The sequence below is a fragment of the Macrobrachium nipponense genome, chromosome 8 (assembly GCF_015104395.2).
Source record: "Macrobrachium nipponense isolate FS-2020 chromosome 8, ASM1510439v2, whole genome shotgun sequence".
Lineage (NCBI taxonomy): Eukaryota > Metazoa > Arthropoda > Malacostraca > Decapoda > Palaemonidae > Macrobrachium > Macrobrachium nipponense.
The window spans coordinates 7,400,796-7,628,295 of NC_087203.1; the positions used below are offsets into that span (position 1 = coordinate 7,400,796).

A 227,500-nucleotide genomic window follows, 5' to 3' on the forward strand; every position below is an offset into this window, starting at 1 on the left:
TGCTTTCTCATCCCCACTAGCAGCTTCACCTTGCAATTTAAGGTTATGGTAATTGGCCCGAGCCTTAAATCGCAAAACCAACCCCTACTAGCCACAAACTCTTCACTTTCACTTCCCTCCCCCTTTTCTTTTTTCTTTTTTTCAACGCTTCAAACAATCTTTTGCGTTCTCCTGAATCACCATAAGGCTGACTGGGATACGCCGTTGATTTTGGTCTTCCAACCAAAAGCACACCATAACCTTTCCATTTCAATATTAGACCACTACGCTGCTTAGTTATCACTGTCGCTTTCATAGGAGCAGATCCTTTCACATGTTCAACGATGCGCTCTTTATCTTTGATAATGGTAGCAACGGTCGAACGGCTAAGGCCAAGCGAGCGGCCAATGTTTGTTGGCGTTTCTCCCTTCTCGGATCGCTTTATAATGTCCACTTTAATTTCCATGGTGATGGCCTTTCTTTTTCTTCGATGCACTACATCAGAAGAGTCCCGCCTTGCGCTTGGGAGCCATAACAAAGAGCAAAAAGTTACAAAAACGATACAACACGAGGGAGAGAGAGGCAGTGTAAACAACCAAAATGGCGTATGGACGAGGACTGAGCGTAGCGAAGCGACGCCGTCCTCTCCCCCACAAAGCGTATTCTTCCGCCGTGCGCCTGGAACTAGTTCGCGTTTGTTTACGTTGCTTACGACGCTAACACCGCGTAAGACGGAACGACGCAAAATATTATTTTTTATATTTTTATGGGGGCGCGTTCGTAACCACGAAACATCGTAAGTCGAGACCATCGTAACCCGAGGACTTACTGTAATAACAATCAAATAAGCACTGTGGAGTTTCAGTTGTGATGGCAGTAAGGATAAAAACCGCCGATTACAAGGTAAGAATGAATTCAGTTCCAACCATAACCCCGGGAATAACAAGTTTCATACTTTCACTAATATAGGCAACAAAAATGAAATTTTCATTATTAAAATGAAGTTTTATTGTATACTTACCGAACAATATAGAGCCGTGATTTCCACGAGCGGCAGGATACTAAATTCAAATTTAGCGCGTCGGCGTCGCCAACACTGGTGGTGATGACGTCATCTCCCTCCACTCGCGGGAGAACCAGGTACAACTGCCCAGGTGAATCCAATTCTTTCTGCCCGTCCGTCCACCTAAGGGAGGAGGAGGGTGGGTATAATCATAATGTTCGGTAAGTATACAATAAAACTTCATTTTGTTTTAATAATGAAATTTCATTTTTATTGTAGTGTCTTACCGAACAATTATAGAGCTGATTACACATTTATGGGAAGGTGGGATTCAGTGGACACTAGTATTTTAAATGGTTACATTTATTGCAATACCAGTAAACACTCAAGGTGTCTGTTGTACTTACCTTGTAAGAGAGCTACAGCAGACTGTTACTGCCTCTGGTCGGTGCTCTTCTTACTATTGTAGAGGAATGGAATTTGACCAAAGTTAGCCTCTACAGGAGTGGAATCCTTCCGTAGTTCAAGCGAGTCAAGGCTGACTGACGGAGGATAGTAACAACAAAGATTGCCCTTGCCCTGGGCTAAGACCAGAAATTCAATCATACAAAACATTTGTCCACCAACACCAGATTTAAAAACATATATACCCAACCATTGTAAAATCTGACCTAACAGACTGGTGAGTATCCCAGGTACTCAGTACCCCCAGCTTCCCTTGAACTCGACAACCTATTCAAGGTGAAAAGTTAGCATAGAGGTGACGACCCCTGTGCCGTTTTCTAAACCAACACCATGCAGAAACCGCCACCGGACCTAACGTTTTACAATTCTCGAAAACCGTTCTATCTCTTTGAGATAATGACTCGCAAAAACCGAATCCGATCTCCAGAACGTGCTCTGAAGAATCGAAGCTAAAGATAAATTCTTTCTGAATGCTAAAGAAGTTGCCACTGCTACTAACTCGTGAGCTTTAACTCTCAGAACGGAAAGATTGTCGTTCTCGGACTGCGAGTGAGCTTCCCTGATAAGCTCTCTAATAAAGAACGATATAGCATTCTTAGAAAGAGGACGAGAGGGATTTTGAACCGAGGTCCAGAGCTTAGAAGAATGTCCTCTAATACCCTTAGTGGCAAACAGATACTGCTCAATAGCCCTGACTGGACATAAGAGCCTTTCTTCCTCCTCATGTCCAACCAAATCAGATAAGTTCCTTACCACAAAACTCCTCGGCCAAGGATTAGAAGGATTCTCATTTTTGGCTAGAAAGGTCAAAGATACCGAAAATACAGCATTGCCTTGAGAGAAACCGACTCTTTTGTCTATAGCGTGCAATTCGCTGACACGCTTAGCAGAAGCTAGTGCAATAAGAAAGAGTGCCTTCTTAGTCAAGTTCCTGAGTGAAGCCGACTTCAAAGGCTCAAACGGTGGCCCCATGAGGAACTTAAGCACCACATCTAAGTTTCCAAGCCACTGTATCTTGCGGGAGCTTAGTGGTTTCGAAAAAAAGACCCTAATGAGGTCCCGACAGATCTGAATTGGAGGAAATATCCAACCTCGATGTCGAAAAACCGAAGACAGCATGGCTCTATATCCTCTGATCGTCGAAGGAAGCCAGTTTCTTAGAGTTCCTAAGAAATAGAAGAAAAAAATCTGCTATTTCTGTTAAAGAGGTCTCAGAAGTAGAGACTTTAGCACTTCTACACCACTCTCTGAAGATTCTCCACTTCCCTTGATAGAGTTTGTTAGAAGACTCTCTCCTACAACGAGCGATAGCTTCTGCAGCTCTTCTTGAAAATCCTTCGCTCTGACAAGATTCCGGACAGTCTGAACCCATGTCAGAGCTAGAGCGGACAAGTTTTGGTGGAACCTCTTGAAGTGAGGTTGTTTGAGAAGCCACTTCTCTGGAGGAAGAAGTCTGGGGAAGTCTACTAACAACTGGAGAAGGTCCGGAACCACTCTTTCCTGGGCCAAAAGGGAGCGATTAACGTTAGCGTTACATTGCTGTGCGACATGAACTTGTTCAGCACCTCTCTTATTAGACCGAACGGAGGGAATGCATAAGCTTCCAGACCCGACCAATCCAACAGCATTGCGTCCACCACCGACCAAGCTAGAGGATCTGGGACTGGCGAACAAAAGAGAGGAAGACGGTTGTTCCTTGATGTCGCGAACAGGTCTATGACGGTCGTCCCCAAAGGCGCCAAAGTTTCTGACAAATCTTGTTGTCCAAAGTCCACTCCAGAGGTAACACTTGCTGTTGACGAACTTAACTCGTCCGCCAGGACGTTCATCTTTCCCGGAACAAATCTCGGGACTAGCTGACCTTCGCTTCGTTTGACCACAGGAGGAGATCCTTGGCTACTTCGTACAGAGAGAAAGACTGAGTCCCCCCTGTTTCGCACGTACGAGAGAGCCGTGGAGTTGTCGGAATGCACTGCCACTACTCGACCTTCTAACTAAGCTCCGAAACTGTCTGAGCCCCAAGAAAATTGCTAACAGTTCCTTTACATTTATGTGGAACTTCTTCTCCTTCTCCGACCAAGCTCCTGAAGTCCGTTTGATTTCCCAGTAGGGCTCCCCCCAACTGTGTCCGATGCGTCGGAAAAGAACTGTAGGTTCGGGAGGATGGGTCGTAAATCTAACCCTTCTTCCAACCTTGTCGAGAGAGCCACCACCTTAGGTCTCTTTATTTGATCTGTGACAGGAAAGGTAATCGAGTCTGGTTGTGTCTTCCTGCACCAAGAGGCTCTCAGGAAAAACTGCAGAGGTCTCATGTGCAGTCTTCCCAACGTCACAAATTTCTCCACTGACGTCAATTTGCCCAGGAGCCTCATCCACTGATTGGCAGAACTTCCCTTTTTGTCCAAGAACTCCTGAACTGTCTCCAGACAGCCTTGAACCCTCTTCGGGGGACAGAAAAGCCCGAAAACTTTGAGCATTCAGAATCATCCCCAAATAAAGGATGCTCTGAGATGGAACCAACTGGGACTTTCTGTTTGTTGACCAGAATTCCTAACTTTCTGGCAAGATCCAGAGTTGTTCCAAGGTCCTTCATGCACGACTCTCTGATTCCGACCGGAGAAGCCAATCGTCCAGATAGAGGGAGATTCTTACTCTAATATGTGCAGCCAGCTTCTTATCGGGGATAGAACCCTGGTGAAAACTTGAGGAGCGGTCGCTAGTCCGAAGCAAAGCGCCCGAACTGAAACACCTTGCCTTCGAACATGAACCTCAGGTACTTCCGAGATTCGCGATGTATCGGAATGTGAAAATAAGCGTCTTGAATGTCCAGAGAGACCATCCAATCCCCCATGTCTGATGGACTCCAGAACCGACGAGTGGTCTCCATATGAAATTTTGTTTTCTGGACATGCAAGTTCAGGGCGCTCACATCCAAAACCGGCCTCCAGCCCCCTGATGACTTGGGGAACTACAAAAAGGCGATTGTAAAAGCCTGGAGGCAAAATCCCCTTCTATCTGTTCTATCGCTTCTTTGAGAACAAGCGCTTCCACTTCTGCGGCTAGCGCCAGAAATTTGTCTGAGCCCGGAGAGTATGCCTGGAATGGAATTGGCACAGGTGAGAGCGAGGGAGGTGAAACGAGAGGAATACGATAGCCGAACTTGAGTACTTGCACTACCCAGGCTTCTGCTCCTCTGTTTTCCCATTCCTCCAAAAATCAAAACAGCGCCAGCCTGGCTCCCACTGGTGCATGAAGAACCGAGCTTTCATTTGGAAGGTTTGTTAACCTTGGCCGAGGCCTTAGACTGAGGTCGCAAATTCAACTTCGGCCGAAAAAAGCGCTTGGGTTTTCTCCCTCGAAAAGGCACTTGGGCCAGAGGAGAAACCGAAGGAACAGTCTCCACAGGAGCTTAGGTCTCTTAGTAGACTGTGCCAGTAAATCCGAAGTAGATTTCTTATCTAGCGCAGACGAAATTGACAACACTACATCGTCTGGAAAGAGGTTATCTTTCAGAAAGGAGCAAACAAGAGAGCAGACTTCTGTTGGGACGTAACCCTTTAGAAGCAAAGGAGCACCAAAAAGTTGCCTTTTCTTAAGGGTACCAAAGGCGATGAGCGAAGCTAAACTCATCACATCCATCCCCCCCTAATGGATTTGTCCGCACAGGACAGAACACCAATCCAATCTCCGCTAACTCCTGAGAAAGAGAAGGACAGTCTTCGATCTTGGCCGCTAAAGCGCCAATAGTCCAATCAAGGAAGCTAAAGACTTCCAAAAGTTTAAATTGATTCTTACAACGTGGTCCAACTCAGGACGCTGTAAAGAAAACTTTCGCTGCGGCGAAAGCAGATCTTCTAGAGGAGTCGATTTAAACTGGAGAGTCTCCCTGGGAGGAGGCAGAAACTCCCAGAGAAGGAGCTTCCCCAGTTACATAAAACCTATACCTCTTTACGAAGCAACTTAGAGGGTAAGCAAAAAGAGCCTTCCCTAAGTCTCTTTTCACAGACATCCATTTCTCCGTCTCTTTCAACGAATGTCTAACCGCTTTAGATAGAACGTTTTGGGAGGAGGGGTCTGAAGTTTCCTCCTCATCAAAAAAGTCGAAGTTGGGGAGCGCGGGGGCCGCTTTCTCAAAATAATCTGGATAAGATACCAGAAGAAATCTAAGGAGACGTGAATAACACGAGGTGATGTGAATCCTCCTCCTCTACTTCTTCTTCATTCTCCGATACGCCGCCAAGAAGAGACGGAACTACAAACCGGATCTGAAGGTTTCGAACCACCCTTGGACTCATTCATCCAGTGGTTAACATCTCTAACTGCTTGCGCAAAGGCGCCAGAGACGAATCAAAAACAGTAACGTAGGCTTGGAAGAGCCTAAATGTTCAGCAGGAGGCGGAAAAAAAACTACTTGCGCCTCGCTCGGAGCCGTCGAAATCGAGGCGAAACAGGCGCATCAGGCGTAACAGACGAAAAAGCGCCTAAAGAAACACCTTAGAACTGCTAGCTACAGCGCTAAAACCACAATCTCTACTAGTAGATGGAGCCGAAAAAGGCACGATTGAGGCGACGAACGAGCCGCTAACGGCCGCGGCGCAACCCTACTCTCAGGCTCCTTATACCGCTTGACTGGAGGAGGCGAAGAATCGGCGCCTGAACGCCTCTTTAAGGGACGCGAAAATGCGGGCGAATCTCGCCAAGAGCGCCGCGCGACCGGAGACGAATCGCTTGAATCATTCGAAAGGCGTCTGACCGCAACACCTTCCAACGCTTAACCGAGCCCTGTTGAGGCGCAACAGGCTCAACAAGAGAGGCGCCTGTTTGTGCTGTGGGCAAATCCCGATCGACTCCCTTGGACTTCCGGTATGTCTTCTCCCGGTGCGGGGGAGCTGGACAGTGACCTTTTGGTCTAGGAGACGTGTCAGGACAGACAGACGCACCCTCAACTACACTCTTACCTGAAGCCGCTTTCTCTCAAAAACGTCTTAACTGAATTACCAAGTGCAAAACCGTATCGCTAGTACCGAAAATTTCTGATCTAACCTCGATTCCAGACTGGCAATGGTGTCGGAAGAAAAAGAAACTACACGGGAAGCCGGAGAAGCGGGATTAGTAGGAGGAATAGGAGGTGTAGTTAAAGGAGACATAACAATTGAGGAGAAACAGAAGGAACAGAAAGCATCGCAAGACGAAGCGGAGCTAAGTCTACTTTCCCTAAGCGCTGCTTTTCTAATTCTGTGTCTTTAGCTAATTTCTCCGAGTATGAAACTAAAAACTTCCATTGAGAATCAGTCCAATCACTACACTCGTTACATGTTCGATCTGTGCTGAAACAAACCTGTCCCTACACTTAACACATTTAGTGTGAGAATCATATTCTAACTTGGATAATCTAGTTTTACATCCTGAGATGCAAAACCTAACTCCCGACGGACTAGAATCCGACATGGCAACGCCTAAATAAAAAGCAAAATAACAACAACGCCAAAAAAGAGTTACTTCACCAATTCCGAAGATCAATTCCCAAAGAAAAAAAAGCGAAGCAAAGTCATCCAACCGCACCGACCACCGATGTTCACCGGACGCCGGCAGGAAAAGAATTGCATTCACCTGGGCAGTTGTACCTGGTTCTCCCGCGAGTGGAGGGAGATGACGTCATCACCACCAGTGTTGGCGACGCCGACGCGCTAAATTTGAATTTAGTATCCTGCCGCTCGTGGAAATCACGGCGCTATAATTGTTCGGTAAGACACTACAATAAAATGTTGTTTTATTGTGCTGATTACAACTGCAATCTTGAGTAAGATCAATAAAACGTTACATACATACGCTAACATTGTTCATATGAGTGCTGGGAAGGCTGGGGAAAGATGGTGGCCGTCACTGATGAGAACCGTCCATGCAAAATGTAGCCGCCATATTGGATTTCAAAACTGCTTGAAAACATATTTACGAAGAGCTCACATGCTTATTTGAGTTCGTATGGGGCTTTCATATATCACAATATGTTGACGAAACTTCAGTCTTTTAAATGGTATGCTTAGAGTTGCAATTGTATTTCATGTTTCACCAATTAAATATCGAGTGAATAAGACCCGTCTACCGTGATGAGGGTTGGCCTGTCGTGATGTTTCCCCCCTAATTCTTAAAATATGGCCTTAATTTCTAACTTTGGAGAAAATATATACTTACTTCGAAAGGAGAGTAGAAGCCTTGAGCTCCTTCTCTCACCACCAACAACTCGTGACTGCTGACCATCTCCGGTGTCAGGACGTGTTAAAAGTACTTTTTCGGAGGGTGGCCTAGCTGTAGTAGTCGCTGAGTAGGCCAATCCACACGGTTGTTTACCCTATGTTCGTTTGTTAGCACAACAAGAAAAACAGCAACATTAGTCAATTTCATTCCGTTTCGTTCTCCTCATGACACTTGGCTGTCAGACTACAAATAGTTTAACACAGAGTCTGCTGGTGACTGATACAAGCCTAGGCTCCACCACAAGATTTCAAATGAGATAATAAACCAAAAATATAGTAGGTTCAATAAGACAAGATTAGCCCTGCTTCCCTAAGACTGGTTTAGACTAGCAAGGTCTGGTCTATCCCAAGCATTCATCACTAAGTGGAAGGGAGGCCTTTCGGAAACAAATGAAAAGGCGTAGCTAGGTACTACATACCTTCTATCAAAATGAGGTCATCCATTACATATGACACAAATCCCCAGACGGCAGTGAGACGCTTTTTCTCATTTTGACGGTTAATAAAGTCCAGTCAAGCAATCCATCATAAAACACAAAATACAACAGCTGAGTTGGCAGGTTCTCTTCGGCGGTGACAACTATAGACGATATACTATTTTTGTTTACATCTGAAATAGAGGATCGAGGGGGCCCTGCCGATAAATAAATGACATTCGACGCTTCCGCATCATGCTTAGGTGATGGAAAGAGGATTTGAGTACCGGCATTCAGAAAGTGTCACTTGTCATCGCCTGACATTCATTGATAAAATCTAACCCAAGGGAAACTTGACATTTTATCATTCTCGACCCATGTATGTTTTAGTGTCGCTATTCACTGAAGATCTGATAAGTTTTCAGTTTCACAAACGCGTTTCTTTGCAGTTTATACACAGGAAAACTGCTTATACCTGAATAGTTTTTTTTCAGAACAGGGTCCATTGAAAAAGTTATCAAAATAACTTCAAGGTTGTGGGTCTATGTTGAAATCGGGAAATCTTTCAGGGATGATGTGCTAAATATTTAGAGCTCGTTTGAAAAGCATGGAACATACAATAAAAAGAAGCTGCATATATGTACTATGTATGTATGTATGTATGTATGTATGTATGTATGATATATATATATATATATATATATATATATATATATATATATATATATATATATATATATGAAAATGAAAAGACGAGAATTGCCAAGATCTTTCCGTCTACACGACCCTTTACTTGAGGCACACCTGATCATAGCAGAGCAAAAACATAGCATACAAGTAGGCTTAGTATTTAAACTGACATTACTGGATTAATATGGTCCAATTCACTCTACAGAAACGAAAAAACTCCCGTGGGCAAGATTATAGATTTTAAGACAGCCACCCACACGTGGTCATAGATGATTTAGTAAGAAAACAATACATTTTGAAAAACAAGGAAGCATTTTATTCGAAAACCAATACATTTTGTACTAAAACAAAATGTATTGTTTTTCTAATAAAATTGCCTTGACAAGGCATCATGCCTAAATCCTTAATCTAATTTTCGGGATTTTACTAAGTTGTATATGCCTCCTTGTTTTTCAAAATGTATTGTTTTCTGACTAAATCATCTGTTGACCACATGTGGGTGGCTGCCTTAAAATCTCTAATCTTGCCCACGAGCATTTTTTCATTTCTGTAGAGTGAATTGGACTTTATACTAATCCTGTAATGTCATTTTGGATACTATGCCTACTTTTACTATGTTTTTGCTCTGCTATGATCAGTTGTGCCTCAACTCAAGTAAAGGGGTTGTACGTGTAGACCAAAAGATCTTGGCAATTCTCGTCTTTTCATTTTCCTCAGTGTCATCACCTTTATTTATACATAGCATCATGTTTTATATAATATATCTCGTGATAAAGTTTTATATATATATATATATATATATATATATATATATATATATATATATATATATATATATATATATATATATATATATATATATATATATATGGTGACGGTACTTACTTTCTCGTACACAGCTCTAAGGTAACGTGTGCCGACACTGGAGGCTATACTTTGGAGAATTAGCAAAAAGGGTTATCGTTTGGATGAGAATGAAGATTTGATATTTTCTTAACATAGGTTTATTCTTCGCTGGGGTACTTATAAAGTTTTTCACCTTCTGAGTTACTGGGCTCTTTTGGACTGATAAAATTAATTGGCACTTGTTGCAATTACGAATCTATAGGCACGAGGGAAATTTACTGAGTATTGATTGTCACTTTCACTGTCTTTGATTGATTCGCACACCACACTTTTGCACCTGTTCTTCTTCTGGGGATTCTTCTGTCTTTCTCTGGTTTCACGGCCAATGCCACTGCAGTTCTACCTCATACTCCCCAGTTGTTCTCTCTCTTGGTTTCCTCTGTTCCCCTTTTTTCTCTGCTCCCTTTTCTGCCTGCTCTCTCTCTGTCTCGCCTTTTTGTTCTGTTCAGTTGAAATCTCCTTAGCCCCGCCTTTGGATTTTTGGATTTTGACTGGGTGTGGCATTTTCTGAAAGACTTCTTGTGCCTTAGTGGCTGCAAACATTATACAAGACCGCCTTCCTGTCAGGTCTTCTACAGTAATTCGTAGGCTTTGAATTTGTATACGCCTCCTTCTTCATGTCCTGGCTTCTAAGGGGTGTATCCATTTGGTAGCCTCATAGGTCATTCGTTGATACGCCTTTTGGGCTGTCTTAGACCAAACACTCATGGCTTTTGATTCGTCCGATTCCTAGGGAACGGTACCCCCTTATCAGTTTGGGTGGGGGTGGAGGGTGGGGCTTAGATTTTTCACACGATCCCCACTTTTGTTAAAATAAGGAAGCCTTGAATTTCCCTTGGTTATATTTAAACAGACGGCTCTTGAAAAGGTCCAATTACATTATCTCCGACGCCTTGAAGTGTCACAAATGTCGGGCGTGCCAGAGAATCACTTAATCATCGGAGATGAGGCGTAATGGGTTGGATTTCCAATTTCTTCGAAGATGCCTGGGAGATGCAGACCAGATGCCTGTGGGCTAACGCTAATCGCTTTGGGTCGAGTCCGAGAAAACGATACCTTCGTAAAATTAATTATTTTCATTCTCTTATCCCTCTTTCTTTTCTTATTATCCGTTTCGTGCCTTTTTTCTTAAGTTTATTATTAAGTTATTGCCTTTGGAATAACAACACTGTGCCACACTATTACAGTCTCGGCCCGCTATCTAGCTGTCTCCGACAGCGTTATCTAAGCTGAAGCAAATATTATACCTACAAGAGGACTCCTAACTTATGCTTCTTGGAAATCATATTGAAACTTTAACTCAAAAAACATCAAAAGTGAATGTAAACATGAGCAAATCCTTGATTAAGTAACATTAAGGGCAACAATCAAAATTGAATGTAAACATGAATAAATTCTTGAGTAAGTAACATTCAGAGAAACATAAAAACTGAATATGAATATGAACAAGTACTTGATTAAGTAATATTAAAAGAATCATCAAACTGAATTCAAAATATGAGATAAATCACATTAAGAAACATGAACTGAATGCAAACAAAAATAAATAATCACCAAAAAATAAGAAAAAAACTGAAAGTTAAACATACATAAGCCCTTAAGTCACAAAGTTATATAAATGCATGGTAGAAGCAAAAAATAATGGTAACTATCCAAGTTTACAGTACATGATTGGTTCAGTCCTCTGTCCTATTCTATCTAGGTGGATATCATCTTTCTTTATGGAAAAATAAATTTCGTTCTTCGTTGACGACACTTGATGGCTTCTTGTTCGCTGCGACCTGCTGCTTGGAGACAAGTCCTGGGAGAAAATATCCTTGTGTATTTGTATGCAATAACAAGTGTGTCCTTGACTTCCTACTGAGATTGTGTGATTGTGTTTATGCAAAATTTCATTGGACATTCTTACTGTAATTTCTGAGTAACCTTGTACATTAAACATATAACTTCACTGCTTGATACTAAAAACAAAATTGGCAACCTCGGTTTAAAGGAACCGGTTAGTGGTTAATACTTGTAGGTTTCTTCTACTGTGACAACAATTAGTAAGCTTTCACCAATCAATATCTTGTTAGTAAGTTTTCAACAACTACTATCTTGTTAATGAGTCTTCATCAATTAACTTCTTGTTAGTGAGTCTTCATCAATTAATATCTTATTAGTAAGTTTTTTCATCAATCAACATCTAATGGATTTGAACAAAGTAAGTGTATTAATTACCCCTTCAATATCTTAGTCATTTCTGAAACGAATTGTCTTATCTTAAAATCTCTTAATATCTATCTTAACCCGTCTTATTTATTCTTTTACTTCTAAGAATGTTCTTATGGAACGATTTAAACCTAATATACGTCTTAAAATTCTTATACTAACGCATTGAACCGTTTCTTACATACCCAAATAATTCCCTTCAAGTCAAAATAAATTTGAAGTTAAGTGCACTTAATCCAAAAAAAAAATTGCTACAAACCAACTAATTAAAGTAAGAATTGCAACAATAAAAGATTATTCCTAAGTCGACCGATGAAGGTAAACTTAGCAATAACGAAATCAAATAAATACATGGGAATAACTGGATGAATTAATGGGTTTGTTCTTCTATTTCACTGAAAAGTGACTCTTCTATTTCTTAGGTTATATCTAGTTCCTTCTTCTGGAATTTCTTCTGACGACTCTGTCATTTCGGATTCTTCGACTTCTTTGGCGTTCTCTTGACTTTGTCCTTGTTTATCCAAAACTTCTTCTTCTTCTAATGATTCAGCATATGTGGAAGGCATTTGGTTATTCATTTTCTTAACCTTTATCTTAGTTTCTTGTACGTCTACGACCTTGTATGGTCCTGTGAATTTGGTGGCTAACTTATAATTAATACCACTTCTTACTTCCTTCTTAATATAGACTTCATCCCCTTTCTTGTAGTCTACAGGCCTTAATCCTTCTTGATGCTTCTCTATCATATTCTGCTGGGCTTCTTATAAATTCTTGTGCAATGGCTTGGATTACTTTAAAGTTCCCGATTCTTATCTTCATGATATCTTCAGAGTAATTAGGCTGTATTTGCTGATTCAGCCATGCATAAGGTAATCTGGGTTCATATCCCATCAAAGCTTTTATGGGAGTTGCTCGAGTACTCGTATGATGCCTTGCATCAATGATAATTGGACTAAAGGTAAATTGACGTCCAGTCAGGATCCTGTCCTACTGTGTGACGCAATCGTCTAAAACCTTCCTGTTATTCCTTTCAACTAGGCCATTGCTAGCTGGGTGATACGGCTGTATCGCTACCTTTTCTACCTTAAAGGCGTTACAAATTTTTCTTGCAACTAACGATTGTTTTGTTGAACTCTCGTCCCATTATCAGAAATAATGAGCTGTGGGTGCAATAAAATCTGCAAAATATCTTATCGAAAAGTGCGGTTGCACAATCCTTGGCACTTTTACTAGTTAGTGGTACCAACTCTGTATAATCTCGTGAGCGCGTCGATACACTAGTATATTCTTATTCCCTTTACTCGTGGTATGGAGATTTGTGATAAGATCAATAGATACTCTTTCGAAAGGAGTCTGTGGGATAGGATATTTCCCTAGTGGTACTTCCTTGTCTGTTCTTCCCTTGTAGCTGTTGCATGTATTGCAGCTCTTCACATAATTACTAACATCCTTGTGAATTCCCTTCCAATGGAAAGTTCTTTGAATTAATCTAATTGTCTCATCCCTTCCTGGGTGAGCTCTCATGTCATCGTCGTGCATTAGCTCAATGACCTTGTTTCTTAGACTCTTAGGTACTAACCTTTTGTGCAGTACACCTAGAAATTGACCAATGGTCATATTCGTGACACATCCAAATTAATACGCCATCTATGTCCGTTAGTGCATCTGTGGGACATCCAACCTTCCTACCTAGTTCGGTTTAATTCTTGTTGGCTGTGTTTTCTTTCGTTTCTAACGTATTTAAACAGTTCCCTTATATCTTCATCTCTTTCTTGTTCCTTTATGAAATTTTGCCGGGAAAGCTCCTCTGTATAATGCATGGTAAGTACATTTACGTCACTGCACATTGTTTCATTCTTTTCTTCTTCTTGACTTATCATATTTATACTATCATCTTGTGATACATATCTTGATAATGCATCTGCTACCTTATTCGTCTTCCAGGGACATATTTCACCTCTATATCATAATCTTGGGCGTCATGAACCAACGGGCTCTTCGTCCAGAAAAATTAGGGTTCTTTAGCATTTCTACTGCAGCTGAATGATCCGTGAACACGGTTATCTTGTAACCAAAAATGATATATCTGAAATGCTTTAAAGCGTTCTAATAATAGCTAGAGACTCGAGGTCTGTTACTGAGTAGTTCACTTCGAGGGCTTTAATTTCCTACTGTAATAAGAACATGGCATTTATACTTATTATCTTGTCTTTGCATTAAACATGCTCCTATACCAATGCAGCTTGCGTCCGTGGCTAAAAGGAATTCTTTGCCAAAGTCTGGGAAGCTAAGTACTGGGGGATGTGTTTAATCTTTCTTTCAATCATCGAATGCTTCTTGCTGCTTGTCTGTCCATACAAATGATACGTGTTCCTTTAAAAGTTCAGTTAGTGGTGCGGATATGACTGCAAAGCTCCCTATGAACTTGCGGTAAAATCCTGCTAAACCTAAGAATGACTTTACGTCCTTCTTGCACTGAGGTGTAGGATATTCCTTGATTGACTTTATCTTTAAGTCGTTTACTTCTACGCCCTTTTTCACTTAGGTGTATGACCAAGGTAGTCTATTTTCCTTTTAAGGAAGTTACATTTCTTCAGTTTAAGCTTCAGGTTGGCTTTTCTTAATCTCTTTAGGACTTCTCTGACTAAGTCTATGTGTTCCTCTATAGTGTCTGTTTGCTATTGTACCAAATTCATCCTATGGTAACAGTTGTACGTCCTTGCCTAGTAAATCGCCCAAAATTTTATCCATTAATCTTACAAAAGTTACCGGGCTTGACTTTAGACCAAATGGCATTCTTACATACTGGTATCTGCCGTTACTAGTGGAAAAAGCAGTCAAAGGTTTACTTTCTTCGTCTAGAGGGATTTGCAAGAATCCCTGCAATAAATCTATGTGGTGAAGTATCTCTTGGACCCTATAGTGGCGATAAGATCTCGCATTGACGGCATTGGATAAGGATCATTTTCAGTAATTTGGTTCAATTTTCTGAAACAATCCACAACTATTCTGTAAGTTTTGTCCCTTTTAGGAACTAGCAAAAGTGGAAAAGACCATGGGGATTTAGATGGTTCTATTATTCCTTGCCTATTCATTCTTTGTACTTCTCTTCAATGATCTCCTTCTGGGAATGTGCTACTCTGTAAGCTGGTATGTAAATTGGCTTGGTGTTCAATGGAATGTCTATCTTGTGCGTTATTTCGCGTGTATTTCCCAAGGTGTCGCCGTCTAGAGCGACTATATCATTATATTCGCACAGTAAGTCTATGAATTCTTCTCTAACATGGTTTTCCTTAATTTCCTTTAAATGAAACATCCTATTTCAGCTCTTCTCAGTTTTATGTCCTGAGCGTAATTTTCATTTCCTTTACTAATTGCTGCTACTGTTTCCCTGTTCTAACAACTCGGATAGGTATGGAGTATACTTCTGCTAGGCCTATCTCTGTACCTGGTGTTAATTTTAACCTTTCCTCCTCTGTTATTCGTAATCTGTAACGCTATTTTGCCCTGTCTGACTTCATGTAAACTAGAAGAATAATGTATTCCATTTACTTGCGACTTTTCAGTAAGCGTGAGAATTTCCTTTCCTTCAAAAATTGGATTTACTGTACATTCTACCCACGTACTTTCTCCTGGTTTAAGTCTTAATTCCCTTTCTAACTTTAAATAAGTGCATTGATTTGATTCTATAACGGTTATGTCTGTCGTGAACTCGTGATGCATCTGGAATTATCTTCCTCTGTCTTGATCCTTCTTTAAATACCTTTCATCGTGGGATTCTTTTTGTTGAGTCTGGGTTCTTTTAATTGGCTTGCATATTGGTATCTAGAAATCTCAACGACCGTTTCAATCACTAGTTGTTCTCTAGGGGCATCAATGCTTATCCCTTGTCTAGCCATAGTTGGATAACCTATCAGCAAATGAGCAAAAAGCTAATTGTATATCTCTGGCTACCAGAACATTTTCTCTTAGAGCAATTCTTCCTAGCCTAAATGAAAATCTAACTGTCCAATTACGTGGATATCATTACCCTGGACGTCTGTGATTCTACAATCTACCGCTGTGTTTCAATCTTAAGTGAGAAAATACAACCGATACACCTTTTCTGACATTATATTCTTGGGACTACCTGTATCAAAGAATGTAATAATAGGTTTCTCTAGACCGACATGTGCTGGAAATAATGGTCTATAATTATATTCATTTCCTACATCAACTTTGCTAACCTGTGTAGCTGGGCGGCTTAGCCTTGACATTCCGGACGTTCTCTCTGTTATAGAGGAAGATTTCCATTGTACAGTAAGCAGAAAATTTCCCATTGCGTCGTCTGACATTGACTGAACTTGGTTGATACCCTATACTTGCTGTTTTGATTAGCATATCTATTTGGGACGGAATCCTATTTCCCTCTAGCTGGGGGAGTTGACTATTGTTTCTAACTTCTGCCTCCTTCGACTGAGATCTACCTCTAGGAGCTGAAACAAATTTATTTCTGCATTCTCGGGCACTATGTCCTGTTCTCTTATGGAAAGGACAGAAGGCTATCCCTCGGCAGTCACTGGCATAATGCCTCTCTTCTGACAGTTATAACACGTGACTGCTCGAAAATCCTACCTTGAGAAGATTTACCTGGCATCTTATTCTGATTTCTAGATGGTGTCCTAGATCTATTTGGACCTCTTTCTTTTTGTCCTAAAGCGACTAAAGGTCTGTATATAGGATTCCCTTCAGGTCTTCTACCTAGGATTTGTTTCCTATCCTCTTCAATCTCTGCTACATCATCGGATGTCTCCACTTACGGGTCATCCCCCTGCAAGACTTCTGTTGGCAGGCTTCCAATCATTATTGCTAGTCTAAATATTTTTTTAACATGACTCATTAGCATTTTTTGCTTGCCTCCTTCTACCTCTATCCAACCTGTGGATTCCATGAAGTTACCCCATTCATTCATATTGTTATACAACTGAGAGCTAAACTCTTGATAACGTCTTTCGTCTAACTTAAATTGACGCACTATCCTTGCCAAGCTAGTAACTGGATCTCTTTCACCAACTGTGGAATAAACCTTCCTAAAATACCGTTTCAGTTCTTCCCAATTCTTAAGATCTCGGTAAGTCTCGGAGTGGACGTAGCGTTCTAAGTCTCCTCCGGCTTCCAAATCAAGATAACTCTTGGCTTCAATAAGCTTTTCTCTATCTGTCCCCGTTATGCTATCTAGGCGTGTCTCCACTTGCTCTATCCAGTTCTCTAAGTTACAAGCTAACTGACCATCCTTTCTTCCGCAAAACTTAGCTGTGTGATTAATCACATGTCCCTTATGTGTTCCCATTACTGCTGCGTTCGAATTCGCGGACTGTGTACTCTCCGTCATGGTTAATTTCCTTGTTTGACTTCTCGTGAGCACAGGCGTTCTTACGTTCTGATAAGGAGTCGGTCTTCCTTTGACCATCGACTCGTTAATGGAAATTTCTTAAGTACTGAGTATCATTATAAGTATCAAAGTTATGACAGTAATATCCCGAAAAGAAAATAATAACAATAAATTGTTTTTACTAAAGTATTCGATCACCATAAAAAATAAAAGAATTTTCCCCAGAAATATTCTCAAGTCTTACGTTACCGGTAAGCGATTCTTAAAACCAACAACAACAACAAAAACCCTCTTAAACAGTACTGGTTTAAAACGATACTGAACTGACCGTAAAGTGTACGCTAACGAGAGACCTCCCGTGAATTACCCTTGTTATCCTAAACAAACAAAATAAAAACACAAGTAAAACATTCATTCGACTGTAAACGAATAAAAAAGTAAAAGCAAATACTAAACAAAAAAAACAAAACAAAGTACAAGAAATCGCAAAACAACCAAAATCACAAAAAAAATAACATAAAATGACAACAATCAAAATTAGAAATTAAAATTTAAAGTTATTGGTTCAGTAAATACAAATGTTCGGGAAAAGGTCTTAGTAGCTGATTAGTTATAATTAGTAAAATGAAATATCGTAGAGTTTTCGTTGCCAAAAAAAAAGGTTCAGTGTGAAAATCTTTTAATCTTGAAACACCAGAAATTGTCTAACTGAAATGTTAATCGCGTAATTTCCTTTAAAAAGGTTTTAATGTTATGTAAGTGTGGGGACATTTATTTGGACTTAACTTCTTTCGTCTTCTTCGGCAACCCGGGTTTACGTCTGACAGCTTGCGTTCGCCTACCAGCGCGTTGAATGATGTGTTGGTTTCCCCCTCTCTCTCTCTCTTCTTCTTCTCTTCGGGAAAGGGGACCTCTCTCTCTCTCTCTCTCTTTCCTCTCAGAGCAGGATTGCGTTGACGGATGCGTTTTCGGGATTATGTTTTCTTTCCTCTTGATATATTTCTTTACGCTTTCGATATCTTGTTCTTCTAGTGGAACGACTGTTCTTGTTCTTCAGAGTGGAGTTTTACTTTCGCAAAGTGTGGGTGGCTTTTTTTGGAGCGCTTTTATTGTTACAACTCGGTAACTGTCTTTGTATTTGGGGAAGCACTGGTAACTGTCTTTGGGGGAGAACTTTCTTTTTCGAGTGGCGTGAATGGATTGAAATTCTCTGCCGACACTAAACTTTTGATTCCGTTTTCGCGGCGCTGTTTTTAACTGTCATTCGTGTCTTCGTATCACGTCCTGCTAGCCACCAGTTTCTTTACTGTCTCTTTTGTCTCTTCCTATCCTTACCGCTCGACATCAGTCAATCTTGTCACTATATCAATCTTTATCTCATCGTATCCCATCGCTCTGCCACCAATAAATCTGTGACGGTACTTACTTTCTCGTACACAGCTCTAAGGTAACGTGTGCCGACACTGGAGGCTATACTTTGGAGAATTAGCAAAAAGGGTTATCGTTTTGGATGAGAAATGAAGATTGATATTTTCTTAACATAGGTTTATTCTTCGCTGGGGTACTTATAAAGGTTTCCACCTTCTGAGTTACTGGGCTTTGGACTGATAAAACTTAATTGGCACTTGTTGCAATTACGAATCTATAGGCACGAGGGAAATTTACTGAGTATTGATTGTCACTTTCACTGTCTTTCTTTGATTGATTCGCACACCACACTTTTGCACCTGTTCTTCTTCTGGGGATTCTTCTGTCTTTCTCTGTTTCAGGCCATGCCACTGCAGTTCTCCCCTCATACTCCCCAGTTGTTCTCTCTCTTGGTTTCTCTGTTCCCCTTTGTCTCGTGCTCCCTGCTTTTCTGCTGCTCTCTCTGTCTCGCCTTTTTGTTCAGTTGAAATCTCCTTAGCCCCGCCTTTGGATTTTTGGATTCTGACTGGGTGTGGCATTTTCTGAAAGACTTCTTGTGCCTTAGTGGCTGCAAACATTATACAAGACCGCCTTCCTGTCAGGTCTTCTACAGTAATTCGTAGGCTTTGAATTTGTATACGCCTCCTTCTTCATGTCCTGGCTTCTAAGGGGTGTATCCATTTGGTAGCCTCATAGGTCATTCGTTGATACGCCTTTTGGGCTGTCTTATGACCAACACTCATGGCTTTTGATTCGTCAATACTAGAGGCCTATATTTGGGAGGGTGGAGCTTAGATTTTTTCACAACAGATCCACCTTTGAAACAAGGAAGCTTGAATTTCCCTTGGTTATATTAAACAGAAGGCTCTTGAAAAGGTCACCTTACATTAATTCTCCGACGCTTGAAGTGTCACAAATGTCGGGCGTGCCAGAGAATCACTTAATCATCGGAGATGAGGCGTAATGGGTTGGATTCCAATTTCTCGAAGATGCCTGGGAGATGCAGACCAGATGCCTGTGGGCTAACGCCTAATCGCTTGGGTCGAGTCCGAGAAAACGATACCTTCGTAAAAATTAATTATTTTCATTCTCTTATCCCTCTTTCTTTTCTTATTATCCGTTTCGTGCCTTTTTCTTAAGTATTATTAAGTTATTGCCTTTGGAATAACAACACTGTGCCACACTATTACATATATATAGAGAGAGAGAGAGAGAGAGAGAGAGAGAGAGAGAGAGGAGAGAGTGCGAGATGAGAGAGAGAGAGAGAGGAGAGAGACGAGAGAGAGAGAGAGAGAAGAGAGAGACTATGTTTTTGCTCTGCTATGATCAGTTGTGCCTCAACTCAAGTAAAGGGGTTGTGTAGACCAAAAGATCTTGGCAATTCACGTCATTTCATTTTCCTCAGTGGCATCACCTTTATTTATACATAGCATCATGTTTTATATAATATATTTCGTGATAAAGTTTTATATATATATATATATGATATATATATAGATATATATATATATATATATATATAATATATAGTATATAAAGAGAGAGAGAGAGAGAGAGAGAGAGAGAGAGAGAGAGGAAGGCGATGGCCAGTAAGACACATCAGCGTGAAGGGGTGGATATTGGAAACGTTGTTAAATCATTGTAATTCTTTATTTCCTACGTTTTGTAATAACTTTATTACATCCTCAGGGAATCCGTTAGTCAATCAATAAAATTACTTTAAAAAATAATATAAAATTCCACAACATTTACATCACAAACACAGAATTTAAAAGAAAGACACAAACACACAAAGAAACATAAACAAGACCAAAGACCGCTAACCAACCCTATGCAAAGAAGGCAAAGACAGAATAACAATACATAAATAAAAGTTAACACAGGTATAGTTGCGTGGAGGAGGTCTGGGTATTTAACTAGGGAACCAGTTGTTTAATAAATAATGATTCAAGGATGGTCAGTTCTTTTGATATATGTTTTACAATTTTGTGAATGGTTTCTTATGTTAGAATATTCGGGATTGGAGAGCCTACAGCCAGTACAGAAACTTAATCCCCGATGAGAGTCGATTCTGACCCGCAGTAACCTCCTCGTGGATCCAACATATGTCCCAGAGTTACACTTAGGGACTAATATACCACGTAGGAGGTCAAAAGAGGGTCTAATCGATCTTTATATATGAAAAAGGAACCAATTGTTAGTGGGTTTATTGGGATTAATTTCAGATTAATGGCACCATAATGTTTATGAACAATTTGTGCAAACTTTTTTTGAGACGAGTCATCATGTAAAAAAGGGAATTTGCCATAAAAAGCTAATTTTGGTACTGTACAGGGTTTGGCGACATTAGCGAATAGTTTGTTAAGAAACATACGCAGCTTTTTATAAAACAAGGTCTGTAGGAAGCAATTATTCGTAAAATATCCAGAAAGGAAATTCATTTCTTGGTGGAAGGATTGCCAGTTCGATGTAATAAAAAACGGCCTCTGAAGGTGAGTAAAAATAGAGTTTAGTTTAAAATCATAAAAACAAGATCTATAGTAACTAGATCCTAAACCAGTAAAAGTCTTCTTTCTAAAAACAGATGTATTAAAAGAGCCATTATCCCTTGTGACAAGAACGTCTAAGAAAGGTAATTGATTATTCACCTCTTTTCTGCGGTAAACTTAATGTTACTATGTTTATTATTAACATATGCTAAAAAGGAGCCAATATCACAGTCATTTTTAAATAAGGCGGTGTCATCAATATACCTACCATAGAAGGGTGGACGGAACCTGAATGGGCAGTCATCTAACATGCGTTCTTCCAGCGAGCACATGAAGATGTTAGCAAAAGCAGGAGTACAGTTAGACCATCCCATCGTTACTGGCATATTTGTGATGTCACTGGTAGGTGGCCATAAAAGAAAACAAATAATTTAAGGGTCACTATGGGAACTGTTTGCCCACACCCATTCTCTATCTCTTTCACGACCTTGTGTGAGAGAGGTCCCTGTTAATCGCCAGGTAGTACTGGATGATAGTTTCCTAGTTCTTCACTCTGGTGGGGTCAAATACTGACTGATGACTTTTTTACCTGAACGAACCTCAGTCAGATCAGCCACGTAACGTCATGCGCAAGATTGTCCTATTTTGGTCAGAAGCGGTCTAACCCTGTAGTCTATTAATCCTGGCCGAAAGTAGGACCCAAGGGAGAGCCCATGGCTACACCGTTCGTTTGCTTATAAAGTTTGCCATAAAAAACAAAGCAGTTCTGAAAGAGTTTTAAAATATGAATGATTGAAATTGTTAAAAATAGAATCTGGTTCAGGAAAAAGTTTGTTTAAGATAATATCGATAGTTTCTTCCACAGGGACATTAGTAAAAAGAGATTCAACGTCTAAACTCGCCATTTTCAAATTAGCGTCCTGAAATAAAACTTTATCCTTAAAAGAGTAAGAGTTACTGAGAGTAAAACCCTTTTTAGTCAGCAGTTCTAAAAAAGGTACCAAATATTTAGCTAACTTATAATTAGGTGTATTATATGATGCCAAAATTGGGAGACCATATAAAACTCCAAAGCATGATCCGGTGACAGACAAGTCCTGGTATGTATTATCATCTATAATTTCCACTTTCTTTAGAAGACGTAAAAATCTGTTTATTTTGTCCTCAATTACTGTGATATTGGGAAAATCAGGTGCTCCAATTTCAGTGAACTTACCTTGGTCTCTTAAGGTAGTCAGCATTTTTTCTTTATAGTCGGTTGTATCCAATAAGACAGTGCCTTTCCCTTTGTCGGGTCTGGTAATAACCAGATCTTTTCTACTTGCCAGGTGTTTAAGGATGTGATGATCTTCCTTTTTAAAGAATGGAGTCCAGCGCATTTTCAATTTTCTAAATGCACCCTGGGACAGTTCGAAGAGTTGTTTCTGAAGGTCGCTTTTGTTTACGTTGAACGGTAATGCTGTCGGCCTGTGGAAAATCGACTCGATGGTTGGCCTCAGCACTCCAACAATTGTGGTCAAGACCTAAGCATCTGCTTTTGGATCTAAGCAGTGTCTAGCATACGTGATTCCCATACATTACAGGACTTTCTTTGCATACAGTCACTAAACACTAACTAAACAGCAATGTACAATCACTAAACACTAACATGCACACTTAACATACACACACTCAATAACACTAAACAATTACTGAATACTCAACACCCACTAGGCACTCATAAAGCACAAAACCCCATTAAATACTCACTGTACCCAAATACTCAGTAAACATTCACTAAACACTCACCTAATCCTAAATATTCATTAAACAATAAACAATATGAAGCATTCACCAAGCCCTCAATATATACTAAACATTCACTAACTCACTATACACTAAACATTCACTAACTCACTGTGACTAAACATTCATGAAGCACTCACCATACACTACACGCTCACTAAACCCTAAACACTCATTAAACACTAATCAGTGATTGAACATCCGCTCATCACTCATTAAACACTTACACACTAAACACTAACATTCACAACACATTCACTGAACACTCACTAAACAAACATTCACAAAACCCTAAACACTCACTAATCATTCACTGAATACTTACACACTAAACATTTACTAAACCCTGAAAACATTGTAAACATTCACTAAACCCTAACCACTCACTAAATATTCACTGAATGCTTACACTAAACATTTGCTAAACACTAAAATTCACAAAATATTCACTAAACCCTAAACATTCACTTAACACTGATATGCATTAAACTTTCACGAAACCCTAAATGCTCACTAAACACTTACACACTATAAACATTCACTGAATACTTACAACTAAATATTCACTCAACTCTAACATTCACTCACAAGACAATCACTAAATACTCACTATACTTTCACTGAATATCTACACACTAAATATTCCCTAAACCCTCAACAAACATTCACAGAATAGTTACTCAATAAACATTCAGTAACATTCACAAAACGTTCATTCACTAAAAACTTACTCATAAGCATTCACTAATCACTTACTAAACCCTAAACATTCGCAAAACACTTACTCATTAAACACTAACAATTTTCTAAAAAATCATAATTGCGCTAATCCCATAGAGCATCAATCACTGGAATGGTGATCTCCCTGCCTAGCATATGACCTCGAGCGGCCATATTGAAAGGTCTCGGTCCAGCTTATGGTACTATACTTTATAACTTATTTTTTCTTCTGTTTACTATCATTACTATTAATATTATTTTTACTATTGGTATTATTAATATTGTTGCTGGTATTATTATTATTATTATTTTCATTATTATTATTATTATTATTACTAGGCCCAATTTTATAGAGAGAAATTTACAGTCATTAAGCACTAACTAAACAGTAATTTACAATCACTATATAATAACATTCACATTACACTTTCACTCACTAAATACTCACAGTTACTAGACACTCACTCACTAAACACAAATGTACTAAACACTCACTGAACACTTACATTTAACATACACTTGCATCAATAACACTAAACACTGTATAGTCAACACTCACTAGGCACTCACTATACACTAAACACTCACTATACCACAAACACTCCATAAACATTCACTAAACACCCTCAATCCTAAACATTCAGTAAACACTAAACAATCACTAAGCATTCACTATACACTAAACATCCACTAAGTACTCACTATACACTAAACATTTATTAAACACTAAACACTAAAAAAACACTAAATACTCACTAAACACTAAATACTCATTACACTACTAAACACTCACTAAACATTCACTGAATACTTATTAAACATTCACTAAAAACAAACTCATAAAACATTCACTAAATCCCAAGCACTTGCTAAACATTTGCTGAATACTTCACAGTAAACACTCGCTGAATACTTACACATTAAACATTCACTAAACCCTAAACATTCACTGAATGCTTATGCACTAAACATTTGTTAAACACTAACATTCACAAAGCATTATCTCTAAATTCTAAACACCCACTAAACACATTCATTCACTAAACACTAACATAGACTAAACCTTCACTAAACCTAAACACTCACTAAACATTAACAGAATGCTTATGCACTAAAAATTTGCTAAACACTAAAATTCACAAAACATTGTGACACACTAACATTCACTGAATACCTACAGTAAACATTCACTAAACTAACATTCACAAGAAATTCATTAAACACTCACTAAACATTCATTGATTACTTACACTAAACATTCATACAACATTCATTAAAACCCTAAAGAATAACTAAACATTCAATAAATACTTGCATAATGAAGGTTTAATAATATTCATAAAACCCTAAACATTCAGTAAACAATCACCAAACCCTAAAGTAAACATTTACTCATAAACATTCAATAAACACTTACTAAACCTGAAAAATTAGTAAACACTTACTCATTAAACACTAACAATAAAATAATTCACAATCTCACTAATCCCGTTCAATTTGCAGGTTACCAGACCTTCAAAAATGGCCACAAGGCTTTGCAACACCACCCTGGTGGAAGACCACTGAACTACGTAGTACTGGTATACAGACAGCAACTCCAGGTATCTGCTTTCTATGGCTAATCCCCTGTTCAATTTTCAAGTTAAAGATGGCCGCAAGGCTTTGCAGCACCGCCCTGGTGGAAGACCACCAAACTATGTAGTACTGGCCAAGGTGGGTATGAGAAAGGTGGTTGCATCTGTATCAAAGGAAATTGACTAGTCGGCATCTCTTGCCTGCCTAGGCCACGCCCCCTTTATAGCAGGGCTGTGCGTTGAAGGTGTGGCGGATCACAAGCTAAAAAAACAAAAACAAGCAAGACCTCCCCACATTTACATTAACCACTCCTGGCTTACAAATTTCCCCCAGCCACACTTTCCCCTTTACGTTACTTTAACTACTAACAGGACACTTGGTACAGCAAGGCAAAAAGCACAACCTCAACCACATTTACTCACCAGGAAACTTGACACAATCAGGGCGAGAAGCTGTGCTTTCAGCATATTATGACCGTCGAAAAACAATTCCACTACTACTAGTGAACAAACAATCAAATAACAAACCACTATCATCAACTTCCACTGAACATTTAAATACAAAAAGAAAACAAGCAAGCTCTAAGACATACAAAGCACAATAAATCACTAACACAAACAAACACCAAACAATCACCAAGACTATACAACAAACTACAACATAAAACACCAAAAATTACTTGAAAATTGAACAGGGGATTAGCTGTAGAGGGTATATACCTGGAGTTGCGATCTCTATGCAAATGTTTAGTGAATGTTTACTGAATGTTTAGGATTTTGTGAATGTTATTGAATCTTTATCATGCAAGTATTTAGTGATTTTTTAGTTAGTCTTTAGGGTTTTAATGAATGTTGTATGAATGTTTAGTGTAAGTAATCAATGAATGTTCTGTGAGTGTCTTGTGAATGTTAGTTTAAAGACTGTTTACTGTAAGTATTCAGTTAATGTTTAGTGAGTGTTTTGTGTAGGTTAGTGTTTCACAAATGTTTAATGCTTAAGCATTCCATGAATGTTTAGTGAGTGTTTAGGGTTTAGTGAAGGTTTAGTGCATGTTAGCGTTTAGTGAATGGATATGTGATGTGTATGTTTAGTGGGTGTTTAGAATTTAGAGAAAATGCTTTGTGAATGTCAGTGTTTAACAAATGTTTAGTGCATAAGCATTCAGTGAATGTTTAGGGTTTAGTGAATTTTTAATGTGTAATTATTCAGCAAATGTTGTGAAAGTATTCAGTGAATGTTTGGGATTTAGTGAATGTTTTATGAATGTTTGTGTTTAGTGGTTTAATGAGTATTTAGGGTTTAGTGAATATTTAGTGTTTAATGAATGTTTAGTGTTTAATGAGTGTTTAGGGTTTAATGAATGTTTTGTGTATAGTGAGTACTTAGTGGACGTTCAGTGAATAGTGAGTGTTTACAGTGAATTCTTAGTGATTGTTTAGTGTTTAATTAATGTTTAGGATTGAGTGAGTGTTTGGTGAATGCTTACGGAGCATTTGTAGTATAGTGAGTATTTAGCGAGTGTTTAATGCTTTTTGAGTGTTTAGTGTATAGTGAGTGCTTAGTGAGTGTTGACTATTCAGTGTTTAGTGTTATTGAGTGTGAGTGTATGTTAAGTGTAAGTGTTTAGTGAGTGTATAGTATGTGTGTGTTTAGTGAGTGTGAGTGTCTAGTAACTATGAGTTAGTGAGTGAAAGTGTATTGCGAATGTTATTGTATAGTGATTGTAAATTACTGTTTGATTAGTGCTTAGTGATTGTAAGCTAAAAAAAAAAGTCCTGTAATTTACAGGGACTATTTATGCTAGACACTGCTTAGATTCAAGATCTGCTTAGCAATTACCCTGCATTTCCTTGCAACTGGAGAATCCTACAAGAGCCTGACATTCCAATTCCGAGTAGATGCCAACACAATCTGCGGTATTGTGCCTGAAACTTGTAGAGCCATAGTGACTGCATATGAAGATAAGGTTGTGCAGTTACCCAAACCCCCAGAGCAATGGAATGAAGAAGCCCGTGGTTTTGAAGAATACTTGAATTTCCCACATGCCCTTGGAGCAGTAGATGTGAAACACATCGGAATCCAAAACCCAGTGAAAGGAGGAATTCTATGGGGGAATTGATGAATTGGTTGCATCTGACAACATTCTCAAGGGTTGCTTGTGTGTGTGTGTGTGTGTGTGTGTGTGTGTGTGTGAGAGAGAGAGAGAGAGAGAGAGAGAGAGAGAGTGCTGGTTGTTTCGTCTGATGTCTTATTGGGTTGTTTGCGTTCGGAAGCGATAGGAAGGATCTTGGATGTTCTGCGTATTTATTATATTGTATTTTTATGTTTATTATTATTGTTAAGATAGTCTGGAGAAGGTTGTGTCTGTTTTTTTGTTTTTGTTTTGAGAGAGAGAGGGTGTGAATGATGAATGGATGGTTGACGAGTGAATTGCTTGTTTGGTGGGCGTTTTGGCTCATTGAGTGGCTTGGCCGCCAAGCATTTGGAGTCGGTCAGTGAGGGCATTCGGAGTGAGAAGCAGTCAGTCAGTGATGGTATTCTGAGTAGTAGTCAGAATCTGTAGTTTTTTTTTTTTTTTTTTGAGAGCGAGCAGTCATTGTTTCAGAAGTCTTTGGCGGTGCTGGGTGTTGTTGAGAAATCGAAATTGTCAGGCTTGTGTCCGTCTGTGTTTGTTGTGTTCGATGTGTGGTTTGTTGGTGACAGTGTTGGTGTTGTTGCATTTGTTGGTGTTGCGTTTTAGGTTGCTCCTGGAGTTTTTTTCGACAGCCATACCACATTGAAAGCACAGCTTATCGCTCTGATTGAGTGCAAGTTTTTCTAGTGAGTAAATGAGTTTCAAGATTTTGAGTTTTTTTTTGCCTTGCTGAACCAGGTGTCCTGTTTATAATTAACCCTTAAACGCCGAAGCGGTATATTAAAAATCGTCTCCCGTATGCGGCGGGGTCTCGGAGTAAGCGCGGAAGCGGAAAAAATATTTTTTCAAAAAATCACAGCGTGCTCAGCTTTCAAGATTAAGAGTTCATTTTTTGCTCCTTTTTTTGTCATTGCCTGAAGTTTAGTATGCAACCATCAGAAATGAAAAAAATATCATTATCATATATAAATAATGCGATATATGACAGCGCAAAAACGAAATTTCATATATAATTGTATTCAAATCGCGCTGTGAGCATAACGGTTAAAGCTAACGAGTTAATTTTTTTCGTTGTATTGTACACTATATTGCAATCATTTTGGTATATAACACATCGTAAAACGATCAAAGCAACACAGAGAAAATATTATCACAAAATGATGCATGAATTCATAACGTGCGGATGTAAAAAAATGTTTTTTTCAAAATTCACCATAAATCTAAATATTGTTCTAGAGACTTCCAATTTGTTTCAAAATGAAGATAAATGATTGAATATTACTATACTGTAAGAGTTTCAGCTTACAATTGCAGTTTTCGACCATTTCGGTCGAGTTAAAGTTGACCGAATGTCGAATATTTTTTTATATTTTTTATATGGAAATATTTCGAAAATGAGAAAAGCTACAACCTTCAATTATTTTTTGTTGTATTCTACATGAAATTGCGCACATTTTCATATATAAAACTCTATGAAACGCCTAATATAAAATGGAGCAAATATTACGCATTTCGGAGATTTGCGGCGGAGAATCCGCGCGCAAGGGAAGGGAAGGAGTTTTATTTTTAAATCACCATAAATCGAAATATTGTGCTAGAGACTTCCAATTTGTTGCAAATGAAGATAAATGATTGAATATTACTAGAATATAAGAGTTTTAGCTTACAATTGCGTTTTTCGACCATTTTGTTAGTCAAAGTTGACCGAAGGTTGAAATTTTGGCACTTATCGTTATTTATATGAAAATATTTCAAAACTGATAAAAGCTACAATCATGAGTATTTTTTAAGTTGTATTCTACATGAAACTGCGCACATTTTCATATATAATACTCCATGTAACGGCTAATTTAAAATGGTGCAAAAATTATGTCAAAGTGACGAAATAATTTCTGAGATGTGTCACTGATTCTTTTTAGTGCGATAAGAAAGAATTTGCGCTTGCGCGCATGCATAATGATTGTAAACAAAACAACGCCTTGATCCGTGAGCTCGCCTGGTAGGCCTATAAGTATTTTTCTGCGAATTTAAAAAAAAAAACTTTTTTTTATTGATGTACCATACGTCCAATTGGCACCCGACAGACAATTTATGTCGACGTTTAATACGTCCAATCAGCGTTAAAGGGTTTATATGTACATGAAGTGTTGAGTAAACATGATACATAACCATGCATCATGATAATAAAAGATGGGTTTAAACGTCTCCTACTATGAGATTCAGGGCCTCTGTAACACGGTTTTTTCGCAATAACTTTTATCTATGCATTTCATAAATATATCGCTTATTCAGAATACATATTATATCAACACATAAATTTTGAGTGTATTCTGCACTACGTAGGTTGAATAAATTTGGTACTTATAATGTAAAAGTGACCTTTTTTGAAGACGGGCCAATTTACTCAGAGAAAAGGTTTTGAACGCACTCGTTACGTAACTTATAGCATCATTCCTTCCCTCTTTCTCGATGGATGATTGGCTATACGTAACGAAGGCTAAACCTCTGGCAACAATGACATACAAATTTAAATACAAGCAAAGCAGTACACCTTTATGAACTCTGGAACCTCTCCACTGATAATTGTCATAATGAACAAACCAACAAAATATGATAATAAATACAAAAACACTTCGATTATTAGTCTAACTCCCAAAATAAGTTTCCAAAGAAATTACAGTCTACTTTATAGGTCACAATCAGATTGACTAGACGTAGGGAATAGTTGGTAATTACCAAAAACATAGTAGACAAGCTTGATTTGATAACTGCTATATCCAATGTCAAGCAATTTTTACTTACTGGGTATCTACCTATTTACTGAAAAAAAAAATAGCCGGTACCGTATATTGGCTTTAAACCTTCACCAATAATTATCGTCAGAATGGTGACTTCATGAGGCTCCACCCACTTTCGCCTTGTTATAATTCAGGATAACACTGAAGGCTACCATGGGCATTGTTGGATTAGAAAATTTAACTTCTGGCTATAAAAACTAATTTCTCGAGTAGTTGTAAGAAGTGCTAAATGATCCTCAAGGATCCCAGCAGTTGGTCTAAACGTTTAATTCATGTATATTACTGCTATACTGTTGCGGCACTACTGCTACAGTAGTATTACTACGCTAGCACTGATACCCCACCCAAATCTATGTATCGTTCCGCCATTCATAGTCTTTGGGTTTCAGAGCCGATGGAATTTCTGTCTGGTGGATGGGCGGGGCAACATTTAGTCAAAAGGTGTTTGTTTACCTTGCTTACGTAATGAATGTTTTTCGACTCTTGGCTCATAATCATTGGCCATGGCGTCGGCTAGATCATTTTTACTCTATAGAAATTAAAACTATAGGGTTTAGGTTATTGATAATGCTGACATAATTTGTGTGTGGTTGTAAAATATACATATGTCAACTTTCAACTACATCCGATGCTTTGACAAGGAGCAAAGTCCAAAAAACCGTGTTACAGAGACCCTGAATCTCATAGTAGTATGTTGACCTCGCTACTGGGATGCTGCCTTTTATAGCTGGGAATGCACGTGTCACAACATGGCTACTGTGCACGTTCTCTGAGCAGGTTGAGGGGTTGCCAATACATCACGTACGTCGAAACAGATACCGTACAGTGGGCCCCCCATATTTGTTTTCTCCGGATTCGCAGATTTCTCTCTGGATCATATCTACCCATTATTCACAGGAAATTTGTGTTATTTTTCTATGAAAAATATCCAGAAATTCCTGGTTTTTTAATTTCATCATGAAATGCACTTTTTGTGATAAAACTATTAAAAAAAACCAGGTATATAAATTTCTAGTGGGTTCTTCTTGAGTTTTACCCACCAAAATAGGTAGTTTTCAGCATTTTTATAGGGGTTCCAACTATTTGTGGGGGGCTGGTACACATCCCCCATGAATACGGGGGGGAGGGGGGTACCACTGTACACTGAAATTACTACTTATGTCTGCTGTAATCACATTACTTGTGTCTAAAGAGCTCTCAGGTACATCAGATGACATGAGGACTTTTAACAGTTGCTGCAGCTCGACCGCAATAACTATGTGCAACACCTAGTTGTTGCAATCACTTGGTGGATGTCGTGAAACTTGGCGACTGTTTGAGTGCAGATGAAAATTTGTGCGTAATTCGGCTTTTACGATGTACGCAGGCTCTAATCACCGATGTCTGATCCAGCCTTCAAGCCCTCTTGGTCCCCCGGGGGGGAGTTGAGTCTCCTGGCGGATGCGCTCGATGATGGGAGCCACCACTGCCGCCAGTACTGCTGCTGAAACTGGAGCGTTAGGGTAGAGGAGAGTGCACAGCTCTTCCGACAGCACGTAGGGTTGGCTGGATTTCACGTTCCTGCTGAAGCCTCCTACCCAGGCCTTAAGGGACGCCATCGAGGAAGACTTGAGTGCCAGACTAACCTGTAAGAAATAACCAAATTAGGTTCCCCAGTGTCTGGGAATTTTTCCCAAACCAAAAGTGTAGCAAAAATTTCACAGAAACAATGAGGCGAGTATGTTACCTACCGACTCATCTGTTACTATCTTAACCAGATCGTAGCACACCGTACAGGCTTCTCAGTGCCAGACCGCACTTTCCTCCACACGGATGGCGCAGTTGGCATGGGACCGGCAGACCTCATGCCCGTACGGCCTGTACAGAACGGCTTGACAACCCGTCACCTGGCAACGGACCATCTGTAAGTTGAAAAAGTAAATGAGTATCGTCAGATAATGCTGTCAGAATTAATTCCGGCAGTATGAGTACACTTCAACTAGATACTTAACCAGTTAAAGGCCAAATGGGTATAATTTTCAACTTACTTGTTATTAATAAAGCTCTGGATGTCTCCGCCTGCTCCAGAATCCATACTTGGGATCGGCAAAGCTATAACAAGCGGAGAGGGCCTGATACGAGCAGAACAGGGAATAAGGTCAAACCTAAGCCTGAGTCTGATCGCACCAAAGCAGAGTAATGCAACCTAACTAATTGTAGGCGCATTCTCTGAGCCCCGTTCCGCCCCCACCGGAGTGGGGAGCAGCGATAGCATGGAAAACAGAGCGGGGGGAACAACGGTACATGAAACTCCGGTGTACGTATACTTTCTGGCCTGTGTGATGGTAGACCACACTTCTTCAGAACAAATACGGGCCCGGAGACATACCAACAGAGGCTAAATAAAACATTCTCTAACGTAATCTCTCAAAAACTTCGCCTACTCCGGAATCCATAATCTCGTTATCACAATAGTAAAAGCCGGCGGAGATGGGCTGATACGAGCAGAACAGGGAAAATAGGTAAAACCTAGGCCTGAGTCTGATCACACTGGAGTAGAGAAGCAATTCTAAGGTAATTAGAAACGCAGCTCTAAGCCCAGTTCCGCCCCCACATGAGTGGGGAGGCAGTGATAACATAGAGGAGAACAGACAACAGAGCGACGGAGCAGTGGTACGTACAATCCGGCGTATAGCCTACTGGCTGGTGTAATGGTAGACCCCACCTGGCCCGAGGACCCACAGGCCCGGAGACATATCAAAAGAGATTACATAATCTACTAAACACCCAATCTCCTCCGACTAATCCTCTGGATAAGCTGTACGCTCTAGCTGTCGTTCATAGGTAGGATTACTTGTGCAGCGAGCTAGCTAGGCAGCACCGGAACGAGACCGGGGCAGGGGTGGGGTGGGGGAGAGTGTCTGGAGGAGAGTGGACGAGTCGTGATCGCCTGGCCACAGCAACCGGTCAGTGACCAACCACCTCTCGGGAGCCGTAACTAACCTACCACTAAAGGGGCAGAAGATGGTAGGCCAACTGACACCCTAAAGGGCGCAAAGGCCCAGGCTACACACAACAAGACAAATCATAAAATAATTGATGAGGAATTACTGGAAGAACTGCGAAAGGAGGGAGAGGAACGCACCCTCCGAGATCGATACAGATCCGGTCAGGTAGGCTAGCATGGCCTCCAAAGGACGTCATGAAGAGGACGGATAGAACCTAACTTAACCCTTCAAAATCGAATCTTCCGATCTGGTCAGGTACGATAGGTCTAGGCCCTACAAACATGACATGAGAGAGACTCTCTGTCCTGGACCACCCTCCAAGCAAAAATAACTGCCTGGACGGGAGGCAGTAAGGGAGGGGCCGAAAGGGTGGAGGGGCATAAGACTGCCTGGCCTACCTTCCAAAACCTAGCCTAGGTCTGGTCGGGTAGGCCAGGGAAGGACATCGCGAAGGACTTCCAACCTCAACAAAAGAAAACAATTATCTGAATAGTTTATCACAAAGGTGCAAATAATCGAGTGCATTACTGACTAACATCGAAAAACACACTAAAAGTATACATGCAGGAGTACCACGAGAGAGAGAGAGGAATCGCCCTCTCCCAAAAACCGACGTACTGCTAGGCTAGCCCAGAAGCCAAAACCACACAACTCGCGCATAACATATGAAATATAAAATCGTACGTACCAAGGGAAACTAACATGCTCCTGAGGGGTTGAGGATAACAAAGGGTGCCCCAAAAGGCTAAAAACGAAAGATAAACGTAAAAGAAAAGGCCTCAGACTACGTCAGGAGCGAGTTGGGCCCTACAAAAGACTAAAGTCGTAAGGATAAAACTCGTAAAACTAATGCTCCAGAAATCGACAGGAGCGAGAAAAATGAAAAGGCATACAAAAACAGTAGTCTAAACAGTGAAATGCTAAACGGTGGACAAAATCCATCACAAAATAACAACTGGGAAAAATACGCACGCTGCGAATGATGCACCCAAAATGGCGGATATAAGGAGCGTCACCCCGGTTCACGAGAACAAAGGGACTTAATAAGGTGCTAAAAAGGGATGCATCATGCCCTCACGAGAATCAAAAACGAAAATGGAATACTCAACTTAAAAGAAGAAGCTTGGGGCTCTGGGGCAGACATGCTTCGTCAAAAAACTTGTCTAGAGGACAGCGAAAAAAGCGTGTGCGAACACAAGGCATGCTAATATAGGAATGAAGCTTTCGGGCAGAAGTTGTAGTAGTAGCGAGCGGAAGGTACACGTTGTAACGGCACCTATCTAGAGAGGGGTTTTGAGAGGAGTCTTCTAATTGGCAGAATATCTGTAGTGGTGGCTTCCACTCGCCCTTGTGTTATACCGACACCCTAATTGGGTGAGCGAGCTGGAGGTAGTAACTTCAGCATTCCATTTAGCCTTTTTCTCTGGTATATTTAGCATCTATTTATAACTAGAAATGTGTGCTACAGGAACATTTCACCGGCCGACACAGGTCGAACCCAGAAATGTGTGTATGAAAGTGAGAATGTTGCTTCCCTGAAGACAGTGAATTTGTAGTTGTTATTAGTTCTGATGATTAAGACATCAAAAAGGGGATTATTGTTTTCCCATTCTACTTTAAATCATGCTCGGGACCAAGGAATTTAAATTTTGTAGAAAGACATCAAAATCACCCCATTCACTTTTCCAGTATGTTAAGATGTTGTCTACATAATGAAGCCAAATCATATCTGCAGATTTGATAAGGTTTATAATTACTGTTTCAAAATACTTCACATATAAGTTTGCTAACACAGGACTGATCGGACTCCCCATGCTGCAATTGAATTTTTTACGATAAAATTCATCACCAAATCTTTAATTAAGGCTCAGCAGAAACCAGTTTCTCAAGATGTAGGAGTCGATGAAATCCCATGTAGGGATTGTGATAAGTCATCTATGGATTCACAGGAAAATCTCTTTAGGAAAGACTAACTCAACATAAGCACTCAGTTAGATATGGACAACATAGTTCGACAATTTTCCATCATATAAATAACATGAACCATACATACCATGGATTGAAACTCATCCTGAATTTTATACAAAAGCAGTTGTTGATACAAATGTCAGATAGTAGAATTTTCACTTATAAAACAACAAGATAATAGGATCAACCTTTCCAATGGAGCCTGGGACTCTGACCATAAAGACAATAAGGTGATGATGAAGCAGATTAAGACAATTGACCGAACCAATGTCGGCTTAGCGGTGACCCCAGGCATCACCTAAGGGCACATTTCCCACTATATATTTCACAAATATAATTTCTGTCATTCACTTCTTGATAAAGGTGTGAGTCAGTCCACCAAAATATATTCTTAAGCTTTAAACCAGTGTTTTAATGGGCCTTTATACTGATATATATATATATATATATATATATATATATATATATATATATATATATATATATATATATATATATATATATATATATATATATATATATATATATATGTGTGTGTGTGTGTGTGTGTGTGTGTGTGTGTCGTGTGATTAGTTTGAAAGTTATATTTTTCCTTAACAGGATTAAACATGAAATGTGATTTTACTATGTCAGCATCAGTGACCTTGGAGGGTGTGATGCCAGATTAATTAAAATAAAATAATCCTTAATGTCTAGAGCTCTTTCTACTTACTTTTGTCTAGTCTTCTGCATGACTTTCTGAGCCTCCTTCTTGCTAGTTTCATAACTACCACTCTGGTAAATTGCTACTCCTTTCTCATTACATGACCTTACCATCACCATCCTTTTCCAGCATTTGGACACCACATAATTCTTCAGCTTTATCTGTAATATTTACTGCAATCACTACAGTCACAACTTTCAGCCCTCTGTAATCATAACTTGTCAAAGTCTAGTCCATCAGTGATTAAGGAATTACACACTTGCTATTTACTAATTAGAAACTTCTATTCATAAGTAATCTATTAATCAACTCCTCTTCCCACAGTTGTTACTCTTCCCTATTGCTCAATAACTGCTTCATTTTCCACTGTCCTGCAGTATAGAAATGTCCCTCCTCTTCTATATCTTGCCTTCACCAATACATGGAGATCTTTCTGTCTTCTCCACTCACTCTTCCTAAATTTTTGGTAACAATCCCTTTAACCATTTTTATCTTACAATCAAGATTATCTCAGGTGATATCATTTATTACATTACATGCACAGTATTAAGTTCATCTATACTTCTCTACAGAAACCTCTTGGCCATTTTTCTGATTGTACAGTGGAACACCTGTATTCCTGGGGGATGTGTACCAGACCCCTGTGAATAGTTAAAACCGGCAAATACTTAGAACCCCCTCTAAAAACACTTATAACTAACTGCCTATCTTGAAAGTTCAAATACCAGTAGTATACCTTAAATATCATCCTACTTTAAATATACCTTAAATCGCTATCCTATTACTGCATTAATCTTTGAGATTATATTATTAATATAATTTCAAAGTCATCTTAAACATTTTGCCAATAACACAGAAAGAGAGAGAGAGAGAGAGAGAGAGAGAGAGAGAGAGAGAGAGAGAGAGAATTACATGAAAGTTAGTGGCAACATGGCAATTCACTCCCCCTCCTATCACATTACTTGACATATTTGACAGCTCTGGACCTCAGCTTAGTAGGATGAATTTTCCTTCATTCTTACATAATTTTTTAATCTATATACTATCTATAATTTTTTTTATCTATATACTATCTATAATTTTTATCTATAATTCTTTTATATATACTAAAATCCTAATTCACTATGGTATTTTCTTTAATGAGTTGTTTACATTAATATTAATATCTGAAAATTTGTATATCATTCATTTATCATACAAAAAACATACATCTTTGTAAGAGGGAAAGAGAGAATTATTTTTATTATTTATCATTTAATATCATTAAAACTTACTGATACAGTATTAATCAATATTAATATGTATTTGAAAATTAGTAAATCATTTTTGTATCATTAAAATGTATTTGGTTATGAAAATAACATCAAAATACACTAATCAGTGAATATTTATTGTCAGAAAAAACTGTGAATAATGGCCTAAAGAAAAATCAATAAATAGGCGAGTCTGCGAATCTCGAGAACGAGAATACGGGGGGTTGACGGCATATTTTATTTAGCTTCTCCTCCAGTTACCTTGAGCATTGTCTTACTAATATTAATTTTTATCCCTCTATTCATTTTACTTGTCCATCTTTCTAACATTCATGCCTTTTCTCCCTCAGGTTCTGCTTCTAGCAACACATTATTTGCATATGGGCCTCCCTTTCTGTACTACTTTGTAACTTCTTTCATCACAATGATTAACAGCAAAGGAGTTAGTGCTGATCAGTGATAGACCCCAGAATTTGTCATACTCTTCCTATACTATAGTTGCAGTTATCTTCACTTCCGAGCTTTTGTTATGGTATAGAAACTTGACCAAGTGTCTTTCTGCAAACCTAAGCCTTTGTCATGTTCATCTGTAAATTGTTTGTTACGGAATGCTATCAAATACCCTCTTACATTCATAAATTATATGGTAGAATATCTTACTTTTCCATGGCACCTATGTTGCTGATCTATCTAGCATGAAACCAAACTTAACCCCTTTCCATCTCGTAACAATTTCTCTCAAACCCCTTCCATCTAGCATTTTCACAGAATGATCAATCAATCTCAGTTCTCTTAATAATATTACTATAATTCTTTGTTCCCAGCCTGCCACTTTTTAAGTTTTCATATAGTACAGGCAGTCCCCGGTCATCAGCGGCCTCGGTTATCGGCGCTGAACACACATAACAGAGGCGCCATTAACTGGTGATTGGCGCCGAAAAGCGCCAAAAATTGCTGATTTTTGGTTATAGGCAATTTTTGCTTATCATGATGCCATTGGAATGGAACCCCTGCCAACAACCGGGGACTGCCTGTAGTACTCTTGTTGGCTCACCACTGACTAGTCTTCAGTGGATTTCAGCAAATCACTCACTATACCTAGTGGTCTTGGGTTTTTTCCACTTCTGATCTTCCATAGGGGTCTTCCAACCCTGTAGATGATATATTTTATACTGGCCCTTCTGTCATTTAAATATCAAGTTCATGTTCTCTCACTTCCCTCGGTAGTTTTTCAAAATGCACCTACCTGGTTGCATCATTTGCTAGGAGTTGTACGTGAGAGAATGTGCATTTACCACAGCAGAAATAACTGAAAGCAGAATCATTCAGTTACCTCTCATGATTGTTAGAGCCCACATTTGTTAACAGCAATAATTATTTTGCACTTCATCATAGGAATTTAAGTGTGCTACAATATGCTTTGTACTTGTGTAAACAGTTTGCAACTGAATCACTATAACTCCAATTAGTCTCCTCTCACTTTTCTTGTATTGCATTTGATGCAGGAGTCAAGAATGAACTAATCTACCAGTACCTCCAAAGTTCCTAAGCAAACACTGTTACTGCTTCAAAAAGTCTCAACAAAGAACACAAAAAATACAGATACAGCCAAACTATAACTTTCACAAAAAATAAGTGCTTTAGGATGGTATGAAAACAAATTTCAACTTTAACGAATTTTCATTTCCCTTTTACAAACAAATAAAAAAATATAGTCACAAAAATCTAAGAGTTTCTCATTATTCATAATTTTGATGAATGCTCCTCCCGCAAATTAACAACACAATTATTCAATACTGAGTTGCAAACATGAAAAATAAAAAGTATAGGGCAAAATAAAAGGAAAACAGAAAAAAATACTATATGAAAATGAAACCTGTTGCTTTAATGAAACATAATACATGTAGTACATACTTTTTCTGGGATAACTTAGTTACCTTCACACAAAACCAACTGCTAAGTTATTTTTTTATAATTACATGTTCTTTGTGTACATTTCATCTACTACTAGAGGAGTTAAGAGTTTACTTCAAGATCTGGTAAATGTATTATATTAAAATATGTAAATCTTTTTTGAAATAAGCAGAAACAGCTAAAAAAGGATAACAAATAACATGTTAAGACATATTGTATGTGCTTCCTGCATGTGGTTGCTAATTTGCAAAAAGCAGGTCTGAGATATTCCACATACATATTTGAAAATGACAAAACACACAGACATATATACAAAGCTATAAAGATAGACCACTACAAATTATCACGGTCATGAAATGTTTTCCATAACGTTTCAAAATTAAAAAAACATATCAAGCAATCAATACATAAAACTGCCACATATAATCTCAGCCTGTAATTTATACAATCTGCACATTGCAGTACTAATATGCTAAAAGTGTTTTCATGGAGAATGCAATTTCCATGAAATACTTCATGTGCAGACAAAAAAACACGAACACAATACATTTACCTTGACATATTTATAAATTCTATACCACCCATTATTATTATTTATTATTACTATTAAATTAAGGAGTTTAATCAGACCACTGAGCTAATTTTCAGAAAGGGATTTGAAATGAATTTCATAAAAATTATAGTGACCAAGACCAAAGTACTAAACAAATTCTTACATAGTGAACGCCTAATAGAATGAGTGATACAAATCTTCACATACATCATATCTAAAAGTACATCATCAAAAGCCATTGTAAACCATATGCATCTTGGTCCATTGCTTTCTACTTTCTGAGACATAAGCTAGCAATACAGGAAATGATAGTGTTAATATTCTTTTTCTTCCATTTTGAAAGAAATACCTACATTACCACTGCCTCAAACTAATAAATGTATATCTGAGTAAATTATTACCAGATATTGCCTTAGGTTTTACGGCAATATCAGGTAATAATCATCTTATACTTTACTGTACCTTAAAAGTTCATGACTGCACATCAAACCAAACAAAATTACGTATCTTTAAAGTCCAAAACCTAAATTTCTATCCTGTACTATGCGTATTTATTGATCCAAAACACAGGAGAACTCTCTCTTATATAACTCAAGTTGACCACCAAATACACATTCTGTTTTCAAGTCGTATCAACATTAGTGCTTACAAGAACATGAATTCTTATAAAAATCTAATAATAATACAAAGCTGATTTCAACACAGTGAATACTATATAGGCATATTCTGAAATTAACTTAGTGAAGTTGCTTCTTCCCTTGAAATAAAAAATCAACTAGGGTAATTCATGTAATGCCTTAACATCCTACTTTCCAAAACTTAGAAGATCAAGTCATATAACAACATTCAAGAATGTATCGTACATCAATAATGCCAACCTGAGAATAAAGAGAACAAATTACCTAAGAAAGTGCTAGCCACATTTTCCTCATCACTCCTAATTACTGCTGTAATTCCACTGAATTACAACAGTTATACTTTCCAGGGTTCAAATTTTATCACAGGAGAGAATAAAAATAAGAAATTAAATCCAAAAGCAACGAAGTAATGTCATTTAATGCAATTGTAATATCCATAACGTGCTGGAAAGAAGCCTCTATACAACAACCTGAAAGGCAAAGGAAAAATATATATAGTACTTTCAAGATTAATTTTTGTAAATACTTGCCTCTCCATTACTTCTGTACCATTGGTAGTTTGACAAAAAAAAAAAAAAAAAAAAAAAAAAAAAAAAAACAAAACTAGGTTTTCTATGAATATCCATCTTCTATCCATCTACTTTCCCCACCCCAAACCAGGGAACAAATGAGTACAAACACTCACAGCCAATCAGTCTAATTCTGTCCACTTTGAATGTGGGGAGGTAGGGAGGGCAAATTATATAATGGAGATAAGTATTTAAAAATTAAATCTTAAATTCAGTAATTATATTTTTAACTGAACCTTATCTCTCTATTGTATAGCTGATTCCCACATTTGAAAAAGGAGGTGGGGAAAGTGGAAACCTTGGCAACCCTTTAAAGGCTCAAGGCCTGTCCACACTAGGAAACATTGTTTGTATGCAAAGTTTGCAAACAATGTTTCCTGTCCAGACCTCAGTTGTTGGTAGGATGCTTGTCGGTGCAGTAGCCTCTGTATTTTATTTGGCTATTTTAATGCACTCGAGGAGGGATAAGAAAAAGAAATAGAGATCATGAGGAAGTTTTTAGAAAAAGGAACCAGTCATGTTGACTTGCTCCTTCTTCTTCCCAGCTGGTTCCAATTCTTATATGGGGTTGCTGTTTCAGATGAGCCATTTCCATCTATTTCTATCCTGCGCTTCTGCCTCATCAATTCCCTTCTCATGTAAGTCTCCTCTCACACAGTTCTTTCCACCTCTTTCTTGGTCTCCCTCTTCTTCTTCCTTGAACCTCCATCCCCATAGTATGTCTCCCAGCGTGGTCCTCATCTCTCCCAAACAGGTGTCCATACCATCTCAGCCTCCCCTCCTGCACTTTCTTTGATACTTCCACCAACTTAGTTGACCCCCTTGTGTAGTCATTTCTGATCCTATCCTCTCATCACCCCAGACCTAAGCATTCTCACTTCTGCCATATCCATCTTCTTCTCCTCTGTTTTTCTCATGCTTGCTGTTTCTGTACCATACAGCATTGCTGTTCTTACCACCGTCTTGTGAAATTTTCCTTTTAACTTCAGCGGTACTCTTTTGTCAACTCCAGAGGCCGCTCTCCACTTGTTCCAGTCTGCCGGTACCCAATGTTTTACTTCTTCTTCCATACTTCCTCCAGCGTTAACAAAGGATCCCAAATACATAAACAATATCATCCGCATACAATATGTTCAATGGTACTGCCTCCCTTACTTTCTCTTACAGTGTCCATCACTGTTAAAGATAAATGGGCCAAGACCCGACCCCTGGTGTTATCCTACTGTCACCTCAAAACCCTCTGTTTCCCCAGCACTGCTCCTCACTCTGGTAAATACATTCAGGTACATATCTTGTAGCAATTGCACATACTTCTCTGTCACCATCTTCTCCCTCAGACTTCTCCATACCTCTTGTCTCAGGACTCGGTCATAAGCCTTTTCAAGGTCAATGAATCCCTTTGCTTTTCCCCGAATTTCTCCATTAGTTGCCTCAGACAAAATATATCATCTGTTGTTCCCCTTCCCTTCATAAATCCCATCTGCTCTTTACCTAGTTGTACTTCTCTCAGTCTAGTATCTATCATCCTTTCCAGTATCTTCAAAGTGTGGGACATCAATTTAATACCCCTATAATTACCACACTCTTGGATATCACCTTTCCCTTTAAAAACTGGGATCAATATACTCCCAAGCCACTCATTTGGTATCTTTTCCTGTTCAAGGATCTTTATCATAAGATTGTACAGTATATCCACACCTTCATCTCCTAATGCTTTCCATGCCACCACAGGAATCATGTCTGGTCCGGTTGCCTTCCCATTCTTCATCTTCTTCAGTGCACTTAGTACCTCTTGCCTAGAAAACCTCATTACCATGCCAATGTTCACTTGCCCATCCTCTCTTAATAGTCTATTATTTTTTTCATTTAACAACTGTTCCAAATATTCTTTCCATCTCTTCACAATGACTTCCTCCTTTACAAGTACTACACCATCTTGATCTTTTATTTGTTTGATATGTGTAATATCTTGGTGTTCTTATTTCTAGCCTTTGATACCTCCTTTCGTTCAACTAAGATTCAAATAGCTATCCAATCATGACCTTTCCGAACTTTCCCTGAGCAAAACCATATCCTAAGGGTCAATAGAACTGGAATGGTGCCCAATAGGCAACTCTTGCCTTACAAGTTCTTACTGAGTGAATATTAAAAAAATAAAAGAACAAGCCAACAGAAAACCAAGTGCATCTGTCAAACTCCTGGCGAAACCAGCGACAGTAGACTTAACAGCTATGAGCGTTTGTACCTATCAGTCCCCTGGTGGGGGATGAAGGAGTAGTTGGATAGAAGACAGATATTCATACAAAACCGAGTGTTCTCTCACTCTCTTTTTTTGTCTGTTTGTTTGTTCAATCTGTTGAACTACTGCTAGTGCAGAAGTAAAAGCTATACTATACTTGTAATAGAGAGGTAAGGTTCATTTAAAATTTTTTAATTCAATCTTATGAAAGTTCATCCAGTTTTCAGAAAGTTCCAATATATTAAGAACCACAAAGGCTCATATTACATGATATGAAAAAATAACTACAGTTTATATTGAAAGTTACCTTACTTAGTAAAAAACTATTAAAATCTAAAATATGATACTCAACTGGATAAAAAAATCAGCAGACCTAACTTCTTGGTCTAAAGGTACAGTAGTCCTCAGGATACAAAATTAATCTGTTCCGAAGCTGCCTTTGTAACCTGATTTTCTAGTATCTCGAACCACGTTTTACATGTAAATTGCCTAATTCGTTCCAAGCCCTACAAAACCACCACAGTAAATTTTATAATGACCAATAAACAATGAAATACAACAATTTGGACCATTCAATACCTAAAATAACCTATACTATACCTGTAAATAAAGTGTATTAGTGTACGTGGTACAAGAAATACTGTACGTACTTGTGCGTAAATATGTAGTAAAATGTGGAACCTTACCTTTCGAGTGAGGCGATGTCCGAAAGTGGCGACAGAGGAGAAGGACAAATGGCATAAAACATGAACACTTAACTTTACAAAGCACATTAAAAAATGGCAGAAAACATTAACACTAAACTTTACGAAACATTAACAAACGGCAGAAAACATTAACACCTAACTTTACAAAAAACTTGAAATTAAATTTCCTTTTTTTTTGTCTTTTTTTGATTTTCACGTTTTTTTCTTACTTTTTTAACTTAACATTTTTTTTTTATACAAAATTTCAATTTCCTCACCACTTTCAACTTTCTGTTTTTTTTGTATCACTTGGATCTTCCTGTTTGCTTACTACTACTACTAAAGGCCTCTTTAAAAAATAACTATCCAAGGAAGATTGCCTATGCTTGCTTTTCACAATGTTCCTGAAACAACTCAGGCAAACGTCATCGAACTGTGTGAGCATACGACCTGTGTATGCCTTTTCAGGGTGTCTCTTTTCTACAAATGATTGCACTTTATGAAAAGCAGCTAGAGCATCCTTAATTTCTGCCGTTGTCATAGGGTCGTCGTCCTCCTCCTTGCCACTGCTTGAGAACTCTTCTTGAACGATGTTATGTTGCTTGGCCTCCAACTCCTTCAGGTCATCCATCGTAAGCTCCTCTTGTTGCTCCTCGAGAAGGTCATTGATGTCGTTCTCGACAACGACCAGCCCCATGGACTTGCTAAGTGCAACGATCTCGTCGAGATCTGGTTGCGATCGTCAACAGTTTCTGAATCTGCATCAGCTTTGCCCACGTTGAATCCCTCGAAGTCTCGGGCGGATACGGCATCAGGCCAGAGTTTCCTCCACAAAGAATTCAAGGTTCGCCCTGAAACCTCCTGCCAAGCTTGAACGATGAGTCAGATGCATATCACAACATCAAAATGCTCCTTCCAAAATTCACGCAAAGTGAGGCTTGTGGTATCGGTGATGTTGAAACATCTCTTGAAAAGATGTTTCGTATATAGCTTCTTGAAGTTCGATATCACTTGCTGGTCCATGGGCTGGAGGAGAGGGGTGGTGTTAAGCTGAAAATAAAGAACCTTGATAAAAGAATACTCCACTAGGATATCTTCCTCGAGGCCAGGAGGGTGAGCAGGGGCATTGTCCAACAACAGCAGACATTTAAGAGGGAGGCACTTCTCTTCCAAGAATTTCTTCACTGTTGGGCCGAAACACAGATTTACCCACTCGATGAACAAAAGTCTCGTTACCCAGGCTTTTGCATTAACCCTCCACATCACTGGAAGCTTCTCCTTAAGCACTTTGTGGGCCTTGAAGTTTCGAGGAGTCTCGGAATGATACACAAGTAGGGGCTTGACCTTACAATCCCCACTGGCGTTGGAACAAAGTGCAAGCGTAAGCCTGTCTTTCATAGGCGTATGCCCGGGTAGCTTCTTCTCTTCCTGCGTGATGTACGTCTGACGAGGCATTTTTTTCCAAAAAAGGCCAGTCTCATCACAGTTGAAGACTTGCTGAGAACTGTAGCCTTCCTTGATCGTCATCGTGTCGAACGTCTTAATAAAGGCTTCGGCCGCTTTCGTGTCTGAGCTGGCAGCCTCCCCACGCTGCACCACCGAATGGATGCCAGTCTGTTACGGAATTTATCAAACCACCCCTGAGAAGCCTTGAAGTCTGGGGTTGTCGTCGATGTCCCTTCTCCTCTGTCGTCTTCGGCCTGGGCAATCAGATCACCGAAAATAGCACTGGCCTTGAGGCAGATTGCCGTCTCGGTTATCGTATCGCCAGCGATTTCTTTGTCTTTAATCCATACAAGAAGCAGCCTCTCCATTTCATAATGCTTAAGGATGGTGCCTATCGTCAATGGATTTCGGCTGCATTCCTTAGTGATCACACTCAACCGCATGCCAGCTTCATACTTCTTAATTATCTCCATCTTAGTCTCCAAAGAAAGCATCCTCTTCTTTCTGTGAACTTCAGCAACATTCTTGGGACCCATGGCTAATTAAGTTAATTAAGTTCACACACAACATGATAAAGTATATGTACAAGTATGTAGAAAGCGAAATCACTGACATGAATTTACATTAACTAACGAAATACGTACGTATATGTGAACGAATGAATTCCGTGTGCATAAGAAAACTCTGATGCGACAAAGTGGCCAATGGACACCTTTACGTAGAGGCATGATGGGAATAGATGCTGACCAATAGGAGAGCAGGATCTTACGTCGGTGACTAGCATCAGGAACCAATGGGAGAGCGGAAGGACGGTGGCGAGTCTACTGAGTTAGCGGCGCGCAAGTTTTAAAATTGTTCTCGGCGGTCTGGGCGAATCTCGGACTTTACAGCATACCCTTTCGTAACCTGAATTATTTTCGTACACAGAAGCAAAAAAATCTTCGTCTTTGCTTTGTAACTTGGATTTTTCTTAAGTAGGGACTTTTGTATGTCGAGGTTCCACTGTATAATGGGCTTACGTATACAATATTTTCTATTAAACAGTATTACCTAAGTTTTTGCATTAATACAGCCAAGGTCCTTGCAAATAACAAAAGCTTGTGGATACCACTGAGAAGAAGAAAAAAAAAAAAAAAAAAAAAAAAAAAAAAAAAAAAAAAAAAAAAACTATGATGGAAGCAAAACAGCAATTTTACAACCTTTTCTTCCTAGTTTGTCACAACTCAGTACACTATGTATGCTTGTAAATAGCATAGATTGCACTGTATAGTATTGATACACTGTATCAATATCAAAATGTATGAAAAAGACATAGTTGGGTGCAGTATATATTACACTACAGTACAGAATAAAATTAAGTTAGATTTACTACTATAATATTACCTATATTATCTGCATCTATGCTATCTGCAACATCTACAGCATCACAGAAGCTTGGAAGGACATCATCTTGTAGACCTTGGAGCATGAATCATACCCTGAAGGAAGAAAGTCTGACAAACTTCCAAGGCTTTACTGTTGATCACTCATGCCCAGCTACTGATAAGGAGAAGTAATATGGAAGTTATATTTGACAACATCTTCAAGGGTTGTGTGTGTGTGTGTGTGTGTGTGATAGAGAGAGAGAGAGAGCGAGAGAGAGAGAGAGAGAGAGAGAGAGAGAGAGAGAGAGCGTCGTTGGGTTGTTTGTAGTTGTCAGGAATAATTGAGAGTATAAGTGTTTGATGTGTCGTGTTCATGTTTGGTGTTGCTGTATGGTAGTGTGTAAGGGCGTATGTGTTTTTCTGAAGAGCGTGAGCGAGCGAGCTATCAAGAGAGAAAGAGAGAGAGAGAAAGAGCGGAAGTGGTGGATGGATAGTTAGCGATGGTTTGCCTGTTGGACGATCGTTTTGGGTTGTATGCTGGTGCGGTAGTAGTGGTCAGTGAGTCAGTCTGTGATGAGACAGAGGGACAGAGCTAAGGCAGTCTACTGATTGTCAGTTGTTGATTTCAGTATTGTATAATTGTTGTGTGTGTGTCTGTTGTTGTTGTTGAGGTAAAGAGTGTCTGTTGTATTTGATTTTGTTTTGATGTTTGTAAGTTGTTTGTTGGAGACAGTGTTGGGGATTTTTTCTGCATTGATTAGTCGAGTTGTCTTTGATGTTGGTGTTGTTTGCGCAGTGAGTTGTTGTGTTGTTTTTTTGAGTTCTTGTATGGTTTTGGTGCTTGTCTGTCTTTGTGTGTTGAATACAGCGGTTGTTATGTCTCGATAGTGGTATCCAGCGGACGACACAGCGTCTTGCCCCGAGTGTCTTGTGTCTAAGGTGAGTACATGTGTTTGTGTTTTGTGTGTTCTGTGTCTCGGTAAGCTAATTGTCCAAGTAATTAGTAACGCAAAGGGGAAAATGTGGCTGGGGGAACTATTTGTCAGCCGTGTTCGATAAAGTAAATGTAGGGAGATCTTATTGCTTGCTTTGCTTTGCTTGTGATCCCACCACATCATTTTGGCGCCCAAACAGGGACCGCTGGTGTGGCTGTAACAGGATGGCTGGGACAGCAAGGATGGTATGACTGCTGAAGAGGTAAGGATGGAAGGGTTGGATGAGGTTAGGAGGCTTAGAGAGGAACTTCAGTTGGCGACGGAAGCTAAGAAGGAAGTGGAAGTGGAGAATGAGAGGTTGAAGATTGAGTGTGAGAAGCAAAAGAGAGAGTTGGAAGAGTTGAGAGGAATGATGAGTGCAGAAGAGGGAATGAAAGAGGAAGTGTAAGAGGCCGAACAGCGAATGGTTGAGAAGACGGATGAGAAGTTGGGATTGATGATGAATGCTGTGCAAGAGATGATGAAGGGACTTATTGGAGGGAGCTGTCAGAGGTGGGCTTCCTGGGTCTTGTGATGGGCCAGGAGTGATTAAGAAAGTGAAAGAACAAGTGGATGAAAGTGCGAGTGAGGAAAGTGGTATGGTTGTGGTAAATGAGGAGAAGAAAGAGAAGGTACAGAATAGGGATAGATAAGAGCAGAAGGGTAAGAAGGGAGTTGAGAGTAAAGAAGGGCTAAAGGGAAGAAGATTAGTAAGGATGGTGGGCAAGATAAGAAGAGAATGAATGAAGGTACAGGATGAGAGTGATTTAGATAGTGGTAAGTAGGAATTAATAGGTAGGAAGAAGAAGGCTAAGAAAGGTATGACTGAAATTATGGATGAGAGTATGATAGTAGATTCGTTATATTCAGAAGAGGGTAAGAAAGGTCAGAATGGAAGTACCGAAAGTGAGCAGGAAGTGCGAAAGGCAGTGTATATGAGAGAGGTACTGCGATGTGAGAAGTATGAGGACTATGGTAGTAGGGACGTAGGGGACTTTTTTAGAGTATGAGAAGTATTTGTGGCTAAGTATGAAGATAACAAGAGAGTTAGGTAGCTTTTTGACAGGATTTTTGTTGAGTATGTATGGGGTAATGATAAGTGTAGGGAATGTGCCATGTGAGTGTGAAAGCCAGGATTGTGGAACAGACAAAGAGGATAAAGAGCAGCGTTAGATATAGGAGAAAGCATGATTTTGAAGAGGCAAAAATGAATATTGTCAATGTATGTGTGCAGGTTAGAAATGTTAGCTAGGAGAAAGTTCGGAGAAGAGGGAATAAATGAGTGTAAGGAGTTAGCGAGGGACTGTGCTTGGGAATGTGTATGAATTCATAAATTTGAAGCATAAAGACGCAAGAGGTTGACTTGGTATGATATTCTAGAGATGGAGGAAGATTATGAGCTAGATAGGTGTATATAAGAGAGTAGAAGTGTTAGCGTTTAGGCCAAAGTAAATGGGTGTGCCTGAATTTAAGTTATAGAGAGGCAATTTTGGAAGGGCTGAAGCAAATGGCAGAGCGAGTGGTTGATAGGAGTGTGAGAGTAACGTAAGTGTAGCTAAACATGAGAGAGATCGGAGTGCAAGTGTTGGAAGAGTAGGATCGGTTAGTCGTGAATGAGAGCAGCAGTATTATAGATGTGGTAAGCCAGGACACAAGAAGAATGACGGTTGGTGGGCATTAGGAGCATGCTTCGGGTGTGGGCAAACGGGTCATTTAGTTAGTGTCTGTGTCAGAGAGATAGGGACATTAAAATGTTATAGGTGTGGGCAAACAGGGCATATAGCTAGTGGATGTCGGGATACCCATATACACATGGTTTACGACAACTGTGGAAAGAATGGGCATTATGCTAGGATGTGTAAAGAACAGCATGCGAAGTGTGCTGAATATGGAATGGAAGGTAGTGTAGCGAGTGTGTGTAGGCGAAAGAGGATGAGTCAGGCTGGGAATTTGTGAAACTAGGTGTAAGGGGATTTAGTTAAGTGGGTCCTCTAGTGTGTGGCAGTATGTTCAGGAGAATGCAATGAGTGAGTGGTTGAAAGTGAATAAATATGAGCTGAGCATCAGTGAGCAAATAGATTTGGGGGATCGGCAGTTAGTGTTGGATGAGTATGGAAGAAAGCGGAAGAAGGTGAAGAAAGCGGAAGAAAGTAAAGAAAGGAAATGAAAGGGAAAAGCGAGGACTGCATGATAGAGGGGTTAGTGTTGAGAATACAAACGGGTGATAAGGCATGTAATATGGATGACTTTGAGGGAATGAATACTTGTAGTGTGTGTGTGGGTTTGAACCTTCTCAACTTCATCGATGCAAGTTACAGATCAACTCATAGCCGGTCGCCTGAAAGGGGGCCTTTCTTTCCTGTGGCACAAATCATTAGACAATATGATAAAGGTGATGACCTACAGGAGTGACAGATTGCTGGGGCTTCAAGTGACAGTAGGGAACTCTAAAATCCTAATCATTAATGTTTATATGCCATGGGAAAATGACAATAATTTTGATCATTACTGCATGATCCTAGGGGAGTTACATAGTATTATTCATGATTCTCCTGCTGATCATATTTGCATAATCGGGGACCTTAATTCTCACCCCCACAAAACAATTTTATAATGAACTTACTCGCTTCTGTCAAAATCATGCTCTCCAAATTAGCGATGTAATGCTCCTCCTTCCCTCCTCCTACTCATATGTACATAATAGAGCGGACACTATTACAACCTCCTGGCTGGACCACTGCACCACATCTCTACAACTTCATGACTCTATTATGACCTGCAATATTTGCTATGATCTTGCAACGGGCTACGATCACATCCCATTACAGGTGTCATTCAGTACCCCATCCCTCCCTACCATGAACCCCCAAACTGATCGCCCACCAGCAGAAACTGGGATTTTAAAAACCAACAGAAAACCAGATACTTTAGGGCGACCACGGAAACCATGTTGCGGTCAATAGTTCAACCGGCAGATGCCTTACTTTGTACCAACACAAATTGTAGAAATGACCACCACAGGAGGGATCTGAATGAATTCTATTCGAACATAATCTCCGCTTATGCTTGCTTCGGGCAGGACTGCCTATAGATTTCGTCAAGGTAATTCTCGTAATATACCTGGATGGAATGACTTGGTTAAAGATCTGTACACATACTCACGAGAAATGTTTTTACTGTGGAGGCAAAATGGTAGCCCAAGGGAAGGGCACACTGCATTACTAATGAGAGAGGCGAGAGTGCAGTTCAAACTTGCTCTTACACACTGCAGGATAAATGAAAAACAACTAAGAGTCGATGCAATGTCTAGAAACTTAGAATCTGGTGATTATCCTCGTCTTTGGAAAGATATCCAGTCCTTAAATCCCAAAACTAAAAAGCTATCACAAAGAGTAGGGGAAGCAGTCGGAGACGAAGCTATTGCAAGTATGTGGGGCGATCACTTCAACAATATCCTGAATTGCATAAATGATTAAGATTCCCCTTCTAATTCACCGGTTTCTTCCAGACTCCCTACTCTTAGTTCACTTGATACCATTAATCAAAAACAAGATAAAGGATGCAGCCGACCCTGGCAACTACCGGCCGAATGCAATCACAACGATCGCATCGAAGATACTTGAGTCAGTTTTTCTAGTGAGACTTCTCCCCTTTTTACACACCACTGACAACCAGTTCGGGTTTAAAGCAAACCTCTCAACCGACACCTGCATCTACATTTTACATTATTGGTTCTCCACACAGCAATTCTGTGTCAAATGGGGTAACGTATTATCGTACACCTTTGGCTCCCTAAACGGGCTTCGGCAAGGGGGCATTCTTTCTCCATACCTGTTTAATACGTACACATATGCCTTGAATGTCAAACTGAACTCACTCCCAATCAGATGCACCGTCAATGAAACAACTATAAACAACCTCTGTTACGCCGCCAATATGGTTCTGATTTCCCCATCAGTGCAAGGTCTCCAATGACTCATCGACACTTGCTATCAATATGCAGAGGAATTTGAAATAATCTACAAACGAAACCAAGACCCAGTGCATGTCGCTGCTCCCGAGTTCGCTTAAGCATATTGCAGAACCACAAATTTTCCTCGAAAACCATTGTCTGGAATTTGTGCACGAATTTCCGTATTTGGGTCACATTATCACCGATGACCAACATGATTGAAAGGAGGTTTACCTTCTGTCACCGAGACGTGAAACTGCTGCTCTCCGCTGATACTGCTACAGTATCTATGGGTGTTCTCTCTGGACGAACTATACCGAGAGACCATGAGATGCATCACTGTTGTGCACAATGACATTTTGAGACGCCTCACAAACACTCCCCGCTACCACTCCACCACACAGATGTTCATAGAAAACCACCGTGGTACATTTAAAAAATCAGTTGTTATGGCTAAACAATGGTCCAGTCTTGGCGTAACCCGAGTTGAGAAAACAGCAGCAACTACGCTCCATATAAAAGATCCTAAAGAGTGAAGCAAGAAGACTATCTAAATTGTGGGAAAGATAGGAAAATGAGGCCTTTGTCCCCTAAAGGACTTAATCTCTGTATTGACAAGATGTCATCTGCAGATTTTGTCAATAAACAACCCATGGTTGTAGCTTTTATCAGTTTTGAAATATTTTCATATAAATAATGTAAGTGCCAAAATATCAACCATTGGTCAACTTTGACTCGACCGAAATATTCAAAAAACACAATTGTAAGCTAAAACTCTTATAATCTAGTAATATTCAATCATTTACCTTTATTTTGCAACAAATTGGAAGTCTCTAGCACAATATTTCGATTTATGGTGAATTTTTGAAAAAAACTCTTTCCTTACGTCCGTCGTGGTCTCTTCCGAAAAAAATCAGAAATTTTTTTGTCCGATTGTCGTAATGTTTGCACCGTTCTATATTAGATGTTACATAAAGTTTTTTATATGAAAAGGTGTGTTGTAATTTCATGTAGAATACAACAAAAACTACCCATGGTTGTAGCTTTTATCAGTTTTTGAAATATTTTCATATAAATAACGATTAAGTGCCAAAATTTCAACCTCCGGTCAACTTTGACTCGACTGAAATGGTCAAAAACCGCAATTGTAAGCTAAAACTCTTATATTCTAGTAATATTCAATCATTTACCTTCATTTTGCAACAAATTGGAAGTCTCTTAGCACAATATTTTGATTTATGATGAATTTTTAAAAAAACTTCTTCCTACGCCCGCACGGTAACTGCCGAAAAAAATAAGAAATTTTGTTGTCAGATTGTCATAATGTTTGCACCGTTTTATATTAGCCTTTACATAAAGTTTTTATATATAAAATGCGCGCAATTTCATGTAGAATACAACCAAAAACAACCCATGGTTGTAGCTTTTATCAGTTTTTTGAAATATTTTCATATAAATAACGATGTGCCAAAACATCAACCTTCGGTTAACTTTGACTCCTCTTACATTCTAGTAATATTCAATCATTTACCTTCATTTTGCAACAAACAGGAGGTCTCTAGCACAATATTTCGATTTATGGAGAACTTTTTTTAAAACAAGAACTTTTATTTTAACAGGTCCTCTGCAGTTACGAATTCATGCATCATATTGTGATAATATTTTCTCGTGTTGCTTTGATCGTTTTACAATTTGTTATATACCAAAATCATAGCAATTTAGTGTACAATACAACGAAAAAATAATTAACTCATTAGCTTTAACCGTTTTGCTCACAGCGCAATTTGTATACAATTATATATGAATTTTTTTTGCGCTGTCATACATTCCAATATTTATATATAATAATGATATTTTTTTCATTTCTGATGGTTGCATACTAAACTTCAGGCAATGACAAAATAAGGAGCAAAAAATAAACTCTTAATCTTGAAAATTAGGCGTGCTGTGATTTTTTGAAAATAATTTTTTTTCTGCTTCGGCGCTCACTCGCAAACGCCGCCGGCATACGGAAGACACTTTCAGAAATATTGGGTCGGCGTTTAAGGGTTAATGACCTCCTGGAGGAGGAGGAAGACTACAAAACCCACCTCAGAGAGAGGGACAGAATTTCAATATTAAATTCTGTATATATTTCATATACAGTATACATACTACAAAGTTTGGCTTTTACTTTGTGTAAAGTATTGCACTGTGTATTCTGTCTTGTTTAAAAGCATATACGTACATACAGTATGTAATGTGAAATGACAAAATAAGAAAAAATTATTAAGAAACTGTTGTTTTACAGGTGTAGTTTTTCTTTACTACATTTAAACTTCCAACATATGCAAGGGCCTTGAAAGCATCATTGAAAATACAGCAGACCTCCACTGGGATAGGTTCCAGAACCCACTGCAGACATGCAAAATCCCCCTAAAAATGCTTACAACTGCTACATACCCTGTTCTCCTTAAACAAAACGGTTCACATTTCCAACAACAATACAACCCAAATCATCATCCGAAAACACCTAAATTCTTATTATATTACTCTCCTACAACTGCTACTCTTAAGTATACACCCCTAATATGCTTATAACTGCTTATTTAACAGTTCATTGCCCAACTTAACAATTTAAACAAAAATATACCTGAAACTATCATCCCAAAACACCCCAATATCATTTCAAAGCCATTTTACAACATTACGTACCTGCCTACAATTGTTATTCTTAACCCTTTGTGAGTGGGCATCATCAAATGATGACTACTTATAGCTTTAGGGTAAATTCCAGTTATCATCTTTGACAATCAATATTATGCGCCATACAGTTTGTACAAAATTTTGTGGGGAAAAGTATTCACAATAAGTACTTCTATGGGCATTAAATGAATCATGGCAACCCCTAAAGCAATTATAATAGCTCACTGGTACAGGAGAGAATGATCAGTTTGCCTTAGGGGAATATTTTCAACCATTCTCATCCAAAGATGTCGTTTATATTTTACAATAAACATATACGTACTAAGAATTTAAAAAATTATTATAAAAACCATTTATAACTTGGTAAAATTACCATGTTTTTTACTTTCAACTTCCTGTGGAAGGTACAGAAATTATTTTCAGAATTTTTTTCTCATACCATGTGCATATGAATACATACCTTCCTCTTTCCATAATTTTTTTTTTTTAAATTGGCCATCTTTAAATTTAGCCCTCTCTGTGCATGTATTTAATATATATTTTAGGCTAGGCTGTGGAGGTTAAGCATCCCCTGGAATTCACACATGCACATTTTCTTTTGCCTAATGTAACTTTGCACATCATCTACCATACTGTGCATAATGTGCATAAATTTTAATGATAATTTGCTGTGCTGTAAGATGATTTGGAAATTATATTTACTGCATTACATATATTAGCATAGTTCTACTGTACAGAGCATATCTAAAATATGTGGGTAATTTAGTACGACAGGATGAGTATCAGGATTTGTGGGGTGTAAGGGTCCACAACCCCCAATAGCTAAAACTTGTGAATACTTACCACTCCTCTAAAAATGATTATACAGGCAGTCCCCAGTTATCGGAGGACTCAGATAATGGCAATTTGGTTTTAGGGCGCTTGTCTAGTGCCATAAAATCAGTGATTTATGAAGCCAAGTTTTGGTTATTGGTGCAATAACATACCTAACAGAGGTGCCATTAACCGGTTATCGCTGCCATTAATTGAAACTTGGCACCATAAGCATTGTAAATTGCGTAGTTTCGGTTACTGGCGGTTTTCGCTTATCAGCACCTTACCAAGAATGGAACCCCTGCCAATAACCGGGCTCTGCCTGTAACTGTCTATTTTCAAAGTTCAAACACCAAAAACCCCCTCTATAAATGCTTATACCTCCATATTTTAATAGTTTTATCACGAAAAATTCTGCAAATTGGCGAATTTTCCATGAACAATGTGGATATACGTTCCACAGAAAAATCTGTGAACAGGTGTAGTTGCTAATCCATAACCTTCCCACCAGGCTTGACAAGGCTTGGCAGGATTCCCATCCTTCTGTAACAGCACTGGAGAATCTTGCCTAGGTAGCCTAGCATCATATTCTTTATTGGTTTGAGTGGAGCCCCTAAACACTGATGATCCCAAAACCGAGGGTTCCCGAACACTGCCATGCAACAAAACTCGTACATGGTCCCAACTCGAACCACGTACCCGTTCATGCGACGAGCCACATATACGTTCATGTGACGAACCACATACACGTTCACAATATGAATAACGCACCTGTCTTTGGGATGAACCATGTACACGTTTGTGGGACGAATCACTTACATGGGCGTGCGACGAGTCAAGTTCAAGTCCGTGAGACGACAACCGACCATGGTCTCGAGACAAGGAACTACATCGAACAGAACTGCCTGAAGGAGACTGACTCCTAAGGTTCTAATCACTAGTAGGAGAGTGAGAAACACTTCCATGGACTAAGGATGCTTCACTCTCTCAACCGTCAACAGCAACCTCACAGAGACAAGAATCCTTAGAAGGAGCAAGAAACACCTTCACAGCAGATACCTTTGACTTCTAAATCGGCGCCTTATAATCCTTCTGATGGACTGGAACAGGAACAAGGGATAAGGGACTAGCACCACTGATATCACGACCATGTACGTGTAAGGAATAGTCACAAGTGCATAAGGATGACAGAGAAGTACTCTTAACACTCCCATTGTCATGAACACGTATGGGTAAGAGTGGCCCAGCCGTGGAAGGAAGATGGTGAAGAATCCCTCTTACATATCACATCCCCATGATCGTGAACACATACACATAAGGGAAGACACAGCCATGAAGCAAAGTCGATGATACATTACTCACACGTACATGAGAGACACGGCCGTGTAGTGAAGTTGTTAATGCCTTCCCTTCTCATACCTCACTTCCAACCTCACAAACATGTACATGTAAGGGAGAAAAACGCTGTGTTGAGAAGACGGAGATGCACTCCTTTTGCTCGCAGATGAAGCCACAAAGTCCTTAATTCTCCAACGTCTGACTCAAAGGCAAAGGGGAGAAGGAGATGAAGAAGCAGGAGATGTAATAAAACTCCCCCCTTTACGGCATTTCTTGCTAGATGGTGGAGGGGAACAACCACTCCATTTACGACTCTTCTTCCTAAAGAGAGTAGCATATTTCTCTCGAAAAACAGAGTCCAGTCATTCAAACACAGTTTGAAATGACGTCTCTGACGGTTCAGCGAGAACAAGTGATGAAGTCGCCAAAATGGAATGACATCACAACGACAGGAGAAAGTGACACCATCCCAGCTGACGTCATAGGCTGAGAAGATGCTAGGAGTGACGTCACGACATCTCTAAAGGAAGCGTTGGTCGATGGCCTCCCTTGTGGAGTGATAAGAGACGACTCAGAAAGCATCAGTGTTGACATAGGCGTCCTGCTAGGTGGCAGCACACTAGCTTCAAAATAATGTACTACTGGAAAAGGCGGGACTGGCATCAGGGCTGGGGGGAGTGTGCCTCCAAGAAATGAGTCAGCAGGCCATCCTAGGAGGGGGAACTCCATAGGCCTAGCAATGCTAAAACAGCCGCCATCTTGTTTGATTCCAAATCTGAAAATAATAAAACAGATGAAGCAGCCTCCTCCCTTACAGGAAGGACATTAGATCCTGAGGGAGAGAGGGCTACATTACACATAACATCACGAGCAACTCCAGATACTTCTAACGATGAATCGGTGGAAGAAAAGGAAGGAGCGCTGGAAGAGGGAGGAAGCTGAATCATCTAAACGAGGAGAAAGAAACTCCTCCCAAGAAGGAAGAATAGAAACTCAATGATGCTCCCTCCTCTTATAAAACACCTTCCACTGTGACTTACGCCAGGCATGACATTCCAGGCAGGGATTAGTAATAGTACAAAAATTAGATTGGCACCTACGGCATGTTGAATAGGGACCTGTAACTGCAGAAGCCAAAAACCTGGAGCACAGAAAGCCCTGAACGCTCAGACACATGCGTTGAAAAGGTCGTGAAGACTGAGGACTCCATGATAATCACAATCATGCAAACACAATCTGAAAACACAAAGAATCATGGGTAAACAAAGCAACCAGCTTGGAAGGAGAGCAAAAGCGTCTACTCTCCAAGGCGGTCAACTTTCACCTTGTATACGTATAAGTTGCCAGATCTCACAGATGCCTTACTATACAATCTTTGATTGTTTTAACCAGTTACCCAGCTGGCGCAACAAGATTTATCCTATTGTTAAGACCGATGTTTTCGCTCAGTAGTGATCTTTGATTATGCGTTCATGTCTTGGCCTAGGCATCTAGTATATACGTGACTGAGTTCTATCATTTTTATCATGTTTTATTCTTCACTTTTCATCTTTTACTATAAGGTTTAATACAAACGTTTCTACATTGGTCTAATAGTCATACTTTGTAAAAATAAAAAAATAAAGTATATTATAGGTATTTATACATATACAGTAGTACAGTCCGGTCCCGAATTATGCGATTCCCCTTTTATGCGGTCGCTAGTTCTCAAAAATAGATTTTCTGTATCTCCGAAGCCGTTCAAAGTCTGCAAGTCACGCGCTGCAAAACATATAAAATCTATTGTTTTTTCAAGTACAGTGGTACCTCGAGATACGAAATTAATTCGTTCCGAGGCGGCCTTCGTATAATGAGTTTTTCGTATCTTGGAACACATTTTACATGTAAAATGGCTAATCCGTTCCAAGCCCTCCAAAAACACCCCATGAATTCATAATAAGCTAAAATTGACCTATAAACAATGAAATACTACAACAATTTGGACCATTCAATACCTAAATTAAGAATAAAAATCGAAAACCTGTAAAATAAGTGTATATTAGTGTACAAGAAATATTACTGTAACGTAAAATGTGGAAGCTTACCTTTCGAGTGAGGCTATCTCCGATAGTGGCGGCAGAGGAGGAGGAGGACAAACGGCAGATAACGTACGTACGTACGTACACTTAACTTTATGAAAACACAAAAAATTTAAGGAAAACTATAAAACTAAAATTTACGAAACACCTTAACAAAACTGTGTAACACTTAACTTATAAAAATTCTAGAAATTACGTAAACATTTTTTTTTTTTTTTTTTTTTTTTTTTTTTAATTTTTTTTTTTATTTTTAACTTTTTTTTACTTTTACGTAAGCTTCTTTTTTTTTTTTTTTTTTTTTTTTTTTTTTTTTTGTTTTTTTTTTACAGAATTTCAACTTCATCACCGCTTTCAATGTTCTGTTTTTCATCACTTGGTTCTTCCTTTTTCTTTCAACTTTCTGTTTTTTTATCACTTGGTTCTTCCTTTTTGCTTACTCCTGCTAATGCTGAAGGCCTCTTTAAAAATAACGATCCAAGGAAGATTGCTTCTGCCTACTTTTCACAATGTTCCTGAAACGACTCAAGCAAAAGTCATCAAACTGCGCAAGCATACGACCTGTGTGAGCCTTTTCGGGGTGTCTTTTTTCGATAAACAATTGCACTTTATGAAAAGCGCCTAGAATATCCTTAATTTCTGCCGTTGTCATAGGCTCCTCCTCCTCTTCCTCGCCGCTGCTAGAGAACTCCTCTTGAACGACGTTAAGTTGCATGGCCTCCAAATCCTTCAGGTCATCCGTCATAAGCTCCTCTTGGTGCTCCTCGAGAAGGTCGTTGATGTCGTCCTCGTCGACGACCAGCCCCATGGACTTGCCGAGTGCAATGATCTCATCAAGATCTGGTTCCAAAACAGTTTCGGGATCATCTACTGTTTCTAACGCTGCAGTACCAGCTTCGCCCACGTCGAATCCCTCGAAGTCTCTGGCGGATACGGCATCAGGCCAGAGTTTCCTCCACGAGGAATTCAAGGTTCGCCTCGAAACCTCCTGCCAAGCTAGGTCAATGAGTTGGATGCAAATGACGATGTCGAATAGCTCCTTCCAAAATTGACGCAAGGTGAGGTTTGTGGTATCGGTGATGTCGAAACATCTCTTGAAAAGATGTTTCGTGAACAGCTTCTTAAAGTTCGCTATCACTTGCTGGTCCATGGGCTGGAGGAGAGGGGTGGTGTTGGGCGGAAGAAAAAGAATCTTAACGAAGGAATACTCCGCTAGGATATCTTCCTCGAGGCCATGGAGGGTGGGGAGGGGCATTGTCCAACACCAGCAGACATTTCAGGGGGAAGCGCTTCTCTTCCAAAAAACTCTTCACAGTCGGGCCGAAACACAGATTTACCCACTCCAGTGAACAAAAGCCTCGTTACCCAGGCTTTTGCATTAGCCCTCCACATCACTGGAAGCTTCTCCTTCAGCACCTTGTGGGCCTTGAAGGCTCGAGGAGTCTCAGAATGATACACCAGTAGGGGCTTCACCTTGCAATCCCCACTGGCGTTTGAACAAAGTGCGAGCGTAAGCCTGTCTTTCATAGGCTTATGCCCGGGTAGCTTCTTCTTTCTTCCATGATGTACGTCCGACGAGGCATTTTTTTTCCAAAACAGGCCAGTCTCATCACAATTGAAGACTTGCTGAGAACTGTAGCCTTCCTTGGTCATCATCTCGTCGAAAGTCTTCTTAAATGCTTCGGCCGCTTTCGTGTCCGAGCTGGCAGCCTCCCCATGACGCACCACCGAATGGATGCCAGTCCGTTTACGAAATTTCTCGAACCAGCCATGCGAAGCCTTGAACTCTGGGGTTGGCGTTGAAGTCCCTTCCCCTCCGTCGTCTTCCGCCTGCGCAATCAAATCGCCGAAAATAGCACTGGCCTTGTGAGCGATTGCTGTCTCCGTTACTGTATCGCCAGCGATTTCTTTGTCTTTTATCCAGATGAGGAGCAGCCGTTCCATCTCGTCGTGCACATGGCTCCTCTTGCTGGACAAAATAGTGATGCCCTTCGATGGTGTAGTTGCTTTGATGACATCCTTCTGTTTAAGGATGGTTCCTAATGTCGACGGATTACGGCCGTATTCCTTTGCGATCACACTCAATCGCATACCAGCTTCGTACTTCTTTATGATCTCCATCTTTGTCTCCAGAGACAGCATCCGCTTCTTTCCGTGAATTTCAACTTTCTTGGGACCCATGACTACGTTAATTTACGTAAAGTTTACCACAAATACTTAATAATACGTCTTCGCACAACACGATAATATGTACTGCAACGAAATCAATAACGAATTTACGTTATCTAAACGAAATCGTTGGAGCGAACAAATGCCGATGCGTACGGTAAAGTTTCGGGTGCGGAGTGGCCGAGCTAAGGGACGCCAGCGCGTACGTATAGAAGAAGCATGATGGGAGGGATGCTGTCCAATCAGAGAGAAGGATCTCATGGCTTGGCTAGCATCAGGAACCAATGGGAGAGCAGGAGGATGGTGGCGAGTCTACTAGCACTAAGATGGCGGCGTGCGGCGCGAGTTTCAAAATTGTTATCGGGCGAATCTCGGACTTTCAGAAACCTTTCGTATCTTGAAAACTTTTCGTATGTACAGCAGTAAAATTTTTCGCATTGGCTTTCGTAACTTGGATTTTTCGTAAGTTGAGCCTTTCGTATCTCGAGGTACTACTGTATTTGGGAAGGGGGGGGGGGGGCTTTGCTGCTGGTATCTGATAGAAGGGGTGGGGGTAATCCTTGGAGGAAAAAAACTATTATTCCTCCAAGGGGGAATGTGATAGAAAGGTTTCCTGCTAAGACAGAAGACTATGCCTCACGCATTTGTGATGTCATAGCGCAGTGTGTATGAATGATCGGTCTAGGTTAACTTGTTTTGACTAACTTTTGGCATTTGATCATTAATATTTTCAATTCTTGATATAGGTTTTGATGAAAATGACTAGTAAAAGTGATTAACAGAGAAGCAGATGTGTTTTGAGAGAGAGAGGAGAGAGAGAGAGAGAGAGAGAGAGAAGAGATGAGAGAGAGAGAGAGAGAGCCGAGAGAGAATCGTTCAATCTAACCTTTTCAAGTAACTCATTTCATACTGAATTTTTAATTTTTATCATTTCGTTTTAAGAAATTGTAATTTCATATCAAATTTTGAATTTTCATCAGTTGCTTTTTTATCATAGAATAAATTTACATGAAAACGATTACATAGTGAATGTACCGGAAAAAGAAACTGAGACAGGCACTCGTAACCAAGTTTGTTCGGCCTAACGGGAGTGAGGACAAGCAGGATCCGCTAGTCCCTGAAACCTCAAATGGTTCACAAAGCCTTCCTTCAGCAGAAGAACTCTTCACGGAGGATGAGATAGAGGAGTTTGAAGGTTTTTTGGCAGTGGATAGGTAGAGGAAATTCCATCTAAAAGGTTTTTAAAAGGAAATGACTGTATCGTACAGTACACTTACACCCAATGGTGGCAGTGTTTACGAGTGGGAGTTTTCACCATCCTGTGTGTAATTTTAAACTTTTTCAAGCTATTAAAACCTTTTTAATGTTTTATTTATCCATAAGAACAAAAACCTTTATAATGTTTTATTTATCCATAAGAACAATGTCATATTAGAAAAAATTACAGTACGTATAGTACACAGAAAGTATTGAAAATGGGTAGTATAAAAAAGTTTGACAGGGTAAGTTGCCGTTTGCCTCGGCCTCCCTAATGGAATTAGTACTCCCATAAGGTATGTGTTTAGAAATATGTGAATTTCCAATTCTGCGAGGCCGTGGATCGACCCAATTCTCATATATGCATTACATATATATCTATATATATATATATATATATATATATATATATATATATATAGTATATATACAGGCGGTCCCCGGGTGTTACGACGGTTCCGGCTTACGACGTTCCGAGGTTACGACGCTTTTTCTTAAATATTCAATGGAAAAATCCGTCCTGGGTTACGACGTTTGTTCCGAGGTTACGACGCTGACGCTTCCGACGCTCCGAGTTAACGACGCTTTTAAAAAAACGCATACTATGATAAAAATCCTTTATAGTTTAGCACAGTATATTAATAAAAATAAGTTTCTGGTTAGATTAAAACAAAAATTTTGAGGTTATGATGATTTTCGACACTTTTTATGTTGTATTTTCGATGTTTTTTAGTGACGCCTCATATGCGGAACTAAGTTTCCGAGCGCAATGAATACCATACTAGCTTGCGGTGCGCAAAGTTTACATATAACAGTCCAAAAGCGCAAATAATGAAAAAATCATTGCTTGTTTCCGGTAATAATAACAAAACGAAGTTTCTGGTTAGATTACAACGCAAATTCCAAGTATCCAAAGAGAGACATTATCCAGTAATTTGATCAGAGAGAGAGAGAGAGAGAGAGAGAGAGAGAGAGAGAGAGAGAGAGAGAGAGAGAGAGAGAGAGAGAGAGGCGTCTTCCGACGCTCCGAGTTAAGGACAGAGAAGTGTTCGTTTCATTAAACGGCCTCTGACTCATGCCAGTAAATGTTTTGTTGATACTAATAATATAAGCCTATTTAAAGATACGTTTACTTTAATTAGTCTATATGATACGTAAATAGTAATCAACTGTTCTTGTAGCCCTCAAGATTTGGCAAAATCGAAGTATCCAAAGAGAGACATTATCCAGTAACTGGAACCTTGACATACGAATTTAATTTGTTCCGTTACCATCGTCGTATATCAAAACAGTTGATCTCAAAGCATTTTTCCCATTAAAATAAGTAATGTGTATTAATCCGTTCTAGCGCTATGAAACCACACCTAAACACAGCTAAATTACATATAATATACACAATTTATACACAAATAAACGGGTAATAACACACACAATGATAAAATATCATAGCAATGTGATAAATGATAATAAATGTTAATAAAATCAATTAAAATAAAGAAAGGAATTTTACTTACCACAACGAAAGATGACGTGAGGCCAGCAGGGGGAGGAGGTAGGGAAGGGTGGCAGGGAACGATTTGTTCTCTTTTTATTTACGTATGTCGACTAATAACTACGTAATAAACACAAATGAAATAACATTGCTAAACTAATTTTTTATTTATTTTTTTTAATCAGTTCGTAGTTTAGAAATAATGGTGATGCCTTTGGAAGGGTTTTTTGGTTTTTATAGCTTCCTTCTACTTGATATTGTGGATATGTAGAAGGATTTCGACATACTCGTTTGCCCAAATCGACGATAGGAACGCCACGTTCATGCTTTGCTATAATTTCATGTTTTGCTTCCATCGAAATCATTTTCTTCTTGGGTTTTTTTCTTGTTATCACCTGCTTTGTCTTTAGCTTTGAGACCCATGGTTAATAATAAAATAAAATAGACAAAATAACACGAAAAATAGGCGCAAATACAACGAACTAAACAACGACGTGTTAACATGCAGCACCAACAAACAAACAGACTCAACGCCATTTATCGGTCGCCTATACAACTAACACTCATCGCAAAGTCGTATCTCAAATATTTCGTTGTATATCAAAGCTTATATTTTCGCAAATTTTCTGTTGTATCTCAAAACATTCGTATATTCGGGCAATCGTATGTCAAGGTTCCAGTGTAATTTGATCAGAGAGAGAGAGAGAGACGCCTTGGCGGCAACAATGGTCTCGGGGATTGACGTAACGTTTATTTTCTGAACAGATAGGACAGAGAAGTGTTCGTTCATTAAACGGCCCTCTGACTCATGGCAGGAACTGTTTTGTTGATACTAATATATAAGCCTATTTAAAGATACGTTTACTTTAATTAGTCTATATGATACGTAAATAGTAATCAGCTGTTCTTCTAGCCCTCAAGATTGGCAAAATCACTCCAGGTTGTACATAAAACTTCAAGAATGTAGTGTCACCAGAGGATTACAATAGTTTTTACCTTCAAGAACCAGCATTCTTTTATGAAAATAACTCCAGGTTGTACATAAAACTACAGGAAACAACATGTAGTGTAACCAAAGGATTACAAGTAAGGTTTTTATAACTTTTTATTAGTTTAAGACATATTTCCAAGCGTCGTTCCGGCTTACGACGATTTTCGGCTTACGACGCGTCTCAAGAACGGAACCCCCGTCGTAACCCGGGGACTGCCTGTATATATATATACAGGGGGTCCTCGAGTTAAGACGTTGATCCGTTCTTAAAATGCGTCGTAACACACGATTTTCAGCGTAAGTCGGAACATTGAAAAATACCACATGATTTAATGTAAACTACCCTATCAATAACAACGAGAGAACAATTCCTTACCTTTATTAATTTGATTGGCTTGCACACTGGAGAGGAAGCTGCGGTGCTGGAGAGACTGGGGGAGGTTAGTGAAGAGAACCCTCAAGAATGCTTAGGCAGGTGATTCCTTGAGGTGGGCCAGAAACAACTACCTGGATGCTGAGGCAGGTGATTCTTGAGGTGAGGCAGAACATACTACTGGAGACGTGCAGGTTGCAGGTGGCCGGTGAGTCTTTAGGTGAGGCAGAACCTACAGAAGGTGCTGAGATACTGGGGGCAGGTGAGTCTGGTTAGCAGAACATTCAGAAGGTGCTGGAGATTGTGGGGCAGGCGAGTCTGGATTAGCAGAGGGCAGCCTGAGGGTAGGCGGAGGGCATACCAGGGATCTCCTTTGCAGGCCTCTCTACCTTCTTAAAAATTTGCTGCTCCAGGTTAGTCTGAACAGAGGGGAGCCGAACCCTCTTTTCAATTCCAGGATCTCCTGCTAAAACCACTGCCATTCATTTCCATTTCCCCATGACGCCTCTGGAAACCCTAGTGAACCTGTCCAAGTTGGGATCCTGAGCCTCAAAAGTTGACAACGCTTGCTGCAACTCTGCAAAACCTCTTGTCAAGTCCTGCCTTGTGAAAGCCTTAGGCTCTGGGGTGGGTGCTTCTTCTTCTTCCTCTATCATCTGCTTCTCAGTTGTATCAGGTCCTCAGCAGATAACTCCTCGCCATGAGACTCCAGCAGCTCTGTAAACATCATCAACCTCCATCTCCAAATTGATTTCCTTACTCAGGGCAACAACGTTCTTGACAACTAGCTGAACTGTGTCCTCAAACCCATGGAAATCATTCACAAATTGAGGACAAATTTTCTTCCAGACACCATTCATGTTTGTTTGCTTAACCTCCTCCCAGGAATTAGCAATGTTCTTTACAGCATAAGGATGTTTGTAGGATTTCCAAAAGTCCTTAGAGTCAAAGTCCTTTTCTTGGTTTCCAGTTGCCATGTAAAGCCATAGCAATTGTCCTTCGTAGGTAGTAGGCCTTGAACGAAGCAATCACTCCTTGTCCATAGGCTGTAAAAGGGCCGTGGTATTAGGTGGAAGGTAAACCACCTTGACATTAGGGTTGAAGTCTCCCAGCTGGGCAGGGTGTCCAGGGCATTGTCCAGCACTAGCAACACCTTAAAGGGGATACCCTTGGAGGCGCAATACCGCTCCACACTTGGAACAAAATGGTTTACGAACCAGTCCTCAAACACTGCAAGTGTCACCCATGCCTTTCTTGTTGGACTTCCAAATTACTGGTTAGTTGACCCTTCCAAATGCCCTTGAGTGCCCTTGGATTTTCAGCCTGATACACCAACAAGGGCTTCAGTTTGAAGTCGCCAGCAGCATTACCCCCAAGAAGTAAAGTTAGCCTCTCCTTGCTGGCTTTATGACCAGGTGCTGACTTCTCCTCCTTGGCGATGTAAGTGCGGTTAGGCATACGTTTCCAAAACAAACCTGTCTCGTCTACGTTAAACACTTGCTGAGCAGAATAACCCCCCTCCTTAATTATCTCAGACAACGCTTTAGGAAATTCACTCGCTGCTTTCTCATCCCCACTAGCAGCTTCACCTTGCACTTTAAGGTTATGGTAATTGGCCCGAGCCTTAAATCGCATAAACCAACCCCTACTAGCCACAAACTCTTCACTTTCACTTCCCTCCCCCTTTTCTTTTTTCAACGCTTCAAAACAATCTTTTCGCCTTCTCCTGAATCACCATAAGGCTGACTGGGATACGCCGTTGATTTTGGTCTTCCAACCAAAGCACCAATAACCTTCCCATTTCAATTATTAGACCACTACGCTGCTTAGTTATCACTGTCGCTTTCATAGGAGCAGATCCTTTCACTGTTCAACGATGCGCTCTTTATCTTTGATAATGTAGCAACGGTCCCCGAACAGCTAAGGCCAAGCGAGCGGCCAATGTTTGTTGGCGTTTTTCTCCCTTCTCAGATCGCTTTATAATGTCCACTTTAATTTCCATGGTGATGGCCTTTCTTTTCTTCGATGCCACTACCATCAGAAGAGTCCGCCTTGCGCTTTGGGAGCCATAACAAAGAGCAAAAAGTTACAAAAACGATACAACAACGATGAGAGAGAGAGGCAGTGTAAACAACCAAAATGGCGTATGGGCGAGGAATGAGCCTAGCGAAGCGACGCCGTCCTCTCCCCCACAAAGCGTATTCTTCCAGCCGTGACGCCCGGTAAGTAGTTTCGCGTTTGTTTTACCGTCGCTTACGACCGTAAACCGCGTAAGACGGAACGACGCAAAATATTATTTTTTATATTTTTATGGGGGGGGGGCGCGTTCGTAACCACGAAAACATCGTAAGTCGAGACCGGCGTAACCCGAGGACTTACGTGTATATGTATATATATATATATATATTATATATATATATATATATATATAGATATTATATATATATATATATATATATATATATATATATATAATATATATATATATATAAAAAAAAATATATATATATATATATATATATATATATATATATATATATATATACATAGGGTAAATATATATTATATTTATATTATATATTATATATAGATATATATATATATATATATAATATAAATATATATATATATATATATATATATCTATCTATATATATATATTTATTTATATATATAGTATATATATATATATATATATATATATATTATATAATGAGCCGATTAACATTAATAAAAAATGCAACACATCAGAGATCAGAGGACTGACTGACATATACACGTTGGTTGAAACATCTGGATATGTGAACATCCAACAGTAAAAAACTCTCCGAAATATTGCATTATTGCATAAAGCAACTTTTGGTTAGAGAGAGAGAGCAAGTTTGAATTATATAAAGAAATGATTCACAAATTATAGGCTTAAATATTTTAAAACAACTTTAATATCTTTCCATATGACTTACAAAAAAAAACATGAATGAGCATCATATTTTGTGCATGCCCAGTGCCTACCATATTCAGCTGTGAATAAAATTGTTGATAAAACAATCCAATTTCTGGGCTCAGTTCGTGTCGCTGCGTGAAATAATCCTTAAGTTCATTATTTCTAAGGTAAATGAAGCTAAACATATAACAGAGAAAAACAAATCAGGAAGATGTCAGAATACCTGACTCGCTCCAACCCTAAATAAAAAGAGGGTGTCGGTATGGTATCTGGGGCGAGTGAGACCACTACCACGAACCTCTTGCCATTTAGAAGATTCCTACACCAAAATCCCCTTCCTGAGAGCGCCGATCCATAGGCCAGGACGGCAACTACTCCTACTACGCCCCGCACCACGCCGACTGCCGCTCGCCTCTGGTGGTCATCCCTTTTCGTTAGCCGACTAGGAGTAACACGTGCCATCTTTTGCTGTGTTTTTTGTGCTTTTCCTGATTTATCTACATCATGGAACGCGCAGCTATCGCCGCAGCTAAGTTAAGTAACCCGAAAGGTCTGGATTTAGTTTTGTCAGTCGGGCCCTTATTTACCGTGTTTTAGGTCCGAAATAAAGGCCACCTGGTCTGGCGCATGGCGGCCAGCAGCTCGCCTCGTGTCTTATTAGATTTCCCGGTCCTCTATACTGGGAAATCTTTCATTGTTTTTACCTTTCATGGGTTTTTATCACGTGCTACTCTAGTCCTCATTATATATATATATTATATTATATTTTACATCGCATATAGGATTTTCATTGCCTATACCTTAGATCTCGTTCATGCATGCATGTCTCTTTGTCCTAGGTGTGTAGGCGCCTGAGTGATTATTTATATTTTCCTGGTCCGAGCATCCTGGCTATTGCCCTCCTTCTACGTATCGGCTAAGGCTAGCTTTTGAGCAGGTTGGCTGTCTTCTTCGGAACCAGCCTACTCCCTCCTGGTACATCTCTTTTTCTTTCAACTCGTCGGTTTTTTCCCTCCTTTACATCTATGTTACGATGTAAAAGTTTTTATTGTGTTATTGTTGGGTTAGCTTTTAGGGCGACCAGTCTCTAGGCGGTTTTGTTGCATTAGGTCTGATATACTGTTTTGTTGCCTTATCGCCTCGTGGCCCTTCGGGCTCACGTGGTCACGACCCAGTCGGTTGTGTGCATTATCGCCTCTTGGTCCACCTGTGGTTGTGTGGTACCTCTTGGTTGCCCTAACCCCAAAAGGGTCCCCACCCTTCCATCCCTCCTCCTCCCTCCAGACGGGAAGGGGGGGATCTGTCCTGGCTCGCTTACGGTCGCTATGGCAACCATCCGGGCTCTTTTCCCCCCTCCCCCTAGCCAAGGGGGTCACGGGAGTTTAGGACAGCCATTAGCACTGGGGACTGCATATCTTTCCTCGGGCTCTGGGGGAGCTCCGGCGTGGTCGGGGGTCGGGGTTGGCCAACCCCCCTCCGGTCGCGTCAGGTCTTCTTCAGCGTACCTTGGGTCTGATTTCTCTCCCTCCTCATATGCCTTACCTCTCCGCCAACGGACGGAGCACCTGCACACTATCCGGGTGTACCTTCGGTTGTCGGGAGGGGAGCCAGCTACCGGAGTGGATGCGATTTCAGTTGGTCATGAAAGCTTTCCCTATCTTATGTACCCCCTTCGTCTTCCAGCGGAGCGTTCTTACTATCTGGGCGCTCCTCTAGTTGTCGGGGGAGGGTTGGTTGTATGACGGAGCTACACGCTCCGCCTTAGTGTAACTTTTCTAGTATAAGTATAGGGCATCCTCTCCCGTTCTCCGGCGTGGTATACTACTCCTTGAAACTCTTTATGGGTATATAAAAACACCTGGTTGAAATTTACTCACCCCTCCGGTGTACACCAGAGTTCTCAACCAGCGTCTTAGGTCATAGACCTTCTTCCACAAGGAGTTCAGGGGTGGATTATGCCCAATAATTCTAGACTACTCCGGCATGCAACGGAGTATCACAGTAGCCCTGTGAGTGTATAACGTTGATACTTATGTATCTTTCCACTTACAGGCTACTAACTGTCAGGAGCCAGGTTGTAACGCTGTCCTCCAAGACCCCTGCGGGCATGAGGTCTGCAGGACTCACGACCTCCCACACGCACAACCCCCGCTCCGTGCGCTACCCGCCACAACGAGATGGTAGTATGGCATCACGAGGCTTGTACCATTTGTTACGAGCTGGTGAGCCAGTTTTTGGACGGAGTAAGTATATATCGGCGTCAAGTTTGTTCCTCCCATGACATATATACTTTCACATATCTTAGCTTTAAGTTTTATGGTCATATTCAATTTTGGTAATGATCCGTCCTCGGGGCTTCGTTGTAAGGATTACAATGACCCTCTTTTCCAGGCTGCCGCCGTTAAGGAAGTCGCGTCGGCTACCCTGAAGGCCTGGGTAGGTGGCTTCGGGAAGAACGCCGCCAAAGGACAGCCCTATATCCTCGATAAGAAGCTGGCAGTCCAGATCTTCCAGGGCGGGAAGTCGACGGGGTATGTGGACCCCGCCGCGGCAGCTCCTACAATTGCTTCCATTCAGCAACAAGTGGAACAAGCCTTGATTGATGGGGGAGGAGGCCAAGACGCTCGTGGCGGAAGTAGCCACACTTGATATTAACATAGAGCCAATGACGGTAGGTGGGGAGGATTTATTAGTTGAGGTAGGTTTGTTGGGCGCCCAAGGGCTTCCCTTGGGTGCCTCTGGATCTTCATCACCTGTCCCTTCATCTTCTTCTTTTCAGGGCTTTACGGGATCGGAGATCCTTCTAGTACTCCTGCTGCATCCGTGACCCCCAAGGTAAAGGGGGACAGGGAGCAGAAGACCCTGCAGAAGACGTCGTCCAAAAAGGACGTCGTCTTCTTCTTCTTCTCGTAAGCCTCCGGCTTCCCATCCCGGAGCAGAGAAAGTGAAGTCATCTTTGTCTTCACAATCCAAAAAGGGTCAAGAGGCAAGTCCTCTAAGGATAAGGGCTCACACTCCTGCCGAGTCTGTGCCTTCTCCCGCTGCTGCCGGAACTCCTCCGGTGACTCCTGCCGGGGTCGTGGTACCTGGTACCTTCAATCCTGCTGCATTTTCGGCAGGAATGATGCAGCATGTAGGTGATTTGGTAGGCTCTCTAAGTACTAGAGTTGAGCAGATGTTTGCTCAACTCTCTACCACTATTAATCAGTCAGGGCAATCCATTCAGAACCTGACTGAGCGAGTGTCCGACCAAGAGGATCGCCTAGTAGGCTTGAACCAGGCACCATCAGGCGAAAATCTCCCCGGTAGCAGGAGCTGGTCTGGCCCATCTGCCGGACTATGACACCCTCCCTGCCTTCTCTATGAGTAATCCTTGGAGGGTAGCAGCTTATGCTCCCTTCAAGGACGGCATGATTTCCATTCCGGAATGTGGAACTCGAAGGATTGAGGACTTCGAGTTCCACCCAGCCGACTTACAGCCTCCTTTCATGGGATATGCGAGACTGATGGAAACAGCCTTGAACAGGGAGGATAAAATCCCAAAAGAAACGGTCCTATATAGCCGAGACCACGCTCAGAGAGAGTGGTTGCATTGCTTGGAGGAATGGGACTGTACTAACACCAGACTCCAAGCATTCAAGAGCCCTTTTACTATCTTCGCCACAGAGGAGGAGGCACCACTCCCTTTACGGACGAAGATAGCAGAAGTCACAATGCAGGCGGGCATGAAGGATGAACCCCTGCCACAACTAAGGGAATCGGACCCTACGTCCCCTCTCTTCCCTGCTTTCGGTGATCTGTGGGAGAACCTACCGGCCACTTTTACGGTAGGTAAACTCAAACCGGACTGTGCCATGGAACAGTTCGGTGAGAGGTTACCCAGATTACCTGACAACCTCATTCAGGCAGAGTTTGAGGCAAGAACCAGGCTAGGTAGAAAGTCGCAAACCCAGACAGTCCAAGCGGACTTGTACGGGTTTATAGTGGTGAGAAGAAACTGCCGGAAACACGTCCTTCAGGAGACAACGATTCGGCACGAGCCGAACAAGCTGCTTTCCTCCAATATCTGGGGGGCGGACCTCTTCCCGGAGTCGGCAGTTAATGAGGTCCAACACGAGGCGACGAGGCTTAACCAGAGCCTCAGAGCTCGTTGGGGTCTCTCGGGCTAAGAGGAAACCCAGAACCCTTCCTCCTCTGGCAAAAAGTTGAAAAAGACAAAGAGGTTCCAGCCATACCAAAAGCAGCAACAGCAACACTTCGTTCAGGCGGTTCCGGTTGCTCAGACAGGACAATCTGCAGCACCGAAAGGATAGAACCAACCGATTCTCCTACTGTCCCCACAAGGTCAGCCCTCGACCTCTTACGCTGTTTCCCCGGCATTCAACCAGGTGTTTGAAAGCCAAGCCTTTCAAACCTTCAACAGGTTTGCTAGGGGAAGCAACGAGGTGCAGGAAGAGCTACCAACAGGGGTAAGCACTTCCGTGGAGGACGCGGAGCTCGAACAAAGGTCCCCCTCCACCCAAGTCATTCCTTCAGTTACCATCAAAGGAATTGGCAGATTACGCAGAGGAGCTCCTTCAGAAAGGAGTAGTGTCGAGAGTCAAGCACTTAAAGTTTCAAGGACGCTTATTCAGCGTGCCAAAGAAAGGCTCATCAAAAGAAGAATAATCTTAGACTTGTCCCGGCTAAACTTATTCATTCGTTGCGACAAGTTCAAAATGCTGACCATCTCGCAGGGTCGGACCTTACTTCCCCGTGGGGCCGTCACCACCTCTATCGATCTTACAGACGCATACTATCATATCCCAATCGCGAGACACTTTCGCCCATACCTAGGCTTCAAACTGGGATACCAGGCATTCTCTTTCAAAGTGATGCCCTTCGGGCTGAATGTAGCCCCCAGGGTATTCATGAAAATAGCGGAAGTAGTGGTACAACAAAACTGAGATCACAAGGGATAATGGTAGTAGTGTACCTCGACGATTGGCTGATTTGGGCGCCAACCGTCGAGGAATGCCTCAGAGCCACAAACAAGGTACAGGCGGTCCCCCGGGTTACGACGGTTTTCTCCGGCTTTACGACGTTCCGAGGTTACGACGCTTTTTCTTAAATATTCAATGGAAAAATCCGTCCTGGGTTACGTACGCTTGTTCCGAGGTTACGACGCTGACGCTTCCGACGCTCCGAGTAACGACGCTTTTAAAAAACGCATACTATGATAAAAATCCTTTATAGTTTAGCACAGTATATTAATAAAATAAGTTTCTGGTTAGATTATAACAAAAATTTTGAGATTATGATGATTTTCGACACTTTTTATGTTGTATTTTTCTATGTTTTTTAGTGACGCCTCATATGCGGAACTAGTTTTCCGAGCGAATGAATACATACTAGTTTACATATAAACAGTCCAAAAGCGCAAATAATGAAAAAATCATTGCTTGTTTCCAGTAATAATAAACAAAACGAAGTTTCTGGTTAGATTACAACGCAAATTCCAAGTATCCAAAGAGAGACATTATCCAGTAATTTGATCATGAGAGAGTAGAGGAACGAGAGAGAGACGAGAGAAGAACGCAGAGAGAGAGAGAGCAGAGATGGAGAGGAGGAGAGAGAGGCGTCTTCCGCGTCCGAGTAAGGCACAGAGAAGGTTCGTTCGTTAACGGCAGGACTCAGTCCAGTAAACGTTTTGGGTGATACTAATAATCAAAGCCTATTAACGATACGTGTACGTAATTAGTCTCTATGATGATACGGTAAATAGTAACAACTGTTTCTCTTGTAAGCCCCACGCAAATATTTGGCAAAATCGATAGAAGACAAAGAGGAGACAGTATCAGTACGGAATTTGATCAGAGAGAGAGAGAGACGACGAGAGAGTACGAGATTGAGTAGAGAGCAGAGAGAGATGAAGAGAGAATTTTTGAGAGATGCCGACGCCTGATGGACGAGAGAGAGAGAGAGAGAAGATGAGAAGGAGAGAGAGAGAGAGACGAGAGAGAGAGGATTTTGGATTTGGTGGAGGAGACAGGAGGCTGAGAGAGAGGAGGAGGGGAGGGGAGTGAGAGGGAGAGGGAGAGAGAGAGGGAGGAGGAGATCGGAGGGAGGGACGAGAGGATTGGGGAGAGAGAGAGATGAGAGGAGAGGCGTCTTCCGACGCTCCGAGTTAAGGACAGAGAAGTGTTCGTTTCGTAAACGGCCTCTGACTCATGCCAGTAAATGTTTTTGTTGATACAATAATATAAGCCTATTTAAAGATACGTTTACTTTAATTAGTCTATATGATACGTAAATAGTAATCAACTGTTCTTGTAGCCCTCAATATTTGGCAAAATCGAAGTATCCAAAGAGAGACATTATCCAGTACGTAATTTGATCAGAGAGAGAGAGAGAGAGAGAGAGAGAGAAGAGAGAGAGAGAGAGAGAGAGAGAGAGAGAGAGAGAGAGAGAGAGACGCTTTGGCAACAATGGTCTCGGGGGTTTTTATAGCTTCCTTCTGCTTGATGATCGTGGATATTGTAGAAGGATTTCGACCATACTCGTTTTCCAAATCGACGATACGAACGCCACGTTCATGCTTTGCTATAATTTCATGTTTTGCTTCCATCGAAATCATTTTCTTGGGTTTTTTCTTATCACCTGCTTTGTCTTTAGCTTTGAGACCCATGGTTAATAATAAAATAGACAAAATAACACGAAAAATAGGCGCAAATACAACGAACTAAACAACGACGTGTTAACATGCAGCACCAACAAACAAACAGACTGAACGCCATTTATCGGTCGCCTATACAACTAACACTCATCGCAAAATCGTATCTCAAATATTTCGTTGTATATCAAAGCTTGTATTTTCGCAAATTTTCTGTTGTATCTCAAAACATTCGTATATTAGGGCAATCGTATGTCAAGTTTTCCAATGTAATTTGATCAGAGAGAGATAGAGAGAGAGCGAGGAGAGAGAGAGAGACGAGAGAGAGAGAGAGAGAGAGACGCCTTTGGCAACAATGGTCTCGGGGATTGACGTAACGTTTTATTTTCTGAACAGATAGGACAGAGAAGTGTTCGTTTCATTAAACGGCCTCTGACTCATGGCAGGAAATGTTTTGTTGATACTAATATATAAGCCTATTTAAAGATACGTTTACTTTAATTAGTCTATATGATACGTAAATAGTAATCAGCTGTTCTTGTAGCCCTCAAGATTTGCAAAATCACTCCAGGTTGTACATAAAACTTCAAGAATGTAGTGTCACCAGAGGATTACAATAGTTTTTACCTTCAAGAACCAGCATTCTTTTATGAAAATAACTCCAGGTTGTACATAAAACTACAGGAAACAAACAGTAGTGTAACCAAAGGATTACAAGTAAGGTTTTTTATAACTTTTTATTAGTTTAAGACATATTTCCAAGCGTCGTTCCGGCTTACGACGATTTTCGGCTTACGACGCGTCTCAAGAACGGAACCCCCGTCGTAACCCGGGGACTGCCTGTACTTCAAATTCTGGAAACACCTAGGGTTCCAAATAAACAGGACAAAGTCCAGGCTCACTCCGGAGTCGAGTTTCCAATGGCTCGGCATTCATTGGGATTTAACCTCTCACAATTTGTCAATTCCGGTGGACAAGAGGAAAGAAATAGCCAAGTCAGTAATGAAATTCCTCAAGAACAAACGGTCGTCAAGGAGAAACCAAGAAAGGATCCTAGGTTCTCTCCAGTTTGCGTCAGTTACGGATGTTCTGCTGAAAGCAAAACTCAAGGACATAAACCGAGTTTGGCGCTCAAGAGCAAATGCCAAATCTCGGGACAAGTTGTCAGTGATCCCGCAGATTCTTCGAAATCGTCTCCGTCCATGGACGGAGACAAAGAACCTGTCCAAGTCAGTTCCTCTTCAATATCCTCCTCCAGCATTGATCATTCACACAGACGCCTCTCTAAGCGGCATGGGGAGGATACTCTCAGTTCAAAAAAGTTCAAGGAACTTGGTCACCTCAGTTCCGCCAGCTCCACATAAACGTATTGGAGGCTATGGCAGTATTTCTCACTCTGAAGAGGCTCTTTCCACCAAAGAATTCTCATATAAAACTGGTATTGGACAGTGCAGTAGTAGTACACTGCATCAACAGGGGAGGATCCAAATCAAAACATGTGAACCATGTTATGATAGCCATTTTTTCTCTCGAACAAGTACAAATGGCATCTATCCTCCACCCACCTGGCGGGAGTAAGGAACGTGATAGCAGACGCCTTGTCGCGATCAGTTCCTCTAGAATCAGAGTGGTCCCTGGACAACAGGTCGTTCCAGTGGATACGCCGGAGTGTCCCAGGTCTCCAAGTAGATCTTTTCGCCTCTCAAGCGAACCACAAGCTCCCTTGCTATGTGGCCCCCAACCTGGACCCTCTGGCTTATGCCACAGATGCCTTGTCCATAGATTGGAATCAGTGGAAGAAGATACATATCTTTCCTCCAGTGAATCTTCTATTAAAAGTACTGAACAAACTCAGGACTTTCAAGGGACAAGTAGCTCTAGTAGCCCCCAATTGGCCAAAGAGCAATTGGTACCCTCTGCTTCTGGAATCGGGTCTTCGACCTCGACGGATTCCCAATCACAGACTATCTCAGATAGTACAATTGAGGACTGTGTTCGCTTCCTCAGGAATTCTCAAAACCCTAACTTTATGGACTTCATGAAGTTTGCGGCTAAAAAAGATGCAGATATCGATCCCCAGAATATTCTTTTCTTAGAATCAGATAAGAGGGAATCAACTTTGAGACAGTATGATGCTGCTGTTAAGAAGTTAGCATCTTTCCTGAAGGAGACAAACACCACAACCATGACAGTAAATTCAGCTATATCCTTCTTCAGATCCTTATTCGAAAAAGGATTAGCAGCTAGCACTATTACCACTAATAAATCAGCTTTAAAGAAAATCTTTCAGCTGGGCTTTCAAAAAGACTTAACAGACTCTTACTTTACATCTATTCCCAAAGCTTGTGCTAGACTTAGACCTTCTGAAAGGCCTAGTTCAGTATCATGGTTTTTGAATGATGTCCTCAAACTGGCTTCAGATACTGACAACTCTTCTTGTTCATTCATAATGCTACTAAGAAAGACGCTATTTTTGCTAAGTCTAGCCTCAGGGGCCAGAATTTCAGAACTGTCGGCTCTATCCAGAGATGCGGGTCACGTAGAATTCCTCCCTTCAGGAGAAGTTCTACTGTCCCCGGATCGTAGTTTTCTAGCAAAAAATGAGGATCCATTAGTGAGATGGGCCCCTTGGAAAGTCATTCCTCTCCCCCAAGACCCTTCTCTTTGTACAGTGATGACCTTACGAGCCTTTCTGTCTAGGACATCCTCTAGATCCTCGGGTCCTCTCTTTATGAGAGAAAAAGGTGGCACTATATCAGTTAAAGGTATCAGGCAGCAGATCCTTTACTTCATTAAACAAGCCAATCCTGAATCTTTTCCAAAAGCCCATGATATCAGGGCAGTAGCCACCTCTATTAATTATTTCCAGCATATGAACTTTGACGATTTAAAGAAATATACTGGCTGGAAATCGCCGACAGTTTTTAAGCGTTTCATTACCTAAAGGTACCTTAGGAATCTTTAAAATTTCCAGCAGTGGCAGCGGGAAACATAGTTTCCCCTGACACTGCACAGTAGTCGTAGTTGAAGATCCAGATCTCCTTTCTACCTGCCTCAACTGATATTTCACCTAACCTGCCGTTATGCTCTATATTGTCCTTTAGCCTTAGCTGCTTATGATTATGATTATAGTGGTGTGTCCCTTATTTTTTTTTGCTAGGGGCACCCACAACATTATTGTTATTTATGAATTGTCAATTTCATCCTGCTACCCTTATTTTTATGCTAGGGTAGCATACTTATTAATTTACTGTAGCTTTTAAGATAATAAATTGTCTAGTGAGTAATTCCCCATGTAAATATTTAACTCACTATCCTAGATAAGTTATCATTTACTATTATGTTTTTAATCTAAGTTAACTATAAGTGTACTAATTGATATATTAAGGTTTATCTTTCTGTATGATAACTCGTAAGTTCTCAATATTATATAATATATCTTAGTTCATAGTTTCATTGAGACCTTTCTCTTTATTTTACAATCTTGTGCTATTTCTCTGGTACTATTTTACGCAGCGACACGAACTGGGCCCAGAAAAGGGATTTTGACGAAGGAAAAATCTATTTCTGGGCGAGGGTTCGTGTCGCCCAGTGAAATCACCCCCTGTGTCCTGCCCTGCAGCCCAAGATTGGCATCTAACTTCAAGGATGACCACGCAGTCGGCGGGTGTGTGGGCGTAGTAGTAGTAGTTGCCGTCCAGGCCTATGGATTGGCGCTCTTAGGAAGGGGATTTTGGTGTAGGAATCTTCTAAATGGCAAGAGGTTTGTGGTAGTGGTCTCACTCGCCCCAGATACCATACCGACACCCTCTTTTTATTTAGGGTGAGCGAGTCAGTTATTCTGACATCTTCCTGATTTGTTTTTCTCTGGTATATGTCAGCTTCATTTACCTTAGAAATAATGAACTTGAGGATTATTTCACTGGGCGACACGAACCCTCGCCCAGAAATAGATTTTTCCTTCATCAAAATCCCTTTTTTTTGGGCATTATTACTTCAGGATATGTTTATTGAGACAAAAAAGTTGAAAATGGTTAATAACTAAAATTGGATAATTCCTTGAAATTTGGTGGTTGGCACGTGCCTTAACACGCGACCTTATACTAAACTGATTATGGTATCCTTGTATATACTGGAGCAATATGATAAGAACTCCAATCCTTATCTCTGTTCAGGAGAGCTCCATGTCTAGGTGAGTTCTTCTAGGGACTCCAGCATAATGATAATCAATAACAATATACGTATACTGCATACTTAAGTGTTCCCAATTCTAGATATGTGCATATGAGCTGGTATACCGCATGTGATTGAAGAATATCTCAGCTATTGCTCTGAGATATGTAGCCCACTCATTTGCAGGTAATGGGTTTGTAATAGTTTGGAAATAACTGCAGAGTAACACAACAAAATAATAACTACTATACCTGGAAGTGAATTACAAGGCCCCAATGATCAGATGGGAAACTCTGTGTTCCAGCTACTTTCTGAATCCCCACAAGACCAAAATGCTTGGGAGACACAGCTGCAGGAGAAGCTTGCTTAAAGTAAACTCTGTCAAATCTTGTCCTTGGTTTGTATTTTCCTGGGAACTGAAAATCCAAAGAGTAAGTTTCTTAGTTCACCAAATTTCAAGTTAATGCAGATGGTTGTAAAAATAAAATAAAAACAAAATGATTGGCTACAAAATTTACAATTCATATAACCAACCCAAAACTCACAACACCATATCAATGTGTAAATTGTAAATCCTAGCATGTTGTCTCAATGAAGTGGTACCAATCAGCCCCATGGTAGGACTTCGAAGTTCTATGGATTAAATAATCTACAAATGTCAAAATATGGTTCAGCCAAAAAACAAAACTGCATAAGAAGTTTTACTTTGAATGAGTACATTCTTTTGGAAATTTAGGGAAAATTCTTCAATATGTACATGAATTAACTTGAAAATGAATATACTAATGCAAATTGGTTAGTTCCTTAGATCGAATGCAGAATTAAGTGTGTCCAGAATGTGACCAACCGTTAACATACAATCAAAGCCATAATCATATATGCTAACATATTTTATCTTGATTTGATAAGAGAAGGATGTGTTAGTTTTAAATTACAGTAGCTCACAAATATACGCAATGGATAAAAGCATCCAAGCCTACACCGTTACAAAAGAAACTCTGATATATCACTGTATATATACATAAATGCGTGGTTTTATCATAGTTTATTTGTACTCTGTACCCCTTAAATTAAAATGCTTATAACTACCAATTTTAACAGTTCACTGAATAATAATTTACTAATTCAAACAAAATTATATCTTAAATTACAATATTAAAACAATTTAATACTTCAAACAAAAATACATCCCGAACCATCATCCCAAAACACCCAAAGTCATCTTACACTACCCTCCTACAACTGTTATTCTTAAGTACGTATATATGTACAGTGGGGCCCCCCTATTCGCAGATTTCTCTCTGGACCTTATCTACCCATTATTTGCGGGAAATTTGCATATTCACGGGTTTTTTTCCAACGATAAATAATCCCAAATTAGTGTATTTTGATGTTATTTTATGACTTAACACATTTTTATGATACAAAAATGATTTACTAATTTTAAAATACTAATATTGATCAAAACTGTATTAGCAAGTTTAATAAGATTAAATATCATATAATAACAATAATAATTCTCTCTCTCACTTTCTTACAGAGATGTATGTTTTCTGTATGATAAATAAATGATTTACTAATTTTCAAATAATATAAATGTAAAGAGCAATCAATTCATTGAAGAAAATACTATAGTGAATCAGTAAGATTTTAGTTTATAAATAAAAAAATTATGTAAGAATGAAGGAAATCCCAGTCTTCACGCATCTTTCTTTCAAACTCCAGGTCCCAAACTGAGGTCCAACAGCTGTCAAATATATCATGTAATGTGGCTGGAGGGGGAGGGAGTGTGTGTTCTTTCTCTCTCTCTCTCTCTACTAAGATTTGAGATTTTAATAGAACATGCCCATTAACCCTTAAACGCCGAATGGACGTATTAAACGTTGAGTCAAAATCTCCCCCAATTGCCGAATGGACGTACCATACGCCGACTCAAAAAAGTTGTTTTTAAACTTCGCGGAAAAATACTTATAGGCCTACAAGCCGAAAACTTTTGAATCACACGCCTTGGGGGATGCTGGGAGTTCACTGATCAAGGCGTTGTTTTGTTTACAATCGTTACGCAGGCGCGCAAGCGCGAATTTCTTTCTTATCGCACTAAAAAGTATCAGTGACACATCTCAAAAATTATTTCGTCACTTTGACATAATTTTTGCACCGTTTTAAGTTATCCGTTACATGAAGTATTATATATGAAAATGTGCACAATTTCATTTAGAATACAACAAAAAAATACTCATGATTGTAACTTTTATCAGTTATGAAATATTTCCATATAAATAACGATAAGTGCCAAAATTTCAACCTTCAGTCAACTTTGACTCTACCGAAATAGTCGAAAAACGCAATTGTAAGCTAAAACGCTTATATTGTAGTAATATTCAACTATTTACCTTAATTTTGCAACAAATTGGAAGTCTCTAGCACAAATATTTCGATTTATGGTGAATTTATGAAAAAAACCTTTTCCTTACGTCCGCGCGTAACTCTTCCGAAAAAAATCATACGTGCGATTGTGGTAATGTTTGTACCATTTAAAAATTAGCGTTCATAAAGTTTTTGATATATGGAAATGTGCGCATTTTCCATGCACAATGATAAGTGACAAATTTTTTCAACCTTCGGTCAATTTTGACTACGAAATGGTCGAAAAACGCAATGTAAGCTGAAAACTCTTATATTTTAGTAATATTCAATCATTACCTTCATTTTGTAACAATTGGATAAGTCTCTAGCACAATATTTCGATTTATGGTGAATTTATGAAAAAAATAACATTTTCTTTAAGTCTGCGCGGTAACTCTTCCGAAAAAATCATACGTGCGATTGTGGTAATGTTTGCACCATTTTAAATTAGCCGTTACATAAAGTTTTATATATGAAAATGTGCGCAATTTCATGTAGAATACAATGAAAAATAATTGAAGGTTGTAGCTTTTCTCATTTTCGAAATATTTGCATATAAATCACGATAAATAGAAAAAAAACCACTTTCGGTCAACTTTGACTCTACAGAAAAAAGGAAGTCTCTAGCACAATATTTCGATTTATGGTGAATTTATGAAAAAACTTTCCTTCCCTCCGCGCGCGGATTCTCCGCCATAAATCGCGAATTGCGTACATCGCATTTTCGGAAAATTTGCTCCGTTTCATATTAGGCATTTCATAGAGTTTTATATATGAAAATGTGCGCAATTTCATGTAGAATAAAAGGAAAAATATTTGAAGGTTGTGGCTTTTCTAATTTCCGAAATAATTGCATATAAAAAAATGATAAAAAAATTTCGACATTTGGTCATTTTTAACTCGTCGGAAATGGTCGAAAACTGCAATTGTAAGCTAAAACTCTTACAGTATCGTAATATTCAATCATTTGTATTCATTTTGAAACAAATTGGAAGTCTCTAGAACAATATTTAGATTTACGATGAATTTTTGAAAAAAAAAAAATTTTTACGTCCGCGCGTTACGAATTCGTACATCATTTTGTGATAATATTTTTCCGGTGTTGCTTTTATTGTTTTACAATGTATATATCAAAATGATTGCAATTTAGTGTACAATACAACGAAAAAAAGGAAACTCGTTAGCTTTTACCGTTTTTTGCACAGCGTGATTTTAATACAATTATGTATGAATTTTCTTTTTTTCGCTACCATATATCGCATTATTTACATATGATAATGATACTATTTTTCATTTCTGATGATTGCATACTAAACTTCAAGAACTGACAAAAAACGGAGCCAAAAATGAACTCTTAATCTTCAAAACTAAGAGCGCTGTGATTTTTTGAAAAAATTATTTTTTCCGCTTCCACGCTCACTCAAAACCGGCTCTGGCATTCGAGGGAGTTTTTTATTTTTACCGCTTCGGCGTTTAAGGGTTAATACTTTCAAATGATGATAATAATAATTGTAATTACAAAAATCATATGTGATAGTATTTTACAGAAATACTACAATAATCTTTCCATTTTACTCTTTCAAAATAAGGATAACTCACTCTCTCTCTCTCTCTCTCTCTCTCTCTTACAGAAATGTGTTTTTTGTATGATAAATAAAAGATTTACTAATTTTCAAATATCAATATTAATGTAAACAGCAATAATATCACTTCATTAAAGAAAATAATAAAGTGAATTGGGTAAGATTTTAGTTTATAAATTAAAAAATTATGTAAGAATGAAGGAAATCCCAGTCTTCACGCATCTTTCTTTCGAACTCCAGGTACCAAACTGAGGACCAACAGCTGTCAAATATATCAAGTAATGTGACAGGAGGGGAGGGAGTGTGTTCTCTCTCTCTCTCTCTCTCTCTCTCTCTCTCTCTCTCTCTCTCTCTCTCTCTCTCTCTCTCTCTTCACTGAGATTTTTATGGTACAAGTACGTATGTATAATATGTTTATTAATATTTTCAAATAATAATAATAATATAACTGTAATTACAAAAATCATATGTGATAGTATTTTAAATAAATAACCTTTCCATTTCACTCTTTTAAATACAGATAACTCTCTCTCTCTCTCTTTTACGGAGATGAGAATTTCTATGGTACATGTGTATATGTTTATTAATATTTTCACATAATAATAATAATATTAATAATATAACTAAATTCAAAATTCATATGTGATAGTATTTTAAAGATATACAATAATCTATCCATTTCACTCTTTTAAATAAGGATAACTCTCTCTCTCTTTTGCCACATGAGATACGCATATCATAGTGGTAACTCTTGCCCTCTGTTTGGCGTGGAAGTTTATGAATACAGTATATCTTCAAGGGCATTACTACATTTTATGGTGAAATAGTAATATACAGTACTAGTTTTCAAATACTATTAAGTTCAATGAGATTAAACAATAACATTCTCTCTCTCTCTCTCACCAGACGCCAGGTAGGCCTCCAGGCCTGTCAGTCGTCCTGCTTCAGGAACTGTCTCCATTCTTGGCGATCATCATAGAGCCTCATCTCATCAACTTCTCGCAAACTAGAGCCTCTCCTCTCTACTCCTCTCTCTATGTTTTGTAGCCATCTCATTTTTGGTCTTCCTATCGGTCTCCTTCCCTCCGGTGTCCATTCCAAAAACCTTATAGGATATCGCTCCTCCTCCATTCTTTTGGTGTGTCCAAACCATCTAAGCTGTCCTCTCTCCACAAAATCTAGTATCCCCTCCACTACCAGTTCTCTTCTAATGTCTTCATTTCATAGCCTATCCAGTCTTGTTACACCTTTTTATGAGTCTTAGGGCTTTCATTTCAGCTGCTTGAAGTTGGCTTCTAGTTCTTGATGTTAATGTCCATGATTCATGGCCATAAGTCAATATTGGTCTTAAAATAGAGAGGTATAATATGGTTTTCAATTTGCGAGGTATATTTCTGTCTTTCATTAGTGGGTAAAGCAGATACAGATTGTTACTGAATTTCTGTATTCGGGTAGTTATTTCCAGTTTTGAATCGTTTTGGTCACTAAACTCTACTCCTAAGTATTTGAAATTTCTACACTGTTTCAATGTCTGACCTTCAAATTCTACATCTACGTTACTTGGTGTTCGTGATAGGTGCATGATCTCTGTCTTATTCTTGTTGATCCGCATTCCAGTTGTTGACGTTGTCTTGGAGAGATTCTGCGCTAGGGGCTATCATTGCATGGTCATCTGCATACATAAGGTTGATGGCCATATCTGCAGCTTCATCCTCACCTAGTTCCCTCATACATTTATCGAGGAACAATAAAAAAAGAAGTGGAGAAAGGACGCTGCCCTGTCTTACTCCTGATTTAATTTCAAACCAATCTTCATTCTCTTGATTTGTTTTTACTCTGGATCTGATGTTTTGATAGGTGTTATAAATTGCCCTTATAAGTTTCTCAGGGATTCCATAGTAAGGGTCCTTTAGGGCATCCCATATTTTCATTCTTGGTACTCTTATCAAAAGCCTTTTCTAGATCTATAAAAGCAATATACGTATATTTATTTGTTTTGTCATATAAATAAATAATTTACATTATAACTAATTTTCAAAGATTTATAAGATTAATATAAAGAAATAGTGATTCCCAGTCTTTTTATCCACTTGGGGGAGGGAGGGCAGGGGAGTAAATGACAGCTTGTCTGTCTGTCTGTGTCTCAGGAATAATTCACTCTTGATGGTCAGATATATGATGTTTAAGATGACTTTGAAATGATATTAATAATATAACCTCAAAGATTAATACAGTAATAGGTTGGTGATTTTAGGTATATTTGAATTAGGATGTTATTTAAGGTATACATTTGCTATCTAAACTTTCAAGATAGGCATTTATAAGCATTTTTAGTACTGGTTCTAACTATTCGTGGGTTTTAACTATTCACGGGGGTGTCTGGTATACATCCCCGTGAATACGGGGGAACACTGTACACCCGAAAAATGCTTATAACAATGATTTACGAATTTTAAAATATTGATATTAATATCAACAAAGCAAAATATCTATACAGGTTTATGATCTCTTATCCATAGTAATTCTAAAAACCGAAAAGCTATAAAAGCTGAAACATTTTCTCATGAAAAGTGATCACTTGTAAAGGTGAAACAGTACAACTGTGTTTATAATAATGATGATTTAAACAACAGGTTTTGATGTAGGAAAAACCTATTTTTGGTAGTTGCTGTTGAGTCCTCAATGATTTTCCTTTCCATGGTGTATCCTGAGCTCCATGGTGACCAGATCAATGTCAAAGAATTCTCTTAACTCGTCTTGTGGTCAGGTATTGTGTTGTAATAATAAACATTATAACCCATGATAAAGAAAAAATGGACTCAGGATAAGAGGGAACTTTCTATTATTTCAGCAATGTTAATACATGTACAGGCCAGTCCCTTGGTTATCGGCAATCCATTTTTATGGGGCTTGTCTAGCGCCATAAAATTGGCAATTTATGACGCCACAACGGGACAAGTTCTGGCACCTTATGGCGTGACATAAGGGTGCTTATGGTGCCGATAACCGGTTATCAGCGCCACAAGTGCCATTAATCACTGAGTTTCGGTTAATGGCAGTTTTGTCCTATTGGCACACCCCTGGGACAGAACCCCCCCCCAATAACCGGGGACTGCCTGTACCCAGTTTACCTACGTCAAAAACGGCAAGAAGTGGCGATGGACATAAGCACCAACATATTGTTTACATACGACCAAAATCTTACCAAGCCGCCATTCCTTTCAATTGGTTAATGCAAGATGACCCCTTACCCAAATCCATGTCTTTTCGTCAGGTAAGTGAAAGGGTTTTGAGGACTCAACAGTGACTACCATAAATAGGTTTTTCCTACGTCAAAATCTGTTTTTTGGTAGTGTAGTCACTGTCACCCTCAAGGATCTTTACAAGAAATTGACAAGTGATGAAAAGCTCTTGAATTTTAATCCCAACAACCCAAAAACATTTTTGGCTCAGAATCAAGCCACTAGTTTCAAGACTCCATTCTTTATTACAAAAACCTTTAGCTTTATTGGCACCTGCACACAGGGGCAAGAGGGGGCACTTGCCCCACCCATGAAATCCTGAAAAAGATATGTATGTATATATACAGTATATATTATATATATATATATATAGATATATACTATATATATATATATATATATATATATATATATATATATATATATAATATATAATATATCTATATATATATATATATATATATATATATAGTATATATATGATATATACAGGCAGCCCCCGTTAACAGCAGGGTTTGATTCCTGGGGGGCACGACACTAAACAAAATTTGCCTCTAACTGAATTTCAAAAGTCTACAGAAGTCACAATCCCCCTTACGGTACCCTAGACTTGTTGACTATGCCTAAGACAGTGTCACGGCCAGATATTTTGCCCTAATATGTAATAACTCTTAAATGAAAATGTGGAATTTTATTTGCCTAATCATTTACAATGAGCTACCTGGTAGTTCTACAAATTTTTAATGTCAGATTCAATGAGCTTGTTAGTAAATCTTGGCCTAGTAAGAGAGAGAGAGAGAGAGAGAGAGAGAGAGAGAGAGAGAGAGAGAGAGAGAGAGAGAGAGAGAGAGAGAGAGAGTCTCCTTTTTCAGACTGCTAATGTTTCCTCTCTCTCTTTATTTATCTATCTTCTAGTTAAATCAGCTAAAAAAGCAAATGAGAATGATAAAAGTATCATTAGTACTGTTATAATCGTTGCTTAAACGCTGCACCCATAACCAACTGAACAATAACAGTTGTTTTGCTGCAACAACCGAACCGAATCTGATAACGTTTTGCTTGCATTTCAGCTATCGTACGATAGTAACAAATTACTGTAGTTATGTTACAAATGACGTTAATTAAGTAGAATAGGACCAATATATTTTTACATTATATATTTATTTGCTTTGGAGGAAATACCGGCACGGAAATATAGTATAGAGTACGTACTGCTAAATTTAAGCTACATTTGTAGCTGAAGCTGAGAAAACAATGTTCACACTGCTAATGACTATAAATTATCGTGCATCAGGAACATGATGAAACTCGACCGCAAATTATAGTGGAGAATATGTATTTTAACAAAATATACTCGCCATGAAAGAACACATTTTACTGTTGCTTTCACGCCGCTAACAGATAAATACATAAATATCATATTATTATGATATAGGATGAAAATAAGAAAGGGAATCAGTTTTTTACACAAAATAACATGCTCCCAACACCATATATAAACAAAAAAATAACAACTGAGTTCATAACAAGACGTACATATTTGTCATATTTCAACTTAATAGCACTTCATATTACAAAAAATAACCTGTTTACACTAAATAGAAGCAAGAGAATTGAGTTAAGTACGGCAAAATAACCCTGCCTCTGCCCTCAGCTGATTTTTCCCAAGCAAAACATGGATCGGTTTGTTTGTATTTTATAATACTACTATACGTAGTAATATGAGACTATATACACTATTATTGGATACAGTGAATTAAAGCATAACTTTTTAAAAGAGGTAAGGAATAGATGCATTATCGTTATGTTTGTATTTTAGGAGGGTCTCTTGGTGCTTTGGCAACTACCGAAATATGTACCGACAACCAGACAACAGTGCCATATATTAACGAAAAAAATAACTAAGTCTAGTTCACTTATTTACATCAATTTTCAACTTAAAACTCTTCATATAAAGAAAAATAACCTTGTCACATATGAATAGTTTCTAAAGATTAATTTACGCTAAATAAAAGCAAGAAAATTGCTCTGAATTGAGTAATACAAGACTACATACAGTATTACTCGTTAAAGCGAAAGGATAACTTTTGAAAAGAGCAGAGGAAAAGATGCATATTCGTTATATTTGCATTTTATGAGGCAGTCTCAGCACCTAGCCTATGAAACTGATAACCAGACAACAGCGCTATAAACCCTACAGAACGTAAAACCCAGATATGAATATTTTTAACCGCCGTAGAACTGAGAAGCCACTAACCGATGGCGACGGTAAACGTGGGCTGCCTGTATATATAAATACAGTAATACCTAGAGATGAGTATAATTCGTTCATGGACTGAGCTCGTAAGTTAATTTGCTCGTATCTAAATTAAATTTTTCCCATAAAAAATAACTGACAAAAATTTAATCCGTTCCAGCCCTCTAAAAACACGCAAATCAATGATAATAACAATGGAAAAAACATGTTTTTTATTGCTTTAATGTATGGATATATTGTACACAAACACACAAAATGATATAATAAATAATTACTGTGATATGAAGTAAAATGTGGTGATGATAGCGGCTAACAGCAGTGTGTATTCCGCTCATAATCACGTGCCAACTCACTCACGCAGACACCACTCTCATGTCTATCAATAATTTCATGCTTAATCTCCATCATCATCATGCCTTTTTCTTCTCACTGCCAACCTTACTACTCGCTTTCTTAGGACCCATCACTAATTACAAAGAATGTTCACAAATACAGTGAAAATCACATAAATAACGCAAGCACAACACAGATGTGCATGGAATTCGACGACCACGTGAACGAACGGGTGAAGCAGGCTTAGAGCACTCCCAAGCGCTTGGCCATCTAGCATTAGCATCCGCATATGTGCTTGATTCTCAATGCAAAATTTTGCTCAGAGGCTGATTCATATCTTGGAGTGCTCATATCTCGAGGTATTACTGTGTGTGTGTGTGTGTGTGTATAATAATTTATATATATATATATTCAGGCGGCCCTCGGTTAGCGGCAGGGGTTCCGTTCCTGGCCACGAAATTTGTGCCGTAAAGATACCTAATGCCTTATTTTTTTAATGAATATTTTTGACGACCGCCGTAAACCGATTCGCCGTTGAGTGATTGCTCCGTTAACCTCGGGCCGTGGCCTCGTATATATATATATATATAGTATATCTATATATATATATATATATATATATATCTATATAGATAATATATACGTATATATATATATATATATATATATATATATATATATATATATATATATATATAGATATATAAATATAAATTATTACATTTAACTACATCCCTTTTTTTTCCCTTCACATTTACAATATATTCTTTCAGTTTAAGCACATTAAAGGTAGCATTATGTATTGTAAAATATTTGTATACAGTACAGAACTGCATTGTTCTTTCCAGCAATATTTGAATTCAGCTGAACAGTATGTCAACGCAGCATTAGTAAATATCTTCTAAAGCAAATAACAATTTTTATTGCTAAAGAATCTGAGTCAACAATTTTGCACTCAAAGTAATGAGAAGGAATCCATTCTATTCTTCATATGATCAGTAAAATACATTATTAAAACTAGGCCCTGTATTCAAAATGTGCTTACATCATTGTCACCTTCATGTGAGCAAAACGTTCTTTCTTAGACAGAAGACAGCTAAAACCTGACTGCCTGGCTGGTTGCCATGGAGCTCTGTTAGCCAATGACAGCTTTCTACTTTTGTTCTACTTACAGACATACATTGTGGACTGCACTGAGTTTGAACGTTGCCATGATCGTGATTATTTGACTGCTGTTGGCAAAAATTACTCGATAATTTGCTTTATATAAATATTTTTTTGTAAAATCAAGAATTCAACCATAACTTTAACTTTAATACAGGTAGTCCCCCCTTAACAGTGGAGGTTCTATTCTGACAGCTTGAAGATAAGTGAAATTGCTGATAACCGAAAATTGGCGATTTTTGGTGCCAATAACCAGTTAATGGAACCTCTGTTAGGTATGTATCGGTGCCAATACTCTATTATGGGTGGCGATAACCAGAAATCAATGCATTTCGGCAAGCCCAAAAAAACCAGCTCACCAATAAACAGGTACTTCCTGTATAGTTATGAAAAATCCCACACGATGTGTCGTAGCGATGCCGTCATCACTTACGAATCCTGTTCCCGGACCGTCCTCAAAACATGTACAACTGCAAACTGATGATGACATATAGTAACAATAAAGGACAACCCTCTCTAAGATCGATATGATGAAACATATTTTAATGTTTTACTTATCGTTAAAATGGAATTTTTATAATAAAATTAATATTAGTAATACTTACCTGCATAATTTATCTAGCCCTAAATCCCCAAAACCATGCCAAAATTTAACCACATTGGCAACTCTGTTACCTCCTATTCTGTCCTCCAGTTGGCAAAACTGTCGTTTGACAATTACAAAACCTTCCCTTGAAAATCAGTTGGGTTAGGCAGATCATGGGGTAAGATGGGTAGGACTAGATAAATTATACAAGTAAGTATTATTAATATTAATTCTATTATATTTCCATATTAATAAACATTACCTAAATATAATTTATCTAGCCCGATTAACCAAATTGAAAAGGAGGGAATCAGAATAAAATTTCCCTTTCAGGCAGAATAGGAGGAAACAACATAATCCAATTAATGGAATAGAGACAACATAATCCAATTAATGGAATAGAGAGAAAAAATAAAAAATGAATAAAAGAACAAAACAACAAAGAAAATATAAATCATATGCTGAGTTGATAACTCAACCCAGTCTAAGATACTAATAACTCTCTAAATCTCCTACCGTAATACTGATGAACTGCGGTAGTAAGGACAAGTAAGTGCATAGTCAGTCTGTCTGTACAAAAGTCAGGTGACCAACAAGGTGACAAGTCAGACGACAACAGGGACAGAAAAGCTGCATCCCAATGATTTCATCCAGCACTAAAACCACCGGGCTACACCTCTCTCTCACGAATGTCTGTTGCAGAGAGAAGCACGGAAAAATTGACGACTCTGTCCTGAAGGATGAGCGCTTGAATTGCCTGAGTGCTTCAATATTAACCCTTAAACGCCGAAGCGGTAAAAAAAAAAATGTCTCCATGGCCATGCCAGAGGTGTTTCAGAGTGAGCGCGGAAGCGGAAAAAAATATTTTTTTCAAAAAATCACAGCGCGCTTAGTTTTCAAGATTAAGAGTTCATTTTGGCTCCTTTTTTTGTCATTGGCTGAATTTTAGTATGCAACCATCAGAAATGAAAAAAATTATCATTATCATATATAATAATGCGATATATGATAGCGCAAAAAAAACGAAATTTCATATAATATGTATTCAAATCGTGCTGTGGCGCAAAACAAGGTTAAAGGTAACAAGTTAATTTTTTTTTCGTTGTAATGTACACTAAATTGCGATCATTTTGTATTATAAACCACATAGTAAAAAGAAAAAAAGCAACACAGAGAAAATATTATCACAAAATAATGCATGAATTCGTAACGTGCGGACGTAAACAAATATTTTTTTTCAAAAATTCACCATAAACTCTAAATATTGTCCTAGACTTCCATTTCTTTTCAAATGAAGACAAATGATTGAATATTACTATACTGTAAGAGTATTACCTTACAATTGCAGTTTTCGACCATATCTGACGAGTTTAAAGTTGACCGAATGTCGAATTTTTTTATATATTATTGGTTTTTTTATTTTTATATGCAATTATTTCGGAAATAGAAAAGCTACAACCTTCCAATATTTTTCGTTTATTCTAAATGAAATTGCGCACATTTTCATATATACTCTATGAAATGCCTAATATGAAACGGAGCAAATATTCCGAGAATGGGACGTACGCATTTCGGAGATTTGTGGCGGAGAATCCGCACGCTGAGGGAAGGAAAGATTTTTTTAAATTCACCATAAATCTAAATATTTTGCTAGATAGACTTCTATTGTTTCAATTTCAAGATGAAGATAAAATGACTGAATATTACTAGACTGTAAGAGTTTTAGCTTACAATTGCGTTTTCCGACCATTTCGGTAGAGTCAAAGTTTGACCGAATGTGGTGTTTTTTCTATTTATCGTGATTTATATGCAAATATTTCAAAAATGAGAAAGCTACAACCTTCAATTATTTTTTTGTTGTATTTTTTTATTCTACATAAAATTGTGCACATTTTCATAAATAAAACTTTATGTAACGGCTAATTTAAAATGGTGCAAACATTACCACAATCGCACGTATGATTTTTTGCGGAGAGTTACCGCGCAGACGTAAAGAAAATGTTATTTTTTTCATAAATTTACCATAAATAAAATATTGGCTAGAGACTTCCAATTTGTTGCAAAATGAGGATAAATGCTTGAATATTACTAGAATATAAGCGTTTTAGCTTACAATTGCGTTTTTCGACCATTTCAGTAGAGTCAAAGTTGACCGAAGGTTGAAATTTTGGCAATTATCGTTATTTATATGAAAATATCTCAAACTGATAAAAGCTACAACCATGGTTGTTTTTGTTTAGTTGTATTGTGCTTCAAATTGTGCACATTTCCATATGTAAAACTTTATATAACGGCTAATTCTAAAATGGTGCAAACATTACCACAATCGCATGTATGATTTTTTCGGAAGAGTTACCACGCGGACGTAAGGAAAAACTAGAATATAAGCGTTTTAGCTTACAATTGCGTTTTTCGACCATTTCGGTAGAGTCAAAGTTGACCGAAGGTTGAAATTTTGGCAAGTATAGTTATTTATATGAAAATATCTCAAACTGATAGAAGCTACAACCATGGGTTGTTTTTAGTTGTATTTGTGCTTCAAATTGCGCACATTTCCATATATAAAACGGTTTATATAACGGCTAATTCTAAAAGGTGCAAACATTACCACAATTGCATGTATGATTTTTTCGGAAGAGTAAACCGCGCGGACGTAAGGAAAAAGTTTTTTCATAAATTCACCATAAATCAAAATATTGTGCTAGAGACTTTCAATTAGTTGCAAAATTAAGGTAAATGATTGAATATTACCAAAATATAAGAGTTTTAGCTTACAATTGCGTTTTGTTTTTCGACCTTTTCGGTAGAGTCAAAGTTGACCGAAGGTTGAAATTTTGGTAATTATCGTTATTTATATGAAAATATCTCAAAACTGATAAAAGCTACAATCATGAGTATTTTATTGTTGTATTCTACATAAAAATGTGCACATTTTCATATATAATACTTCATGTAACGGCTAATTTACAATGGTACAAAAATTATGTCAAAGTGACGAAATTATTTCCGAGATGTGTCACAGATACTTTTTTAGTGCGGCAAGAAAGAAATTCACGCTTGCGCGCCTGCGTAACGATTGTAAACAAAACAACAACCTTGATCCGTGAACTCCCAGCATCCCCAAGGCGACCCCCCCAGGCGCGTGATTCAAAAGTTTTAGGCTGGTAGGCCTATAAGTATTTTTCTGTGAATTTAAAAAAAAACTTTTGTAAGTCGACGTAAAATATGTCCAGTCGTACACGAGAGACAAAAAATGTTGACGTAAATTACGTCCAGTCGGCAGTAAAGGGTTAAGCAGACCATTGGGAATGTCACAACACAACCCAATGTCGGTGACAGTGAAAACGTCTCATAAGCAACTCCTTCCTGAAGGATTGATTGGCTGTCTAAGCGAACACTGATGTGTATCAATGCAACCGAACGTTGCCAGCAGCAATATCATCTCATGAATGACTCCTGACTTGAGCTTTTCTGGCGCCAAGAGAAAGGAGTGCAGAGCGAAAGGCAACTTAGTCCAGTAGGATGAGTGCCTGACAGTCCAAACTGGACTCAAGTTAAGCGATCATTGGAGGGTGTAACAACGCAACCAATTTCATCAACAAGAACCCCAGTGGTACTGAATGTCGCCTGACCTTGTGAGTGTCTGACTCCGAGAAAAAAGGTGAGATAAAAAGTAGATGGCGAATGAGCCGCCAGACGACCCATTGACTAATTCCATGTCTAGATAGACAATTGGAGAAGCATGAGTCGTCGGGACAGTCGAACTAGTGGCTAGTCTGAAATAAGAATCAACTTTGGGAGAAGCCTAGTCATCAGCGCCAACGACCCAGCGACTGGTCCAATATCAAGACTGACAATGGAAGCAGCGTGAGTTGTCAAAGCAGCCAGTCCGTATGTCATCAACAAAAAATATAAATGCCTAACTGCCTGATTCCCATTATAACTAAACCAAAAACTGCCCACAAAAGTTATAATGCTATGGAGGAGTGATGCAGTGGTTGCATTGACAATGTTCTTAAGGATCTCTTGTAATAGAGAGAGCCTTACATAGCCTTACATCTTGTTCGGGTTGCCCCAGGTCCCTCAGTGTGAGAGAGAGAGAGAGAGAGAGAGAGAGTGGCTGGTTGTTTTGGTTGTTGTCTCGTTAGTTTGTTTGTGTTCGTTGGAGGCAATAAGAAGGGTTTGGATGGTTTGTGTATTTCCTATATCATGTTTTATGTTTTTTTATTGTTATTAAGATAGTATGGTGAAGGTTTGTGTCTGTGGTTTTCCGTTTTGAGAGAGAGAGAGAGAGAGAGAGAGAGAGAGAGAGAGAGAGAGAGAGAGAGAGAGAGGTAGTTAATCAGTGGACCACTTGTTTGGCAGGCATTCTGGGTTCGTCTGCTAGTTTGGTCGCCAAGCCCTAAGTGAAGAAGTTGAGTCAGTCAGCTATTGGAATGAGTGAAGAGCAGTCAGTCGAGTCAGTATTTGGAGGCAGTTATTGGTGGTCAGTTGTCATTGTTTGTTTGTTTTGTTTGAATGGTGTTTTTACTTTGCATGGAACCAGTGGTTATTCAGCAACAGGACCAACAGCTTTTACGTGACTTCTGAACCACGTCGAGAGTGAACTTCTATCACCAAAAATACACATCTCTCACCCCCCAAGAATCAAACTCGCAGCCACCGAGGTGGCACGCCAGCACCATACCAACCACGCCACTCAGGCGCTTTTTTGATAATTGTGATAATTCAGTTTGTTGTGCTTGTGTCTATCTGATGGTTGTTAAGCTGGTGAATGTCTGTTGTGTTAGATGTTTGTTGATTTGTTGAGAAATCTTGATGTTGATTGAGTATGATGTTTTATGAGTTGTTGAGAAATCTTGATGTTGATTGTGTTTGATGTTTTTTTGAGTTGTTTTTCTTGATGTTTTTTTAGTGGTTGAGAAATCTTGATGTTGACTGGTGTGTGTTTGTGTTAGTGATTTGTTGTTTTTTTTTGAGTTGAGAAATCTTGAGGTTGATTGGTGTTTGTTTGTGTTAGTGATTTGTTGTGTTTTTTTGAGTTGCTGAGAAATCTTTATGTTGATTGGTGTTTGTTTGTGTTAGTGATTTGCTGTGTTATTTGAGTTGTTGAGAAAGCTTTGTGTTGATTGGTGTTTGTTTCTGTAGTGATTTGTTGTGTTGAATTTGAGTTGTTAGTAATTAGTAATAAAAGAGGAAAGTGTGGCAGGGGAAAATTTTGTTAGCTGGACAGACTTTGCTTTGCTTGTGATCCCACCACATTATTTTGTTGCCCGAACAGGGCCTGCTGGTGTGGCAGCATCAGGACGTTTGGTATAGCGAGGGTGTATGATTGATGAAGAAAGTAAGGATGGAAGGTTTGAAGGAGATAGAGAGGCTGAGGGAGGAATTGTGGTTGTCGAGGGAAGCTAAGGAAAGAGTGGAAAGAGAGTATGAGAGGCTTAGGATTGAGTGTAAGGAGCAAAAGGAGTTAGAAGAGTTGAGAGGAGTGATGAGGAGTGCAGAAGAAGGAATGAAAGAGGAAGTAAAAGGGGCTGAGCAGCAGATGATTGAGAAGGTGGATGAGAAATTTGAGTTGATGATGATAGCAGTGCAAGGGATGGTTAAGGGACTGACTGGAGAGGAAGCTGTTGGGTGTAGGCTTCCTGGGCCTTGGGATGGGCTAGGAGTGATAAAGAAGGTAGAAGAGCTAGTGGATGAGAGTACGAGTGACGAAGATGATTTGGTTATGATAAGTGAGGGAAAGAAGGGGAAGACACAGGATAAGGGTAAACCTGAGGACAAGGATAAGAAGGGGGTTGAGAAAAAGAAAAAGACTAAAGGGAAGAAGGTTAGCATGGACAATGGACAGGATGAGACAAGGATTGAAGATGTTGGAAAAAGGGCTGAGAGTAAGGGGCAGGATGAGAGTGATTCAGATAGTGGTAGGAGGGAACAAGTAAGTAAGAAGAAATAGGGTAAGAAGGGCGTGGCTAAGACCATGGATATCAGTATGGAGGTGGATTCATTGTATTCACAAGAGGTTATGAGGGGTCAATATTGGAAGTAGTAGAAGTGAGAGTGAGCGAGAAATACGAAAGGCTGTGCATATGAGAGGTACCCTGATGTACACAGTATGAGGAATATGGGAGTAGAGAAATAAGGGACTTTTTCAAGGAATACGAGAAATATTGTATGGCAAAGTACGGAGACAATAGGAGAGTTTGGATTAGGGGGTTAGGAGAATTCTTGACAGGGTATTTTTTAAACATGTATGGGATAATGTTGAGTGTAGGAGATGTGTCATATGAGTGTTAAGACTAGGATTATGGAACAGGCTAGGAGGGCAAAGAGCAGTGTTAGATATAGGAGGAAGAATGATTCTGAGGAGGCCAGAATGAATGTTGGTGAGTCATTGTCTATGTATGTATGCCAGTTAGAGACATTAGCTAGGAAAAAGTTTGGGGATGAGGGAATAAATGAGTGTAAGGAGTTTGTGAGGAAGTTGTTAGCAACTGTGCCTGAGAGTGTATCTGAGTTTATAAATCTAAAACGTAAGGAGAAAATGAGATGGATGAATGAAAGGTTGATGTGGAATGATATCTTAGAGATAGTTGAGGATTATGAATTAGATAGATGTATGAAAGAGAGCAGAAGTGTCAACATCAAGACTGAAGTAAATGATGGTATACCTGAGTTTAGGAGCTATAGGGAGGCAGTTTTAGAAGGGCCAAGGCAAATGGCAGAATAAGTTGTTGATAGGAGCATCAGAGCAAGTAATGTAAGTATGGTGAAACCTACAAGAGATGGGAGTGTGTGACGGAAGGTTAGGGTCCGTTAGCTGTGAGTGGGAGCATAAGTGTTATACATGTGGGAAACCAGGGCATAAGAAGAATGAATGTCAGTGGGGATTAGGAGCTTGTTTTAGGTGTGGGAAGACAGGACATTTAGTTACTGAGTGTCAGAGTGATAGGGAAAATGATATTGTAATGATACAATAAAGTTTGTTCATACTTACCTGGCAGATATATATATAGCTGTATTTCCCGAAGTCGACAGAAATTAAAAAACTTACGACACACGTAGTGGGAGTCAGGTGGTTAGTACCCATTCCCGCCACTGGGAGGCGGGTATCAGGAAACCATTCCTATTTTTTCTATTCATAATTTTTATTTCCACTGTCTCCTGAGGGGAGGTGGGCGGGTACTTAATTATATATATCTGCCAGGTAAGTATGAACAAACTTAATTGTATCATTACAATATCATTTTGTTCATGCAACTTACCTGTCAGATATATATATAGCTGAATCCCACCTTTGGTGGTGGGAAGAGACAGAATAGAATTTTAGGAAACATATACATGCAGATAATTGATATCTTGGTTCCTTACCTGTTAGCATAGCTGCCTTCGTGGTTACTGCCACGTAAGTCTTGCTTGTGCTACTAGAGCTGCCAGCGATGGTCGAGACCTATAAGCTGGTGCACTCAAGATGATCTGTCAAACGGGGGCGTGACCCCGGATGTGACTAAGACCATTTGGGACCATACCATGAGGGCAACGAAGTAAAAAACCACCTGGCCTAGTCTACCAAAGGTATCCCACTAAACTAGACTAAAGGAGGGAGATCCGCCTCGGGCGGTCGACCCACCAAAAACCAAAAAAACACACACAATTAAAAGCTCACCTAACCACTAAAGGATAGGATGAGTGCTACCTCCTGCCCCCAAAAACAGTGTCTGCAGCAACGTATGGTCCAAGCGACGAGCAATGTTCGTAGTCGCTTTCACCTCCCGCAGGTAGTGTGAAGCGAACACCGAGTGCTCCGCCCATATGTGGCACTCAAAATGTCAATGAGTTTACTATTTATGTGAAAGGTATCGAGGTCGAAATAGCCCTCACCTCGTGGGCATTCACACTTTTAAAAGCTTCATGACACTATCACTGCATGTGGAATGAGCTTCCTTAATGGTGTCTCTCAAGAAGAAAGAAAGCGCGTTCTTCGACATGGGAAGATCAGGCTTCTTGACAGAGCACCACAAGTTGCCCGAAGGTCCTCTACAGTCCTTCGTTTTGTCTAAATAGAATTTGAGAGCCCTGACAGGGCACAGGACTCTCTCTGGCTCACGACCCCACGATATCTTGTCAAACCCTTGATTTCAAATGTCTTGGGCCAAGGGTTGGAAGGGTTTTCGTTCTTTGCTAAGAACATAGGGCTTAAAGAACAAACTGCATCGGAGTTCTTAAAACCCAACATGCTTGCTTATAGCCTGGATCTCACTAACTCTCTTCGCCGTCGCCAGAGCAGTTAGAAAAAGTGTTTTCCTTGTAAGGTTTCTAAGCGAAGCTAAGTTGAGCGGTTCAAATTTGCTGGACATCAGAAACTTAAGAACAATGTCTAAGTTCCAAGAAGGAACTCTTGGTTGAGATACCTTCGAAGTCTCGAAAGATTTCAGGAGATCATGAAGGTCTCTGTTATTGGCTAAGTCCAGCCCTCTATGCCTAAAGACTACAGAAAGCACACTCCTGTAGCCCTTTATCGTAGGCACCGCTAAGCGAACTTCATTCCTCAAGAAGAGAAGGAAGTCTGCGATCTGGCTCACAGAGGTAGAGGTGGAGGAAATGCCTTTCTTCCTGCACCAGCTCCGAAAAACAGCCCACTTGGATTGGTATACGGCAATAGAGGAAGGTCTCCTTGCCGTTGCGATTGCTTTAGCCACAGGTCTTGAAAAACCCCTCGCTCTGGCCAACTTCTGGATAGTCTGAACGCAGTCAGACTCAGAGCGGGGAGGTTTTTGTGATACCTCTCGAAGTGGGGCTGTTTGAGTAGATCTATCCTTGGAGGCAGAGTCCTCGGAAAGTCTACTAGGAAAGACATGACCTCTGTGAACTAGTCGGTCGCTGGCCAGAAGGGGCAATGAGAGTCATCCTCGCTCCCTCTGATGCCGCGAATTTCCTTATTACTTCCCCTAGGATCTTGAACGGGGGAAAGGCGTATACGTCTAGTCCCGTCCAGTCCCAAAGAAGAGCGTTCTACTGCTACATGCTCCTGGGTCTAGAAACTGGTGAGCAGTACAGCGGAAGTCTCGTTGTCCTGGAAGTTGCGAAGATGTCTACGAGCGGACATCCCCATAACTTCCACAACCTCTGGCATACTTCCTGATGAAGGGTCCACTCCGTCGGCAGCCGTTGACCTTGCCGACTGAGGAGATCTGCACGGAAGTTTTCTACCGATACGAATCTCGTCAGGATAGAGACGTCGTGTGCCTTTGCCCATAACAGGATTACTTTTGCAAGGAAGAACAGGGATCGAGAGTGGGTTCCTCCCTGTTTCTTGAGGTATGCCAGGGCTGTGGTGTTGTCCGAGTTGATCTGCACCACCTTGCCGGAGACTTCGTCCTGAAAGAACTGGAGCGCCAGATGAACTGCTGCCAGCTCCTTGAGGTTTATGTGCCAGGACACCTGTTCCCCTCTCCAGGTGCCTGACACTTCCTCCCCCCCCCCAGTGTTGCTCCCCACCCCGCGAAGACGCGTCGGAGAACAACACTAGGTCGGGGCTCTGAAGCTTGAGGGAAAGACCCTCTGCGAGCTTCAAAGGGTCGGTCCACCATCTTAGGTGTTCCTTCACCTCTTCCGATAACACCAGAATTGATTCCAAGTCGTTTTGGTGCTTCAATTGTTCACCAGGAAGAATTGAAGAGGTCTGAGGTGCAACCTCCCTAGGGAAACAAACTTCTCCAGTGAGGAAATGGTCCCCAAGCAGACTCATCCATTCCCTCACCGAGCATGATTCTTTCCCCAGAAAGGCTGACAACTTTGCTTAGGCAATCTAGTTGTTCGCCCCGGGCGGGACGGAAAAGCCCTGAAAAGCCACTGAGTCCATCTGAATCCCCAGATAGACTAAGGACTGAGAAGGGGTCAGATGTGACTTTTCGAGGTTTACAAGAAGCCCCAGGGACTTCGTTAAAGACAAGGTCGTGTGAAGGTCCTCCAGACACCGGTCTTTCGAGGAGGCTCGTATGAGCCAGTCGTCCAGGTAGAGAGAGATCCTGACTTTGGAAAGATGAAGCCACCTCGCAATGTTCTTCATCAGTAGGGTGAATACCATCGGAGCAGTGCTGAGTCTGAAGCAGAGAGCCCTGAATTGAAACACTTTTCCTTTCAGGACAAACCGCAGGTATTTCCTCGACTGGGGGTGGATGGGGACGTGAAAATACGCGTCCTGGAGATCTAGTGAAGCCATCCAATCCCCCGGTCTTAAGGCTCCCATCACTGACTGAGGTGTCTCCATCTTGAACCTCTGCTTGATGACAAAGACGTTCAGGCTGCTGACATCAAGTACCGGTTGCCATTCCCCCGACTACTTTGGCACCAGGAACAGTCGATTGTAAAATTCGGGGGAGTTCAGGTCGGAAACCTGTTCTACGGCATGTTTCACAATCATCTGATCTAGCAGATCGTATAGCACTTGTTGCTTTTCTCCCCGATAAGAAGGTGACATATCCCTGGGTGTCATAGACAGCGGGGGGTTTCAGGAACGGGATCCGGTAACCCTTCTTTATGATGTCTAAGGACCATTTGTCCGCACCTCTCTCTTCCCAGGCTTGCGCAAACAGCTGAAGCCTGGCTCCAACCGGTGACTGAAGGACTTCTGTCTCACTTCTTGTTCTTGGCAAGCGCAGTGGCTCTGCCTCTGGAAGTGCCTCTTCCTCGAGAGGCTGGTCTGAGGAAGAACTACCTCGAAAGGGCTTCGATTTCTTGAGAATCGAAACTCCCGATGACGAAGGTACCGCAGGTCTCCTTGAAGATTGTGCGAGGAGATCTTGCGTGGCCTTCTCCTGGAGACTGGTAGCAATGTCTTTAACCATAGCCTGGGGAAGAGATGATCCGAAAAAGGAGCAAAGAGCAAATCTGCCTTTTGTGACGGAGAGACGGATTTAGCTGTGAAATTGCAAAACAGGGATCTCTTCTTCAAGAGCCCTGTGCAAAAGTGAGCTGTTAGCTCCTCCGAACCATCTCTGACAGCCTTGTCCATACACGACATTACGCTGGACAGCTCCCCCAGGCTAATCGAGTCGGAACTCCTAGACTTGGCATCCAGAACTCCCAGACACCAATCTAGAAAGTTAAAGACCTTTCGAAAGAGGCCTTTAAGGTGGTGGTCCATTTCCGTAGTAGACCAGGAAACTTTCGAAGAGGACAGGTGAGACCTCCTCGAGGCATCCACAATGCTTGCGAAGTCTCCTTGGGCTGACGAGGGAAGTCTAATACCTACGTCTTCTCCCGTCTCGTACCATATGCCTGCTTTCCCACTAAGTCTTGAAGGTGGAAGAGCAAATGAGGTCTTTCCCTGAGACTTCCTTTTCTCCATCCAGTCATGGACTTTACGAAGAGCCCTCTTTGTCGAAAGAGACTTCTTCATTCTGACAAATGCCGAGATTTTATTGATCTTGGAAGAAGAAAGTTGAGAGGGAGGAGAGCAAGGAGCTTCAGGATGAAAAGTATCTCCAAACTCCGATTGAAGAAGGCGGGTCAATACCTGGTAGTCAGAAGAGACCGCAGCCAACGGTTTCTCATCATCAACTTCAACCGAAGCGTCGCTAACCTCTGCTTCCGACACAGGTGAAGTCGGAGGAAGTAAGGCTGAACCAAGACTATCCGGTCTAAGTTTCCAAGAGGAGCGTTGCTGTGAAGTGGAAGGCAAAGCTGACTCTTTAATAGTAACTCCGGTTGCCTCTCTAAGTCCCGAAGTAACTTGCAAAGGATCCTCAAAAACAGGTGGGTGACGACGAAATTCCACATCCGCGTCCACCCGAGCGTCCGCTGGCGCACACCTGGCGTCCACTGGCGCGCACCTGGCGTCCACTGGCGCCCGCCTGGCTGCTACTGGCGCAGGATTGGCGTCCACTCGCGCGCTGCTGGCGTCCGCTGGCGCACGCTTGGCGTCCACTGGCGCACGTATGACGTTCACTAAAGCGCGCTTAACATCTCGCGCACGCTCCGCTTCCGCTGGTGCACTCTTAGTTGTCACTGGCGCTCGCTTGGCGTCCGACCGAGCGTCAAGATCATGTACTTGCACCGAAGCGTCCACGCAAATATCGAGCTCTCGCACAGCAAGCTTACGAGCGGGTAATACCGCTTCATGCGAAGAGCGTGAAACTTCCTCTTTGCGTCCTCTAGAGAGCCGCTGGGGAGCCGCACAAACTCTAGCAGGTGACGAAAGTGGAGAGAGAGACGAGCGGGAGAAGGAGAGGGAGACCTTCTAGATCTCTTCACTGGTAGACTGTCATCCTTTCTCCGAGGACGTGGTTGCGTCCCTCTCTTAGAAAGAGCATCAGCAAGTTGTTGCTGCAACGAGCGCAGGATCTTCTCAGTAGGAGAAGATTCCCTGTCAGGAGACGGGCTGATCCTGTGAGAAGGCGAGGGGCGAGGGGACGCCTTCTTCCTTCTCCCAGGAACTGCCGCAGAACGCGCTCGGGAGCGACTGGGGCGCTCGAAAAAGTCATCATCAGATGACTCTTTACGTTTCTTCTGTGGCGGGAAGGCTGCGAACACACTCTCAGGCGAAGATCGCCGCTCGAGAGCAAAAACTGGACGTGAAGCGTCACGATCACCAACGCTCCTTTTCAGCGGGCGTGAAACTGACTGAGAGCTCCACCCCTTGTGCGGGGAGGAAGCCTCTGAAGAAGAGAAACACTCTTTGAGGAGACGTGCACGTGCACGCTCCTTGGCAGTCTGGGTAGCGGTCTACAGATACTGCCGAAGGCACGTCAGATCGGTGGGCGTTCCCCGTAACCCTCCTGCGGCTTTCGACATGCCCTCTCCCTGAAACCTGGGAGTCCGGCAGCGGTCTAGGCCTAGAGGCGAAATGGGGCCGATCTGACGCACCCTCCACAAACGAAGGAGCACTGTCACTGCACTTTGCACCTTCACTTTTGCCTTCTAAGGCGAGCACTTTAGATTCTAAATTACAAATCGACTCTAAGATTAACGTAAGGGTATTACCCTCCACAGACACTGTTTCAGGGCCCGAAGGTAACACTACAGGGTTAGGAGTAGTAGCGATTAAAGGAGTGTTAGTAGGAGAAACATTAACTTCCTGACGTTTACCTGAAACGCTCCTGGAGGAAGACCTCCTTAACCTATCCCGTTCAAGCTTACGAAGATAGGACTCATACGCTCTCCATCCAGAATCTGAAAGACACTCACATTCCTTGCAGCGACTTTCATACATACAATCATGCTCCCTGCAACTCTTACACAAAGTATGAGGGTCTACTGATGCTTTCAGTAGCCTACTCGACATTCACTCTTGGTGCAAAACCTGGCGCTAGCCGAACTAGAACCAGACATCTTATTTAAAGAGAAATCAAGCCAAAATCAATCAAATCCACAATTAACGTGTGCCTAGCCACCGATCCAAAAGTCAAGATACCAAAAAATCAAAAAGGGGTACTTATAGTAGTCAAGTTTCCTAAATTCAAGACGAAGGTGCTGAAAACTGTTGTTTACAACACCGGCGACAGAAAAATTATGAATAGAAAATGGGAATGGTTCCTGATACCCGCCTCCCAGCGGCGGGAATGGGTACTGGTACTAACAACCACCTGACTCCCACTACGTGTGTCGTAAGTTTTTTAATTTCTGTCGACTTCGGGAAATACAGCTATATATATATCTGACAGGTAAGTTTCATGAACAAATTAAATGTTATAGGTGTGGGCAGTGCTGAATGTGGAATGGAAGGTCATATAGCAAGTGTGTGTAGGTGGAAGAGGATGAGTCAGGCTGGGAATTTGGGAAACTAGGTGTTACGGGGATTCAGTTGGGTGGGTCCTCTAGTGTGCAGGCAGTAGGGGTGATGCATGTGCGGGAAGGATTGTTACAAGAAGGGTTCGGGGATAGAGCCCATGAATGCATGAGTGTAAAAGTAAGGTGCAAAGGGGTGTGTTTAGTTGCTTTGATTGATACCGGCTGCACTGTTAATGTTCTTTTTAAAAATGGATGTGATAAGTTGTGGAGTGAGTGTGAGTTTAGGAAGTGTAAAGGGGAGGTACGAGCAATAGGGAATTTAGGTATGCCTGTGGTGGGAATATTGCGTGAAAGTATAGAAATCGAGGGAGTAGTGATGGATGAAAGTCACTTTTGTGTGGTCGAAGGAATGAATGATAAGTGTGATATGTTGCTAAGGTATAGGTTCTTGAAGAAGTGGGGGATGGTGGTCCATCTGAGGGCAAACATCATTGAGTTGTAGATGAAAGGGAATGTACGTGGGGAGTTGTACTTGGACAGGGATGGAGGGGTAGACAGTAACATATGGAAAGGGGTGCCGTTGGTTGCAGAAGAGTATGAAAGTGCTGTGTGAGGTCGGGGGAAGTTGTTAAATGTGAAAGTTGCATGGCCAGGTAATCTCGGGATTGCCAACTGGGACAAGTGTGAATATGTGGTTGAAGGTGTGGATGTGAACAAGTTGGTAAGAGCGAGTGTGCATATGTAAGACAGGGTCTTAGACATGGAGAATCCTCAGGTTTTTGTGGCCTTGTTGCCGAATGCTAGGAAGAAGCGAATGCGGGGTCTACGTGAGGGTGAGTGTTTAGGCTTGTTATACACGTTGGTGAATGCGGACGACGAAAGGCACGTTAGGATGCGACGGGTGATGACAGGTAGAGTGAAAGGTGATAGTTGGAAGTGTGATGAGTTGAGAGAAAGAGTTAGGGTGGATGGAAATGTTAGTGATGGAGACAGGGAGTCATTGATGTGGATGTTGTGGAATAAGTGGAGTGTGTTGAGCTGTGGCGACGAGGATTTTAGGGGTCTAAGCTACTGGAATTTAAAATAGTTTTAGAAGACGATACCCCCACATATCAATATCTCTGACACTTTGCCCTACCTATCGCACGAGAGATTGAGGAGCAGTGTGAGGAACTTGAGACAGTGGGAGTGATAGGGAGGAGTGAGAGTGCCAGGAATAGCCCCATAGTCCCTGTACGAAAGCTGGATGGAAGTTTGTGGAGCGTGTAGATTACATAAGAATGAATGAAGCAACTGTGAAGGAGTGATTTCTGAAGAATGTGGTGTCTGATTGTGTGTACAACATGCATGGGATGAGGGTGTTTACCAAATTAGACCAGATAAGGGGTTATTATCAGATGCCTCTTAAGGAGGGGAGCAGACCTGTTACAGCTTTTTCAAGTGGCAGCTGCCACTACCAGTTTAAACTGCAGAGTTGGTTTGGCTAATGCATCTGCTGCCTTCCAGAGGGCAATTAATGTAGTTTTGGCTGGGTTTGATAGAAAGAAGGTGACTGTTTATAGATGATATTTTGATTGCAGATAAAACTGTTGAAGAGAATATGGAGTTGCTTGGGAAAGTACTAGAGCACTTGGAAGAGGTTGGAGGGAAAGTGAAGCTTGAGAAATGTACGTGGTTGGCGGGGGAGGTGCAATTTCTTGGCCATATGAGTGCAAGTGGTGTAAGGAAGTGAAAAGTTTGTACAAAATGTAAGAGAATTTCCACGTCCTCGGACTGTGAGTGAGTTTAAGGTTTTTTTGGGATTGCTTAGTTTGGAAGGAAGTTTGTTAGGGACTGTTTGGGGATACGAAAGCCACTGAGTGAATGGACAGGGAAGAGAAACTGCACTAAATTGAAGTGGGATGAGTGAATGGAGAGAGCGTTTGAGAGACTGAAAGAGGAGGCTGCAAGGGATATCACCTGGCTTTCCCAGATTATGGCGAGGATGTGAGTAGGCTTGAGCTCTATACAGATGCTAGTAAGTTTAGTATGGGGGGATGTTTAGTGCAGTTGCAAGAGGTGAATGGGGAAGAGCAATTGAGAGTGATAGCATATGTGAGTAAGGCCTTTAATAAAGCAGAGCAAAAGTACTAGGTGGTTGAGAAAGAGCTTGCAGCTATAAGGATTTTGTGTGAAAGCGTTAAAAGTGTTTTGTATGGGATAAAATTTGTTATAAGGACGGACCATCAGCCATTAGTGTATAAGATTAAGAAATAAAGATGAATGCTAGGGCTGTGAGGATGATCGAAGATTTGTGTGAGTTTGATTTTAAGTTGGTGTATGTACCGGGGAGTAAAAATGTGATTGCAGATACGATGTCAAGGATGCATGGTAAGGATGACGATCTCAGGAAAAGCGACTTTGTGGGAGATGACAGAGTTTGTGAGGGTTTGTTTTTGGCACTGAAAGATTTGGAGAGTAAGGGTCTGGTTGAGGGAGTGCCTGAGAATGCATATGAGCTGCGAGTAATGTTGATGAGTGATGTGCAGAAGGAAGGGACATGTATGGAGGAGAAAGGTGGGGAAGAGGAGATGTTGTCGTGGTTGTTGTTAGCGGTAGCAGAGTTGTTTGGGGTTGAAGTGTTTTTGTATTTTGGGTGGGACAGACCAATTGAGTATAGAGGAAAGCTAACTGCAAATAGTGAGCATGGGGTTTTGAGAATTCAGTATAGGGAACATGGTTGTAGTTTATTAGTTAGCCAAGGGGTTTGTGAAGGGGATGTAAATCAGAGGTATGAAAGTAGGGAGATAACTGAGGGGGAACGTGGTGAGGATACTTGTGGTATGGATAACCAGGTCGATGAGGTAGTGAATGTGTGTATGCATGAACCCAAGGGAAAATGGTGACGTTTGTAAGAGTAAATGATATTGGGTACTGTAGCTTAGTTGATACGGGGGGACAGGTTTCCTTAGTAAGTGGGTCAGTGGTAAATGAACTTGAGAGATGCAATTGGGAAGTGAAAAGGCAGTATACAAGTGTAAGAATACATGGGTCAGGACAGGGAAGTGTTTTATTATGGGGAGAGGTACAGCTGAAAATGAGGTTAGGGGGGCTGGAAGTGGTACATAGCTTTATAGTCATCGGGGAAGATGATATGCCAGCTGGTTTTTAATTGGGATAGATTTTTTTAGGATGCATGGTGTAAGTGTAGACATAGGGAACGGGGTTCTTAGTAAAGGGAGTAGTAAGATAGCAAGGATTCAAGATAGCAGTGTATTTGTAGCAAACTTTGTGGATATGATTGATATTGCTAGAAATGAGATTGATTTGTTGAGTGAAGAAGAAATTGGGGAAATGCAAGATAGGTGCTTGGAGATAAGTAAGTTGCGAGAATGCATTTTGGGAGGAGTGCGTGTGGAAGATTGGCCGTGTGAGTTGGAGGTATGCAAGAGGGTTGCAAGATGGTTTGTAGTGTGCAAAAATGTAGTGTACTTTTTGCACTAGGGAGGAATGTATGACAGGGGAGTGTACGTGCTGGTGTTTTCCAATGAATCAGCAATGAGTATGTGCCTGTAAGTCCACAATCAATTTGGGCACATGGGGAAGAATAAGTTATGGGGAAGAATAAGTTATGGGGAAGAATAAGTTATGGGAATGCATGAGTGAGAGATTATATGCGCAGGGTTAAGTAAGATTTGTGTGGCTGTAGCCGTTACATGTGAAGAATGACAGAGTGGAAAGTATCAGTGTGTGTATCAAGTCCGCCCGTGTTGTGACTTCAAATGAAAGAGCCATTTGAAATGCTTGTGACTGACAATGTTTCTTTACCAAGGACTGCGAGAGGACGTGGGAATGATTGTAATGGTGGATAAAATGAGCAAATTTGCATATGTGGTTCCTTTCAAAGATAAGAGGAGTGGGACTGTCGCGCGAATGGTGAGCCAAGTGATGTTACTGATGTGTGTGTAAGCCTGTGAGAATGTTGAGGGAATGGGGTATTGTACACTTTATTCTACTCCTTATATGCCCAGTGCAAATTGTTTGGCTGAAAGGACTGTTAAGTCGTTGACTGAGATTTTGTGAATGATAGTGTGATAATGATTGGGATATACATGTGGGGCGTGCAGTGTGGGTATACAATGCCATGTTGCAGAAGGTATGTCATCCTGAAAGTATGTGTTGAATTTTGAGAGAATTATTAGGCCGAGGTTGGGTTTATCAGAGAGTGATCGGGATTTGTGGAGGAGAGCAAGAGGGAGGTTTGAAAGTTTTAGGATTGGGGATAAAGTGTTGAAAGAGGTGGTTGAGAAGGGAAGAATGAATGTGAATAAGATGATGGGAAAGTTTGAGGGGCCTTTTGAAATTTTGGAAGTGGGACCAAGTGGGTTATGTTTTGGGGAAGTCGTGAGTGGATGGGGGTATGGATGAAGTCGGGGCACACCATACCCAGCTCCGCAGGTGGAGGGATGTGCTACAGTATGTCCATGAGAATGCAATGAGTGAGTGGTTGAAAGTGAATAATTATGAGCCGAGCATCAGTGGGCAAATGGATTTGAGGGATCAGCAATTAGTTTTGGTTGAGTATGGAAGAAAGCGGAAGAAGGTAAAGAAAGGGAAAGAAGGGGAAGGCCAAGGACTACATAATAGAGGGGTTGGTGTTAGGGTAGAGATGGTTAATCAAGCGTGCAATAAAGATAAGCCTGAGGAGGGAATGGATGAGACTTACAGTGTGTGTCAGTTTGAGTTGACAGTTTAGTGAGATTTCTCAGTACTGTACATATTCTTTAATGAAATATGAATTACTGAATCATAAACATAAAAATACAAAACTAAAACTCCAAGAAGTTCACGACACATACAAACGAGTGCATGCGTACGTATATACTTGTTACAATGATTTACAAATTTTAAAATATCAATATTAATATAAACACAGCAAAACACCAATAAAACATTACAGTAGTACCTCAGGATACAAAATTAATCCATTCCGAGGCAGCCTTTGTAACCTGATTTTTCGTATCTGAACCACATTTTACATGTAAATTGCCTAATTTGCTCCAATCCTTACAAAAACACCCCAGTAAATTATTTCCAGGCTTACAACACATGTTCTAGGGTTACGACACTGATCCGACAGAAGAAATATGACTCCAAAAAGGCAAAGTACTGTACATACTTGAGTAATATTCAACTGCATGTAATGTTCAACCCCATTTTTACTGCATATATTAGCACTTTAGCATATATCCCTTAGCAATAAGCATAGCCTATGTTAGCAGTTGCTACTGTAGCCTAGTCTATGATTCTGACATCTAAACCTAAAAAGCTAAAAGCTTAGAGTATGCCAATAAAATGTATAAATAATCAGTATGTACTCATTGCAAATAATAATTAATTAATCATTAACTATAATCATTAACTATAATACAAAAACAAACAAAAAAAGCTTCCAACCTTTTGTTTACGTTCAGCACTATGAGTACCGAACGATCGCCAAGCAACCACTTTTACCTAGCACACAGTTTTATTATCTCTCTTTAACTACTGAAACTACCAAACAGTATAATAACCATTTATTTCTATTCTTTATTCTATCTTTACCTAATGTTTTTTTTATTAAATGTATTGCATGAATAAGTTTTTCAATTTACAGCATCCTTTTACCAATAGGATACATAAAGCACATGGGGTAGATGCTGACCAATAGGAGAGCAGGATCTTACAGCGGTGATTAGCATCAGGAACCAATGGGAGAGCGGGAGGATGGTGGCGAGTCTACTCAGTTGGCAGCGCACGAGTTTTAAAACTGTTCTCGGCGGTCCGGGCGAATCTTGGGACTTTACAGCAACAACCCTTCGTAACCTGAACTATTTTCGTATGTAGAGCCAAAAAAAATCTTCGTATTTGCTTTCGTAACTTGAATTTTTCGTAAGCTGGGACTTTCGTATGTCGAGGTACCACTATTTCACTTACAGACTCCATTTATACTGTACATTATTATATTGATCTATTATCATCTTATTATGTATTAAAATAATGATAATCATGACATCTTACCAAATTATAAACCACCATAAGGGCCTGTAATAACTCAGTTCCCCTACTGTATAACATCAGTTTCTCACCTGATCAGGCATGATTTACTAAATCTGTCCCTATGTTAAAAATCTATCAAGTCTAAATTTTGGTTCTTAAATTGGTCATGAATAAAATTACAGTGGTCACCCCCGTATTCACGGGGGATGCATACCAGACCCCCCCCGTGAATAGTTAGAACCCGCGAATGTTTGGAACCCCTATAAAAATGCTAAAAACAGCCTATTTTGTTGGTTAAAACTCAAGAAAAACCACTAAAAATTTTCATACTTGGTTTTTTTAATATTTTTATCACAAAAAGTGCATTTTACGATGAAATTGATAAAAAAACCAGGAATTTGTGGATATTTCTCATAGAAAAATACCGCGAATGTGAGAATTTCCTGCGAATAATGCGGGGAAACATTCCCAAGAGAAATACGCAAATGTGTGAGTCCGCGAATGCGGAGAACGCGAATACGGGGGTCGACTGTACAGTAGAAGTTTGTTGTATTTGGAGTTTACTGTACAAAGTGCCTAAATAGATGTGAATACCTCTTTGTTTGTGTTCCTCTGTGTATCCCAAGTCCATCTGCATTCCGGTCTTCTACCACAGGTTTCCCATAAGTCACTTACACCAGGAATTATTGTTACTGCCACCTATTGCAAAAAGAAAACTCGGGAGATCATTGGTTATCAAAAACTGAAAATATTCATTAACTATTTCTGACAAATCAAGCATGAACAAACAGCAATACATAATTTTACAGATAAAAATAACACAAAAGGATCATATCTTCAGAGTTAAATCAAGAGAGAAACAGCAATATAATTTTACAGATAAAAATAACACAAAAGGATCATATCTTCAGAGTTAAATCAAGAGAGAAACAGCAATATAATTTTACAGATAAAAATAACAGCAAAAAAGGATCATATCTTTCTAGTTACATGAAGAGGGGCAGTGTATTACACAGCAGCAATCCAAATTACTGCTAAAACTTTATACCAATGTGCCTGCTCTCATTCACAAAACTTTATGGATTAAGACACTTTTCATAATTTACCTCCTTATCTCTTGCATTTAAATCACCACCAAATATTGTTGTCATTTCTGATGAGGCAGACTTCATCTTAGCAAAACACATCTTCATCTGCTCCTGGCGCTGCTTAGTAAACTCTGCAGTGCTTTCCAAATGAGTATTCAAAAGGTTGAGCTTTACTTTTCCAATATGTGCCTGTAAGACATACAAAAAATTTAAGCATTACTCAATAACCACACTTTACACAATACACTCTAATCACGAGTTTCAGAGTAACAATACAGAGGACCCCTGCCTATTCGAGGTTCTGGATTCGAGGATTTTTCTGGAGAAAGTATGAAATAATGATAATAATTAAAATTAGGCTGCAATGGACTTTGTCGCCAACAGATTGGAATGTGCAACAACACAGGTCTCAAGTGTTATGGAAACTTAAGATACCAGCAAATACTTTGGGTCATTGGATGAAAAAGCAAAACACTCGGACTTCAGAGATGAGAGCATGGCTGCGCAAGTTGACCCAGCTACTGTCATGTGATTGTGACGTCAGAAAAATGCAGTTGTGTACGTCTGTTCGTGTCAAACGGTGTGTTCATGGAAGGTTCCAGAAGAATTTACTGTATTTATACCTACAAACATCAGAGCCGTGAGAAGACTAGCATGTGTGCATTCATACGCCCATTAGGGCACGTGAAACGTAATATATTCCGATACTGAGTGAGCAACTTGGGGCATTAGACTGCACTCTTAGTGATTACCAGTGAGGAAAGCCCAAGGGGAAGCACACAGAAGAGCCATCAAGTAGATGGATTCGGTTTGTCCCTAAAGAAAATTAATTCTCAAATTGACAATTTTGTTTGGGAAAATACTGATGGGATTTTTGATAATGAGCTAGTGTGACTTTTTTTTCTAATCAAGAAAACTATCAGAGGAGTAACTGTGTTTCATGGTTTTGAGATTTTCAATGCACTTTTCTTGTTTTTCATGTTAGTACTTCTGTATCCCAGAGTTTGGTTTTTAGCCTAGATCTAATAAATCAATTTAGCTGCAGAGATGCCCGTTGGTGGTGGACTCTTCAAGGTAGGGTATGTTATCAATTACTGATTTCTCTCTTTTTAATTAAACAGGGTCAATTAGACCCTTGTAACAGATTGCTGGCAGTCATGAAAGGCAATCAGGCCTATGGATTACGTTCCTGAAGAGAATGGGGGGATGCATAGGAGTTAGGAAATCTTGTTGATATTAGGAAAAGGGATTATAGTTAGGACTTATGGCAATTGTCACTCTATCACTGACAAGGTGTTTTAGGTTGGAGTCAGCATATCTGTCCATCGAGGAATCTGCCTTCTATGGCAGTGGTGTTTCAAAGAATATGTTAATATGACATGTGTTATAAATAGTACGGTGTGGTTACTGTAATTTCCCTGGGGGTTAGAGATTATATATTTGAGGTCATCGTTCGCACATACAAGAGGGTTGTCATCAGTTTATAGAAATCAGGGGGTGCATGTGTGATCAGATATGTGCTAATGCAGTGAACAGACGGTCTAAGTGTGTTTAAGGTGTTTCATGTTGTTCCTTAATGGAGACGTAAGTGTCAGTATTTCTTTTCACTTTTCTTATTATTGTGTTAATAATTTTCTCACTTGCATATTTTGTTTTCTTTGTGGGATTGAAGGGACAGTTTAGAGGTTTGCTTTTAATTGCCATGCATAGTTTTTCTTCAGGGGAGCAAAATGTAATAAGTTTCTTTATTTTTTTATTATGAGGTATGGATTTCAACTGCATTTACAAGGGATTAGTTTAAAGGGGAATATATGGCTCCAAGTGTTTCACTTTTTTTTTTATCTGAGTGAGTGTTGGTGTATGCAGGGAGTTGGGTCATGTTGGCTATGCTTAGTCTAGCATCTACGATCATGAGTCAGCAAAAGCTCTCGGTAACAGAAAGGGAAAAGAACACATAATATACTCTCTCTCTCTCTCTCTCTCTAGGGGAAGTAATGCCTGCAATCCACCTTTTGCAGTGCACAGTAGGCAATACGTATGGGTTTTTTGCAGCGTCCCTTCATCCCCGAGACCTCTTTTAAATCTTCTATTTTACTTCCATTCAAACCACCTTCCTACCACCTTAACATTACACTCTCTCTCTCTCTCAGTTATTTCATCTTGCGACTACAAGGATTTCTTCCTTATACATCTTTAATAAAACAAAAATGTACAGACAGTCCCCGGGTTATGCCGGGGGTTCTGTTCTTGAGACGTGTCATAAGCCGAAAATCTTCGTGAGCCGGATCATCGTGAAAAATCCTAAGAAAACCTTACTTTTAATGCTTTGGGTGCATTGAAAACTATGTAAACTGCATTCTTATTGCATTTTTCATCAAAAAAAACCTCAAATATTGATTATTTTGCATTTTTGGTGTCATATTTCATCTGCCAGGTCAGCGTTGAAGGCGTTGTAACCCTGGAACATGAGTCGTAACCCTGGAAATAATGTCAGATGAATATAATTGAGAAGCGCCTTAACCTCAGAACGTCGTAAGCCAAACCCGTCATTAACCGGGGACTGCCTGTATATATAAAACTTAGACATAAGATTAGTATAAGGAGCTACAGCTACCTCACGCGCCAGAACAAAGGCTTTGGAACCTCTTTAAATAATGCAGGGCAGATGCTTGCAGGTTTCCAAAGACCAGGATTGGAGGGATCCTGGGGCAAATGGGATGCAGAAATGGAGTGTTGCTATTGCGCCACATTAAGCTCACTCCTTCGTGTAATGAATGACCACCCCTGCAACTACTACCCTGTGAGTGAAGGCTAAACTGCTCTGAAGTTGTGGAGCTTTTGTGCCTTGTTGGAGTCTTAGCCAACTAAAAACCCCAGACGAGCTTCTGTGACATTGATTGTGGAACTTCCTACTTATGGGGCCTGCTGGTGTGGCCATTCCTTGGGGATTTTCATGGTTGGAGGAGAAGCATTCAGGTCATAAGATTCTGGCTGTTCATGGCTGTTGGAAGTTTAGTAATTTAAAGGATGCTGCTGTTCACTCCTGGTGGAAAATCATTTGCTTAGGCTAATTGTGTTGCTCAGTTGGGAGCTGCGACATGTTTGGGATCATCTAACAACAGGGAGACCGTATGTTAGTGTGGCAGCAATAAAAGGTATCCTGGCGACGAACTATGAAAAACTGTCCAGGGATAAGTGGATGTGGCGACTGTGGGAGTACTCAACCACCCCCTCTTTTTCCTTTCAACTAGTCACAATAGAAAGAATACTGAATTAAAAGCACAGGTAGAAATATTGAAACCAAGACACAAAGATGACTCCAGAAAAGTGAAAGTTAAAGCACACACATGCAAAATGCAGTGTTAACAAGTGGTGCTAGACTACAAAGATGCATGCTCATCAAAGCTAGGTAGTCTCAGTGTCTGTCTCTCATGTCAACAAGAACAGGAGATAGCTAAACTGAGGAGGGAAGTAGAAGAATTAGCAAAGGAACTAAAGTTGACAAAGGACAAACTTGAAGGCAAGAGAAGAGAAGACAGGATGGAAAAGGAAATTGGAGACCTTCAAAGAGAAGTTACAAACCTTAAGAAAGAAAAACAAGAGAGCTGTTGGTAGAAGAGTGATAGCAGATAGCAGCCAGAAAACACAATTGTCCCCCTAAAGGAATCAACACGACGAATAGATTTGCTGTGCTCTCAGAACCAGAAGAGGAAACAATCTTAATTGGAGACTTGTTAGTAAAAGAGCAGGGCTTAAAATTTGTTGCCAAAAACAGAAGTAAGAGAGAAGTAAATTCTTACCCAGGTGCAGGAGCAAAGAAGATAGCTGAGGCAGTAAAAAGAATCAAGGTAAAAAGTGCAGTCATAGTGCAGGAAGGAGGAAATGACTCGTTTCTAAAAGATAGAGGAACTGGCCAGACAGATGGCCTTATAGCCAACCTGACTAAAATTGTAGAGAACATCCAAGAGAAAACTGATAACGGCATTCTTAAGGGATTTTGACGAAGGAAAAATCTATTTCTGGGGGAAGACCTGTGTCGCCCGGTGAAAAGGATCCTGCTACTCACTTTTCTAGTATAAATAGATTCTAAATATACGAGAGAAAAAGCTAGCATGGTATGCTGAGGTTACTACCCTTGTGCGAGCACCCTAAGGGTGTCGGGTATAAAGTTCAAGGCGAGTGAAAGCCATTATTCACAAGTCTTCTGCCAATTAGAGGATTCCTTTCCAAAATCCCTCTCATGAAGAGAGCCGTTGCAGCGGCCACTCCCTCCCCCTCACTACCGCTACTACTACCCGACCCGAGCGCCATCTGCAATCCTGGATTTTTAGACACCCTGGCTTGGATTGGTGTAAGGGTGGGGAAATTAAACAGAAGGGATGGGTTCACCGGGCGACACAGGTCTTCCCCAAGAAATATATTTTTCCTTCGTCAAAATCCCTTTTCTGGGTTCGACCTGTGTTCGCCGGTGAAAATGTATCAGAGAATGCCCATCCAAGCTTACTAGATACTATGTAGTCTTTATAAGGAAGGGGTTAATGAAACCTAAGGTTCATTCAACTTAAATTTACTCACTTAATATTTACACTAGGTCCCTTTAAATTTAAACTTAGTACTTACTTACTACTTACACTAAGACTTAAACTATGACTTAGAACTAGTAATGACATGATGATATCATACAACTGAACAGGGTATTCAAGACAATAGCACATTTCTGGGATATGTACAGGTCGGTCCATAGAACAATCAGGGACCAAACATTCTATGTACAAGTTTTGGTGACAGGATGACGCCCAGGCCCTCCCAACCCAGAGGAGAGAGGTTTGGTGGGGAATATGAGCGAGGCAGGTAGGAAGGAGAGAGTATTAGGAAAGAAAAGGGTAAGAAGAATGATAGGATTCATTATTTGGGGGAGACTATGCTCCCTGCAGCAATTGCTGGGAATTTAAGGGCTTCTAAGTTTTTTAGATAGTGGCGCTTCAAGACTGCTGGAGATTTCCAACCCGTATATTTCTTCAGGTCCTCGAAATTCATATTTTGAAAATAATTAATAGAGGTAGCCACTGCCCGGATATCATGGACATGTGGGACTGAATCCGGGTTGGCTTGTTTACTAAAGTAGAGTATTTGTTGTCTGATACCTTTAAGAGAAATCGTGCCACCTTTCTCTCTAATGAAAAGGGGACCTGAAGATGTTGCGGAAGTTCTGGCTAAGAAGGATCTAAGAGTGGTGACAGGGCACAATGATGTGTCCTGTATTAGAGGGATGATTTTCCATGGAGCCCATCTATTCTGTGGGTCTTCATTCTTAGCCAGGAACCTTTGGTCTGGGGATGGTAGTACTTCCCCTGACGGGAGGAATTCTATGTGGTCTGGATTTCTTGAGAGAGCCGAGAGTTCAGATATTCTGGCACCTGAGGCCATAGCCATTAGGAATAAAGTTTTTCTTAGTAGGGTCATATACGAGCATGATTCATTATTAGTGTCTGAGGCTAATTTGAGTACATCATTCAAGAACCAAGTGACCATATGTGGGCGGTCAGTTGGTCTTAGGCGGGCACATGCTCTCGGAATGGAGAAGTATGCATCTGACAAGTTAATACTAAAGCCGACCTGAAAAATTTTCTTCAAAGCTGACTTGATTGTTGTCATGGTACTGGCGGCTAGGCCTTTCTCAAAGAGAGTTCTGAAGAACGAAATTGCCAGGTTCGTGGTCATTTTGTGAGCTTCTGATTCCTTCAGGAATTTGGCCAATTTTTTACTGACAAATCATATTGCCTGAGAGTCGAATCTCTTTTATCTGATTCTATAAATACAATGTTACGTGGATCAATACTCGCGTCCTTTTGGGCTGCAAACTTCATGAAGGCCATAAAGTTAGGGCATTCAGAATTCTTGAGGAAGCTGACACAGTTTGAGTTTGTACTATCTGTGTCAGTTTTGGGCGTGGGATCCGTTTGGGTCGGAGCTTCAATTATAGAAGCGGAAACCAGTTGCTCTTCGGCCAATTGGGTGCCACCAATGCTACTTGTCCTGTGAAGGATCGTAGCTTGTGCAGGACCTTTATCAAAAAATTCACCGGAGGGAATAGGTAAATCTTCTGCCAGTTGTTCCAATCTATGGTCATCGCATCTGTGGCATAGGCTAGAGGGTCCAGGTTGGGTGTTACATAACATGGCAGCTTGTGGTTGGATTCTGTGGCAAATAAGTCTACTTGAAGGTCCGAGATTTGGTTGTAAATCCACCGGAATGAATTCTTGTCTAGGGACCACTCTGATTCTAGTGGAGTAGTCCTGGAAAGTGCGTCCGCGATCACATTCTTGACTCCTGCCAGGTGGGTTGCTGACAGGTGCCAATGACTTTTCGCCACTAAAGAAAATATTGCGATCAGCATGTGATTCACTTTGCTTGACCTGGAACCTCCTCTGTTTATGCAGTGTACCACCACTAGACTGTCCGAGACTATCCTCACATGAATGTTCCTGACCGGAGTTAGTCGTTTTAAGGTCAGGAAGACTGCCATAGCTTCTAGCACATTGATGTGGAACTGGCGGAACGTCTCCGACCATATCCCCTGAACCTTCTTGTATTGTGAATATCCCCCCCAGCCACTCAGTGACGCGTCTGTATGAATTGTCAAAGACGGCGGAGGGAATTGCAGTGGTACTGTCTTGGTCAGGTTCTTGTGCTTCGTCCATGGGCAAAGCCTCTTTGCTAAAATGGGTGGAATTACTGAAATCTTGTCTCTGAGATTGATGTTGGCTCTCTTCCTCCAGACTCGATTGATATCTTTCAATCTGGCTCTCAGTAGGATGTCTGTTATTGATGCGAACTGTAGCGAACCGAGGATTCTCTTTTGGGCATGCCGAGAGGCCTTCTTGTTCCTGAGGAACTGTTTGGTAGCCACTGCTATCTGCTTGGCCTTCCTGGGTGGAAGGGATAGCTTGTGCTTTACTAGATCCCATTGGATTCCCAACCATTAAAAGTGGGAAGCCGGGTCCAGCCGAGATTTTTCCTTGTTTATCTGGAATCCCAGAAACTCCAAGAGCTCTATTACTTTGGCTGTCGACTTGCAGCATTCCTCGATAATGGCTGCCCAAATGAGCCAGTCGTCTAGGTAGGCTACCAACATAATCCCTTTGGTTCTTAGTTCTTGGATTATCGTCTCTCCTAACTTGGTGAAAATCCTGGGCGCGATGTTGAGCCCGAACGGCTGGACTTTGAATGCGTAAGCCTTGTTTCCTAGCCTGAAACCTAGGTACGGAGAGAAGTTCCCTGCTATCGGGACATGATAGTAAGCGTCTGTAAGATCTATAGAGGTGGTGACGGCCCCACGGGGAAGTAAGGTCCGCACCTGCGAGACCATCAGCATACGGAACTTGTCGCAAAGAATGTATGAATTGAGCCTCGACAAATCCAGAATCACCCTTCTTTTGTCCGAGTCCTTCTTTGGCACAGTGAACAGACGTCCTTGAAATTTATTCTCCTCACTCTCTTTATGGCCTTCTTTTGTAGGAGAAGCTTGGTATATTCTACCAGGTCCGTTGTTGGGATCTGGAAGAAGTTTATTGGTGGTGGGGGGCCCTTTCTTCCACTTCCATCCCAGGCCCTTGGAGACTATACTGTGGGCCCAAGGACTGAAGGTCCAATGGTCCTGAAAGAGATATAATCTCCCTCCTACCTGCGGGCTCTCACTGGTTGGTTGCAGGTTTGTACCCTCTGCCTCCTTGGAAACCTCTACCCCTTGAGCCACCTCGTAGCCGGGAGCCACCTCTGGCCCTGCTACTACTCGCATGCCTACTGTAGCTACGAAATGATTCCCTAGCTTCGTAGGCGGGATTAAAGGCTGGGGAGGTTATAATGGCTGTGGAGGTTGAGGGTTGCTGTGCCTGTGGAGTTTGTAGGAGAACAAACTGCTGTTGTGGCTGCGCCTTCAATGTCGAGGGCTTACCAACTTGGGATACTGGGACCGCCTGAACAATCGTCTGTGGTCGAGAGGGCTTGTAAGGATTATATCTCCTTGGCCTCTTCTTAGCTCTAGCTTGATGTCCGGGGGCTTCAAACTTCCGCTTGAAGGAAAGTCTCCACTGGACCCGGAGGCTCTGGTTGGCCCTGGAAGCTTCTCGAGAGACACTGTCCACTTCTGCCTGAGGGAACAGGTTCTCTCCCCAGATTGACGCCTTTATTAATCTGTTCGGCTCATGTCTGATGGAAGCCTCGGCCAGGACGTATTTTCTGCAAGTTCGCCTTGCCATTCCAAAATCGTAAAGGTCTGACTGGAAAGTCTGTAGCAGACTTTTTGTCAAGACCTAGAATACCTGCTTGTCCCGATACGTTGTGGCTAGCAATTCCGCCGAGGTGACGGAATTGATAGACCTTACCAGTCTCGACCTTGCCTCAAACTCTGCCTTGATCAAATTCTCCGGAAGTTTAGGCAGCTTCTCGGAGAACAAGGTAGAGGCACAATCCGCGTCCAGTTTACCTGCTGTAAACGTGGCCGGGGCTTCGTTCCAAAACTCCCTACTCGCAGGAAAGAGAAGAGAGGTAGCCTCTGTCTCTTTCAATGTCGGGAGGGGTTTGTCCTCTGCTATAGCCTACAGAGTTAGTTCCGCTACCTTGTCGGTGCAAGGCGACGGAACTCGATCCAGGGTCACAAATATGGCATATGTGCCCTTGTGAGGCATTAACCTGGTGTTAACGCATTCCCATTCGGTCAGGGTGCGTGCCCACACAGCTTGGGCTTGGTACCTCGGGAAGATCACCGTCTCCTTTGGAACCTTGTCCACTCTGACTAGCTCGTGCTCCGCTAGTCTGACAAACCCTGGGAAGGGAAACTGGAGACCCTGCGGGAAGAGCTCAAAGTCCTCCAGTGGTCGAGTCCCGCACCCTTCGATGGTTAGCTTCCCATCAACGTATGGGGCATGCATAGCCAGCCGCCACGGGTTGCTTTTATGGAAGGGGGGAAGCTTAGAGGCATCCGACACCGCCATCGCCAGCGCTGGAGATCCGGAGTGGAGAAATCCGGACATCATATCCTCTAGAGGTTTGATTCTCTCGGCCACCATGCCAGAGACTGTTTGGCTGGAGACTTCGGATCCAGAGGCGCGTCACAACGACTCGAACTTCTTGTCTACTGCCTCCCTAACCTTCGACAATAGAAGGCTAGCAAGCAGTTCATGGTCTACGCCGGACTCCGTCGCCTTGGACTTGGACTTTGATCTCGATCCCTTAGGGGGGAGAGAATCCTTGGCAGCAGGCGACTTGTCAAAGGAAGTCGACGGCCGTGGGGCTGGAGATGACTCAGTCGCTGCTGACGGAGTCGGCTTTGATCCCTTGGGCAGGGATTTCGGTCTAACTGTTTTAACCTTGGGACGGACCGACCGTGAACCATCCCAAGTAGGGGCGGGCTTAGAGAAGCCCCGGAAAGAAGAGGAAGAAGAGGGAGTTGAACTAAGGTAATTCCGTGTCTGAAGTTGCCTACCTCTACCGAAGGGGAGAGGGGAGTAATACTCCTATCCCAATTCCGCGGCTAGAGGGAGACCGGAGAAAGACTACAGAGTGGCGGAGCTACCTATGTACAACCCGAAGCTATGTCCGTCATCCGGCGGCGCCGGAGGACTATACCTTCAGAACATAAGTATCTCTAGTACCCATCTCTTCCCCCCCCCAACACTCGCCCCCTCCCTTCCCACTTATATGAGACTCAAGCGGCCGTTCCTCACTAAGAGCACTAGTACCGCTAGTTATAAGGGTTCGGCAGAGCAAAGCTTAGTAGTGGGTGGGGGAGGGGGGAGGGGAGGGTATGAGGGGTGGTCGGTCGTGGTCGCCTGGCCACCTACCCGATCAGAGATGGCCACCTATTAGCGGTTGTGTGGACTACTACTGTAGGAGTGGTAGTGTGACTGGGCCTGTGGCCCGTCATGGTTGGTACAGCAACCGATTGGGGTGGCCCTCGATAGGGAGGCGTAGCCTACTACTAAAGGTTAGACCGAAGGAGGCTAGGCCAAGACGAATGTTAACCAGACCTTTTACGATACAGTGATACAGTATTGTGTAATGACAATAAATCAATATATACATAATTGATAACGTGGCGCTATGGAAGAGTTGCAAGGGGTTTTTTAAAATTAGGGGGAATAACTGATATGGATCTAGCTTGTCTGTCCGAGATCGCTAGCGACTCGGATCATTAGGCCAAATCTCATCTAGGACATCGTTATGCGGACAGTAGCCCTCAACCAAACCTACCAAACTCGAATTTATTCGATTCAGATCGGCCAGGAGGATAGGTCCCATAATATGAATAGAGAGAGAGGGGCTCTCTATCATTGATATCCCCCCCTGAAGCGCTTTAGCTCCCTCAGAGGAAGAGGTATAAGGGTAACTGTTAGGAGCAGTTAGCCTACTGGCTTGACTGATGGGGCAACTCTTCCACCTCTTCTGTGAATTAATTGGACAGTTATATTTACATCTATTTGCAAAATTAAGTTGGGAAGAGAGGAAGAAATTCTAACTCTCTCACCCCTACTATACAACAGACTGCTAATAGCCTATCAAAAACATGATGATTTAGTATTATGTCGAGATAGGCACGAACGCGCTCTCGATCTGGGGAGGGGGGGGGGGGGGGGGGTATGTCATGAGCGCGTTCGGCACCTCTACGAACCAATAACTTTAATAATAACAGATGAACACCTAATTTTGGTACATTTAATGCACAATATCTTTTGATTTATCTTAAACTAGACAATATATGTGTACCAAAATTCCACGCATTCTTGTTGAAGCTCATAAAATGGCGGGGCACGCCGACGGCCCTGCAATCCTTTTTACAGGGCCGAAGGCCAATTTGGGAAGTCTAACAGCCGTAAAAGTTACAAAAACAGAAATTGGGGTACTCAACTTCGATGGAGTAGGAAGATCAGAAGATGCCATCTCGCATAATCCTCGATTTCACCAAAATTCAAGAGCACAAGAAAGAGCGTGGCGCTATTTCACTGTCTAAAACAGGATTGAAGATGGCGCTCGGGTCGGGTAGTAGTAGTGGTAGCGAGGGGGAGGAAGTGGCTGCTGCAACGGCTCTCTCCATGAGAGGGATTTTGGAAAGGAATCCTCTAATTGGCAGAAGACCTATGAATAGTGGCTTTAACTCGCCTTGAACTTTATACCCGACACCCTTAGGGTGCTCGCGCGAGGGTAATAACCTCAGCATACCATGCTAGCTTTTTTCTCTGGTATATTTAGAATCTATTTATACTAGAAAAGTGAGTAGCAGGATCCTTTTCACCGGCGAACACAGGTCGAACCCAGAAATAGGACTTTTGCCCAGAGCCAATTTAAGCCATTACTCCCTTAGCAAGGCAATTGGAATCAATGGAAGACTGGCATTAATATCCCAAGAAAAAGGTGTTAGGTTTGGAAACTTTTGGGACAGATTTATAAGGAATAAAAAAACTTTATAAAAGAGATGGAACTCCCTTGAATACGGAAGGAGCAAAACTAATAGGAAACCTTCTCAACGAAAACCTCTTGAAACACCTAAATGAACTGAACTTTCAAGTTACGAAATTGGAAAGCTCCCAAAAGCTGGCTATTAGTAGCACTGCAGGCAACAGTGACAGTAAGGGAAACTAATAAAGTCACCGAGGACAAAAGAGAAGATTGACAGTAAGGGAAAGTAATAAAACCACCAAGGATAAAAGAGAAAATAGATAAGTCCCTCAGAGTGGCACAGTTTAATGCATAATCAATTCGGAACAAAGTAGATATCTTCAAAGCATTGGAGCAAAGTGAGGCATTAGACATGATAGGTATCACAGAAACATGGATACAAGAGGCAACAAGAGACTTCGTAGGAGAGTACCAGATAGCTGGATATAAATTGTTCATAAAAAGATAGACACAATAAAAAAGGTGGAGGTCTTATGTTATACGTTAGGGATCACCTCAGTCCAACCGAGTGTAAAATTGCAACCATGCAAGAAGTGATTAGCATTAATATAAACAGCCTAGGGAGGAAGATAACTCTAATACTAGTGTACAGACCTCCTGAACAATCACAAATATCCGACGAGGAGCTGTATGCACTACTAGGACAAGAGATAAACAACAAACTGCATAATAATAATGGGAGATTTCAATGCAGCAGTAAATTGGGACATGATGACCTCTGCATCAAACGTAGAAGGAACAAGACTTTTAGATTTCATAAAAAATGAATTCCTCCACCAATGAGTTGACAAACCCACTAAAAGAAACAACATGCTAGACATCATCCTATCAACGCAAGATAATTTAGTAGCTGACCTTTCAGCAGGTGCAAATCTAGGCAAAAGCCTAGAATTATGTTCAACATAAAAAAGAGAAGAAGATATTAATGAGATTAGACTACCTTGGACAAGACCTAAATAAGCTAAAGGAGTTATGTTAAAAATCTAGAGTATGATGAGAACACAGGAATACGCAGAAAAATGCTCTAAATGTACAGTGGACCCCCCGTATTCGCGGACTCACACATTCGCGGATTTCTCTCGGGAACGTTTCCCTGCATTATTCGCGGAAAATTCGCGCATTCGCGGTATTTTTCTATGAGAAATATCCACAAATTCCTGGTTTTTGTTATCAATTTCATCATAAAATGCACTTTTTGTGATAAAACTATTAAAAAAACCAAGTATTAAAATTTTTAGTGGTTTTTTTAAGTTTTAACTAACAAAATAGGCTGTTTTTAGCATTTTTATACGGGTTCCAAACATTCGCGGATTCTAACTATTCGCGGGGGGGTCTGGTACGCATCCCCGCGAATACGGGGGGACCACTGTATACCATTAAGGCAAATACGTACTAACAAATGGCAACCCTCAGCCAAAGTGGTTCAACAGGGAAATTAAAAATAAGATAAGAGAAAGAGACAGACTGCAAAAATCTATGAACCCACACCCAACACCAACAGAAGCAAGCAGGCATAAAGAACTCTGTAGATTGGAGGATAAATTAATAAGAAATACAAAGATAAATGAGGATAAGAGAGTTGCATCAGATTATAAAGAAAAAATGATATTGTTAAACTACAATAAAGTTTTGTACATACTTACCTGGCAGATATATACTTAGCTATATTCTCCGACGTTCCCGACAGAATTTCAAATCTCGCGGCACACGCGACAGGTAGGTCAGGTGGTCTACCTTACCCGCCGCTGGGTGGCGGATGTACGAACCACTCCCGTTTGCTTGTCAGATTTTTCTCTTCCACCTGTCTCCTGAGGGGAGGCTGGGTGGGCCATTAATCGTATATACTGCCCAGGTAAGTATGTACAAAACTTTATTGTAGTTTAACAATATCATTTTTGTACATGAACTTCCCTGACAGATATATACTTAGCTGATTGGCACCCTTGGTGGAGGGTAAGAGACAGCTAAATAATACAGGTAAGACGGGAAACAACTAATGTTGTAGGATATAAAAACCTTGGTTCTCACCTTTTCAGGATGAAGACTTCATAGATACTGTCTCTGAGTCTGCATTGCCTGGAGAGCTACAGCTTCTAGGACGTGACCTGATGCTGAAAGACTCTCGGATCTACCACTGGGATATGTGATCCCCTATTGTGGTAGAATCCAAGTCGGATCCTGTTAGAGGGACCTTGTCCGCTTACCTAACAGATCCTTACCACTACCTCTGCAAGGAGCCAAAACCCACCCGACCACCTAACCAAAATACAAAGGTTTAATATTACGACAAAAAGAGGTGCCTCCTGCAACCTCTTTCAGACAACCAAAAAACACCAATATAAAATATAGGGTAACATAAAAAATTTACACAGGATAAGTTTCAGCTCCCTGCCCCAGCACCGAATCCGCCGATACGAAAGGACCAAGGCGAAGCATTTATCATATGTGATTTTTACTCACGTAGGTAGTGGTTTGCGAAAACCGATTGGCATCTCCAAAAAGTCGCCTCCATCAAGTTCCGCACAGACATATTTTTTCTGAATGCAAGCGAAGTTGCAATGGCTCTCACCTCGTGAGCTTTCACTTTCAGTAGTCTAAAATGTTCTTCCTTACAGGCAACATGTGCCTCTGTAATAAGGCTTCTCAGAAAAAAGGAAAGAGCATTCTTCGACATGGGCCGAGTGGGGTCCTTTACGGAGCACCAAAGCACATCTTGATTAGCCTTAAGTTGTTCCTTCCTCTTAAGGAAATACTTCATAATTCTCATAGGGCAAAGAGTTCTTTCAGGCTCTTCCCCTACTAGAAAAGATAAACTACGAACTTCAAAGCTCCTGGGCCAAGGGCGTGATGGGTTTTCATTCTTTGCAAGGAAACTTGGAAGAAATGAACACACCATAGAATCTTCCTTAAACCCTACATTGCCCTCAATAGCTTGGAGCTCACTCACTCTCTTAGCTGTAGCTATGGCCAAAAGGAAGATAGCCTTCTTCGTCAGATCCTTGAAAGAGGCTAAGCCAGGAGGTTCGAATCTAGACGATCCAAGGAATTGTAGAACTACGTCTAGATTCCAGTTCGGTACCACATGAGGACGCTTAATGGTTTCAAATGATCTAATAAGATCATGCAGGTCCTTATCATCGGATATATTTAAGCCTCTATGCCGAAATACCGCCGCTAATATACTGCGGTATCCCTTAATAGTTGACACAACAAGATGACATTCTTCTTTGAGGAAAATAAGGAAATCCGCAATTTGGGTCACAGAGATACTGGAAGAGGAAATGTTCTTCCTCTTGCACCAATGTCTGAAGACATCCCACTTTGACTGGTATACACGCAAGGTGGAAGGTCTCCTCGCTCTTGCGATTGCTTTAGCAGCTGTTGCTGAAAAGCCTTTCGCTCTGACCAAACTTTGGACAGTCTGAAGCAGTCAGACTGAGAGCGAGGAGATTTTTGTCGGTACCTGTCGAAGTGGGGTTGTCTGAATAGATCGCTCCTTAGCGGAAGCGATCTTGGAAGGTCCACTAACCATTCCAGTACCTCTGTGAACCATTCTTGGGCCGGCCAAAAGGGAGCGATTAAGGTCATTCTCGTTGAATCGGACTCTACGAACTTCTTGATGGTTAGCCCCCAGGATCTTGAAGGGGGGAAACGCGTAGACGTCGAGTCCGCTCAAGTCTAGAAGAAGAGCATCTATTGCTAATGCCTCTGGATCCGATATCGGAGAGCAGTAGGATCCAGCCTCTTGTTCTTTGACGTGGCAAAGAGGTCTATGTGTGGCCTGCCCCATAACTTCCACAGGCTCTGGCATACATCCAGATGAAGGGTCCACTCTGTGTGAAGGACCTGATCTTTCCTGCTGAGGAGATCTGCTCTTACATTCCTTTCTCCCTGCATGAACCTGGTGAGAAGCTTGATTCCCCTTTCTTCTGCCCACAGAAGAAGGTCTCTTGCTGTCTCGTACAGGGAGAAGGAATGCGTCCCCCCCTGTTTCCTGATATATGCCAGAGCTGTAGTGTTGTCCGTGTTGACCTGCACTACCGATCTTCTGACTTTGGGCTCGAAAGCCTTCAGAGCCAACCACACAGCCATCAACTCCTTTCTGTTGATGTGCCAGGCTACCTGGTCCCCCACCCAGGTACCTGAACACTTCGCTGTTCCCAGGGTTGCCCCCCACCCCGTGTCCGACGCGTCGGAGAACAACACCAGGTTGGGGGTCTGGGATTGAAGAGACAGTCCCTTCGCAAAGAGGTTGGAATCTGTCCACCAACATAGATGTTTCTTGACGTCCTGGGATAATGACAGGGAGAACGTCAAATCCTGAGAACGACGACTCCAATTCCGATGAAGAAAGAATTGGAGCGGTCTCAGGTGCAACCTTCCTAGGGAAACGAATTGCTCCAGCGAGGAGAGCGTCCCCAGCAGACTCATCCACTCCCTCACTGTGCATACTTCTTTCCCTAAGAAGGTTGTTACTCTCTCGAATCCTCGGGCTATCCTTTCCTGAGAGGGAAAAGCCCGAAAACTCAGAGAGTTCATCTGTATCCCGAGATACACACACTCTTGCTCGGGAATTAGTGACGACTTCTTGAAATTGACGAGAAGTCCCAACGCCTTCGTCAATTCTAGAGTTACTTGTAAGTCCTTCAAACAACGATCTTCTGAATTGGCCCTTATTAGCCAATCGTCGAGGTACATGGATATCCTCACCCCTTTCAAATGAAGCCATTGAGCCACATTCCTCAAAATCCCCGTGAACACTTGAGGGGCCGTCGAGAGGCCGAAACACAGAGCCCTGAACTGAAAAATTTTCCCCCCCATCATGAATCTGAGAAAACTTCCTCGAGGAAGGATGGATCGGTACGTGGAAGTAAGCGTCCTGTAAATCCAAGGAAACCATCCAGTCCCCTGGACGAAGTGCTGCCAGCACTGATGAAGGCGTTTCCATCGTGAACTTCTTCTTTTCTACGAAGAAGTTCAGGGCGCTTACGTCCAACACCGGTCTCCATCCCCCTGAGGACTTCGGAACTAGGAAAAGGCGGTTGTAGAAGCCCGATGAACGATGGTCTGTCACTAGTTCGATAGCCCCCTTCTCCAGCATCTGATCTACTGCTAGATGGAGAGCTTGATTCATGATGGGGTCTCTGTACCTGGCCGTCAGTTCCCTTGGGATGGTTGTCAAGGGAGGTCTTTCGACGAAAGGGATGAGGTAACCTCTCCTCAAAATAGAAAGGGTCCAAGGATCCGCCCCTTTTTGGGCCCAGACTTCTGCAAACTCTAAGAGTCTGGCACCCACCGTTGTTTGAAGGACTTGCAAGTTATTTGGGGGCTTTAACAGACTTGGCGAAAGTCTTACCCCTTCTTGAAGGTCTACGACCTCTAAACGTAGAGGTTCTTGAGGAAGATGCCCCTCGAAAGGGTTCTTGAACACTTGACTTTTCCTTCTTAGCCTTGGTAGGGAAGGAAGGGCGAGGTTTTCTTGCTGACTGTGCCAAAAGGTCCTGGGTGGCTTTAGCCGAAAGCGATCTCGAAATGTCCTGCACTAGATGTTTAGGGAACAACTGAGCAGACAGGGGAGCATACAGCAAAGAAGACCTCTGGGCATGAGAGACAGACTTCGTTAAGAAGGAACAATAAACAGACCTCTTCTTCACGATCCCGGGGCCCCATACAGGGAGGCGATTTCACTCGCTCCGTCTCTTACCGACTTGTCCATACAAGACAAAACACACATGAGAAATCTGGCGAAAATGACTCTGGCACTTCAATTTTCTTGGCTAGGACCCCCAACGACCAATCAAGGAAGTTAAATACTTCCAGCACTCTAAACATGGAATTTTTATTCTAAAATTAATATTAATAATACTTACCTGTATAATTTATCTAGCCCTAAATCCCCAAAAACCGCCCCAAAATTTACCACATTGGCAACCCTGTTACCTCCTATTCTGTCCGCCAGTTGGCAACACTGTCGTTGACAGATACGAAAACCTTCCCTCAAATCAGTTGTGATAGGCAGATCGTGGGGTAGGATGGGTGGGACTAGATAAATTATACAGGTAAGTATTATTAATATTAATTTTAGAATAAAAATTCCATATTAATAAACATTACCTTAATATAATTTATCTAGCCCGATTAACCACATTGAAAAGGAGGAGGGAATCTGAATACAATTTCCCCTTCGGACAGAATAGGAGAAAACAAACAAAGATATATCATAGGCAGTCAAAACTCAACCCAAGGTCAAAGATACTAACAACTCAAAGTCTCCTACCATAATGCCACCAACTGCAGTAGCACAGGACAAGGAGTAAGTGCATAGTCAGTCCGTCTGTACTAAAGTCAGGTGACCGACCAGGTGACCAGTCAGACGAATTGCGGACAGCAAGGCTGCACCCTGAAGACTATCAAGCACTATTCTTTCCCTAAAGGATGAGTGTCTGGACTGTCTGGGCGATTCAAAGCTAAGCAAACCTTGGGGGTGTGATCAACGCAACCCGAAGTCGCCAGCAACGAATCGGCTCATGAGCAACTCCTAACTTGAGCTTTCTGGTGCCAAGAGAAAGGAGCGCGGAGCAAAAAGGCGATTCAGTCCCGAAGGACGAATGCCTGACAGTCCAACCTGGTCTCATGTTACACGATCATCGGGGGTGTATCAACGCAACCGACTTCGTCAACAAGAAACTCAGGGCTACTAAATGTCGCCTGATCTCCACGAGTGTCTGACTCTGAGAAGACAGGTGAGACAAAAAGTAGATGGTGAGCGAGTCACCAGATGACAGCAGACGATCCATCGACTAATTCCCTGTCCAGGACAGTGGAAGAAGCAGGAGTCGTCAGGACAAGCGAACCAGTGGCTAGTCCTAGGTCAGCATCGACTCTGGGAGAAGCGTAGTCGCCAGTGCCGACAACCCAGTGGCTGGAACCATTTCACACTGAAAATGGAAGCAGCATGAGTTGCCAAGCAGTCAGTCCTTGTCATCAAAAACACCTAAATACCAAACTGCCTAATTCCCATTATAACTACGTCAAAAACTGCCATGGGTTATAATACAAAAACAAAAAATATATACAACAAAACAAAAATTAATGAATAATATACAGGTAGCAACCAAACGTAAAACAGGAAGACTACCTAATTCTCCTGTCTGACTACCTGTCCTGCCATCACCAACGGGCCCAAAGAACGAAGGTCGCCTAGAACTAGAGAAATATCCCTCAAGTAAAAAGAGGCAAAAACAGAATTAGAACGCCAAGTCGCCGCCTCAAGCACCTTGGCGACTGAGACTTCTTCATAAAAGCTACTGATGTAGCAACTGCTCTAATACTGTGTGCTCTCTGCGTCTGGTCTTCCCCAGCAGCCGAACCACCAGTTTTAACGATCAGATCTCTGAGAAAAAAGGATACACCATTCTTTGAAATAGGTCTCTTGACATTTCGGGTGAAACAAACAGATGACGGGGACGACCCTGAATGTCCTTCGCGGCGTAAATAACATGAGAGCGCCCTAACAGGGCAAAGAACTAATTCCTCATTTAAATTACCAACAAAGTCGACCAGCGACTTCAGTACGAAAGACCTGGGAATGGGATTATCAGACGATTCAGTCTTTGCGACAAATTCAGGAAGGTATGACAAAATCATGTCTTGTCCAGATCTGGCAACCAGAAAAGAGAGTGCTTGCAGTTCACCCACCCTCTTGGCTGTAGCCAGTGAGACAAGGAAGAGTGTCTTAGAAGAGAGGTCCCTAAATTTGCAGAATTCAGAGGCTCAAACGGAGGGAACCTTAAGGCTTGAAGGACTTTGTTAACGTCCCATGTCGGAGGCGAACACTGCGGCCTGGGTCGAGATAGGGAAAAAGATCGAAGTAAATCTCTAATGACATAAGATGAAGAGATCTCAGGAAGCCTTGCCTTAACAAAAACATAGGAAAGCATAGACCTATAACCCTTAATGCACGAAGGTGACAGGGCCCTGTCATGATGTAAATGAACTAAAAACTCCGCTACTTTCGGTAAGGAAGGTCTAGAAATTGAATGTCCTTGAGACTTACACCAACGTCTGTAAACCGACCATTTAGCCTGATAATTTACTCTGGTTGATTGCCGCTGGCAAGAGCCAACTGTAGCGCCACTCTGGAGGAGAACCCTTCGTGCTTGGAGAACCTCCTGACAGTCTCCAGGCATGAAGATGAAGCATATGGAGCCTCTGATGGAACCGATGAAAATGGGGGTTGTTTGAGAAGATCTGGTCTCTCTGGCAGGCGAATGGGGGGTTCCACCAGTGCTTCCAGAAGGTCGGGAAACCACTCCTTCTGTGGCCAGAAGGGGGCGATCAAGGTGAGATCCAGACGCTTGGTTGCCCTCACTTTGTTGAGGACTGACCTCACCAGAGAGAACGGAGGAAAAGCATAGGCTTGAAGTCCCTCCCAGTCCTGCAAAAGAGAGTCTGTCCCGGCACTCTGAGGAGTCTGGTAAGGGGCGAAGAATATCTGGCACGAAAATTCAGTGGGGGTGGCAAAACAGATCGACTGTGACAGGCCATTTCTTCCTGAGGCTGTCGAAGACTTCCTGGCAAAGTGTCCACTCCGACCCTTGAACTTCGTTCGGTCTCGACAAGGCGTCTGCTAAGACGTTGTGATGGCCCAGGATAAACTGAGGGACCAACGTAATCCCCCTGTCTTCTGCCCAACACAGGATTGAGTGAGAAGATCCGACTGTGTGCCGCCTTGGTTTCTCAAGTACGAGACTGCTGTGGTGTTGTCGACAAAGATCGCGACAACCGACTCCAACAGTTGTTCCTGAAATGAAAGAAGGCCTAGGTACACTGCCCTCAGTTCCCTCCAATTTATTGACATGCTCCTCTCCTCCTCTAACCAAAGGCCCGAAGCGGCTTCGGAGCCCAGGTGTGCGCCCCAACCTTGATCCGAGGCGTCTGACCAAAACATTAGGTCCGGAGGAACCGAAAGAAGAGATATCCCTGACTTGAGGCCGGTTGAACTTGCTCCCCAACCAACGGAGATCCTTCCGACATTGTGGAGAAGAGGCGACTATCGTGTCCTCAGACACGAAATCCCATGACTGGCGAAGTGTCGACTGAAGGGACCTCATTCTGAGACGACTCCGGGAACCAGTTGGATGAGGGATGACAAATGGCCCAGGAGAGACCTCCAAAGAGAAACTGGCTGCGTTACGGAGGACAAAAATTCTTCGATCAGACTCAGAAGCTTGTCTATCCGTTTCTGAGCGGGAGAAGCCCTCAAAATCTGGGAATTCAAAACAATCCCCAGATAAGTCATGATCTGGCAAGGGATTAGATTGGACTTGTCGAAGTTGACACGAATGCCTAACTCGACACAAAGAGACAGAACTATCTCCCTCGACCGGAGACATTTCTCTAGAGATTCGGCCTGGACTAGCCAATCGTCCAGATACCGAAGCATCCTTACATTTAACTGATGCAGAATAGCTGAAACAGGAGCCATCACCCGAGAAAAGACCTGTGGAGCAGTGGTGAGGCCGAAACAAAGGGTCTTGAACTGGAACACTCCCGAGTCCGTGAAAAACCGAAGGTAAGGTCTGCTTCTTGGATGGATGGGGATTTGCAGATAAGCATCCTGCAGATCGATGGAAATCATCCAGTCCCCCCTCCTGACGGATGAAAGAACAGTCTGGACCGTCTCCATCCTGAACTTGGACTTTAGAATGAACTTGTTCAAAACCGAAAGATCTATGACGGGGCGCCAGGCACCCGAGGCCTTTAGAACTACAAACATCCGAGAGTAAAACCCGGGAGAAGGAGGAGCTCGCTCTATGGCATCCTTCTCCAAGAGGGCCGAAAGCTCCTTCTCCAAGGCTTGACCCCTGATTGAGTGAGGGGAATACTGTTGAACTCGAGAGGACGATTGGAAAGTGGAGGTCTGGAAACAAAAGGGATCTCGTAACCTTCCTTCAGGACCTCCACCACCCAAGCATCCACCGCTCTCCCCTGCCAAGCTGACCCAATGGCGGGAGAAACAAGCTCCTACCTGCGGTCTCCAGGCGAGGTGATGACTCCTACTTCCGAAAATTCTTACGCAGAGACAAGGAAGAAGAAGAAGAAGAAGAAGAAGGTCCTCCTGGAGGTTGAGCTCTTTCTATGCCCTTGGAGCCACGCCAAGAACCTCTCCCGCGTTTCAAAGGGTGAGCACCAGAGGATGAAGAAGAGGCACCAGCAACCTGAGATGTACTCTGGAAAAAAGAGCCAGAAGGAGGTTGTTGGGCTGGAGCAGAAGGTACAGATCTGGTCCTAAACTTACGCTTACTCCTTGAAGGAACGGGAGGAAGACCAGAGGAAAAAGCTCTTGATAAGGCCCAGTGAGCTTGGGAAGAGGCATCACCTTGATGTTCCTTCAAAACCTCAGAAAGCACAGAAATATCGAAAAGGAAATCGCCAAAAGGAGAAGAGGACAACAGACGGGTTCTCTGAATCTCCGATACAGAGGAGGGTAACTGCGACAAATACAGGTTACGCCTTAGAGAAACAAGAAAGGCCTGCATTGAAGCAGCAAGCTCGTTCTGATGTACAGAAGCGATTGAAATGGATGAGCAGAATTTCTCAAAAAGAGGAGCATCAGGAGGAACAAACCCGGAGTCCTTGATATACATTAAAAGCCCTCCGAGGACCCACATATTGAAGGATTGAGCTTCTTGTAAGGAGCTCATAACAGCCTCCATAGCTATAAAATCTTCAATTGAGACAGAGACCGAAGCCTTAGAAGGCAAGGGTTGACTTGAAAGTCGGACAAAATCAGGATTTGGCTTGGGGGGTCGAGAGAATGAAGAATCATCCGCCACCTGGTAAAACTCCTCTCCGGTGTCGTAGAAGAGAAGAGAGCTTCCTCTTCCCTTCCCCGATCACCTTCGAAAGTTTAGCGGCAACGTCCGTCCTCACTCTCGCGAACCTCTGGGCAAAGGGAAAACGTAAAAATTCCCGTGACCGGGAAGGACCGTCAAGAAAAATCCCTTCTGTAATACAACGAGGCGGAGGCTGCTTCTGCTAGGCCTCGCCTGAGGAAGAAAACTCAAAATTAAATCAAAAAGTTTCTTGAATTCTACATCATGACATCCATTCGAGGAAACATCAATATCACACGAATCCGCGTCATCATCATCATCATCGTCAGATCCTAACTTTGAAACTTCCTCTGAAGTAAAATCCTGACGACTAGCTATCTTAGGTCTGACACTAATATCCCTCCCCCCTTCTCCTAAATAAGCGCCCTTTGGCACTGTTACGGGACTAACAGGGGACACGTTGGGTAAAGATTCGTTAGGCACCTGCCCGGACCGGATCCCCCCTAGGCCTTCGCCACGACGGGGTTCACAAGCCGGGGTATCTGTCGCACCGTTACCCATGGTGCTGTCGAACGGTACCTGACGAGGAGCTGAAAATGAATCTAAAAGTGTGTTAGACATTCTAGTAAAGGCTTCTTGAAAATTCTCTGACAGATTGTTAAACTTAGACAGAAATATCTCTATCTAGACTAAGCTGTAATTTCTTAAAATTCTGTTTCCAGGTAGTTTCCATTGCCAAAATCTTCGAATCTACATCAGAACTAACTTCACTAATTACCGGTTGTACAGGGGGCAAAGCATCAATTAATTCGGAATCGGAGTCGTACGATACCGAAACCGAAGAGCCAGAATCATGAGCGCCAAGTCAAAGAATTCGTTAGATACAGTTTTAGCAATCGATTTCTTTTTCTCCTTAACCGATCTTTTACGCTGCAAGATTGTTTGGCGTTTCATATAAGCAGTCATATCCTCGTCAGACCAGGCTTACATACGTCACAACGAGAAGTCATGTCACAAACCTGTCCACGACAAGAACTACAAATGTCATGGGGTTCATACTCCCTGCTACTCATCCTTGTCCCACAAACCGGGTAGTTCCTGATGTTGCTGGCAGAAGGAAGATCGTAATTTCTTGGTAATCCATTGTAGAATTGGACAGGTCAGTAGTTCCGGGTCGCGCAAAAGTTCGTAATTTAAGATAAGAACCACAACAGAAATCAAAGTTAATTCACTATTTCGTGATGTAATGCGTGAGTGGTAATTCATATAAAGTTTCATTTAACAAATAATGAAAGGCTTTTAAAGGCACAAAAAATGTTTAAGGAAATTTATAAAGAGCGGCCGTGATGTAAACAACACGGGCGCTCGTTAACAACTGATTTGAGGGAAGGTTTTCGTATCTGTCAACGACAGTGTTGCCAACTGGCGGACAGAATAGGAGGTAACAGGGTTGCCAATGTGGTAAATTTTGGTGCGGTTTTTGGGGATTTAGGGCTAGATAAATTATATTAAGGTAATGTTTATTAATATGCCTTTTAGCATGTGATCCAGTTAATTCATTGCCCAAGTCGTCTTAGCAGAGTTAAGGGCAGCTCTCCTTGTCGAATCTACCAGCGCCGAAAAATCCGAATCAGCCGAAGACGGTAGACCCAATCCTAAGGACTCTCCTGTTTCGTACCAGAAACCAGCGCGTCCTGATAACTTCGAAGGAGGAAAAGCGAACATCGTTTTCCCCGCTTCTTCTTTGGAAGCCATCCAGGAACCAAAACTCCTCAGTGCCTTCTTCATTGAAAGAGTTGGCTTCATCCTCACACAAGAAGAACTCTTCGCTGTCTTCGCCGTTGAAAAAAGTGAGTGAGGAGAAGGAGGAGCCGTAGGAGTAAGGGAATCCCCAAAAACTTGCAAAAGTAGCTCTGTAAGCTTCTTGTTAGAAGACACAGCAGCAGAAGTGTTCGGTTCCTCATCCGAACCTTCTAGGACGTCTTGTCGAGGCGAGCGCGTAAGATCCTTAGGTGACGAAGGGATCCTAGTAGGAGTTGAGCGAGAGGTTGGAGAACGCCCTCTCTTAGAAGAGTTCACATCCACTGGAGAACGATGAGAAGATCTGGGTTGTCTACAATGAGACTCCCTCTTCGAGGTAGACGGAACCTCAGCAGAAGGAGAGGTAGGGCTCCTACTCCGAGAATCCTTGGAAACATCCACAGGGTGCTTACGAGGAGGCGAGCGCCTGCTAGACTCTTTGCGTCTATCCTGAGGCGAGCGGCTGCCAGGAGAAGAGCGCCTATCGGGAGCCGAGCGCTTGAACGGCTCTCCATACCTGTCCAGTTGAGTACTATCAACGGAAGTTCGACTGGCAGGCGAAATGCGCCTACTAGGAGAAGGCTGCTTGCGAGACTCTTGACGTCTAACAAGAGGGTAACATTCAGGAGAAGGGCACTTCAAAGCTAACGAGCGCCTACCTGGCGAAGGGCGCTTCCGAGATTCCTGGTGCCTACCAAGAGACGAACGGTCAGGAGTAGTGCGCCTAGAAGCGGGAGAGCGCCTACACGGAGAAGGGCGCTTGAAAGACTCTTGTTGTCTGCCCCGAGGAGAATAATCAGGAGTATGACGCCTTAAAAGAGACGAGCGCCTACTAGGAGATCGATGTGCAGTAGGCTCTTGGCGCCTACCTTGCGGGGAGCGGCTAACAGCAGGCCGTCTATCATGCACACGACTCCTACCAGACTCTTGACACCTGTAAGGAGAGAAGTCACGATCCGACACTCGAGGAGAGCGACATCTGGAAGAAGAACGCCTACTTGTATAAGGGCGCCTTCTAGGATCTTGAGGCTGCTGAGGAGAAGTCCCACGCGAGGGAGTTGAAGAAATAGCGTGATGAGCAGGTGCAGTGCGCTTACCGGAAGCGGGAATCCAATCTGGAGAAAAAACTTCTTTCTCCATAGAGCGTCCTACCGATGTTTGGCGCCTTGAAGTCGAAAGAGAGCCAGGAGAGCGAGGGCGCTCACGTGAGCCCCTACCTTCATACGAAACCTCCCCATATGAAGGAGAACGCCTAAAAAGAGGAGAACGATCCTCTGAAGAGCGGCGCCTAGATCTCTTGATCGGAAGAGAAACGTCCTTCTTCCTACGTGATCTAACTGCTAGAGAATCTGCTAGCGCCGTGATCTGAGCTTGAAGTCCCGCGAGTACTCTCGTAGGAGAATCTTGTTGTTCTTCCTCGGACGCAGGCGCAGAGCGAGGAGCGCGAGAAGAAGAACGATCACAGGATTTCTTGGGTTTCTTCGCCTCCACCGACGATTCTTCCGGGAAAACCTCCGGACTAGAAGCCAAAGGACTGCAGGGAGCCTTCCAAGCCCTCTTCAACGGGCGCGACGCATCCGGGGAGTTCCAACCTCTCTTCGGAGAGGGAGAAGACGAAGAGGAGAAGCAATGGCGTAGGAGCTCCTTCTTGTAGCGATCTGAGGCAGCCTGGGAGCGCACTCTATCACGTTCCAACTTCCTAACATAAGAAGAGAGAGCCTTATATTCTTCTTCATTCAATCCCTTACATTCACTACAAGGGTTAGCAAAAGAACATTCATTCCCCCTCTGCATTTCATTGCAAACCGTGTGAGGGTCTACCGAAGCTTTCGGCAACCTCACCTTACATCCTTCATTCACGCAAACCCTAAACAAAACCGAAGTTTTAACTACTGAATCTAGATCAGACATCGTTAAAGAAAATCCAAATCAAAATCAAACCAGTCCACAATCAGCATATGCCAAGCCAAACAAAGCGAATACGTCACCAAAAGAAGTCCAAATTAACTCCAGGCAAGCGAGAATCGAAAAACTATCGAGAGGAACCGACAACAGTTGTTATCGTTCCCGCGACAGAGAAAAATCTGACAAGCAAACGGGAGTGGTTCGTGCATCCGCCACCCAGCGGCGGGTAAGGTAGACCACCTGACCTACCTGTCGCGTGTGCCGCGAGATTTGAAATTCTGTCGGGAACGTCGGAGACTATAGCTAAGTATATATCTGCCAGGGAAGTTCATGTACAAAACCCAAAAGAATTCTTTGTGCATGTTAATAGCAGGAAACCAATAAAAAATAGCATAGGTTCCCTAAGGGACATTAGAGGTAAACTGGTGAACTCAGACTTGGAAAAAGCAGAGTTATTGAATAAGTTTTTTACACAACTGAAAACACTGCCTCAATACCAGAACCTGCTATTAAATATGAAGGGGCAGATCCACTGGACAAAATAATATTTACAAAAGAGGACATTAAAAACAAAATAGACAAACTCAACAAGTTCAAATCTCCTGGCCCGGATGGGATTCATCCAAGAGAAATTAAAGAGCTAAAAGTGGAGATAGTTCCTCACCTATATTAACTCTTACACTAAAAGTGCTGAACAAAGAAAGGCACCAAAAGGATGGAAACTAGGAAATGTGCCCCCAAGTTTATAAAAATGGACCAAGAAAAGAGCCAGGAAATTATAGATCAATCTGCCTAATGTCGGTCGTTTGCAAGATTTTTGAGTCCATAATTGCAGATAAAATTGTGGATCACATAGATAGAAACAACTTATTGTTAAACAGTCAACACAGATCCCGCCTATCAAACCTAATGAAGTTTTTTCATAACATGCTAGGTATCTGCAACAGTAGTAGAGCAATAGATATACTCTATTCTGATTTCCAAAAGGCCTTTGATAAAGTCCCACACAAGAAACTGATGACAAAAGTTAAAGCTTTAGGAATTGTAGGAGAAACAGCAGACTGGGTCAAAGACTGGCTAACTTATAGGAAACAGAGTCGTAATAAATACGTAGTGAAGAATTAGAATGGGCAGATGTAATGAGCAGAATTCCCCATGGTTCTGTCCTTCGCCCTCTCTTGTTTTTTATTTACATTAATGACATTGATGTAGGCTTAACAGGCAGGATACCCAAATTTGCAGGTGACACCAAACTAGTTGTAGATGTAGATCTAATGAAGATAGGAGAGTGGTAAAAAAAAAAGGGGGGCAAATGCCTTTTAACGTAGATAAGTGTCAAGTGTTACAAATAGGAACAAACAACCACCATGCCAGCTACATGCTGCTTGGGAATGACATAATTAGTGTAGAACAAGAGGAGGACCTTGGGGTCGTTATTACCAAGGACTTGAAATCCACAAAACAGTGCATAAAAGCTGAAAAGAAGGCACAGAAACTAGTGGGATACATAAAGAGGCAGTTCAAATACAGAAACAAGGAAACTGTGCTGCAGCTCTACACACTAATAGTTAGACCCCATCTTGAATATGCATTACAGTTTTGGTCACCAACACTAGAAAAGACATAAATAGATTAGAAGAAGTACAAGCAAGAGCCACAAAGATAATTCCATCTATCAGGCAAATATGTTACCGAAGACGACTAGAGAGCGCAAACATGTATGAAAGTTAATTCCATCTATCAGGCAAATAAGGATACTGAGGTTAATATAGGTGATATTGGCAGTGATATTGGTAATACTAGTGGTAATATTGGCGGCAATAATAATGTTGATACGACTGGTGGTATGATTGATAACGGTGATATTGATAACATTGGTGATACTGATAGTAACATTGGGGTTATGGTTGATGGTATGGGGGATACTTATATAAATATGGGTGATATTCATGTGGATGTGGTATTGGAGTGAATACCATGAGGATGTGGTATATGGAGTGAATAACCAGTCACAAGAGGGTGCTGTGCATGATGGTTGTGTATTAAAAGGGGTTTTATTAGAGGATGTTTTTTTTAAATCTAGGCATAATGACTATGATGAAAGTCAGGTTGAGGGAAGTGAAATTTCCAAAAAAAAGTGTGTATAATTGAGGGTAGCAAAATATTAAAAGGTGTTATTAGTACAGTGTCAGTAAGCAGGAATTGTTGAATGTAATGATAAAGTTAACAGAAGAATACTCATGTGGTAGACCTCCAGGATTGGAGTAGGGATAGTGGTTCAGTGGCTATTGTAGAGGGGAAAACGGAGTTTTCAAAGGCAGAAATGCAAGTAAGGAGGAAAATCTTTAGGGATCATTTAGCTAATGCAGATTACAAGGAGCATAAAGAAGCTTTAACTGAAGTTTTGGCTGAATTTAGGGGTATTGTGGCTTTAAAAAGGGATAAGTTAGGGCTGACTAAGGTGCTAGAATATAAGGTAAATCTGGAAGAGGAGACCAAACCCATTTTTATTCCCGCATACCACATACTACCTTAAAAAACCAGGGAACTGATAGAGAAACTCTGTACAACTTTCCCTTGTTGGCAGTGCCTAAGATGGACAGATCAGTCTGAGTATGTGTAGATTTTTGGAAATTGAATGAGAAAACAATTCCTGACTTATCCGGTCGCCTGCATACCAGACCTTTTTATGGAAATTGGGGGACATACTATACACTTTTCAATAGACCTTATGAAGGGATTTTTGCAGGTTCCTCTTAGTGAAGATAGTCAGGAAGTTACCACATTCTCATTGCCCAAGGGGCATTTTGAGTTTACACGGATGCCTTTTGGTTTATCAGGAAACTTTATGACTTTTACAAAATTGGTGAACACAGGTTTGCATGGGCTATTAGACAAGAATGTCTTTATGTACATGGATGATATATTGATTGCAACAGATTTGATTGAGCATCACATAGTGCTTAAGGAAGTCCTGAGGGGACTAAGGTTAGAATATTTGAAAATTAAGTTAGCCAAGTGTGACTTCTTGAAGAAGCAGACTGCATATTTAAGTCATGTGATATCTAAAGAGGAAGTCAAAGCAATTGCAGATTTTCCTGTCCCTAAGATGAAAAAGTAAGTCCGTTCCTTCTTGGGAAAGGTAGGGTTCTTCAGACAGTTTGTGAAGTTTTTCTATTTTGGCAGCTCCTCTCACAGATTTGTTGCGGGAGGATATTCAATTTTCTTGGGGGGAGCCACAACAGGTAACTTTTCAGAAAAGTTAAAGATGCATTAATGAATCCCCCAGTTCTGAAATTTCCAGATTTCAGCGAATCTTTCACACTAGTGACTGAGGCCAGTCAGGAGGTTATAGGTGCTTGCCTTATGCAGAAATTTGAAGGGAAATTCCATCCAATAGGTTATTATAGCAGGAAATTTAAGACAAAAAGTAGCAATAAATGATTAATGGCTACCGTAGATAAGGAAGCCTATGCTGTGGTATCAAGCTTGGTTCATTCAAATGTTGTTACTGTGGAATAAAATAGAAGTCTTTACAGACCACAAGCAGTTATTAGATCTTTTTAATAAGCCAGATCTGTTTCCTAAAAGAGCTAGATGGTCCCTAACAATTAGAGATTTTGATGCAAAGCTCAAATACATACAGGGCAGACATAATGTGGTAGCAGATGCTCTTAGTAGAAGTTTTTATGAGATGGAAGGATTTAAAGTTGGGGTGGCTACTGGTGATTCTATACAGTGGGATATATATGTCTCATAGGGCAAAGGCAAGACGAGGATGAAATTTTGGCAGAGGAGAAGGCATTCCTTAGAGGTGAATTAGTCAGGAATGGTTATAAGTTGCCTTTTTCAGGTTTAGAATTAGAGGGTAATCTGTTGGTTAGGAAAATTAACTATAAATTAAGGACGAGTGAAAGTATATGACACAGATTGTTATTCAAAAAGTTCTAATTCCAGTGGCCTTAGATATAGTATGTTGCAAGTTTGGTAGTCCACATTTGGGGGTGGAAAAGACGTATAATGAGACGCGCAATACATATACTACTGGGAAGATTATTGGCCGAATGTGGAAAATTTTGAGAAAAAGTGTATCATGTGCACCACTTGCAAACCTGCAAGGGTAACTTCTTGCAAATCTGGGTCATATCTGATACCAAGTAGACCCTTTCAGAGGGTGCGCATGGATATTTTGGGGAATTTATGTGAATCAGGGTATGGCTCCAGGTACTTATTGGTGGTAATAGTTGAACTGATGAGGATAGTGGAAATTTTCCCGCTAAAGCATAAAACAGCAGAAGTGGCTTGATAATGGTATGGAATTTGTAAACAGGGCTTTAAGAGTGTCTGGCAGAAGTTATGATGGGGATACAGACAGTAACAATCCTTCCATAAAGACCGAAAGCTAATAGGTTATGTGGACGAGCAAGCAGAAAGGGGCTCAAGGCTCTCCGGAAAACTACTGGCAGCAATGATAGGAACTGGGATGGATATATAGATACAGTTAGGCATAAAGTGATGGGATCACAAGCCAAAACCATAAAAACTCTCCAAAACCACACTTGTACTTACCACAACACTTGACACACTGTCCGCTGGATACGGCCGTCGTAACACAACACACAAACAAACCAACAAGGACTACAACCATACAACAATTCAACAACAAACCCAACAAAAGACCACTGCACAAAAAAATTACTAGCAACGTAAAAAACAATAACATGAAAAGCCAACAAAACCACATACAACACCAACGAACCACAACAACTCACCAACTCACAACTCTAACATCTCATCTACAACACAACAGAATTTACAAGCTTAACAACCCTCCAACACACAAACACAACAACTTCAGCAACACAGGCACAAAAACTCTAAACATACAATATCAACAATAATTCATACAACTATTCAAAAACACACAATAAACTGACCATCAATGCCTTCAATACTGACTCCACTGACTACCTTTACTGACTGACTGACTGCCCAGAACTCGGATTACAAAACTGACTCTCTGACTGACACAGCAACCACACCAGCAGACAACCCAGAACTCACCAAGCAATTCAATCAATCAATCGTTAACCATCCATCCACCAATCTTCTGCTCTTTTTTCGGAAAACCAAAAACACAAACATATACTACACAATCTTAACAGCGATACCAACCACGAAACTTACTCTCTCACACAACCGTTGAAGACGTTGTCAAATGGAACAATCAGATCGTTCCTCCATAATAACATTAATACTATGGTCAGTGTTTCTATTGAAATGTCTCCTTTTGAAGCATTACAGTAATTAGTGAATCTTGCTCTATCATAAAATTCACGATTTCATTAATATTCCGATTTATGACAGAGTTTAGAGGATACTTATGTAAAAATACATCAGTATTTTGTAGAACGGTGTAACCACTATCACATTGTGTAAAAATAGTATGTACGAACGAGACTGTAGGTTTGGTGACGTCATGGTGGTCATACATATTTTTTTTTCGTGAATGAATATACATTTACGATCAAAAATAGTTACTGTACTGCTTACAGTACCATACTGTAATACAAAATAAAGTAATCAGTGCATACTGTAAACTTGTAAAGTGTATTTTTGTCTTTTGAAAAATGCATTCCCCAAGGAATTATTCATTTGAAGAGGCTTTTTATTATGAAGATACGCCAATAATATATAAGGTGTGCGTTTTATTATGAATATATGACAGTAATATATAAGGTAAAATGGTTTTATTACGTTTACGCTTTGTCGTTGATCACAAACAACAAATATGATAATCTATGACAATTATCATTTGTATGACTGCAGTGTTCAGAGAAGTTGATTAAGTTATACTAAAACAATAATGAAGTTCGAATTGAAAATTAATGTTTTCCTAAATCTTATTACTACAGTAATTACACTACTACTAGTAACATTTCTAAAAGGTTAAGAATGACAAAGGTCGCTGTGAAGTGTAACTCAATGTTTACATTTCTACTGGCCACTCAACTACAAGTTGATGTCAATGATGTGGAATTATTCCATGAATGGGCTATATATTACGAAGATATGCCAATAATATATAAGGTGAGACCGGTTTTATTACCTTTAATGTCAGTTAATATCATAATGTGAATCTGTTCATGCATTTCCTGGTTATCAGAACCGGACAAGGCTTAGCCTACCACGGACAAGCCTGGATGCCGCGGTTCATACCAGCGATATAGACTGAGAAGTGGTCCAAGGAAAAACCCGTGATTAACTGAATCCTTGATTGCTGATCCGCAACTAAGCGAGGCCCCACTGTACTATGGTATGATGATTGAAATACAAGACAAACAGATCTTATCGAATTCGGTTGTACTTTAAAAAAAAAAAAAAAAAAAAAAAAAAAATTGTTTCATGTTTATGCAACAAGTATAACGATAAAACCATACTTTCATCATTCTCTTTTGCTGTTTTTGAACTTATGTAACTAGAAGATGAGATAAAGTTAGGCTATTGTGATTTGGTCTCTCATAACATCGGATTATCGTAAGACGAATTATCGTAACTTGAACACTACAGCTAACTGTACACTGTATAACACCTTATTAGATCTTTACATACTCTAGACACCCAAAGGATTAAAGCTAGGCTTCTTTCACTTTACAGTATTTATAATACTATAATGTACTGTACAGTACTACTGTATAGTAGTAAATTCTATAGTACTATACTGCATAAATATAATTTTACTTATTACGCCATCGCGGGATTAAGGCGCTGTTTGACTGGTCTAGAATTTTAAAAGGAGGTGTGCGGCGGCTGTAGACTTGAAAATCACTTAGCGTCGGTGGCCAGGAACGTAACCCCTGCCGCTAACCGAGGGCTGCCTGTACACTGTTATTACATGCATTTCTTTAGTAAGTTATCTAAAAAATTAAAGAACAGAATTTTCCCAATCTTTTGCCTAAGTTGTAAAGTGAGGGGGGAGGTTGGGCAGCCTGTCAGAAATGTTATATTACTTGAAAGTGACCAGGTCCAAATTGTTGGTGGTCAAATATATGAAGTTGCCAATTCAATTCTCTCTCTCTCTCTCTCTCTCTCTCTCTCTCTCTCTCTCTCTCTCTCTCTCTCTCTCTCTCACACTGTATTATTGGCTGTACATGTATATTTCTAATGGTAAAATGTTTAAGAAGACTTTGAAATGATATCAATAATATATTTCATAGATTAATACAGTAATAGAATAACAATTTAAGGTATATTTGATGTAGGATGATACCTTAAGTATACTTTGGTTATTTGAACTTTCAATATAGGCAGTTATAAGGATTTTTAGAGGGGGGGGTCTAAGTATTCTCGGATTCTAGCTATTTGTGGGGGCTCTGGTACGCATCCCCAGTGAATACAGGGGGCTCACTGTATACATTGATGACCGGGAAAGGTAATGGTGTCTTGGTCTGTTTCTGGACGTATGTAAACAATATAATGGTGCATATGCACATAGCCACTTCTTGTGAAATTTTTATGTAGAAAAACTGGGTTCAACATTCACTGCGGATAAGAGAAAGTGTCCCCTTACCCTGAGTCCATTTACTATATTCCATCATGTGTTAAAATGTTTATCATTACAACACAATACCCAGCCACAAAACCAGCTAAAAGAGAATTCTGGTCATCATGGAGCTCTGGTTAGACCATGAAAAGGATAACTCGTTGAGGACGAGACAGCAACTACACCATAAAAAAAATTGCAAATGAGTGAAATTTCCCCCACAGAAGAGTGAATGATGTGTTCCACAAAAATACCCAACAAAAAGAAACACGGAAATGTGAAAAGCATAAAAAGGGGGGGGGGGGCAATGTTCATCATAAAGACTATCAGAATAAGATAAGGTTTATATAACATAAAATGGCTTTCATCTGCATAAAAATGTATAAATTAAGAATAAGAAAGCCCCAGCAATACCTACCTGAACTGACAAAAGGTTACGGCCCATTCGAGTGTTCTCATATGGATAAACAGTGTGCCCATCATAATACACGGTTGTTCTCCGTAACAATGTTGCAGTGAAGTACTCTTCATTGTTCCCAACTATGAAATGAAATTGTGGAAGACGTTCCTCTAAGTATGAGTAAGTAGCAGGAATCAACTCTTGCAAAAACACTATGTCAGCTTTTTCCCTGTATGTAGTAGATTACATAAAACAAAACTTGAAGTTTACAATTTCTCTTACATAATTAGAGATGACTGATGATATTGCAGTCCTCTAAACACTATAAATTCAGGCAGAAAAAAGTACAGATATCATTTATGCTCTTAACAACTATGATTTCTGCAAAAATACACAAAGCACAAAAAGGGTGGCCAAAGTCATTTGACCCTACACTCATATAGTATAGAGAAAATCGCAGAAAAAGAATAACAATCAACAGTATACGGTACTTACATTTCAAGTATCTTTGCAACAGCTTTTGTCCTTTTTTTAAGGTTCTTTTCATCAAGCCCATCTAAATTCCAGCTTATAAGGCGAAAAGTTTTGGGTGGCTCTGTAGTAATGCTTCCCTGAGGTCCACCTGATGAATGTGAGCTACTGGAAAGAGTCATCCAATATTATCAACAATATCTTAATTAGATGAAAACCAAACAAGTTTTTCTTCACACATATGACCTATTCAGACCAACAGAACTCAAAGTAATATGTAAATGCTTGAAAACCCTCAATTCTTGTGAGAAGTGCTAAAAACACAGTGAAAGAATTGTTCTACCGAGTTTGACTACTCACAGTGTGAGTGAAATTTGGTTGCCTCAGCTGGATCAACAAAGACCTGTACTAGTTGCAATGGTAACACGATGTGCCTTTAGAAGGAACCAATTCTTTCAGTGGCATTAAATTGTGACATGAAAGGAGTGGGGCCACTGTGGCTTCTGTGGGGACAGATTTAAAATTCTCTTTTGCCCACCTTTGGATAAATATGCTTCAGAATGTAGTGGAGCTAGAGGCAGCTGCCATGAAAGGTAACCATTATTTCCCTTCAGCTAAAGCATTGTAGTCAGATACATATCCTTATGCCCAGGTGCAAATGATACGGATAAAAATTGCAACACTTGGCAATCCTCTACTCCATACTGTGATTAATAATGATGTTCATACTTTCTATTGCTATTTCAGCACACTAATCTAGTGGAGAATATGAGAGCTTACATTTGGATGAGGAGGGAGCAGTCCTCTAATTTTTGCAGGAAAGTACAGGAATACTTGTCCTGCCAGAGGCACATAGATCATGCACTGGTGACAGAGAGCCCCACTCTTCCCCTTGGAATGGGAGAGGGCACACATCAAGTCTGCCAAGACTTCTTGTGCAAGGCCTTAGACCTCCATCCTTCTTCTCCCTTCTATATGCAGGAAGAGTGTCCAAGGGTAAAGAGGACGGCAAAGATGAGGATGAACGCAGAGAGCACTTCTCCCTCTATCTCTCCAAAATCTTTCTAGTCTTCAACACCAAAGGGATGGTTGAGGTAACTTGAGGATCACATACTGGAGGGGCTATCACTAGAGGAGGCTCCCCTTCCTATGCAGTAGCCAAGGAAGCTGAAGCAGCTGCAGACACATGAGGAGGGAATGCCAGACTCAGCTCTTCTTCTCTGCCAAGTTGTCTGGGAATACTACGAAAGACAGGCAAAGACCTAGAATGTTGAAAGAAGGCCAAATTTCCTGCAGGTGCTCTAGAGATGATGACCTCTTGGTGTCTTTAAAGATAAAGGCAGATGAGTTCAAGAGACAAACAACTGCTGATGGTACACCAACAACAGCTACCTTGTCCTCTGAAGACAGGGATTGGCCAGACTTCAGCACAGCTTGAGTACTACCTCCCTGAGGTGAGGTATTACTACCAGCAGACAGAAGAATCATATGAAAGAAAAAGAAAGGAAGGAATCAGAAGGGTTCTGGGGTATCATCAGAGGTATACTCCCTCCTGAAGAAGCTGGATAATGCTTATCATCCTTCTTACTCCTCTTACCAAGTTTCTCCAATTGCAGAGAATTTCAGCCAGCAATACATGCCTTCCAAAAATTATAAAAGTAACACTATATACGATGACCTACTATTACATAGGATGCAAAGTGACCTAAAGTATGCCCACAGCAAAGAGCAAGGCACAAGAAATTATCCATAAGAGAGTGAGCCTAACGCTTACTGTTCTTGGTGGCCAGGAAAAAGTAAATGGTGATGAAAGGCAAGTGAGGGGTCTTCCCTAAGTCACCCCCATAACCATCAGTTAATACCTTTGTTACCAAGTTCAACAACTGCTCCAGCTTGTGCTGAGGAAATACTCCTACATAAAAGGCAATTGTTTGCTTTTCTGTAGGAGCAACTAAGCTATAAAATGGCCTTAATATGTTTCTGCCACTCATTTCCCCACTGGTTAAACGATAACTTAAATATAGTATAGTAGTATACAATTGCAAACTTAAAAAGTAATCTGTATTTTTCCTCGGAAACAAACCTCGACTTTCATACATGGAGTTTCTCATGCAAGGGGTATTTTGGCTGGCACTGACTAACAATTAAAACAAAATCCTATCAGGTAGGTCTATGGGCCAACACAACCTGAGGTGAGTAAAATCCCCTATGAAAGAGTAGACTCTTATCCTAAGAAAAATACAAATTACTATAAAAAATTTTATTTATTCTGATAGAATATTAGCCTAAGCTTTTATAAATGGAGACTGAGTCTTGGGAAGGGGGGCAATCAATCCCAGCTATCCCCTGGTGGGCGTGCCCCATGTAGTCTGGTTGCCCTGCACATAACTCTCCATTCTCAGGTAAGTACTATCACAGGCCTAATCTATGAACTGAAATGATGGGACCTATGTACTGTACTCACCCCTACTCTAGGTACTTTGTCTGGTATCCCTGTAGCCCTCTCAGGTGGAGCTCTTTTCTCTGTAAGAGCTGGACACCCTTACTTCACCTGTACAGGGCCTAGGGTGAGGGTATCCAAGGACTTGTACCAAATCCCTCAGGTAGAAGAATGCAAACGTGGATTGCTGCTTTCATATGCCCATTCAGGACCTGTAGGAATGGCTGATTCTCCTTGTCGGCAATAAAGGATTCTATCCCCTGATGTTGTGGGTCTTCACCTTCCCAGGGACCTCTCCCCACCTGCCATGGAGTAGTAACCCCTCGTTGCAATCTCCCTAGCCAGGAGATGGTGCTCTTTGAAATTTCATTCCTTGTCTTGCCTAACTGATTAAGTCTTTTACATGCTGTCCTGAGGGTGATTATTCTTTTCAGATATTGTCTAAGGGCTCTGACCAGGTACATCTTTTCCCTACTTCCCTTGACAAAGAACTGTTCAAACCTCAGGTCTGGGACCAAGGGATTCTGAGTCTTAGCCATGAGGTCTGGGATGAATTCCAAGGCCAGGAAGGACCAGCCCTCCAGGTGGGAAACAGTTTAAGAAAGACTGTGTAACAACCCTCCACCTCTCTTGGCTGAACTGAGAGCCAGAAGGAACACTCTCTTCATAGTCAGGTCCCTATAAGATACCATCCGAGGGGGCTCACAGGGCGAGCCATATAAGCTAGCAAAGACCTTTGTTACATCCCTATATAAATGCTCCATGGTAACTGATATATACAAAATTATTATGGAAATGGAATCAAAATCAAAATACACGATAAAAAATAAAAAGCTCCATTAAATTTAACAGGAAGTAAAACTCCTGAAGAATTTGATAGCCTGGTGAGAAGAGCAAACCAAAATTCAATGTTTAATGCCAGGAACTAAAGGAACACAGCAGAAACCATAACACTTTCATTAGCCATGTATGTACTGTAAGCAGCAGTGTTAGTTTACTCCTATTTGTTGAAAAGACTACAAGGCATGAAAGCATACTGCAACAAACTGAATTTGGGGAGTAATGACACTTGTCAGCATTGCATTTTATGAAAGCCTTGACATTTCTCAGAAAGAGTGAAATTTTCAGCTACTTGGCAGATAAAACTTACTTACCTATATAATATTTTTGTCAATTCTAGTTTAAATCATATGGACATAAACGGAAAACATAACAAAATAAGGTTTAGTAGATTACAGGTACGTTGATGCTCAAATCAAATGCAACATGATTCTTTTTGTATTGTCCAGATTCTCAGACTCAACGTAATGTTGCCAAGTAGTGTTAAACCTTTGTTTATTATTTCTAATGTCATACATGTTGAAAAGTTAGCAAATTCACAGCTAGCATTATGGTTATAAAAATATGATCCTTTTATGCACAGGTAAAATTCATAATCTGTGTGGTTTGAATTTTTTCTTTTTTTCGCACTGCTTAGTTCAAAATACAGTGTGATATGGTTAACAGTGCCATCCATAACAGTGCACTTCACATGCTCCTCGGGCTGGTCAACATTACCTCTGCAATGTTATAACAGTAGACCTAATAAGCTCAACAGTCAAAACAATATTTTCAAAAAATACAAATATGAATTACAACAAGTTTTCTTTGAATGTTGAAGTTTTAGGCTGTGTTTAAGCTGCCTGGATGTTGCAAAATGATTCATAGGCATAAAAAATAATCTAAACCTTCTGCAATGTAATCTGTTACTAATGAACTTATTTGTAGAGATTACCTGTTCTTTGAGGAATAAAAGATGATGATGATTTTGATTATATGGAAAAGATGGCTATTAATTGAAATATCCATTAATATTAGTATCAAGGCTTATGCACTTGTTTTTTAACTGGCTTAAAATATTATTTTCTTAAAAGTCCTTCTGCTCACTATTGGTGTATAATTTACTTCTGTTCACTTTTGGTGTATAATTTAGTCTTTCATATGATAACTTGAAGTGCAATGTGTGTAGGTAACCTCATTTGCTTTCTGGCCAGAAATTGTTAATATAGTGATGTGAATGCTAAGTGTAAAGTAGAGAAATCTAACATACCTAGGCCTAGGAACAAAATCTTGGCGTTGACAAGAGAATAATTGAACAGGCGAATATTTACTAGTAAGCCATCATTTTTTAAGTGGTTAAGAAATATATAAATAACTTCATTTGTATAAATATCCAAATACAGTGGTACATAGCTTGTTTGTCAAATGTTTCTTATGTAAAACTTTCAGTTTTTAAGAATAAAATTTTCAAGAAAATTTTGTATCGTTTGTCGAACAAATGCTCGTACTTCAAACTGACTGATTATCTAGGTTATAATTGTATTCAACGGTCTACTGGGTCTTACAAGTTAAGCTGAATTAAACTTTTTTTCATTTACAATATATAGTTTAACGATAACAATATTCGACAAAATAAAAGTGTAAAGCACTTAACCCTTTAACGCCGATTGGACGTATTAAACGTCGATATAAATTGTCTGTTGGGTGCCGATTGGACTTATATACGTCAATATAAAAAAAGTTTTTTTTTTTTTAAATTCGCGGAAAAAATAGTTATAGGCCTACTAGTCAAAAAATGATATTGTTAAGATACAATAAAGTTTTGTACATACTTACCTGGCAGATATATACTTAGCTATAGACTCCGTCGTCCCCGACAGAAATTCGAATTTCACGGCACACGCTGCAGGTAGGTCAAGTGATCTACCGCCCCTGCCGCTGGGGTGGCAGGAATAGGAACGATTACCGTTCTAGAACCAGATTTTCTCTTCCACCTGTCTCCTGAGGGGAGGCTGGGTGGGCCATCAATTGTATATACTGCCAGGTAAGTATGTACAAAACTTTATTGTATCTTAACAATATCATTTTTGTACATGGAACTTACCCAGCAGATATACTTAGCTGATTGACACCCTTGGTGGTGGGAAAGAGACAACTATTTACTGAATAGACAGGTAAACAACATAATTGTAGGTAATAAATAATAAAACCATTGGTTCCTACTTGATCAGGCGGAAGACTCCATGGCTAATGCCTAGGAATCTGCTTCACCTCAAGAGCCTCAGCGAGGATGTGACCTATGGCTAAGAGTTCTTGTGGGTCTGTCGATGGGGTCTTATCCATTTACTCGACAGAGCCTCTTACATGACAATATGCCTATGGCCTAGTGGCATAATTAAGGAGCACAACACCGATCCCGATCACCTGATCCTAACACGAGGGTTAGTGCTTAAGTTGAAAAGAGTTATCTACAAACTCCTTTCAAACAACCCAAAGAAAAAAACACGACGTTAAATAAAATTTAACTCACTAGTTAAGGATCAGTATCGGCTCCCTATCCCAGCAATGTATCCGCAGACACGTATCAACCAAGAGAGAAGGATCCCTCGAAGGTTATCTTGACATCCTTCGGATAATGGGAAGTCAACACAGAGTTGCATCTCCCGTATGTGACAGCTAATATGTCCTTATGACATATTGTTAGGGAAAGAACAAGAATTCGGAAAAGCTCGCACTTCATGCGCTTTTAATTCTCAGCTGTTTAAAGGAATCATCAATGCACTTATCAAGTGCTTAGGAGATCACAATGTCTCAAAGAAGGCCAGGGCGTTCTTTGATATAGATCTCTTCTGGGTGAAGCCTGGAGCCTGGCTAGCGCTTCGTGCCTGGCAGGCGCCTAGCGCCTGTCTAGCGCCTCGTGCCTGGCTGGAGCCTTGCGCCTGAATGGCACCTAGAGCCTGGCTGGAGCCTCGCGCCTGGCTGGTGCCTGATTGGCTCCTCCTCCTGGCTAGCGCCTCGCGCCTGGCTGGAGCCTTGCGTCTGGCTGGCCGCCTTGCGCCTGGAAGGCACCTGGAGCCTGGCAGAAGACTTCATGATTACTGTCTATGAGTCTGCATGCCTCAAGAGTTTCAGCGAGGTAGGGACCTATGACTGACAAACCCTTCTGGATCATGTCAATGGGGGCGGTAGCCCGCTTACACGACAGAGCCTTCTCGGATCGTGCCAATGGGGGCTGACCCACTTACATGGCAGAGCCTTACCTGTATCATATCAATGGGACTAGCCCTCTTACATGACAGAGCTTTAGGTTTCTCTTTACTGGAAGGAGCCTTGCGCCTGGATGGATCCTCAATCCTGACTGGAGCCTATCCTTGAAGGAGCCTGGCACCTGGATGGCGCCTGGCTGGCTTCTAGAGCCTGGCTGGCTCCTAGAGCCTGGCTGGCGCCTCGCGCCTGGCTTGGCTCCTCCACACTTGCTGGAGCTTCGAGCTTGGAAGAGTCTCTAGGCTGTCTGGCGATGTCCACATCGGACACTCTTATATCTGTCCGATTTGTTCGCCTCTGGCGCATTTGTGCGCCAAAGGTTGGAGGCCCGCTCCTTCTCAGTATCCGACCATGACAGAGTTCCTTGGAACTGTCCGCCTCTGGCGTTTTTCGCCTGTATTGGCATTTGGCGCCTGCTGGCGCTACATTGTCCGAGAGTCCTGAACAACCACATAGTTTTATCAGGAGACTGGAGAAGGGTGGAAGAAATTCTTCCCCTTTGAGCTTTTGGCCCCTGGCGGGAAGGGAGGTGATTTTAGTCAGCTACACCCAGTAGACGACAGGATATCTAACAATACGAGAGAGAAGAGTCTTCCTCCGAGGAGGATCCTTCGTGAACACTTCTTTTGCTAACGAGATCTCTTCTTACATGTTGATGAGGTTCCTCGTTGCAGAATCCCTCCCTATCCTGCCCGAAGGAAGGGAAGGAGTCTGGATATCGAAGGAGACTCTGAGCTGAAATTGGGCGGAGCCCTGATTTCTAGCTCTTATTGTATCCTTCTGAATACCTTCTGGGAAGCATTTTTGAGCCCTCATCGCACCCCGAAGACTCTGTAGGCAACGTTTAAACCACCATCTCTTCTTCTGTAGATGAAAACTGTAAGTACCCTGCCTGGGCAACGAAACTTCTATCTGAAAGCGTTGCGTCAGGAATAGAGGGATTAGTTCTTTGCCAGACATACTATGCTGGCAAGAACCCATTGCCGAGTCTCCATTGAATCTGATGCGAGATGCCCAATGGCACAAAAAATTCACTTGTCTTCTTGGTCGTTTAGGGCTAAGAGAAACAAAGAATTCCTTCATAAACTTCCTCAAAGAAGTTTGATGAGGAGCAGTTCCATTTTGTCGGAACACGGAATCTGTGGCCACAAAAAGATCCATTCGAAGTACATGATATCCTACTCTTGTCGTATTGCGGTATCGTATAAGATCCCGAAGATCTTAATCCTCTGTTATCTCTAATTCCCCTTGTAGAGACAGAGTATAGCCTTTTACTGCGTTCTTTGATATCAGATATATACATAGGTGATTCTTCCCTCTGAAAGTGAAGAAAAAAACCTCGTTATGTGGTTCACAGAGGTATCGGAAGAGGACAGTTTCCTCATTCCATCTAGCACGATCTGCAGCAATTCTATGTCTTAGCCATGACTATTGTCATTTACCTTGAAAAAACCTCTCATTCATGTCCACTCCTGGTCAGTCTGCACGCGGACAGACTCAGAGTGGAGAGGTTTTTTAGGTCTATTTATAATAGATTCTGATAGAATATCCAGATACTCTTGGAAAAGCCTTACGAAACATGCTGTGAGAAGAACGTGACTTCTGTGAATCCAACCTCTCTAAGGCCAAAATGAGGCATACATCCTCTCTTCCTTTGACGCCCAATTATCTTAATATCTGTTAAGAATTTATAACTAGGGGAAAAAAGACTAAAGTTTATTCCCCTTCTTTAAATTTAAAGATGTCTTATATTGCTACCTCTCTTGGTTCGAGGAAAAGGAAGCAGTCTAAAGGAAGCCTGTTCGTCTTCTACCTTACAAAGAGATCTATGAAGAAGACTTTCCGCAGGTTCTCACAACTCTTTTCAATAAATGTTAGACATACGTTAACAGTTATTATCTTCGATCGAGAAGGTTCTCACGGACATGCAAAATCTTGCATCGAACCTCTTAAGGATCGTTACGTTCCGTGTCTGTTCCCAAATAGGTTCTCTTTTGTTAACGCGAACAGGGGCGAAAAAAAGAGATTCTCGATGCTCTTTGCGATATGAGAGAGTCGTGGAATTGGCCTAAGTGATTAAAATAAATCATTCATCATTCCTTGTAAGCGACCCCTTTTCGATTAAATGGGTAACGAAATCAGGAACGAATCTTGCCGTTACCGAGCCTGCTGTCCGAGAGGCTACTGGACTCTTAGGTTAATAACTCGCTAAAATGAGAAAATATCTTGGATGGTGGTTCTGGCGCGGACTGGCGCTTCTGGCGCAATTTGCGCCAGGCTGGCGCTTCCTTGTAGTTCTTTTTAGATTATGTGCCATAACATCTATGCCTTTATGGTACCCGACATCCTTCACATGTTAATTCCGTTCTTAGTGGGAAAAAACTTTTATATACGTAGTATAGTCCATTCAGGGAAACAACTTCTGCCACTAAGAGAATGTTTCCCATCCGACTCACCCAACTTCTCTTGAGCAATATCCGATTCTAAAAAGGTTGTGTGCGTTTCTCGAAAGGATGAGAGAATTATATATATCGCGCTCTGCCGTATTAGAATCCTTTATAATACTGTCACATTGTGGTAAACAGCATTAATAGGAAACCTTGTAAGGATACTAGGAATTCTGTAGTTAACCTCGGTATGTGCATAAGACTTGACCATACCGTAGTCTTAGGGCCCCCATTCACGCTCAGTTTGCAAGCCTTCAGGTGAGAACGTTGTGGGCGTGGTTTAACTGTATCGTTGTCGTGTATGGCGGGATTTATTCCTAAGGTTCGAAAAACTCACAGGCGACCGGACAGCTCGAGTCCTGTCCGACCCGGCCTGTATGTATGTGAGGTGTCTTCGACGCGGCCTGCAGGCTTATCCTCAGTCTATGGTTAAAAGTCGCAGTAAAAGACCCCATTTAGTAGGCGAGCACTATGTCAGACATCTGGGTGGATAAAAGATTTTGGAACGAATTCATTGATGTATACAAGCAACATCCATGTATATGGAATATTTTTTTTCTTTAAGTTTTTATTCAATAGATTATTTACAAAAATGGCCTTGATATCTCTCTGGTTTTTTATAATCGAAGCTTTTATTCTATTATAATCAAACGTTCAGGCACATTCTTTTCTTTGAACAACCATATATTTACAATATAACTAAGAGTAAAGACTATTCAAACACGAATATGAAAAAATGAAGCGTATGAGACATTGGTGAAGAAACTTCGAGAGAAGAATGGGAGTGTTACCCGTGACACGGTAACCAAGAAGATAAACAACATACGCAGTTCCTTCAGGAAAGAAATGAAAAAAGGTTGAAAATTCAAAGAAGTCTTGGGCAGCTACCCGATGAGGTCTATCGTCCAAGTCTGTGGTACTACGACCAGCTTTTTATACCTTCGTGACAAGAAACATCAAAAACTTCATCACCAAATTTTGAAGAGGTATGTAAACACCTTTAATTATCATATTAAAACGTTTCACGCTCGTGAGGCATTTTTGCAGCCTTTTCTTGGAATCATCAAACTATTCTGTACAGCTCTATAAGAATATATATATAAAAATAAAAAAAACTTAAAAGTGTAAAGAATTGCGCAATTTTCCCTTCGTCATCCATATACACTTCCTAATATGAATAAAATAGTCTTAATACCTTGAAAAATGAATTGTCACCTGAGCGTGAAAGGAATAATACTCAGTAAATATAGATAATAATTCATTATACTGAATATAAATGCACACCTTTCTTATTTCATAATTGCCTGTATTTTTTTACATAACCCTCACACATTCCAATGGTACTAAAAATCTCCTACTGTTGGGATATAGATTGACATAAGCAGTAATAAACAGTAAGTGACAAGAGTTGACCACGTACATGGATATTTAGCCTGCACAATGACTCATCATTACATCTTATCATCCAACCAATCAACCCTACCTCCTGATTAAAGTACTCCAAATACAAGTTACGTACTTCCTTTGCCTCGTAGGTCATGTGTCTACGCTCTATAGCTAATGGGGTGAATGCCTTTTCCATTTCTTCTTTTAGCTGGGTATCAGAAGGATGTTACAGGCCCTGTTATTACGGTTACCCCTCTCTCGCCGAAGAAAGTTGTGCAACATACAGCAAGCCTTGACCACAGAAACTGCATTCTTTGCATCGGGATTTATGGGGGAATTTAGAAGCTAATATTTCCAATGTACTCTCCACAACGCGGCGGGTATGAGACAATCTATAATTGAATACTTGTTCCTCCTTCTTTCCTGTTGTGTGACTTAATGGCTTCAGAAAATTTGGTCTCATTGCAAATGCGTCATCACCCACGAATACAAAAGGCAAGGTCCGATTTGAGGACCTAATTATTACGGGATCTGGTATAATCAGTGTGTTGTTGGCAACTTCTCCCCAAACTTTGTTCTCTCAATTACACCACCGTCCGAAATTCTCCCATGAGTGCCAAAGTCACACAATATAAATTCATAATTTGCGCTAACGACTGCCATGAGAACCATGCTGTGAAATCCTTTGTAATTGTAAAAGAAAGATCCTGAATTAGGGGGAGGAACAATTGCTACATGTTCCCCGTCTACAGCGCCCAGGCAATTAGGGAACTTGCACATTTCTTCGAAGTCTTGACCAATCTGGCACCATTCCTCCTTCGGAATGTGGGAACTGTGGAGATAAATGCATAATGATATTTATTAATACTGCTGCATTCAATAACACTAATATCCATGTTATTTTGTCCCAATTTAAGGATGTGATCGAGATGGACTGCCAGTCTACATCCCAGCCTGGAGCTTCAAGACCCCTTCCATTACCACCTGCAAAACGGAGCCGCCAACCGGGGACCGTCAGTGAGCAACAACCCTGACGTAGTTCTAGACATCATTGGGGACAAATTACTGGGAGCACGTGAAGAAGATGAATATGATTTGTTTTGGTAAATTAATAACAAGTAAATTGCGTAAAGTTGACGATAAACAACGAAAATTTGCTAAAAAATTAATAAATGATGTTCTATATGACGCAGAATTTGGACATCTTAGGTATGATAGTAGGGTCATGAATGATATATATATATACAGGCAGTCCCCGGGTTACGACGGGGGTTCGTTCTTGAGACGCGTCGTAAGCCGAAAATCGTCGTAAGCCGGAACGACGCTTGGAAATATGTCTTAAACTAATAAAAAGTTATAAAAACCTTACTTGTAATCCTTGGTTACACTACATGTTGTTTCCTGTAGTTTTTATGTACAACCTGGAGTTATTTTCATAAAAGAATGCTGGTTCTTGAAGGTAAAAACTATTGTAATCCTCTGGTGACAAAAGTATAGGCCTTGATTGTTGCCAAAGCGTCTCTCTCTCTCTCTCTCTCTCTCTCTCTCTCTCTCTCTCTCTCTCTCTCTCTCTCTCTGATCAAATTACATTGGAAACTTGACATACGATTGCCCTAATATACGAATGTTTTGAGATATACAGAAAATTTGCGAAAATACAAGCTTTGTTTGATATACAACGAAATATTTGAGATACGATTTTGCGATGAGTGTTAGTTGTATAGGCGACCGATAAATGGCGTTCAGTCTGTTTGTTTGTTGGTGCTGCATGTTAACACGTCGTTGTTTAGTTCGTTGTATTTGCGCCTATTTTTCGTGTTATTTTGTCTATTTTATTATTAACCATGGGTCTCAAAGCTAAAGACAAAGCAGGTGATAAGAAAAAACCCAAGAAAATTATTTCGATGGAAGCAAAACATGAAATTATAGCAAAGCATGAACGTGGCGTTCGTATCGTCGATTTGGCAAACGAGTATGGTCGAAACAATCCTTCTACAATATCCACGATCATCAAGCAGAAGGAAGCTATAAAAACCCCCGAGACCATGTTGCCAAAGCGTCTCTCTCTCTCTCTCTCTCTCTCTCTCGTCTCTCTCTCTCTCTCTCTCTCTCTCTCTGATCAAATACGTACTGGATAATGTCTCTCTTTGGATACTTCGATTTTGCCAAATATTGAGGGCTACAAGAACAGTTTGATTACTATTTACGTATCATATAGACTAATTAAAGTAAACGTATCTTTAAATAGGCTTATATTATTAGTAATCAACAAAACATTACTGGCATGAGTCAGAGGCCGTTTAACGAAACGAACACTTCTCTGTCCTTAACTCGGAGCGTCGGAAGACGCCTCTCTCTCTCTCTCTCTCTCCTCTCTCTCTCTCTCTATCTCTCTCTCTCTCTCTCTCTCTCTCTCTCTCTCTGATCAAATTACTGGATAATGTCTCTCTTTGGATACTTGGAATTTGCGTTGTAATCTAACCAGAAACTTCGTTTTGTTATTATTACTGGAAACAAGCAATGATTTTTTCATTATTTGCGCTTTTGGACTGTTATATGTAAACTAGTATGTATTCATTCGCTCAGAAACTAGTTCCGCATATGAGGCGTCACTAAAAAACATAGAAAAATACAACATAAAAAGTGTCGAAAATCATCATAATCTCAAAATTTTGTTGTAATCTAACCAGAAACTTATTTTTATTAATATACTGTGCTAAACTATAAAGGATTTTTATCATAGTATGCGTTTTTTAAAAGCGTCGTTAACTCGGAGCGTCGGAAGCGTCAGCGTCGTAAACCTCGGAACAAGAGTCGAACCCCAGGACGGATTTTCCATTGAATATTTAAGAAAAAGCGTCGTAACCTCGGAACGTCGTAAGCCGGAACCGTCGTAACCCGGGGACCGCCTGTATATATATATATATATATATATTGTCCAAGAATAATCGACCAAACATTTATTGTTTAGAGATTCATTACAATGCATGCTACTATTATAGGGCTGTTGTTTTGTCTTGAGTTATTAGAACATTCCATTTAATACTTCTTACTTTGCCCTAGCAAAGAGTATATTGCAATTCTTATGGTTGAACATTATATTAATGTTTAATACAAAGTTGGCATCATTTAACAAGAATAAAAATACGAAGCATATAATACTAAGCTTCTGCACATCCTATTTTCTCATGGGGGTGCTTTGGGTAACGTAATGTATGTGAGGATACAAAGCTAATAATGATGAAAATTAATATACTATAATTATAGGGTGTATAATTATGCGCAGTATTTTGTAAGATTGTTTTCAGCTTCATATGTGACCTTTATGTATATAAACAATAAACATCATACAGTTTACCTTCATATATTCTTTCCTTAATACCTTCCATATAACTTCGCAAGTTTCTGGATTATGCGTCCCAAAGCTTGTGGTGATACTGCTATGCTGAATTTCAGGTCTTCGTTAAGACCTTCCTGTTGCTAAATACCGGAGAGTTGCAGCAAGTCTATCGCTTGGTGATATAGCAGATCTCCTGCAAGTGTCTTTCCTATGTATATGTGGTGCCACAAGGTCTAGATAGAAGCTTGTGAAATGTAGAGTCATCCATTCGTAGATAGTTAAAGAAATCATGAGGCTCCCATATTAAATGTTACAACAGGTTTGTGTGTGATAGTACTTCTCTCTTTTTGCTAGCCATTCCTTCATCCAAAACCTTTTCCTCCTTCTCGGCTGCTTACGTTTCTCGTAAGCTAGAATCTGCAGCTCCCTCTCTGATAACACCTTCCCAATTGCTGGCCGAGAGTAGACTAACCTGATTTCACTCAGGCCGCCTGCGTAATGTATGGGTATAATTTCGGTCGTCCGGCCACTGAAGCTCCGCCCCAAACCGGAGACCTGCAGGTAGTACCGGTGCGTGAATGGGCCCCCTTAAAGTGAATTCTCTACTACATTCATCTTCTCAGTAAGCATGTACTCTAAAATAAGCCATGCTTTCGTAAGCATGAGAGCATTATACAATATAGAGTTCCGCTGCGTTAGAATCCTTTAAAAATGTTACCTACGGCAAACAGCATTGAAATGTTGTAATATCTTTCTTATTGAAAGCTTCTTAGCAAAAGGCAGACAATATTTTATTTATGTTTGCTTAACTATCCCCTCAATCCGAGGCTAAAACCACGATTGTAGGGGAGAGACACGGTTACGGTTAGTCATTCCATCCCGCAGGAGAGAGACACGTAACCCAACCACTCATGACCGACACCTACATGATACTGCGTTGGTGTCTAAGCGATAGCAGTCCTCGTTAGCCGACTGGCCTTACTCTTCCAGAGTTGCCAGCTACTCCATTTAATAAAGGAATCTTATAAAATTATTATCGAACTTCAGGAAGTTCTTATAATGCATATTTAAGCGAAACAAGACTTCGATAAATCTAGAAGCTAAGTAGGTGTTGTCTTAACAATCCCTTTAAGCATAGTCCTTCCTAGGAAATTCCTGGAAGGATACTGGTATTGAGTTGCTCAGCAAAGAAGTAACTACGGTATGTGCTTATGATTTGCCGTATCGTATTCTCATACAGCAGATACTCTACTACCTTCTTTCCCTGCCGAGGCAGATAGAGAAAGGAAAAATTTTTACTATCTTCGTTCTTTTCGTTAATAGAACGATAGAAAGAGAATATATATCTCTTTAAGGAAGGAAGTTAATCCAGGAACTCTTTAAATCTTCGTGATTTCCTCATAAATCGTGGAAGGAGACAGAATTCCTGTTCATCTGTAGGGTTTAAGGAAGGAAGTAGATATTTCCTATCCGCCATCATACCCAAACGTCGATGAGATTCTTATAAGAAAACTCCCAAAGCTCTTGCCTCTTCATAACGAGGGAAGAGCATGAATGGAAGGAGAGAGTCCTCTGAATAATGAAAAAATGGCTTCTCTTAGTATCAGAATCCTTCTGGCAAAAGCGACGGCCGCCTGTGCGACATCTTGCACCTTTGGCAGGGGAAAGTTTGCTCAAGTTAAAAACTCAAAGAGGAGCCTCGCGACTGACCTCTCTCTCATAAGAAGATTAGGAATATTCTGGCGCCTGGCTCCTTGCGCCTAGCGCCTGGAATGTTCCGCACGCTAGAAAGGAGACTCGCTCCTGGAACGTTCCGCTTGCGTGGAAGGTCCCGTGCGCCCTGATAGTTCCGAGCGCCTACTAGACCCCTTTTAGAAAGAGCCTCTTGCCCGGAAACGTTCAATGGAAGGATCGTTCTGATTGCCACTCTACTATAAGGCTCCTGCCTCTAGCCGTCTGTTTTTCTGGCGCAATTTGCACCAGGCTGGCGCTTCGTCTCTTTGAAGGCGCTTTGCGCCAAGAAAAATTTTCTAGAACGCGGCTCGTGTTTGGTCTGTTTGCTGGAACGCGGCTCGCTGCTGGCTATTGGAACGTAGCTCACGCTAGCTTGCTGGAACGCGGCTTCCTGGCAGCGGCTGGCTCTTGCTCAGTGTTCTCTTAGTTTTCAGAGAACGCGCTAGATCATCGAAACTCCAAAAATACATTCTTCGTCTTTTCGAATGAAAGATGAAGAGACGCACTTTTTTAAGGATGCCTTATCAATGGCTATCCTTGCAGTCCGAGGGGACGCCTGACTGGTGGGGGTTCTCCCTAACCTTCCTGCGGCTGTCGACTTTCCTCCTCCACTGGGTCTGGGAGTTTGGAAGAGGTCTAGGCCTGGAAGCGCTACGGAGCCGATCAGACGCACCCTCCACTGCACTGGGAACACTATATTCACTTCTTACCTTTTAAGAGCTCGCCTTTTGGGCTCCATCCATTTATTTGTAGATTCTGTGGAGTAAGAAGTGATGAGGATGCAACAACTACTAGTATTGTCAATACTCTAACTGCTCGTTAGTATGAGAGCTCTAAAGCTTCTAAAGGAGCGTATCTAGTTATATGCTTTCTGACTTCCTAAAATAGGAAGTTAGATCTTATATTTCCTTCATCAAGTTTTAACACTTATACACGTATTAGTGAAAAAAAAAAATCAATATTTCCCTTAGTGCAAAATATATGAGTGTCTACGAAAAATTCGGTAGTTTCACGTAATATATTCTTCGAAATTTTGAAGCCACAAATTCATTAAAAGTTAATAAAGCGTATGCCAAACCAAAGACCCAGTACTTCCCTGCAAAGACAGCCCAGAAAGTCGATGGCGATGAAAAAACGAAAATCAAGTCAGGAGGTAGCAACAACGTATGTTGACACTACCGTGACAGAGAAAATCTGGTTCTAGAACGGTAATCGTTCCTATTCCTGCCACCCAGCGGCAGGGGCGGTAGATCACCTGACCTACCTGCAGCGTGTGCCGTGAAATTCGAATTTCTGTCAGGGACGACGGAGTCTATAGCTAAGTATATATCTGCTGGGTAAGTTCCATGTACAAAACTTTTGAATCACGCGCCTTGGGGGATGCTGGGAGCTCACAGATCAAGGCATTGTTTTATTTACAATCGTTACCCAGGCGCGCAAGCGCGAATTTCTTTCTCCTCGCACTAAAAAGCATCAGCGACACATCTCAGAAATCATTTCGTCACTTTGACATACAGTGGTCCCCCGTATTCGCGGGGGATGCGTACCAGACCCCCACCCCCCCGTGAATAGTTAGAACCCGCGAATGTTTGGAACCCCTATGAAAATGCTAAAAACAGCCTATTTTGTTAGTTAAAACTCAAGAAAAAACCCACTAAAAACAAAAATTTCATACTTGGTTTTTTTAATAGTTTTATCACAAAAAGTGCATTTTATGATGAAATTCATAAAAAAGCCAGGAATTTGTGGATATTTATCGTAGAAAAATACCGCGAATGCACGAATTTTCCGCGAATAATGCAGGGAAATGTTCCCCAGAGAAATCCGCGAATGTGTGAGTCCGCGAATCTGGAGAACGCGAATACGGGGGGTCCACTGTAATTTTTGCACCATTTTATATTAGCCGTTACATGGAGTATTATATATGAAAATGTGCGCAATTTCATGTAGTATACAACAAAAAAATAATCATGTTTGTAGCTTTTATCAGTTTGAAATATTTTCATATAAATAACGATAAGTGCCAAAATTTCAACCTTCGGTCAACTTTGACTCTACCAAAATGGTTGAAAAACGCAATTGTAAACTAAAACTCTTATATTCTAGTAATATTCAATCATTTACCTTTATTTTGCAACAAATTGGAAGTCTCTAGCACAATATTTTGATTTATTGTGAATTTATGAAAAAACTTTTTCCTTACTTCCGCGCGGTAACTCTTCCGAAAAAATCATAAATTTTTTCGTCCGATTGTTGTAATGTTTGCACCATTTTAAATTAGCCGTTACATAAAGTTTTATATATGGAAATGTGCGCAATTTCATGTAGAATACAACAATAAAACAACCCATGGATGTAACTTTTATCAGTTTTGAAATATTTTCATGTAAATAGCAATGAGTGCCAAAATTTCAACCTTTGGTCAACTTTGACTCGACCGAAATGGTAAAAAAACGCAATTGTAAACTAAAACTCCTAAATTCTAGTTATATTCAATCATTTACCTTTATTTTGCAACAAATTGGAAGTCTCTAGCACAACATTTACGGTAAATTTATAAAAAAAAAAAAAACTTTTCCTTACGTCCGTGTGGTAACTCTTAAGAAAAAAATCAGAAATTTTTTCGTCAGATTGTCGTAATGTTTGCACCATTTTAAATTAGCCGTTACATAAAGTTTTATATATGAAAATGTGCGCAATCTCATGTAGAACACAACAATAAACAACCATGGTTGTAGCTTTTATCAGTTTTGAAATATTTTTATATAAATAAGGATAAGTGCCAAAATTTCAACCTTCGGTCAACTTTGACTCGACCGAAATGGTAAAAAACGCAATTGTAAGCTAAAAATATTACATTCTAGTAATATTTAAATATTTACCTTTATTTTGCAACAAATTGGAAGTCTCTAACACAATATTTCGATTTATGGTGAATTTATGAAATAAACTTTTTCCTTACGTCCGAGCAGTAACTCTTCTGAAAAAATCATACATTTTTTTGTCAGATTGTTGTAATGTTTGCACCATTTTAAATTATCCGTTACATAAAGTTTTATATATGAAAATGTGCGCAATTTCATGTAGAATACAACAAAAAACAACCCATGGTTGTAGCTTTTATCAGTTTTGAAATATTTTCATATAAATAACGATTAATAGAAAAAATTTTTCCTTTGGTCAACTTTAACTCGACCGAAATGGTCGAAAACTGCAATTGTAAGCTACATCACAGACAGTCTAGTAATATTCAATCAATTACCAATTACCTTCATTTTGCAACAAACGGGAAGTCTCTAGCACAATATTTCGATTTATTGTGAATTTTTGAAAACATCTTTTTTTTTATGTCCGAGCATTACAAATTCATGCATCATTTTGCGATAATATTTTCTCTCTTTTGCCTTGATCATTTTACAATGTGTTATATACCAAAATGATCACAATTTAGTGTACAATACAACGAAAAAAATTAACTCGTTAGCTTTAACCGTTTTGCTCACAGCGCGATTTGTATACAATTATATATGAAATTTTTTTTCGCGCTGTCATATATCCCAATATTTATATATGATAATGATATTTTTTTTCATTTCTGATATTTGCATACTAAATTTCAGACAATGACAAAAAAAGAGCCAAAAATGAACTCTTAATCTAGAAAACTAAGCGTGCTGTGATTTAAAAAAAAAAAACATTTTTTTCCGCTTCGCCGCTCACTCGCGAACGCCGCCGGCATACGGGAGACAATTTTTAAAATACCGCTTCGGTGTTTAAGGGTTAATATAAAATTTAGCTTTCAATATAGCATTTAGCATAAAAGATGTATAAAATCGTACATAATCGCAGTGACGTCACGGCCAGCTGACTTGAGACTGAATGAGAGAGCGTTGAGATGTTGAGGAGAGAAGAAGACAGTTAAAATATTACTGTGTGTATGTAAAGGCAATAACAATTCACATAATAAGGGAGTTCCCACATAATAAGGGAGTTCCCAATAAATTTAATGTAATGATAAAATATGAAAACAATCAAATGCAATACAGAAAAAAAAGTCTTAATTTCGCCAGTGTTTGGTGCGTCAAGTGAGTCGGTAAAAGTAGCAAATGAAAGAACACAGCTTTTCACAATAAAATTTAGTATAAATGATTAACAAAATCATTCGTCATTGTGGTGATACACAGCTAACTTGAGGTAGAGGGAGGGAGCGTTAATATTTTTGAGGAATAATAAATGAATGATTTTAAGTTATCGTGCGTCGTGGTATTGTTGAGGAGGGAAGAGACAGTAAAATCTTTACTTATAATACGTAAGTAAAAGCAGTACCAATTCACATAAAAAATAAAATGTTATTTCAGAAATAATTTAACATAAATATAAAACATGAAAACAACCAAATTCTATACAATGAAAAAAAAAAAAAAAAAACCTTCCTCAAGTCAAGTGTTCGGTGTGCTTGTGCTGTAGAGAGAGAGAGAGAGAGAGAGAGAGAGAGAGAGAGAGAGAGAGAGAGAGAGAGGAACGACTCTGCTTCCCACTGACTTATCAGCTGATCTGGGATGATTATTTGCCCATTTCTTTCACTTACACTCGATCTGTCCAAATCACTTTTATTTTTGTTATGGTAAAATACCAATCTAGTGACAATTGCTTTTGTAATTTTTTACTACTGTAAAAGTAACTCGGCTCTGTAATAAACAAACTGGCGCCACTTTCAGCTTCTGTGTGCCTTCAATTGTTTGTTTAAACAGCTTCCTTGTGAAAAGTGATTTTATCTCCCTTTCCTTTTCTTGCATTCTTGACTTACTACTTATTTGTTTGTAAAATCATCATGTTTGTTTTAAAAGTCTGCCGTTTGCCAACAGTATGTTGATGTATTGTGGCCTAATTAATCACTTTCATGCACTCAAGTTCCAGGTGTAAACACACTGATTACTCTCTCTCTCTTTCAGACACAATCAGACACACACACTATCAATTCCTTTTATTATCTTTGTACCTATATGTGAATAAAATTGATTTTGTTATCAACCTTTGCATACTGCAACCAATTCCGTTTGCTCAAAGGGTTTGTCGTCTCCTCCTTCCATCCCCCAGTGTCAGTGCCATTTTTACCCAACAGTTCGTAAATCGTACATAGAAAAAATTAAATTTAGAAAATTTTACTTCATATACATACTGTTTCAATACCTTACACTCTTAATTTAACTTTAGAACATATTAATAATATAAAAAAATTGAAAAGGGGGACTTTTTGGGTTGGCTGGAACAAACTATCCTGATTCCCTTTATTTCTTATGGGGGTATTTGTTTCATATTTCAAAGAAATAGTACTTCAAACAGCCTTCTGGGATGGATTAAGTTTGAAGTACGAAGTACTACTGTATGCCACTAACAAATATAAAATAAATGTTTTCAAGGTAATTTCATTGTCACTATTCATTCTCGACCTACGTATGTTACTCCAGGTGGTTCTTGTTGCACAACCACTTCACTCACATATTGATATAAGTGGGCACATTCTACCTTTGTATTTACATATTTACACTTTTTCAACATTGAGGCATAAAAACAATCAAATAGGACCATTTCAAATTTTATGGTTACTTTGGAAGCAATAGTAATGTTATGATAAATTTTTTAGTTTTTTTTATCTAGCAATTAAACTGAGATTTGATGATGACTTCGTTTTGGTCTAATGCATCAGTGATGAGTGAATGAAAGTTTTAAAAATGCTTCGTGTTTTTTCCTAAAATTTGGCTACACATGAAATTTTCTTACAACTTTGAAATATAAGATAGATTTCACTCTTATGGAACATATTACAACCTTATTGTATGCAATAATTGTGTTTCTGCGTTGAAATAATAGATAAATATGGAGCATGTTAGTTGCCAGTAAGTGAATTTTAAACAAAATCCTATGCAATCACATAGCTATACAGTATACTTTTCAAATTAATAAAAAATTGATATAAAGTAACTAACACTAATAAAACTTACTCATATGTCACCAGAACATCTTGATCTTCAAGTTTATTTTCTCTCTTTGGACTAGGAGGCTCCTGAGATTCAAAGAATGCATTCACAGAGGCCTGAGGATGAAACTATTCCTTAATAACAATTTTCAGTCTATTTTTGCTTCATGAGCTGGGTTAAAAATATTCACAGAATAAAAGCATATGGTCACAGTTATGATATACAGATAACTATAAAGAAATGTTGAGCTTTGAAAACTATGCTAACTTTATTTTGTCAGAGAATACATAAATAATTGTTAGAGAAACTATATGTAACAATGTGAATTCTTGATCCAGGAAATGTAAAATGTACAATACCAAAGAAAAATACCTCAAGTTAAATAATAGAAATTTTAAAAGAAAAATAATTTCTCAAATACTAACCTCTCTATTATGATAGCTGTATTCTCAACATCAGAGGGAGGATGATAGTGTGTGAAGGCTAAAAAATTAATAGGTTCATTTACAGGTAGTTCCCGGTTATCGGCAGGGGTTCCATTACTGGGGGTGTGCCGATGAACGAAAACCTCCATTAACCAAAACTTGGTAAATGGTCCCATAATGGCATTTTAACCAGTTATCAGTGCCATAAGGTGCTGATAACCTGGAACTCAGCCCTTTATGGTGCCATAAATCGCTGATTTTATGGTGCTAGACAAGCTCCGTAAAACCAGACCACCGATAACCAGGGACTGCCTGTAGTTTGAACCATTTCTGACCCATCCCTTTTGGGTGAAGCACTGGTTCCAGTGTCTACTGTTTTCCTTTCAGTTTTTCTCCATCCCCAAGATGGGGAGATCAGAGGGGATACATTAAAGAATAAATTTTATTAAAAAAATTTATATTTTTGATAGAGTAGTCGCTGTCTTATCCTCTAGGAGTACCCATTCCATGGTCTATCCAGAGCTCCATGGTGACCAGACTAATGTCAAAGAATTCTCTTAACTGGTCTTATGGCCGTGTATTGTGTCGTAATGATAAACATCCTAACACATGATAGAGTATAAATGAACTCAGGATAAGAGGGCACTTTCTATTATCCTTAGCGAATGCTAATACCCAGTTTTCCTATTACAAGCAGATGGCGGGGGTTCCCTTCTTGAGACACACCGTAAGCCAAAAATGCTTTGGGTGTATTAAAGACTATGTGAACTGCATTTTCATTGCATTATAAAAAAAATCAAATATTGATTATTTTGCATTTTTGGAGTCATATTTCTTCCAACAGATCGGTGTCATAAGCGGCATAAACCTGGAACATGTGTCGTAACACTGGAAATAACTTTGATGAATATAATGGAAAATTGTCGTAACCTCGGAACGTCGTAAGCCGGGGACTGCATGTACATCAAAACAGCAAGTGGTGGTTATGAGTATACGCACCATCATATTGTTTACATACCAAAATCCGACCAAGATGCCATTCCTTTCTCTGGTCATGCAAGAAACCAGATCTCAGAGATGTCTGTTCTTTGCTTATTGATTCAGCTAAGTGCATAGTTTCAAGTTCCAATTAAAATAATTTTTATCAAGACTGTAGAGGAATGATTTATTGTGGTGAAAAGCCGTAATCGGCTTATTTCGCCCGCGCACGCTGGTGCTTCTTAGGATTTATGATCGTTAGGAAAGTTCAAGGAATTTCGTTCTTCACTTACCTATTTATTTCATTACCGAGGGTCATGGAAACATATAAGTTGAAAGCCAAGAGTACAATTTTAAGTTTCAGTTAAAAAATTTATTAGTTTTAATAGTTTATAATATGGAACAATGATTTTAGTGTGAGAGAAAAGCTGTAAACCATTTTTTTTGCCAGTACGTATGTGTCGGCGCTCGTGATTTAGGATCGGTATCTCTGGGAGTTTCGTTCATCGCTTATTGATTTCATTACCATGGAGACTTCCAACTTGAAAGGTGATTATGTAATTTAAAGTTCCATTTAAATCATTTTAGTTTAGACCATAGAACAATGATTTCAAAGTGCGTGAAAAGTCGTAAACCAGCTTTTTTGCCAGTACACATTGGAACTGCTTACAATTTCCGATCATTAGCTATTCGTAGAAGCAAATGTTGTTTTGAAGAATGGCAATAGAATATCAGGCAGTAGCGTACAATCTACGTCAATTCAGTGAGAATATGCTAGCTAGACTGTGGTAGATGTTGTCTGTAGCATATAAACTAGGATTAAGTATCCTTTTTAAGGGTGAACAGAAAATAACAAGGATTAGGCAGTAACCTGAATAAAGGTAAGATTAGGGGACATATCCTGTTAGGCTACACACCTAGGCAGACTAAGTTTACACCAGAGACCTTAGGATTAGATAAAAGGCTACAGATATTTTCTCTTTTTATAAATAAACTGTACATTGTCTTAATACTGTAGGCTACCATGTGCATACCCTTAAAAGGGAATTAAATAGTCTACATTGATTTGAACAATAACCTAGGCTAGGTGATAGGCTAGCCTGGCTTTAGTTGACCAAAAACAGTTAATTATGACTAGACAATAAACTACACTAGGTGACGGCCTAACTATAAAGTTTCACATTAGTAGTTTACTGTTTTATATCGCCCAAAAACAGTTCGAGAGACCAAATGACTATGAGGTAGTAGCACCTTGAAGGCTACAAATTACACCTGGTTAATTCCATATCTCTAAAGGTAAATTAATCAGGATTAGACAATAACCTATTCTCGGTGACAGCCTAGGTATAAAATTTCACATCTGTGAGTCTCATATTAGAAAGTCACTGTTTTATATTGTAGACCAAATAGCCTAGGGCTAGATATAAACAATCTGAGTTAGACAAAATTGTCAGCCTAACTATGAATTTACATGTAACTTTCTGTTTTTATATAGCTTTTATATTTGATCTAGAACAATCTGGATTAGGCAATACCCTGTACTAGGCTAAGAGAGAAAAATTTTGGAAACTGTTGGTGTACTAAGTGGTAGTTTAGCCCAAATAGCCTAAGACAGGATATAAACAGTATCCTAGGCATAATTAAATATCCTAAAGCCATTTAAAAACAGTGGCTTGGGCTAACTATACAAATTAGTACATATGATATTATTCTAAATGGTATGACAATTCAATTTAAATTTGACATAGCTGGTGCAAAAAGACAATTACTGTACAGTCATATATGGCTGTCAAAACTAACTTAAACCTCAAAGGGCTTAAGTTAACATAGATTCCTAATAGCATCTCTTACAAATATCAAAACTGTACGAGGAACTATAGAAGTGTCCCTCATCAATAATTTAATAATGACTGGCTTCTAATAACAACTTGCTTTATATCACTACAAGGCTGCAACAATGCAGGACCCCTTAATTCAAGTGTTCCATATACCAAATTGCTCGGGTCATTTTGTGCCAGTGGGTATGGCTCATTCCAACTGCATACAAATTTTAATGATGAAACTGCTCATTTTAAGCTATCCCAGTGATTCCTATGGTTCAGTAAAACTAAGGAATGGGGAAGTTATATCTTTCCAGCAAAACTCTGGCAGCAGATATATAACCCTTTTTTTCTCAGACCAAGATTTATGTTTGGGTCAAAACCCAGTAACATCAGTCCTCAGTACCTCCCAGGTATTTTATGTTTTGGCAAAAACCCAGTAAAATCAGTCCCCACTACCTCCCAGGTTAAACCTGTGGAGGAAATAGAAGGATTTTTACACAGGGGAGACATTCTTACTATGGAATATGAAGGGGCATTGCCACTGAAATGACACTGCTAATCCAGATGGATCAGGGACACCAATTTCAGGTGGCCATGGGAGAAGCCTTATAGAAGGAATTCTATCCCCATTTACAGCTATTGATGAGGAAGAGGATCTTTTCCCCAAAAAAGGATGCTAGGATACATATGACCCCCACTGATATTACTATATTTGTAGGGGTACTGTAACTTGCCAGGGATATCTGCTTCTTTAGTAACTGGGTTACTTCTAGAAGGAATTCTATCCCCTTTTGCAGCTATCTATGCTGAAGAGGATTTTTCCCCCAAAAGGGATGCTAGGATCCATCTGACTGACTGAAATTACTATATTTTCAGGAGGCCATTGTAACTTACCCAAGACTTCTGCCCCTTGGTAACACGCAATGACCAATTTCCTGAGACAATTTGTATTTTTCATAGCTAAAAACCTTCGATCTTAACAATAAGATAATTTCTAGTGCCTAGTTGGATCTGGTTAAATCGCAGATGAAAGCAAGGAATCTTGTGAGATCTGGCAACGTGTGCGTATATCAGGTGAAGAGTGGTTAAGGGCAGTTCAGTTGTTGAAGCTCAATCAAGATGTGCAAGCTTCCCCCAATGGATACACAGCTCCCTGCATCTGATCAATTCCAAAAGGAAATTAGGATCCTTCCCCCAAAAGGGATACAAGGATCCACCTGACCCCAATGGAAATGACAACAGTTTCAGAAGCTTTTGGCACTTCACCCAGGACCTTTGTCCCTGAGGAACAGGCAGTTGCAGCTCAGCTGTAGATGCTCAGTCAGGTGACACAAGCTCCCAGAAGGGATACACAATTTGAGGCATTTGATCAATTCCGTAAGGAAATTATGAATAACATCCGTAAATGTTGCCGCCACAGAACAGCAATGTAAGAGTGACATGATGCATGATTCCAAAAAGTAATTTAAGTGAGTCCAGTACACTCCAAAATGTAAAAGTACTGTATCCTGCAAACCAAAAGTGAGAGGGAATGCAAATGTTGCCAAAACAAGGTCAGTGTTGGAATTATGACTGGAAACTACTATTGGTTAGTTCTGAATACAAAACTTCGAATCAAAACATGACAGGGGCTCCAATACTGATCCCTGATGATACTTATGATCCTTGGTGAAGATGCATCAGTGCGCATTTTCTCTCCCTATAGTAAATATCAAATTAATGAGAGAAAAACTATGACTGAAATTGTACATGTGAAAGCCCACTAACAGAAATGGTCTTCTTACCCAGTGTCTTTAACATTAAAAGCTATAGTCGACACCCTTTACCAGGACCAAAATTGCTCACCAAGGAGTCCCAGCCTCTTGTCCCTTCATTTTTAAAATTATCAATCTTGTAAAGACAGATTTTCATAATTTTGTAGTGATTAAATACCAAGTACTAACAATCAAACCTTGGATTTCGGATGCCCTGGTTTTTGTATGATTCGGTTTTCATAGGCTTTCCCCAACGAAATTTTGACTCGGGTTTTGTACATATTCTTGGATTTCGTACACCTGGAAATGCTCCTTCCATGGCCCAACTCCTGACTAGGCACCGTACCGAGCGCCCAAACAAAGCATCCCATGTATTCTCATGACCCATTCTGCTTTTGTTAGTTGATTTTTGTGCTTTTTTAAATTCGAATGCAACTGGTAAATAAGCCATCATGGGGCCAAAGAAAGTTCAAGTACCAGTCCTTCTGTAAAAAAAAAAAAAAAAAAAAAAAAAAAAAAAAAAAAAAAAAAAAAAAAAAAAAAAAAGCCGAGAAACACTATAGATTTTAAGAATGAACTCTTAGCAAAGTGTTTGAGATCATTTCTGAAAAGGCAAGGATGTTCCATGCAATCTCAGTAAGAAAATGTCTACAACAAGAGCTGCTGTTAGTGAGTTTAGGTCCAGCAGAAGCTAGTTTGAAAAATTCAAAAAGCAAACAGGCATACATAATGTGCCTACTTCAGTGATTAAGGACATGTTTTGATGTAGATTGATGTAAAAAAATTTTGTAGAGAATTATCATTCCAACAAAAACGTAACTAGTGTCTCACACATGTTTCATGACAATGCATTGTTTCACTTTAGGAAAATTTTAAAGACACACCAGAAACAAAGCTCTTTACACAAGCACTGTGCAGAGGCATACTTTCTTGGAGCTTCTGAGTCAGATATAAGGCATTTGTTAGGTGGCAAACAAATATCGCTACATAGGGAACAAGTTAGAAAGAGGTGCATGGTATTGCAAAGTATAATTGATGTACTTGAAATCATTGGGAAGAAGGGGCATAGTTATAGGGATACACAGTCAGAAGCCTGTTATACATTGGATGATCCAAGCACTGACCATGGTAACTTTTTAGAACTGATAATTCTCCTGGGAAAATATGATACGTATATGCATGAAAGACCACTTAACTGAATGTTTGGAAAAGAGCAAAAGAATGCAGCAGACCAAGTCAAAGGGCAGAGGTTCTTTTGTCAGCTTTTTGTCTAGGGCCACTGTTAATAATATTTTAAGTACAATTCAGCAGATTATTCAGGAATCCATTGCTAATGAAGTTCGTAAAGCTAGAATGTTCTCTGTGCAGATTGATATAACAGAGGATATTACCTCGCAAGGCAAGTGTGCTGTTGTTCTTAGGTATGTCACAGATGTTATTCATGAAAAACTTGTTGCAGTTGTGAATTGTGAAGCAGCTACAGGAGAGCATTTTGTTCAAATTTTGATGAATGTCATAGAAAAACTTGAACTGGATGTAAGCAATTGCATTGGTAATGCCACAGATGGAGTTTACAACATGCAGGGGCATTATAGGGGATTCTCTGCTTTACTTTCTTCCCATTCACCCAATCAAGTTCATGTATGGTGTTATGCATTATGCACATGTTTTGAATTTAGTACTGGCAGAAACAAGTAATAGCAAGTGCCTCGCTTTTCAACTTATTGAATGATATTGCAGTCTTTATCAGAGAATCTTATAAGCGAATGATTATTTGGGTGAATGAAAACAAAAGTTCTCGCCATCAACACCTCTCTCCTATCAGAGAAACTCCCTGGTGGGCTAAAGATAATGCTTTAAGAAAAATATTTGGAAACTTTGGCAAGCCTGATAATGCCCTATATACACAGATGTTCTGCTAACTTTGGCTACCATACAAGAACATGAAAATATGAAATCAGATGATCGCAGTAAAGCCAAAGTATACATTGAATCACTACTCAAATATGAAACCATACTGACTGCTCAAATATTTCTTCGTATATTTGAGCAGACTACTCCCCTTTTGAAATATTTGCAAACAAACAGAATGGATATTCTCTCTGCGTACAGGATGGTTGCTACTACTAAACGAGAGTCTGATAAAAATAAACAGAGATTTTGGAGGTATTATGGTGGCTGCAGATCATTTCGTTTGTTGAGCTAATGAACAGCTAGAAGATGAAGAGAATGCAGATTTGGAGTTGGAGGTGCAGACAGAATTGCCGCTGAAAAGAGTTAGAAAGAAGAAAACGATGCCTGGCGAGAAGGCTTATGATGAAAGGCTGAATGACGCAGAGGAGGGCTTATGAAGTTGAGGTATAAAATCCAATATTGGACAAAGTCACACTAAGCATCAGAGATCAATTTCTTTCTCATGGGACTCTTTACAACGATTTATCGATTCTAGACCCAAGAAATTTAGATCAGCTGAAGAAGAGCAGCAATATTGAAGAGTATGAGTCTTGATTTAAAGAACTCAGTAAGCCACTGCTTGAGTTCGACATCTGGGCAACAGGTGAAAACTTGAAGTTGGAATTCAGGAGTCTAGCTACACACTGGGAAAAATTGAAAAATGCACCCTTGGAAGTCTACACCGTTAAAGATATGAACGACGAGGATGAACACGAGTCTTATTTAAATGAAGACAGTCATGAGACAATTGCAACGAAATGTTCATCTTGTAAGAATTGTCCAGTCTGCTGTTACCAGATCCTCAGTAAGGTACAACTTTTTAAACTGATGCCTATCATATAATTGGTCTAGCTTACAAGTATCTCCTGACCTTGTCATTTATAATCAAGTTTCCGTGAGAGAAGTTTTTTCTACCTTGAAATTCATAAAAAAAAATCGTCTAAGAATCACTCACAGGAACACCTCCAGGAGTTTTATGCTAATGCTCATATATTAATAATATATTAATGTCTCCCAATAATGATTTAATAATTGACAAAGTTGCATCCAAGAGTGAACTATTCAAAGAAAATTTGATAATCTAAATAAAAAGTAATTCCTTTCGTTACCCCTGCATGTGTTTTATTTTTCCCAGGGTCGTTATCCGACTCATCACTATCATGTGTGTGTGTGTGTGTGTGTGTGTGTGTGTGTGTGTGTGTGTGTGGTGTAGCCTGTTTCCCATCAAATATATAATACTTTCATTTCAAGATATACCTCCCCACGTCTATTAAGCTCCATCTTCAAGTGGGCCGGTCAACGTCAAAAGTCCTTGGCCGAAATTTAGTCCCAGTCCATCTCTGTACCTGAGCTGATGGTCATGGGATTACCCCTTGCAGCAAGTTAGTGGTCACCAATAGTCTGTTGGGCAAAAAACCTAATCTCCAGGTCAGAAGGATCAATCTTAGCTTCTTTTAGTATCAAAGCTTGGCTTATGGGATATTCTGAGGTAAAACCTTTGTTTCCTTCTATTACTTAAATCTCTCTGATGAAAGCTCCTTCTACTTCCCTCCTATGACTTTTTTTATTGCTTTTGTATACAAGCCTACTGTTTTTAAAATCCATCCTATGGTCATTTTCCCAACAATGCCTAGCTATAGCACTCCCCTGAGAGTTAAGCTGTACTGCCCTTCTATGTTCTTTGATTCAAGCCCTTATTCCCCCACATATTTGTCTCCACAATTGCTGCACTTGATTATGTATACCCCCTACATCATCTGTGTTATTGTCTTCTCCTTCAATTTATTTTTACGTGCTTTGTTTTTTACAGTACTATTATCAAATGTATATGTACACAAATCTATATTTACTTTCTTTAATTTTTGAAGTGTTTTGTTTCATTTTAGGCATAAAAGGAAGGGCAACCATTTTCTTGTTTTCCTTATTCCATGTACTCTTGTCCCTCAAACGTGAAATAAGTATCACTGGCACGTTTGAGGGACAAGTTTACAAACAGAAATATGGAGTAGCTATGGGGTCCTCATTATCACCTATACTCGCTAACATCTATATGGAATATTTCCAAACCAATCTAGTTCCTAATAATAATGTCCCTAATTTAAAACTCAAAGGTTGGTGGAGATATGTGGATGATATTCTTGCTGTTCTGCTAGGTGATGAAAATGAAATAGAAACTTTTCTAGACGAACTCAATAAGTTTGATACAAACAATCCAATTCACTTTTAGAGAAAAGTAACAATAATAAACTGCCCTTTTTAGACATACTGATAGAAAGAAAAGAAACAGGATATGAATTCAGCACATATAGAAAGCCCACACACACACACAAACTCATATATTCATTTCTTCTCTTTTCACAGTTATGATATAAAAATAGGTGTTCTAGCAGGTTTATTTCTTAAGAGCAATGAGAACACGTGACCCTTGTAAGATAGATCAAGAAATAAATTACATTGATAAAAACTTTGATGCATTAGTATACCCAGAATGGTTCAGAAAAAGGGCACTCAACAAAGCTAGGAAGATTTTTTACAGAGCAAATGTAGAGTACATGGAATAAGGAAAAAGAAAATAGTTGCCCTCCCGTTTATGCCTAAAATGAAACAAATCACTTCAAAAATGAAAGAAAGTAAATATATCAAAAATGAAAGAAAGTAAAATATAAATTGTGTATACCTTTGATTATACCATAAAAAACAAAGTATGTACAAAAAATTAATTGGAAGGAGAAGACAGTTAAGCATTGTTGGGAAAAGGACCATAGGATGGATTTTAAAAACATTATGCCTTTATACAAAAGCAATAAAATCAGTCATAGGAGATTAGTAGAAGGAGCACTCATCAGAGTGATTAAAGTGGTAATAGAAGGAAACAAAGGTTTTAACCTCAGAATATCCCATAGAAGGAAACAAAGGATTGACCCTTCTGACCTGGAGATTACGTTTTCTCCCCAACAGACTATTGGTGACCACTAACTTACCGCGAGGGGTAATATGATATTGTTAACTACAATAAAGTTTTGTACATACTTACCTGGCAGATATATACTTAGCTATAGTCTCCGACGTTCCGACAGAATTTCAAATCTCGCGGCACACGCGACAGGTAGGTCAGGTGGTCTACCTTACCCGCCGCTGGGTGGCGGGCGTATGAACCAATCTATCTCTCCAGCCAGATTTTTTCTCTTCCACCTGTCTCCTGAGGGGAGGCTGGGTGGGCCATTAGACGTATATATCTGCCAGGTAAGTATGTACAAAACTTTATTGTAGTTTAACAATATCATTTTTGTACATGAACTTCCCTGCCAGATATATACTTAGCTGATTGGCACCCTTGGTGGATTTGGGAGGGTAGAGACAGCTAAAGTAATAAGGAGAGATAAGAAACAAACTGATGTTGTAGGATATAAATAACCTTGGTTCTTACCTGTTCAGGCAGAAGACTTCATTGATTATTTTCTCTGAGTCTGCGTTGCCTGGAGAGCTACAGCTAGGACGTGACCCTGATGCTGAAAGACTCTCGGATCTACCACTGGGATATGTGATCCCTTTGTGTGGTAGAATCCAAGTCGGATCCTGTTAAAGGGAGTTCGTTCCTATCTTAACAGGTCCTAACCACTACTACTGCAAGGAGCCACACTCATCAGACCACCTAACCAAACTACTAAAGATTAGTATTACGACCTAAAGAGATGCCTTCATGCATCCTCTTTAGGCAACCAACAACAACAAATACAAGGGGAAAAATTTATACTACTAAACAGGATGAGTTCCAGCTCCCTGCCCCAGCACTGAATCCGCGAGATACGTACGGGCCCAAGGCGAAGCAATTTTTCGTAAGTGATTCTCACATCACGTAAGTAGTGGTTCGCGAACACTGACTGACATCTCCAGAATGTTGTCTCCATCAGATTTCGCACGGACATATTCTTGTTGAAAGCCAGAGAAGTTGCTATGGCTCTTACTTCGTGTGCTTTCACTTTAAGAAGCCTAAGATGTTCTTCTCTGCAGGATCCGTGTGCTTCTTTGATGAGGCTTCTCAAGAAGAAGGACAATGCGTTCTTCGACAATGGACGAGTAGGCTCTTTTACTGAACACCACAGGACCTCTCGGTTGGCTTCAGTTGCTCTTTTCTTCTAAGGTAGTATTTCACCATTCTCACTGGGCAAAGAGTTCTCTCGGGGTCTTCTCCTACCAAAGAAGATAACCCACGAATCTCGAAGTTCTTGGGCCATGGACTTGATGGGTTCTCATTCTTTGCAAGAAAAACAGGAAGGAAAGAGCAAATGAGAGAGTCCTCCAAACCTTAAAACCCACATTACCATCAATCGCCTGAAGCTCACCTCACTCTTCTGGCGGAAGCTAGAGCCATCAAAAACAGAGTCTTCCTGGTAAGGTCTCTGAATGAGGCTGAATTAGGGGGTTGTTTCAAACCTAGAGGACCCCAAGGAATTGAAGGACTACATCCAAATTCCAGCTAGGTGTCTTAGGATACTGCATTTTCGTTGTATTAAACGACCTAATAAGGTCCTGTAGGTCCTTATCTTCCGATAAGTTGAGGCACCCCTGTGCCTGAAGACATTCGCCAACTACTACGATAGCCTTTAATCGTCGAAACGACTAAGCCCACATTCTTGTCTTAAGAATAAAAGAAGTTCTGCAATTTGATTCACAGAGGTAACTGGAAGAGGAAAACGTTATTCCTCTTGCACCATCTTCTGAAGACATCCCACTTCGATTGGTACACTCGTAAGGTGGAAGACCTCCTCGCTCTAGCGATTGCCTTAGCAGCTGCTGACGAAAAGCCTTTCGCTCTGACCAGTTTTTTTCTGGACAGTCTGAAGCCAGTCAGACTGAGAGCGGGGAGGTTTTTGTGGTACCTGTCGAAGTGGGGCTGTCTGAGTAGATCGCATCCTTAGAGGAAGCGATCTTGGAAAATCCACTAGCATTCCAGCACCTCTGTGAACCAATCTTGTGCTGGCCAAAAAAAAGGGAGCTATCAAAGTCATCCTCGCGGAATCTGACTCTGCGAACTTTTTTAAAGTCAACCCCAGAACCCCAGAATCTTGAAGGGGGAAACGCGTATACATCGAGTCCTTTCCAATCGAGTAGGAGAGCGTCTATCCCTATTGCTCCTGGATCCGAGATGGGGCGAGCAATACAGAATCCAGTCTTTTGTTCTTTGAAGTTGCAAACAGGTCTAAGAGAGGCCTGCCCCACAACTTCCAAAGGCTCTGGCAAACATCTTGGTGCAGAGTCCACTCTGTGGGAAGGACCTGATCTTTCCTGCTGAGGAGATCTGCCCTTACATTCCTTTCTCCCTGTACGGAATCTGGTGAGAAAGTTTTATCCCCCTTTCTTCTGTCCACAGAAGAAGATCTCTTGCTGTTTCGTACAGAGAGAAGCGGAATGCGTCCCCCCCTGTTTCCTGATGTATGCCAGAGCCCGTGGTGTTGTCCGAGTTTATTTGCACAAATGCTCCTGTCACATCTGACTCGAACTCCTTCAGAGCAAGGCCACACGGCTATTAGTTCTTTCCTGTTGATTGTGCCAGGAAGACTGGTCCCCCCCCACCCCCCCAGGTTCCTGACACCTCCTTGGTTTCCCAGAGTCGCCCCCCAAACCCTGTTTCCTTGATCGATCGGAGAACAACACCAGGCTGGGGTTTCTGGGATTGAAGCGGCAGTCCCTGCGAGAAACTTGTCGGGATCCGCCCACCATGCTAACTACCTCCTTGATTTGAAGAGAAATTGACAGGGAGAACTTCAAATCCTGAGAAGGACGACTCCAATTCCGATGAAGAAAGAATTGGAGCGGTCTCAGGTTTGCAACCTTCCTAGGGAAACAAATTGCTCCAGTGAGGAGAGCGTCCCCAGCAGACTCATCCCACTCCCCTCACTGTGCATACTTCTTTCCTAAGAAGGTTTTGTTACTTTTTCGGAGTCCCGGGCTATCCTCTCCTGTGACGGAAAAGCCCGAAAAACTCAGAGAGTTCATCTGGATCCCCAGATAAACGCACTCTTGAGGCGGGATCAGAACAACTGACTTCTGTAGATTGACCAGAATCCTAAGGAATAAGTCAAATCCAGGGTTTTTCTTCAAGTCCTTCAGACAACGAATCTCTGGAATTGGCCCTTATAAGCCAATCGTCGAGATAGAGCGAAATCCTCACCCCTTCTAGGTGAAAGCCATTGTGCCACATTCCTCATGATGGCCGTAAAGACTTGGGGGGCCGTGGAGAGGCCAAAACACAGGGCCCTGAATTGGAAGATTCTTCCCCCCATCATGAATCTTAGAAACTTCCTCGAGGAGGATGATTGGTACGTGGAAGTAAGCGTCCTGTAAGTCCAAGGACACCATCCAGTCCCCTGGACGGAGTGCTGCTAACACCGAGGCAGTGGTCTCCATCGTGAACTTCTTCTTTTCGACGAAGAAGTTCAGGGCGCTTACATCCAACACCGGGTCTCCATCCCCCTGATTTGATTTTGGAACTAGGAACAGGCGGTTGTAAAAGCCCTGCCGAAAGATGATCTGCCACTAGTTCGATCGCCTCCTTTGTCCAGCATCTGATCTACCGCTAGTCGGAGGGCTTGATTCATGATGGGGGTCCCTGTATCTGGCCGTCAACTCCCTCGGGGTATCGTCAAGGGAGGCCCTCGAAGAGAACGGGATTAGATAGCCCTTCCTCAAAATTGACAGGGTCCAGGCATCTGCGTCTTTCTGGGCCCAGACTTCTGCAAACTGTAAAAGCCTGGCGCCTACAGTTGTCTGAAGGACTTGAGTCTTACTTGGGAGGTTTGATTGACTTCGTAAAAGTCCTCCCTCTTCTGTTTGGTTTCCGACCTCTGAACGACAGAGGATTTAGAGGTAGATGCCCCTCGAAAGGGTTCCTGAGAGGTCGGCTTAGCTTTCTTGTCTTAGTCTGGAAGGTAGGGCGCGGTTTCCCTTGCAGACTGTGCTAGCAGGTCCCTGCGTAGCTTTGGCAGAGAGAGCCTTCGAAATGTCTTGAACCAGGTGTTTAGGAAACAGCTGAGTAGATAGAGGGGCGCAAAAAGCAAAGACGATCTCTGAGCATGTGAGACCGACTTTGTTAAAAATGAGCAAAATACTGATCTTTTCTTCAAGACCCCTGCTCCAAACAGTGAAGCTATTTCGCTGGCCCCATCTCTCACCGATTTATCCATACAGGATAAGACACAATTCAAATCCTCCGGAGAAAACGTGTCCGGTCCTTGAGTTTTCTTGGCTAGGACTCCGAGGGACCAATCGAGAAAGTTGAAAACTTCCAAGACTCTAAACATGCCTTTTAGAATGTGATCCATTTCATTCATTGCCCACGTTGTTCTGGCCGAATTCAAAGCTGATCTTCTAGTGGCGTCTACTAGTGCCGAAAAATCTGCGTCAGCTGACGACGGAAGGCCCAGTCCCAAGGGTTCTCCTGTCTCATACCAAAATCCTGTCCTTCCTGAAAGCTTCGACGGAGGGAAGGCAAACATTGTTTTCCCCGCTTCCTCTTTAGTGCGCATCCATGAACCGAAACTCTTGAGCGCTTTCTTCATAGAAAGAGTCGGCTTCATTCTCACGCACGAAGATCCTTTCGTTGCTTTCGCTGTGGAGAACAACGAGTGTGGAGAAGGAGGAGCAGTAGGGCTCAAAGACTCTCCGAACTCCTGAAGGAGAAGCTCTGAGCTTCTTGTACGAAGAAACTGCTGCCGATGTATTAGTTTCTTCCTCAGAGGCTTCCTGGTCTTCTTGAAGAGGAGAACGAGGATGAGGAGAACGAGGATGATTATCCTTATGAGAATCCTTAGATGATTTCCTAGCTGGGGTACAGTGCGATGAAGGAGACAAACGTCTTGAATGAGGAGAAGATTCCAAAGTAGAGAGGCGTACAGGAGAACGACGAGTTGTAAAAGACGGACGCTTATCCGAAAATTCTTGTCTAAACTCGCATTCCTTCCTAAGTGCAGACAAACTCTTAACATCAAAAGAGGAAGGACTCCTTTCTCTAGAAAGACCACGTCTATCCCTAGGGAAACTACAGAGGGAGAGCGCCTGCTAAGATCCTGGCGCCGATCGTGAGGAGAGCGGCTACTAGGCGCCGAGCGCCTATCTGTTACAGGGCGCTTAGTGGAATCCTGGCGCCTACCAAGCGGCGAAACGTTGCTAAAAATAGGGCGCCTTTCAGGAGCAGGGCGCTCGAGAGGCTCTTGATGCCTACGAAGCGGAGAGCGGCTGCTACGCTCGAGCGCTTAAACGGAACAGGGCGTTCGGCGAGATCTTGGTCCTTACCGACGGGAGAACGTCTGTAAGGCTCCGAGCGCCTAACAGAAGCAGGGCGCTTGAGGCGTTCTTGACTTCTAGCAAGAGGAGACCGATGAGAGTAGGGAGTCCTCGAGAACGAAGAGCGCCTACTAGGAGAACGAAGCAACCGAGGATCAAGGTGTCTTTCTCCAGGCGAACAGCTACTAAAAGAATGACGCTTACCAGGAGCAGGGCTCCTACTAGACTCTTGATGTCTTACAGGGAGGAGCGAACTCCATGCGATGAGCGCCTACCAGTCACGTTATCCGACGCCCGACTATAGTAGTCGGAAGGAGAAGTGCGCCTACTTTCAGAAGGGCATTCCCTAGGTTCTCTGAGAAGACGAGGAGAAGAAAGAAGAGACGGCGACGACGAACCAAGTCTTCTATGACCTGAGCGACTCTCTCTTCTTGCACGAACTCTAGAAGAAGAGAAACAGAAGGGGCTGAGCGTCTACCCGAGGCAGGAATCCGATTTGAGGAAATATCTTCATAGTCCAGGAGCGCCTATCCGTCGAATGGCGTCTCGACACCTCCGAGCGGGAGTGGTGTTCCTCTCGTGAAATGTTACGATGAGTAGAAGAATCCTCAAAAGAAGGAGAACGCCGATTACAAGGAGAGCGCTCTTCCGACGAAACGCGCTTCGATCTCTTGATCGGGAGCGACAAATCCTTCCTTCTACGCGATCTCGATGCTAAGGAGTCCGCCAAGGCTGTGATCTGAGCTTGTAGGCCCGCTAGTACTCGAGAAGGAGAGTCTCCAGGATCTTCTTCCGAAGCAAGCTCAGCGCGAGGCGCGGGAGAAGGAGGGCGATCACCGGATCTCCTAGGCTTCTTTGCTTGCAAGGAAGCTACATCAGAAAAGTCTTCTGGGCTGGACGCTAACGTACTGAAGGGAGCCTCCGCAGCCCTCTTCAACGGGCGTGACGCCTCCTTAGAGCTCCACCCACGCTTCGGCGAACGGAGAGAGGATGACGAAAAACACTGGCGCAGAGTATTCTTCTTCTTACGATCCAAGGCAGCCTGGGAGCGAACTTCAGGATCTGCCGAGGGGACGCCTGACCGGTGGGGGCTCTCCCTAGCCCTCCTGCGGCTTTCGACTTTCCTCCTCCACTGGAACTGGGAGTCTGGAAGAGGTCTAGGCCTGGAGGCACTAAGGAGCCGGTCAGACGCACCCTCCACATCACTGGGTACACTGCACTTATCATCACTGACACTCTTACCTTGCTCAGTACGAAGATTCTTGTCTTCCTTAGAACACAAGGAAGCTTTTGAGGCCGCCGCCTCCGAAGACGAATCTACGGCTTCGGTGCGGGGAGCAGGAGCTGAGACCTGGGAGGAAGGTTCTAAAACTACATTAAGGTTAGTTTCATTCTCACTCATTCTCGACCTGCTCGAGCTCCTTGAAGAAGCTTTACGTACCCTATCCCTTTCAAGTTTCCTAATATAAGAAGAAAGAGCCTTGTATTCCTCTTCGTTCAAAACCTCACACTCTTGACACGGGTTACTAAACGAACATTCATTCCCCCTACATTTAACACAGAAAGTGTGAGGGTCCACCGCAGCTTTCGGTAACCTCACCTTACATCCATCGGTCACACTACTCTAAACAAAACCGGAGTTTTGGAAACAGAATCAAAATCAGACATTCTACAGGAAATCCAGCGCAAAGTCAATAACGGTCCACAATCAGCGTATGCCAAGCCAACATAGAGCGAATACGTCACCAAAATGTTCAAATCAATCTCCAGGCAAGCGAGAAATGAAGAAGATATCGGAAGAAACGACAACAGTTGTTATCGCTTCAGCGACAGAAAAAAATCTGGCTGGAGAGATAGATTGGTTCATACGCCCGCCACCCAGCGGCGGGTAAGGTAGACCACCTGACCTACCTGTCGCGTGTGCCGCGAGATTTGAAATTCTGTCGGAACGTCGGAGACTATAGCTAAGTATATATCTGGCAGGGAAGTTCATGTACAAAACCCACCGCCACAGCTCAGGATATCAGAGCGACAAGAGGGGATTAGCAACTCTCAAGGAAACCAGAACAGCCATCATATAAATGATGACTCAACAAGAAGTTTCAGAAGACTACTGGGCCTTGACCCAGGTTGACAACCTACGCATCTCTTGAAAAAGGCCTACAGATAGGGCCTGAAAGTAGTACTTGAGTGTTGAGTAAAATAAAATATAAATACTTATAAGTAAACATGTTATACACAGTAATTTTGTAGGTTTCTTTTTCAATTATTATTATTATAAAGCAAACCTCATGAAAACCCAGGTATGCTCATTCCATCTGAACAACCACCAGGCATACAGAAAACTAAAAATAAAATGGGAAAACGCGGAACTGGAAAACCATCCGCATCCAGTCTAACTTGGCGTCACTCTTGACAGAATACAGACTTTCAGGAGCATGTCAAGAAGCTAAAAAAAAAAGTGGCCACCAGAAATAACCCTCTAAGCAAAATTGCATTCACCAAGTGGGGAGCAGATGCAAAAACTTTACAGCAAATGGCCCTAGCACTATGTTAATCTCCTGCAAAATATTGTGCTCCTCTGTGGGAAAGATCAAGCCACGCCAAAAGAGTGGATATCGAGCTAAATAAAGCACTCTGAGTGCAAAACCCCTGCCAGCTTTGTTTAGACTAGCCAGCATTGCACCACCTAGCATCTGTCGAGATGCCACGGCAAGAAAGGAAAAGACCAAACAAGCAAATGATCCCAGGCCTGGGATCATTTGCTTGTCTGAAATCACATAAGAGCTACATGACATTGAAAGAACTAGAGACCCCAGACCTATCAAAATACAGACTGCAGAAATGGAGAGAGCGACAGTCAGACTACCAATAATGCCCTCCCTGACCCTAGTGAAGACCTGCCCTGTGGATTCTCAGATTCTCCCTCACTAGAAGGAAATGGGTCACCCTGAATAGAGGGAGAACAAAAGTTGGTAGGACAGGGGATAACCTCCAGAGATGGGGTTACACAAACGGTGCTTAATGCCCCTGCATGGAACCAATCCAAAATATGAATCACATCTTGTGTAGCTGCCCACTAGGGCCCACTTGTTTGGACATGACCTAAGAATGGCAAATGACACAGAACTCCAATGGGTAGAACAATGATACAGGCCAATGGCAGAGAATACTGAATGGAAAATACAGGTAGTCCCCGGATATCAGCAGGGGTTCCATTCCAACAGCTTGATGATAAGCGAATGATTTTCGCAGCTTATCAGAGCCAATAACCAGATTTTGACACTGACAATCAGTTAATGGCACCTCTGTTAAGTATTCATCGACGCCAATATACTCTATTATCAGCAGCGGTGATAACTGGAAATCAGCGCAATTTGGCAATAATAGGGAAATAAGATTCATTTCATTATTTTTTAAATTTCAAAATCAACACAACTTACCCCTCTTGGGTTTGGTCACTGACTTTAGGATTAATCGGCTCACATGAAATTCTAGTGCTTCCCCAAACAGAAGCAAGTAGTAAACTATCTGACATTTTGTCTCAGCTTGCTATCGTTAATTTCTAAACATGTATGCACATACAATTAGACAGGGAATATTTACATTTCTTTAGGTAATAAAATAGTAAAAGAGAAAGAGTAACTTGCTTCAAGATTCCAATTCCTGTCCTGAAGGTAAAACTGTGCTAATGCTTCATCAGTTCCAGTGATTGCTGCAAATCTCTCTACACGGTCCTGGAAAAAAAAATAAAAATCATGTCAAAAGACGAATGAAGATTTTAGACATAGCCTATAACATTTTGAGAAATTAAAATAAAATATGCCTTGTCAAAATGACAAATTTTAAAAGTAATTTGTATTTTTCTTAACCTACAAACCTCAGGTCTTTATTCATGGTACTATTTACTTTCCAACACAAGAGGAGCCAGCCTTAACCCTTACATGATGGGCTAAATAAGGGATTTTGACAAAGGAAAAATCTATTTCTGGGCAGTGACCTGTGTCGCCCAGTGAAATGTACCTATAGCACTCATTTCTAAGGTATAAATATTGCTAAACATACAAGAGAAAAAGCTACATGGATTATACCAGGATAAACCTGGTTCGCTCACCCCTGTATAGGGTGTCGGTATAAAACTGGGGCGAGTGAAACCACTATCAGAGGTCCCCTGCCATTTAGTCTCTTCCTTTGTCATCTTCCCCCTTCTAAAGAGGAGCCGTACCAAAGACATCTACTGCCCGCTACTGCTACAACTAGTGCCTCGATCGTCATTCCTGAAAATAGCACCCAAGTTTGGGCCTACAGGGTGAGGAAAGAAGGGGTGGGTTCACTGGGCAACACAGGTCACTGCCCAGAAATAGATTTTTCCTTTGTCAAAATCCCTTTTCTGGGCCTAACCTGTGTCCCTCCTTGAAATAGTAACAGAGCCAATCGGTGCCACAAGCTTGGATTATAATATCCACAAGGCTACAGAAGGGAGAAATTAAACTGTTTAAGCAATTCTACCCTATTTTAATCAGTTCCCTTAAATCTAAAATAAAGTTTGTTCATGCAACTTACGTCAGATATATATATAGCTGATAATTTCCGACACCGACAGAATTTAAAACTTACGACACACGTAGTGGGAGTCAGGTGGTTAGTACCCATTCCCGCCGCTGGGAGGCGGGTATCAGGAATCATTCCCATTTTCTATTCATAATTTTTTCTGTTGCCGGTGTTGTGAACATCTGTTTACAGCACCTCCGTCTGGATTTGGAAACTTTTTGCTACTTGAGTATCCCTTTTGGTTCTTTTTGGATTAATTGATTGGATCGGTGGCTAGGCACACGTTATTAGTGGATTGATTTGATTTTGGTTTGGACTTTTCTTGGAATAATATGTCAGGGTCTAGTACAGCTAGCGCTAGGTTCTGCTCTAGAACTGATTGTAGAGGTAGGCTACTGAAAGCTTCAGTAGACCACATACGGTATGTAAGAGTTGCAGGGAGCATGAATGTGTGTATGAAAGCCGTTGCAAGGAGTGCGAAAGACTAACAGATTCTGAGTGGAAGGCGTATGAGACCTATCTTAGGAAACTTGAAAGGATAGGTTAAGGAGGTCTTCCTCCAGGAGTGTTTCAGGCGTGCAAGAAATTAATGTTTCTCCTGTTAACCCTCCTTCTGTTAATGCTCCTAACCCACCCTGTAGTTTTGCCTCCGGGCCCTGAAGCAGTGTCTGTAGAGAGTAATACTTTTATCCTTAATATTGGAGTCGATTCGTATCTAGAATCGAAAGTGTTGGCTCTTGAGAGCAAAAGTGACGTGCAAAAGTGCAGTGATACCACCCTTGTATTGTTGGAGGGTGGTGGCGTCAGATCGGCCTCGTTTCGCCTCTAGGCCTGGACCTCTGTCTTGACTCCCAGGACCTGGGGAGGGAGCATGTCGAAAGCCGAGGAGGGTTACAAGGAACCCCCACCGATCTGACGTGCCTTCGGCAGTTACTGATGAAATCCCCAGACTGCCAGGGAGCGTGCCCGCGTGCACGTCTCCTCAAGGAGTGTTTTTCGTCATCGGAGGCTTCATCCCCACGTAAGGGGTGGAGTTCTCAAGGTGCTTCACGTCCGCTGAAAAGGACGGCGCGTAATGTTGACGCTTCACGTCCTAGTTCTCCGCTTTTGCGATCTTCGCCTGACAGTGCGTTCGCTGCTTTTCCGCCGCAGAAAAGGCGTAGAGAGTCTTCGGACTTGGATTCAGTTAGCTCGTACGAGCGATACAGTCGCTCCAGAGCTCGGGAAGAGCCGTACCTGGAGGAGAAGGAGGCGTCCCCTCGCCGCTCTCCTGCTCACAGGATCAGTCCCTCCCCGGAGCAGGAAGATTCGAAACCAAAGAGGGATGATTCAGTCACTGCAGCAGCAACTTCAGGACGCTCTTGCTGCTAGAGAGTCTCTTCCGCGTCGTAGGAAGGATGAGAAGCTTCCTGTGAAGAAGTCAAGACCCGTCTTTGCTCTCTCCTCGCTCGCCATCTCTCTTCGTTCGAGTCTCCCTCTAGAGTTCGTTCTGCTCCCCAGCAGCTCTCTAGAGGAGGTGAGAAGTTCGCTTCTCGCTCTCAGGATGAACTATCTCCCGCTCGCAAGTCTTCGTATGTTTCGCAAGCGAGTGATGGACACTGAGCGCGCTTCTGTGCAAGTGGAGCGCGCTTCAGGTGCCGCCAAACGCGCACCTGTTGTTGATAAACGTGCACCAGTGAGCGGCAGCCGCTCGCTGACTGACGCTCGGCGCGCACCAGTGGAAGCCAAGCGTGCACTAGTGGACGCTCGGTGCGCGCCAGTGGACGCCAAGCGTGTGTTAGTAGATGTCGAGCGCGCACCTGTCGGCGCCAAACGTGCGAATTCGGACGCCAAGCGCGCGCGCTGGTAGACACCTTCTTCACCAATGCAAGTTCAGGTGGATGAAGGAACCCTTCCTGTTCGTTAAGTTTTCTTCAGAGTTTCCTCCTACTTCTCCAGTTTCTGAGGAAGGAGTTAGCGATGATTTAGTAGAAGCAGAGGAGGAACAGCAACCAGCTACTGGTCTCATCGGACTATAAAGTTCTGATGCGTCTTCTACAGTCGGAGTTCGGAGAAACTTTTTTCAACCGGAAGCCGGAAGCCCCCTCGTACTCCTCCCTTCTAATTTTCTTCTTTTAAGGCAACGAAGGCTTCTTGGGTTCATTAAAATGAAGAAGTCGCTTTCCACGAAGCAAGCGTTCCGGAAAGTCCAGGAGTGGATGGAGAAGAGGAAAGCGTCAGGAAGTCCTCTTTAGCTTTACCGCCTTCAAGACTCTGTGGTAAAGGAGGCATGTGGTATGAGACAGGAGAAGACATAGGCGTTAAACTACCAGCCTCTGCTCAAGGTGACTTCGGGAGCATCGTAGACGCCTCCAGAAGAGCCCTTCTGTCTTCATCAAAAGTCACCCCCCTTGGACCCATAACGAGTTCGACTTTCACCTAAAAGGCCTCTTCAGGACTCTAGAGGTCTTCAACTTTCTCGACTGGTGTCTTGGAGTTTTAGATGCCAGGTCAAGGAGTTCTGATACTATTAGTCTGGGGGAGCTGTCCAGCGTTCTTTCTGCATGGACAAGGCCGTCAGGGATGGTTCTGAGGAGTTGGCTACGCACTTTAGCTCGGGGATTCTCAAGAAGAGAGCGCTCTTTTGTAACTTCACGGCCAAATCCTCTCTCCAACGCAAAAGGCGGACTGCTTTTCGCTCCTTTCTCAGACCATCTCTTCCCCCAGGCTATGGTTAAGGACATAGCTTCAAGCCTTCAGGAAAAAAAACGGCAACGCAAGATCTTCTGGCTCAGTCTTCTAGAAGGCCAGCAGCTGCTTCATCTTCTGGAGCTTCGTTTGCCAAGAAATCGAAGCCCTTTCGTGCTGGACCTTCCTCGAAAGCAGCCTCCCGAGGAAGAGGCTCTTCCAGAGGAAAAACCCCTGCTCCGTCAAAGAGTAGGAAGTGATTCGGAAGTCCTTCAGACGCCGGTAGGAGCCAGGCTTCCTTCGATTCGCGGAAAGCCCTGGGAAGAGAGAGATGCGACCCTTGGTCGCTGGATGTCGTGAGGAAAGGGTACAGGATCCCTTTCTTGAAGTCCACCCCCGCTATCCTCAACACCAAAGGATTTGTCTCCCTCTTATCGAGGAGAGAAGCAGAAAGTGCTTTTCGATCTGCTGGAACAAATGATCGAGAAGCAAGCGGTGGAACAGGTCTTCGACCTGGAATCGCCAGGGTTTTACAACCGCCTGTTCCTGGTGCCGAAACATTCGGGGGGGGGTGGGCGACCCGTCCTCGATGTCAGCAGCCTAAATCTCTTCGTGATAAAGAAGAAATTCAAGATGGAGACGACTCAATCGGTGCTGTCGCTTTGAGACCGGGGGCCATTGGATGGTCTCACTAGACCTCCAAGACGCGCTATTTTCACGTCCCCATCCATCCCCAATCAAGGCAAATACCTGCGATTTGTCCTGAAGGGGAAGGTATTCCAATTCAGGGCACTTTGCTTCGGTCTGACCACAGCGCCGATGGTTTTCACCATTCTAATGAAGAAACGTGGCAAGGCTGCTTCATTTGGAGAATATACGGATCTCTCTCATCTACCTGACGACTGGCTTATTCGACTTTCATCGCTGGGTGAACGGTGTCTGGAGGACCTGCACACGACCATGACTTTTAGCAAAGTCCCTGGGGCTTCTGGTAAACCTCGAAAAGTCGCATTTGACTCCGTCTCAATCTTTAGTCTATCTGGGGATTCAGATGGACTCAGTGGCTTTTCGGGCTTTTCCGTCCCAGGGGCGACAACTTCAATGCTTGGAGAAAGTGGCGACCTTTCTGGGGAAGGAAACAATGCTCGGTGAGGGAATGGATGAGTTTTGCTGGGGACCATTTACTCACTGGAGAAGTTTGTTTCTCTGGGAAGGCTCCACCTCAGAACCTCTTCAATTCTTCCTAGCCAACAGTTGGAAGAACAAGCAAGATCTGGAGGCGATCTTGTGCTTAACGAGAGAGGTGAAGGATCACCTAAGTTGGTGGTCAGATCCTCGGAAGCTCGCAGAAGGGCTCTCCCTCAAACTTCGGAACCCCGACCTAGTTGTTGTTTTCCGACGCGTCGTCCACGGGTTGGGAGCAACACTAGGAGGGAAAGAAGTGTCGGGCACCTGGAGAGGGGAACAGGTTGTCCTGGCACATCAATCTGAAAGAGTTGTCAGCCATTTATCTGGCTCTCAGGTTTTTCCAGGAAGAAGTATCCGGCAAAGTCGTTCAGATCAATTCGGACACACCACAGCGCTGGCATACCTAAGAAATCAAGGTGGAACTCACTCCGCCTTCTCTGTTTGCCATCGCAAAGGAACTCCTTTTGTGGGCAAAAGCGCAAGAAGTCACGATCCTGACAAGGTTCGTGTCAGGAGTACAGAATGTTCGGGCGGACTTCTCAGTCGGCGAGGACAGCTGTTGCCGACAGAGTGGACCCTTCACCAAGAGGTTTGCCAGTCGCTGTGGAACCTGTGGGGCTGTCCACAGGTGGATGTCTTCGCAACGTCCAGGACGAGAAGACTTCACTCTATTGCTCCCCAGTTCTGGACCCGGGAGCAGTCGCAGTAGACCGCCCTACTTGGAATTGGTCGGGCCTAGACATATACGCTTTTCCCCCGCTCAAGATCCTCGGGAAGTGATGAGGAAGTTTGCGGCATCGGAAGGAGCGAGGATGACACTCATCGCCCCCTTCTGGCCGGCAGCCGACTGGTTCACAGAGGTGATGTCCTTCCTGGTAGACTTTCCGAGGACTCTACCCTTAAGGAAAGATCTACTCAGACAGCCCCACTTCGAGAGTACCACACAAAAAAACCTCCCCGCTCTGAGTCTGACTGCGTTCAGACTATCAAGAAGTTGGCCAGAGCGAGGGTTTTTTCAAGACTGTGGCGAAGGCGATTGCCACCGGAAGGAGGCCCTCCTCGATCGCTATGTACCAATCGAAGTGGGCTGTCTTCAGATCCTGGTGCAGGAAGAAGGGCATTTCCTCCACCACAACCTCTGTGAGCCAGATAGCTGACTTCCTTCTTCATCTGAGAGAAGAAGTGAAGTTGGCTGTTCCAACTATTAAAGGCTACAGGAGCGTGCTTTCTGTAGTCTTTAGACACAGAGGACTCGATTTGTCTAATAATAAGGACATTCATGATCTCATTAGATCGTTCGAGACTAGGAAGGTAGTCCAGCCTAAAGTACCCTCGTGGAACTTGGATGTGGTACTCAAATATTTGATGTCGAGTAACTTCGAACCGCTTCATTCAGTTTCTATCAGGAATCTGACGAAGAAAACGATCTTCCTAACCGCTCTGGCGACGGCGAAGAGGGTTAGCGAAATTCAGGCCATTAGCAAGCCAGATTGGCTTTTCAGAAAGTAGTGCGGTGTGTTCTTTAAGTCCAGTTCTTAGCAAAGAACGAGAATCCTTCCAACCCGTGGCCGAGGTCCTTTGAAATCAAAGGGTTGTCAGATATAGTTGGAAACGAACGTGAGAGATTCCTGTGTCCGTCAGGGCTCTAAAGTTCTATCTGCAGAGAACTAAAGCTTGCAGAGGTTCATCGGACAATTTGTGGTGTTCAGTGAGGAAACCTGATCTTCCTATGTCGAAAAACGCACTGGCGTTCTTCATCAGGAATACGATTCAAGAAGCGCATAATAAGTGTAGTGACAGTGATAAAGCTTCTGAAAGTAAACGCTCACGAGGTGAGAGCTATTGCTACTTCGGTAGCCTTTCACAAAATATGGCTCTCAAAGATATTTTGAATGCCACATTTTGGAGAAGCAATTCGGTGTTCGCTTCACACTACCTGCGGGAAGGTGAAAGTGACATACGAAAATTGCTTCTCCCCTCGGACCATACATTGCTGCAGACACTGTTTTGGGGGCAGGAGGTAACACTCATCCTATCCTTTAGGGATTAGGGGTTTTAATTTGTGTTTATGGTTTTGGGGTGACCGCCTGGGGCGGGTCTCCCTTCATTAGCTTAGTTAAGTGGGATGCCTTTGGTAAACTAAGCCAGGTGGTGGTATTTTTGTCTCGTTGCCCTCATTAGTATGGTCCATGGTCTAGTCACGTCGTGGTCTCGCCCCTGTTGACAGATCATCTGGAGTGCACCAGCTTCATAGGTCTCTACCTTGCTGGCAACTCTAGTAGCACAAGCAGACTTACGTGGCAGTAATCACGAAGCCAGCTATGCTAACAGGTAAGGAATCAAGATATCAATTATCTGCACATATGTGTCCTAAATCCTCTATTCTGTCTCTCCCACCACCAAAGGTGGGATTCAGCTATATATATATCTGACAGGTAGTGCATGAACAAAATGAATTGTAATGATACAATTAAGTTTGTTCATACTTACCTGGCAGATATATATAATTAAGTACCCGCCCACCTCCCCTCAGGAGACAGTGGAAATAAAAAATTATGAATAGAAAATGGGAATGATTCTGATACCCGCCTCCCAGCGGCGGGAATGGGTACTAACCACCTGACTCCCACTACGTGTGTCGTAAGTTTTAAATTCTGTCGGTGTCGGAAATTATCAGCTATATATATATCTGCCAGGTAAGTATAACAAACTTAATTGTATCATTACAATATCATTTTTAACAAATATCTTAAGTCTAGGTCCTTACTCTATGAAGTATATATAAAAACCACAACCAAATTCTGGTAAGACCAGGGTGATTACTACACCATGTAATATAGATATTACTACATCAAGTAATATAAGATATTTTACATATATGAATAACAGTTTAAATATACTATACAGTACAAGAATGGTTCATTGTGCAATCCAGTGAAAACTCTGTCGGTGAAACAATGTTCCCTGCTGCACTGCTGAATATTTAAGGGGCCTCTAAGGATTTAAGGTAGAGGCTTTAAATACTTTCGGTGACTTCCATCCCGTATACTTTGTAATGGTCCTCAAAGTTCATATGGTGGAAGTGATGAATTGAGGTAGCTACTGCTCGGACATCAGGTACATGCGGGACTGATTCCGGGTTAGCCTATTTAATAAAATACAGAATTTGTTGTCTAACTGCTTTTAGTGAGATTGTTTCACCATTCTCTCTAATGAATAAAGGACCTGAAATTTTATTGGAAGTTCTGTCTAAAAATGATCTCAATGTTTTGACTGGGCAAAGGGATAGATCCTGTGGAAGTGGGACAAGCTTCCAGGGGGGACCACCTGCCATGAGGATCTTCGTTTTAGCCAAGAATTCCGATCTGATAATTATAGAAACTTCTCCGGGTGGAAGAAAGTCAATATGATTTATGGATTCTCTAGAAAGAGCCGACAATTCTGACATTCTGTCTGAAGCTAGGCTTACAAGGACTAAAGTCTACCTAAGGAGGGTTTGAATAAGGACACGATTCATTGTCAGTGTCTGAGCTAGTTTAAGTACGTCATTAGAAACCAGGAGACTGTATGAGGTCTGTCTGCTGGCTTAATCTAACACAATGCTCTTGCAATCGATGAAAATTATAAATCTGTTAAATTAATGTTAAAACCAAACTGGAATAATTTCCTTAAGGCAGATTAAGTTGTGGTAATAGTTCTAGCTACTAGGCCCTTCTCAAACAGGGTCCTAAAGAAGTAACAGCCAGATTTGTATTCATCGTCTTACTTATAGTCTTTCAGGAAAGAGGCTAGCTTCTTACCGCAGAATCGTACTGCCTAAGCGTAGATTCACGTTGTCTGATTCTAGAAACAAGGGTGTTAATAGGATCCATGTTGTCATCTTTCTGCGCTGCAAATTTTCATGAAGTCCATAAAGTTAGGGCATTCTGAATCCTTGAGGAAGCGCACACAGTCCTCGTTTGTACTGATTGTGTTAAGACTCGGGTTGGGGAGGGATCTGTTGGGGGCGGAGTCCCCAATTCCCTAGTAACGGGTACCAATTGCTCTTGGGCCAGTTGGGAGCTACAAGCACAATCCGTTCTTTGAAGGATCTGAGGTTTTGTCCCAGGACCTTTCATTAGTATATTTTTTTTTTTTTATTGGAGGAAATAGGTAAATCCTCTGCCAATGTTCCAATCTATGGACATGGCGTCTGTGGCCTGGGCCATGGGGTCCAGGTTGGGAGCCACATAGCACTGTAACTTGTGGTTGGATTCTGTGGCAAATAAGTCTACTTGCAGACCAAGGCTTTGCTGACTGATCCACTTGAATGACACGTCGTCTAAGGACCATTCCGACTCTAGTGGAGTTGTCCTTGACCGTGCATCTGCCACTACGTTCCTTACTCCTGCCAGGTGAGTTGTTGACAGATGCCTCTGATTCTTTGCTGCCAACGAAAAGATTGCTATCATGACATGATTTATGTGGCTTGATTTGGAACCTCCTCTGTTTATGCAGTGGACTATTACTGCACTGTCTAATACTAACCTGATATGGATCCTCCTCACCGGAGAGTGTTCCCTTAGGGTTAGAAATACTGCCATGGCTTCTAAAACATTGACATGAAGCTGCGAGTGTTAGTGGCCAAGCACCCTGACCTTTTCGTATTGGGAGTATCCCCCCCAACGGCTTCGTGAGGTGTCCGTGTGGACCACTAAACTTGGTGGAGGGAACTGTAATGGTATTGATTTTGCAGGTTGTTGACTTTCTTGTCCATGGACAGAGTCTCTTCCGTGGTATCTGAGGGATGCGGGAAATTTTGTCTCGCAATTTCCTGTTCGCTCTGGTGCGCCAAACCCGGTTTATGACCTTCAGTTTGGCTTTTAGTAGAACATCTGTTACTGAGGCGAATTGGAGTGAACCTAAGATTCTTTCTTGGTTCCCCCCGGGACGTTTGTCTGCCTTTGAGGAAGTGCCTCGTAGGCTTTGCTATTTCCCTTCGTTTCTCCGGCGGGATCGAAAGTTGTGTGATTTGAGATCCCATTGTATTCCCAACCACTGAAACCGTGGTGCCGGAGTGAGTCGGGATTTCTTGCTGTTTATCTGGAATCCTAGGGATTCCAGAAATCTCATCACTTTGTGGGTTGCTCTGAGACATTCTTTGTCGTTTGAGGCCCAGAAGAGCCAGTCGTCTAGGTAGGCTATTAGCATTATCCCTTGAGCTCTCAGTCCTTGTACTACTGTTTCTGCTATCTTTGTAAATATTCTGGGAGCTATGTTGAGCCCGAACGGCATTACATCGAAGGCGTAAGCCTGTTGGCCTAGCCTGAAGCCTAGGAAGGGGTGGAAGTGTCTTGCTACTGGAACATGATAGTAAGCATCTGTAAGAACTATAGAGTTGGTGACGGCCCCATGGGGAAGTAAGGTCCGTACCTGCGAAACGGTTAGCATATGGAACTTGTTGCATTGAATGTATGAGTTCAGATTGAAGACAACGGTTCTTAATTATTATTCTTGGTTGTTTGTGTCTTCTTGGAACGCTGAACAAGCGTCCTTGAAACTTTAAGTATTTGCTCTTTGTAATTACCTTCTTTTTTGAAGAAGGTCTTGAGTGTACTTTATTAGGTCTGCTGTAGGAAGTTGATAAGAACTGGTTGATGGAGGAGGCCCTTTCTCCCAGCTCCATCCCAGTCCATTTGCTATCATGTTGTGCGCCTGAGTGCTGAATTTCCAGCGGTTCTTGAATAAGTCCAGTCTTACCCCTACCTGAGGAGTCTCACTGGTTCGCTGAGGGTCGGGCTACCCCCCGGCTTCCCTCTGACGGATGCTCTTTTTCCGCCAGCTTCCCTGCGGAAAGTTCCCCCCTTCTTGGCTTGACTACCTCTTGCGAACCTGTTTTGTACCCGTGAAATACCTCCTGGTTCTCATAGGAATCATTAAAGGCCGGGGAAGAGGTAAACGTGGCCGAGCTTTGGGGCTGCTGAGAGGGTTGGCTCTGCAGCAGCACGAACTGTTGTTGAGGCTGAGCCTTTGAGGTGGATGGTTGGTTCAGCTGGCCTACTGGAACAGTCTGGACCATTGTTTGAGGTTGGGTAGTCTGGAAGGACTGAAACCTCCTTGCTCTCTTCTTACTCCTAGGCTGTGCTCCAGAGGATTCAAATCTCCTCTTGGGGATCAGGCCCTAGCGAACTCGCAAACTTTGGTTGACCCTAGTTGCTTCACCCAGAACTTCGTTCACTACGGTCTCGGGGAACAGATCGAAGATTGATGAGCCTATTTGGTTCATGGCGAATGTAAGCATTGGCCAAGACGTGCTTCCTGCAGTTCGTCCTGGCTACTGCAAAGTCATACACATCACACTGTAAGGTGTGAAGCAATGACTTCGTCAGGATCTTGACCAATGGTTCGTCTGTGTAGACCAGGGTCATCATTTCCGCTATAGTGGCGGAATTGATAGACCTGCACAAGCGACATCTGGCTCAATACTCCGCCTTTACCAGTGCCTCTGGGAGTCTGGGTAATGGGCTCGCTAAAGAGTTCGTTGTAGCACAATCTTGGCTCAATTTGCCTACCGAGAATGTTGCCGGGGCATCTACCCAGCACTCCATACCTCTGGAAGAGCACGGATGGTAAATCCATCTCTCTGATCTGAGGCATGGGTTTGTCCTCTGCTGCTGCCTGAAGTGTAAGCTCTACCACCTTAGAGGTACACGGACTGGGAGTGTCATCTGGCACTACAAACATCGTGAAGGGACTTTTGTGGTGTGTCAGCTTCGTGTTTAGTGCACTCCCTAATCATATAGGGTTCGAATCCAGGCTGATTGAGCTTGGTCTCTGGGGAAGATGACCGTTTCTTTAGGTAATTAGTCCCCCCTTCCCTGATCAATGCCCTCCTCCGTCAGGCGCGCATAACCTGAAAAAGGAAATTGGAGACCCGGCGGGAAGAACTCAAAAGAAACATAACCGGTACACCTCGTGCATACCCAGTGCGGATCTACCAAAGCTTTCGGTAGCCTCACCTTACCTTGCAGACAACATACTCTGAAACTAGCCTAACTAGTTCAGATATCTTATGCAAAGATGAATCAAAACCAAATTCAAAATCAATCTTTATGATAGCATATGCCAGGCCACAAATCCAAGGTCGTTAATAAATCAAAAGACAATTAGGATACTTAGCGGCAATGAAGTTTCAAAATCCTAAGACAGAGGTACTGAAAAAAAACAAAGGTGTTTACCAGTACCGGCGACAGAGAAAATCTGAAATAGAAAATGGGAATGGTTCCTGATACCCGCCTCCCAGCGGCGGGAATGGGTACTAACCACCTGGCTGACCACTGCGTGTGTCGTAAGTTTTGAAATTCTGTCGGACTTCGGAGAATACAGCTATACTATATCTGTCCGACTGATCGGGGTGTGCACTGCAGGATCAATGGTCAGACCTCTGGACCAAGTACTAAGAGAGAGGCAAGCGTATCTCTTCGTACCAGCAAGCAAGAACATGTTCCTGTTTGCAAGAGGCAACATAAAGTTATGGGTTTGTCTCTTGTTGGCTTCCACTTCCTCCCCCTTGTTGGGGGAAATGGTGGATATTTGCTCCCATCCCTAGTGAAAGGGTAGGATGGGGCTCTGTCGAGTAGAGTTCACCTGCATCTCGTCCCTTATCCAGGCAGGGTGACGACCGTATCCCTCTACCCACAGGTAGAGGAGAGAAAAAAGATGGGAAGAGGAGCCAGTCACTCTCTCATTCACTCATCTATTCTTACAGTCACACCAGGACTCGATGCTGTTCAGCCTGCGAGGGTCTGGGTTCGTACACCGTTGTTTGAGCAGCCACCATGGGTCCCCAAAGAAAAAGATCCAAGGACCTGTGGGCAATATCCCAGAAGGTAGTAGGGGGTGTGCATGTGGTCTGGTTGGACCAGACCCCTGCCTTCAGTACCTGCGCCACGGAGAAGTTCTTGCGGAACGCGAGGGAATGTAGTACTTCTTCTAGTTTCATCCCGTTACTAACGAAGAGGCGTCAACACTCAGCCTGGGGTGTCGAGTTTCTTCAGATAGCGCCGTCGCACCCTCACAGGACAAAGCAGCATCCCCTTCGCATCGAAGGCGGTGAAGTCCATTAGGGAGGGGATTGTAAAGAACTCGATCCGATCGTCAGGGACCGAAGGGTTCTCAGTCTTCGCTACGAAGTTCAGTACGAACTTGAGTGTCACGGATCCCCATCCCCTGGATGCTTGACTTCGCAGGAAAAGTCATGCAGTTCCCTCAGGGGAAAACGGAAAAGGAAAGGAATAGTTCCGCATGAACTTAGTTTATCCCTCTTCTTCTCGACTTCGGTGATGTCCAGTACCCATACTGGTCTATCCGTCTGCAGCAAAAGTGTTCTGCATCTCATATCCCAATGCAGTGAAGTTGTTCTTTTCGGTAGTGGATAGGACACCGACACTCCATGGTGGGTGTCGATGGTATGGGGTACTGTGACAAGCCATTAAGACGAAGTAATGATTGATCTGGAAAAACCGAACTAAAGTCCACAGCGTAGTTCGTAACTGCCTCGGCGCTCTGACAGCTGCCGACTGACTGCGTTCGGTAGTGACTAGTGAGGCAAGTTTGTCCAAGCATCCGAGTAAGTCAACGTGACCTTCGCCACTTAGAAGGGTTATGCCGAACGAGACCCAAAACGGGAAATTTCGGTTTCCACCGTGATTGCCGGACAGCGAGGTGATGATTCTCTTAAGGCATGTGCCCAACAGGTGAAAGTCAATTGCCTTCTAGAGACCGAGGTCCCCGAAGGCAAGACATTCTCATAGTAGTTGAATCCCAGCTAAAGAGAAACAACAATATGTGCCATTGAAGACGAAGGTGGACACTGAATGTAATCTACGTCTTCACAGCCGAATCGAGAGAATTGGATTCTCAAGATTCGAACCTGTGCTTACAAATGACTGAAAACGCTAACCGCTATTTCATTGCTGTCCGGTGAGGAGTCGTAGTTGCAATGAAAGCGGGGCATTTTCAGTAATGAAAACACAGGGAAGTACTGCCTGAAGAACTACTTCTCATGGGCTGAACATTGGAAGTAGAGCTGGCAGGTCGGGGAGTAGGCGATGTCTTGCGATACATCTGTTAACTTTCGGGGTGAACAATGAACAATTGCACACTTACGAATACGAGATATTTTGAAGACAAAACCTCAGATGTCTGCAGAAATCATTCCGCATTATCGCAGTGCCGGATGCAGCGGGAGACTAGTACAGACTTCTGTTACCGTCGGTAAACAGACATGAAAGAGGTCCAAAGAGATATTTCTGTTGAAATTCTCGCAATGTCGAAGGCGATGAAATCGAGACGTCACAGCAGTAGATGGTCATTCATGTATGCGAGAATCCCCGTTAATCAGAGACCTAAGTCCGTGATTGTTGGGCAGAGATACGGTTCGGTAGTCAATCAATGCAGGGGAGAGAGAGAGACATAACCGACCGTGCATCTCGGAGAGCCAGCAGGTACTGAGCTGCTATCAGGCAGTTCAATACACAGTGCTCTCGCTGGCTCGTCATCCTGAGGTTTTTGCCAGGTTAAACCATTCCACGAAGGAATGCGTTCGCCTAGAACCATAGAGCATATAAAATACGCTCGAGCAATTATATTTAAAACGAAAACAAACGGTTTTCGGTAAATACAAAAGCTAAGTTGATGTTGTCGTGACAATACCATAAGTATCTAAAATCGAAACTGGTAACTCCTGGGAGGTTGCAGGCAGCCCCGAGTTGCAATTCAATTAGGATTAGTCGTCTCGGTCACAATCCGTAGAGTTAACTACGGTATGCGCTATACACCCCCGGACAATTCAACTGCTTAACAGAATCATGTCGCGAGGGTAATATACGTAGTATATTTGTAGGTTTCTGTACAAAGACCTTCATCCTAAATTCTTTTCCATTCGAGGAATGAGAATAAGGATAGTGAGGCCGACACCCTTCATTCTCTAATCAAGAGAGTGAAGGAGAAGTCTTACCCGAAGGAACGCTTCAATGGTGATAACAGAATACCAAAGACGACAGTTCAAGCCAAACTGGATGTTCCCGTCCGTTCTTCTCTATCCTAGGGTTGGCCGCCTACTGTGAGATATTCTTCTTTCAGCAGCAGTGCTTCTTCCGAGCGCTAGAAATTCCAGGAATTCGAGTATTCAGCGAATTTCTTGATAATCGTAGTAACAATTATTCCTCCGGTATTTTCGTCTAGCCCACTCTGGACAGTGGTTTTGCCCATGTGTCCTGCAGATCGTAAAAAATAAAAAAGACGACACTTTGAGATTGCTAGAAATTCCGAAGAATTCTAAGCGCTCGGCAAAACCCCCACCGAATTCGTCAGCCGATCATCGGTTGGTGGTCCTCCTGATTCCCGTAGGAAATCGAGGATGGGGATGGCATTCTTCTCAACGACGGGGACTTACATCCGGTAGGACCCGTGGGTCCCCCCCATCCAGGAACGCAGTCCCCAACGTGGAAATCCTACAGAGAACACTCTGCAGGATCCCTCCCCTTTCCCTCGTAGCCGTAAGAGAGAGGGAATGGGGGAGGAAAATTGGAATACTCGCTCGCCTTCCCCAGCCAGAACTAGCAGTTGGAGAAGCGAGTACAAGCAGCCATCACCTTGAATGCCGGGTCCAGACGGACCGTCATGTGAACAGCGGTGATGGTCCCTCCAAGAGTCTGGGAAGCGTCATCTGTCCTTGCCAGCCCCCCTTACCCTGATGCTCCTACCCTTCCTACTAGCATCCTAGTAGACTGGGAGGACTGCAGGCGATCGCCAACCAACGGTGGCGATCGAGCTGCAGGTCTGGACCTGCAGCTCGATCGCCACCGTACACTCGGAACCTCTCGGGAAGAGAGGCCGAGCCGGAACCTGGCTTAGCGGCAGCGCTGCTAACACCAGGCGAGGAAGTACCCGTGTTAGCCGGTACCCCTCTGGTCCCCGTCGTCTTCTTCCTTGCGGAAGGAGAGACGGGCCCTGTTCCCGAAGGAGCAGGAGGACCAGCAGAAGGACCCCCCGACGGGCCCTTAGAAGTTCCCGAAAGAGCCTTCTTAGGGGGGGAGGAGGCAGGCCTTCTTCTTCTTCGGCTCGGCAGCCTTAGAAGTCGAAAGGGGAAGAGGCGACAGCAGACGACGAAGAAGACGATGAAGACGACGACGACACCCCCCCTTCCTCTTCATTCTTCTTCGTCAAGCTTTCGCAGGACAGTCGTCAGATCCTCCATCCAGGATGGAGCCGGGGCAAAGGACCTGCGTCTGGGGCAGCAACAACGTGGACTGGAACGAACGTGGGCAGGAGCGGGGGAACAGCGGGAACAGCAGAAAAACCCGGGGAGGCTTAGCGTCAGCCAACGACATCCTAGGTACCGGCGGCAGGTCCAGGACGAGCTCTTGGGGCAGCAGAAGTCTGTGCGTCAGCATGGCAAACCCGGGCGGCACGCCCCCCCTCGGTATGGCGATCGGCCCCTGCACAGCGACTGTAGGTGAGACAGACACCACGTGCGGCAAGTAACCAGGTGAGGAGGGGCGGTGTACCCTGAAGTCAACAAGTTGGTTGTCGTCGTGGTCACCGCTCCAAGGGACCGCATCAGACCCCGCCAAAAAGTGAAGCAGCCCCTGGACACTTGGCACGCCCTGCAGTCCCAAAGATGCCCACACCAAACCAAGGTCATCCCTCACGGCAGAAGCACCTGTGGAAGCAAAAGTCGGGTAAGTAGGAGTTCCCTCTCATGTGGGGTGGGGGGGCCCACCCTCCGAACGAACGGAAGACCCGAAACAAATGGACGTTGGGTAACGAGCGCCCTCCTCTACGCTCAACGGGTCGGGCGAAGAAGAAGGGCCCCGAAACCCATCCCCCCCCTGAAGAGGGAAGGTGCCATACGTGGGGGCTGAGCGGGGGGGGGGGGGGGGGGGCAGGAAAGAAGACGAAAGAATCGGATTACCAAGGGAGTCGCGGGAGAGCTTTCCGACAACTTTTTCTTGGCATGGCCTTCGCTCTTCCGCCCCCGCACAACGCACAACACCCACTGCACCACTGACCAAAACACGGCTCGGACCGCGAGAGCCTTCACGCCCTCGGCACCGAGCGCAAGTGCATAAGGATCAAATCCCGGTATGAACGGAAACCTTGATCCATAACGAAAATATGTAATACATGAAATGAAAAAAGATTACTGCATTACCATTTCACTTTCACTTCACACGAAAATAAAAGGCTCGGGCCGAAGCATTCACGCCCTCGGCACCGAGCGCAAGGATCAATTCCCAGTATGAGGGGAATCTTGATCCAATGAATATTGATGCAATCAAAAATAATAGTAGTATATGAAAATGAAAAATAATCCTGCATTTACGATTCACTTTCACACAAAAAGGGCTTGGGCCGAGAGCATTCGCGCCCTTGGCACCGAGCGCACAGGGCAAAAATATAAATGAAAAATGAAAAAGAGTACTGCACTTACAATTTTCACTTTCACACTTTCACCCAAAAATACACGGCTCGGCGCGAGCGCGCTCCCGCCCTCGGCACCGAGCACAAAGGACTTGGGGATCGATCTCAGGAAAACTCTCAATTTTCCACATTTACGAACCTCAACCCTGGCACAGTCGTCGGGTAATAGGAGGCGCGGAGATTACATCGATCCTTGATCCATAATCATAAATAAATAAAGTGTATACGAAAAATGAATATGCGTACTTACAGTTCACTTTTACACACACACAAGTAAGGGAAAAACACAAAAAAAAACTCCTGAACTCCCAGTTGCGCTGCGCGCGCACTGTCAGGCAAGCAGTTAACTACCGAAACTCCCTGTTCGAAGCTTACGACCGTTCAGCTCCCGCCCTAGCCCTATTTTACCTTCCTATTGTTAAAGGACCAAATGGTTTGTATAACGTATCGGGAAACAAATAGGTTTTAAAGCATTTTGTAGGGGTTCCAGCTATTCACAGGGGGTCTGGTAACGCATCCCCTGCGAATATGGGGGGGACCATGTACTGTCTACAAACCAAATCTATCAACTTGGGACTTTGCCTAAACAGAAAGAGTGAGTGTCCTGTGAGGTTCAAGACCACCACCATCAGGGCCTTCATGAGGAGGGCCTTAACGCACTGTTCAGCGTGGCAGGGCACCCACACAGAACTGGATCGAGCATCACAAATGATGGTCAACAATGGTTACTCCAACAGGCTGATCAACAGGATGATAAGGACAGTTTTAAATAAATGGTACATGAAGGACAAAGAGGATGAAGAGGATCCCCCATCTGAGGATGTATGCATTTTCTACAAGTCCTTCATGCACCACAGATACAAAGAAGAGAGATGTATTAAGAAGATTGTGGAAGAGAACGTCAACCCCGTGGAAGAAGGGAAGAGGTTCTCTCTTCTAATCTATTACAAGAACCGAAGGACAAGAGACCTGGTTGTGAGGATAACCTTGCCCCACCTACAGGATCCCCACCCCTGAAGCAGAATAACATTGTCTACAGGTACATATGCCTTATCCAAGGATGTCCTGGAGTCTATATCAGAATGACAACGTTATGACTGTCCAAGAGGATCTCCTGTCATGCCCAGAACAGTGCAATGCCAAAACATCTGTCCTCACTGCCACAACAGCCAAAACGGTCGCGCGAGAGGGCCAAAATAAACATCGTAAAATCAGCGACGCCTATGCCTCCTTGAGGCGTTATTCATTCTAGAACAGAAACCACCCCCTAAATATGACACTGGAACCCTTCCTGCTGCCCACCTGTGTAAGGAAGGACCAGGCACTCTCCAGAGTATAACCACACCCACCCAGGACGGGACCAACATTGAGGAGGATGGCAGTAATACTGGGTGTGATGTCACCACAGTTGTAGCCAATGAAAACCTGGCTCAATGCCACACACCTGAGGTCAACGCGCCTCGAGAGTTTCCGATGCCTGGCCGCCAGCCAATGAAAAGTCGAATATACCCCGGGTCCTGCAGGAGCATCTGTGAGCGCCTGCATGACCATGATATATAATAAAAGAGAAAGGACTCGCAACCAAGATTCAGTCCTCCAGCAACCATCGCTGTGATAATGCCCTGGCAGAGATCTGGGCGAAACGTCGCGTCAGAGAGAGAGAGAGAGAGAAACAATGTGTAGTAGCAGTAATAAATATAATTCAAAATGACTACCGGATTTGATGATACCCTCTGGCATGTTGCTTGCCAGTTTTAGCAGTTATCATACACACACATATACACCAATTTAATCAACTACTAATAACTGCTGTATAGGTATATATATTTTGTAATTTTTTGGAGTTTCTTGAATATAACTGATGATACTGTAATATTGTCATGAAAAAAATAGAAAAAAACCTATCTCTGAATATACTACTGCATAAAATATTTACAAAACAAAAATGGCAGTTTTAGAAAAAACCTTTTCTTTCCAAAAATATTCTTTAAAGATCAGTTGTCAAAAGTATCTTGTATTTAATTTTGTATTATTAGGTAGTAATCTATGACACAAGGCAAATACAACCATGCATAAACATTACGTGACTTAAAAAAATGAGTACGAAAATATTGGTTCCATAACTGCAGTTGCTATAATGCATGCATAATATTGCCGTCATCCTAAGTGGCAACCCCCTAGGTATCACCTCTTGGGTTAGACCAAAGATTTAGGTTTGTTTTCATTTGCAGATGTTGCTGCTGTTCCACACTCGCCCATGTTTTATTGATTTAAATCTTTGGTAGCCTCCGAAGCACATTAATGGGCCTAGCAATACAACAGGAATAGCAACTGGAGTTCAGGTCAAAGACCAAGCATTGGGGCCTGTGAGGTCACTCAGTGCTGAAACGGAAACTGACGGTAAGAAGGCTTGAAAGGTGTAGTAACAGGAGGAAAACTCGGCAGTTGCACGACCTACCTAGCCTGGTGAAGAAACAATCGTTAGGAAGAGGGTGGGAAAGTAAGATGGAAGAGAATATTCATGGAGGGTTCAGTAAAAGAAATGACAGGGGTTGCAGATAGGGGACGAAGGGAATCTGCAAAGAACCTTGAGTCAAGTAACAGCTACTGACGGCACTAGCTAGGTACTACCTTCCTACGGGTACTAGGTACCTAATGGGCATAGGTTACCTACTGGCCATCGCCATGAATTTAGGTAATGTCACCCCACTAGAACGTCAAGTCTCAAAGGCCGATGAAAACTTCAAGGTCACTTTGGGAAAACGTTGCCTACTAACATTAAGTACCTAGTACCTAGTAGTCGCCGCCGCAATACCTGGGTACCAAAATGATACCTAGCCTACTATATTTGCTTACCTGACACGTCTTGGCATCAGGAAGATTGTCCTCATTCTCGTTCTGTGAACTTCCCTCCAGGGTAATGACATCTGGATTACTCATGACTGGTCGAAAAAATTGTGAACCATAAATAAATTTCTGACTTTAAAACGTCTAAACGGACTAAGAAAGCAGCTGGTATAGAGTAAGGAAATCCACCGAACGACCTGTATCAACACGCAGATGTTTTCATAATTTCTCGATCTTCGCTCCTAAAGCGATGGGTGCAACATCACAGTTACGGGCATACTGCAAATACCCTCTTCTTCATAACTTTAAACGAATTTCTAGTTTCACTTTTGGTTTATTATCTTTTTTTTTTATATCTAACACCGATCTCGCTTGTTATTTGACGTTTCTTTAACTTAGAAGAGATTTATAGTTATTTGATCCATAGGACTGGACTAATTTGCGCATTTGTTTTTATTCAGAGACCATTAGCCTACCCTTTTCGGTAACCAGCTCTTGGAGAATCTAAAGAAGGATAAGCCTACAGAAACCATTAAAGAATTTTTTGCAAAAGAATTAACCTGAACAAAGAATGGAAAATGAAAAAAAGTGGTATGGTTATGTAGCCACGTCCTAAACAAACAAAATTCTGAGGTGACAAGAAGAGTTAAAGAGAAAAGTGGAACAGATTACAAAAAAGTGCTCGACTCCTAAAAAATGCAAAAGAGAGAAATTTACAAGAAAAAAGTCATTAGTGCCAGCATACCCCAGCAATGAGAGAAAATAATAGCACATCAAAGTTAAAATTTTGGAAAAAACAAGAAAAAAGAAGGGACAAAATTCTCAGTACTAGGCTAAATGCTTAAAAAAATTATCTGTGCGGATCAGCGCCGTGAGGACTGTACTGAGACAAGTGGAAACTCTTACTGACTTTATTGTATTGTTGTTTGAGATTAAGCTGGCCTCATGCCAGCACGGGCTCTTGCTCCTAGAGCAGCCCGTATGGCTTATTGTATGTTTTTGTTTGAGATTAAGCTGGAGACTTGTGCCAGCACGGCTCTTGCTCTTTTAGCAGCCCGTTAATTTATTATACATAGCCGGCTGTATATAAGGAGGCTGTGCGGACGGGAGACGATTGCGATTGAGTGCTCGATATAAATATACATATAACTGAGCGTGGAGAATGCATTTTTCCGTGATATATATATATATATATATATATATATATATATATATATAATATATATATATATATATATATATTGGCGGAAAGGCCGTGAATTGCTCTACATTTTGATATATGGTAAAAGGATATATACAAAAGGACAAACCACTTTGGTTAAAATTTCGTCCTTACAAAATACTTCCCCCCCTCTCACCACCAGGACAATGATTAGGTAATTGGTTGATGATCAGCGGTATCTTGCTGGGGGCTGGAGGAGTTGCAGGTGCGTTATGACATCTGCCGGGGGATGTCCTCGGCTCCTCGTCTTCTGGCGAGTCAGACAGCTGGATGCCGCCCCTGGTGGTGGACCTGGGGGGTGACTGCTGTCCTTGGACGACCTCTCGGTGACGTCTTGGGGCGCTGGCAGGCTCCGGAGGAGTTTCGTTCTGAGGCGGGGTCCTGCGGGAGCTTTCTGCAGGGACGTCTTCATCGGGAATGAAAGTAGGCTTCAGCCGGTCTATTGAGACCCAGTCCCTCGCAGCCGTTGATCAAGATAAGGAACCACTTCTCCGCTCAACGGATAAACTCATGCGGTCCTTTGTAGGTTCTCGTTAGGGGCAGGTGAGTGGCGTCGTTCTATGGAGGAGTTATGGGAGTTCCATTTGATAACATCCTTGAGAGAGAGAGAGAGAGAGAGAGAGAGAGAGAGAGAGAGAGAGAGAGATAGAGAGAGAGAGAGAGCGTAATTGGTGGATGGATGGTTAACGATTAAATTGGCTGTTGGTGTGAGTACTGGGTTGTCTGCTGGTGCAGCTGGAGTTAGTTGTCAAGATCAGAGTTTTGAGTCAGCCTTTAGGCAGAGCCTGTAAAGATCAGGAGTGTCGGCAGCAGTCTGTTGAGGGTATTGAAGTCAGTTTAAGTTTTGTGTTTTATTGATTTGTTCTGTTCGTGTTGTAAGTTGATATTGTTTGCTTTGGAGGTGTTTGTGCCTGTGTTTTGGATTTGTTGTGCTTGTTAGTTCCTGATGGGTTATATGTGAGTTGTTGTGGTTGAAGGTTGTTGTTGTTGTTGGAGGCTGTTGTGGTTTCTTGGTTGTGAGTTGTTGAGGGTTGTTGGTGAGCTGTTGTGATTCCTTGGTGTTGTTAGGGGTGTTGCGTGTGTTGCCCCCTTTTTTTTTTTTTTTTAGTAATTTGTTTTTTGTGTTTGTGATTGTTTGTGCTGTTTTTTTTGTGGTCCTTTTGTTGTTGTTAGGTGTTTTTTTGGTTGTTCTTGTTTGTTGTGTTTGAGTTTTTTTTTTTTTTGGTGGTGTTCCCCTGTTTGTTTTTGCTGTGTTTGTTGATTTTTTTTGTTGTGGTCCATGGGTGTTGTGTTGTTGGGTTGTCTGTTTGTGGTCCTTGTTGGTTGTTGATGTTGTTTGGTTGTGGAGTTGGTGGTTCTTGGTTGTTCTCTTGTTGTTGGTGGTCTCAGTGACCTCGACCAGCGGACAGCACAGCATAGCCCGGAGTATCTGGAGTTGGGTGAGTACATGTGTTTGTGATTTTTTTTTTGTTCTTTGTGTAGGTAAGTCAATTGTCCTGCTTGTATTCCGTAGTGTAAAGAGGAAAGTGTGACTGAGGGTGAGTTTGGCAGCTGGATTGATTAAGTTTATGTGGGGGGAATTTTGCCCGCTTGTTTTTTAAGCTTATGATCCTGCCACAGATCTTTATGAAGACGCATTCGCAGGAGTCCAAGGTTCTCTGTCAAACTGCTTCCTTCTGTCAGAGGAGGTCTCCCAGCAGGGGATGAATTTCTCATCGGCTGTGGGGAGTTCTTGACTAGGGGACATCAATGTCGTTCCTTGTCGGCTGGGAAAAATTCTCCTGGCACTGTCAAAGTCTCCTCATAGACCTTCTCCGCCGGTGAGGGGTCGTCGTTGGCTCTTGGGCTGGTGTGGAGGCTGAGGAGGACCCATGGTAATTGTGCCTTTCAGTCAAGGCCCATGCAGCATACAATCAGGGAGGCCTTGAGGGATTGGTGGGTTCTCTCCACCATGCTATTGGCAGCGGGGTTGTAGGCCATGGTGGTGTGGTGTTTCGTTCCCATCAGGCGTGCCAGGGCGGTCAGAGTTCTGAGGTGAGGCGGTTCCGCGGTCGGTTGTGATAACATCTGGCACTCCGAAGTGGTCGCTGATCCAACTGGATAGGAGGGCTTCGGCACAGGCACTGTGGTGACTTCTGAAATCGGGGTAGCCTCTGGCCACCCCGCCCCCCTGTCAGAGGCCACCTGGTGGACCACTCGATCACCGTCAGTAGGTATCTGGCATCTCGGATGTGGGAGGGGGCAGATGGCGTCCACATGTATGTGCCTGAATCTCTGCCTGGGTTGAGGAAAGGTGCCTACTCCCGATTCGGTGTGCCTTCCTCTCTTGCTGCTTTGGCATGCAATGCAGTTCCTGGCCCATTCCTAGGAGTCCCTCTTGATGCCGTACAACAAACTTCTTCATCATGAGTCTAGTTGTTGTGCGGGGCAATGGGTGCGAGAGGCCGTGTATACATCGAATACCAGCTTTTGCCAGGAGGCTGGGATCAGGGGGTGTGAGCGGCCGGTGCTGGTGTCGCAGAGGAGTGTTGTCTTGGAAGGATCGAAGAGAACGTCTTCCCATCGGAGGGCGGTGATGGCGGTGCTGACAGGCCCGTGAGAGGGGGGTGAAGCTGGTTTCTTTACACCAGGGCCGGCCTCAAAGGGGGCCAGTCACCCGACCAGGAGGGAAAAAAAATGGGAGAGCAAAAAATGGAGAGAGAGAGAGAGAGAGATAGAGAGAATACTAATATGCAAAACACACCATAAACATATGTATATATATAATAGAAGTTTCTACAGTTTATCAGTAAAAAATAATAGTTGTTGAAAAAAACTTTTCTAAATAATCTTAAGCCTGGAGTGACACCACGTAATTACGTAAATGAATGCAGCTCAGCTGTGTTGGAATATAAGCGATGTCAACTCTCGTCTCGTTCAGTCACCATCATTCTGATTGCCTGGCAGGATGTACATCGTCTTTTCTCATTCCTTGGCAAATATTTCAGTAAGTTACAGAAACTTACAGCAGTGGTTCCCGCCAGCCTGGGGGAAATGGTATGGACCGTATAGTGTTATGTCATTGTTTATTTACAACAGTTTGTTTATGATAGTTTATCCATATTTTCCTTTAAAATATATGCAGACAGTCACACCTGGTTGTTTTTCATAATTTTCCTTGGGGGAGGGGAGGGGAGGCTTACATCGCATGGTTCTTACCCTTTAGCTGGATAATGCCTACAAATAGGCGGTTATACCTACAGGTCTATAGCTTTATAGGCTTGCCGCTTGCTTTGCTCACCAAATAGGCTGCTTCAAAGAAAATATTCCAAAGTCGATTTTTGAGTCCAAGTCCATCCCTGTTAAATTAAATGAAATTGTTTCAATAACAACATGTACATTTTTTAAACAAATTGACCAAAACTGTTGAGTATGTACCATGTAATGGTGTAAGTGTCCATAATGTCATTATCACCATTGTGCTTTAGCCTTTAGGGTTAAAAGTTTTTTTTCCTCTTCTTTCAGAACTGCATAATGTATTCTCACAAATCAGGTGCACAGAAGCGGAAAGAAAACAGGCTAGGGAAGAGGCTGTTTCAAAGTGTGCAAGAACATTATTTGAAGTGGGTGTTAAGAAAATAGACACTAATGTAGAAGAACAGAATATCTTGCCCTCATCCTCAGAGTCAGACCCTCAACTTCACAGTCATTAGTCCAGGATGCCCAACAGGAAGCCGAATCCGATGTAATAAATGCAGAACCCAAGACACTGAACAACAAAGAGATATAGGTTTGATCCCTGATAGGCCATCTCGAGTGCAGATTGAGATTTTGTTAGACAGGGCCCTCAGCCAATACCAAGTCAAATTGCTTCAGATGAATAGGGTAACAGTTTTCCCTTATACAGTTTTGAAAGTTCAGAGACCAAATGGTGAAACTGGAAAACGAGATTGGCTAGTGTATAGTCAGCGTAAAAGAGCACTTTTTTGTTTTCCTTGTCGACTGTTTATTGCAGGATGTACACAACCACCAAAACACCTTCAAATTTGGGCTTCATGTGGCATTGGAAAACAATCGTCATGGAAAAAAATTTTTTATAACCGCATTCCAGAACATGAGCATACAAACTACCACAAACAGTGTTATCTAGACCTGGCGTCAGTTAGAAGCACGTTTTGAAGAGGAATCTGAATTGATGATCAGTTACAGAGATCAATTCAGTCTGAGAAAAGTAAATGGAAGCTAATTCTAAAACGAATCTTGGATGTTGTACTGACTTTAGGAGAGCGAGGCCCTTTCATTTCAAGGAGAGTCCCTAAGCATGATAGGTGATACAAATAATGGAAATTTTCTTGGTATAATTGAGCTGCTTTCTCGTTATGATCCCATTCTTCAAGATCATGTATCTAAAGTGAGAGAAGCTCAGAAGGATGGGAAGCCGTCTTCAGGTCATTATCTTTCCTATTCATCACAAAATGAATTCATTCAATTATGTGCCGAAAGGTTAAAGACTGTATTCTTAATGAGCAATGATCAGGCCAAATATTATTCAATAATGGTTGATGCTACCCCGGATATGTCACATACTGAACAAAGTACATTCATCCTGAGATACCTAACTTGTGATGAATGTGGGTAAATACCTGATACAAGAGAGATTTCTTTCATTTATTGATGACAGTAAGAAGACAGGGGCAGACATTTCAGAGATGATATTAAAATTTCTTAGTGATTCTCATATTCCTTTTGAAGATTGCAGAGGTCAGGGATACGACAATGGTAGTAATATGTCAGGTGAGTACAATGGAGTCCAGAGCCATCTTAAAAGAAAGAATCCTCTCTGCTTGTTCTCACCTTGTGGCTGTCATTTCCTCAAACTTGTGTGGGTCTGATGCTGCTGCTTGTTGCAAAGAGGTAGTAACATTTTTTTGGATGGTACAGACAGTATATAATATTGCTTGAGCAGTCCCAAACGCTGGGAGATACTTAAGAGTCACATTGCGGCATCTCTTCACAGTTTATCTGGAACTCGGTGACAGATAGAGTAGCTAGTGTCAGGCCCTTTGCACACCATTTACCTGGTATTCTCGCTTCACTTAAAGAAAGTATCCCAACTGAAGAGTTTAACAGCTAAAACTAAAGTAGATGTGGCAGCCGCTATTAAGTATGTGTCTTCTTTTGAATGTATTTTGATGGCTGCTTTTTGGTTCAAGTTATTGAATTCAATAGATCAGAGAAATCAGGTGATTCAAGCTCAGTCTTCTACTGTAGATATTGAGTAAAAAACATAGAGGACTTGGAAACTGAATTGCAGTCTCTCAAAAGAAGTGGCATTTAATTTATGATGAAGCAAAAGTTGTTGCAGTTGCCATGAACATTGACCCAGTATTTCGAGTCACTCGGAAAGGAAAAGAAAATCCTTTTTGATGACTCCGACTCTGATGATGATAAGGTATCAGGTGAAGATTCACTTATACAGACAGACGAACATAGGTTTAAGAAAGAAGTGTTTTTTAAGGTTATTGACACAGTATGTGAGAGACTAAACAAGCGTTACCAGGCCATCTTCCAGATTAACAAACTATTTTGGGTTTCTGTGGTCATATCTTGATATGACTGATGAAGTGATAGTAAATGATTCTAAAAACTTTTAGCACTGGAGTATAGCAAAGACATCTCTAGTGACAAGCTATCTGAGGAAATTCTGTACCTAAGAATATACATAAAGCCAATTTAGATGACAACTCTCTCTCTCCACTTCTGCTTCTTAATAAGATCACAAAAATTAAAACTACAAGATTTGTTTCCAAATATATGCATAGCCTTGAGAATTTTCTTGACGTTGCCAGTCACAGTTGCCTCTGCAGAAAGATCCTTTAGCAAATTAAAGTTGATTAAGAATCACTTAAGAAGCACAATGGGACAAGAGAGATTATCATCACTAAGTCTTTTAAGCATTGAAAGTGATTTGGGCACGAAAGATTGATTTTGATGATTTAATTGAGTGTTTTTGCTGCTACAAAAGCAAGGAAAGGAGTATTTCTTTAATAATTATACATGTATAGTACTTGTATGAAACAGTCACATTTATGATTTATTTAATATAGGGAAATTTGAATTTCAAATTCATCAAAACTTTATTATGCATGATAATTATACACAACATGCAACAGGCCAACAGTGACTTACTGCACAATGCCACTTTAATGAGTTTTTCATGAGTAAGTTTTGTTTATCTCAAATTATAAGTAATGTAATAACAAAATAAGTTGTTAACTGCAAGTCATACATAAAGCTCCAATACGGCAAGATGAACAGAATTTACATCCCTACCAGTGAACATTTATGGCTTTAAATTGGCTCTTAAAATTGGTCAAATTCTAAAATCCTGATCCCCCCAGCTGGATGGGCTCACTTCGCTCGCCAAATGGTAGGGGCCCAATGACACTCACAGTACCAGGGCCCAGTGATGGCTCTCCCTGGCCCTGGCGGTGCAGTAGGCCTGGCACTTTGGGGTTGGTTTGGCGCTTGCTCTTGTGCTAGGTCCTTGTAGTCCACGCCGAGGTGCCGGGAGTTGGGTTGGTAGACAGCAAGGAGCTCGCGGTCGAAGGGTGCTGTAGCAGTCTCGGCGGGTTTCAATTTCCTGCTGAAGAAAGCTAGCAGCGTATGGGACCCCGTTGACCAGCTGTTCCAGGACAGCGCGCATGTGATGTTTGCTGGTATTGGTCGTGAGCATCAGGGGCACGTCGGGGTGCTGGTAAGCCAGGGTTTATAGCTCTGCTGAGGGACGACTTGGTGTGGTCGAAAGCGCGCTGCTGGGCTTCCCCCCCATGTCAGTTTCTATGGCTTGCCTTCAGGACCTCGGTCAAAGGGCCCATGGTGCTGGCGAATGTCATGAATGAACCTTCTGTAATAGTTCACATACCAATGAACTCTTGGAGGGTCCAGACCGTCGTCAATGTCGGGAACTTCTCCACTGCAGCTACCTTCAATGCCATGGGACGCACTCGTGCTGGGGTGATCGTGGCCTAGGAAATCCACCTATTCCCACGCCAAATGTGCATTTGTCGAACTGGACAATGAGCCCATTCTCCTGCAGGTGGCTTGAGGACGGCCTGGACGTGGGTTCAGGTGCTTCTCCGGCGATCTGAAAAATATAAGAATATTGTCCATATTGCAAACGCAGAAGGATAAGTCACTGAGGATGCTGTCCATTAGCAACTGGAAGGTGGCTCCAGTGTTTCCGCTGGCTGAAGGTGGAGAAGGCAAAAGCAAAGGGACCCGAAGGGCCTAATGATTGCCGTCTTTGGGACGTCATCAGGATGGACGGGAACCTGGAAGTAAGATTTTAGTAAGTCAATTTTTTTTGGAAAAAAATCTTCGCTCCGTGGAGGGGCCCCTGGTGATGTCCTGCATGTTCGGCAGGGGATAGATGTTGGGGTGGGGTGACAAGGTTTGAGACAGTGTAGTCGCCGCAGGGCCTCCATGTACCATCTGCCTTCTTCACCATGTGGAGGGGGGACGCCCAAGGGTTTGCGGCCTTCTTCTAGATACCCATCTGTTCCATCTCTGCGAATGCGTTCTTTGCTTCCTGGAGGAGCTTTGGCAGGAGTTGGTGGAACTTTGCGTGCATCAGGGGGCCGTTGGTGTTGATGTGATAGTACATACATTGCTTAGGCATGGCCCCTGCCACTTGGCAGAGCTCGGGTTAGAAAACATCCGGGAACTCTTGTAGGAGCGAGGCGTACTTGTGGGGGGAGACGAAGCAGATGGTGTGTGCCCTGGGGCCTATGTGAGTGGGTGAGAGAGGCAAAGTTTCTGTGTCGAGGAGGCGTTGTGGGGTCTATATCGACTAGGAGCCTATGGTGAGCCAGGAAGTCCGCCCCCAGGGAGAGGGATTATTATGTGAGGCAATGACGTAGGGCCAGGTGTAAGGTCCGACCGAGGAATGTGATGGTTTGGGTCTTGGTACCATAAGGACGAATGGGGGTCCCATTGGTAACTGTTTTACAGCAGATGGACAATCGCTGAGGTTTACGAAGACAAACCAAAAAACTGCTACACTGAATGTGAAACTTTTTAACTGTGAGAAAAAGGACACATACGATATCTACTTGTACGTATTCAGTTTTTAGGGTTGGGTAGCACCGTAAGTTCACCTCAAGCCATGCACTGTAGGCATTACCTAAGGTTCTCGTAGCATCCCACCCCCCTTCGGTCCCTAACTGCAACCCCTTTCATTCCTTTTTATTGTAACTGCATTCATATTCTCTCTCTACCTTCTTACTTGCCACCCTTTCCAAGCAGTTTCCCTCCAGTTAAACTTTCTACCTTTAAAACTCAATTTCCCTTCAACGTGCTGGATGGCCACATAGGCTCAAGCCTATGGTCTAGTATTTATATTCCAGTTCCTCCAAGAACACCAGGCTAGCCATGCATCATTGTAGCTTTAAGAATAATATACTATATTACTTTTATGGCTTATAATTACGTTTATGAGCACTGTGACCTCTAGAGCGGCAGCCCCGGACCATTGAGATCAACGAACAAGATACCGACTGAAACCCCTACTGGTATTTAGGAGTAGACTTGTAAAAACTGTGAAACTGGCCGTCTGTGCCGGGATATATATGGATGGGTTACTTAACAAGACACAATTAATTGCTTGTTTAGATTATGGGTCTAGATCCAATATATGAGATACCAACGAAGCTAATATATAATATATATCTGCAGACGCTACTGATTATAGAATGACCGGTGACAAACATTTTGGAGGGTGGGTTTCCTCCTGACAGACGCACTGAAAAGGGTGGGGGGGGGGGGGGGCGTGTGTGTGTTAATTATGGATCTTAGAAGATACCAGTAAAATTTACACTGCAATAGCACTGCAGATCCTAGAGTACTGTGGTGGTAATGACAGACATTTTAGTGGGTGGTTTCCCCCTGACAGACGCCCCACAACGAGTGGGGAGGGGGAGACAGGATCTGCATCCAACATTGGAGATACCAAGTAAAATTTGTACTACAGTAGCACTTCATATCCTAGAATGCTGCGAAAATGCAGACATTTTAGTGGGTGGTTTCCCACTGACAGACACCTCACAATGAGTGGGGAGGGGGAGGGGGAGAGCAGGATCTGCATCCAACATTGGAGATACCAAGCGAATTTGTACAACAATCGCACTTCATATCCTAGATGCTGTGATGGTAATGTCAGACATTTTAGTGGGCGGTTTCCCCCTGACAGACATAACCTACGATTGGAGGGGAGAGATGGAACACCTTGAAATGATCTATCTTGAAAATCTATCATAGGCAATATTAATATTAGAAATATGGTAATTATCTGAAATTTGTGAGCCTAATAAAATGTAAAAGACATAAAATTCAAGAAAAATTGTGATGTTCCAGGATAAGAATTACTACTCGAGTTATTTTTTAAAATTCCATATTTAAGTATGGAATTATTTCACTTAATTAATTCCATCACATCTATATGAAAACTATGTATGAGACTTACTAGGTCTGGTCTATTTTCTATAGTTTCACACACACACACACACACACACACACACACACACACACACACACACACACACACACACACACACACACACACACACATATATATATATATATATATATATATATATATATATATATATATAATAATATTATCACTATCCTTTGGTGTCGAGTTATTACTTCACACAAAGTAGATTTTTTTTGGAATGGGAAGGTCACAAGTGACAACAGCTACATGTATGTGTCTGAGCATTTTTGAATAATTGAAACCAGTCATATGGTGCCACTCTCAATTCCTCTAAAAAAAGAAATGTAAGATAAGTATTCTCGTTTTAATAGGCGTCTTTGGTCATTTTCCTTTTTTTTTTTGTTTTTTTTTTGCAGAATAGCCAATAGTTAGGGCACTGCAGCCATATCGAGGTTCGTAGCCCAACGTGTCTTGCCACCAACTGAATTGTTCTTTAGTTGCTGTTGGTTCGTGTGGATGAAATGGAATTTTTTAAATTTTTATCGGATATGGGAGTTGGATTTAATATTAGACCAAAGTCCTATCATAAAGAGCCGTTTTAGCACCCGCACATTCACAAAGAGATGATGTATCAACACAAATAATTACTGGAAAACGGAAAATGTGAATGAATTATTTTCAAGACAGGCTAACTACAAAACATTTTCCCTCATTCTATTCCCCCTCCCGAAGTTGACGATCTTACAACTTGAAGCTCCTGAATCCCCAAATTAAGTAGGCCTATAATAGCATGTCAATTTTTCTAATAGTCCACTTAAACTCAACTAACTAAAATTATACTTACGGGCAAATTAAGGCGAAAATTGCCCGCAGTTTGATGTTTAAAAATTTTAAGCCAGCATTTTCGCAGTTTGATGTTTAAAGCCAGCATTTTCGCAGTTTTGATGTTTAAAACCCAGCTGAATGTGTTTGTCCTCTTAACTTCCCGCTGGCACGCACCACAGCAACCTATGCAGTGTTTTCAATACAATCTACCGATGCTGGCTTTAACGACCACTATTCGGCTAATTTGTTTCCCTAGTAATATTTTCACTTTCATTGTTCTTATTCCAGTAGACAGGCACTAACAATCATATTTATATCCTCATGTCTGTTCAATGTATTTACCATTGCTAATATGATTTATAATGCGTCTCCAACACAGTCATAAAAATCGGACAACCGAAAGTGCAAATATGTCAGCTGTGTGCAAGGCCGTCAGTCCACTTGAGTAGCGATCTCCCTGCCGAGAGTGACTCCGAGAGGCATATTTCCCAAGTCTGGAAGAGTTTAGGGATGGGGAAAATTAGGACCAATCAAAGCGCTTGGAGCTGACCATGACATCACAAGCCACACCCTTTTAGCTTCACTCTGTCTCATAGCTTGTATGACTTATAACATTTTTAGTCAGTTATATCTAAACATAAGGCAACGCTAATTTCAACAAACACATATTCTTCAAATGAGATACACCGTGAAATATATTAAGCGTTATTGGCTTCTCCCTCGTGGTAATAGTGCTCAGGGCTTCTTAATTCCTGCTCGCAAAGTCGATATTTAGTGGCATAAATAATATTTTCATTGCGAGTCACTAAATTATATACTTCAAAATGAGTGTTTTAATGCCTTATAGAAAGAGTTGCGATAAACACGGTATGAATGAAAATATACAAGATGATAAAATTGATTGCATGGTAAAAATGATGGTATATGACCTGTAATTAGCACTACAGACTACAGACAGGCGGCCAAGAAGTTCGCTGCACTTCGACTCACATCAAGAATCTTGGACTTTGAAGGTGACGATTTTGAAAGCATGGAGCATGGAAACGTTTTTCGGGCGTCACCTGGCTGTTGTTTTCAGGCTATAAAAAAGGTATTATGTCAGAACTAAAATAATAATAGCCTTATGCTTAAAAGAAATGTGAAGATACAGTTTTGATGACAAATTTATGCACCTTGTAGGGAGATAGCGCCGGCTGTACACCTCATTAGGTGTAATGTAGGCATTACTTGAGGTTCTTTGCTGAGCCCCTACTTTCATTCATTTTACTGTTACTTCTGTTCATAGCCTCTTTTTTTCCATCTTAATTGTCACCCTCTCCTCCTAACAATTGCTTCATAGCGCAACTGCTTTGAGGTTCTCCTCCTGTAACACCTTTCAAACCTTTTACTGTCAGTTTCCGTTTCAGCGCTGAATTGCCTTAGTTGCCCCAGTGCTTGTGGGCATAATGCCAAAAAAGTCTATATGTACAAAAAAAATTATGCACTTAATTTAAGGCATACATTTTGGCCATTGAGTGTGAGCTTGGATGAAAAATAGTAGTATACATATACTATCGTTATCCCTGGGTTTAATTAAAACGTGTTGAATATTTGCATAAAATTTTTCTGTTGAGAGAGAGTTGGAAAACAGTGTCATCCATATTTACTTTAAAGCATATTGCAGTTCTAATAAATTTACGCATCAATTCTACTCTAGTTCAGCTTAGTAAAAGATCTACAGTAACTTGGTAAATAGGTAGTATTCTGTACTCCTATAATTGCTAAAATACTAATGAAATACTCATTTTGATTCTTTGCACACAATGAATGACAAATGGGAAAGGTTTTCTAAGAATAATAAATAAATGAAATAATCAGTGTTTTCTTTGTACACAATGAATTTTAAGCAAAATTACGTAAGGCTTGCTGAAAATATTCAGTACTGAATTATATTATCACTTTTTGTTTGTTTGTGCACAATGTATTGAAAAGTAAAATCAAAAGCAAAAATTTTTCAATAAAAAACTTTGTATATGTACACAATGAATGACAAGGACCAATTCAGGTGAAGGACATCTGGAAGGTTTTATGAAAACGGAATCCACCTCAAAAAGGCAAGTTTTTACTACACCTTATCAAGCACACCTTGAAAAACAACCGTATTCAGATTAGCTACTGACAGGATGAGTTTTGTCTCGTACTATATTTGTTACAGTAGGCTAACTTAGATCGCCAAGACAACAAAACCGTAGGTTTCCTTAAGGAGCATATTAGCTCTTGAAATAATTTAATGAATGAAGCTGATGCTGTGTCCCTGTAAACAGTAGGGCTTATATCAGTCTGCTTTCCTGTTTTTTTTTCATGGCCTAGTAATGATAGTCCATATATGCTTTTTTAATACAATGCCCAGTAAAATGTGCATTACTACGAAATAGCATATGTCCATAGAAATCCGTAGTGAAAGCCTACTCCATCCCATGTGTAATCGCAACGCTTTTTAAATGGCTTTGGTTTAAACATGCATATTCATGTATATATTTAATTTAGAAAATCGTGATGTGAAAATATTATTACAAGAGGGGGGAAACCAATAACGCATAATATATTTCATGGTGTATCTCATTTGAAGAATATATTGTTGTTAAATTAGTGTTGCATTATGTTTAGATATATCTGACTGCAATGTATAAGTCATACAACCGTAAACTGTGAAATTGAGAAGAAAGTATTTCTTGGGCATCGTGACTGGCGGCAGTTAATGGATATAGGACTGAGGAGGGAGCCAAAAGGCGTGGCTTGTGACGTCATGGATCAGCTCCAAGTGTTTTGATTGGTCCTAATTTTCCCCATCCCATCCCTAAAACTCTTCAGACTTGAGAAAATATGCCTCCGGGAGGCCATATTGAAAGGTCTCGGTACAGCTCTTAGTACTATATTTTTATTACTATTATTTTTTTAATTTTTATTATTATTATTATTACTTGACCCAATCTCACAGAGAAAAAATTACCTTACGAAAACAGGCCTAAGCACTCTAACCATTGTGGTCAAGGCCTAAGTATCTACTCTTGGATGTAAGCAGTGTGAAGCATAAAAGGTTCCTGCGTAAATTACAGGACTTTCTTTGCACACAGTAGCGAAGCACTAACTAAACAGTAATGTAGTACAATCACTAAACACTAACATTCACAATGCACATACACTCAGTAAGCATCACACTTACATACATTCACTATACACACACACACACTTAACATACACTCACACTCAATAAACACCAAACACTCTGAATACCCAACACTCACTAGGTACTCAACCAAACACTAAATCCTACCTAAACGCTTAAGTTCCTCGCTGGACGAGTGGTTTTCGCGCTCGGCTGCCAGTCCAGTGGTCCGAAGTTCGAATCCCGGCTCGGCCAACGCGGAATCAGAGAAATTTATTTCTGGTGACAGAAATTCATTTCTCGATATAGTGAGGTTCGGATCCCACAATAAGCTGTAGGTCCCGTTGCTAGGTGACCAATTGGTTCCTAGCCTTGTAAAAATATCGAATCCCTTGGGCCAGCCCTATGAGAGCTGTTAATCAGCTCAGTGGTCTGGTAAAAACTAATATACTTAACTTTAACTTAACCTAAACGCTTAAAAACACTAAACTCACTAAATAATCATTATACCCCAAACACTCAGTAAACATTCACTAAACAATCACGTAATCCTAAACACTAATTAAACACTAAACACTCACTAAACCCTAAGCACTCATTAAATGCTAAATGCTTACCAAACCCTAAACGCTTATTAAACGCTTATTAAATACTAAACAGTGAATGAACATCCACTCATTAAAAACTCAATAAACACTTACACACTAAACATTTGCTAAACACTAACATTCACAGGACATTCACTAAACACTGAACACTTACTAACATTCACCACACAATCACAAACTTTAACTGAACCTAAACAATCACTAACATTCACTGAATACTTACACACTAAGCAGTCACTAAACCTGAAACACTTACTGAATGCTTACACACTAAATATTCACTAAACACTAACATTAACAAGACATTCACTAAACGCTCACTTAACATTCACAAAACTCACTAAAACCCTAAAGACAAAGCATTCATTTGAATACTTACACAATAAACATTCAAGAACATTCACTAAATCCTAAAGACTTGGTAAACATTCACTGAATACTGACACATTTAAACAGTCACTAAACCCTAAACTAATCATTCATCAAACACTTACTCATGAACATTCCACTAAACGCTTACTCACTAGACCCTAGCAATTCGCTAAACACTTATTCATTAAACATTAACGATAAAAAAATTCACAATGGCACTCATTTTTCATTTCTCTTGATTTCTTTACACTATGCCAGGTGATTATTATTTTTTTTTTTTTTTGTCTAGTTTGCGCTTATATTTATTCATAGTCTTCTTGAGAGAATGGAAATGTTCGAAATAACTTGGTGTGTGGAAATTGTTTTAAAAAATAGAGATCCTCTGTGTCTTTTCCTCAGCCAGGTGTTTATCTGACGAGTTTTTACACCAGAGCCGAAAAAAAATCGTCTTTAGTAACAACAATATTCATCCTCCAAACTGATAATACAAAAAGGCTCCATGATTTCATTTGTATGAAAGTCAGTTGAAACCAAAAGAAGATAGTCCTGCTTCGATAAACAAACCGAGTAGACTAGAGCGCAATTATTATGATCTGTACTCTGACTATAGCGTATATATTACATATCTATTACTACTATACGTACTTACTGGGTGCGTATTACTCTATTTAACAAATGTTATGTACATAGACATTTACATCAATAATCTAATAATGATGAGATCTTACATGCTACTTTACAGTGCCAGTCTTCCAGCCACTACATTAATGTTCATCTCGTAAAACAAAGCTAAAGCGAGTAGAGTACTATAAAAGAAGTCGGTTTGCTGGCTTGACAAAATAATATGACCGAATTATTATGGGCCTACAGATGACTGTTATTTATGTGAAACACATAAATGATATTTGTATTAAATAAATGCAAAGGATATAGAAAGGATAAAAATATTACATAAATCACGATAATGTATAATAACGGGTCAATAGTAGCCTACTATAGTAGTCTAGACATTAATTATTGGGCTTGCCCTTCCCCCTGCCTTTCTGGTGATAGAAGTTTCACTCTCAACGTGGTTCGGAAGTCACGTAAAGCCGTGGTCCCGTTGCTGAATAACCACTGGTTCCATGCAACGTAAAAACACCAAACACACACAAAAAAGCCTTCCCCCTGCCTACCTTTTTGGTTGTGTTTGTCAGGGGGAAACCACCCATTAAAATGTCCGGCATTACCATTACAGCATTCTAGGATATGCAGTGCTATTGTACTCCCCCTCCCCCTCCCCACTCGATGTTGGGTGTCTGTCAGGGGGTACCACCCACTAACATGTCTGGCATTACCACCACAGTTACTCTAGGTTGTGCAGTGCTATTGTAATACAATTTTACTTGGTATCTCCGATGTTGGATGCAGATCCTGTCTCCCCCTCCCCCTCCCCCCCCCCATTCGTTGTAGCCAATCCTGTCTCCCCTCCCCCTCACCCTCCCCATTCGTTGTGGGGTGTCATGTCGGGGGATAAACACCCACTAAAATGTCTGTCAATGCCACCACAGTTACTTCTAGGATGTCCAGTGCTATTGTAGTACAATTTTATTTTGTTAGTGTATCATATACTAAGCAACTTTTTCCACTTCATTGCTGTAGACCCGACTTGTATGAGCAGACAAACTAGACACAATTAAAAACGAAAACTGGTAAACTCACGGGTGAAGAAACAATCAAATAATTATTATTTTAAAGGCATTTCCATATTACCAAAATGTTTAATCTAGACTTTAAGACCTTTCAGCAATAGATTGTACACTGGTACAGGACAAATGCAAATGGTTCTATTAATAACACTCTTATCACCCAGAGTAAATCGTATTCTAACAAAAACCCATTGGTGTTTAATCTATGGCTTGCACTCACACACCGTCTCTGTTGAGGGTTTCAAAGGGTAATGGTAGAACATGGATTGATACAGATTATGGTCCATTAAATTGATAGATGCACCGGTGGTTTATTACAATTGTAGCAACGCGACTGCTGTTGCCTTTGATCAATCGATCCTCTATTATATTCCACTTTTGCACACAAACGGGGGTGGGGAAAAAGGAAATTCCTGTCTCTTTTGTGTCGTATTTCTTGGACCGGTCTCATTAAAAAATGGTACTATCCACTGTGGGAATTTTGGACATATGTTTCTGAATTTGGGGATATAAATTAGTTCCTCGTCTGATGTAGGTTCAATCTTTTCATCAAACTGTCTACGATTGCGTCTTGTACGTTGTGTAATAGCATTGGAAAATGTATCAATTTATGTAAATTGTCGAGTGAGACTTATTCCCATTTACCCATTTGGAATTTTTCAGTTTCTGTATCCATTCTCCTGCTGAGTCAAAAAGTTTTGTTGAGCTATGCTCAATAAGGCTTGTCGTGCCTTTTTTGAGATTTTGTACAGCCCTGTTAAATCTCTTACCATATTTTCGTGTTCTTTTGAGCCATAAGCTGCTCTTAAAAATGCTTGTAATTCGGTCCATGACCAACATTTTGTGTTCCGACTACGGCATCTAAATGACAAACCATCCCCTTTATTGAAATCTAACAAGGCTTTTGCCTCTGTGAACGCCTCTGTATCATCCTTAATTCCATTGGCGTTTAATAGTTATTCACCCCCTCAATAAAAAATTTGCACTGGTTGGGAGAGAACATGGTCAACATTGCGTTCTGGCTTGTACTTGCATCAGCCATTTTGCTTTCTTTATGATAACTCTTATTGCTTTAGGATTCGCGCCCCGACCTCAGTAACATTGATATATTTATGCGCACACAAACCACCAACGACCAAAAGTAATAATATATCATTCACCAATAGAAAATAAAATAAACATGCACCAATCCAGCAAACCACTATTTGCAACTAGCTGTTTCTCAGGTTCAAGGTTAATCAGCTGATTTACTGTTACAAGGTCACGTTGGTCTATAAAAAAATGGAAGAAGCTAGTGAGAGAAAGAAAAATGTATCTCAAACCATAATCTGATGAGTTAGCGCAACTGTTCACCCTGCCACCTCTCTCTCTCTCTCTCTCTCTCTCTCTCCTCTCTCTCTCTCTCTCTCTCTCATAGTTTATTAATAGTCAAAATTAGTCTAGAGAAACCCAATAAGGTGACTTCAAATCCATCTGAAACAAAGAAGACCATAATTATGACACCATAAAACATTAAAGTTCGTCAATAAGAATGTGTGCTGCACCTCACTTCCCTTTTCTCTAGAACTATAGTAATTGTCACTTCAAATGTTAACTTTTTCAAATTTCTCGTTTCTACGGTACCTTGTCCAACAGACCTGCAACACCTCTTCTGTGGTGTGTTCCCACAATCTATCAATCAACTTCAGTGAGTCCCCCTTGGCAACCTTACCCCTAGATTACATGTTATTTTCTGTTCATTACGAACACACACATCAATTGGCACACTAGAGGCATGCACGCTTCATACATGAAACTCGTGATCTTCGAAGTGCGTCACTGACCCCAATTGTGCGCCGGTAAGCTTTCCTGTTTGGTTTTTCATTTCCGCATCTTCGAAGAATCCAGCGTTTTACATGTCTCTAACCGGCAAGAGCTAAGGTTATTCATCACCCGACTAATATTATATACATACACACATATATATAAATTTCAATAAATATTACACTTTTGGGACACCTGCCGTTAATATATAAGTAAAGTAAAGGTATCTAATCATTGCAGGAGTAATGAAATGTCCTGAAATATATGGAATATGAACAATGACGTCTTTAAAAGTAGTGGTTATTTTTTTGCACTACGTTATAAGCGAATAATTATGGTAAAAGGTTAAAGCCTTATGGAGAAAACATCGAAATGCTGAAGACCATATGAGGCAAAATAGGTCAGAGTCCGTTATCAGCAAAAAAAAAAAAAAAAAAAAAAAAAAAATTACATATATACTATATATATATATATATATATATATATATATATATATATATATATATATATATATATATATATTTATCATTATTATTTTATATTTTATTGTGTAAATCGCAAGGGGGAAAAATAATAGACCGAAATTGATGATGAATAGGTGTAAGGACAAAGCGTTGTCCTTACAAGGAGAGAGAAGAAAAAACGGAGAATTAATGGAGGGTAACTACTGACATAACATATGGATTGGTCAGTCATTTCTTCCATAAGCATTCAGTAACTACGAACTCTATATGAGTAAGGATACTATATAAGTATATATCGGCATGCAATATTATATATATGTTATATATGATATTGCATACCGATTTTCTCTTTTAAAAGATAAATAAAAAGAAATGTGATAAAGGAACGAATAAGAGAAAGAAAAATGTTTCTATTTATTCCCATAAGTCTATAATTATTAGATTTGGGTTCTTTAAAAAAAAGTGTTGTTGAGGTCGTGAACTGTCGTTAAGTTTTAGTAATAAACCGTTCTAAATGGTATGTAATTTAATAAAAAAACAAAAAAAAAAACCTATAAGTAATAAATCAGGTATATAGCTTTAGTTGCGGTCATATGCTAAGCAATTTTTTCCCACTTAATTGCTGTAGACAACTTGCATGAGTAGAAGAACTAGAACGCTATTAAAAACGAAAACTGGTAACTTGCGGAAAAAACCTTTTTTGGGCGAATGAAGAAACTATAGAATATTATCCTTTTAAGATGCAATTTCCTTATTGCCAAAAAGTTTAATCTAGACTTTAAGACCTTTTCAGCAATAGATTGTACACAGGTACAACACAATTCAAATTGAAAACAAAATGGCTTAAATCAGAGTTGTGACAAGGTGTTTAGGACCTCCCCTACAGATAGAGTATAAATTATACGTTGTTTTTTTTTTCATCTGTCCATCCGCCTATGGTGTTTTTGTATGGTAACACTGCGTCCCGGGCTTTAGATAGTTACGCTAATTGTAAGTTTTAGGTAAATAAAAGGATATCTGGGTGTACGTTTGTAACTGAAAAGTGTTTTAATAAATTTACCGTATGCGAAATTACACCGCTAATATTCGAAATAGGATATTATAATCGTGAATGTAAGCTAAATATAACTATCTAAACAGCCCGGAAACGCAGTGTACCATACAAAAAAAAACACCACAAAAGCGATGGACAGATAAAAAAAAACAGAGTATAGTTCGTCTGACTCACAGTTGAAGAATAATCGACTAATTATCCATTTTAGGACATTTCCTTATTATCAAAATATTTAATCTAGATTTTAAGACCTTTCAGCAATAGATTTACACAGGTACAAGACAAATTCAAATTAATAATGGCTTAAATCAGAGTGTTTTGTGACAGGGGTTTTGTTTAGGCTCTCTTTCAGACAGGTACTAATTAGTTGTATAGTCGCCACCCCAGGGCGGCGCTGCCCGCAGTGGCGGTCCTGGCGGAGCGCCGGTGACGCGGGGTGGTCAACTACGAAGAGCTGCGATGTTTTCGTTTATATTTTTATAGTGCTGGTGCGTTGCGCAAAATTGCAATTGCAGGGATTGGTACAGAACGACTTCCCCGTGAGATATGGAGTGACATCTGTCAGGTAAATAAAGACAAATTTATTTTATATAACCATATATGTGCGTCAGTCAAGTAGGCCGCCTTGATAGCAGTAGGACACCCAAGATGGAATAACATAAGGCGTGTTTACTGAGGATTCGATCGCTAATTTCCCTCTCTCAAGTGACGTCACTGGAGCACATCGACTGGGCGATGCAGTACTCCGTCAGTTGCAGTTTACGATTATGGGGTGTGTATTCCATATTTGGGTGCACTAATAGTTCCAGACAGAAAGGGATTTGTTTTCACAGGCTCCCTAAAGACCCCAAGGTGTCCAAAGTATGGATTAATGCATGTAAAAGAAGTGATAACATTAATGTTAAGGGTGCCAGGATTTGTTCTGTCCATTTCCTGACAGAAGATTACGAAAGAAATCTTCAACATGAACTGCTACTACAACTTTATCAGAGAAGTTATCACAGATTAAAGAAAACCACAGTTCTGTCATTAAATTTACCTGTTAATTAAAGGACGTCAAGGTTTAACAATTTGTTTACAATCTCATTAGTGGAATAATTAGTGACATATCTTCGGTGATAAGTAGCCTGGACTAAATTCTTGAAATGAAGTACAAAATTAGAATAGGCCTAGCAAATCTAATGAATGAAGAAATTATCGGATTACGGCTATCCAATTTGTTTTCTTTTATACTTTCATTTTATAAATGTAAAGTTGTTCCAACAGGTGATT

General features: G+C 41.4%; 2 protein-coding genes across 5 annotated transcripts in view; both read right to left on the minus strand.

Moving 5' to 3' along the window:
• Nucleotides 1-8,300, minus strand: part of LOC135222605 (protein MON2 homolog) — a 325,482-nt gene extending 317,182 nt beyond the window's left edge. The window contains 1 exon segment of the mRNA XM_064260699.1: nt 8,121-8,300. The gene's annotated coding sequence lies outside the window, so the exon portion shown is untranslated.
• A 30,475-nt stretch (nt 8,301-38,775) lies between these two features.
• Nucleotides 38,776-205,843, minus strand: LOC135222607 (tyrosyl-DNA phosphodiesterase 2-like). 4 transcript variants are annotated; one of them, XR_010316298.1, is made up of 10 exons: nt 205,582-205,843; nt 185,505-185,591; nt 166,663-166,754; nt 145,255-145,395; nt 144,778-144,988; nt 110,838-111,008; nt 110,326-110,430; nt 78,663-78,827; nt 46,543-46,637; nt 38,776-40,689 (listed from the first exon to the last, which is right to left on the minus strand). XR_010316298.1 is itself a non-coding variant. In XM_064260700.1 (9 exons), the coding sequence occupies exons 1-9, from the start codon at nt 205,663-205,665 to the stop codon at nt 40,678-40,680; spliced, it is 1,071 nt and encodes a 356-aa protein (XP_064116770.1). In that variant the 5' UTR covers nt 205,666-205,841; the 3' UTR covers nt 38,776-40,677. The 4 variants fall into 4 exon arrangements, 2 of the variants coding, with proteins under 2 accessions (XP_064116770.1, XP_064116771.1); XR_010316297.1 differs by having other exon boundaries at nt 145,255-145,398; nt 205,582-205,842; XM_064260700.1 differs by lacking the exon at nt 46,543-46,637 and having other exon boundaries at nt 145,255-145,398; nt 205,582-205,841.
• Between the last annotated feature and the right edge of the window lie 21,657 nt (nt 205,844-227,500).

What these genes read in the sequence shown, in the direction of transcription:
- LOC135222607 (XM_064260700.1), bottom strand. Translation starts at nt 205,665, where the DNA reads ATGAGTAATCCAGATGTCATTACCCTGGAGGGAAGTTCACAGAACGAG. An exon ending in GTAACCTTTTGTCAGTTCAG is followed by an intron (nt 111,009 to 144,777) that starts GTAGGTATTGCT and finishes TATGTCTTACAG; the next exon opens with GCACATATTGGAAAAGTAAA. An exon ending in AGAGGAACACAAACAAAGAG is followed by an intron (nt 78,828 to 110,325) that starts GTATTCACATCT and finishes TTGGATTTTCAG; the next exon opens with TTCCCAGGAAAATACAAACC.